The sequence below is a fragment of the Strongylocentrotus purpuratus genome, unplaced genomic scaffold (genome assembly GCF_000002235.5).
Source record: "Strongylocentrotus purpuratus isolate Spur 01 unplaced genomic scaffold, Spur_5.0 spur5_scaffold_9, whole genome shotgun sequence".
Classification (NCBI taxonomy): Eukaryota; Metazoa; Echinodermata; class Echinoidea; order Camarodonta; family Strongylocentrotidae; genus Strongylocentrotus; species Strongylocentrotus purpuratus.
In genome coordinates, this window is record NW_022145615.1 from 20694245 (window position 1) to 20982602 (window position 288358).

The 288358-nt window shown below is 37.2% G+C and overlaps 7 protein-coding genes and 1 long non-coding RNA gene across 13 annotated transcripts in view; 4 read left to right on the plus strand and 4 right to left on the minus strand.

Annotated features, from left to right (window-relative positions):
* The window catches only part of LOC100889734 (semaphorin-4D), a 50440-nt gene extending 23863 nt beyond the window's left edge, over positions 1–26577 (minus strand). For 3 of the 5 annotated variants that reach the window (XM_030977286.1, XM_030977285.1, XM_030977284.1), the window contains exons 1-5: positions 26438–26576; positions 23400–23499; positions 22785–22940; positions 10555–10679; positions 1–3 (exon numbers count right to left, since the gene is read on the minus strand). The exon at positions 1–3 is cut by the window's left edge and continues 106 nt beyond it. In XM_030977286.1, the coding sequence (XP_030833146.1) occupies positions 1–3; positions 10555–10679; positions 22785–22940; positions 23400–23499; positions 26438–26452 (399 nt within the window). In that variant the 5' untranslated portion in view covers positions 26453–26576. Of the gene's footprint in view, positions 4–10554; positions 10680–22784; positions 22941–23399; positions 23500–26437 lie in introns of all 5 variants that reach the window. The other 2 variants (XM_030977283.1, XM_030977282.1) reach the window with 1 other exon arrangement.
* Positions 26578–66841: 40264 nt separating this feature from the next.
* On the minus strand, positions 66842–76605 carry LOC115920637. Its single transcript, XR_004062444.1, has 4 exons — positions 76480–76605; positions 75111–75369; positions 68384–68541; positions 66842–66898 (listed from the first exon to the last, which is right to left on the minus strand). It is a non-coding gene; the product is annotated as an uncharacterized LOC115920637 (long non-coding RNA).
* A 2112-nt stretch (positions 76606–78717) lies between these two features.
* Positions 78718–80948, plus strand: LOC105446654 (solute carrier family 35 member G1-like). Its single transcript, XM_011683724.2, has 3 exons — positions 78718–79053; positions 79717–80142; positions 80752–80948. Exons 1-3 carry the CDS (start codon positions 78825–78827, stop codon positions 80946–80948), a joined length of 852 nt encoding a protein of 283 aa, XP_011682026.1. The 5' UTR covers positions 78718–78824.
* Positions 80949–82108: 1160 nt separating this feature from the next.
* Positions 82109–89140, plus strand: LOC576960 (tubulin polyglutamylase complex subunit 2). Its single transcript, XM_030977234.1, has 8 exons — positions 82109–82250; positions 83078–83245; positions 83968–84108; positions 84784–84882; positions 85429–85592; positions 86170–86327; positions 86866–86913; positions 88701–89140. Exons 1-8 carry the CDS (start codon positions 82178–82180, stop codon positions 88762–88764), a joined length of 915 nt encoding a protein of 304 aa, XP_030833094.1. The 5' UTR covers positions 82109–82177; the 3' UTR covers positions 88765–89140.
* A 5413-nt stretch (positions 89141–94553) lies between these two features.
* LOC593611 (U3 small nucleolar ribonucleoprotein protein MPP10) lies at positions 94554–107751 on the plus strand. Its single transcript, XM_030976916.1, has 9 exons — positions 94554–94668; positions 97492–98290; positions 98767–98927; positions 99519–99714; positions 100368–100509; positions 103923–104128; positions 104578–104799; positions 106087–106320; positions 107038–107751. Exons 1-9 carry the CDS (start codon positions 94589–94591, stop codon positions 107179–107181), a joined length of 2184 nt encoding a protein of 727 aa, XP_030832776.1. The 5' UTR covers positions 94554–94588; the 3' UTR covers positions 107182–107751.
* A 5805-nt stretch (positions 107752–113556) lies between these two features.
* Positions 113557–132508, plus strand: LOC100890654 (degenerin deg-1-like). Its single transcript, XM_030976376.1, has 6 exons — positions 113557–113564; positions 114187–114941; positions 121196–121359; positions 125425–125564; positions 131747–131822; positions 132341–132508. The coding sequence occupies exons 1-6, from the start codon at positions 113557–113559 to the stop codon at positions 132506–132508; spliced, it is 1311 nt and encodes a 436-aa protein (XP_030832236.1).
* Positions 132509–137194: 4686 nt separating this feature from the next.
* On the minus strand, positions 137195–179172 carry LOC577162 (tetratricopeptide repeat protein 37). The gene is made up of 45 exons (XM_030976927.1): positions 179087–179172; positions 177915–178046; positions 176981–177124; positions 175923–176084; positions 175202–175327; positions 173998–174096; positions 172092–172209; positions 171526–171666; positions 170918–171019; positions 170024–170169; positions 169002–169091; positions 168539–168639; positions 167391–167508; positions 166801–166880; positions 166194–166293; positions 165475–165599; positions 164471–164506; positions 163695–163779; positions 163364–163395; positions 162954–163054; positions 161912–162014; positions 160916–161008; positions 160280–160366; positions 159478–159601; positions 158733–158811; positions 157865–157926; positions 157270–157395; positions 156258–156332; positions 155536–155680; positions 154602–154695; positions 154076–154153; positions 153241–153368; positions 152133–152256; positions 148323–148497; positions 146487–146533; positions 145789–145861; positions 145335–145385; positions 144697–144814; positions 144056–144184; positions 143074–143174; positions 142077–142226; positions 141265–141405; positions 140493–140623; positions 138076–138205; positions 137195–137306 (listed from the first exon to the last, which is right to left on the minus strand). Exons 2-45 carry the CDS (start codon positions 178014–178016, stop codon positions 137235–137237), a joined length of 4644 nt encoding a protein of 1547 aa, XP_030832787.1. The 5' UTR covers positions 178017–178046; positions 179087–179172; the 3' UTR covers positions 137195–137234.
* Positions 179173–200832: 21660 nt separating this feature from the next.
* LOC576939 (COUP transcription factor-like protein) lies at positions 200833–251477 on the minus strand. 2 transcript variants are annotated; one of them, XM_011664260.2, is made up of 5 exons: positions 250969–251477; positions 238672–239331; positions 233506–233568; positions 226031–226546; positions 200833–206118 (listed from the first exon to the last, which is right to left on the minus strand). In XM_011664260.2, the coding sequence occupies exons 1-5, from the start codon at positions 250979–250981 to the stop codon at positions 205844–205846; spliced, it is 1527 nt and encodes a 508-aa protein (XP_011662562.1). In that variant the 5' UTR covers positions 250982–251477; the 3' UTR covers positions 200833–205843. The 2 variants fall into 2 exon arrangements, with proteins under 2 accessions (XP_011662562.1, XP_030832791.1); XM_030976931.1 differs by lacking the exon at positions 233506–233568.
* Positions 251478–288358: the final 36881 nt, after the last annotated feature.

Genomic DNA, 288358 nt, shown 5'->3' on the forward strand with positions numbered 1-288358 from the left:
ATTCTGTGATAAAAGACAAATAAAAAAATTGTAAACAAACATGAAGAGATTAGGAGTTTTATAAGCCTTATCAATATTTACTTGAAAAATTAGCTCACTACACAGTATACAGAATGAGAAAATATTTGAAATAATGATAATACAATGTAGTTCCTGATGCTTGAATGGAGGTGGCTCTTCTTTCATTGTTATGTGAGTAACATGAGCAAGTTACCCTTAGAGTAGTCACCTGAAGAATCATAAGTGTTTTGAATTGATGCACAATTCATATCCTTGCAAAGGGGAAGCCTTACTGATCAAATATAACAACTTCCCTCTTCAAAATATGTTTGGGGCCTGCATTCATTATCTCTCAAAAATCCAGATTTGCTGCCTTTAGCGGTCCTCTGTAGAGCGTCAAAATTCATTACATGCGGGACACAGCTAGCCACAAAGCATTTCACGCCTTTCCATGATATCTATATGATTTTTTAAGCAAAATATTGGTGTTTTTCAAGAGAAAATTGTTCCATCCATATATAATTTGTCCATAATTATCAATTGTCGTCAATTTTCTTCGGGTGACTACTTTAAGGCCCTCTACTGTTTCCCTTATGTATTGTACGCACATATGTACACATTTTTTCTCCCTCCTACTATGTTTCTCTTCTAAAATCTTCCTTGCCCCATCATCCCTCCCTGTCTGTCTCCCCTGCCCCCTCTGTCTTCCCCCCTCTCTCTTTCTCCCTCTCTGCCCCCTATAGGCTTTATTCTGGAATGCATGTACCGATATACGTGTTCAGTTCCTCCTAACAACCCTGCTCCATGAGGTTCCTTCATCATAATTTTGATCACGTTTCTGTTCTAATGCGTCCTTTTCCCAATTCACCCTTTCAACGATGGGTAACATCCTTGATACAGAATATGGTCATTTATTCCATCTTCCGTAATGACACCACTCTATCACTTCCTGAATCACTAGCTACGCACGTCACAGGGGTGTGTGGGTGCAGCATCATAATGTCTGATTTGTGGGACCTAAATTTTACTGTTTGCGATCAAGATACATGTACCAGTATGATTCAAATCTATACATACTCTATCTTTCAAGAATATAAGAAGTATGATAAAAATATTACTGAATTACAATGTTTGTGAGAAGAAAAGATATGTCTCGGCCTCTCAGGGAGTAAAATAAGGCTCCTGTATATAGGTTCACACTAGAGGCATATGCTGTTTTAATTCTCAGGGCATTCAGATTTCCTACTTAGGTGTGAAAGTACAAATTTTGACGGTACATGTAGATAACAAAATTCTCAGACAATCTACAGAATTACTACATGAGAAGTAAGAAAGGAATACAAAATTAGCTTTTCTTTTTATATAAGTCTTGAAATACCTTTGACTCACAAGGGTAAACAAAAACAAAAGTTTGCCATATCAAAAAATTGACCATAATACATGAGGTTCTTTTCGGATAGATATACATCAAGAATTTCAAATATTTTGGGAATGACAAAAGACTACACAGCTGAAAGGATAGATCTGATATCTATTATTGATTGTTTTTAATATTATACTTTTATATTAACGACCATTGGAAGACTTTTGTCTCAATTTCAAGGAATGGATCTTATCTTTGTAGTATTTATGGACTTAAGAATCAGACTTAAAAACAAGAAATAGACTTTTCGTTTACAAAACCCAGGACGTTGAAATAATCCTGGATTACATCTCACAGAGAATACAATCCTGTTGGGCAATTTTACAACCCACCCTAACCTCAAATCATGGGATACTAACCAATAACTGTCACAAACATCAGATGAACTTGTTCATAGCAAAAGCAATAAACAGCTTTTACCACTTCAGTTGTTTACAACTGCCCAGTTCCAAATGTAACAAAGAGCAGAGAAAAGAAATAATGGGCGTACATTGAAACCAATACGCATTGAGGGATCTCATTGGGATTTCTCTGACGAAATCCAGATGTGTTGCCAATTTTAGCGCACTCGTAAACACCTCAAAGCATAAGGGTTAGACCTCGTCTAGACAGTATTCCATTTGCATTTTGATGCGGGACTGGAGGTGTTAAAAATCAATGACCGTGGTCGGGGTACAATTGAAGTGGTGAAACGTTAGGAGAGGTGGCGGTATGAATTACATGGAGTGGGCATATAACAGAATGGATTGCTTACCATAAGAAGTTGTAAGACTAGATTTGACTGCAATACAAACACAATTACCCTGATCATCCTAGTAATTGATCAGATACACATTGTAGAAGTGTGCATGATTTCCATTTATAACTGTTTCGCAGAAGGCGAAGAGCAGTTTCATTTTGCATTTCAAAAATGCAATTTCAAGGTATCAGTGGTATCAGTATCTATTATAAGTGGCTATTTCGGAGTTTTAATTGTTTATTTTCTTCAAAAAGAAGTGGTTCTTAAGAGATGTTTCTAGTATAGAAGCAGTGTTTTACCTAATTTCCTGATGCTAATTTTTTATGGCTTTCTAGAATTAAATAATAATGCATTTTTTAGTACACTTGATGCTTAATCTCATTCTATTGCTCAAATTCATTTTGCACACATTTTCCCTCCTCTCTTCAACTTTTTATTTGGTTCACACATGTACCGATACACTGATTCGAAAAAATATATATTTCTGTCGATTAAAGGCCTATAATTTACAAATAACCACGGTTTTGTTTCCTATGTTTTCATAATACAATCACAACATAACGATGCCATCCTCGTACTCTGTACTCCTGAATCCTTGTAATCTTGAATTAGCAGATGGCTTGCCAATTTGAGCACATACCCTAGAATGACATCCTAAGGAACACACCGGTTGCCTGCCCCAGCATCATGGCTTTACACGTCTATGAGATGAATGGCTCTTTTAATTGGATACGTTACGCCCGCATAATCCAAGGGTGTCTGATTAAATATGTGCTAGTACTTTGTCAGAATTAGGTTTGGGTCGTTAGCTTTCCTACACCATGGGTTGCGCATCTCATTAGGCCTGTCCTCATCGGACCAAAGTTGCAAAATCACCCGCTATTTTCAGACTCTGGATATTTTCCCGAAGCTCGAAATCTCGTCTTCACCAAACTGATACGCTCATCACAAATACAGGGCTATTTTGGAAACAAGACCAAGATTTCTCTGGATATTTTCTCGACCAAATAGCAACTGGGCGCTGATGAGGACGCAAATTAGCTGGCTAATTTGAGATCGGGCTAGTTAAAATAGCGGGTTCCTTTTGCAACTTCGGTCTGATGAGGACAGGCCTAGTATGGATGTGGTTCTCCATCTATTAAGTATGGATGTGGTTCTCCATCTATTAAGAATGCATACAGTATTACATTGGGCCGGATGTAAAAGTTGAAGTTTCAGTGTGGATGCAGACTCCATTCTATTATTTAGAACATGGTTCAATGACATGCATGCTCCAGTAACAGTTGTTCGTTGGTCAATGTCCTTATAATTCTACCCAAAGTCATACAAGTAATTTTAACCCTGACCAAACACTTATATAATAATAATAATAATAGCTCACATTTATAATGCGCCTAATACTACGTTTCTAGGCGCGGAACATATTATTACCCCGGTCATCGGATTCATGCTTACCCGCATACAAGGTATGCACATTCTCCACTCCCTGGGGAGCATTCCAGCCAGTCGCCATTTTACAAGCGCCATTGCTAATCAAACCACATTAGCTTTCGCATCCTACCGGGTACCCATTTTAACACCTGGGTGGAGAGTGGCAAATGTAGATCAATGTCTTGCCAAAGGACATTAGTGCCGCGGCGGGACTTGAACCGCGGACCTTGTGATCCACAGTCCGGTGACATATCCACTCGACCACGACACCTCTACATCAATATATCAATACCTTTATAACTCCAACCCTAAACGTAACCTTCATCCTAATTCTAACCCCACCTAACACCCCGCCCTCAGAATTTTCTGTAAGCAAATCACTAAAAAATGTAAAGGAACACCCCCTCCCCCCACACACACACACACTATTCTTTATCTTTGCTTGATTGTTGGGAAATGTTCAGCTAAGCTAACCTGTTGGCTAAGTGGTGCAACCCCCCCCCCCCCCCACCCCCTTACAAAGACCTATAAACCTATATAACTATGCCCCTGGGTGTTCATTCTTGAAAGAGAACTGGGCGTCGTTTCACAAAATTGTTATACAAGTTCACTGACATCCCATTTGAAATGGTTGTCAGCAAATTTGTTCTTATGAAGGTTTCGTGAAAAGCTGCCCTGATGTGCGAACTCTTCCAGCTTACAGAAGATTAATGTGTACCTTATTCTGTTTATGATAACAAATACACACAACAGCCTAGGCAGGGTGCTATCACACCCCCATGTTTTTCTGGTTTGTTGATCTGGAAATAACAACAATTTCAAATCAGATGCTTACAAATGTGGTTCAGTTATTCAGGATAATTGGCATACAGCAATAAGAGAGTTCCACTTTGTAAGGGTTTACTCTCGGTCTGTGGTCTTTAAAAATTGATAATACTAAAAGAAATATTACATAAAAATTATTCACCCATACAGGTTTTTTTTAAATGTACAAAGAAGAAAAAGGAAAATCATAATATGATTTTCTTTTTATAGAAGTTGAATAAACACAGTATTTGGTGATGCATTTTTGAAGCTCACAGACAAAATGACCTAGCAAAAAAACATAATAGCTGTCCTCTCTTTCAACCTATGTCTTTGGTATATGACTCTGACTTTGACTCACAAAAGCGGTAAAATGTTACACTTTGGGTGACCCTAGTGGATCTATGGTATTCTCTCTGTCTCTCTCTGTCTGTCTCCCTCTCTCTTTTTACCTCTCTCTCTCTCTCTCTCTCTCTCTCTCTCTCTCTTAATCTCAATCTCTCTTCCTCCCTTCCTTCCCTAGATCCCTTCCTCTCTCTGAAATAAACAACATTCTCGACATGCACAACATTCTTCCATGGATATGGGATGTGATTTATTTCAAAACGACGCTAATCATGATAATAGCAACTTCCTAGAGGTGAGAAGGTCAGTCATGCAGTAACACTCATGGTGTTGTGCAAAATAAACAACAAATATTGAAGGAAAAAAGGTCATACTGTCTTTTAATCAAGATTACACTTTACTAATCTGACACATTCTATTTTTTAAAGTTAGCATGCCACAGTATGTTTAGAATATGACTATTCTAATTGCTATTAATCTTTCCTGTTTTCTGTCTTCTTCTAAAATATCAGGAATGTTTTTCCTTTCATAAAAAGCTAAAGAATTTCCATGGTCTTTAAACAAAAAAGTTAAGTAGTAACTTTTGATTCATTAGGGATAAATTTCAGTTCCAAAAAGAGAAAGAAAAGGGTTGAAACCACAGTGGTACTGAACAATTCTAAAGTATGCAGTTAATAATTCTCAAGACTACTCTGACTTGATAGTAAACTAACAACTCTTTTGACATAATACTGCTTACATTTGAATCAAATGTGTGTCTCAACATCAACTTCATAGTTATTATTTAATAATAATTACAAGGTCTTATTTGCAAAGGGTAGCTACTGATAGTCTTCTGTATTAAAACTACTCTTTCTGTGGGCCCAGCAATTCTTATTAAAACAGAAATTGCCAGGTGCCCATTTAATACACCTTGGTCGACAAGGGCAGTTGCAGGCAGTGCCTTGCCCAAGGATATAAGCACCAGGCAAGGATTGAACCAGGAATCTCTTATACAAGACTCAAGAGCCTTAACCAATGTACCGCACAGCTCCAAAATTTCACTAGCTGCGGTACATGTATTCCTCAGGAATGACAGCTAGACAAAATGCTTACCGAAGTGATGCCATTCATTAGGTGATAATCTCTTTCAGATTAATAAAGAAAACCATATATGACTCTCTTATTGTACGACTAGTATAAGGCGTTGAAATTCCTATAATAGGCAGCACGTTGAGTTCTGGTCATGCAATTGCATTGTGAAAGAAAAGGTGTGAAATGGATCAGAAAAAGTTGATCATGTAGCATGTAAGTATTGGTGTGTACTGCAAGGTTCTGAAGTCATCAAAATCATAATAAATTTGGCCCAGTCTTGGTAAAGTAACAATCACTGTACACAGAAAGATGTATATGGGACTACACAAATGGTTTCCTTATCTTTCTACGCTCATTACTCAGCCAGTATATATTTTCTACCAAATTGTTTGGCAAATGAAATTTATTTGTAATCTTGAACCTTCAGTGTAACTTTCATTTGATTCTGTGAGAAATCTTCTTTTTTTTTCTACCAGAACTCAAGTTTATTTTTAACTCCTTAACATACCATAGACCAGGACATAGAGCTTATAAATGACCAATTAACGACAGCAGCAGGGGAATTCATAAGGGTACACCTGCATTCTCCATTGACAAATCAGTTCCTCACATGGTGGAGGAATGGGTCCCAATTGACTGGAAAAATCATCTCATTAATCAAAGAGATGATCATTCACCTTATTACCTTCCACTGTGCATCCTGTTCTCATTTCCCATTGGCTTTTTAAAGGCACTTTTTGTCTTTTAGAGCTTATGGAGTGCTATTTAAAAAAATGTAAATGTAGCTACAAAGTATCTTTTTTTTTTCTTTATACATTTCAATGAAACTTAGATATACATGTATAGGATTAATTCATAAAGAAATATTGAGATGGAATGGCTTGGTATATTCTTTTTAATCATTATTCAGTTGAATTGCTTGAATTTTTTTCTGATCTCTTTTTAGCATTTTTAATGGATTAATTCATAATTTGACCTCTTTAACTTTCACTACGAATGCAAGTGCTCCAAAAGTCATCTTTTAAAACTTTCTTACTGTGACTTTTTTCCACGAAAAGTTAAAGCTCACTGTGTCTTTTCTTTTCTTTTTAAATCTTCGGAAGTTTCTGCTATGTTTAGCAGTGAAACATTGTATATATCAAGAAAACTTAGTGGTGAAGTTTTCAGATTTCAATTTTCAAGAACTATTACTAGTTATTTTTGTGTGAAAACGCAATAACTGGGAGGGCTTTGAGGTTTGGGAAAATAGCAGTAATTACGAACTCCAATGTCACTGACCCTTTCTTATAACAGTTACCACAAAAGCTCTTTTCGGTGTGGTTGGATTAATGCAAACAATTCAAGTCCATAAAGAAATGGAGGGAGTATTTAGGAACAATTTTCTACCTCGAGCAAATGTTTTCCTTCTCCTCCTAGTACTTGAGAAGAAAAACTCAATTTCTCAGGCTGTTTTCCTACTGTTGAAGTCTATGAATTTGATATGCTGTTCAAATACCCATGAGTGGTTAGTACAACAGGAAACACGGTCTGTGAGTGGGTCTGTGAGTGTTGGTCGGGAGGATTCCGGAAGACATCGGACACCGTTAATCTTTCAAACAGGAGGATAATTATAGCCATTGGGAATGATAAGATTTTCTTTTTGTCATTTAATAATTATGCCCCCCCCCCCTTTAAATTCACCTATATGCTCTACACTCTGCCTACAGTGTGACCACAATCCCTCACTACATACAACCTCTTTGGGTCTTTAAAATTCCAAACTACAAAGCGGTGATTCATTTCACGACTTAGAGGTATAGAGGTAAATTTTATAATGTCACTTGTTGAACAGTGAAGGTCTTCTTAGGTTGTTTCATCAATAACAATTTCAATCTAATACTGAATATCAACTGAGAGGTAGAGAACATTTGGACACTATCAAAACATGATAAGTACCTGCTCTTTACACCCTTCAGGTATTACCTTCAGTCCTTAAAGGGGGTGTAGCATGGGAAATACTGGTTGATGGCATCTACGTCTTCTTTCGGACAACTGCACGTAAACGAATGGACTTGATTAACTGGGTCAGCATGTGCTAGCGTTCACAAAACAGACCGAAGTTCTCCTCACACTTTGGTTTTGCGTATGTTGCACGCACATGAATATGTAGGCCTACTGCAGTTGCGTCGTCCGTATTATACCCGATTTTCCCTGAGTGGGCCATGGGAAAGACGCATAGTCTCGTCATGCTACAGCTAGCCCCTTTAATTGATAGTTTTCTTTTCTTTTTAAACCCATTCAAGTTTTCTACAAGCATCTTGCAGAAATTGGCACTATTAATAAAAATTATTGCATGACTTTATTTAAGTTGAAGATACAATGGACATATAAACATGACTCAGTTTTGGTTCTCATTCAAGAAATGCTCTTGTTCTACATGGGCAGTCTCTATTAAGTTATCAGTTTCTACTAAAGTTTACTGTGGGGATAACGGTCCCACTTAATCTGTACTTAAAATGTAACGGTACTCAATACTCATAATGTACTTAGAATGGGAAGAACAGGACAAATTTAGAGATCTACGTGAAAGTAAAACCTAGTGAGACAAAACCACAGAATCCATGGAGAATGAAATAAATGGATGTGATCCTGGCACCAGCTCTACTTCGGCCTTGACTAAAGCCCTCCAGATTGGATGTAAGCCTTGTTAATTACATTAAACTTGGATTGAACCTGAAGGAGATTTACCGGTCTACAGCATGCAGAAGGACTTGGGCCAACAACACTGGGGACGATTTGGACGGTTTCTTTCCCATTTCACCCTCCCCTTTTGAACTCTCCTGTTTGCAAGGGCGATCGTACATGACCGATCTTGAAAGAACTAGGGGGGGGGGGGGTGGTGTCAAGAGGAGGGTCGTCAGTTGTCTGTCCTAGCCTAGCGAAACCTGTAACTCGTTTTTCATATAGGAATTATTTGTCAAGGAATCTTGATCTCAAAAGTTGAAACAACTACCGGTATAGGGGATGGTCTTGGAGAAGAGAGACTTCTGTTTGCTGTCCAAACCTAGCCTAATACTCTCATTTGTTAGGTGAGAAGGATTTGCCATAAATCTATTGAATTCAAATGACTAAAGAAATCATACAGCTACATCCAAGTTTAACCTATTCACAACTTAATGCAGAAGGCATTTATCATTTAGAAATCATAAAGACAGATGCACAAAACTAGGTCTATAAAGCCCTCACATCATCGTTTCACTTTGTATCTGTACATCTTTTTGGACATGGCCTCCAGTGCAAGACCCTAAAGGTTTATTACTACCTGCTACAAAAGCTAAAACAGGCCTATTAATGTTAGAATATAAAAAATAAAGTACCTGGATCAAATTCTACAGGTATGGTTATATCTTATCTGCAAAACCAATTGGCAGCTGCCTATAGCAACTTGCATGCATCTCTTAAACATGACTATGTCTTTGTTTTGATTGTAAATTGTTTGTTTTCTGTCAACTCAAAGATTAGTTTATTGATTTTTGTATTGTAACACAACAAATTTCCATTGTTACATGGACAATAAATATGAACCTTATGAACCTTATGAACCTTATTTACACATCCACTCGACTTCTATGTCTATACTCTAAATAAAATATGATGAAAAGAGACAACACTGAAATTGCATACTTATTTCACAAGCAAAAGTAAAAGCGAAAAAATGATTCATTAATTGGACTGGACTGACGGTCATTTGAATGACTTTAACATATGTGAGATGCCACTTCTAAGTAATTTCTCTCATTGCAGTCTCTGTAACTAGGTGGATATAATAGCACTTTCATCCCCTGTCTCACCTCCCTTTCTCCCTCAACATGCGATTACTTTTCATTTCAGTGGAAAACATTCAAAGGTCACTGCACACTTCAACACAAGACGTTTGCATTTCTTTTCTGTTCTCCAGAGCTAAATCGCCTGAACCCCCTTATGCATTATTTACACAAGAGATGAAGGAAATAAGACATTCATGTGAGGGTTGATGTAAAATGTGTGACTGTGCTCCGGCAACATTTTCTACAGGCCTTGTTTCATCGTAGAATTAGGGTTAGGTTTAGGATACATGGGTTTTAAGTTACAATTAGAGAGGATTAGAGATAGGGTAGGATTAGAGATAAGGTAGGATTAGAGTTAGGGTAGGGTTAGGGTTAGGCTTAAGATTAGGCATAGTGTTTGGTCCAGAGTTGAATTCAGTTATGAATTTAGGTTTGTTGTGTTTTTTTTTTTTTTTTTACTTGACTGCTATAAAAGCATGTATATATGCTTGTAAATAAACAACCAGGGGATCGACAGCTTTAAGTCCTCTCTGAGGGACTGGATAATGAGGATCAATGCCTTACCAAAGAGCACTATCGCATCAACTTGGTCTTGAACCTAGGACCTCCCGGTTACGAGACCACTGCTGTACCACAGAGCCATCACGCCTCCTCATGTAGAATATTGACTGTGAAGCAATTTCTGCCGAAGCATGTGTCGGAGAACTATGTGAAAGGGTATTAAAGCCCTTCTGTACTAGTTTGGCCAGGGGGATTACACCTCCCTGCAAGGTCACTGACAGATCGTTATCTCATCAAATCAGCTCTAAATTAACATAAGAAAAAGGGGATCATGGGGGACCAACACGCACCGATTAGGCATTGTTTACTATATAGAGGGCGCAAGTAGCTATAAGTAGTGCAGTGGGGCTTTAAAGGGAATCACTTCTTACCGCACAGACTTGTCCGACTCTTGAGTAGACCACCTTGGCAACATTCCTTGCTTCAACCGCCTCCTCTCTGAAGAAGAAGTAGATCTTTCCATTGTACTCTATCGGCTGCCCAATAAAACTGGGATCTGAATACATGAAGAAAACAAAAGAGAATAAAACAATGAAATTAATAATATAAAATAAAATGAATCAATAAAAAAAACAAATGAAAGAGAATAACATTTACTAGTATAGGATATGAACAAGAGCCCAAGCAAAATTGGTGATTATAAACTTTATTTGGATGTGAATTATGGGAGGGAAAATACACTGCAACTGCAACAGAAAGTAAAGAAAGTTAGAAAAGTATCTTGGTAGTTTAGTTTTTTTTTGCCATGAAAAGAAAAAATTTAAAGGGGTACTAGTGTTAAGAATCATTTTCCTCAAAGGAAAAGTCTGTTTTCACACAAATGCCCACACAGAAGCCCTCAGGAATTGAAAATTCAGTTTAAAAATGTCAGGGCTTCCCTTAAACTCAAGATTTCCCTTTACACAGGTAATGGACTGTGACCCCATATCATAAAAGCACCCAAACATTTCTTAAACAAAATTAAAAGATAACACCACATGCAAAATATCCTCTTTCTTTTTAAATATATGATTATTACAGCAAGTTTTCCTCCACTCAAGCAGCTATAGAAAACAAAATGAAATAAGAAGTAATCAATTTCCCTACAACTTTCCAGAAGCCTAAATATAAGTCAGAGGATAATTCAACAGCTATTATTTCACATAAATCAAAAACTTTCATTTTCACTTGAAAATTGAAATGACCATTTACAGGCCAACCAGGATCTTCCCATTTCCTTACAAAAATACCATTGCCATTTGTGGGTCGAATTTTGGGCAGATTATAAGGATGTTACAGCTGGTTACTGCCAATAAAGGAAATTTGGTTTCACCTAGGTGTTGACCTAAATGTATGTCCTAGTTCATGGTTAATCTTGATATCCTTTTCCTTTTTTCTCTTTGAAAAATCATATTTTCCTTTTTCCATGGACTTGGGAGCCACACTTACAAAGTTGAGCTACAAACATGGTACACACATCAAGAGTATTTTTCAAGTCACTTCGATGGTGGAATAGTTGTTGCATAGATCATTGGTTGACTGCAAGAAACTTGCAAGAGCTGCGCATTGTAAATGACAGTTACAGCTTTCTTGCAAAAGCTAAAGACACATTGTTTCGGCAAGAAAGTCTCTAACCTTCAGAAATTTGTTACAAATTTTCATTGATCAGAAGACTGCTTCCGGGGTCATTTGATTTGTTTGATTGATTACCGGTATAACTACCTGGTCGCACATGTACATGTATATATATATATATATATATATATATATATATATATATATATAATTAACAAAATTTAAAATACATATAATCATATCATAATATTAATCAATTCAATAATTATACCTTTAAAAAAAACATAGTTGACATTTCATTTCAAAATAGAAAAATGCATGAGACAGCCATCTTAAGCAGCGGCTTAACAATTGAAACTAGAGAATACAAAAGATTGAACAGAAAGTGAAAATACAGACAGAGAGAGAGGGCAATAAAGTACGATGCTTGATGAATACTTCATGTCATTAGTGGTTGAATAATCATCTTAAATCACGTACTTATGTTAATTATTAATCATTGTATTACCCCCTTAACCTATGGCTGTACTTCCCACAATAGATTTATAGTTTGATCTACATGTAATTGATATCCATCTATATATTCATCCATCTACCGGTATTAAGCCATTTTGGCACCCATAGAAATGGGCAGGTCCAGATTGTCTTGTGCCTTGAGCCCTTGATGTTACCCAACTGCATCTAAGATTGAAGTATAACTGATGACTGTACTATTCTGCAAGTCCTACTACAGCTTAGATCAGAGCAGTTATCAAGTAACATAAATAACAATTTTTATGTCAATTTAGGTTCATAATAACACATTACCGGTACTTGCTATTATACGAGACACAAAGGAGCAAATAATAAGTTGGATTTCCCATGTGTGTACCTTTCTATGCATCTATTTTATGTATTCATTAAATACCAATCAATCTATCCATCCATTCATCCATGAATCAATCAATTATTTAATCTATCAATATATTTGTACATCCATATATCTGACCATTGATTGATCTATCTATATATCTAGCTATCTACATGTATATATCTATCCATCTATGTCTGTGTAAATCCATCCATCTATCCATTGATCCTTCTATTCATAGATCTACCAATCTATCTATTAACCATCTGCACATCAAAACCATCATCATGATGGCAGAAGACCTTTACCATACTTCCAAAGAAGGAAACTCCACACTGTCTGGCATCTGGAGAACAGAATCCGGCTAAAAACGATTTTCTTGTAAACCAATCATCCTTCCACACATGGACAAATCTATCATGAGCTTGACAATGTAACAAACTACGTTTCCTTATTCCTCCTAAGCAGTATCAGGTAAAGATTCATTTTACCTCAAGTGTAACAAGACCTTCGCGTTCGTAACCGCCTCAGGGTATGGTCTCGTCTTTCAATGATCATCTTTCCATATTTCCATATAAAGTAGGCATCCATATACTGTAGGACCATTTTTTTTTCTTCAAGTGGATAATTAATTAGGCAACGCCCAATCACGGTGAAGTGCCATTCATGGAAATAGATTTATATTTTCTAGCATAATTGATCAACTAATACCATATCAAGATGAACATGTTTAGAACAGTACAATGCAATAGTTCAATGATTATTGATTACTTAATCAGATCATTATAATGGATAATTTATTATCCAGAGTAATAAAGAGCATAAAATCGATCAGCTAATTGTACCAAATCATTATACTTTGTACTAGAATAATGATTATTAATTATCTATCTTAATCATTATAAAAGATAGAGAATAATCCCTAGTGATAAAGTAACAATAATTGATCAGCTATTATTTAATCATAGTGAAAGTACCTGACATAAACAAATCTGGTAATGATTCTCGCTCACCGGAAAGATAATGACTAAGCAGATTCACTGATTAACCAATTGTGTAGAGGAAGGTTATTCCTTATTGTTCACTGTACATGTATGTACAATGGAGTAGTATTTTTCAGATTTCCTAGAAATCCTGAGTGTTTTTTTTTTTTTATAAATAAAACAGACCAATGCCTTTGACAAGCGCTTTTTAACACCTTGACAATATCCACCAATAAATTTGCAATACAAATTCCAATACCCTATGAATTAATCCTATAACTACTAACCAATTTAGGAACCACAAATGGTCTCAGAAATATCAATCAGCACATTGAAGTGTTCTTAAATCATTTGTCAGCACATGGAAGTATTTTTTTAAATCATTTGTTCAATTTCCCATCCAAAGTTGCGGATTTGGAGAAAACATAATGTTCCTTCAGTATTTGTCCAAAAGAAGATTTTGGCATCCTTTTATACACATTAACTGTTGAAGATAGTGTGGCAAATGTACATAGAAGCTGGCTGAACGAACCACTGAAAATCTACAAAACTTTAAATTTGTTTCCTTTGTTGTTTTCCTGTTCGCAAGAAAATTTGCGATGACTGAGCGAAACAATAAATGTTTGAACAGTATCTACATGTACGTGTCTATTTTGCAATTCATTTCTAAAATGATCTGCCTCATCACAATTGTCTACTTTCAATTTCTGTTCTTAATCACATCATGAAAAGTAGAAGTGATATAGTAAGTATAGATACAGTAGAAACTGTACTTCAAAATTAGCTTTAAGTTTATCTCAATATGAAACTGATTTCTTCAAAACCAAAAACATTAAGTGCCTGCTAAGTGTCAAACTTACATTGTAATTGCCACTTGAATATATGCTAAACCTAAATGTAAATTGGACATTAAGAATAGAGTATGATAAATAAAAGATATGTAATGGACTCCACCCTGAATGATGGGAGTTTTAATTTTTTAAATGTTATTCATAATGAGAATGTAAATTGACCCCACCTTAAATAAGTGTAATTTTACTACTTACTCAATGTATCGCAAGGGAACTCTTATAACATCATCAAATCTATGTTGAATAGGAAATACAAATTCTTTGAACTTCATTTCACTGTGAGGGCTAGTTCCCGGGCTCTGTTCCATACGTACATGTACCTTTACAATGTAAGTCAAACTAAAGACTTTATTTACATCTAATGATTATAGGGGAAAATATATTTGATTGAAAACCCTATCAAAATATCAAGTTAAATATACTCACAACGTGAATTTGTCAATTCATGTTCGTTATCCATCATACATGTACACAGGGCTAGACACTTACAGTCTGAACCCTCAAAATTTCAGAATTTCTACATACAGATCATTGCATTTAGGCCCAAAGGTTCAAGTCTGGAACCCCAAGGAAAAAAGGTAATGTGGAGCCCTGGGCCCCATTTCACAAAACTTGTCATCAGTGAGAAATGACAGTTTTTGTTATAAGCTCTGAAATCCTTGCTCCTGATTGGTTATCAGCAGATTTGTCACTGATTTTTGTTATTTGTCATTGAAAAAAGGCTTTGTGGAACGGGTCCCTGGTGTACAGAAGATGTACATCAGAACGTTTTGGCAAGGAATTTAACAATTAAGACATAACTTTCCCTTAATGGAATCTAGTCGTCAGGCATAAATGTACTAAAGATAATGTCTTTGTACCAGAAGATATGTATCTACCCAATCTTGTTCTTCATCATGTCTAGCAGTTGTTGGCCCATCTGTCTACCAGTATTTCTCTGTTACTAAATGTTAATCATCACTCCACATGGCTGTTGTTAAATTAATTGATATAACAATGAACTCTTATCAATATTTAAGGTAAATTACGTAAAAATTGTTGGTTACGTACATGTATATAAAGGGAATTTCTGCACTAATCTCATGTAAAAATGGAGGACATATATTCTCTATATTAGCATGGTTGACTTAGTCTGCACATCCATATTTAGTTCAGCAACTTCAAGATTGGTAAAACAGCACAAATACATATCCATGATGTGTATTTGCTTAGAATCATCAAAGCTACAAGAACATAAAATACAACACTGATTCAGCTAAAATTCAATAAATCCCCTTTTTCAACAACAAAAATATTCAGCTACTACTACCATTTCCTCTAAACAAAGAGGCCTAAATGCAAACAATATCAAATATATGTGATTAACTTATTATTATTATTTTAAATGTATACCACTCTTAATTTGTCAAGACATAGTTTCTCTGTGAAGAGATCGACCAAAGTGGACATGGACAACCATTACTATCCAATTGAAAGTGACAATTCAAAAGATGTGTAGACAAGACAAGCAGATGACGCGATAATTGACACGTAATAGGAAGATCAACAGCTCTATGACAAGAGTATTAAACCAGACGTCTGTATCACAGATGGCAATTGGAATTCACTTCTGTTGGAGTGATTGGAAATTAGTCTGTTTAAATTGACACTGCCTAGAAAGAGTCTAGAGAGCTGTATTATACCCTTTTCTAACTGCACCGATTTTCATCGGATGCATCCGGACGCATCCGATGAAAGTGGCAGTTAGAAAGCAACAGAGGAGAAAAAGGTGATTAAATAGCCGATGAAAAGAAGAGAAATAGGCGATTAAATTTTCCTGCTCAAGAGCAGGAGAAATTCTCATTCTATCGGTGTGACACCGATGAAACGTGCAGTTAGAAAACGTTCGGGAGAAAAGGGCGATTAAAAGAGCGATTAAAATTGTCAAAGGTCGCAGTATACGCGCGCTTTATCGTAACCAGCTGTGTTTGTTGACTTATGGTTGAACATGCTGCATGCAAGTTAGATGGAGCGCGGGCTTAATAATTACGCAATAATTCTTCACTTCCGGCAAGGTCTCGCCACAGCGAGTGAATTTCACCGGCAGTTAGAAAACGACAGGGGGAAAACTGCGGTTTTACCTTTGTTTACATAAGGAAAATTCAATCGGTATTTTCATCGGTGTGACTCCGATAGAGTGCAGTTAGAAAAGGGTATTAGATGGAGATGTAGATTGTATTTTGAGCGTAGATTTATCCCTCTGTTGCCCAAAACCAAGATGCTCTTAGCTTGGACAGGCCCACAAAAAATGTGTGCATTTCAATACCTCCCCCCCCCCCCCCCCAACCACCATCACCATCTTAAAAATATATATAATAATAACAAAAATCATGAAGCAAAGATTATGTTAAAAAATCCCACTGCATGTCCCTTTTCTCTTTAATGGCCAAGAGGCTAATTTTTTAACCATTTTTAAAACTAGTTTTTTAGCATTTTTTACTCAGCTTTTAAACTATTCGTGACTACATAAAGCAATTTTGTACTCGACTTGGCTGACTGATATGTTATATGGCTTTTCTCCTTATAATCATATTCTCTTTTCCAGGAAAATTTTCTCTAGAACAAAAATCTATTCTGGGGTTCACCTAAACAATTTCTGAAAAATGTTCAAATTGTGGCCGAAGAAGAAATTGCATATTTGATGCCTCAGAAGGTTCCCTCAAAGTACATCTACAAATATGTCTGTGTATTTTTGAAATTTTTACTAAAGCTGAGGAGATAACATTAACGGATTCCTTGGGATTGGGCAGAAGTTCCTGAAATAGTCTTCCTGTTGAAAAACACGAATGGAACGCGAGATGCACAAACTCGCCGCGTCAAGCTGTCACACAATGGAGACGCTCGCGCCTTTGAAGCCTCTGCGGAGCTCAAGGGAAGTGCGGCCAAGAATGCCCAAGCAGCTAGGATGGGGGGCATGTGAAAGGACAGCCTAATCCTTTGGGGTATGGGATAGCTGAAGATGATGGATTAATTGATTCTACCTGTCAATATGCCCTTTATTAATGGAGTGTCCACCCATTGGTAAGACTGCCACCTTCGAAGACAGAATCATATTGGAGATAACACAAGTAAACTGATTACTCATAATCACTTAATTTGTATAAACAATGACTACAATTATCATTTCTTTGTCAAGTTTTCTCTCTCTGTCTCACTTATTTTCTTGTTATTTTCCTCTCCTCCTTATATAGTCACTGATTTCTCCATATGCCGTCCCCCTCTCTCTTTCTCTCCGTTTTCTATATGCATCCTCCCATATGTTTCTTCCTCTATAATACTTAATTTTCCCTTATCTTTTGAGGTCCCCATTTATCTTATTAACTTTTCTAAATGTAGACTGGTATTTCCCTTTCTCTTCCACAATCCAACCTTCTTTCTCTGACACCTCTACAATTATATTCTATTTTGATGCATTATTTTGACGAATGTTTTAAATCACTCGTTAACAGTACCTCTGTTTACAATCTCTTTCTGTATGAAATCCGAAGAATTTACATTTTCATCCACACATACAGATGGTACCCCCTGGAAAATGGGTACCTGGCAGGAATTAATTACTTGAAATGCTAGAGCACTGTAATGGCAGCTAGGCTATAGTAAAGCCGGGGTAATAATTAATTGTACGCCCTGGAATAGAATTACCTAGATAAACGGCGCTATATAAATGCCAATCATTATTATTATTATTATTATTATTATTACACTTGGAGCAAGCACCATCAAGGCCCTCAAATGAGATTATTGAAAACAAATATCTTTTAATGACTCATCACACCCTACCTTTAAATCACTCAACATCCCCTCTCCTCTCTTGGTCTATACTGTTATTATGACAAGGTACATTTCCTCCACATTAAATGTAAACATACCACTCCTTCATCACCAGGTAATAAACAAACGTCCCACACAATGACATCAGTTCCAAGGGATGCTCATGGCATGCTTCCTCATTATCCCAAGCAAGCACGAGCTTGAGACACATGAGGCCTGTTGTCATCAGGTCGATTTGGCCAAATAGCCCGCTATTTGTGATTCGGGAAATTAGCCCGATCACGAAATAGCGGGCTATTTGGCTGGGGAAGACGCAGGGGAATAGCGGGCTATTTGCTCAGGAAATCTTCCCATGATATCTTGGGCTAGTTTGCAAAATACCCTGTTATTTGTTCGGGTCTAGCGTTGGGTCAAGAGATTTTTTCGAGCTGATGAGGTTGGCATTTGTAACTTCAGGCTAATTTCCCAAATCAGAAATGACGGGCTACTTGGCCCTAACCCTAGATACTTTTGGTTATTTGATGAAATAAAGCCTGGAGCAATTGCTGAAAGGAAAAAGAAAAAGATCCATGTGTTGGCCTGAACAATGCTTTCTAAAAAATGTAATGGAATATCTCACTAATTGTCATCACTGTGAATTAGCGATCGGCTGTAGCGTAGGCAATTATGAAATCTCAGGCTAGTGAAAACACACATTTAAGATACCATCCGACACATCACATAAATAATGAATCTATAATAAATCATTACAACTTTCAATTTCCCCACATCCTTAAGAGTCCAAAAAAATCCCTATACCAATTTAATGTTGTAATAAACTAACAAAAACACTTCCCTTTCCTTTCATCAAACAATCAGTCATATTTCATCCTCTGATGGGCGATGAGTAGAACCCTTTAAATCATGGGAACGCTTGCGGCAGGGTCGACCATGGACTGGTGAGTACTCCGTAAGCCTCATTAACACCTCAATGGCCCGGGCAATGGGGAAAGGTCATTTACCAGGGGTCGTCCTTACAAATTTAATTGGACTATGCGCCTTTTCATTTAAGTAGTTCGCACTGACTGGGGTGAGAGTGGCTCTCTCATGCATTATATGATGCTTGTTGCTTACTGCTCAGCCTAGGGGACTGACTGGGTTGCAGCTAAGCTTTTCACACTGGAAGCGTTGGTTTAGATGATGACATTTATCATGGGTATTAAAATGTGCATCAAAACCAAGGTGTGCACAGAAAAAGAATGTGACTGTCAGGAGATGCTATCCTGGCCAACATTTGTACATCTCTAGAAACACACATTTTAATGACTTGACCTTTCTTTGTTAACACCTACAAAAGGCTACAACACCATAACACATACATATTTCAGTTTGTAGTTTGTACACTGTTTAAATCATTCACAGTAATTAGGTTTTTACTGCTACAGATATCCTTTCCTTCCAAAAACTACAGAATTTGAACGGAAATCATTTTCGCACCCTTCTGCTGGGGACATTAAAAAAGATAACTTTTCTGTGTCAATTGAGTCCCTGTTAAGTTCGCCAAAAAAGAAAAAATTCAATGAATGATAACATATTTTGATAACACGAGAACATTAAAAATCCAAAGATTATCAATGATTATTACTGATTTCCTTTTCATCAACACATACCTCAATAAAAATGTACAATCCCTGAAAGCAAAGCCGAGATGTCAATCCATGAATTAGATTCAACTTTAAAGATAATCATGATACCCTCCCTTAAATGGCAAAGCAGTTGTGACCACAGATTAACAGATTTAGCAAACAACAATACACCACATATAATGGCTATGTTCACACAGAGACTTTGGGGATCATTCTCATCAAGCCAATTTTGGATTTCATGATTCCCCACTTTCTTTTATATTATGTTGATAATGAAAAAACATGTAAATGTTTTTGATGTTTTTAAAAGAGAGTGAAATAAATGAAACGAAATGAAATAGTTTCAAACAATAGGTTTGCAAAAACCTTGAAGTTATACTAAACAATGTTCCACCATTAAAGACGAGGGAGTCACATCGGACTGAAGCAAGGGTTCAAAATTATAAACTAGTACAAGCCAAGCATTCATTTTTTACTACAACTTGAAGTCAATTGCATCTGCACAGCACATAACTTTGAGTAAGGACCCCCCCCCCCCCTCCCATCCCCTCTGCTCATAGTTATCCTGCTAGCCTTAATATCCACTGTGGTTTGTAACTTCAAATATACTTAAAGTTTCTAAGTGCATCCACATGGTCCCTAACTACAAGATAACTTTGAAGTTTAAAATCTTGACCTAAACTTTAAGTTAAGGGACTTTCATGTAAACCTTTCTAATGGCACTAATCGTACTACATTCAGGAAACATTTTACCACAGTATCTTCACTACAGTAGAAAATAACAAATTGTTGGCAAATGACAGTGCTTTGAATAGACCTTCAGGCAAGTATAATCTTTTAAGATGCTTTCTCTAAACATTTCTCTTTACATAAATCATTCTCAAATGTACTTAAAAGTACTTTATCATTATGGCAAAAAAGAAACCACACCCCGAAGAATATATGTAGGTATTCTGAAGTACTTTATGGCATTTTAAGTTTCATTAAGTTGCCCTACCCCCCCCCCCCTTTCTTTCAGAAAGAAAATTATAATGAAATCAAAGTATTTAACTATAATTCAATTATTTGTAGGGGAAACTGTCACTTATCACAGGGGGTTGGGGTGGGAGGGAAGTGTTCGCAGTGCCAAGTAATTAACCTGCCTCGGAGTTCAGATTTCATCTTATAATTCAATTAGGAAGTTATTAATCTCATATTATGGCAAGGGAACCTGCAGTAGCAATAGATTTACCTTTCACAGCCCCTTGAAAAGCGTTCTGAATTGGAATAAAACTTTGCCATACCTCATTACTTCTCTTAAATATCTGTCTGTATGTATATCTCCCTTTGTCTTGCACTCCTCTCATTATTCTCTAAAAACTTTCATCTTGCAACCCCTCCAAACAAAATGTTTCTCTCTTTCTCTTTCTCTTTCTCTCTCTCCTTCCTTCCATCTCTCTCCTCTTCATATAATACCATTCTCTCACATTCACTCTAGATATTTAATAATAGACTCTTACAATCTCTTTCTCTTTCTCATGTAAATATTTTCCATAAAATTTGTTGTTTCAACTACACATACATGTATAAAGCTACAAAAAGCTCTCATTGAACCTCCAAAAATACATTGTAACTATCTTCAATCTGTGATACGGTGAAACAATCTCAGAACTAAGGAAAAAATCCTTAAAAACTACACAATCACAAAAAATAGATATTTCTCCACCATGAACATCTGCTGAACTCTCCTATAAGTACTTCCAGATAAAACACTGCTCATTTTTCCGAGCCGGAATTTTATCATGTAGTCCATAAAATAAAAGGTTAATGAGGGCATCATAATCAAACAGGATTTGCTTTTACAGCCGGAGGTATTACTTCCTGTACAGAATGCAATTCACATCCTCCTCTAAAAAAAGCATATCGCTATATCTGAACCACCCAATCTACAGCATTGTCTTATGGTATCTAGACCTTGAGACCAGGACAGTTTGAATCACTAGGTCCGTCTTCATCAGCTCGAGATTGCCAAATATCCCACTATTTGAACTATCCCAATCACAAATTATCTAGTTAATTTCCGTCTTCATCAGCCCGAAGTTGCAATTAGCAGGATATTTGGTCGAGCTAATCATCCCAAGATATCTTGGGCTAGTTTTCAAATTATCCCCCTTTTTGTCTGGTGCGTCTTCACCAGCCCGAAGACTTGACATAAAGACACGATTTGTAACTTTGGGCTTATTTCCCAAATCAGAAATAGCGGGCTACTTGGCAATCTCAAGCTGACGAAGACATACCTAATCACTCTCACCCAGCAGGAAAGTTTGCAACATTAGATGATGAAAATGACCTGAGTGGAATTCCTAGCAGTCAAATGAAATTCCATGTAAGAAGTCAAAACTATTTTACCAGTCTCTTATAGGCCGATCGGCCTACAGAAAATATATTTAAAAACTGGAATGAAAGAAACATTGTGGAATCAACGTACAACGAAAGAGGCGTACACAGAAGGAAAAAGCTATTGTGTAAAAAAACATCAAATCAGTCATTACATGAACAAGCATGTTTGGAGGAACAGAAATTCATATAAAGTTCATATAAATAGACATCGCAAAACAAATCATACAATAAAAGCAATGTACACAAATGAAGAAAGGAATTGTGGAAAGAAACATTGTATAAAAAAAATTATTAAAAAAAAATATTTAAAAAAAGGAGTTGTGTAAAAAAAAAATGGTTTGGAGAGGTCAGCCTAAATCATACACACATTATTTAATGTCAGCTTAAATGTCATGGCATTAAATTGCACATCACTTTCATGATGCATACAATCATTTTTAATGACATGACAAGGACTTTTTAAAAATAATTTTCTTCTATAAGGCAGACCTGGAGCTAAATGCTGGATTATCGTATTTGTCTCCTAGCGATATTAACAATCTTTCTTACCCAAGGATGTGGACGATTCAATCCAGGTTGATACACTAGTGTCTGTGCTCACTACCACGCTATCGGGACTATCGGGGTCAATCACCGTGCGACTGAAGGCATAGTTATATCGAATCTGTGTAGGCGCTCCAGAAAAAAAGGTGATCATATTTTCACCTGTAGAAAGCAAAAAGGAGGAAAGATATTATGAACGGCTCTGTATCAACGATATTATAGTCTGAGGGGGGGGGGGGGGTTATATGTTTACCTGCCACCGCTGGTCAATTATACATGTAGATAGATATAGATCCAAACCTTTAATGGCATGAAATTTTTGCAAATCTTAGCCACTCGCTAAATTTGCAAAAACTTCAAATGTACTAAAACTATTGACATTTTCAGTTTTACACAGGGAAAAAATACTTAAACAATTTCTGGGGCTACTGTTCAAGCTTGCTTGCATGCAAATAACACTCTTCAATTTTTTTTGCATTGAACTCTATGCAAATTTTTTTTGGCTCTTTTATGACTTTCGGGGGCTCTTTTGGGCATTTCGGGGGCTAATTCGCCTGAGCCCCTGTGTATTTTTTTCACTGGATGAGTGGTGGGTTACGTTTACAAAGAAAACCGACTTACCTTCAACTTTGATGAACGTCATTGCGTCCTGGCCTGGGCCTGATGCCGAGATTCCCACGGCATTCCAGTCTTGGTCTCCCATTAACGTACCACTCTGTGTCTGTGAGTAGCAAGAACAATTCCAATCAAGGGCCCTGATTAAATGTACTCGCTTCGTGTATATTATACAACGTACTCCTAGATCCTAATCAAAGATTGGTCATGCGCGATTTATTTACTGAGACTATCCCACGTCTTTCATGAAAAAGCGTGCTATGGTTCCCAGGACTATCCAACAATGTTTTAGTGCGCAGCTCGCGTATGAGGTTCAGGCATGCCATTACTGTCACAAAACGATCTTGAATGAATTCTTTTTAAATCAAATAACAAGTATCTAGGAGTTTTGTTGCATAAAACAAATGATGCATGTTTTCATTCGTTCATTATATGATCTATCCAACCTCATAGAAGCTGTGTGTATCTACAGATCGTATAATGAAGTCATGACCATGCATCATTTGTAAATCTGCATAAAAAAAATAATATTTGATTGTCCAAAACATGCTCTAGGTCCTATCGTATAAAGAGTAGCGATTGATCTAAATCAATCACAACTCTTCTAATCAATCGCAAGTTTGCAGTCTCCCATCTCTTATGTATACATAATATCAACTGTTTCCAAGTGATTTTGTTGGAAATTTTGAAATGCCAAGTAGATTCCTAACTTAAGCCCTGGACCCAACTTAAGACCGAACAGAATCTAACTTCGACAAAATAACTTCCACAGCAAATGTTGGCAGAGCATACATGATTGTCAAACCTATATTGAAGAGGGCCAAATATATAGTCTAGCAGTGACTTACATATCATCTGGATTTACGAACAGACAACATTTATTACTTTTAAATATGCTATAGAATGCTCTTGGATTGGAATAGGAAATTGAATTAATGATACATGCATGTGCTTTCAAAGAAGGTTAAATGGTGCCAACTACAAATAAAGTTCCTAAAATTTACCTTGAATTAGTAAGAATTGAGACATTTGAATTAAAGATGAATTAGGATGACGTAAAAAATAAACTCGTACAACTAAATCATTGTAAAACAGATTTTACGTCCGCAGACCACTGAGATGTAACTTGAGGTTCACACAATCTTATATCAGTTTCCCTGAAATGGGTCACTTCTATGAATAGTTAAAGAATGGAACCTAAAGAAATGTTTCAAATACATCATGTTTCTTGACATCATGGTATGAATTAGGATGACATAAAATATACTATTGTAAAATTCATTTACATCTGCAGACTACTAAGATACAACTTGAAGTTCAGACAATCTAAATTATCAGTTTTCCTAAATTGGGTCACTTCTATGAATAGTTAAAGTAGATATTCATTGATTTTAAAAACTAACTTTATTTTCATTATTGCAAAGTCTAAACTTTGATTCGACAAGGTTATCAAAATTCAATGCTTGAAAGCATTCGAAGCAATGATTATCATTAATTACAAAACGCTTAAATTCAGCACCGGCATAGCACCTGAAGAGCTCTCCGAACGCTGCTGAGATGTGTGAGATCACAGTATGGACATGATTTGCACAAGCAGACGATGTCCCATGACATCACACACATTTTCAGTGCCTGTGTTTTCATCTTCTCTTGAGTTCTTCCTCTTACTTCAGTACCGTCAGGCTAAATATATAATCTATTGCCTCACTCTAAACCCCGCACATGTTTTTATTTTAATGACAAATGCAGCGATACAAAAATAAAGGAATCTGTCGCTTGTAAACAAAATAAGACGCCATTGTATATTCAGCTGCACATACCCCGGTATGTTCGGCGTTTCAAGAGGGAACAAATGCCGTCCTTAATATCATTCCGGGGGGTTTTCAATTTGAAAGTCTGGTTTCTTTGATTGTTAATTAACCCCTATCCTGTGTATTTACAAGCAAAAGATTTTAGTTAACAGAATCGGGTCATATCCCCTTTTGAATGGTTTGACATGCCATTACATGTATATACACTGAACTCATTATAATTTGATAAAAAATAGCTTTGCACTCATGTTCATTCTTTATGGGATGTCGTCTGCTTGGGCAGTATTGGTCCATATAGTGACGTCATTAAACATCGTTATTTTTCCGGCGAATCTCTCTTATATATCCCAGCTGCTACGGAGGTGGTTGTATTTGTATTTTTATAAATCACCCAATATGTAGTTGACCTAAAACTTGTACGATGACCATCTGTTAGCTTACCAGTTTCTAGTGATACATTAGTTGACATATTTGTGATTTTCTTTGAATTTCACCTTTAAAGAATGGAACCTATCAAAAGAAACGATTCAAATACATCATGTTTCTTGACATCGTGGTATCACTATTGCTCTAGAACTCTCACGAACTGAGGCACCTTGTTGGGTGATGATTGATAAAACGGTACGCCTACCATGAGTTGCAAACGGAAGCTCTGAAATTGCTCTTTTATGTCAAGGTAAATGGGCTTGAACCGAGAACTGTTTTTCGGATTCATTCGACAGCCCTACGTGTCAATGCTCATCACAATCACACCATTCACACAGCATACTGATCTTGGCTGGCATTCTCATTGCCTGATGTTTGTGACAGAGCTTCTGTCACAGGACTAATGGGTCATTCACATTAGAGGAAATTTATACAAAACTTGTTTTTGGCTGGCTGGTTGGTTGAATTTACTTTAAAGAAAGCATGTGTATGCTTGTAAATAAGCAATCAGAGGATTGACAACTTTAAGTCCTCTCCAAGGGACTTGATAATGAGGATCAATGCCTTACCAAAGGGTACTAGCGCACTGATTTGGTTTCAAACCCAGATCTCATGGTTACAAGACTGATGCTCTACCACTGAGCAATCGCGCCTTCCCAAAAACTCTTGTTTTGTGATAGGGGTTCTATCACAGGACTAAGGGGCATTCACACCATGTTTCCTTCAGACTGGAGAAATTAATAAACTTACAGCTATACAATGATTTTAACTAGTCTGAATGACAGGTAGGGGTGAGTTACTACTTACCGCTGTTTGAAACATGACGCATCTGGGAGTAAGGTAGTTTGTCCCACATAGAATGCTCGTCGTCGAGTTTATCTCTTGAAGAAACGTGACGTAATTTTGGCAATAGTACTGTGGAGTGAATGAGAAAGAGAGAAAGGAGAGGGGTTTAACAGATGATGTTTACAAAAATTCCAAGTTCACGAGCTTCCTTGATCACTAACCATGCAAACTGAAAAGTCATTATTTCTTAAAATTAACTCAGGAGACAAGACGTTGACAACGTATACATGTAGCTTGTTTTGATCTGAGAATCACATACTCTCAGCTACAGTGTACATGTAATTGTATTTAAACATTCAAGAAATGATATGTAAAGTTCGATACGACAACATTGACAAAGCGGTTGCTACACCCAGTTTCATTTTGTAATTCTATTTTGATGTCATCCTTATTACTTTCTGTAATCCTTTTTTTTTTTCTTCCATCAATCTATGTCAGTACGGATATACTTGAGCATGAAATGATTCCTCACAGCAAACTACTACCGGTACATCACAAAAGAGAAATATAGAGAAAATCGAAACGCTCATATTCCAGTCCCTGTTCCAATCTTACAGTGTATCCTTACAGTATTATGGGAATGCTAGTTTTGACCTTTGACCTCGGGCAGCAATTACAAACACAACAGGAGCTTACTACCTTCTGCCTCAGAATGAAATTGCTTTCCAGTTCAATCTTATGAGGCTTCAAGGTTACACACGAAGATGCAATCTCTCGAAATGAAAACAAACATACACACACACCCAGTGCCCTGCATCATCATCATGGCATGATGCAATATTCTACATGTATCTCTCCATACACACTGAGGGGCCTTGGGCAATATTGCACAGAGTATCTTACTATCTAATGAAGATAGCAGGACTGTGTATGAATGTTGGACAGAGTCCAGTAGCACATAATTGACTTTAGGTAATTGGGAATCTCCCTATCGTACATTACAGTACACTCTTAACTGGATGGCAAGCATACAGAAAGATGAATGGGTTTATTCAATGATAACATTGTTCTAACTTTTAAGGCATTGTGCACATTGGAATACTTGTAAATTTGTATACATTATTACAATTCAATCAATTCATAAAACATACACAAGGCTGCTGGGAGATGGATTTCATATTTATTTAGGCCTACTACATGTATGTAAGGCTATTCCTGATGTGTGCAGTGTTATCGACTATGCTAAAAATTGGATTTTTCCAAATGTACCCAAAAATACAATTCATGATTTGTTGTAACGAAATCTTTCATCGCTGTCACTGACAGTTCCATGAACCTTATTCCTAATAGCTCGTTAACCAAAAAGTGCATATCACTTGAGCAGTTTATGAATTATTTCTCACGAACATAAAATTGCACAGAGTTCCTCTTTGGTCTATCTGTCACTGAGCCAATATGAATTACATTGTACGACCTTCAACTAAAACAAGAGAGTTAGCGAAACCTGATATATCAATTAATTTATACATTCCAGAAAAACAAAAGCTAAAATTGAACAGATACATTAAATTCAGCATTACATGCAGTAATTGACAAGAATCTCAAGAGATTATGCACTTTCGTGATGCTGGCAGAACTCAAGTTTGTGATGAATTCATTGCCTGTTTTATAGCTGTGCCTAGAATGAGTCACATGCATTCCCATCCCCTAATTACACTCTTAGTGAATCATATATTCTCAAAGTTATTTCCATGCTATATCATTTAAAAGTTCAGCATCCCCCCCCCCCCCCCCCCTCCCCGCCCACCCATCAACCACACTCCAACACATTCTCTTTTTGTTGAGAGAAGTAAAAAAAGATATTTAATTTAGCAACTCATTTTCAGTGTGAAAGTTCAGTTTATATTACTTTGAATTGAGCAATATATATGGCGTAAATTTGAGACAGCGAAAGTTATAGGCCTATAAATATCTTTTAATCACTATAATAGATGTTTTAGTTAGATGGTAATTCATTTTTCTGAAGAAGAATGAATCATCGGTCAAGCATGACACTGTTCATTTAAAATGCACAAGGCTGAGGATGAAAATAGGCAAGTTCAGTTTCAGTTTCAGTTTCAGTTTATTTTCATATTTCTCACATGTTGTATAGTACATCATTACATATAGCATGTTACATTTTGAACTCATTTTAGGATGCGTTTATACAAAAAAAAGAAAAAAGAATGATACATAAGACTAAGTTGAATAAGGGAAGAATAAGGGAAGAAATATGATGGAGCCTAAAGAGAAAGCAATGCTTGTAGGTCATAGGCTCCGGAAGTTACAACAATGACATAGTCTTGTGTATATTAAGAAAACGTAATTTAATTAAATTGAAACCTATTATGAAGAAAAATAAACAATATTCATACACTTAGCAATATTTGTATAACATTTTCACTACCCGTACGCAATGGCAATTCTCATAGGAGCATACCAAGATGTCGGCATCAATTGACAGGGAGTGTCGCTGGCTATGTGCTGGTAAAGTACGATGTTGTAGAAAATTTAAGTGTAGCCACGCAGGCGAACGGACTGGTTGTCAATGACGCAAGCATCTTGGTATGATGGAACAAAAATGAATAGAACATTTATTTATATGTTTTTTTTTTTTTTTTTTATACACATTTATGTAAAACTAAATATGTTAGCCCGATGACAAGCCGCCATATCCACCTGTAGTAATCACTGGAACTAAACAGCAGGAGCGCGAAGTGCATAACCCGTCGCTGCTAGGTCGAACAGACATTAACAACAAACAAAGCATGCACCTCGCTAGTTACATGTTACATGTTACATGTACATGTAATCCATAAACATGTACTGCCTCTAATTAAGATGAATCATCAATTCATCTGTTTGGAGCCAGAAGGATGTTAAATGATACAACTTAATGCCACTCGGGCTTCAAACAAACACTAACAATATGAGAATCAAGGCAATAAAAACAAAATAATAGCTTGAGCCACAAACTTCCCACCCCGTTCTCTCCAATTCAATGTACCACCCCTCCCCTAATCCTCATCAATGTACTCTCTAATCCAATTTAAAATTGATTTTAATTTGGTTTTCTTCTAATCCTCCAGCTAATGCCTTCACAAAACGATTCTTTCCAATAACATTTAGTAGTAGTCACAAGCAATGACTTAACAAGCATTAATTAGTTCGCCCTGGCCCAAGTGGAATATGCAAAAATGATTTTCATTTCCAGTACTACTATTTCAAATGAACGAATGAATGAATTATATCATTAAACTCTCTTCATTGTTTTTTCTTCTATTCTCTACAATGAGCAGGGTGAAGTTATCAATTTATTTTTCATGGTCACTACTCCTAGTAATGCATGCACCAGCTCATCTTTTAGAACTCCTTAATAACGTTCAGACACCAATGTTGATTCAGACTGCTCTCGGCGTGCTTCTCTCATGACGAATTTTCAGCCAGGCAAAATGTAAATGTACCAAGCTTAATTTTCATTGATAATCTCGGTCGCACAGAAGTCGTCACGCGGCTACGACTACCTGCATTAGCTATGCTGCAAACGGAAATTGATTCCGTGCTTACCGCCAATCGTATTAACATCATGCAATATAGATAAGGTACCTTACTCATCCATTGATAAAAGAAGTGACCTTTTCGGTCTGGAGTAAGGGAGGGAGACTTGCGAAGCATGGGTAATGCTGCGGCGAATAAATCCATAATTTAGTGTGCTATCATAGGGTGTCTGGTTAAAGTGTAGAAATGCATCGATGATGATAATAGTAGTTCAAGATCTACCTCGATAAAATTATCTTGCTGTGAATCGTTACACAAAACAATGATCATATATCTTCTGCAAGTAAGAAGGGGGATAACGCACATACTTTTTATGCCTCCGTTACGAAGTAGCCGGAGGCATTATGTTTTCGGGTTGTCCGTCCGTCCGTACGTCCGTACGTACGTACGTACGTACGTCTGTACGTACGTACGTCCCGTTCTCGTGATCGCGTTATCTGAAGAACTGGTTGATGGATTCCTGCCAAACTTTGGTCATGTATGTATCTTGTAGAGCCGATGAACTGAATAGATTTTGGGGTTACGAGGTCAAAGGTCAAAGGTCACAGGGCTCATTATGTATGCAAAACGAGCTCGTGATCGCGTTATCTGAAGAACTGGTTGATGGATTCCTGCCAAACTTTGGTCATGTATGTATCTTGTAGAGCCGATGAACTGATTAGATTTTGGGGTCACGAGGTCAAAGGTCAAAGGTCACAGGGCTCATTATGTATGCAAAACGAGCTCGTGATCGCATTATCTGAAGAACCGATTGATGGATTGCTGCCAAACTTAGGTCATGTATGTTACTTGCAAAGCCAAAAAACTGATTAGATTTTGAGGTCACGAGGTCAAAGGTCAAAGGCCACAGGGCTCATTATGTATGCAAAACGAGCTTGTGATCGCGTTATTTGAAGAACCGATTGATGGATTGCTGCCAAACTTAGGTCATGTATGTTACTTGCAGAGCCGATGAACTGATTAGATGTAGGGGTCACAAGGTCAAAGTTCAAAGATCACAGGGCACATTATGTATGCAAAAACAGCTCGTGATCGCGTTATCTCAAGAACCGATTGATGGATTCCTGCCAACTTAGGTCATGTATGTTTCTTGCAGAGCCAATGAACTGAGTAGATTCTTGGTTCATAAGGTCAAAGGTCATGGGCTCATTATGTATGCAAAAATAGCTTGTAATCACAATATTCTGAAAACCTGTTAATGGATTACAATTGAACTTGAATTTGAAAAATTTCTTCTGTTTTGGTTTGTAAAATTGCTCTATGACGGAGGCATCATTTTCGACTGCGCGCAGTCGAAGTTCCATCTAGTTTATTAGAGTGATGAATGCCTTTATGACTTTAAAAGGACACTTTACCTGCGCTAATGCTCTCATTTAGGTTGAATTAAACAATGCACCCTAGATATTAAATACATACAATTAGTGACTACGTACAATAAAATAATGAAATGTACAATAAGCCCAAATCATGTTTTTCAATCCAAAGTTCACTCTCATTAAATGAGATACAGTACAGATTCTTCCAATGTATTCTGGACTGTTAATGTGTTGTGACAAAATGACATTTGGAACACTCTGCCCTACATGTATGTCCAATTTAGTCTCGCATGACATAATGCATGCACTCTACTTGAATGTAGGTATACGCATCAATGCTGGTTGCACTTTTCATTTTGTTTACATTCCCTGCAAAGGCAGACTAAATACACATGGCGTCTCTTCACGTCTGAACCCACACTGCAATACAATTCCATATTCAAGTAATGAGTCATTCATGTTTCATTAACATTCATCACATTTGACAGCAAACTATACAAACAAAAATACGATAAGTCTTATTTTCGCCATAAATAACAAAATCCATTGACGATCTTTCTTCTTCTTCCATGAAACTGAACACTGGCATAATAATCCAGTTCCTACTCGTTACACTTAAATCTTAGATCTAGTTTATGAACACAGAAGAAATTTATTATGGGGATTTCTGATTCCTCTTCGATTTTATGGAATTGCCTGTCACCTCGCCATCCCATCTCATTAATTAGAATGATAATTTATCTCACATTTCTAGAAAATACTCATGATATTCCATCCTTCTTAGAACTAGTCAGTACAGTGTGGGTCCATTGTATTTTTTCAGTCTCATAACACATTGCCCTTGCATATATCACGTAGTCACATCAATGGGCCGGAGTTAATGTAGTATGTAATGCAATAACATGGGTAGGGCCCGGGATCGTTATTCTTCATGCACTGATGCTGCTCTAATTTAAAAGTGTTGAGTGATCCTTATGCAGTTGCTACAACGCAAACGGAAATGAGACCCAAAAATATGAATAAATGAATAAATCAAATCAATCCAGAGGTTTGCCCAATTATTAAATGTCTTTTTAAACAGAATTTGACATTTTACTATATACAGTTCTTCTCCCACTACTCATTATTCCTCTATTGGCACCATATTCATCTATAGATGTTAATCACCCTTTTACTGGCAGTCTCAACATGAAAAAGGCCTGTAAAAGCAGAAGATCATCATAAGCTTTTAGATCAATATTATTATAATAATAATAGTGGCTACTTGTATTGCGCACAGGTTCACCTTTCTGTGCTCATGGCGCTCAGAGAAAAATACAATACAATTATGTCAGTATGGTTTCATATTAAATTAAAATCCATGACCCGGATACCACGAAAGAGGTTATATTTTAATTAACCCATCAAAACCTCCATGAGCATAGTGCGTGCATATCTTCAGGGTCAATACTCTTAATTGCGCATATTTCAGTAAAAAGTTAAGGTTTAAACCATGATTTAGACGGGTTAAATTCAACCTCCTACTGTACTAGAATTCAGGCGTATGTGTCAAAGCTACATGTTTTGTAGCATATATCTTCCCTACACATTTAACAAACTGGCATTCCAATCCACAACAGAAAATTGAAGGGAAAAACTGGGTCAAACGTTTCAGTATTAAAAAATTCTTTAACAATAAACTTGGAACAGTTCTCGTTTGTTTTGTGATATGAAGTTTGAAAGCAGAGGTAAAGGGGGGGAATGCCTTAGGAAGCGGCAGGCAATGATTTCCCTTTAAACATCCCACGTCATTCGTATCTTTTTGAGTAGTGAATTGACAAGATTGTTAATCTGATAGAAATACAAAGACAAAGCTGGGAGGCTTCCCCTTGAGAGAGAAAAAAAGATTCATCTCTTTGCATCACTGCTCAGGCATGAATACAAAGACCTTTTCTTTTATTCCTCAACTTTGCTAAATCTTCTTTGTGTAATCCTTTTGTACCTCGATTACGCATTGTTGGGATTCTTGACATTTTAAATGCTGAAATAAACAGGAGGAATTACCTTGTTTCTCTCATTGGTTCGATGACATGTTGACCTCAATAATCAACAAGTCATTGTGTAACTTTCAAACTGGAAAAATCACAACTTATGTAGACAACATTAACCATGTAGGCACATTGTGGAGGTCGCTGCTTAATTAATGCTGTAAAATAGAAGAAACATCTTTTCAAGAACGGAGGTCAACCAAGGCGATCAACCTTCAATACACCAGTTTACTAACCTATTCAAATATATGGATGTTCCTTTCAGGAGGGGGGGGGGGGGACCTAGTGACGCTTAAGTAAAATCATCCTTCAATAACTTTCATGTATATATCCATACCCCCCCCCCCCCTTCCCCTAAGTTCAATGTACATGTAGCTGCACAACAATATTCAATCTTGCCATCATTTCAATCCTTCCCCTGCAAATTTTCCCTGGCAGGTAATACAAAATTTACAATCAAATATTACTTTGTTCCATATCCAAAAAAAAAGATAAAAATCTAGAATGATGAAATTCTTCCATCATCCGTCTAGAATCTACAGCATGTGCAAACTTGAGTATTACGCTGCAGATTGTGTGAACATGGGGTACAACATGAGAGCCCTTTTAAACCCGATAGGAATTAGCTCCTGAAATCTGATTACTAGCGACAGCCTGGGCGCAAATCTAATAAACTGTCTGTTTGGATGGCCATCTTCCTCAGTCGCTGGAGGTGCATGTCAACGCTTTTCTTGGCATAAATAGGGCGATGCCAAGATTGGTTTTGGGATCGTGTATAGAAAGTTGGCCTGGCATAATGCATGTGCTTCCACTAATGAAGCAAAATAGATTAGCTTCATGTTGAAAGGAAACGAGGCGTATCAGGGAAGTTGGGTCATTTGTGACATGTGCCAAGGAATGCATTTTTATTCCAATGAATTAGAACATGTCGTCAAATCTACAGCTGATGTAGACTACAAATTAGGATAAATAATAATATTAAATAATATTTGGTTCTTGTATAGTGCATATGACATTATATAAAACGTCTCTATGCGCTTCCAAAGAGCTTTTGAAATTATTACCCTAGCTTTAGCTCCGGCAGTCGTAATCAGCGCACAGTGCATTTCAAGGAATAATCCTAACTAATATAGTCAACCAAGTGTTGACTGTCTAGATAATTTATTAGAATTAGAATTGGAATTAGAATTAGAAATTTGTGTAATTTATTCCAACAAGAATTATAATCAGCCTTCACATTTTCTTCTAATATTTCCTTCTGCTTGCTATCTCCCTTCTCCCTTCCCTGAAATATATTGCCTGCTATCTCTTGATGGAATAAGAGTGTGTTATCACTCCCCAGGGTACTAACATGTAACATGAATGCCGATATCTCATTTTGAAAAGGCCAGGTCGTATCAATTTAATCATGAAGTCGCTGGCGCGGATAGCCTTCCTCCCTTCCGTCTATAGGGGTTACATTAGTCATACCTAGGTCTCCAACTCCAACATGTAGTTTGTACTGGTTATCTATTATTCTTAATGCTGACCATATGTCAACAGAATGTTCCTCAGCATGTGATTTCATTCAATGTGTTGAGGGACATAGAAAATCATGAAGGACTTGGGCTTTTGATAAGTTTCTTGAAGCCCAGTGCGAGGTTATCATTCAATAACACAATATACACACAGTCCTCCTTTTGCCCGTAGGTAAATAAAGCCTGTGCGAATCATCACAAAAACAGATGATTGCCTTCTCATCGATTCAGATTTTATGAAACCTCCCTTCTGCCTCAATCAAAATAATAATATAGGCTTACACAGTGACTATTCCTTCCAGAATAATAATGATGTTAGATACTTAGATTGGATATCCTATCCGAAAGGCGGAATGAAGGAATTCAGAGAAGGGAAGACAAAATCAAAAATATACCCCTGGAAGATATATCAATATAATCATTATATTGATATATCTTCCAGGGGGTATCTTTCAGATGTTTCAGACACAACAAAGTCGCTTCTTCTCCACATGTAGTTTTTTGTCGTGTTTTTGTAGCTACACCTGTAGGTTTGTTTTATCAAACCCTTTCTTTCAGTTGTTTCAATAAGTGAATTATTCATGTACTGTACCTGAATGTTTATGTCTGTTCAGAGCCAAAATGGTATTTTATTTACTATATATTGTATGTTAAAGCCTCTCTGACTCTCAGCAGATAATAAGGTTCCACTTTCTGGATCCATCACCACTTCACTTCAATTGTCAGCCTATAATAATAATGCATAAAGTCCTGACTTTGACAATATTTGGTCATGCATGATCCCAATCCCCACCAATAATGTCCATGTCACCTTTCACAGAATTGATGTTAAGTTCATTGACCTTCCAATAAAGGTAGATTTGCCTTGGCTCTAAGGTCAGCAAGACAAACACCAAACAAAAAGAAGGCCTTCATAGGAGTAATGTTTTCACAACAGATCTGTGGGTACAATCGAATTGATTTAAATCATCATTTCCAACAGGAAACATCAAATGCAGGTCTCTTTTTATGATCTTTGTTTCTCGGTCCCACATGCTGGTTTCTCTAATTGGTATCACGCAGAGCAAGTAGTTCTTTCTATTATTCGATTATCCAGAGGAGAGCCTCGGAGGAAACCCTGTTTTGGGGGGAAAATCATGGTTTTTCATAACTTGTCACTCAGGACATTTGCGCTTCCTTCCTCCTTCAAAGAAAAGGATCTGGTATTAATCTGTTGCTTGAAATTTGCAGGTATTATCACCTGAGTCTTTATCTTACATAAGCTGCTATATATGTTATAAGCTGCTATATATGTAAGTATAAATGGTGGGTAAATGTTGTGTGTTCTGCTGATTAAACTGGATAATAACATGTACTGGTAGTATTCGTTTCACAGGAGTATTAACCAAACAGGAAGAAGGCCAACATTACCGAGCGTTACATAATGTTTGAGAAGAACTGCAAAGTAAGTGCTTTGCCAAAACAACTAGTAATCTGAAACTTTAGTACTGTAGAAGAAGTGTGGTAAACAACGTCCCTACATGAGTATTTGGCATTGACAGACTGCAATCTGAGAAGATTAAAAAATAAGGAAAACACTTTGTACTACACGCAGGCTTGGAAATATTATCGGTTCCTGATTCCTGGTCATATATCTTTTCTTATTGTGCAGGCTTGGCAATATTATTTGTTCCTCGTACCTGGTCATATATCTTTTCTTATTGTGCAGGCTTGGCAATATTATTTGTTCCTCATACCTGGTCCTGTTTCTTTCCTTATTGTGTTGCTTGATCTCTTTTTGTTCCCCCAAATGAGAATTTATTACATCCTTAATGCTGTACACAATAACTTCCTTGTGGTTCTCAACAACTCTCAAAGAATTGAACTCTGTTAGGCATGAACATGTATATTATATGGTGTGCTGAGAGCCTGAGGGTATCAACTCATATCAATTATAATAATCACAGAGTTAACAGCCTTCCCGCTCTCAATGGCTCTTATCTTCTGCTAAGATAGCACCCTTCTGGCTCAAAAGTCTAAATGGCACTATCATACTACACACTGTTATGATATCCAATCCCTCCACCAAAAACTAACAGTACTATCAGTCCCAGACGGGTCAGTCATCTGTAAAGGAAGGTCTTTATATCGCATCACACCTTCCCTGTCACTCATGATGAAGATGCCAGGAGGATCTCCTCCCCCAAGATGTCTTCAATAAACAAAGACCCTCTTCACATGTGCCAGACAGCCATTGACCTCTTGACCTTTCACCTGATAGTGGGGTCACTGGGCTAAGAGGAAGAGTTTGTTCATTATTTATAGAAGGTACATGGTTTGTGGTTGGCTGGGCTTGCAGCCTTTTCACACACAGCTAAAATTCTATAAACATGACTAGTATAAACGTGTTTCGAACGTGTTTAAACTAATCACGAGCCTTTCACACACAGAAATTTCGGTGCGATCGTTAATTGTTTCGTGATTAACTACTGCTCGTAAAATGCGCAGTAGTGCCATTGCGCATTGAAGGTCATGTCATGTCAATCAAAGCGCACGCTCCATCCAGTTTAAACACATTTAAACAAGAATTTCCTTTCACACACAAAATGTCAAGCTCTCTAGATACGAACTTCGTATCTGCAGCCTGCTTTTAGGGGCGTATGGATCGCGACTTCGTATCTATCCCAACATCGTATAAACGATGTTCACACTGGGAAATTTTGTCTATAAACATGTTTAAAATTTTACGATGATTCTAATCATCACTAGATACGATGAATTTTAGCTGTGTGTGAAAAGGCTGTAAGTCCTGTCCAGCTTTATGGTCTGGCCACAGGAAAACCACAAAGAACACTTACAAATTGTTCTCATTATAAAGAATGAAGTCATATTAACCAGTCAACTCCTTTACTCTGAAAACCATACCTCAACAGACTCAACAATCGGTTACAAAGGGTGTCATTCTGCTCCTGGACAAATGAATATCTGTGTATATCATCTATCGTGTTGTCTTATCTTCAATCCCATATTTGATCGCCCGCTAGTCATATCAAGATTATTTAGATTCTCAAATTTGCAAATCAAACATTTTATCTCTATCATGGACATTTTAAAAAGAAAAACTTTGATATCTTCTTGCGCTCATGGATATCATGTTTTGCTGAGAAGACATATCCTCTGTTCAGAGCCAGACGGATGTTAACTCCGTGCTACAGTACATGTATCTGAGTTAATGACCGTCAGGCTTTAGCTCCAAATATTTGCTTGGGTGCAAAACTCCCAATATGATAGATCCAAAGCTCCCAAATTTGAGTGGGGTTATCCAACTCTTTCCACTTTTATACTAGAATGAAAAGTTTGAAAAGAACATAACAAGTTCAAGCTCAAACCTTTGAGCTATGCTCAAGTCAACCATAAAATTGTTTACAGTTCGTGAATAGAATATAGTGAGCAAAAGGGTGACGGGACTGAAGCCATTATTCAAAATGATCAATATTGTAGAACTCTATTCCAAAAGCAAATACCTATCATTCACTTTAATTACTCTGCAATTGTCCATGAACTTATGAACTTGATCCCACGTGTTTGGCCCATTGGAAACCCCAAACTGAGGAAGGACTCAGGTGTTCAGTGTATTACCATGAACTAAATTTGAGTTATGTGCATACATCTCTCTCCAAATTGAAAAATTATTCAATCAACAAAATGAGCTCTGGCAATAAAGAGCTAGTCACATAACCCCAATATCAGTAACTATTAGAATTGATTAACATTCACGTATAAAAGGATTTGGTATTCGTGCTGATCACCAATGCTGCTCATGAGCCTTCAGCACAATTTTTTTTTATCCAATAGTTTTCAACATAAAACTATCCTTAATTCCTTATCATTATCAGTGATACCAGACCAGCCCTTTATACAGTTCAAGGGTATCAATTTGGCTAATTGCAATGAACTTAGTTTCCAATTAAAAGCATCATATGACTGCAGGCACATGACCTAAGGACTCAAGGTCAGCTTTAAGTGCTACAATTTTTCAGTTCACTTCTTCCGTCCATTATCTATCGTTAACTACTTTTATACAATGACTTTCTCCATGGAAAAGTTTGCAAGTAGAATTCATCACCATAAATACCAACAAAGTGCATAATCAGTCAATGACAATTGTTCAATCAGTATGGCAAACTTTTGTGATGTGATTATGAAGGTTTAGGCTATAAGTCATTAGCATAAATAAATATGGCATAAATGTCAGATTATTGATAGTTGCACTTAATTTTCTCGAGCCAATACCAATTGTTAGCAATTCTTATAGTTCATATTCCTCTAGCTAAATGGTAAGGTGCCATCTATTTTTTTATTTATCCTTTCTTTATTCTTAATAATATATTTCAAATTACTGATATTTTGACTCACTAAATTGAACCAGCTATGCTTAGCTCACTTGAATGAATATTATGTTCATGATTTGCGAAGACAATACAAGAAGCTCAAGTCATTCTGCTTCACAGACTACAGAAATAGCTATTTCAAGACCTCCAATTTTTCCCCATTTTTAATATTTTTCAATTTAAGATTATCTTTGATGTTCTTGAAAAAGCTGATGGATAAAAGAATGGTTTCTGGTGTCAGTCATTTAAACCTAATTTGTTTTGAAATTTTAATGTGGGTGCACAGGTGTACTTAAGAACCTATTGGAAATGAGGAGGGGAGGGGGTTGTTGTGGTCACATAACATTATCGGAAAAGACTGAATGGTGAGATATTCTTGGCAGTTTTAAGGTCATTGAAACGATAACATTGGGTTAATAATTGGCTTCCTTCTGGCCAAGCCTGGACCACTGTGAGGGTTGTGAATACACAGGGGGCTAACAGGAAACACATGTGCAGCATACACATCCACATATCCATGGGACGTTATCAGGTCCATACAGAGTACGTTTAAGCTATGTTCACACGAAGATGTCAAAGTTATTAACTTTAAATCTGCAAAACTTCAGTGTTAAGAAAAAAACGATTCACTCACACAGGACTGACCAGAAAGTATTTCATCTTTTAAATTGCAAGCCAGAAAGCAGTCATTTTAACTACAGACTGGCCTAACTTTCAAAGTAAATTGCATCCATCCACACTACACATAACTTTGAGTGACGCCCCCCCCCCCCCCTTTCCCTGCTGCTCGTAGTTTATTTTGTTTTGTAGTATTGTTTTATTGTATTCATTCAGTACAAAATATATAACAAACAAACATACAGCTTCTTTGATTTACATATATCAAAATATAAAAAAATTGTACATCTCTCAAAAAATACATAAGATAGTTTAATACACAGTACATAATGTTTACATTTAATTATACTGAACGAATATTATAAATCAAAGAGTTACCTACAGACAGACAGACACACCACACACGCTCACATACTCAGACACACATACAAACTGACATATCCCCCTCCCCCCTTCATTCCAAAGCTCAACAAATCCCCCCTCCCTTCCCGAGCATTCACATCTACATATTTGTTGGAAATCCTGTCTCTTCCTTTTCCTTAAGACCAAATTATATATTTTAAAAAATGTCCGAGTCTGAGAAAGAAGTATTTGCCTCGCCGTCCTGAACTGTGGAAGTTGTCCCATTTTCTGAAGTGAAGTGTTAAAGTGCCTCTCTCCCCCGCTAATTCCTTTTCTTCTTGCCTATTTTCTATAATTCTTTTTTTAATTTCTTGAGGAGTTGGGGGTCTATTTTTAGTTGAACTATATTAAAAAATCATATGTTTTGTTAAAAGAATAATGTGATTTAACAGTTGTTCTTCTCCCGCAATGGATCTTTTTATCCCGATATGAATTTCTTGCCAATGTAGATTTTTTAACGCTGATAAAGCAAAAAGGTCACTGCAGTCCTTTCAAATATTTGCTACCTTTTCACAGGTAAAAAACAGATGCTCATAGGTTTCTTCGTGTTTATTGCAAAAGGAGCAAAGATTGCTCACTGCATGTTTGAAAGTGTATAGATGCTTATTTGTATAAATTAAATTATATAACATTTTATATTGAAATTCCCTCAGCTTTCTGTCTAGAGTGGATTTTCGGGGTCTTAAGAAAATTGTTCTCGTGTCATTTTCGACCACATTGTATGTACGTTCTAAGTAGTTAACATGCAATCCTCAATATCACTCAGGGATCATAACTTTGAGCAAAGTTAAAGTTTCGTAACCATGAGTGCGTCACAAAAGTCCATAACTACAGGATAACTTCAAAAAATCTTTGACTTAAACTTAAGTTGACATACTGTCGTGTGAACCTCTCTATTACCAGGTCCAAACAGAGAGACAGAGAGATCTCTTGCCTTCTTTTTATCTTTTCTTCTCAGTGGTATGGTGATTTAATTACACCTCTATCATTGTATGCAGATGCATGTTGAGGAAATCATGTTGAGATCATTAAACACAATGTAAAATCTAAAATGGGAGGAAGGGGTTGATTCATAGGTGAGCTGATTTATAGGAGAATGGAATTTAAAATATATATTTTTTTTCTTTTTTCAATGAACAATGTATAACGAATAGCTAGATAATTTGCTTACTCTCCAAATGTATAGGAGTGGAAATCTACATTTGGGGAGTCCTTTTTTAGGGATCTTCTTTTGAATGGAATACATGCTCAAAATACTGGAATTTACTTTTAAAAGTAATAGATTTTACCCCAAAGGAAATGTTCCATATTACACGACTCCTAAAAAATGGATTTCTACCCCTTTAACCAAAAGAGTAGGAATGAGTGGAAATTGAGAATGATAATTTTACACCTACAGTTTACATTGTATTTTACAAGTATACGGTAACGAATAGAATTGATTCATTTTGCGGTTGCATTCATGCAGGCTTAGAGTTAGACCGTGCAAAAATAATCTATAATATCCATTCATTAGTTCAAGATTATGATAACATGATTACACTCTGCGAAAAAATAACAGTCTGCATGTTGAACAAAGTGAACACAATACAATGAGTTTCAGGAACAGATGTGATTATTTTCTGTATGAAAATGTGAACAATTACACGATTGAAATACACATGCACACAAAAATAAACATGGCAAGGAACAGATGTTCCTTTTTTTTTAAAAATCTAACAATACCAAAAAATAAATGGTATAAATTTGCAATATTTCCCATATCTATTTTATTAAATGGTGGAGAGCATCATCATATTTTTTTCTTTCTTTGTCTATGGAGTCTAAATATAGAATCATTAGTCTAGATTATTGTATAAAAGTGGATATAGAGTAAGCAAATTATCACTTCACTGCTAAAAGGGCATTACAGCCATTGAAAGTACATAGAGTTAGAGTCCTTTTTTGCAGTGAGCCAACAAAATGTATAATTTAGGTTTTATTCATGATTATTTTCCTAGGAAAAGACAGAATAGAACACAATAATCATCCTACTCTCTATGACAGGGGGAAAATATTTAAAACATTTTGGGGGCTACTTTTCACGCTTGCTTGCATTAAAATTACACTCTTAATTTTTTTCTTCCATTGAACTCTATGCAATTTTTTTTTTGTGTGTGTAGGGGGGGGGCTCTTTTATGACTTTCAGGGGCTCTTTTTGGCATGTGGGGGGCTGCTTCGCAATGAGCTCCCCATATTTTTTCCCTGCTCTACGAAGTGCAATATGACATCTCTCGCAAACAGACAAGAATCCATTGTGTTGTTGACACTGAATAGCACTTCTTCAATTTTCACCTATCCTATTCTATTTTTCTCTAGAAATTGGGGCATTCTTTGATAAATGAAGACATTCAGTGGTTGGTCCCGACTGTGAGAATAAATGTGCCTTTCTGTCATGTTATCAGTCTTTATGAGATCAGCTTTCCCGACCATGATGATGGGATGATGGGTCATGTATCTCAATCCAATCTCCTTCCCTCATCTTCCCGCAGACTCTAGTCTTCGAAGACAAGCCGTTTTTGTTCTAAATTTGAATTTGCTTGAGTGGTAGCAGAGTTGCACACATTGGCCCGAATTCATGAAGGAGGGTTGTGTGCGTAATTTCAAACCAAGTTTTGTAAACCTTGGTTTGAAACGCGTCTGTCGACAAACCTCCTTTGTGAATTCGGGCCATGAAGTCCAAACTTAACAGGTATCATTTTATCCTTAGTTAGTTTTCAGAGTTATTCATTCTTTCAAAGAAAAAGAGTTTTGAAGAGAGCTGGTGAGCTCCATGATAAGCTTTTTTTCAGATTTTTTTTTTTTTTTTTTTTTTTTTTTGGGGGGGGGGGGGGGGGGGGGGGGGGGTTGTCTATCATTTTTTGGTTAGCGTTGGAACTGACAGCACAGCAACTGTAGCCAGAGCATGTGTCATACAACCAAGTACACACATTTGTGAAGGAAGGGTCTGGTGTTTAGACTATCGGGCACCTTCTAGTCTACTCAATCAGCAGGGGGTATGGTAAGTTTCTGAAATGCCCTAACACCTCCCAAGCCGCCCGCCCGCCCGCCCAACCAGGGACTTATCAAATAACTGGGGCTCCAACTTAACTCTCTCCGATGACCCCTGACATTGACATCGACAGGCAACAGAAAAGCTGAGAATATGTGATGATGGATGAGGGTTCCTCACTCTCTAGATCTCACAACCCCCCCCCCCCCCCCACTCCTTTTTTTTTCCTTCTCCACTGTTCTAACCTCTTGTAATAGAAAATGGTAATTGGAACCCAAAAGGATGTCAATTGAGATGCAGCAGTCATAATTCAATCACCATCGCACCCCAAATATTGTGATATCTTCCGACTCCAAGAGTTTGTGATATACAGTACATCATAATATTGTTCCTTCCTTTACTAGCTTTAGTCCCAAAATGTAGGTCCATGACAGTAATAAATAGATAATACTTTCAGTAACCTCAGTACCTCACAGTTGGAAAATGCAGCATATTCTTAAAGTAAGATTATTCTTATATATTTCATTAATATTGTTTATATCTGGAACAGCATTCCTCTTTCCAAAGGGAATTACTTGTCTTGCCACCTTCAAAAGATCTCTTAAAACTTACCCTTTTCCCAAGTGATCTATTCGATCTACTTCCTGTGAGACTGTACATTTGTTGTCCTCTTTTCATATATTTGTTTTTGTAAGCGCTATCGTACTTATTGTTTTTTATTTTAGCGCTCCTAAATATTCAATATTGTTATTATTATTATGTACTTTGGATATATTCAAACAAGAATACTGTATACTAGGCTAAAACTCCTTAAAACTCCTTAATTCAACTAGTCCGTTCATCGGTCCTCTGTCATACTCATAGCACATGATGTCCTTCAAGCACTTGATAGGAGCTACACCAACAGACATACCACACACCTTACAGACACCAGACAACATTGAATCATGCCGATTATTCTATCTTCATATCTGTCCTTTTCAAAGGCCAAATGCAATGGAGCTCCGAAATGGTTCTATTTGAACAGATAAAGCGGACACCTTTTTGGCAGTGCGAAGGCCTGTGCTTCGACACCAGCATATATCTCAAACACTGGCATATCTTCAACACCAGCATACAGGTTGACTTACTAGTCCCTACAATCAACATTGCTCTCATTCTCATAAGGTGTGATGAGGTCATGTTTGGAAAAGCCCGATCCTAAAAGGTGTCAACTTCAAACAGAGAGGGTGCAGAAAGAGGTGGTCAGAGGCGCAACGAGGACTGCGGCGGGTTCACTTAAGGTGGGTTTCATGTTGAGTTTACAGGGCCTAAATGCAGTATACAGGTGATAAAGTACTGAAATGAACTCTTTAAAGACAGTCGGACACCCCACCCTCCCCCCCCCCCCTGCCCTTTTTCTGCTGCCCCTTTTCCTGCCGCCCCTTTTCCTTGTTATTATCACAGAGTGAACTTTGTAGATTGTTCTCCTGCATTTCCTCAACACTGGCTTGCTGAAGTTGAAAGATAAACATCTGATCACCCTCTCAAAATCACATTTCCCCTGCAGCAATTATGGAAATATAATCCCTTAAGGGTAACTCGACTCCCCCAAAGGTACTTCAAAAGTTAACATTTCCTTCCAGTCAACAAAGAAAATCCTAATTTCCTTCCTTGTCCTTCAAGTAGATCCTATTTTTTGTTGAAACTGCAATTTTGTTCTGCTTTTGCACATTTTCCCTCCACTTTGTATCAAAAGTTAACATTTCCTTCCAGTCAACAAAGAAAATCCTAATTTTCTTCCTTGTCCTTCAAGTAGATCCTATTTTTGTTGAAACTGCAATTTTGTTCTGCTTTTGCACATTTTCCCTCCACTTTGTATCAAAAGTGAACACTCCCACTAGGCCTGTCTTCCTTATCTCAAGATTGCCATATTGCTTGCTATTCCTGATTTGGAAAATAATCTTGAAGATACAAATCGCGTCTTCATCAGCTCGAGATTTGACCTTAAAACTTGAAACTCGAGCTTGAGAAATTAACCAAGATATTTTGCTCAGCGTTCAAACATAGTGCCAGTCTTCGGGCTGGTGAGGACGCACTGGACAGATAGTGGGATATTTCGCAAACTAGCCCAAGATATCTTGGGATGATTTTCTCAACCAAATATCCTGCTAATTGCAACTTCAGGCAGATGAAGACGCAAATTAACTGGATAATTTGCGATCAGGATAGTTCAAATAGCAGGATATTTGGCAATCTCGAGCTGATGAAAACAGGCCTACTGAGTGTAACATGGATAATATCATCGATGCCACTAGGAATGGCAATCCAAAACGCTTGCTCTGGATGGATAACAAATGTACATTGTACATTGTGAGAATGTTGTTTTTGTTAGTTTCATCCCCTGCAGTGAAAGGCTACCCCATCATCATGGACCAGCAGCTTCTCAAGAGGCAAACAAAATCCGCTCTCGAATGTAAGCCATGTTTTTCATGTTATTCAGCACACTCCAGCTGAACTAGCGTAAAAATGTCAAACACCCACAGTCGCGTTTGCATAACAGATTGGATGTCTTCTAGATGGGTTACAAGAAGATTTGAAGGTGGTGCGAAACCTGATTTGGCAAAGTTGTAGTAGTCGTAGAAAGGCAAATATTCTTAAAACTGCAAAATTAGATTCCAAATTGAGATAAGATTTGAATCACGGGTATTTAAAATAAATCATGAAGAGAGACAACAATTATTAGACATATGACAGTTTCAGTCTTTAGGTTGCCCCCCCCCCCCTCCCTCCCTCCTGGTAGGGCACTTTTTAACCAAGTCCTACCCAATATTTTCCAAAACCATGCATCAAAATACCATTTTTTTTATTATTATTAAATATACATAGACATCCATAAATTAACAAAATATAAAAATGTTCAACATTTTGAACAAACAAATAAACTTTAGAATTCCTACTACATCATAACAAGTCTAAGGTCTTAAAAATGGGATTACAATAACATGGACAATATGCCTAAATATTATGAGTTACTGCACTATATTCTGTAATGGAAATTCAAAGGAAGTGAAATTGGACTGAGGTTGCCCATTCAGCTCTAAACTCTCACTTACAAATTGTATGAAAGCAGTCATTTCCAACCCAAACACCCAAAGCAAAAGTATACAAACTGAAGCCAAAACATCCACTTCCCCTCACAAAGAAAGTACAATTCATGAATTTACAACGCCCCTTCAAGTAGCGCACCGGTGTCACTCGGCGTTAAGTGTCTTTGAATAACAATCAACCGAGAAAGGACTAAAACTTCCCTAATCTGTGATCTAGTTTTCGTCTGACCATGGTCTGCATGATCCATGGTTTTGCATTCTGTGAATCAATATAGTGGCAGCATAACTCAATCATTCTTGGATGAAAGCAAAGAATTAAATCAATATTTTGGCAATCAAGGAGAGTGAAAGTCAGTCTGTCCATTTGCAGACCCGCTGTATGTACATGTACCTGTACCTCCTGGCTCATTTATTTATTTTTTTATTTATTACGGTAGTCTTTTTTTAGTAGGGTGGCTTCATCAGTAGTTAAATACTGTTTTCTGTGGAGGCTCATATTTTCAGGTCTTTGCAGGCCAGAGCTGTGACAGACAATGAGACAATGTTTGATGTTTCAATAGTAGTACCAGTTCTTTCCTACAAATATTAAGAAAATTTTGGCCAAAAAAAACCCCTGATCATTTGAATCAATAATAGGGAAACAATTATCACTTTCAGTTCTGTAATCTATTTTATAATTTATCTCAGAGCTTTCATTCAAAAAGGAAACCAAAAGGATTTTTGATGAATTGTGATACTGCCAAGTGTTTCCTTTGAACATGTACATGTAGGCCTTTATAGAAAATTGGAAACTGATGTAAAAGGGAAATTCTTTTTGCGGTGTGATTCTTGAAAAAATGTACATTAACAGGTGTAGCAAGAATGTACATGTAATACATGGAGCCAACAGAGTATACAAGCATGCACATGTAAGCGTGTATCAGTGCCCCATTCCATGAACCTTGTTATCAATAACATGTTACATTAGCTGTTATAAGCTACTGAAATCATTGCATTTGATTGGCTGAGAGCAAATTTGTTAAAGAAATTTAGCATTTGTTATAGATAACAAGTTCTATGAAACAGGGCCCAGAATTGTAACCACTGAAGACATGCAATCCGCCAGAAATGAATGCTCCATATTGCTACACCGGTTCGATCTCATCTACATACCATTGAAACCATATCATGGTCTAAATTCTGACCATCTGTAAATGTAAATGCAGGCAACAGACTTTCATTTCTATTTTTAAATCAATCGCCATTACGTGCCATCCATAACCCTGAATTGTAGAACAGGGTCATCATAATAACTTCTAGATCAATTACAGAAATGTTTTCAAATTTTTCATTTCATCGAAACCATACCGTACTTACATTACATGGACACAATTCATGTGTATCACATAAAAACCAAGGACTTTACTTTGAATTATGCAACTTAATTACTTAAGTAATTAATTTCTTTCAGTACCACGAATGAAACCAATTCAACTATCTTCGTCGAACTGCACAGACCATGAAGGCTGTAATATATTATTGATAGCTATGAGAGACAATATGGATTAAAGGGATTCTAGAATATATTGGTTTGATTTGACTTTTTTAAAATTTTACATTGCAATATAACATAAATCCTGTATTTTGCAATCTGTAAAATGCTCTTATTTTACACCTATTGGAGAGATGTCAAACATTTTCACATTTTCAATGCATAGTTTCGTGCAATAATTGGGTTAATTATTGTTACCAGAAATCTGCTTTCGTTCTAATCAACTATCATACAATGTATTTCTGCTTTGAGCTCATCGAAAAATAGAACTTCAGTTCATAAATATATGTCCATTGCCACTAGCCTACATTACTGTTAAATTACATGTAATCTTTCCATTTCTAACCATGTAATGTCAAATAAATTTCACTCATTGGCTGAACCATATTGAAGCTCTAAAATTAGTACCAGTGCATACATAGCTCCATGTAGAATGGCATCCATTAAACAATAATAACAACTTAATCCACTTAATATTACAATATCAATATGAGCTTTCAATCCTTAACAATCAATATAGACCTGAATGGGGGGGGGGGGGGGGGGGGGGGGGGCATCTGTAAATTGTTCGCTCACAATCGTCACTTAATAAGTGCCCACGGGAGCTGCTATTTAGAAAAAATAATGAACATTGATTGAATCGGCACCTGCATGAATGTGCACACAGCGAACACAAGCAATAAACCAGTCCTGCGACTAAGTAGATAATTCGTGGGCACTACCATTCAAATTAGTGAAAATGGAAGAGAATTTGCGAGGCCTTGATCTCAATGGTATTCCCATGTAACCGCACCGTGTTATGACGTATCAGGCCTAGAGGCTTTGGATTAAAATACATTCATGTGCATTAAATTCATAATCCAATGAATAATTTAGATCAGACCTTTCTACATGGCATCTAGGCTATAAAAGCTAATGTCTCAATTGCGTCATTCGTGCGAAATGAGAATGTGTGCCATGTCATATGTTCAGGCTGCATTGATCAATCAGTGAGAACATAAAGGGAATCACCATTTGCAAGAATTTTATATATCACATTTGTAGCTGTAAACTGTACGCCTGTATGTATGTCTCTGCTATACTTTCAAACTACCTCGATTTCATTTCCACAAACAAAACACTAAAATCTAAATATACCTTTTATGACAGCAGTGGGGAAAAGACACAAGACAAAACACAAATTGCAATCTCATTCAGACTTTATTTATGGCATAACGTTCACGCTTATACGCAAATATAAACCTATTCCTCGAGAATGCCAATTGTTTTCAAAAAGTAGGGATTGTTTGTATATATTACAGAAATTAAGTAAAGAATGACTTTGCTAATATGATGCAACAAATATTATTGCATATTTTACTAATGTGTATGAGCTTGCTTTCATGATGCAAATAATGATTGTCTGTCTAACTCTGTTGAGAACATGCAAGGGTATCACATCCATTACATGTAATTGTAGTTTGCTTCAGCACTTGGGAGGAAGAATTTCGCTCCTCAGGACGACTTCTGCTAGTTAACAACGTGCAACCTTGTCCATCCCCCACAGCCCATCCCTCCTGACTAGATTAATGCATTCATCATCTTGATCCCTAGATCAGGGCGAAAGTCCATTAACATCTTGTAACATTCTATAGAGATGGACTATACAGTGCCTTATCTCTTACTTCAAAACTACTTACTGGATGGAGATAAAATTAAATCTGACATTTGTATTTCACTTCAAATCGTGCGTCGAACTAATCTGCTTTACAGGTACTATGTCCCATTTGCAGGCCAAAAAAATGAAAAAGTTAAATTCCAACTGCATTTGAAATATAATACTAATTTAGAACTTTCCTAAAAAAGGTAGGGCTTGAAAGTATCTTCAAGTGGTAAAATAATGACTTTTAGTTGTCAAATCGACTTTAGGGCTATAGAGCCCAAAAGTAATAGTCTTGATTTTCAGACAATTGCACCAAATGGTCATACGTTTTATGCTGCGCAAAGATTCAATCAGTTTAATCTTGGCCATCACAAGAAGTGGGTTATTGATTTAGACAATTGCTCATGTACCCTTTACAACTCTTTTCACGTATGTTATTACCAAAGAAGAAAAAAGGCCAGTCAGTCACTCAATAGTGTCTGACAGTGAAGTCTAGCAAGTAAACGGGTTGCCTTGCATAATTTGAATATTAGGACACTACTAACGTTTAAATTTCACAGATAGGACATACATGACATATTCATAATTCCTGCAAAGTTCTACAGCATTTGAGATTGGCTGCAAAAGGGACATAGTACCTTTAACAGATGTGTAAGTGTAAATACTGCCTTTCTCAGAGAGCCCACACCTTTGGATGTTTGTTTTTTTTAATAATGATTTTTTATTGTTCATTATTTTTTGTTAAACAGTACCATAAATGTTGTAAATCACCATCACCATCATCCACGTTTTCAACATCATCATCATTACCTACATATATTTTTGAAACCTTTACCAAAAGGATTTCTTGCCTTTACCAAAGAATTGGTAAAGTTAAAAATGACTCTCGTACAAGAATGTGTGACCGTATGCATTTGGTGTCCATGCATGTACCCGATGGATTTACTGTTGTATGCATAAACCCCAGTTGTTATTGATTTCTATTTAAATAGAACCCTTTATCTGCATGTAATATGTAAGTGTACTGTGTAGGCATGTCGTTGCTGCTAAAATAGAACTTCATACGCTCTGATGAAGTCCCACATGTATGTATTTGTGTCGGCTGCAGAATAAACTCAAGCACACTTGAACTGGTATTGTGTGTGTGCTATTTGAGTAGCACCACAGCAGGTATAGTTTAGCACACCATGATAATTACATCATGTAGTGATGCAGAGTTCAAAGTGTCATACTTTTCATCTATCTCCTACGTTCATGTATCTCCTGAAAAGGTGCATTGATTCATTGCATCCAGTGTTTCTATTTTACGTTTATTTTGTCGAGAGTGTAAACAGGATGTCATCAACTAGCCCCTATCTGTCTCCATGTAGCTACTGGAAACTTGAAAGTCAATAATTTGATTGCATCCATCAGTTTTCTGTGTCGTTTTCCCCCCCCCCAAAAGTAGAAACTAGAGAGTAGAACATCGATCTCCCACCCAGCTCCTAGACACATCATTATATTCCACCCTCTCCGTGATCCTGTTTTATATTTTCAGAACCCTAGTTTGAAAAGGTCATGCATCTACTCCACACATCCTGCAGCTTTTCCGGCTTAAGAAAAGATACATCTTCCTAGTATCAGTTTCTGTCCCCCAGAATTCTATAGTCTATACCCATCACAATGAGGAAAATATCTCCTTTCTTCTACTTGTATTGAAGAAAATTCTAAAACCAAACCTTTTTCATACTGAGTCTGAGGTTTAATAATGGATAGTTATCCCATTGTAATATGCATCATGACAATTTAATTTCCAATCATTATGCATCATGGTAGGTCTCAAGAAATTAACTGGATTATCATTGAGGTTACATTCATTGACTTTGTTCAAGATCAAACCAAAGAGATACTGGTATCTCCTTGATCAAACGTTTCTAACTACTTTTTCATCCCAGTGTGAACAGGATTCGGGCAAGGTTCTAGCCACAGTGGACACAGTTTTGATGTGGTAATAAAGCTAAGGTAGAAGCGTATCTAATCACAGTAGACAGCATGGCTCATTCAGACAAGGATTAAGAGTCGAAAACGGTACAATAAATCGTCCTAATTCAGAGCGCAGAGAAAGATAATTATTGTCGAGCACATTTTTTTTTTTAATGATTCATGATTATCATAATCACAAGATTAGATCTGAGATCAGACGTTTCTAACTATGTTTTCACCGCAGTGTGAACAGGATTCGGGCAAGGTTCAAGCAACAGTGGACGGCCTTGTGGTGTGGTAATAAAACCAAGGCAGAAGGGTATCTCATCACATTACAATAAACCTCGTGAGTATGAAGTGTGCTGGTACTCCCTCGTCCTACTAAACAGCCAGAGAGATGAGCAGAATGAACTCCCGACTGTGACACTGCGGTCTGTCTCTCTGACAACGCCTGCCACATTATGTCATTGCCGTTTTAAAGGTACTTACATGTATGAATGTGCAAGTTATATATTGTATGTTCAGGGCTCTATCTTATAAAGAGTTGCGATTGATCCAAATCAATTGCAAGTTTGCAGTTTCCTTTCTCTTATGTACATAGTTGCAATTGTGTATATAAGAGATAGGAAACTGCAAACTTGCAATTGATTGGAGCCAAAATGGTGTTAACCCCATATAAAAGTATATATATTATCAAATTTAGCGGTATCAAAAATCATCTACATGTACGTATGAACATGTACATAAGCATAACACTTAAACTTATGTGTCTAAAAAGCAAACACTTTGATTGCTAAGCAGGAAATGTAACAAGAACTTGTACGATTGATTACCCTTAAAAAAGCATTAAGTTTCTAATTACTCACGGAACAATTAAGGTTCATTTCTTATTCTCCAACTCCATACAATGCACTCTTGTTTGTCTAACCCTGTCTGACTTCCTTCATAGGCCACCATACCATAACATTAGGCCCGCCTTCATCATCTCGGATTGCCAAATAGCCCGCTATTTCTGATTTGGGAGTCTTCAGTCTGGTGAAGACGCACCGGACAAATAGCTGGATATTTTGCAAACTATCCCAACATATCTTGGGATGACAATCCCGACCAAATATCCCGCTAATTGCAACTTCGGGCCGATGAGGACACAAATTAGCTGGATAATTTGTGATCAGGATAGTTCAAATAACGGGATATTTGGCAATCTCCAGCTAGTGAAGACAGGCCTATCTGGAACTTTCAGTTTCACACTTTATCAAGTGAAAGCGATGATCGAACTGCCCGAGTCTGAATTACAGCCCTACTGTATGTATGTAAAGGAGAGGTGTCTGTATGCACAGACATGAATGATGAAGGGTAACCTACACCCACTAATGGGTCACCTAGGCTTTTACTGTCAGAATAAATTACTTTGAATGCTTTGACTCAAATGTCTCTATGCTCCTCGATCTACCCTTCATCTCAAGAAACGCACTGAAGGCAAGAGGCACCTCTCTGAACGCTTCACCTTCCCCCACCCCACCCCTTCCTATGTGCATTTAATACAGGGGCTCCACTTCCTCTATGAAAGTGATACATACTGTACAATCATGTGTAGGTACCTGAAGTTCGAACAGATCAAATCTGAAAAGGACATTCTTTTGGCATAAGATGAAATAATATCCATTCTACATGTTTATCTACATAAAAACCAGAGCTCTGTACTAATATTTCTCAGGAGTATCCAGGTTGAAATTTACCAGTTTGTGTACACTGGGCCCATGTATGATTTTTATAATGTTGTGGTTTTCTTGAGGGGGGGGGGGGGGCTTTGGGGTCCAGAGTCAAATTTGGGCGGCCATGTGCACCAGACCTCTGTTAAGAGGTACGAATTTGATGTCAACGGTAAAAAATTCAAAAGCATGGAAAGGACTCAAATGAACAATGGTATTCTCTGCCTGAACAAATCAGCTTTTTTTCTGAAGCCTCCAATTAAAACTTGACAAACTCCTTCCCCAATTTGTTCCCATATCGGTCTTCATTGTATTGTCGGCGAATTAATAATGATAGATCGTTTTCCCTTTGTTTAATTTCCAGGCACCTTTCCTTAGTTTCATTCAGAAAGGAACTTTCTAGCTGTGGGGTGAGCCCTATAATTAGCGGTTCCACGCTCAAGGAGGCAATCTCAAAAAGTTTCCCAGTCAAGCTCTGCTTCACCTCAATGGTACACACATCACCCAAGGAGCTAGCAGACGAGAACTTCTATTAGGAACTGCCTACCACGCTACCATCACAAAGACAATAGCATTGTAAATTGGTTCCTGCCTTCCTGGATCCATCGATTGTAATATCAACCTGTTCACAATGGATTGGACAATGGTTGAAATGATTTTTCACAGATGACTTAGGAATCGGTGCACTGTAGGAGGGCTAGGGAGGGAAGTGGGGGTACATATGTAGGTTGATGAAATGGTAAAATTTGAGGCTTTTTTGCTTTAAAGTGACTCGGTAACATTGTTGAAGTTTGATGAAAAAGAATAGAAGTAGAATAATATAGTTGGGAGAATTAAGGAATCGATCAGATCAGTTTTTCCCAATTTGTACCATGAATAATGATCAGTTTAACTTTTCACTCAAATTTTCAGATTATCTTTAATTGTACATCTAGCATTGAAGTCACTACCTTAGCACCACTATCTCTCATCTGAACAATGTTACAAAGTCCCTTTAAATTGAATTAATTTTGATGAATGAAATCTACTCCTGATTGAATTAATTTTTTTACTAAAAACTGTCTGTTCAGAGCCAGAAGAAAGTTGCATGTATATCACCCTTTTGGCTCCAACCAAATGATATATCAGAGTACAGGTGTATCATTTCAATTACATTATATTTGCTTTGTTGATTTGAAGCTGACTTAACATACATTGGTACATGTACATGTAAGTACACAACATATTTTATAGCTTGGCAAACTTGTACTGTATCAAATCAAGATAGCATTTTAATCAAGATAATTTACATGTGAACCTGTAGGTTAAATGCACTGCATGTCGTTGAGGTGGTATGCAAACAAAATGAAAAAACATTAAGCTTTCCTATTTAGACTAGCTACATGTTAGCTATGAACCGGGTAATGGTATCTAATCGCCAAATTCTTCCTTCCTCAACACACTTCCGTATTGTATTGTTTATGTGGTACTATCTCAGAGTCAAAATACAAAATCCAATGGTGAAGTGGATATATGGACAATGCACATTGTACATACTTATATAATGTGCAAGTAAATTTTTACTCTCATCACTCCTTCCATTTCTCCCCCCCCCCCCAAAAAAAAAAAAAACAAAACAAAAAAACACAACAACAACAACACATGTAATAATAATATTAATAAATAAATAAATTAAAAAATAAAATGTTCAGTTTCATATGCATGTACATGTAGGCCTACATGTAAGAAAGTTTGTTTTTATAGTTCTTTCATAAAAAAATCAGACCTTTTTTCTACAAAGAAACATGTACATGTACATGTACATGTAGTTGAGTTTGAAGAAACATCTATACTTTTTTTTAATGTGAATTTTCTGTGTCTGTGACTATTAAACAGCAATCCATGATTTCCTTGATACAGACTACAACATTACTTGCATGTTTTACTGATTATTGCATAGGAAGAGGGATGTCGTATTTGGTTTTCAAAGCATCAATAGACAAGACAGAAAATCACAAAAGAGTCGCCAAGTGCTCAAGCCCAAACTCCCCGCTTTTTCCCATCATGTACATATAAGTTGGCCATAAGCCAGCTTCTCATGTCGTTTTACTGTTTACTACCCTATAAATCAGAGTCAGGAAGATTGCATAAAATTCACGAAAAGAAAATAAACAAATGGAAATTGTACAACACTGAGTACACGAGCCTGGGATTTCTATAGCGATGTTCACACAAGATCATAATAGATTTCTACTGAAGAGTGCACAATCTATAGATATGTTTTAATCAACGACCTACTAAAACAATGAGGGTTAACGTGGGACCGCAAGGAGTTTATAAAGTTTAAACTAAATGTACAGGCAGATCAAGCAGACATTAGCTAGCTACATGTAGTCCTGTCTTTCATCAGCTCTAGTTTGCCAAATAGACCGCTATTTCATATTCTAAAAATTAGCCCGAATCGGGTAATAGCGGGCTATTTGGCAAACTCAAGCTGATGAGAACAGGCCTATTGTAACATACTGATGAAACCTCAGAGTTAATTTCGAGCACACGGCACATACACGTACAGAGTGGGAACCCTCTTTGCTTGCAGTTATCTTATCGTAATAACCATAAAACAGTGTCAGTTTTCGAAACCAAGAGTGCATCTGCAAGTGACAGTTTTAAAACCAAGAGTACTGTACGTCTGCAAGGTCCTTAACAATAGCCTTGTAAGATATCCTACATGTGGGAGTTTAAAATCACAAGCTACACGTAAGCCCAAAGTTTGCAGACTCTCGTGTGAACCTACACTTGTAGCTCTTATCCGACTCAGAAATCTTCCAAGATCTTTCCCATGCATCCTCCAGGGGTGACTCTTTTGAGGAGTATTGTTCCTCGTTCTCATCAAATTTTGATCAATTTGTTACAGCTACAGGCTATGGCATGTGTTCAATGGCAGAAAAACTACCAACAGATTGCCAAAACTGATTGAAAAGGCTGACTTTCCACTAACCTTGTGACCTGGCAAAGGTGTGTTCAACCTGAAACCATTTGCTGAACTTGATCAATACACCCTGAAGATCAGATTGTAGGAATATATGAAGAGTTCAATCCCAAAAGGAGCTAAATCCATTTTTGTAACTTAAGAGAAGAAACTTTATTTACCAGATTTTGTACAGGAGTCTATGGAGAAGTGATATTAGAAGGTGCATCTTTGTCATAGTTGCTCCCAAAATTTAGGTAAATAATTTAGTTGAAAGACGGGTACTTTAAAGGGAACAATGTTCTGATATCAATAACTCAATTTTCATCAAATGTGGATTTAGCTCCTTTTGGTATAAAACTCTTCATACACAAATGGGGCTTTCAATGCTTGTCATCTAGAGTGATGGATTAGTGCTGTAAACACAACTTTAGAGAGATTAATAGCTGCTAAATTTGGCTGCTGATACATATCTATCTCTCTTATCTAAATGATATATTGCTTGAGAAACTATATAAAATCTGCATTGTTACTTTGTACAATGTACATTATATATTTTACATATCTGCCTGCATCCATTGTATACCGGTATTTTGTTCACCCGGAAGCAAATTCGCACATCCATCATGCATGTTTCCAATTATAATGAATCTCAATATCTTATCATAAAAAATTATGAAATAATTCTTTAACTGAGAACTTTAATAAACAGGCTCATTACATTCTTTGAAATTAGGTCAATATATGAGCACAAGTTTTGAAAAATCGTCTGCAAAATACCCTCACGTTTATTATCATTGCATAGTCTACAAAATAAAAAAACATCATCAACCATCTCTAAGCAAATTTAATCCCATTGTCGTAAAACATCTTCTTGCGGAAACCGCTAACTCAGGAGCATCTCTTGCAAGCACGTGCGTCATGATTCAGAGGGCAATTACAGGATTAAAGTCACGAAACGGGGCAGAAGAGGTGAGTGGATGCGATACCGCTAATTATGCGGCCCTCTTCCAATTTCATCTGCGGCCAATGGCAGAACGGATCACCGATGGGCTTTGGGACATGGATACAGAGGTTGACGGATAAGTGTTATCATAGTGCTTTGACTGACTGGTGACGATGCGGTATCATTGCAGTTTCTCTGTCTAGACAAATAGCACTGTCTTACAGGATGAAAATTCTGATGTAAGATCTTTCAATAGTTTCAACAATGATTCTTGAGTAAGAATAAAATTAATCGTCATGTTGGGGTTCTTCAATTCGTGACTTCTCCCCCAACCCCCTATCTCATCATTTGATAACTCATTATCCATCTTGGCAGAAGAAAAAATATATTGCTTTTCATTATAGAAGACGAAACCACAATATGAAAAACAGTTCAGCAGGAAAGGTTTAGAAATGTCCATTTATCGGTGAAGTCAATACTCCTTTCAAATTACATTGGTTTACCAGTTGAGAGATATACAAAGCAGGCCAAAGAAACCACTTCCATATTTTCTTTGTAGATTACCAGAAGGAAAAATAATAGAGACATAATAGAAGATCTTCAATGACTAGCCTGAGGTAATCCTGCCATGACGTGTGGAAGTATTAAATGCTTCACTTCCATGATAGACGTCTTACATCCACGATAGACAAAGATATTTATCCCAATTCTTATTCCACTCGATTGATTCAATACCATGAACTAAAGCCCCACCCCCATTCTTCTTTTCAATTGAACACCCAAAATGACTACAATATGAAATGGGAACTCCATTATCTTTTTTTCTACATGAGAAGTCATTTCAATCCATTTATGGAATCACAATAGAAGCATGAGTCATATAAGTAGCAATCATAATATGCATGGGACTTGGGATCTATTCATGTCGCACAAAGGACTCACAACCTTGTCTACAGAATACAAATAATTGTATTGCAGAACAGAAAAATGAAATGACTTGCTTCAAAAGGGTAGATTTTTATTGTAAGATTTCTTGATGGGTGGAATTATTAACCCTTTTTTTTAAGGTGGTGGGGATTACCAGGTATAAATGTTTCCTCATCAATTTGTCATCCTGGATAACGCTTTCTAAGAACCAGCAAGCAGTTCCATTTACATGAATAATGGTTCTTCTGACTCTCCGCTGTAAATGTGTAGAATAAATTCCCAACGACATAAGAAATATCAAAAAATTTGGTTGAACAATGAAAATTTGAGCTAGTCAAGAGGACATTTATAATTTTATATTTCAAATCATCCTTGTATTTGTGCTCAAAGTTTTTAACATGGTTTCTAGCTACTTTTCAGTAAAGAATGCTGAATCACAGGTAAAAGGGGATACTTCGCATGCATTGAAATGACAGGAACAAATTTGGAACCCAATAATTACCATCATTCGGTTAGTCGTTACTCGTTACTCATTATTTATTTGTTCAGGTTTAAAGTGTGGACATCCTTTTGTTTTAATGTGGTAAGGCCCCAAAATCCAAGCTGTTTTCATAAAAAACACAGAATGCTTTAGCCCTGTACCTGAGGCAGAAGAGATGGTTTAAAACCGGATGAAGATGAAAATCGCAAAGACAAAGATCAACACGAGGAGGGGAATGTATTGGAATACCACATTTATATCAATAGCAGTAGAAAACACAAAGCAGTAGCCAAAATGCGAGATGCCATTAGACTGATACCGATCTTCTCAAAAACATGTTTTTCGGAGCAGCAAAAATAGGATCGCACTTGTGCCCTGCGGCCGACGTTCATCGGCACAAGCCAATTTTTTGAGAATCTCTCTTCCCCCGTCTTCCGTCTCTGTCTCCCTACATCAGACTTGCCGCCACACTCTCTCTCTCTCTGACTCATGTGTGTATGTGTGAATTTGAGCAGTCCCAGACAAATGTGTACCGGTATATGTTTTATTTTGGCGTGGGCAACCGCATCCTTCAAGCGTAAACAGAATACTATTTGCCGGCCGGGCATTCTCATTCTTTAATTACTAAAAAGCCTCCATGCTTGAAGGGAGAGATGCATACCTTTTTTTGTTTCCGTTTCTGCTGAAGGTTTCATCCTTTGAGAATTAACGTCATTCGCGGTAGTAAATTCTGCCTCCCTTTCTTTTTGAGACAATGAAAATAAAATTTACTATCTAGGAAGGACACATGCATGATCACCATTGTGATTTCTTCCCTTTCATTTGAAGTTTCATTTTGGAATTGAGGGGGTGCCTACATGATATCACCTTGTACCAGAAGGCATTAAAAAGTGCCATGACCACTTTTTATTTTTCTTATATCTGATATGATACAATAATTTTATTAGCGGTTACAGCAATCTATTTTATGCTTGGTCAAATGGGTGACAAGATTTTGAGTTTAATATCCCTGCTGAATGCTGATGACCTGATGTACTGCATTAAATTTCAATCAATTCAAATGATTGACGTGGAAATTGAGAACAAATCTTCCTTCATCTGTTCTCATATCCATCAAACCGGTGATAGATGGTTTCAAAATCGTAAATATCACTCTACACTAATTATTCTCCATTAACTGCATAACCAAAGGCATTTATTCTTTAAAATAGAGGTCAATTCTTCATGCAAGCACAATGATTGATAATCAAAACAATTTGTGTTCAAACCTATTCAGAAAGGAAGCCTGGCAAGACATCAGCATCAGCAGTATCGATCAGGGCTAGGATAATATTATGATAAGACATACAGTAGATAACTGTATACTGGCCATACTGCCAATAATATCACGCATTTGTTTTCTAAAACAAGAAGTAAAGAGCTTCCCAGTTTGTTGGCAAGATTTGTGTTATTTCTGGCATTTTCTTGCTTGTCCTGGTCAGCTGATTTGCTGAGGGCACTCATTTCAGTAAACACATGTCATCATACAGTAGCCAACAACTGACCATGCCAACAGCTGTTTCAATTTGTAAATTTTTAGTAGAATAAACAATCGGCAGATTACACTGCTGTTTTTGTTTGTATTCGTACTTGAACTGTACATGTTAGATAAAAGCATGGCCAGGGCATAAAGAAGTACCGGTATATCAAATCTTTATAGTAGACGTTGTATTTTAGTGCTTTCTTTTCATTCTTCATTCTCTGTTTAGTTTCCATTCCTTTATTTATTTCACCAATGTACCACGCAAATTCACAATTACTTTCTAAAAATGTTTGTCTGTCTGTAATAGGAGAACAATGAGGTTTGGAACCTAGCCCCGCTGGGATTGAGACCTAAAGCCATCACTGAACCTGGTTTCAGAACTATTTTGGTCCTGAGCCCAACCAGCAACACTGTACATGGACAGCCCTCTTCTTACATTCTTCATATTCCAACACACACTCACAAGTGTATTTATTAGCTGTACAGAAAATATTGGTTAGCTGAAATCGGAGTACAATGACGTTTGGAAGTTGGAACCTGGCCTAATGAAATAGGGAATTGAAGCCATCACTGGACCTGGTTTCAAAACTATTTTGGTCCTGATCCCTGCCAACGGCACTGCAAGTAGGCAGCCCTGTTCATCTTCCCATGAAAGATTTAAACTTTACATATTGCTTACTAATAAGCATTTATTGCTTTCTTAATAGCTGTCAGGTAAAATAACCACCACAATCTATCTACATGTATCTATCTATCTTTGACTCCGCCACATTAAACTACACCAATCAAAATAATTTCAGAACACTATTGTTCGTCTACTGTAATAGGAGCATGGTGCAGTTTGGAAACAAGCCTACTGCGGTAAGGAATTGAAGCTATCACTGGACCTGGTTTCAGAACTATTTTTGGTCCCGAGCCGAGCCTGCCCTGGCTGGCGACCAGCGGGCAGTCTTTTTCATGGGTTGATGAAGCTCAATGAACGGTATGAAGCGTCAGGTTACCTTGAGGTGTGATACTAGATAGGACAGGTGTTTCTTGTAATAAGAATTGGTATGGTGAAGGTTACAGAGTTAAGGTCAACTTCATCTGACCATATCTTAAAGGGACCAGTTAGCGAGGATAGAAAAGTCCACAACTTAACACTTTGATGCTTATTGTCCTCTCTGCATTGTCGCTCGTCTGCTATACGTGCAATTTTTTACAAAACAATAGACACCAATTGACGGAAGGATTGCTTTGTGCAACACAATAGCTTGCAAAATTACCTATTTCCAGTCTTGATTAGCTCTATGAAACCAATTTTGTTATAGATTTATCTTGCATTGGAAACGGACAAAATAATTTAAAAACCTCATATTCATCTCAGGATGAATACAAGGTGCAATTAGCACAGGGAGATTATTTGTGTGGCATAGAGTAGCTTCCATTATTCAAGACAACTATATTATTCAAATATCAACGAGGAAATGTTATGCTTAATATTTTAAACAGCTGTTCAAGAGAGAATATGCAGGTACTGTTTACCTTTGCTTTTACTCAAGAGTAATAGCCTTCAAACATTATAGCAAAGATAAATAGGCCTGGAATATGTTCATAGAGCTTAATGTACAAAATGATGCTTTGAATAAAGTGCACTTCCATCAATATTTCTGAAACCACACTTTCTGCATTACTCACTCCGTCATGTCAGGTGGTTTATTTTGATTGGTCTAGATTGTAGTTTAAAAAAATAATAAATAAAGATAGCAAACTAAACTAAATAAATTAGACTACTCCACTTCCAGCCTAATGATACAATGTATTTACTGTGATTATAATTGTGTGTTTTTTACGGTCTAACAAGACTGACGTAAGAAGACTGATGGGCAGACAGTGTACAAACAGCATATGGCACGTGCAATGAAGAATCAAAACAGAGATTTCATTTTCTGGCTGATACACTGTTTACATGTTCAGATGACTCTATCCTGGTTTTATGCCATGGGGTCAACTTTGTTTATCGGCAGATTTCTATGCAGTTCCATAAAACCAGAGCAAACCATGCATGTACATGTACATGTAGGCCATATATTATACAAATGTTAATGTACAGTTGTATATTTATGTCAGCTTATGACTGCAATGTACTATGCCTTATGACCAATACCAGATCCCTCTTAACTGGAAACATTGAGTCATTGTGATATCATCACCAAAAGATGGAACAACAATATCCACAGAAAAATGGTTCATATTTGTGAATATACATTGGACATGTACATATAGGCCTACATTGTACATGGTTGTCAAGAATCAAGATATTGTAGAACAGAGAAAAATATAAAGTCCCAATGCAAACCAAGGATGACATTTGGGAAATTTGGGATGAACTACTTGAGATGCGAAAGTCTCGGAAAGCATCCTAGAAGTTTTGAACGTGAGAAGGTGCAAACTTCTTTAATCACAATCAGGGCTATCGTCTTGCAAAAGGTCATTAAATCCCGCAATGAGCAATGCCCTTCTTGCACTTGAACTTGACAGCAAGCTGTGCCTGCACTGGGTCAATTTCACAAGGAGCCTCAGGCCACTTGCATCTCAAACGTAATAGATAGGGGCCTACTAGTTTTTCGCTATACATGGATGGCAGCTTTTCGAAAGTCACAAAGAAACTCCATTCTATTGGTCAAACTCGATTTGTTGGAGGGTTCACAGTAGGGCAAAATTTCTCACAGTGATAATTTGGCATGACTGTCTGAGCGGAAAGCTTGGGAAAAATACAGACTTCACAGAAATGGGGGGTTGAAGGAAATACTGAAAAGTCTAGTCATGCCTAATGATAACCCTTATTCAAATTTAATTATCATTCATATTTTTTTGAACGATGTAAATCCTTAGCTTTTGATACTTGACGTAGTAATTGTCATTTGATTTATAAATACAAATTTTTAATATTTAAAAAAAGTGATTTTTTTTTTTTTTTTTTTTTTTTTTTTTTTTTTAATTTTGAATTTTGAAATTTAAAAAAAAAAAATAATAATTTTCTTGAATTAAAAAAAAATGTATATATATATTTTAATTAAGCCAGATCTGCATGGAGAATGTGCATAATTTGGACTCCTTAACCAATCATTGAGAAGCATGTCTTATGTACATTGTACTGCATCATAGTGCCTACATACATACTGTACATGCAGTGCTGACGAAGTGGATATATTCACAAGCGCTTTCTCATCCTGAAACAGACACATTTCTCTTCCTGTATTAAAAAGTAAAATTTGAGAATTTAAGCATATACCAGAGCATGGTGCCAACATGACTTGTGATCTGAACCCAAACCCCTTAATCCCTAAAACAGTGACAACCACAAAACCTTCACAAGTTCTTCCCAATCCCATCCACACCATTACCACACATCTCTGACTTGTAAACAATGAATGTGGTTGCCATGGATACAATGTTAACACAGGGGCTCCAGTATCAACAACATGAACTTGCTGGGAGAGAAAGTACTCCTACAAATATATGCACATGGAATTAATGAGATGGTGGTAGACAAAGGTCTATGAGTAGGATTATTTGGGGAAGGATGTTGACATTGTTTGTCAATGTTTGAAATTCTTTAAGCAAGATCTGGTCAGGGTCTCCAACTTCTTTTTGTGTATAAACTGTAAAGTGTAGTCTACAAAGTTGTCTATACCAGTATTGTGAATTGAGAAGAAAAAAATTGTTGTAATTTTTTTTGTTTAAATCAATCATGAATATGCCCTTCTACCCACCAAATAAAGGGAAATTTTAAAATCTTTTTGCTGAATAGTTTTTTATGTTGTGGTTTCTTTCAATGAAAAGTAATATCTTATTTCTGCTAAGATGGATGATGAGTTATTACATTTGTACATAAAGGTCACCCAAACTTCTCTTCTTTTTTTTTAGTTTGCTACTTAATTTTAATCAATATCTTGGACTGTGCATACCCTACATAATATGCCATTTAAGCAAATCAATTAATTTTCAGCCCCATTCATGGTACAATGTACATGTAAATATTGAAACAGCATCATTGATAAGTACGATGGGAGCAACCTCTCACAAGTCTATGCCCTGTACAGTATTTTGTTGAGTATTGTTAGGCTTTTCACTTGTGAAATATCCATACTTAATTGCAGTATTTGACAGAGTATCATGCTGCACACGTCCCTGTTCTACAGTATGTGTAATTGCATGACCTATACTGACAACACGTGCAACATACATGTATGCACATTAATTAACACGTTTCCAGTGCAATTCATCTTATTGCAACAACCCCGATTTGACACCAACTCTCTTGCATACCGGTATATATCTTTGCTCTGATACAGAGTCCAGTCTAATGGATCTTCCCCCATGCCAGCACACCATCACGGATTCCAAGTGACACACATTTTGTGTAAACTAAAGATGTAGTATCAAAGGTTACCGGTAGACAAATGGACCCAATGAGTCACTGATTAACTGCTTGGGAGATGGGTGAGGGGTTTGATTAATGATGGCCAGCACTGTAGTGCTAATCTGTATTAATCTTTCATATTATCAGATGGTGTGGTGTGGGATGGTCAACTGAGCACAAAACTGACAAAAGGATGACGTGCTTGAAGACGAGATGGGAGGGCTCTACATTATATACTGTACATGTACCTGTATAAGCAAGAATATGTACACCTGTATGTACATTTGTAAAGATGACACAGAATGTTAGAGAAGGCAGGTAATATATAGATATTGAGGGTGGTGTGGTGGGGTGGGAGCAATTTGGACCAGAATAACGACTAACAAATAGCCAAGAAAGAATAAAATTACAGTTTGATTAAAATCATGTCCTTCTTTGTAGTGCTAATTGGACAATTGACTGATACAGAATGACATCCAAGTTGTATAATGGGGGAGCATAAATACAGGCAGCATTGCATGTACTGAACAAGGATTTTGTCATATTTGACCTTCATTGATTGACCTCATTTACATATTTACTTTGAATATGCTGGTACTTATTATACAGTGGATAATATTTACATATTTTCTGTGAATTACCGTATCGTATTTCTATGTTGAGAAAGCAGTTTTCTATCTGATGTTTGCATCCGGCATGAACAAGAATAAGAGTGGTTAACCAAATTGTTCAGTGGTTTGAAGCTCGCCCACATCAAAATTAAAATTACACATTTATTATGACCTACATGTACATGTGGATTGTAAATAAAAAAAAAGTAGGCTTGGCAGACACCAACAAAAAAGGGGGGAATTTGCCATCTTGCCAACATTAATTAGATCTGATATTATATACATGTAGCATGAATTGAGAGTTGGATAAGCACTTTAACATCCTGTGAACAGGATACTGAAAGTGAACTGTGCCGTAAATTGATGTCGGTCAAGGGTGAACAACCATGCAAATCACCCACATTTTAATCCTATGATGATTAAGAACCCACAACCGGTATTGATAAATCTCTCTGTCCTTATTCATACACCTACAAAGAAGTGCTTTTTCTAAGAATAGGACACCCACACAAAAGCCATCAAATTATCAAAAAGAGAATATAGCTCTTCTTATCTAACAACTCAATCTTCTTGTACACGTACTTGAACTGGGCCCACAAAAAGGATTCAGATAATTGTGATGTCAAGCAATTAAAAAAGCATTACTTTTTCTTCTCCCAATAACCAAAATATCCAATCAAATACCAATCTTAATGTACAAATCAACTGTCACACCTACATGTACATTACTACAATGTAATTTACATACTGTTTATGTTTTCTGAACAAAAAGAAATTCTACACCACAAATTACCAGCAATTTTAATCTTTTTTATGCAGCAAAAAATCAACATGTTCTTTGATAGCCTTTCTTATCGCAATACAGGTAAACCACAGATATTGTATTGGAGGTTGAATACTGTAATGAAATTTTACAAGAGTATCTTTTACCCCCCCCCCCTCTCTCTCTCTCTCTCTCTCTCTCCCTCTTTCTCTCTCTCTCTACATCTATCTACATCTATCTATTTCTCATCCACTCGAATAAACATTTCAATGACAGAATGTTTGGGACATAACCTTTAAGTACCAAGTCTATACCACCTGCATAAATGCTAAGCACTAATGTTTTTCAATGCAGTAATTTACATCACTGGTTTTCTGTAAATTTCAATTGGATCAGAGATAAAAACAAGGCAACTGATTGTGTGTACAATCCATTCTTCCTTTGCGTATTGGGAGACAGAGAGTACGAGACACAGTCAACAGTGAACATACTGTATTTTAAAGTATGAATATTAGCCAATATGTGTTAAAATCTGTGGCATGAAGGTCTACATAATTCTAACAAGATAATTCTAACAAATTTTACAGGGTACTTGGTTCAAATTCCAGTCCGGCACTTATGTCCTCTTGCAAGACGTTAATCTACATTTGCCACTCTCCATCCAGGTGTTAAAGGGGTACCCGGGGCCCGTAGGATGCCAACGTTAATGTACAGTAGGTTGCTCAGCACTATGAGCATCTGTAAAATGGCGCCCTGCTGGAATGCTCCTCTGGGAGTGAAGAATGTGCATACATTGTGTGTGGGCAAGCCTGAATCCAATGACCAGGGTAATAATATATCTGTAAAGCACTTAATAATAACTTATATAGCGCTTTTCAGGACCAAAGGCCTTCTCAAAGCGCTTTACAGATATATATTATTACCCCGGTAGAGAGGTACAGTAGTTGATGTATTCAACCTGATATAAACATGCAATTTTGTTATTATTGAAGCCACTTACCTCACTTTCCTGTATCTGTTCACATGTGAAAGCTGTAGGATATTTAGGAACATCTATTTCTCTCATCTGGAATGAGAAACAAAGTAAACCACATTTCTCAAAATCATATTGCAAAGAAACACAAGACAGCCAAAAAAGAAATAAATATAATTCTTCTTGTTAAGTCATGCTCTGTCTGTGAATAGGTATTTTGCTTGACTGCTTGTCCATTTATAATCAAGATAATAATAATAAAGATATACCCAAATTTGGTAGCTTTGTGTAAAAGAATCAATATCCCCTGTGGCTTCTTCGCAGGATGTTTTATTGTAAAGAGCAACAAATAATCTGTGTAACGATACCCGAGGCTGATTTGTGACTTTGTTTTCCTCTAATTGTACATTCAACAGAAAACTATGCAGTAACAAAAGTTTGAGGATCACTCAAGTGCTAAATTACATTCAGTCTACAATGTACCTGAAAGAATTACAATACTGTATGAATATCAGTAACACATGATCTCCGAGTTTGAAGCTTTGGGTACAAGGGAGGGGGGGGGGTGCATAATGAAAATCAGACCAAGGGAAAATATCACCTGCTCTGTCTACCTAGATATCACAACAGAAAAAACCCTCAAGACATTAATCTAAAGTGCACAATGCAATAAAGTGTCCGCCACAAAAAAATACTATTCTGGTCCCCAAGCATATGAGGGATCGCACCACAGACGTATTCTATGCGGGCAGGGCAAATGGAACTTCTAAAAGGTCACTCATTACTGCAGCTGCAGACAGACAATCACAAAGTTATTGAAAAGGACAACAACTGAAGCTAATCTTCAAGGAGGGAGATGTCTTTATTGCCTTTTAAATTGATATCAAAGGAAATACTTAAATGCGTGCGAGCATTGCGGGGAAGCGGTTCGTTTACTTGACTTTGGAAGTTCCGATCAAAAGTTTGAGACGTTAAATCTGTGCCCGGTGCGTGGACGAGGCACTTTTTCTCTACAGTTGCCTCTCTTGACCCGGGTTTAGAAATGAGATAATAATCCTTTCAGTTGCACAGTATGATTTCACAAGAATACAGTACATCCACATTCTGTAAATAGGCCTGTCCTCATCAGACCTACATGTAAGCTGCAAAATAAGCCGCTATTTCAACTAATCTCAAATTAGCCAGCTAATTTGCGTTTTCATCTGCCTGCAGTTGCAATTAGCGGGCTATTTGGTCCAGAAAATATACTGCAAAATATTGGTCTTGTTACCAAAATAGCCCGCTATTTGCGCCTGTCCGAGCTCGTTTGTGATGTGCTTATCGGTCTGGTATAGACACCATTTCGAGCTTCGAGAGAATATCCTGAAAGTCTGAAAATAGCGGGATTTTTGCAACTCAACTTCAGTCTGATGAGGGCAGGCCTTTTGTGTATAAATGTCGGCCTAAGGATACCACAGGGGATAACCTATGTGTACAACATTCGATCACTATTTTGAAGATTTTGTCTTCAAATTTCTGGTTCTGAATAATCAACCAACTCTTAACATTAAAAGCAAACTTTTGAAGAGGGTGACTTACGAATGAAAGATCGTCAAGGCGCAGTTCCGTCAGTGAATTTTTACCGCCGACAAACATGTGACTATCGTCTCCAAGGTTATCATGGAACTCTAGTATCCTATAGAAAGATGATGTGGCCGGGTCCCCAATACGAGGATAAAATTTACTATTTGGCACATCTGTAAATGGAAAGGTACATGTGTGTTATTAAGAGTCGTCGTGCATATTAAATGAGAATTACAATATTTAGCATTTACTTCTAAATGAAAGAATAGAAGTATCTTTTATTGGAGACTGAATTGGGGCATGAGATTTCATTCAGGTATACAAAGTGAAATTCTAGCCATCTTGTTTTCCTTCTTAAACCATATTTGAGTATTATGCACAAATTCAATAAAGTATGAGAAAGATTTACTTGTCCCGATTTACATGTACGTTTCTTGAGAAGTTATGAGAATGTGACATATTAAAGCTCACATCTAAAATAACGTAACAAACACCATGATTTAACTTGTCAACCTTTAATTCTTGAGAACTTTTACCCCCAAAAAAGAAAAAAGAATCATAAAATTTACAAGGAATATGAATAATTTAGTTATTAACTGTAAGTTAGTTGCAAAAGTCTATCACTCTTAATTACTGTAATCCCCCTCACTCAAACACCACTTTACAAGTTATTACTTATGCAAAGTGTATAGCGATCAATCTCTAATGTATGGATTACTTTCAAGACCCCTGTAGGCTGTATGGGCATTGGCTAGGGGTAGGAAACTAACAATGAAGGACCACTAAAATTGGCCCAACAAATGAGTCCACCATAATAGCATCTCCCCTGGCAGGTCTATTGTGCCAGTAATCTGGAGGACAAAAAGGCCCCAGCCCTTATTCAATTAGTCCAAACCCTGGACTCTATTGAAAGGGGGCTTCTTTTGAATTCAGCCATTCAGGTCCTGCTCTCCGTGTCTTTGAAGATTTTCGATCCTGAAAGGTGAAGTAGCCCAAACATGATAAACCTTCCTGCAGCATGGCTGCTCAAGTTTGTTTGTGGACTTGGATGTAAATGTAAGCTCTGAGTATTTATCCAGTTTGGTGTTAGCAAACAACGTTCAATTCTTTAGGTCTGCAAATATCGTGTAGGCTTCTGTAGTTCCCTCAAATTAAATGACGGATGGAGTCACAACAAAATGATCAACTCTCAGCACAAAAGAACTTACAAAGTACATTCATGCAGCAGAACCACACATGTACTGTACAGTCAGACATGTCTTTAGTGGCCATCTCTTTGAAAAGGTCACCTGTCTATAGTGGCCATGCATTATACACGTACAGTATGTCTCCCTCAAGAAAGAAAGGTTTGGTGTAGGACCTGTCTAGAAAGGCCACCTGTCCACGGTGGTCACTTTCTCTGTTTCTCTTGGGTGGCCTATATAGACAGGTTTGACTGTACAGTGTGCAATGAGGGTGCAAACATCTTTTGCCCAAATATCAAATCTCAATTCCAAATTCTAAATTTTGCGATGAGCGATAAGTGCACAAAAATGACATTCTAATTTTTAATCAAAATATACCAGAGAAGAGAATATTTGGTTGCAATATACTGGTAGTAAAGAAATTCTAGGGGGCTCCAGCCTCAAGAGCCCCTGCCTTTTACGCCTACAGTACAACCGCTATAAATGCCTACGTGTGAAATATACATTAGCGCCTCTACAGTACATGTATGAAATCAGAAGTATTCTGATAATTTTGTATACATGTATATGTATAAGTTATACTGTAAGCTGGACTTTACGCTACAAGTTTTTCAAGATTGTAACACCTGGGCTAATAAATGCATACAGACATTGAAAATTTGAAATTTTTAATCCAGACCCCCCTTAGTGTGGAGCCCTCGTGTACATGTACATTGTAAGTAAGGCACACTTTCGTACATAGGCCTAATGCCTATAGATACATGGCATCAGCATCCCCTACCAATCAATATAGGATCTATTGATGCGATATTGAAGATCTATTATAAGTATTACAGAAGGCCAAATGTACAATGATTCAATGGAATTCTTTGACCTGGATTTATGCTTCATTTAACAATAAATAAACAACAAGAGAGAGGAGCAGGTAATAGATGACATGTTGATCTACATGTATAATATATATAGTGATCTCCTGTCATTTATAAAGGAACATCCTTGAACAGTCCTTCAAAGATGAGCACCTCAGTATAGAGTCTTCTATTGTAATCCATCTGCATTGTGGAGTTTCTTGATGTACCTGTACATGTGAATGGTATTACAACTCAAGAATATTATGGTTTCGTGGATCACTTTATTATACAGTTACATGTACATGTACATGTACTTGGACACTGACAAAATCTAGTTATCCGTCCAAATAAATAATACTCTGACAATTTGACAAGGGCTCTGTTACTAAAGCACAAAATATCAGGTACACCCCTGTAAACCCGTACAGTGGGCAAACTACAAAAGCACAAAGTACATGTATACACGTAGGCTACTTTAACCATACTCCTCAATACAAGGGAATCTTATTTTGACAGAACACCTTTTTTTTAATTAAAAGAAGATCTTCCACAAACAGGTAATTATCAAACTGTCTGCTGGGACAGTACTTCATTTGGTACCTCAGACCTCAATCATTATTTTGTATACCCGGTAGAGCCAGAATGACATTACCGGTAACCCTGTAGCAACTAAACCGCCAAAAACCACCCCTCCTTTTACTCACTGAATCGCCCGTCTGTTTTGAACGCACTGTACTGTAGTATCCTTCTATGGAGTCTACCATGATGTAATACGTGCATAATCCTTATGGTGTCTACATTAGGATTCTGCATACAAAAATTGTGTATTTTTCAGAACAATGTCAAAATGAGAGCAACATTGCAACATCTTCTAGTGAGTAATACTGTAATAGGCCATTTTTACAAAGTCTCTAGTTAAATGGATTATATCAAATACTTTAGCAATTAACACAAAGAAAAAACACCCTTGGGCAATTCCACGGTAACGGAAGGACACTCAGACAAGATTTTTGAACTTCAGGTTCATACTAAAAGAACTGTTTTATTAGTATAAGATGTGAAACAGTACAGATATAATACCTATATAAGTGCCTTTAATTCTCCCCAAAAAAATTGTCATTATAGTTAAGTAGTTTAAGAATGTGCATATTAATTATCTCGGTAACGGAAGGACATAAAAATGGACATGGTTTTTCCAGTTAATTAGTGTTTATCCAAACTTTGTGAAGTTGATGAAGCTTTCCACTTGACTGAAACACATTTTGTTCCCCATAGTTTAATACATACTAATAAAACATTTCTTTTAGTATGAACCTGAAGTTCAAAAATCTTGTCTGAGTGTCCTTCCGTTACCGTGGAATTGCCCCCTTCTGTATCCAAAACAGACGATGTATACATGTACATGTATGTTTGAGCATGATTGGTAGGCATCCGCATCGAATGTGCAGAAGGATTTTAGCCAAGTAATTTTTTTCTTCATACTTTTACAGTACAGAGGTGGAAACAGTAATAATTTAGTTATCGTGACATGCCCACTTTCCCTGAAAACTTCATAAATCAGAGCAGCGCTACACATTGCCAGGGCTCACAAATCATGAAGCTTGATGGGGGTCAAAACCATAATCCATGGCACTGCTTGGAGTCGTTCGTCAGCAGACCTTCAAGATCTGGGTAACATCTGCCGCCTGTCAGCGCAAAGAATAAATTGGAACACACCTTGAAACCATTATAAATCATCCACAGTGTACATGTAGACCTGTTTTCATCAGCTCAAGTTTGCCAAATAACTCGCTACTTGAACTACACGTACATGTATCTCGATCACAAATTAACCAGTTAATTTGCGTCTTCATCAGCAGGCAGTTGCATTTAGCAGGATATTTGGTCAAGACAAATCCAGAGAAATCTTTGTTTCGGTCTAAAATATCCCGCTATTTGGGAAATAGCGGGCTAATTTGCGCCCGTCCAAGCTAGTTTGTGATGAGCATATCGGTCTGGTAAAGACGCAATTTCGAGCATTGGGATAATATCCCGAGTCTGAAAATAGCGTGTTATTTGACAAACTTGAGCTGATGAAAACAGGCCTATTGTACACTGATGGACAGGAGATGTACTGTAGAATGTGGAAAGTACCGTAAGAAACAGAAATGTTTCTAATTTTACTGGGGGAAAACAAATTTCATTGCATAATTTTACCTAAAGTGACTGTGAAAGTATGAAACTTTAGCACACCTGGACCATTCACAAGTTCATTAATTTTTTAGAGCAGCTTGCAAAAGTTTTGTGGGCCATACGTCTTTTCTTCTTTTTTTATTGTTTTTCAAACATGGAGCCTGCAAGGCTTGCATTACTTTCGTGCTGGTTAGCCTTACAACTGGCAATTTGCCAAGTCTCCAAAGCTTATTTAAAAGATACTGTCAACCCTAACTGACTTGAATCCATCATGTCATAACAATACATGTTTGTACCGAAGTCTTCATGTTGACATGTACATGTTTGAACGATCATTTCATGTAAGAAATATACACGTCTTGGACCCCAGGGCCCCCATTTTATAAAGAGTTGCGATTGAATGATCCAAATCAATCGCAAGTTTGCAGTCCCCTTTCTCATATTTACAGATTTGCAATTGATATTGACTCTTTACAAGACTGTATGTACTGTACAGTGTGTATACTAAATTACAGACTACTCTAACCTGCATAAATCAATGTTCACATTCATTGTACATCAAGTACTGTCATACTCTACGATGTTTAAATCTCTGCTATCATAACTGGTACCAGAACAGAACAGATGATACAAGAGAACGATATCTACAGTGTATCCTGTTCATTAGAAGTACCGGTGTGGATGGGATGCAAGCGAAGAGGTTAACTACATTTGAGCACATACTAGGACGACTTTGCCATTTCGAGAGGTACTTTCAAGCCAAAATGTATACTACAGTACATACAATATCTATTTCAAGAAATGAATGTGTGTGTACTGTATATCCCATGTATTGGCCTATAATGTAGGCTTACAGTACATGTACAGATCTGGAACACACCATGAACAAAGGTACTCTTCCCTAACTAAATATACAATATATGCACACATAATACATATATGCCGATTCCATTTTGTTGTTACTCCAGTTACCCAAAATCTAAAAAGGTACATAAAATAATAGTTTTTTTAATTTGTAACTGATCGATCTACCACACTGCATCCCCTGAAACTCATATTGATGGCATGATTTGTTTTTTGTTTATTTTGAAACATTCCTAACACTGTGTGCTAACAATGTACAAGCCATAAAATTACTATAAAAGTCAAGCGTACAAATGTACATCACTTGTATCGCTCTCCTCACATGTACGTACAGCCTATCATCTTTCTCCCAAAGGTTAAGATCAACAACTTTGTACTTTGGAGTTTGGTCACTGACTGAAGAACACAGAGTCATCACAATTCAAAGAAGACATTGTACATGTGTGTACATGTACACATCAGTCAACAACCTTAATTGAACTGAATAGCACAAAATTCTAGTTTTTGAATTTGATTCAGCCAGTGACCCAAATAGTAATAATAATGTGTACTGTATGTGCACCATTGCAAAAAGCATGTATTTTTTCTGAATCTCACTACAATCAACATTGGCACGGTTGGTCATTATAGGCAGGATCTTACAAGATGAAAACTTTTCCTGCATTTATATAGGCCCTTAATTCATTCAAAGCTTCTGCTGTCAATGATAAATGACATCACAATAAATACTAGTCAAGACTCAAGAATGACAAGTCATGTGTACAGTCCCACATAAAGGTCTATTGTGAATTAAGCTCCAACATGCTAGGCCATCCTTACATTGGCGTCTTAGTTCTATTGTGTTCTAGGATAAACTACATTGTGTAGCACCACACTGTATTGTAATGCAGATGAGACCAGCCTTCAAGAGAGTGAAGGGTGCTTTAATTATCCAGTGTAAGAAAGTTAGTGCAGTGGGCTATTAAGACATACAGGTACATTGTAGGCATACATTTTTTTCTTATCTTGGATTTAGCTCAGTGGTAGAGAACAGATTACACAACCACAATCCTTATTTTAATCCAAGCAAAACCAAGGCAGAGTTTGTAAGGTCAATGATCGAAATGTTTTACCATGCATGTCTGTAAATTGCAAATATCAGGACTGATCAACTTGACAAATGGTGGAATAATAATTGAAGTACTAGACGAAATAGGCATACATGTACATACCCAATGTAAAATGGGTTATGCTTTTAAAAAGCAAACTGAATACATGAACATTAAAGAGATGCATCAAACATCATTTTCTAATCATCAACATTCTTATCTACATTCATGTGGGCATGAACTGTGACTTCAATCGGAACCACTGCAAGGGTCTATGTTGAGCTTGTGGTTGTACAGTTCATCACAATACCTTCTAACAAATAAAAATAAAAAACTTAAATCTTCTGTACAACATTGATCTATTCTTGGAAAAGAAGTACAGGCACCCACTTAATTCAAGCCCGTAACAATCATATTTAAATACCTTCTTTTTTATTCTAAAGTTTCCTTATCATTCTTTTATAATCCCTCTAGAGTCTTTTAAAAACAATCACTAATTATAAAGCATAATATGCAAAAACAGTAATGCATCATAAATACCTGTAGTTAAATATCAACAAACTATTAATTAAAACCAGCTTACCTGCCACACTCCAACTTTTCTGAAACGTAAAATCTGCCTTTTGGTAACTAGTAGCTGTACAAATCTGTTCCAGTAAAAGCAGAGTCACTATAATGCATACTGCAGTTGCTCGATGTAGTTTTAAGTTCCCCATCGCTATGTTATTCCTTTTAACTTTGTCCTTTGAAGATGCCATTGTCATAAACTCCAGTGCAAAGTCATCTGCTACGAGTTCTAGAGATATGATTCCACAGTGAGCGAGTCCCAAGTCTGCTAAATCCTGAAACAAAAAGTAAGAGTAAAAATAATAGGGCCTGTATCGCTTAACAAATGATTGAGACATTGTTGAACAAAGATAACCTAGGCTAAACAACAAAATCAAATTTACATCTGCGCCTACAATATTATCTCCTACATAAATTTATTTTAGGTTTCATAATTCACATTTCAAATCTACCTGTTAGGCCTGGATAACATTTCAGACCCATTAGGAATTTCTTTAAATCGTGGCATCAACATTTATCTACAAAAGAAAAGGCAACTAAATCACAATTCTAATTACTGAATGGACAAAGATTTGTCACAGTAAAAAAAATCACCTACCTCCCTGACCTACCGTGCTCATAGAATGATAGTGTCATACTGGCCTTTTAAAGAGTTTCAAGACTTCAGAGGGAAATTGCACATGAAACTTGCATATTGTTGGGCATGTGGAGAAACTTACATGTAGATCTAATTGCAAAAAATCATCTTTATAAGAAACAAAACAAAAACATGTTTTGTTAATAGTACTCTTTTTCTTAGTCATGTAATAATACTTTTAACTGGTTTTAGATCTAGACCTAGTAGATCTCTAACTTCTAAGCCTCTAAGTCTAACATTACATATCACTTTATTTAGACTCTACTCTGGTTTGAAATCAACTTACATCAACTCTCGCTAGTCTCAGTCTCACTGTTTCACTCTCACTCTCAGTCTCATGATATTATTCATAACCAAAATCACAACATTGCCATTGTGAATCATTGTCCATTTCAATTTTAAACATATGTCTAGATGAGATCTGCACTCTAGATCTAAACTTCAATACAGATAAGAAAACATGAAAACAAATTCTGATCTGCAGCACTGCCAGTTATGCAATGCAATGCTGCATCCGAACGCCATACCGAAAGACCCAAGGGCCAAAGCACGGGGATATTGCCATTGGTTTGGTATAGCTAATGCGTGAGCAATTCCTTTGCAAACAAAAAAACCGACGCCACTGCAACGGGCGCCACTTCACTACCGCACACCACCACACCACCACATATCCAGTCAATCGCATCGCATGCATGTTTCCTTACTAATTTTAAAAGAGAGAAGAAAAATGACAACACAACAAACTTACCTTTACAGCCTGTTTTGTAGATAGTACCAGTATGGAACAATGATATCAATTAAACTCCTGGTTAGTCCAGTGAATTAGTTTTGAAAAGGCGGAGATGACTATCCAGACTATGTCCCGAGCGTTATGCTTTAGGGTAAGCATTTGGTAATTTTATTTAATTCACGGTGAGCTGGAGAGGGCGCTAGTGCAAAATCAAAAGAAATCGATGTAGGTCACCTAATAATCTAAAAACTACCATCAGCATCAACATCAGTGTACGGAAGTGGTGAGAGCTTCCGGACGTTACATCGAGTGGTGCTTGATTCTAACCTGAATTATTGTTACTTGCATAATGGGTGGACACATGTATTTAATTTTTGGAAGCATTTGGTGTTGAGAGGACCAGTGCTTGTCAAATCTATTTTGGAAAGAATCGAGTGATGATGCGGAGATGACAGATGAATTATATCTAGATCATAATTAATATATGCTATCAATTTTTTTTGAGTTAGTCCTGACACACCAATTTATCAAAATTTCTCTTATTTTGATTTGAAATCAACATAAGTTTCTTTTATTGAATATTGAGCATTTTCCTACAACTCTCAGAAACACGTTCGCATAATACTTTTGAATATAATGATGTTTTTTCTAACCCTCGCTGACAGTGAAATCAACTCCACAATAGTTTGAAACAACAAGCACATAGAAATTATTCATCTAGAACCGCGCCTTTGGAGGGGGCGATCATTTTCCGTGGGTATGCGCAATGCACACCCCACCCCCTCCTCGAAAAAGGGGCATTAAACAGTCTCAGCAGCTAATTTAATGGCAGAGGGCGTTATCCACCCCCCCCCCCCCCCCCCCCACAACATAAAATTGCAGTGGACCGCCATCTCATTGGCAGGAGCAGAAATGCCGTGTAAGAACGAAAAGGGAGCTTTTTTATTTTTTTTTAAATGCAACAATGTATAGAGGTACCCTGAGAAATTACGACTGTTTGTTTTTTTATGATGAAAAATGATCTCGAGAAAATGGGAGCCTTTAGCCAGAATACTGAGCAATCGTCAGGTAACAACGCTCTATTAAGAGGCTTATCTGGTTGGCAGACTGCAAATTGTATGATTATACAATCAGGTTTATCACTGCTAGGGTTGGTAGTCGAGGCTCGATCAAACTCATTTTGTTTTTGACGGGAAAAAACTCGTTCGATTAGATAAAAATAAAGGCTATGTTATAAACAATCGGTTCAAACAATAGTCCAAAGTGCATGGTAGTACAATGCATTTTCTGCACGCAATTGTGATCATTCAGGCTCCTGTATAATGTCATTTGTTTTCGCCTAACTTGTTTAAAGTTTGACGTGCTTCACAATAATGTTCTTCACTGTTGTCTTGTGGAATAAAAGTGTATAAAGTATATGTATGTGAATGATATTTTTTTTAATGTAAGGACCAAGTCGTTTTTCTTTCTGTTATTTGGATCGAGTTGATCGGAGTTGTGAAGTCAATTAGGCACATATTAATAAGAAGGTAAGTGTTCTTCGTATCTGTTATCATTATCATTGTATTTACTGAATAAACGTAGATTACAAATATTTTAGATTTCAGATTAGGCCTATCTATATAGTTTATGAAGGGATAATCCACCTTTGAGTATATTATCAAAGGTGGATGATCCCTTCATAAATTATATAGATAATCTGAAATCTAAAATATTTGTAATCTACTTTTAAAGGATAGGGCGAGACAAACAAACTGCATTATGTACTTTAACAAAAAATTATTGTAATAAGTTAACATTTATGGATTACTGTTCAGAGCGTTTGGTCATGTGAACAACATTCTGAAAATATACAATAAATAAGATAACAACCAACATCATCATGATTATGGTCTATCAGTAATATGGATATCCAAAGCTATATTGAAAATTATTGTAGGAATATACAATGCTAAAGAAATTACCATTCCACTTTTCACTCCCCACTCCCTCTCCCTCTCTCCCCTCTCCCCCTCCCCCTCTCCCCCCCCCCCCCCTCTCTCTCTCTCCTCTTCTTTCTCTCCTCTTCTTTCTCTTGTCGTGCTCTCACTCACTTTCTCTCTTTCCAGGTCGACGGGAGAGAATTTTCGACACCTCTACTACTAAATACATTTAATCGAGAGTTTTCCACAGGAAAATAAAAAAGAAGGGACGAAAAGTAACAAATATCCGGAATTTCAAGTAAAAAGACGCTGGCTATTATCTTCAAAATGAAAACCCAAAACAACAATTTTAAAAGAAGCACTGGAAATCATGCACCGATTCTCTCAAACGGACTTCTTCTCGCGTTCCTCTCTGGTTTTGCAGTATCGATCTCATCGCTCATGACAAAGCTAGCGATAAACTCAACTTTTCTCCAAATAACTTTTCTACGGACGATGCTGATTGGCTGCTCCACCCTGCTGTTGGGAATACTGGGCGGTCATTGGTCAAAGTTTCGTGACGCAGTGCTCGAGTCACCAATCAGAACAGTCGAGTGGCTTCTTGTTCGGTCTGTTTCATCTTTCCTAGCCATGATAACCGCCTATGCAGTTTATCAGCGGATACCTATGGGTACAATCACAATCGTTATTAATATATTTGTGTTTTTTTATTTAAAAAATAAGAGAATGTCGATTTCCATTAGGCCTACAGAGGTGAAAGTTAATTCTTGAATAAATTGACAACATGCAGTATTTCTTAGATATATCATGTTAATAGGCTACTAATTATATAGGTCCTATTAATTTTGTTTTAATCTGATAAGTCACTGTGTCCTAGGAAATGTATCACGCGCGCCTTAACTCTCCTCAAATATGTTTATTGTGGTCAAACTGTAATAATTATCCCTCTATTTGTTTTTCATAAATCTTAACTTTATAGACTATTATTTTTTAGTCATATCAGATGCGTTTGGTTTGCCTGGAGATCAACAATGAAAGGAGATGGGGAGCCTATAATGTCATCATGAAAAAGGGGATCATGAAGATGATAATGTTCCATATAAATTTTGAAAGCTAACTGGGCCCTACATTTTTTCTTAACTATGGTTGGTGTTTATGCTTCCACTGTATCTCAGATGGATTTGGCCTTTTTTTCATTAACCCCCCCCCCCCCCCCCTGCATAAATGGTCTAAACCTACGACTTTTGTTCAAGGAAATTAACCATCAAATTGCCCAATTATTGCCTTCTGTCGATGTTTACACTTGCATTATCGCTGTTTTTACTGTGAACAGGTGACGCTTCAGCCATTTTTGGAGTAACCCCCGTATTCACTGGTTTGATGGGCGTGGTCTTGCTAGGAGAGGCGTGGCAACGGAAACACGTGTACCTCGCCCTCCTTGCTTGGACTGGTGTAGCTCTCATCTACAAGCCTAAGTTTCTATCTCGCGTCATTCCATTCCATGATACGAGGAATCCAAAAATGGGAGTTCACTCTGATGAAAGCTTTTACTTGGGCGTGGCGATTATTGTACCCGTGGCAGCCTCGCTATCGTTCGTCCTCTCAAGGAAACTTTCTCAGACGATACCCCCAACGTTGATCATCTGTATCACGAGTATTGGAATCGCGATTTATTCGTGCGTTGCCATGGTTATCATGGAAACAGTTCGACTTCCTCCCTTTGCTGACTGGAAGTATCTCATTCCAGAAGTTATCGCCGGTAATTACACAGCCTTTTCTATCACAACCCCACCCCTCCTCCCCCCCATTACATGAGTTAGGGGGCTAAATATGCATACACATAATTATTATGCTTCATATAGCCAGGGGATGTATCCCCTCCTTCTTACTTGGGGAGGATTGGGGGAAGGGGGTGGAGGCGACGCTATTCCCCACCTTTTGGCCTTCACTGGAAAACAAATGATAACCTTATATGCTCGGCACAGTGGGAGACCACGCCCACACTTCTAATATAACATGTCTACACCATGTCGATGCGTATAGACTCTAGGTCAGTATGTTTTATTTAATAAAAAAATATGAAAAAGAATGCTCTATCATTGTCAATCGCGATGAAGCATGTGAATGTCTGGCAAATTGATGAATATGTTAATAGGATGAGCAGGAACGGTATAAGACGAGCAACATCATCCAATCCCTCCGGGTATTTCTATTCTTTAAGGGATCTTTAAAACCAAGTCAGTAAACAAATCTAAATTTTTACTTTTATCTCTGCTTTCTCAAGACCCATCCTGTACATAGTAAACTATGGTAACTTTCATCTTTATCTTTATTTTTTTCTTCTTGAAACATCCACCCACTGCTACAGGACTGACGTCACAATCATTATTAGGCAAAGCCCTCCAGCTTGAGCGAGCAGCCCCGGTTACACTGATGAGGAACTCGTCCATCTTTTTCTCCTTCGTCTTCCAGTTCGTACTCTTTGGGACTGTGCCGAGCTGGGCCAGCATCTTGGGTGCCTTCTTGGTCATCGTTTCTACGGCTCTGCTTGGAGCTTTAAAATGAATTGATATAAATGGAGAGGAAGTGATAGGGAAAGAGAAACGATTTTCTTCCAATGACTATATGAACCTCACTAAGAAACTCCAATATTTTATAAGAACAAGGAAACTGTTATGGTATTGATGATAAAGAAAATAAATAAGGAGGACTTTACAGATGCAAAAAAAAGAACATTAAAAAGGGATAGGAAGATGAACAAATGAGAACATATAGGAATGTACCGTAATTAATATATTCAATTCAATTTCAGTTCAATTCAATTTATTTTGCCAAGCAATAAAAAAGATCAATCAATTTACAAACATGAATAAATATCGTTATAACAAATTGCTTAGGCTGCATGGTAGCAGTTAAAAAGTCGGTGGTCCTTATAGGCGGCTGACCAAATAATCATATATAAAAAGCCTGATGATTTAATTTAACCTATAATAACTATTTAAAAAAAATTAAAGCAATAATAAAAGGATTTGTATGCTTCATCGAATATTAAATATTCAATATTTGCGTCAATGTGCTTCCATTTTTTATTTACTTGCTTATTTATGTATTTACTTACTTCTTTATTCAATTTGTTTATTCAATTATTCAATTACGTAGTTTTTGATTATTTATTCATTCATTCATTCATTTATTTATTTATTCATTTATTTATTAATGAATTAATCTTATATGAACCAAACTTGAAAGGTATAAGGGAGTGAGTATTTTTCTCCCCTAAAGTGGGGAGTTCTTCATGAAATAAATATTGTTTTTATATATTACGATGCTAGGGGATAACATAATTGATTGACTTTTCTGGATTTTTTTCCTTTTATTTGTGATAATTTCCAATCTTTAATCTATGGGTGGACCTTGGGAGGTGCCGGCGGGTTCCCAATGAAAAATAATTTCAGGGGGAATTTATTGGGGATTTTCCCGGAGATAGGATTACTAGAATACTGAAGGTCCTTGGCTGGTTGATTTTGAAGAATTCAGAGATAAATTTCCATTTCGTTTAAGTTAAAACAGTGACCCAATGAAAATCATATCGACTCGTATATCTCCGAGCGCGAGCTCGAGCTATAGCGCTTCGGTCATATTAGTGTCCCTTTAAATATAAAGGGACACTATTACTTAGGTCCTATTTTTGAAGAGCGCCATCTCAATACTTTGGTTGCCACCGACGCCTAAAACCGATTTATTTTGTGAAGACTGAAGTGAGCTGAGGAAAGAGAAACAAAAACATTGAAAACATGACTGAATCTCCGTCACCTTTCAATAAAGAGCTCCTTGACCGACTTACGACGGGTATCAGTAAAAGTTTGGGTAATTATGATTTACTTATTTAAATTATAGTCTAAATGCAAGATTTCCAGCTAAAAATTTATTGCTCAGTCCCAAACATAAGTTTTGACGTCTGTCACTCTGTGTCTACCTCTATTTTTTACTATTATTTTGTTCTTCTTCTTGCGTGATTTGTTGTTCTGTATAGCCATTGGCCAGTGTATTGGGGGGGGGTGCACTGGTTTAAATAATCATCCTATTTTTTCTGGTCTATTTTCTGCATTTGTAATAAAATGAGGTCAAATTTTGGGGGTTTAAAAATGAAGGAGAAATGCAGAAAAGCCATAATGTTTATCTTTCCCCCCCCCCTTTTTTTGGGGGGGGGGGGGGAGGGGGAGGGGGCTCCTCATACAGCTGGCCTGCTGGTTATACTGGTTTTGATAATCATCCAGTTTTTGTGGCCTATTTTCTGCATTTGTAATAAAATAGCAAGGTCGAATTAAATATGATGGATAAAATATGAAGGAGAAAATGCAGAAAAGCCAGAATGTTCATCTTTTTCATCTTGATGAAAATCAGAATCATGTAGGTCTGCATCTATGTGTACATGTATAAGTGTGTGTGTGGTGGGGGGGGGGGGGGTAAACATTTCCATAAGATAAGCATAAATTGAGCTGTTTTCATAACATTAGGGATGCTGGAAAAGTGATGTGAAAATAGAAATTTGTAGATCAAAGTGATAATTTGAAATCACTAACAATTTTTATTCTACAACACAATCAGAGAGAAAACCACAAATGACATCAAACTCTGAGATATTGAAATATTATATTTGTTTTTGGTCTCCTATCCTCTTATTGTGTTTGTAGAAAAAAGGCCGGGAGTATGTGACATTGAACTGACTCGGAAGCCTCAAGTCCTTCGTCACCAGCTCTCGTCCTGGGAACAGCGCAACTCTGTCCTCCTGCCAGAAGACTTTAAGAATTTGTATCAGATGACCGATGGCATGCTCCTACAGTGGAGTGTTAAATTAGATGGTAAATTTGAGAAATATAAATCACCCTCCCTGGGAAGTTAACATGAAATAAGACGAGAAGCATTTACTATTTGCTTTAATTTGAACCAAATTAAGGGCAGCTGAAAAATATATAATGATGATTTAAAGACCTCACTAGAGAAGTACAAAATGAACAAATTTCAACAGTTTCTCCCTTGAAATATGATTTTCTCTGTAGGCCTATCATTTCCCATGATGTGCATTTTGAGGTAACGGGAATTAAGTCATTCTGACATATTCTTTTCATAGCATCTCTCTTTGCTTTACATCATCATCTGTGCTTTGTCCCTCTTCAAAGTCATTTACCGGTATACAATAAAAAATTAAATTGTGCATCCCTAAATTGGAATATGTATCCATCAATTACAATTTCAGTATTTTCTATGAGTAGCTTTATCTCGCAAAGGGATTCATTATCTGCCAATTCTAATGTAAAAATTCTCAACAAGGTTTATTGTACAGCAGTAGAATAAAATACTTCATATCATGTATTTATCATGTTACGTTTCATGATGTCTCTGACATGGATCATTCTATGAGCTTTCCATTCAAGATTCATTTATTTCACTCATCAATGTATATACAGTACATTTACAAAAAATCACATGAACTGTTTTCATAAATCGCCGTAATGGTAAAATTGATCCAATATGTTCATAGAGTAGATTAATGACACAAACCTTAAAATATCTTGACTTTCAGGGGATAATACTCAGCCTCTCGGGAGAATGGAGCTCAACTCACTTGCTGATGTAACAAAGATTGCTGGAGAAAAGATTACAAGAAGAAACAACCCCACCCTAGCTGATCTTGATGATGATTCAGATGGAGAACAAGAGACCGGTAAAAAAACACCTTAATACGTGTGATGATGATGATGATGATGATGATGATGATGATGATGATGATGATGATGATGATGATGATGATGATGATGAAGATGGTGGTGGTGGTGGTGGTAATGATGATGATGATGATGATGACAATAATAAAAATGATAATGATAGCTGTTGTTGTAGTGTGCACATTATCCTTCCTCTGACAGCTGTAAACTACCGCTGTAAACTTGACCTTTAGTTATCAGTGTCAACATAATCAATTTATCACATACAGAACTATAAAAGGCATGATCCCCTATTTCTTTTGATGCTTAAGCCCATCACTTACAATTAAAATACTTGACTTGGTCTTCAAAGTTGTGACAGAATATACCTTTTATATATCATGAGATACATTCAATCTGCTTTAGTGACCGCCTGTCCATAAAGACTTATCAATTTCCCTTCTATTTTGTATCATTGAAATATGTAGTTTAAGAAACTTGTACATAAAGACCACCTGCCTCGTAAGACATCCTTTCTCGTCATCTCTTATGAGTACTCTTTTTTAAATACCGTACAGGTTTTGCTGTAAAAGCCACAGGGTATACCTTTTTACATAATAGAATTGTCACTTTTGGTAGTTTAAATCACAAGCAGTAACTGATTTTTTTTTTTTAAATTGCAATTGTTTTTTCAGATGAGACACCGAGCTTCGGCCCAACAAGTAGGATCTTTGAGTTGGACCCTTGCCAAGGAAGCGGGAAGGTGTGTCTTGTCTACAGGAATACTAAACCAGGTAGTGTAAAGGTTCTGGACCTGGTCTTTGTTTCACAAAACCCTTTTTTCAATGACAAATGACAAATATCAGTGACAAATCTGCTGATAACCAATCAGAAGAAAGCATTTCAGTAGCTTATAACAACAACTGTCATTTGTCACTGATAACAAGTTTTATGAAACACCCCCTGGTCTCTGTTTCATAAAACTTGTTATCAATGACAAGTTACAATAACTGTTATAAGCTACTGAAATCGTGACATTTGATGGGGTGAGAGCAAATTTGTTTTTAGAAATTTAGCATTTGTTATTGATAACAACTTTTAAGAAACGGGGCCCCGTACTGTGTTTCACTGTGATTACATTGGACTCCACAACAATGTCTAAACTTTGTAGAAAGATCCAATTGTTTTGCACAATATGAATTATGAATTGACCATGTAATGACATAATTTTGTATAATTGACCTCTGCCTCCCCCCCCCCCTAACATTTTTTACATTGTTTGTTGGTATAAAGAATTACTGATGTAATTTCTCTCTCCATGTCTGTTCTAATGCTTCTAGGTAGACCGGCTGAAGATGCAGAAATCTGGTTTCTAGATACTGCCCTCAGATGGCACTTTCTCTCCAGTACCTTCGCACAGTACTTCCGTCTCATGATGGTCCATTTAGGGCTCCCTCAATGGCAGTATGCTTTCACAGATGTTGGGCTCAGTCCTTCTGCTAGGGTAAGACAAGGAAATTAATGGACTACTTATCAATTTTTTTTTTTTTTTTTTTTTTTTTTAGATATTTTTGTTATTACTCCAATCTCCAATAGCATGCTTTTAATTATGGTGGGGAGTATAGTAAGATTTCTATTGGAGCCATATTTTCTCTGCCCATTCTGGCAGCAATGATGCAATCTGTAAGATAGTTGCTAGTGCCTGTACCTGAAGACAGTAGATGGCAGGTTCATATATTGCTGATTCAAAGCTTCTGTCTTTCTAGAGAATCGTACACACTATCTCAAGCAATACAGTCTGTTTAGACTGTTAGTATGAAATTTACAGAATAAAACCCTTCAATCAATAAGTCAATCGATAAATAAGTTTTCTTTGCAAACCAAAATTTGGCTCGTTTGTATATTTTTTTGCAGTAATAGATCAAAATTCTTTTGTAGCAAATTTTAAATTGAACACCGGATGCAATGCTATCTTTTGATGCAAGAATAAATTTAATTCAACAATATCCTTTAACCAATCAATCAGTATGATTTTTTTTCCCATCCATATAATATTGTCTGTCCATGCGTCCTTTTTGCAGCAATGGTTCAACCTGTATGGTCCTTACCGGCTGCAAACAGACTCTATATTGACGGAGATGTTTGGACCAGACGAAGAGGCAGAGTGCGCCATACCAGACGGTGTACCCCTACAGAAGCTGGACGCCACCAGGGTTTTCAAAGGGAAGTCCGAAAAGAAGTAAGTCAAAGTTGCATCCGGTCCCTGTTTTATTATACTAAATTGTTTTCCATAACAAGTGCCAAACTTTCTCAACATATTCACTCTCTCAGCCAACGAATTGCAATAATTTCAGTAGCTTTTATCTATGACTGTATCCCCTTATTGAAAAATAGGATCGGGAGTAAGATTAGACAGGTAAGGGGGAGGGGGGCACACGGATAGAGAGAGACAAACACGCAAAAAAACAAACAGGTAGGCTAAGGGAAAGAAAGAGCAGACATACAGACAGACAGACGGAAAGAGAGAGAGAGGGGGGGGACTAAAAAAGGGACCAATCGACAGAGAGAATTTTTTTTTTATTCCAAACACGCTAATATCAATGCAGCATTGCAGTGTCTATAAAACACATGTTTTACATTTGGTAAATAATACATTTGTTATACAGCTTTGTAGCTTTTATTCCATTTCCTGAACGAGTCAATACCAATTATTTGCATATTTACCTTTAGAGATTGCAATGTGTCACAAACTGCCCTTCCTAATTTCCTTTTTACAGGAGTAAAGCATCCTCGGGTCAGCTGAAAAAGAAGTCAGCACAGAACAAGTAAGTTTCTATAGAGTATTCAGTGTGCTACTAGGGAATCAATCCACAGCGACATGTTATTCTTTAAAGGCATCGTTTAACAATGTTAAATCTGAGATGCATGGCCCTACGTGTTATCAGTGTCTGTGATATGGTGTAATATTGAAGCCCTAAAAAAACTTGAAGTGCCTCAAAAAAGTAAAAATCTTTGAATGACTGGTTTTACCATACTCATTTCCCCCAATAGACTGTAGTGTTATAAAAATTGTTAGGAAAACGAACAATGAAATTTCGAATTCCAATCATAAATATCTTGATAACCAGAAAGGCGATTGGCTTGTAAAATTCATGGGGTTCCCGACTGACATAAAGGTTTATAATTATCATTGCAGCATGAGCTAAATCCAGGATTTTGTTTCAGAATCTGAGACAAAGTTACCCAATCCCTTTAAAGGTACTATGTCCCATTTGCAGGCCCCAAAAATGAAAAGGTTAAATTCCAACGGCATTTGGAAGTCAATATTAATTTAGAACTTCCCTAAAAAAAGGGGGGCTTGAAAATGTCTTTAAGTGGGAAAATAACGACTATTAGTTGTCGAATCGACTTAGGAGCTATAGAGCCAGTAAGTAATAGTCTGATTTTTCAGACCATTGTACCGAATGGTCGTACGTTTTATGCAGGTGTCATTTGTAAGACGCACCTTTTGACCCCCGGGGATGGTGCGTCATGGTTACGTCATGTTCCCCAAAATTGCGACGCACAGTACCGTCATGGCCGCAAAATGTCCGTCACAATACTGACCCATATGTGCGTCATAGTAAGTCACTTTACCACGTTGCGTCATTTGGTGTGTCAATGGGACCGTCACTTTCTCCAAGCAGAAGTGTTTCTCAAATGTGCGTCATTGGCTAGTCATTTTCATGAAATGGTGTGTCATATGTTTGACTCAAATGTGCGTCGATGGAATGTAATGGTGTGTCACTTTCTGTGACGGAAGGTGCGTCATGGTATCAAAATGTACGACTCACATCGGTACAATGACGCACCATTCCCGGGGGTCAAGAGGTGCGTCTTACAAATGACAAGTGCATTATGCTGCGCAAAGATTCAATCAGTTTAATTTTGGCCATTACATGAAGTGGGTTATTGATGTAGACAAATGCTCATGTACCCTTTACAGCTCATTTTATGTATACTATTACCAAAGATGAAAAAAAGCCAGTCAGTCACTCAATAGTGTCTGACAATGAAGTCTAGCAAGTAAATGGGTTTCCTTGCATAATTTGAATATTAGGACACTGCTAACGTTTACATTTCACAGATAGGACATACACAATTTCTACAAAGTTTTACGGAATTTGATGTTGGCTGCAAAAGTGACATAGTATCGTTAAACACACATCTATGTGTTATGTGTGACATAAGATGTGGCATGCTTTTTAATGGAATAAGTTAAAGCTCAAATATTGCTTGTTATGATGTTTTTGATTTGTTAGGTGACCTTTGATGTACATTTGAGCCAATGAACTTACAAAGATGTGATATTGAGTTGGCAAAAAAAAGTCCTCATCTGGGATTAAACCTGTACTTGACTTGAGTGGAAGTGGAAAAAGCAGAGAAACAGTTAATAAGTGAACAAAATGAGAAAGAATTATAACCTAATACACTTTTGAAAATTCAGATCACAAATTTTATAGGGTATCTACGCAAACTATTGGTAATTATGGGGTATGGTGTCTACTAAAAGATGTTTCTACTGCTACAGTTGTTACGACAGAACCTTTTTGAATTCTTTTATTATCTGCAGGCCAATGTCTGGTGGACTGAGTGGACGATCAACTCAGTTTCAGGGCAGCAGTCGATTCAGATGATCCCAGATACTTAAAGATGCCACCATTCTGCTGAAGAATTGACTCTTCCAGACTGAGGGATGCCTTTGGAGGTATCAACAAGGCACTTCTTGATGAAAGACTTCCTTTGCATATACATCTGAGGGCCATGATGTGGTGAATAAGTCGGATAGTTGATTGTTTAAAGTGATAAGAAAATGCATGGATGTTCTCTCAGCAACTGTCACATAACTTTACAATGAAGTGGTGGGTTATTTTGCTATGCCTCAACTATCAAGTATTTATCCACTCTTGGCCACAGAATTTTTTTTCTACAGCTTGGAGTAATGGTACCAGGGGGTGTTTCACAAAGATCCTAAGTAGAACTTAACACTAAGTTGTACTTAAAAATTATGGAGAGCCATTTGTAGCCTTAAAATGAAATATATTCAAAAGCAGAAATTGTCTTTTTCTTCTATTCTCGAAACATGTATATGTACAAACAGTATAGAGTAGAGTATGTTTTCTTTTGGGAAGATCATATTTCACACCAAATTTAACAATGAAATAAGAGAAAAGATGACATATCCTCTATGTTTCAATCTCCCCCAAGTAATGCTGAGAGGAGGTGATGGTCGTATTCCACCCTGGGCTTAAACAGTTCAACCTATACTAACAGTGCAGGGTGGTGCTTCACAAAGACTACGATCTACTTTTAGTTGGACTTATCTATAGCAGGCCGTTCATGCCACCGTTTGCTCTCGATCATCATTATGATCTTTAGATAATACTTTTTCCCTTAATAATGAACTATCAAAAAGGTAAATTCTGTAGATTTGTGACGATTTGTACATCCCTTGAGAGACTAATGCCAGTAAGCGGTGAGAGCAAACACGATCTTAGTCTTTGTGAAACACCCCCTCTGCACTGTTATAGGTTGTACTGTTTAAGCGCTGCTAGTAGCTTGCAGAATAAGTCAAATCCAGCACTCTCTGGTATGTGCTGGTGAGAATTCATCTCCATTCCATCTGTTGTAGGCATTTTATCTCTCAGCAGAAGTTCTACTCCATGTACATAATTCTGCCGATACAAGTTTCTATCTGCTCTTGAAACTTCAGGTACAATTTTATTACCTTTTCTGATTTGATATTAATTGCCCCAAAGCACCCTTAATGTTATGGGACAGGATTCAGATTATATGGCATGCACATACATAGACTTTACTTAAAATAGTTATGCTTTGCTTTTCTTTGATGCTATTTTTGTTTGGACCAAATATATTCGTTCTCCATAATGTTGCCAGCATGTGTGTCTGAATGTTGGAACAATATATCTACTGCTAAATATATTACTCATTGCGGATGTAGTATTGAAAATAATATCGCTAGTGATCTTTTATATTCCTTATTGACCACATTGCGAGACAAACGAATATCATTAGCAATATTATTTTCAATATATCTACTGTTGCTTAATTCTGATGCCTAGAACCACCTTCGGGCTTCCTCATTAATTTCTTGCTAGCGGGATGTAGCACTGGGGTCTGCTCATGAATCTGTGATGATGTTTTATATTTTAAAAACATGATTTATTAAACAAAATTTAAAACAATGCTAACTGTTTTTGATCCAAAGACAACTTATTGAACTATATCTGTACATATATTATTCATACATCATACTTTTGATTTCTCTGTTTACAAAATAGAGCTCATTCTACTTGTATTTTATTGTGCAATAAAGTTTTTTCACATGTATATACAAGTACTTTGTGTGCGTTATGTGATCTATGCAAGAGAGAATGTTTTTTTCATTTCATAGATTACAAAAGTCAACTCATTTTGTTAATTTACTTACATTCCTGATTTCATGTTGTTTCTTGTTTATTTGCTTGTTTTTTCTTCCAATTCTCCTGAAGCTATGCTCATGTTTTTAAAAAGGGAGGAGGCAGGACACAAATGTCCAAAAAATAATGATAATGAAAAAAAAAGAAAAAAAAAATGTAAGTATTAAAGTATATAGTAATAGTAATGATGATGATGGTTATTATTATAATTATAGTAATAATGATGATATTAATAATAATGATACTACTGATGATGATGACGATGATGGTAATGTGATGATGATTATATTAGTACAACTACTACTACTACTTATGATGTTAATTATAATAATACTGATAATGATAATAATAATAATAAATATAATAACAAATAGTAGTAATAATAACACATTCATACATACATATAACAAAACAGACAAATGAATAAAAACGAGCAAAATAAAAAAAGAAGAAGGTTAAAAAAAGGGTTAGTACACTTACAGATTGAGGTCGTATACCTCTAACGGCCCCCTTATTTGTGCCTTTCCTTATGTAAGAATTGTCCATTTAGGGGTGCATGTTTGTAAAAGTGAAGTGTAAATCAAAATTCCAAAATTGAGTTACTCTATAGCAGCGGAAGTTGGATTTTCTCATATAACTAATAGTAATATCACATATTCATGAATATTGCCCCCAGCAACTATCTCCAACCGAATAAAAAAATGCTTTTCATAATGCAGATAAAGTTTATTTAATTCCTTAGCAGAAACATTTAGATGGTAAATATTTTGTTTGGTTCTGTTGAATCATTGAATTGAATTTTGAATTGAAATTTATTTCCATCATCACAACAATATATACAAAGATAAAATATGGAATTTCATAACATGTAACAATATCAAAATTACATATAAAATTGACATAAACAGCATTCAAAATATAAATGGAAAATGGTGCATCCGTAAAAGCCAGTAAGGCTTGACAATTGAATGCACCAGGCGCAGAATTAATAATAACATATACTTGAAGAAGAAAAAAAAAAAAAAAAAAAAAAAAAAAGGAGTATTAGTAATATAGGTGTGGTCTTAAAATAAATTATGCGTTATAAAGAGAGAGAAGATGTTTCTTGTAAAGTCTTTTGAAAGAATTATTAAATCCAACAGATTGTAAAAATGGAGGTAGGGAATTCCACATTTTTGGACCAACATAACGGAGAGAATCGGTTAGTATATTGGACGAAGCATTCCAATGATGGAATTTATCAGCATTTCTTGTGTAGTGGGTATGGACCACATTGTTAAGACTAAATAGGTGCATAAGGTTTGGAGGTAGTGAGTTTGAGAAAAATCGTTGCATCAATGAGGCAATTTGCAATTTATTAATATCATAAATATGTAAAGTATTGAATTTTCTAAATAAAGGTTGTGAGGGAGCTAAGAAAGGGGAATTAGAGCAGAGTCGTAATGCCCTTTTTTGAAGTCTATGTAATTTGAGTAACTTAGAAGGATGTTTCGTCGCCCAAACAGAATTGCAATACATAATATCCCATAGGAAAGTGAAAAGTATGCCGCAGACCTGCCGCAGACCTGCCGCAGATCTGCCGCAGACCTGCCGCAGACTTTTAGTCTGCGGCAAAGAGTATGCCGAAGTATGCGGCAGAAAGAAATTTTGCTGCAGACTTGCCGCATACCAGTATGGCACAGGAACAGTCTGCGGCAGATCTGCGGCAGGATGAAATTTTGCTGCAGACTTGCCGCAGACTTGCCGCATACTAGTATGCCACAGGAACAGTCTGCGGCAGATCTGCGGCAGGATGAAACTTTGCTCCAGACTTGCCGCATACTAGTATGCCACAGGAACAGTCTGCGGCAGATCTGCGGCAGGATGAAATTTTGCTGCAGACTTGCCGCATACTAGTGTGCCACAGGAACAGTCTGCGGCAGATCTGCGGCAGGATGAAACTTTGCTCCAGACTTGCCGCATACTAGTATGCCACAGGAACAGTCTGCGGCAGATCTGCGGCAGGATGAAATTTTGCTGCAGACTTGCCGCAGACTTGCCGCATACTAGTATGCCACAGGAACAGTCTGCGGCAGATCTGCGGCAGGATGAAACTTTGCTCCAGACTTGCCGCATACTAGTATGCCACAGGAACAGTCTGCGGCAGATCTGCGGCAGGATGAAATTTTGCTGCAGACTTGCCGCATACTAGTATGCCACAGGAACAGTCTGCGGCAGATCTGCAGCAGGATGAAACTTTGCTCCAGACTTGCCGCATACTAGTATGCCACAGGAACAGTCTGCGGCAGATCTGCGGCAGGGCGAAACTTTGCTCCAGACTTGCCGCATACCAGTACGCCACAGGAACAGTCTGCGGCAGGTCTGCCACAGGAAATCCCATTAAAGTCTAATAGGGCCAATTGAAACCAATCATCTCATGCATATTCATTATTACTTTACACGTGTGACAGAAAAATACATTTATCATGATTTGTTAAGCAAATTAAGACAATGCACATCATTTTTGTGATTTCTATTTTCCTTTTGCCATTATTAACCAATAGATTATTTTGTCTGATCATGTTACAATTACATTCACGTTTAAGCAATAGATATATTGATTACTAACCAAGAAACTATGATTACTAACCAAGAAACAATATACATATTTAGTATATATATGTGTACGAGCCTGTGTCTTTTTAAATGTTACTCTTGAATACACTTCAAATGATCAATGTGATGAAGTTAATACAATTGAGAATTGAATATACCTAATTGGTAATATCGATATATATTGGTATTACCTAATTGGTAATATCGATATTGCCAATATTGATTATGAAGTATCAATCAGTTTATCACTGGTTCTTCTACATGCATACTTTATTGCCACGTACTGGATATGAAAGAGTATGCGGCAGGTCTGCAGCAGGTCTATATGAGATATGCATATTCATGACAAAGAGTCTGCGGCAGGTCTGCAGCAAGTCTGCGGCAGACCTGCCGCAGACTCTTCATCATACTGAAAGAGTATGCGGCAAGTCTGCAGCAAGTCGGTGGCAGACCTGCCGCAGACTCTTCATCATACTGAAAGAGTATGCGGCAAGTCTGCGGCAGACCTGCCGCAGACTCTTCATCATACCGAAAGAGTATGTGGCAGACCTGCCGCAGACTCTTCATCATACTGAAAGAGTATGCGGCAAGTCTGCAGCAAGTCTGCGGCAGACCTGCCGCAGACTCTTCATCAAAAAAAAAAGATGACTGTCTGCGGCAGGTCTGCTGCAGATCTGCGGCAAGTCTGCCGCAGGAGTATGCGGCAGGCTCATTTCTTTCCTATGGGATATGGCAAAATAAATGCATTATATAACATGAATAAGATACGGAGTGGAATAACAAATCTTAAGTGACTAATAATACCGACGCTCTGAGAAACCTTTTTTGTAATATAATTAATATGAGAAGTCCAAGATAGGTTTTCATCGAAAAGTACTCCAAGGTAATTAAAAACTCGACACTGTTCAATTAATCTATTGTTGATAGAAATAGATACATTGTCATATACAGGATTTAGGTTCCTAGCATTTTTGAAAATAACAAATTTAGTCTTAGAAACATTCAAAGATAGCTTATTGCAAACTAGCCATTCGTAAACATACTCCAAATTAATATTCAGTTTATGGGTTAATAGATCAATTTTTTTTTCTGAGGCAAGAATAGTCGTATCGTCTGCAAAAAGTGTGAATTTACAGAAAGTGGAACAGTTTACAATATCATTGATGTAAATCAAAAATAAGAGAGGCCCCAAAATAGAGCCCTGAGGGACGCCATAAGATATTAGATTAAATCATATTTCATATAAACAATACTTTTTGTATTTTTTGCTCCTCGGCAAAATGTTTTTACAACTACGTAGACACCATAGAGATATTCATGTATTAAAAAGAAAAAAATTGTTTATCTCTATGCCACATATGCATGATATGCACCACGCGCACCTCATAATATTTGGCATTCCATAAGCACGCTTCGTTTTTGCAGCATGGCGTCCAGCGGTGAGGATTTAAGTGGTGCTTTACAGAAGTTTGAAAGAGCTACGAAGAATCCCGAGAAATACATTAGGTATGTTAGCCAATTTTTGTATGCGTTGAAGTAATTTTAGAGACATAACATCCTTCGTTTGACGTTATTTGCATTTATCTTTACACGCTATAATGGGTACAGTCCCACCCGTCCGATTTTGAGTTGTATTTTTCTTGACGAAGAAAGGCTTGTCTAATTCAAGTTAATTGTCATAACTCATAAGACTTTTTAATTAAATAGAATTAAATTTAAGACTAAATTTAATGAATAATCAATTTATTAATTGATTATTATTCTGTTTCTTTTTTATTGATTTGTTCATTCATAATTAACTCCTGTCGGAGCTCCAGACCGAATCCTGAAACACAAATAGGGAGGCCAATGCCCAAATCTAACTTTTTAATTACTAATTTGTTTATACTAAAACTAAGATTAAAAGAAAGCATTTACTTTCACTAAGAAAATCCACCCATCTGCCGACTCCATAGGTTCCATCAAATAGGAGATATCCAGCTGGTTTGTAGCCATTTCCTTCTACGCCTTTCCGTACGTAAGAGCCTTGAAACAATTATATTTCATGTCGCAAAGTTACGTTCATAATTAGACAGGCCCGAGGGACAAAGTTCATGATGAAGTTTAAAACTTCGCGCGAAAGTGCAATCACTCAACAGCGGCTAGCCTTGAATCGGTCGCACACGTACACACCTTCTTCTTAAGTTGATCCCTCCACCGACACAGGCAAGCCCCGATGCAGGCTGAAGTCCAGCCATCAATGTGCGAACGATTACATCTTCTACTACTACGAGGCGAAGACGATGGTTCAAAAAAGGAAAGAAATATATATAATTCATTGATATTTACCTTAGATGTGTATTACAATAATTTGATTTCCTCATGAGTATTCCTTATTATCAACGATCGAGAAGTTACGAGGTCCAATTAAAATCCATCTTGCAGCGAACACAATCATAGCGCACATCCATGCATGCAACGTACGTGTACTAATATTTCTCTCTCTCTCTCTCTCTCTCCCTTTCGCTATACGTAACATACACACTCACTAACCATGTATCATACAACACACACATTCAAATCATGGCTTTCATTTCAATTCTCAATTGGAGTATAGACTGCTCACGTAGACTTTTTTTTTTACTGAAATATCTTTTTTAACACTTCTCATACATTACTGCACGACACTCGTATCTAGTGCTGTGAGAATAAGGTACTAGGGTCTATAAATAAGACTACGCCTTTGCGCACGATCTGACCGGAGCTCAGATTATGTCGCAATACCCTTTATTTTTGGCGCGAACAATGACGTCACTGTTCACTGTTTTCCTTCTCATTTTGAGATGGATGTAGCTATAGGGCTCAAACCAACGCAAGATTGACAGAAACATCGTACTCTATCTACTTTCGAATGTTCAGTTTGTAAAAATCTGTATTTAAAAAGATACAATCTTTTTTCTTTATATTTTCTAGTTGTTAGAAGTGGCAATTGTGAACATCTGAAATGTTGATCTCTATCAAAAGTTCTTTACTCAAAACGGATCCCATATTTTTAGGGTCTACCTTCTGCCAATGAGAAGGTTTTTAGTGAGCAAACCTCTACGCCCTCTAGGATTTTCTTAGTCGGTGGTGCGAGTGCGTCAAGGTCGTCTGCAACCACAATTATTGGATTAAAAAACGTCAAAATCTGCAAGATTGTCAACAAATGGTGAAAGACTGTTACAGATCCGTGATTATAGGTATGTTGTGAAATGTATAATTGTATTTTCTTTTCATATTTTCTTCAATTTTTATTTTTACATCATTTTTTTCCCTTTGCTAATTTTTTGAAGTGGGCGACGAGCGCACAAATCGTAGGTGTAGAAGCCTTACGCCCGGCCATTGGCCTCCCTAACACAAATCAAACATCGGGTTGTGGCGACAATTTTCCCGAAATGTGAAACGGTACTAGTAATTATAAATTTTGAATTACAGTGTTTCAAACTCCTCAGGGCATCTCAAGGCATACTTGACATGATAATTTTAAGAAGTTTTTGATGGGAAAAAGGGTGATTCCTCGTCCTAAACCGAGCCATCCATGTTGTAACTTGTAGTTGTAGGCCTATCGTCGATTCAACATGGCTAAAGTAATAAGGTAATAAGGATCGTCTGCGAAAAATGCGGACGATTCTTATTTGTTTGGACGCAAGTTTTCTGCGATTACGAGGATATCCTCGTTTATGCAGACAATCCTTATTACCTTTACCCAAGATTATTCTTGGACCAGCGCCCCTACTGACATCTAAGGATCTACAGGGTTGTATTCATTTTCATTTTGATAGATATTTATTGTTATTATTATTAAATTATTATTGAACTTCATTTTTTTTGAGGGGGGAGGTGGGGAGGGGGGAAGGGGAAGGTCCATTGACTCTGCATAAATTTCCCACCTGGCTGAGGCTGAGCTTGAAGGCAGCGCATGCGTCTGATGCTAAAATTCCCAACTGTTGCATGTTGCCTGTTGGGAATTTTAGCATCAGACGCATGCGCTGCCTTCAAGCTCAGCCTCAGCCAGGTGGGAAATTGATGCAGAGTCAGTGGACCTTCTACTATCTAGTAGAAATTGCTTTGGCATGAGAGACAATTACAATGCAAAATATAGGGAGTTACACTGTGCGGTGTACATGTTGATGATGGCAGTTTGCAATCAAACAATTTCATTTTTAAGCCTGCAATACTTGAAACATCCTACTTTGAAACTGAAAATCTTGAAATACAGGACACTTTTTTTTTGAGCCATATCGCCAGAAAATCATGCCCATCAGATTTGTTTGTCATCTTATTTCTGTTTTGTTACATCTTTCATTACAGTTCTCAACCAACCCATGAAAATGCCCTGACATCATGCACCCAGACTTTGTTTGGATTAGCAGCGTGTCATGCAGAGGCAAATCTCAAGTCCTCAAACCCACTATTGGAGCTCATTACTGAAGGATTCGATGAGGAACAGATATGGCAGGAATTGGAGTTGCAGAATAAGCCTGGTGTGGGCAGCCTCGTAAAACATGTCGCTAAAGCAATTGCCGTGCGCAATAGACTCCGTCTTCAAATCCCCAATGAACAAGATATTGAGGGAGACAGCGATGGAGATGAAGATGAAGAGGAAAGTCGTGACAGTGATGATGAGCAAGACATCGAAGAGGAGGATGAAGAAGAAGAAGACGAAGATGAGATGATGGATAGTGAGGATGACGAAGACCTTAGCCTATCAAGAACAAAGAAATCAAAGAAAGCTAACAAAGACTCTGATGAAAGTGGTGAATCTGATACAAATTTTGACATTGATGAGTTGCACTCAAGAACTAAACCGAAAAAGAAGGCGCCAAAGGCAAATCACCCGATCGAGAACAAGAGTGAGAGGAGTAAGTCATCAGTCGTTGATGACCGGTTTTTCAGACTGGATGATATGGAGAAGTTTTTAGAGATGGAAGATGCCAAGGAGGCGAAGAGAGTGAGACGGATGGAAAGAGGAGATGGAAGTGATAATGATGACAATGAGGATGATGATGAGGAGGATGACGATGAGGATCCTGTTGACTTCTTTGAAGATGCTTCATCAGATGATGAGGGATTCGATGATGAGGATGATGATGATGATGAAGAGAAACAGGTAACTGGTTATTGTTTTACAAATTCGAACTTGGACTAGATCATTTCATTATTCCCAAATATAACATTGTCCTTGTCTTTCTATTGCATGCAGTGCTGTCACTTTCAATTCATTCAGGCTAAACATTTGTATGAATTTTAGAAGAATTGATTCTTTTCAGATTTTGTGTTATAAATTTAATTATCTGATACCCAAAATAAACTTGATCCCCAAAAAGGATCATAAGCCATTATCCATTAAATACATACAGTGTTAGTGTAAATTTGTATTTGTGAAGAGATTACAAAGTGTGATAAAATCACTAAATGTATGCTTTTTCTCTTATTTTATATACCATATACTTTTATATGTAATATGTATTTGTATGGAATTGCAGAAGAATGATATAAAGATTTACAACATTTTATAGGAACTGAGATTTTCGATTTTTAAAAAGTTTATAATATATTGATAATTAAACCCCCACATTTTGATAGGATAATAAGAGCACAAGAGACATGATGTATGGAGACTTCTTTGCTGCGCCAGGAGCAGAGATGGCGACAAAGTCCTCAAAGAAGAAAGTGCACTTCGAAGGAGGAGAGGAAGAAGAAGAGATGGAAGAAGATGGGAATGAAAAAGACTTTGAAGAAGAGAGGCAAGTGTTGAATGTGTATTAACAATGGCATGGAAGCATGCAAGTCAGTATAGAATCTTTGAATCTAGTAACTTGTCCATGATACATTTCTTGAATTATTAATTTTATCTGTCTGGGCATAGTGTCACATTTATTTGTTTGTTATATCTGTAGCTCCTCCTATCCCAGTTCATAATTGATTTGAAGAAGAAAAAAATAGATGGCAAAGGTATGTTATTATCTATCATGTTATTTGTGTACTTAATCTATAGAATTGTTGATCATTAATAATTAATCAGAGGCCATTTGATCAAACCCTATAATGTCATATCCCATTAATTTGAAGATGCCCTTGTATATATTTATTTTTTTAAAGATTATAACAAAATATGAAAATTAATTGAGAACTTACCGTTTGAAGTTTAATTAGTATGTTATTAGAAATAGGAAGATGGTAATTACGTAGTAAAATATTTATCCCACTAATCTATTCAGAGCCAGGCACTGTGTTGTGCTTCCAAGAGCTTTAAAAAAGAAAGTATTATATTTCGCTGGTTTAGAATATGATGTTAATATTGAAGTCCCCAATCCTGTCTTTCATCCAAACTATAGTTTTGAAGAGGCAGACTTTGAAGATGCGGACGATGACCTGCTGGCTGACCTGCGGAAGGCATCCGGAACCAAGAACAAGGATGACCTTCTCCTGAGTGGCAGCGAGAGCGAAGGGGAGGACATCTCTGACATCCTCGGCGGTGGTCAGAGGAAGAAGGGAGAGGACAAATCCACTTATGAGAAGCGCCAGGAAAAGGTAGGAGTGTTGGAAACCTGTTCAATGTTTACAATTATTCATAGCAAGATTATTGCAATGATTATTGCTACTTGTAGTTTCTGGTAAGGATTTTGAAATAAAAAATTTAAAAAATTTGCCAAAAGCTTGTCTTTAGTTTAAAGAATGAAATGATTTCAAAACTGTCGAAGTAACAACAAATGTTGTTAATCATCATCATCAGCGTTTAAAGTCCATTTGCCCCACTTTTTGGGGGTTGGACATTTTATTTCCTTAATGGCTGCTTTCCAAGCTTTCCTGTCTCTGGGATCCATATGACAGAAGCCAGATGCTTTGGCATCTTCTTCTATGGTTTCCCTCCAAGTTTTCCTGGGTCTCCCGCGAGGCCTTCATCCGGTGACCGGAAAGTTTAGAGCCCTCTGGAGCCAGTGTGTTGCCTCTCTTCTTGCCACATGTCCAAACCATCTAAGTCTATTTATCCTCATAACCTGTGCCACTCCCATCAAGCCCATTAATTGAAGGAGGACTTTGTTCCTCATTCTCTCATGAAGTGATACCCTGCGCATCCTTTTCTTATCCCTTCTCTCATTTTTATGCTTTTGTTTACCAACTTGGTGCCAGAGTAGACTTTCCCATTATTTAATTATCAAAATTCTCCTCCCCTTGAAATGTAGCTTCATAACAAGATCAATGACCTTGAGCAGTCTAACGTGGCGACAAAACCTTGGCAGCTCATTGGAGAGGTCGCTGGGCTCAAACGACCAGAGAACAGTCTTCTTGAAGAGAACCTGGAGTTTGATGTCAGAACAAGACCAGGTATGTAGGAATTTCATGATATAATAATAATAATAATAATAATAACCTAGGCTTCTATGGCGCATTTCATCTTCAGAGAAAATAACAATGCGCTTTACAACAAATTTACACATAACTACTAATTCATGAACTAAAGAAACATCAAAATATGGACAAGATTAATAATAATCAATCATTATAAACATCAATTTCAGAGAAATGAAAGCAAAAGCAAATGATGTGATATTTATTTTCAAAAGTAAAAAGTGGTACGTCCACTTCGACATTACCTGATGATAGCGGTTCAGAAAATGACACAATATTTAAGTGGTACAAGTTACATCCATAGCAGAATATGCAAGAACAAGAACCTTTTAAGAACCGTTTGAGCCGGGCAAGATCTGCTTCTGAAGGGATGACAATTGACTTTCCACCTGTCGCTTTGACTTGAGCAGCGATCTTGCCACCACCGGTCCATGCGCTCTCCAATGTAGGGATTACTCTCACATCAAGGCAATGGACTGATAGCAGTCGATCAGGATAAGTGCATTTTACAAACATAGAACAAAGTAAAAGACAATAGACTTCTATATGTATCCGATGGCAGGACAGGATCAAGTTTATTCATTCATTTCGGTTTATTTAGTGAAAATTGCATGTTAAAACAGTCGGGAGACTGATACAAACAAAGATTACAAAGTTCAAAAATATAAAAATGAAAATTACAAATACATCAATAGGGAAAACAATCAAAATTTTGTTCTTTAACAATAATAATAATGGAAACTTCAATATATTGCACATCATATATATAAAATAAATCAAAATTACGTACATGGATGAGTGGCGGAAAAAAGAAGATAAAAAAGAGAGAATGGACAAAGCATTTCATTCCCTTTTCTTGTAACATTTAGATTTTAAGCATTTACATTTTAAATACAATTGAAATTGATATATACAACGTGATAATGATAATATCAAGTGGGAGTAGAGTAGCACTAGTAAACAAACATGGATCACAGTCGTCATATTGTGATGCTCACAATGGAAAATCCCGGAGATAGTTATTTACTTCGGAGACATTGTCTAATTGCTGGTCAATCAATATGTAGATCCTGAAGTGCACTGAAGCAGTTATGAACAGATGCCCCATGTTGGTAGGAAATTCCAGCGGATCGGGCATGAGAGGTTGAATTGGTTTTCCTCTAACCACTGCAAGGTGATTCATGATCCTCAATAATTGAATTGAAATTTATTGTCCCTTTCAGGAAATTCTTTTTTTCACTGGTTTTACAGTCATTATACATTAACATATACATAATACAAGAAGAAATACAATAATATCAAACGTACATCGTCACAAACATAATAACATTCTGAAAATTATTGTTACATTGGAAACGGAACAATATATACATTGAACGCAGTATAAACATAAACATAAACTGCATCTATGTTACCATTTCAAGTGAAAATTTGAATATTAAGCTTACTGTTTATTTGAAAATGTAGGTAAGTTTAGTATTATGAATCCTAACAAAAATTAAATTCACATTACGTGATTACGTCATTAGGCAGTGAGAAAGTTTCTTTATGATAGTAACCAGGCAGTCGACTGGGCTGTGCAAGCGAATCTACACTAGACCTCTCCACAATATAGGATTGTATTGTATTTGTTGTATTGTATTTATTTTCCGTCATTTAAAAAACATAAAAAAATATACATTTACAATCATAAAGACACACTTATGAAATGGAAGGCGGAGGGATGGCCCTACTCAGCGTTGTTAGCATATCAATGCTGTTATACAGAGAGGTCCCTATAGACATAGAAAACATGAAAATTGATAGTACAGAACAAAATAAGAACTTACAATAATGATAAGAGCAAATTGGAGTAAAACAAGAAAAAGGAGAGAAATATTTACGACATACAAAAGAGAAAGCTAGACAAGAAAATTAATATTTAAAAAAACTTAAATAATAAAAAGATACCTAAACAGGTACAAGAAGTCTGGAGTAATATTGTTTAAATACTTTTGAATGTGTGAACAGCTTGAAATAACTAAGTGGTGGGAGGAAGAGTATTATATTGAATTGAGCTTCTATATTGAGTAGTTCTGCGACATTGAGACATTGAGGTCCTCAACACTGATCACATTGCTCAAACACACTGCAAATAGGTGATCGTTAGTCATATCTTGTTCCATATCTGGAACGTTAAATTTCAGGTCCGCAATAAGCTTCTCCTTTGCGCCGATTAGAGACCTCTGGTTGAGCTTTACGGCTTTATTGCCTCTTTTCTGCTGCTCCAATTCACAAACAACTTTCTCATGTTCAGCTAAAAGCATATAGAATATAATTTATTGTCTTCTTCCAAAGAATGAAAAAAATTTCCTTTCAGGTGATACATACATAACATTTCACAACTTATACAAAATTTATAATATAAATACAATCATACAAAGATATAAAATGCATAAAAAGAATAAAAAGTATGAATAAATGAATAATACATACATATAATACAAATTACTAAAACATAAGGATGAAGGGAAGAAGACAAAAAGGAAGAGAAAGAGAAGAATATAGAATGATGGGATTAAAGGTGAATGTAGCCCCGGGGTAAGTAAGTAAAAAATCGACCCCCCCCCCCCCCACCACCTCCAGGGCCTCACTTTCCTTCAAACAAGTACGAAGAGACAGAGAGACTAGGAAGAGAAAAGGAAAGAAGAAAGGAAAGTAACAGAAAGAAAAGGAGAGAAGGAGATGCATTAGAGGAAAACAAGAGAATTAGGTGAGAAGGAAAGTGGGAGAAAGTACATGGCATATAAAAAAAGGTTTATAAAAATTATCCGGAGGGCAGCTGCATTGTCCCTTTCTTATTCTCCAGGCTGTCCTTTGTGCTTTTCAATGACTTCTCCGACACAGGAAATCTACGACAGGATTCAGAGATGAATCAAGACATTGAAGAATGCTGTAGTCATTGCAGTCAGGCTTTCATTCCCAGCTCATGTTGTCATCCTTCCCATGTGGTTTTGTGTCTTGGAGAGTGTTTTTCGAGGCTCAGTTTTGAGGTTTGATGTGGAATACTCTAGTCATATGGGGAGTAGAACCCTTTGTCGGCTCATACCCGGACCAGTTGCTCATATTTCGGGCACTCCAAAGACCTGTACGTGGTTTCTCCTGGAGGACTGCTCCTGCTCGTTTATCGATGATTCAAATTTTTTTAGGGGTCCACTCCAATCTTTTCCTGAGGATCACCAGTAGAACCTAGTGGTCTGTCTGAATTAGGAACCTGTAAAATATGTTAATATTTGGGATTCTCAAGTAAAATTTTGATGTCCATATGCTTCTGAACCACTGTTCATGTTGAACCCTCAAGCATCTCAAAGCATCTCAAACCCCTGTTCACAATCACTCCCCCACCACAGCTCCTGTCATCACCGAGGAGACCACCAAGGACTTGGAGTCCCTGATCAAGCAACGGATCCTAGACCAGGCCTGGGATGATGTCCAGCGCAAGGCCAAGCCTAAGGAAGAGGCCAAAGAGTTCAAGAAGAGGGTGACCTTAGACCAGGAGAAGAGCAAGATGAGTCTAGGGGAGATCTACGAGCAGGAATACATCAAACAGACTCAGGTAGGTACTTTGAAAGACAAACTGGCTCAGTCCAACTGTTGTGTCTGACTTTAGAGGTTATTATGTACAAGGGTAAGAGACAGAAATCAACTTGAGGGAAAGATATAGTATGGCATGGTTTCAAGAGACACTACAGCTGACTGAGTTTGAACGAAGGAGCAACACAAACATTGTGTGATTATGCTTTTTATATGGTAATGTCTCTTTTTGTATTTAACCTTGATACTACTAAAGAAAAAAAATAGTGTTACTGTTACTGCTATATACATATTTAAGTGAAAAAGCGACCCCCCCCCTACTATCCTACCATAGCCTACCTCAAATTTGAAGGAATTCCGCAGCTTTATTCATCTAGAAATCCAGTTTTCTGTGGTGCAGTGTAGATCAAACAAGAAGCCTAAAACCCATCAACTCTAATGTTCATTATGTCTCATCTTTTGAATATCCAGCAAGAAGCCGACGAAGAGAAGGAGGATCCACTGCACAAAGAGATCAAGGATTCCATGGACACACTCTTCATCAAACTAGATGCCCTCTCCAACTTCCACTTCACCCCCAAGCCGATCGGTCCTGAGGTCAGGATCGTCTCCAACACGCCGGCCATCTCAATGGAGGAGGTTGCGCCCATCAGCGTCGCCGATTCATCCCTCCTGGCTCCGGAGGAGATCAAGGTCAGTTACGTTCTCGATACAGTGCAACCTCATTATAAAGAGCTCTGGGGGCTGTTTCATAAAGCCGTTCGTGAAGTTAGGCATGACTTTACGAATGACTTAAATATGAAAAGCCAAATGGGATGCTCAATCAGTTTTAATTGCTTCAACTAAAGTTGAACTGTGCGGATGTAGATGAACAATTTTATTATAACAAACATTTTTAATGCAAGGTATATTTTTTCCATAATTTTATTGAGGTGATTGGAAACATAGTTGCACTTTGTTAAAACATCAGGAAAAACTTTCGGGCATCCTATCTGGCACTTCATATGCAAGTCGTTCGTAAAGTCATGCCTAATTTTACGAAAAGCTTTATGAAACACCCCCCTAGGTATCTTTTTAGAACAAGGGGATTTTGCTGGTCCCAGCTCTTTATATATATTTTTTTTTACCCCGATATAACTAGGTAACTTCCATGGTCCCAAGGACCTCGTTATAACGAGGTTTCACTGTATTAACTCTTATAAGTGTTTTGATTGTCAAGTTGTTTTGGGGTACGTGGATGTGTTTTGGTTTTGATTAAAATGGGGATTTATGTTTACAGGCTTGAGGATTTGTTTGGTGGTTGGTTGATGTTGGTGGAGTATACTGTATATGTGAGCCCCTGATCATGTAGCATCATATGGCCTTAGTGATGTAGATCTGTCCATTAATCAAGAGGAGTTTAAAGTTAGCAATTCTGGTATAATAAGGTAATTGCAGCTTTCTCAAATAAAACCAATGAGAGACAACTAAAAATAATAATGATAATAACATTCAGTTCTTGTATAGTTTATATCACATTATGACATCTATGTGCTTCCAAAGAGCTTTGGACATTATTACCCTAGCTTTAGCAAGGCTGCCATTACGGCACTCTAGCATTTCAAGGAATTATAAGGGTTATTTAAGCGGAACAAAATGAAATTTTCATTTATTATGTAGATTGTAAAATTCAAGTCGTAACTTCCTTTTTTCTTATCTTCTCTCTCTTCTTACGTTCCTGCAACTCTCTTTACCTTATGTACTATGTTTTTTATATAAAATAAGTTTGTATCTTGTTTATGCTAAGTATTTATTTGGGGATCATTCTTATCAAGCCAATTTTGGCTTTCATGATTCCCCGCTTCCTTTTATCTTATGTTGATAATGAACAAACATGTATATAATTTTTATGTTTTTTAAAAGAGAGTGAAATAAATATATGAATTGAAATAAATGAAATGAAATTAATTGTTAGCAATCTTTCTATTTCTGTCTTTACAGGAGAAGGAGAAGGGTGAGTTGAAGGGTGAGACGGAGAGGACCTCGGAGGACCGTAACAGGGACCTGCGTAAGAAGAAGACGAAGCAGCGCGCCAAGGCCAAGGACAAGGAGAGAAAGGAGAAGTTGGTCGACAAGTTAAATCCAGGCCTGGGTAACAAGTACAGCAAGAAGGCGGCGCTGGCAAGGCTGGAAAAGAACAGCAAGGCTCCATCTAGCACCACTACCATTGTCAAGGTATGGTCTTTTTCTTTGTAATGTAATGAAAATTGTGCTAAAATAGTTTTATACTATTGGCTACCAATTAGAACTCTACATGAACTTGTCGTGAAATAAATATGAATGTACAGTCACTGCTAAAAGAATAATTTGTAAAAATGATTATTATGGAATGAAGATATTTTGTCTTGTAGGGGAGTGTAGGTATAAAGTTTTGGATTGCTGGACTTGATGATATAAAGGATATGGTTATTTCACTGTGATTCTACTATATGAATCTGCCATTATTTATTTATATATATATCTATCTATATTATTTTTGCAATGAAAGCAATGTGTGTTAGATGATTCATGAGCAGAAACTTTAATTTGTTTATGCCATGATTTTATAATAGGTGCTGAATTTAGCAATTGCATCTCTTCGTCAAACCAAAAGGCTGATACACCTTTCAGATTAATAATAATAATAATATGGATATTTATATAGTGCCGGTATCCGCCAGGCTCTGAAGCTCATGGCACTGTACTTATTACAATCATGAACATATCACTTGCTTAACTAAAGTAGAGGTTTACTTCATGCAGATCAATCCAAAATGTCATTCTGTGAATCAGAACGCACAAAATAAAGGGCGACCGAGAAGGAGTTTGCCAAAACCTGCTCACAATGAGCTATTATTAATCAATCTATCGTGCTAAATCCATAAATTCATTTTTTTCTTTCTTTTTAACTAGGACATGGAGAATTCCAAAGGAAACTTCAAATCTTCCAAGGCCTTCTTCAGCAAGCTTCAAGAGGAAGTGGTAGCAGAAGTCCATGGATTCAAGTCCAAGAAAAAGAAAAAAAAAGTTATGACCGGAACACAACTCAAACTGTAAACTGCATTTGCGCATTTCGGACACTCTAATATCATAGAGAGTAGATTTCGCCAATATGAAGGAGACCAAATTTAGTGGCTAAATGGAAAAAGGAATATTTATACAATCAATGACATTTTGACAAAATGAAAGGGATCCAAGATTGAAACTTTGATGAAAATGCTTTGGATTTCTTTTGAAAATGTATTGATGTGGAACATGATGAGAATTTTTGAAGAAATCGCTATCTATGTAACTAAGTATGATATAATGTTTGTGTGATTGATAAATGTATGAAAGAGTGATGAATGAGAAAGAGAAAGAGAAAAAGGAAAAAGTGGGATACTGAGAGAAAAAAGGGGAAAGGAGAGGGGGGGGGGGGGGGTGTCATACCAGTAAATCTCACAATTGCACATAAATCAAAAGCAAAGATGATGTCTTCATTAAAGGCTACTGACTTTAGCTAATGTTTGAATTTGTATGAAACTTAATTTTCTTCAGCAAATATTATCTTTGAAAACATGCACATAATCCTAAAAACATGTAGAATTATGAAATTAAAAATTCATATTATCATATTCATAAAAAATATTCCATGTGTGATGTTGCCTTGTTCTTGTCTGCTTTTAACATGTAATTATTGGTAGTCAAACGTTTTAGTAGAGAAAATGGATTTTGAGAGGAGCCAAGTAAATTTCTTTAAAAAAAAAATCATGTTGCAAATGATTTTTCAACCAGCAAAAGTTATCAAAAGTTCTAAAATGAACTGAAAACATGTTTCTATGATTTCCTCAGCATGACTTTCTCATTATTTGCTTCATATATTTTTCATTTATTTTTTTTTGTTTGTTTGTAATGAATGCAGAAACATCAGAGAAACAGAATGGTGAAATTTTGAAATAAATCGGACCAATAATAAAAAAAAGTTAATTAAAAGTGTTGAAATATGAGATATCTAAATCTATGCATTGTATGGAGCAGAAACATGGACAATAAGCAAGGCCGTGGAAAATAGAATAACATCTTTTGAAATGTGGATTTACAGAAGAATGATGAAAATGTCCTGGAAACGATGGTAAGCGCTTCATAAGTAACATTTGTATTATTATTATTAAGAAACATTGTACATGGCTGGGCGTAAACAAATTGCACTAGTAGGATAAGTTAAGGAGAGAAAAATTGAACACTTTGGGCATTTTAAAAGGCACCAAAGCCTCTTAAAGGATTTATTGGAAGGAAGAGTGGAAGGAACCAGACCCAGAGGGAGACCCACAATCAACTGGGAAGAGAATGTCAAGAACTGGAGTGGACTAAAACTGCAAGAGTGCACCAGAATGGCAGAAGATAGAGTGAAATGGAGAGATGTTGTGCAATCAACCTCCGAACTGGGAGAAGATACTTAGATAGAAATCTATGCGAAGTGCAAATTGGCAATTTGGTCAGTGGATTGTCGACTGATTACTCGCCCAATTAAGTACAAAAATATCATTAATTTATGTTTTCCTAAGTGCCTTCTCCCTTGGTGCACTAATCAAAATATATTATGGATATCATGTTATTATAGGTGCTCGAAAGTAAAAAAAAAAAGAAGACACTCCTGAGTCATACATCTTTAACAAAATTGAAATTCAATCATTTTGTGTGTTGGAAAACATGGGAGAATTGTTTGTCACTACATCACAGAGACATTACCTAATTACCTATTCAATCAATTTGAAGGTCTCGTACCTACAAAATTGATAACTTTCTCATCTTTTGTCAAATTTCATTCAAACTTTCACGGTTTCACCAGTCTACAACTCTCACTCTCCTCTACCAGGATGCCAGACTATGATTTTAGTACTTAATTAATTATCAAAACACTTTTCTGTCTGGTTTCTTTCTTGGCATGTCCACTCAGTACTTATTAATTAATTAATTTCATTTTCACTCACTCTATTTTTCTCCTTCCACATACACAAATAGTTCAGAAAAGGATTGAAACACAATTTCATGTAGGCTAAAGTTTTCATAACATTTAATAAAAAAATATAGCCTCTTTGTATATATAGCAGAGTGATTTCAATGCGTTTTGATTTTTAATAGCAATCCAGGGGGTGTTTCACAATGATTAAGATCGACTTTAAGTTGGACTTAACTATGGCAGGCCGTTCATGCCATAGTTTGCTCTCACCATTTACTGGCATTGGTCTCTCAAGGGACGAACAAATTATGGTCACAAATCTACAGAATTTACTTTTTTGTTAGGTCATTATTGAATTTCTGTTTATCTAAAGATCATAATTTAGAGACTAATAGTGAGAGCAACCAGTGGCATGAATGACCTGCCATGGTTAAGTCCAACTTAAAGTCGATCTTAGTCTTTGTGAAACACTCCCCTGTATATATTACAGCTTTAATATTGGTAATGCAATAAACCACTTATTAAAATTTGTTGTGAAGTTCATTGGCAAACAAAAAATTTAAATTAATGTGTTTTTACCTGGTTTTTGCCAGGGGAGGGGCCCCCTCCCCTGGCAAAAACCAGGTAAAAACACATTAATTTAAATTTTTTGTTAAAAAAAAGAAAACGGAGGGAGGGGGGGAGGGGCTGGGAGGGAAATATCGGCCGCTGCAATTTCTAAATTTTTTGGGGGGCAATTTTTTTTTAAATTTTTAAAAAAATTTTTTTAGTGCTTACTTATCTGTGAGGGGGTAGTCACTTCTGTCACCTTCACCCCTCTCGTTCACCATGCTCCCTCATCCCTCGCATTTCGTCACCCCCTCCAGCTTGAAAGTACAAAGGGTAATTATCAGAGATGAAAATGGGGCACTTCTTACACCTGAAAAAGGGTACTCACCAGGGATGAAAAAGGGCATGAGAATAGAAGATGGGCATCCATCAGATTTTGATAGGGGCATTTATCAGAGCGAAAAGGGGTACTGACCTGATGTGAAAAGGGGCATTTATAATAAATGAAAATGGGCTTTTGTTGAAAGAAAAAGGGCACCGATCAGATTTTTATAGGGGCATTTATCAGAGATGAAATGAACACTTAACAGGAGGGGAAAGAGGTACTTGTCAAAGTAAAAGGAGCATCTCTCAAATTGGGAAAGGAGCAATTATCGGAGGTGGACAGATATATATAGAAAGAGAGAGAGAGAAAGAGAGAGAGAGAGAGAGAGAGAGAGAGAGAGAGAGAGAGAGAGAGGAAGATATGGGGGGGGGGATTAGCGAATCCGGGAGAAGCGAGAGGTGAGATAAACCGGTCCTTTACACATAAATAATTGCTTTGGCCTTTTGTAACAAGTTTGTATACCCCTGGGAATTAATCAATTAAGTAGACACTCAGTTTTTTATTTTTACCCTGCGTCCATCCAAAAATCGTATTCTTAATTTTGTGAATGTGTGAAGGCCGTGTGATGGAAAACATGACTACAGGGTACACGTTCGAATGGTATGATTGTTTACTCACCCAAGCAACGCTGTTGCTAGGAAGGTACATAAATGAGTGATTATTATGATTAAAGTGCAATTTAGATAATCTATATAATACCAAGTACGGATATAGGGGAGGGAGGGGGATATGGATATTATGAATATCATACTACTATAAGTCCTCCATTAACAAATGACCCCTCAGTCATATATATTTTGGGAAAATGCATTTTTGAAAATGCAAATGGGAAAGTTGTCCGGCACTACGTGACAGTGACATTAGTGATTCTACCAATTTGAAGTAGCCATACACAGGGGCGGCGATTTCTTTTCATGACCGGGTAGACGAAATACGAGGGCGGAAAATCTATATTCCGTTGTTATCAAGGATGTTAAACACTGCACTCTTGGGCCCTCCAGAGCCTAGGCTAACGGTGTGTTGCAGTCTTTATTCAGTATTTGCTACACATTTTTTTTTTTTTTTTTTTTTTTTTTTGGGGGGGGGGGGGCACTTTTTCAAATTTTCCGGGGGGGGGGGACGATCCCCCTCTAAAAAAAGTGAGGGGAGAGGGATGTGCCCCCAGTACCCCCTGGATTGCCGCCCCTTGCCATACCTATATCGAATTACAACTTTCGAACTTGAGTTACTAATTTTCATTGTGACTGTCACAAGTCTGCTTTTCTGATTTTCCTGCTTTCTTTAAGATTTCCTGTCTAGCTGTTAAGTTTGCATTTTCCTTTAAAGGTACCATGTCCCTTTTGCAGCCAACCTCAAATTCTGTAGAACTTTGCCGGAATTATGAATATGTCATGCATGTTCTATCTGTGAAATTTGAACCTTAGCAGTGTCCATACATTCAAATTATGCAAGGAAACCCGTTTACTTGCTAGACTTCACTGTCAAACACTAATGAGTGACTAACTGACTCTTTTTCTTCTTTGGTAACAACATACATAAAATGAGCTGTCTACATCAATAACCCACTTCTTGTGATGACCAAAATTAAACTGATTGAATCTTTCCGCAGCATAAAACGTATGACCATTCGGTACAATGGTCTGAAAAACAAGACTATTACTCATTGGCTCTATAGCTCCTAAGTCAATTTGACAACTAATAGTCGTTATTTTCCAACTTGAAGACATTTTCAACCCCACCTTTTTTAGAGAAGTTCTACATTAGTATTATCTTTCAAATGCCGTTGGAATTTAACCTTTTCATTTTGTTGGCCTGCAAATGGGACATAGTACCTTTAATATATGTCTACTTTTGCAATCAGCACTTAGTGGCACGTTAGCAAATATGCCGGGCAAATATGTCAATCTTTCCGGGGGTGATTACTTTTATTTCCTTTTAAATTGATTTGAATTGTAATGTTCCACCACATCTTTACCACTGTAGCCCTAACATTAATTTTGTCAACGTTATTTACAGAATATCATCCCTTCCATTTACATAGCACGTAATAAAGCTTTCAAATCACTTGTCACCACCTCGCCAATACTATTGTCAAAGTAGGAGTTCTACTCCAACGTGTACATATTTGCATCAATTCATACTGACACGCCATCCGACTCTCGAAAGCACTCTCGAGGTGTCATGGTAAAGTGGTTCAGTGGAGGTGCTGTGGAATAGATGTCCACTCAATTAGTTGACTCTCAATTCAAGGTTTGAGGATTCGAATCTTAGCCCGGCACTAAAGTTCTGTGGCGAGACATTAATCACAATCACATTTTACCACAAGGGTCATTCTTCGTAAGGACCGCTATTCATAATCGGAGAAGAGGGTCGCTAATCATATTAATACTAAATCAGAGTCGTTATTCGTAGCGGCGAGCCAATTTTATTTGTTGCTATTAATATGAAACCCCCGTAAGTGATGTTTTCCTGGCATCTACTAGCACAATGAAGACCATAAAAAGCAATGCATGATAACGGCGTTTTTCTATGCACATTACATTTTCACCTGGAAGCCCGAGGTGGAGGGGGGGGGGGGGTTAAACCCCTACCCCCCCGTAGATCCGCCTCTGACTATGCAGGGGCGGATCCAACCGGTGTTTAGCGGCGAATCCAGCCGGCGAATAATAAGGGGGGGGGGGGTAAGGGGCACTATTTTTCTTTTTCTTTTTACTCAACGGGGGAGGGGGAGGGCACTCCCTCAAAGCAAAGAGAGTCAATGCTAATGCGTATTGACCTTTAGCACTGCGCTACGTGTTAGAATCCAGAATTGCACTTACGAATAGTCCATACACACATAACACACAAATGCACGCAATAAAGACGATGTGGTTTATCGGCAAGTTTGACCGTAGAATCACGATTTGAATGTTTAAATTATTTTTTCTAACATCGGTAATTTGAAGAAAATTTTATTGCTATTTAGGTGTCCTCAATTTGCACTAAATTACCGATTTTGAGAGAAATTAGTTGAGTTTTGTACAGTGGTGTTTGAAATGTTGAGTATCAATAGCACAGCTTTTAATACACAGCCAGGGTAGTAATGCAGCTATGTGTGGGAGAGGGGGTAGTGACCATTTTTTTTTCCAGGGGAGGGGCCCGTCTTTAAAAAAAAGAAGGTAAAGTTAACTTGTTTATACCTGTTTTTGCCAGGGGAGGGGGCCCCACCCTGGATCTGCCACTGTCACTGCGCACACTACGGTGGAACGGTGCTTCGCGCAATCCTTTTGTTATCTGTGCAACATCAGTAGTGTGAAGGTCGTAAAGCTGATGCAAGAAAGTGCTAGCGAGGGCGGGCGCACCTAATTGAAATCTAAAAATTGACATAGGTCATTTGACGATGATTTCCACCAAAGTGCATTAGATTGCTCCGAACGAACTAAAATTATCTGACTTCTGATCAATCTGGGAATCGATACACGACTGGATATCAACATTTCATACGAATCGGAATACTCTCCATATAGCAGTCAAAGGTGGAAACTACGTTCTTGTGAAGAACCTGGAAGACACATTCATTATGGAAATGTAAGTATGAAGTCGACAAAATTATTACTCATGTTTGCAATAAATACAAGGAAGATACATTTCATATTGTGTGCTTTAATCGTATTTCGTTAATTTGTTTACGAGAAATTAAATCAAATTCAAATCAAGTGAACTGCATGAAAAACACGTAGTTTCCCAGGTCATTATTTTGATTCTGATATTTACTAGGCTTAAACTATTATATAATTTCGTTTAATATCCAAATTACTTATTCGTTTTGTCAATTCAGATGGTGGAACAGAATTTCGAAAAATATGACCACATTGCTAATGCGTGAAATCCCATATCATAAGTTATCTCGATAGCATTTTATTCTTCTTGTTATTTTCGTATAAGTTTTACTGAATACTATTTAGATTTTCTCTGCTTCTACCGAGCCCAACAGGATTGATTCCCAATTATTAAGTCATAACACACAAAGGAGATCTGGCGTTGTCAATCTTAGCCTAATATTTCTATCATCAAAACAATATATGAACAAATAATGTATAGAAATCAGCAGTAACGCAATTCAAGCATGATAAACGAAATTAAATATGTAAAGAGTTTATAGGTAAATTACTAAAACATTCTTTCGGCTTATGTCTTATTGTCACTCAAGGGTAAAAAGGGATTCCTTGTTCCTGATAAGGACCGACAAGCATCTTCCTCATCTCAACTCCGTCAATGCAGTCCTGATCGACTACAGTGGTGTGACATCTGCCCATGGCATTCCGCGAATCATCACCTCTACATCGGTGATGTCGAGGCTTTTTTGGAGTTTCGTAACTCTTGTCGCTTTGGGAGCGTTCCTGTGGCAAGGAAGCCTACTGCTCCTCGACTTTAGTAAATACCCTTACACGACGCAGATCGACGTGGTCGCTCGGACAGAGCTTCAGTTTCCTGCAGTCACCGTGTGCAACATGAACAAGATGAAACGCTCTGCCATGGTCCACACTCGCTTCCAAAGCCTGATTCAAGCCGATCTGGGTGTGAACGGAGGTGACGCTGACTACTCCTGGTGGTTCGATTGGTCATCGCAGTGGTCTCAGGAGGAAGAGGAGGAAGAGGAGCAAGAGGAGCAAGAATTAGCATCGGCTTCTGCTCCTGATACCGGATCTAGTAGTAGCTATGACTCGAGCTCTGACGCTCGGGAACACTATAGCGAGCAGTACAAGTGGTGGGATCCGGGTTGGAACACCGACGGTTTCGACTACCAGGAATACGACTGGACAGATGTGAGTGATGATGACGACTGGGAAGGGTTCTACAAACAGTCCACATCAGATGACTTCAGTGATCTTCTCGAAGTTGTCAACCCGACAAGGGAAGAACTGAAGGTGATGGGACACCAGGCGGAAGACTTCATACTTCAGTGTACTTTCGATAGACACCAGTGCAATTACACGTAAGAATTATTCACTATACCCTCACTTCTGTCACTATCAACTTCTTCCCGTCACTTTTTCCAAATAAAAATCTATTTTTTCTTCTCAGATTACGATCTGGTATCACTTTGTACGTGTTGATGTGCAAACGTGACATGCATGAATGTATTTTTCTCTTCAGGCGATGTTTTGCTCTGTATCAAAAGTGTATTTCCATTTCAAAAGTTCTCTCTTTCTCATTCTTTATTTGGTCAATTAACTGTCCTTTATCGGTGTTAAGGGTATCCACCAGTTTCGGAAACGCCCCCTCTCAAAACATGAAACGGAAGCTCTTATTACCAATCATGTAAAAAGATTATGTTTTGACTAATACTTGATGATTGCGGGGAAACCGCCTACTAATTGTCTGATATATTTGTTAAATTATCATATCGATCCGGCCTGGATAGATATCGTGAATGCACTTCAACATTCAACAATTGGGCATATATTTCTGTTGTTTGCAAATTTAGGTTGAAGTATTGCCGTCTAAACCTCTGAAGGCAATATTTATACAATATTGAATGGATATTTTGCACCCAAAACCCCTGAACCGCAATTTTACCACTACCGGTCTTTACCTTTAAATATGCCCATCGGTGATATTAAAAAGTGTGCCTTTCCCCTCTCCCCCTCGAACTTCCATCTATTAGGCCTATCTCTCCACCTGTTTTGCATTTTGTTTACGTTGCGAACATAGCCTTTTATTGATACTCCCGTCAAACCATACATACCGACACCAGACTGACAATATACCCCCCCCCCCCAAAAAAAAAAAAAAAAAAAAAAAAAAAAATCTTTAAAAAAATCAACCAAAAAAATAACATATTACCACCGAAGGGACAAGAATTTAACAATTACTCGGGTCGATATTGATCAATAAATTTTGAATCTCACCCTTAGTAAGTATTATCTTTTTTTTTTCTTCTCCAATTGCTAATATCTAGAAATAGCCCATGCGATTGGCCTAAAAGAGCCATTACTTGTTTGATGCACTAACTTTTGGCCATATGCAGTGGGTGTGGTTTAAAAAAAAAATCACCAAAGAAAGAAGTACTAAAATATAATTCCTTTAAAGGTCCAATTTGCAGGCCAAAAAATGAAAAGGTTAAATTCCAACGGCATTTGAAAGATTTAGTTTTGGCCATTACAAGAAGTGGGTTATTGATGTAGACAAATGCTCATGTACCCTTTACAGCTCGTTTTATGTATGTTATTGCCAAAGAAGAAAAAAGCCAGTCAGTCACTCAATAGTGACGGTAACAGTGAAGTCTAGCAAGTAAACGGATTTCCTTGCATAATTTGAATATTAGAACACTGCTAACGTTTAAATTTCACAGATAGGACATACATGACATATTCATAATTCCTGCAAAGTTCTACAGAATTTGATGTTGGCTGCAAAAGGGACATAGTATCTTTAACAAAACAAAAAAATAGATTGGACCTAAGTAGTTAATAGAAAATATTCGAAATGTGTTTGCAACTTTGGTATCATCCATTATTAAACACGGTAAGAGAAAAATATCCAGATATTTATCATACTATAAATGTATAACATAAGTACCAAAATGTGTGGAAAACATAATTAATTGTTATCATTTACGTACTAACGCGAAGTATATTAATTTGTTTTATTCCTAATTTGCAGGGATTTTCACCAATTTCAGAACAAATACTACGGCAACTGCTTCACATTTAACCGAGAAGTTGGAAACAGCACTGAAGCACGTTCGACTGGAAAAACAGGGGCACAGTACGGTAAGAACTTTAATTAGAATGACAAATACATCATCATCATAATCATCCTTAGCCTAATATTTTCTTGCTTCTTCTTCTTTTTCTTCTCCGATACCATCATGAACTTTTCCTCATCCTTTTCATCATCATCGATATCATCCTCATCCCTATCATGTCTATTTAAGCAATTATCATTTTTTTAATTTTCAGTTCATTTAATCTAAGAAAGGAAGTCGAAAAGGAACATATGTATGGATACAAAATCATGATGAAATTCATGTACGTGTACATTTGGAAACAAAACAAAACAACGTGGAATAGTAAAAGAGGAAAACGACAGATAAACATAATTAGGATGAGAAAAATTGCTGCTTCAATATCGAGATTATTACCGGAATAAGTGTATACAAAATTGATTTGTAAGGGGGGTAGTCATTAAGAATATTACATCAATTATTTATGTATAACTGTTTGTGTTTTACCAATTCTCTTTATTATAAAGTATATACAAAATTGAATTGTAAGGGGGCAGTCATCGAAATATTACAATCATTAATTATGTAGAACTTTCCGGGTTTTACCAATTCTTTTATCATTTCAATATTATCAACTTCCACTGTTACCAAGTTACTAAACAAAGATCTAATTATAAAGTCGGCCGGGAGGAAAAGAATTGACTCGCGTATCGATGATGAAAGTCATATTCTCTATTGATAGCATCTGAACAGCCACGAGAATGAATGATTTTTTTTTGGTCAAGGACATTGTCATTAGGCCATTAAAAAAAAAAACATATATATATATATATTTTTTTTTTTTTTCTTCTTCTTCAATGAAATAAAACCTGAAAAACATACTGCTAGAATGACCTATTTATGATTAAAAAATAAAAAATACCGGCGGCCATCTTGAAAAATAGCCCGACTGTCAGGAAAAATGTACCGATAGGCCATTTGGGGCGGCCATTTTTGGGGGAAAAAAGAAAAAATGGCCTCCTCCTTTTTATTTTTCAAAAAAGGAGAACGCTAAACATGTTTTTTTTAATATAATTTGGCCTTATTCCCTGATAGTTTACGGTGTTAACAAAAGATTTGTAGATTTAGAATAGGGTAGAACAGCGGTTTTTAACCTTTTCTTAATCACGGCACCGTTTTTAGAATTCTTTTGTATTCCTCTGGTACTCGTCAAGTGTGATATTTTAAATAGGGTATACTTTTTAGGCTGAAATCAACGTACTAGATAAGATTTAAAATAATGTATGAGGGCTCCTCGCCGCAGAATATACATGAATACAAAAAAAAATTATAGTCGGTCACCTCGATACACGAATATGACGATATTCAGGCATCTCGTTACCCAAGATTATCCTATTTCTAAAAGTTGCGAGCGAATGAAGCGAACAAGCGGGTTAAACATATACTTTTGAATCGATAGATATAAACATCAGACATAGACGAAAGACTTCATGCATTGCTGATTGTCAATGAAACGGAGTTAAGTCTTTTGTTAATTCTGCTTGTTGCTACGGTAGGCAGCCAGTGAAAACGAACTTTTAAAATCAAATTATGGAAATGCAAGCATCACTTTAAACAAACAGAACTTTTTTATTCCTTGCTCATTTTTCCTGATTGAGGTGTCATATGAAAGCCAGAAAGGGCAGAAACTGAATTTTCTAGAAATGTGAATTTTTCTTCGAAATTCAGATATAGCCCGCCAAATGACTTTGGTTTCCTTTCTTCAAATTGCTTTTAATCACTCATGCGTGAAATATGCATCATATGAGTTGCATCAAATAAAAGCGGAGGATCAGATATAATTGGATTCATTATCAATGCCATCTCTACAGCATATTAACAATATTTGCTTTTAATTGTGAGACCAATGACATCACGAATGCAAGTTAAATGCCTGTTTTCAATAGAAATATTACACAGAGCAAAAAATAGTATTTTGGTAGGAAATGTTTAAACAAAAATTAAACAAATATCTTTACATCATTCAAATGTATATACCTGTAGTAGATGGGGAACAGATTATTGTACAAAATTGTCATAAGTAATCCCTCTAGTGAATTTTGAATCGTTCTGATTGTTTCATAAATAAGAAAAAATAAATACTACATACCGATACTTAAGATGTCTGTGGGTTCTATAATTCAAGTTCATTTAAACTCCACAATGATACTCATCAGCTAGTACATAATGCAATGAAATATAGACAAGTTGACTTGCATCTTTTTGTTTAGTGATTTTGACATATGAAGAGTTTAATTCCAAAAAGAGCTAAATTCATTTTTGTAACTTGAGAGAAAAAATAATTTGTTTACCAGATTTTGTACAGGCGTCTTCTGAAAAGTGATATTAGAAGGTGCATTTTTTAAAAATATTATTGCTCCCAAAATTTAGGTAGATACTTTTGTTGAAAGACGGGTACTGAAGTACAGAATGTTTTGATATCAATGACTCAATTTTCATCAAAAGTGGATTTAGCTCCTTTTGGAATTAAACTCTTCATATGTTGGTACACTGTAAAAACCAGGGTGTAGAATTCTTACACCAGTATGGTGTTGAATTTTTTGACACCATTGGTGTTATTTTGACACCAGTGGTGTTATTTTTAACAACGGTCAGATTTAAGCATGCATTAATAATTACTGGGTGTTAAGTAACGTGGTGTTGTTTTATGCTCGGTGTTGAAAGTATCATCACGTGATTTCGTTTAAGGCGGTTGATTGGACGAATAAGTTTTCAAAAAGTGTACGCGCGCTTAATGATTACTTTACACGTGGTCACAGAAAAATACATTTATCATGATTTGTTAAGCAAATTATGACAATGCACATCAATTTCGTGATTTGTATTTTCCTTTGGCAATTATTGACCGATAGATTATTTGTCCGATCTTGTTACAATTACATTAACGTTTTAGCAATAGATATATTGATTATATGATTACTAACCAAGAAACGTCATGCATGTTTATTATATATTCGTGTACCAGCCTGTATCACTTAAATGTTTATCTTGAATTTACTTCAAAGTGTGATGAAGTTAATGCAAGGAGATTAGAATATACCTATTGGTGGACAGTTGCCAACATCGATTATGAATTATCATATTGACACTGGTTCTTCTACCCTGGTCGATAATGGTCGATAATAGGGAATATGGAATGTGGGACCATTAGAAACCCATAGATAAATCTCTAATGGATCAACAAGAATACAAGCACCAAAAGGGGAATTGAATTTGTTATGATTCCAGATATTGGTGTTAATCTACACCAGTAGGAGTTGTCGAATATTAACACCAAGAGTGGAATTGAATTGTTTAATTCCAAACTCTGGTGTTAAATAACACCAGCTGGTGTTTTCTGATATAGATACCGGGAAAGTGTTAAAATTAACACCGATGGTGTTGAATTTAACACCCTTGTTTTTGCAGTGTATAGTTAACTTACAACAATGAGTCTCATTACATCTGTCTAAAACATTGTTTATTCCTATTAAACATAGGAGCTAAAATATCTTCGCTATCAAATCATCAAGCAAACAGAGGAGTTCATATATACGTTTTTAGATTCCTTTGCATGTTAATCAAGCTTTTTTAATGAAAGGCAAAAATTATCATTGAATTTTAAGTCACTCCTATATTTCCTACTTAATTCATAGCTTGCAAATTGTAAAGAACATGTCCAATCATAATTTGGTGTAACAGTACAAAGGCTCTTTCAAATATCACAATAACAAAAACCGTCACGGTTCTTCGCGGCCTATTTGAACGATACTGAAGATTAATCAATTATGGTTATATGAGAATACAGGTTCTTTCAGAAATCACAATAACAAAAACCATCACGGTTCATCGACGCAGTTCTGAACGCCACTTAAGGTTTATTAATTATGCTTACAGGAGGCATGGGTGCTTGCCCCTCATTGGAAAAGCACTGATGAACCTCATATGAAGGCTTGTTATAATTGGATGGGAGGTTGAGTGTCATTTCCCATTAGTATGTCTGTAAGCATCCAATTTTGATAATTACCTGTAAACAAATTCATAAGAACGCCGGTGTCAATTATCAACATACTTTTAAACATTTTTTATCCTTGAACAACCCTCTGATATCATTGTCCCAAGTTAAGTTTATTTGTGTACATGTAGGTCGATCATCACTTGTGGAAGTCTTTGTAATAGCTATTATTCCACATGAAATTTTTCAGAGACAGAAAGGTTGCATGTAAATTAATATAAACCAGTTCATACAACATGTAAATAGTTATTGATATGTGTATAATAAGACATACGAATATTAAAAAGAAAAGCGATTGTCAGATGTCAACTACTATTTATTATTATCAATACACGGAAAGAAAAAAATAACAACATGGTGACACGAAAGGAAATCACACTACCAGAAAATATGATTATATAAAACCTCTGATGATGTTTTTCATTGGCCATACAGGTCTTCACTTGACACTGTTCACTGAACAGCCGGAATACGTGGGGCTCTTCGCCCAAGAGGCGGGGGTTCGAGTCGCCATTCATCCTCCTAACGTGTTCCCCTTCCCAGAGGACGATGGGGTAGTTGCATCGACAGGACAGGCAACAGATATCGGCATGAGACAGGTGTGTATAGAGAAGAGAGAGAGAGAGAAATGGGGAAGGAAGAGAGAGTGAAGAGGGATGAGGGGGAGACGGAAAGGGAGATAGGGACAAGAGGAGAGGAAGATTAAAATCGATTGCTTCTCATTTTTGCAATAATTGAAATTAAATTCAGACGATACATACTACCACAATATGTCATTATAACGATAATGCAATATCAAATTGTGTGAAATTCCCAATTAAGATAAATCGACACACTATTAGTCATTTTAACTTGATAGGATCGGCGATTGACTACATTCGTGTGCTATGTAATCCCTTCAATTAGACCTCGCCCTCGCAGTATTTCATGCTGCTAAATTATTAAACTTATTCATCACATAAATGCAGAGGTTATTAAAAATGAATACAATTCATTTTAAACAACATGAAAACAGCTTTGGTAGCGCATAGAATAAACATTTACTATTGTATTTGGCTATAATACGATTAGGGCTGACAGGTGTGTATAGAGAAGAGAGAGAAATATTAAAGGAAGGAAGAGATAATATGATTGCAGGGCCCTCAGGGAGAACAGTATGAATACTGATGAGGCTACCCTGGGTAAAAAAAGACATATTATTATTATTATTATTATTATTATTATTATTATTATTATTATTATTATTATTATTATTATTATTATAACAGAGGCGGCCCTCCGGGAGGGGGGGGGGGGGCAGAGGGGGCACAGTGCCCCCACTTTTCAAGCACCCGAAATTGCCCCCTTTTACATAGGAAAAGTGCCCCTTTAACTTTGTACGAAGTGCCCCTTTTTCCATAGGAATAGTGCCCCTTTTACTTTGACAAGTGCCCCTTTTGATTTATAACAGTGCCCCTTCCCCTTTTCACCTCTGATAAGTGCCCTTTTATTTTCACACGTGCCCCTTTTCCTTCGACAAGTTCCCATTTTCCTTTGCTAAAAGTGTCCATTTTCCATTCTCATTAGTGCCCTTCTTAATCTATATAGTATGCGCCTCTTTTCAGGTACAAGAAGTGCCCTCTTTCACTTTTGATAAGTGCCCCATTTAAATCTGAGAGGTGCCTCTTTTACTGTGACAAGTGCCCCTTTTCCTTTGTAAGAAGTACATCTTCCCCTTTTAATGACTACCCCCATTCTAACTCGGATAAGCGCACTTTGTATTTTCACATGTGTCCCTTTACCTTTCTAATAAGTGCCCCGCTTCCTATGAAAAGTGCTCCGTTAATAAAAGAGCCCCTTCCCCTTCTCATAAATGCCCCTTTAAAATCTGATCGGTGCCCATTTTCTTTCAACAAATGCACATTTTCCTTTATAATGCCCCTTTTTCATTCACATAAGTGCCCTTTCCATATCTGGTCGTTGCCCAATTTCAGGTGCGATAAGTGCTTCTTTTCACCTCTGATAATTACTCTTCGTACTTTGACACATGCTCCTTTTCTTATCTGATATGTGTCCCCTTTTCCTCTCATCATTAAACGCGCCTCTAATTTCACGCGACTAAGAGCAATTTCCCCTAAAGCTCGCTCGCTACGCTTGCACGCATTTAAAGATGATATATTTATGTTTCTTATCAAAGGTCTCTTCAGTCTTCCGTTAAGAGAATGTACTTATAACCCCATCAGGATTGGGTTTTTTCCTCTTTATAAGATGTAATTTTTCGAACTGCGATCTCACAAATCTTAATCTTTTTCCTCGCTCACTTCGCTCGCTCGCAATTTTTTTTAGACCATCACACCCAGCTGCAAAATATGATGCTTAAATCATATCTTGTACGGTGTATATTGTGAAACAAATATTGAAATAATCCCTGATAATGTAATCACAATGTAGGGGTATATACCAATGTCTAAAAACAATGGTATATTTTCGCTTTAAGATTTCCCTTTGTAGGTGCCCTTTTTTCTCTCCATAAAATGCCCCTTTTTCTTGGTGCCCCCCCCCCACTTTGGAAGTCGCTTGGCCGCCCCTGAGAGAAAGGGTAGTGGGAGGAGGGGAGACGGAAAGGGAGACAATGACAAGAGGAGAGGGAAAGTAGAATAGATTGTTTGCAACCATTTAAATTAAATTCAGAAAATACATACAATAGCAAAATATTTCATCATACAGATATGCCAAGAAGAATACAATATAAAATTGTGGAAAATTCCCACAAAACATCGACACTGGGAGTCATTTTAACTTGTAGGATTTGTAATTGACTACTTTCATGTGCGATGTAATTCCTTCAATTAGTCCATTCCGTCACAGTTTTTCATGCAGCTACATTATTGAACGTATCCATCACGTTAATGCAGCGGTTATTTAAAATCATATACATGTATGTACATATATATATATATATATATATATATATATATCCGTTAATGCTTAATTAAAATACACCTTTCAATATAATGCAATTCAACATGTCCAGTATCGTCCATGATACTGTTCAGTTATTTATTTGATTTATCAAATTAATCCATTTATATTCGACTTTAATTAAAAACACTCACAAACTATTCATACCTGCCCACTATTAAGTGCATTTTAAATTTAAAGGCTCTGTGTTTAATTTTCACATCGCTCTATATGATTTGTTTTTGACCTTCTCTAAATCCGGAATAAAATATAAAGCAAATACGGATTAAGTTATTTTGTTTCTCAGTTTTTTATTCTCTGGTTTTAATTTTGAACTTCACCATAGTTTACGGACCTCATCATATTTATTTCAGAGCAATTTTCTGTTTTTTCTGTTTTTTCTCCCCAATGTTAAATTGTTTGGCCATTTGGTTCAATTTACTTTACAGCTGTGACCCGCTTTCCTTTTAGCATTCATGTTGTACGTTGATATTTATAATTATGTTCCTGCATTTATTGTACCGTAGATTGTGATCAGTTTTGGTTGCACCAGGGTGGGTCCAGGGAGCATGGCCTGCGTGCTCTAGTCATTTAGTTGGCTCTTTCCATACCCAGGCTGCCCAGCCTGATGCACTAATAACTGATATACTATACAGTGCGTCCCCCCAAAAAAAACACGAAACCGAGAATTATCGATGTTTTATCATAACTTTATCACAATTACAATTAATAAATGACACATATTTGTAAAGCTTAGATCCTCCTCTTTCATTTGATGCAACTCATATGAAGCATATTTCACGCATGAGTTAATATAAACAATCTGAAGAGAGGGTACCAAAAATTTATTAGCGGGCGGTATCTGGATTTCAAAGAGAAATCACATTTCTAGAAAGTTCATTTTCCGCCCTTTCATATGACATCTCAATCAGGAAAAAATGAGCCAGGAATAACAGAGTTCTGTTTGATTAAAGTTATGTTTGCATTTCCATAATTTGATAAAACGAACTCGATTTCACTCGCTGCCTGCCATAGCAACAAACAGAGTTGATTAAAGACTTAACTCCGTTTAGTTGACGATCAACCAGGCACAAAGAAGACGAAAGACTTGTTGTTAAACCATGTTGTGATATGCATGTACTGATAACCGAATTGGCAATTTGTGTAGTGATTTTCTAAGATCCATAGTTTTTCATACTTTTATACATAACAAATCATAACTTCCTTATTAGTTACATGATTACATGATTTTTTTTGCTATATGAGTTTTGTTGTCTGCATCTATTAAAGCAAATTACTTTTAGAGTGGACTTAGCCTTAAACACCAACTTGAAATCGGGCTGGGCTTCCCCTTTAAACAAACTATAGGCGACAGAAGTGCAAATCAATTTGACCGAGGTATATGAGTGAGTCGTTTTGTGTTCTCATAAATACGTAGTGGATTTATTACATTACCTTACGTATAGGATGTGCTTCAATAAAATATTAATCGACTGGGTCTGTAGTATTCAGGAGCTTATTGCCTACAATAATGACTTCCTATATAATTTTATAATTCCATTTTTCCTCGAAAATGTGGATACTAAGTATTTGATTTTGCTTTCTTATACGAGAGAGATATATATATATATATATATATATTTGTGTATAGATATGTGCTCTCTAATGTAAAGCCTAGTACCACCCCTGATGTCAATGTTTTTTCTTCTTCATTATTATACTAGTCTTACTTCAACCGGCTTCCCCATCCCCATGGCAACTGTACGGAAGGAACTCGGACTATCTTCATGTCGGAAGAATATGCTTACACCACCCGTGCGTGCGTCAAGTCCTGCGTTCAGCAACAGCTTTTTGACAAGTGCGGGTGCGTTACGGACATCATAATGAACGAGACGATGTGCGGCGCACGAAACAAATCTCAACGTACGTAACTATCGTTCCTTTAAATTTCTCATCACGCCCCATTCCCGCTTTAAAGGGCATTTCCATCCTGATATTATTTTGGTTTTAATCGAAGCAGAAAAATAAGAGGAATATGTTAGTGAAAGAGCGAAAACTGATTAAAATAATAAAATTATGATTTTTGAAGGTAAGATCAATCAAACACAATTTGGAAACTCTGTGACGTATCTTGCGAGCTCCCCTCCCATTTGCACTTTTCGCAAGACACGTAGCATTGTTGTCAATTTGTATTTCACTGATGACAACTTAAATAATTAAAAACTGTCCAATTTTAATCGGATATTGATCAAACATTCTATAATGTGTTTTTCTCATTTAATAAAAACAACTTAATATCAGAATGGACTCTCCCTTTAAATACTTATGAAATAGTAGGGAACAAATAATGACTTTTAGATTTATTCCTTTTCTGGGCGATTGTACTCGATTGCTTCCTTTTCTCTCCTTTTCTCTCTCTCTCTCTCTCTCTCTCTTTCTCTGCAGTTGATGATATGAACCCAGTATTTTTCGAGGGGGGGGGGGGGGGCACAAGGCTGAAATTCTCCGATAGGCCCCTCCCCCTAAAGATACTGATAAAATAAAGATAACGATAAATCTCGGTTGGGTACGTGCTGTTCTCTCTCTCTCTCTCTCTCCGTGTCTTCTAACGATGTAACAGATTTGATTGGTCGGGTGGGATGGGGGGGGGGGGGGCCTCATGTTCTCGTGGATCCGACAACCTCTCTCTTGTCTATAATCATTACAGTCACACTTTAGTGCAGGCGCGGATCCAGGATTTCTTAGGGGTGGGGGCCTAATTTTTTTTCTTTTTGCTCCCGTAAATTTGAAAATCGCGCCGGCCGATAATGCGCTCAGTGGGGGGGGGGGGGGGGGGGGGGCTCGAAAATTTTAAAATTTGCACCCCCTCCTTTAACCGCCAGGGGGGGGGGGCATCTCCCCAAAAATGTAAAAACTAACGTGTTTTTACACGTTTTTTAAACCAGGGGGAGGGGTCCTGGATCCGCCACTGCTTTAGTGACCACCTCTCTTAAACGGTCACTTATCTTTAATTGGTCACATATTTTCTCAATCTAGGAAGAAATGCATGTCCAAGAATAGTATAGTATAGTATACAATAGTATAGCCATTTCCCCCACTTTGGTAGCCTTAGTGCACAGTCTTGATTTTTCCCAACACGGACATTATTTTTTTTCCTCTCCAGAGGTTTGTCGTCAGGCTATAGAACACTTTCATGAAGACCAGTCATCATGTAACTGCCCTATCGCTTGCGAGTAAGTAGAGCTTTGGCTCTGTTTTCATATCTTTTATTTCTAACGAAAGTTTCGCTTATATACCACTGTAAAGCAAGTGTGTGCGTATTTTTTTCTTCTTACTTTGACAGTACAGTACTTGGGAGATCGGTATGTCTGTCCAAATAAGTAAAACAAAACAAAAAACAAGTTCCAGAAAGAATTGGGCAAAAAAATAACAAATTTTTAACCAACCCTGGGCAGCATACTGACCTGTAAACTGTTGGTTAAACTTTACCCAACTAATGTTGGGTAATATGAATGCTATGTGGTTGGGCAAACTAGATTGACGAACTATCATCAGTCACATTTTACCCAACTCTCAGATTGTTATATTATTGGATGTATTTGTAGTTCGGTAATTTCCAAACCAATCTTACCAAACAAGATATTACCCATTGGTATCTTACAAATCGATGTTGAGTATATAGTAAATAGAGTATACAAATGTCAATTATCCAACCTTTTATTAAGCCAACTCAATTAATTTTGATATTCATTGCTGTGATTCGAATCATTGATGAATCATTGGCTGATCTTTATCCTCATTTACTTTATTTCAAGGGAGACGCTCTTTGCGACAGTTGCGACGTCATCACATTGGCCATCAGAACGATACGAGGTATTACTTATCATTACTATCTATTCATAGCTTCCAAGTGGTACACTAAATCAGTGTGTTTAATATCTTTAGCACAGTACCCGGATGACTGATCATTATTGTTTTTGTATTGCTCAGTCATCCGGGAACTTCTCTTATCGCTATCGATATCACACGAAAACATAGCGATATTTACCGATAATGTCAAATTTTGTCATCTCGCTAGGGCAATATTTAGACTCGTCTTTGACTCGTCCAATATTGTTATAGCTCGAGCAATATATTCTTGTATCACACTCGAAGCCATCCAATATTATATTATTATCACTTCATATTTTTTATTCATAATATCATGGAAACGAAAGGAAACAAGGAAAACACTGTTGAAAAGGACTCTTTGATGTGATGATTTTATAGCATCTCATGCATCTGATTATTATTATGTGCTTTATTTTGGTAACATTGTCAATTTACATGTTGGTTCCTTATTTTTCTTTCCGGGTTTTGTCTCTCCCACCAAAGGCTAAGACGAAACTAAGGGTTCCAAATGGCGTCTGTCTGTCCGTCCGTCCGGCGTCCGTCACAAATATTAAATGTTTACCTGCAAGACTTTCTTGTCACAAATAACTTCGCAACCGTTAATCCTATTGTGACAAATAAGTTTGCAACCAATCCTATTTTCAATTACATTTTTGTCCACCATCAATCTAACGGATTACAATTCAAACATCCATTCATCTTCGTTTTTTGTCATTAAATCGATCTCTTAGTTCCTTCATTTTTCAGGTAAACGCTGCCTTAACACTTCATTTCCATCTCAGTATGCACGAGTTGCTTACAAAACATACTTGCACAATACTTATTTCCTAACAAAATCATGGCAGCTGTCAGGAAAATGTTTCAAGTGCTACCAAACTTGGGTCAGGTATGCTCTTTGAGAACATTCATACGAAAATATTTGATGTTTTTGCATATTTAATGAGCTATGACCTTTCACCTTTGACCTACATACTCAGAAATCGAACTTAGGCTGTACATGTATTTTGATACCATGTACCTTCATATCAAATTTCATTAAAATTTGACAAACATTACTCAAGTTATCGAATGGAAACCAGATTAGCATATTTAATGAGCTATAACCTTTGACCTTCGTACTCGGAAATTGAACTTAGGCTGTGTTTTGATACCATGTACCTTCGTATCAAATTTCATTAAAATTTGTCAAACATTACTCAAGTTATCAAATGAAAACCAGATTCGCCTATTTAATGAGCTATGACCTTTGACCTACATACTCCGAAATCGAACTTAGGTTGTGTTTTGATACCATGAACCTCCATATCAAATTTCATCAAAATCTGTCAAACATTACTAAAGTTATCGATCCGAAACCAGATGTGTATTTTTCGCATATTTAATGAGCTATGACCTTTGACCTACGTACTCCAAAATCGAACTTAGCCTGTATTTTGAATCATGTACCTTCATATCGAATTTCATTAAAATCTGTCAAACATTACTGAATTTATCGATCGGAAACCAGAAGTGTATTTTTTCGCATAATGAGCTATGACCTTTGACCTACGTACTCCAAAATCGAACTTAGCCTGTATTTTGATATCATGTACCTTCATATCAAACTTCATTAAAATCCGTCAAACATTACTGAAGTTATCGATCGGAAACCAAATTTGTTACGGACTGACGGACGCACACACGGACGGAAGGACGGACGGCGGCGTTTCTATATCCCCTCTGACTTCGTCGGCGAGGGGATAATAATTTTGTAACTATAAACAAAACCAAATCGAGCATAATAGCATGTATTTAATTGTTTCAATGAAAATGGTGTAAACCAAAGCTGATTTGGCATGATAACCAAACAAATGTGAATTTATCAAATAACATTGTCCATTATTGTAGATGATAATCAATGGGTAATGAAATAAAGTTCATATCAATAAATCATTCTAAAATGTATCAAAAGATTACAGAGCACAAAGTTAATCTTTTTTGTATTTGTTTATTTATTTCTCACGTGATCACACGCCAGGGTCACCTGAAAACTAGATTGACCAATGGCAACGCTAGGCGTATTCTTGATGACCATGGACAAACAAGGTAAGGAGTCTAAACGAGAAAATCCAAATATTCATACTGTATTTGAGATGAAAATCTGGAATCCGTTTCACAAAGCCTTTTTTCAATGACAAATGACAAAAATCAGTGACGAATCTGCTGATAACCAATCAGAATCAAGGATTTCAGTAGCTTATAACAAAAACTAACTGTCACTGATGACATGTTCTGTGAAACGCCCCCCCCCCCCCCTGATCAAAGAGGAGGGACAGCTCAAAATCTTAGTAGCCTACTATTGTTAATAGTATTATTCCATAGTAAATGCATATCAAAACATGGTTAAACATCTTTATGTGCCTACAAAGGAATTGGTTACATCAAAGGACGTTAGTGCAGTTGCCGGGAGTCAGAACATGCACCTTTTCATCTACAGTATGGTGACATATCTACTCGACCGTTTTTAAACCGGGTTGCCGCAAGAAATCTCTAGTGGTGCCGCGAGAGAAGTTTAGTTATATCAACAATTTTTGTTCTTGAAATGAGGTCAATTTCTTTTTCGTGAAAATAGTATATTAAAAACCGCTATACATTTCCATGAGGGGAATCTCAAAGATAATCAAACGTCTTTCTTCCTCGCTCGCTCGCTCGCAGCATTTATAAACAAGATGATTTCAACCATTGAAGCGCCTGAATGCCGATATCTAGGCAACGAGTTGCCAAACATCGTCAGGTGCCACATACATGCTGCAAGATGCCCGCATAATGTAATCGAGATTACATTTTTACTATGCTCCTTCGCTTGCTCGCAACACTTAGAAACAGGAAATTGTGGGCCACAAGACACATTTGAATTTCCTTCTTTTTCTGTAACGAGGTGACCGAATATATGAAATTTGTATTCAAGTATTCGGCAGCGAGGTGCTTTCATAAACAATTGTATTACTTATCTAGTGTGTTATAATTGTAAAAGCATATTCGTACCATCTATTAAAATGTAATTGTTATTGTTTTGCTCGCTTGCGAATGTACCCGTACGTGTTAACATGGCACTTGACGAGTGACAGGGAGGTAGACATTTAATATTGTATGCTGAATTATGGATTGGGGTGAAGCAGATTTTTCTTCTGTAACTCATTATTTTATCAACTAGCCCAAGCCTAAGTCTCCCGTCTGCAGCGATTACGAAACTCTGCAGCTCGTCTTGTTATACTTTGTCCCCTATAAGAGAAACCATATAACGCTAATATTACAGTCTTTCCATTGGCTTCCTGTTCAATATCGTATAGTACTCCTGCCATTTTCCATTCTTTACTGGGTCTGCCCCTCAGTATAATCGTAGTTTAATTAACCTAAACAATCCTTCAAGAATTCATCTTTACTGGTTGTACCACAAACTCGAAATTCTGGGGGGGGGGGGGGGGGGGAGGGGGTGGGGGTAGGACTTTTCCACATGCCGGTCCATTACTTTGGAACAAACTGCCACAATCTATACGTAATCTGTCATCTGTCAATGAATATAAGACGCACTCAAGACATACTTGTTCAATGTCGCATACTGTTAATAATTGTTGTATACTGCTAAGTATTACGTGTAGTGTATCGAATGATTTAATGTTTAATGTTTGTACTAATATTCATGTATATGTGACTATTTCTACTCTATTTTTTTAATTCTTTTGAATATAAAAAATGTAGGCTATTCATAAGTTGTGTAAGTTCAATATATAATTTTATTGCAAATATGGTAATACAATTCAGATTTCTGTATATAATTTGCCATGGTCGTGAAGCACAATTATATATCATATGTACAAAAGAATTCCATTTTTTACTACCATAATGCTACCATGCATAATGTTTTACGTGTAATTCTACTTTGTCACTGATGTATACTATGTAAAAGAAACTGCAATTCGGCTCTCGGGCCGCGAATGTTTTTGAAGGTTTTTTTTTAAAATAAATAATTTTTTATTTTTTTTACTGCGTCATGAGCATCGCTATTGTGAGATTTAAGTTTAAGTTTAAGTTGTCATATTATTATTTTTTTTATTATTAATATATGAAGTGCTGCGGTAGAGCCCAATCTGTTCTCTGATTTGTTTTGTTCAACAGTCGAAATCTAGCTCGAGTCCGGATCTACTTTGAAGAACTCAACTTTGAGCAGATGATCCAGAAACCAAAGTACACGGTATGTTCACTTCGACTTCCATATTTTATACATTTGCTTGTGTTATATTTGATCATCTCTATCACCAGCATCCCTATGTAAATAAAAAAATACCTTATCGTCAGGGTTAACTTTTTAATTTTGGCGACTAGGGAGATGACGCTGAAGATAATATAAACAAGATAGAAAATATCAAGCCATGATCTATCAATTTTTTTTTTATTAAACATTGAATGTAATTATTGGGATAAAAGCGGAATCATTTGCTAGTGAGATGGGAATTATTAAAGGTATACGCCTTATTCCCGATAATACCTTGCTATTAATTTGTCTTTATGTTATATTGTGTTCATTACATTAATTGAAAATTAAAAAGAATATGAACATTTCCTGTAAATGAAAATAGGTGTTTATTATTGGAATGCCCATGAAGTGAGCGCTGGACACATACGAAGCAGAGGAGGAATAATAAGAATAAAGTGACATTCAGGACTTCCATTTTTCCTGCTATTTCTATTTTTTCTCCTACTCATCTCCAGATCGAAAGTTTGCTTGGCGGCATCGGGGGTCTTCTTGGTCTTTACATCGGTTTCTCTGTGATCACCATTTGCGAAGTCGGTGTCCTGGTCGTTGATCTTGTCAAATTCCTCTTGCGGAAGGCGTACAACCGCCGCGAGAAAATCGTTCCCATTGAATTGAAATGTTAATCTAAAATTTGTGTCACTATGGTTCATTTTCTTATAAAGTATTATACAGGGTATGCATACAGCTCTTTAAATTACGATTATAGTGACAGCAAAATATGATAATAAAAAAATATAAAAAAGGAATTCAACGGAAAAAATGACAAAAACTGATTAAAAAAATGACTTGCTTCAGGAGACGGAGAGAAAGAGAGAGAGAGAGAGAGAGAGAGAGAGATAGAGAGGGATAGATAGAGGAACAATTTCTATACTTAAATGCTGAGATATAATTAAAAAAAGGCACATGTCGTTTAACTACTGAGTAAATCAGTTTTTACTACATACGAGGATTTTGTAATAAAAAGATTTTAGGTCAATTTACTGCCTCAGTTATTACCAGCCATAAAACAATGACATGACAAAAAATAACTGGTTCAACTTGACAATACATATTCATTACGGTGACATAGAATTACAATATCTGATATGCAACATACATGTACTGTGAAAAAACGAAAAGCTTTGACCGATTTTGTTGAAAGAGTACAGTGACAGCGCAGTACGGTATCAATGCATGGGAAGAGAATTCCATACATATGGGCCAGTGTGGCGAATGGATTAAAGGCTATAACAATTTTGAATTGCACAAATAGAAATTAGTAGATTGTCTTGTAGGGTAGGAGTGGATATCTCCATTCAATTGGAATAGAATAGAAAATGAAACAGGAAGCTGTTCATTTTTTCTGAAGGCGAAACATGAAAATGGCAGTTTGTAGAAAATTGATATCATTTGAAGTAGGCAAGTTCAAAATTGAGGGACAAAGCTGGTCGCATTGCTAGTAAAGATAATTATAGACCAATTGCATTGGCCAGTGTTCTTTCTAAAGGAGAAATTATCATTGTCTAGGTTAGAACTTTATATTTCTATGAATGATAATCAGATTGGCTTTAAAGTGAATTAGCATAGAACTGATGTGTATTTTTGCTCTAAAAGAGATAATTGCTCTCTATATATTTTTGTTGTTGTTGTTGATGCCTCCAAAGCATTAGATAGAGCTAATAAAGTACTATTATATAAGAAAATGAGTAACAGGGGTATTCGGTCACCAGACTATGATGGTGAGATGGGGGTATCTGCCTTTCTGGCACCTTTCATGTTGGTAATGGTGTTCAGCAAGGAGGTATATTGTCTCCATACTTATTTGATTTGTATATGGATGATTTATCTGTAACATTGAATAACTGTGGTACTGGCTGTTTTATTTGTAGTTCCAAAGTTAATCATTTAATGTATGCTGATGATCTTGTTATTTGTAGTCCATCAACTGCAGGTTTACAAAGCTTGCTAAATGTTTGTTTTCAGTTTGGCATGGCAATGATGCGAAAAAGAGTCACTTTATGCTTGTGTTGGTAATGAATATTATAAGTTGGTATTTCCAGAATTTTATTTGTGTGGTGCTAAACTTGATGTTTTTAAAGAGGCTAAGTACCTAGATCATTATTTTACTGAGGACCTGTGTGATGATAGAGATATTTATAAACAGTGTCGTAAACTTTATGCACAGGGTAACACATTGTGCAGAAAGTTTCATATTTGCTCTCGTAAAGTAAAGGTTGAATTATTTCGAGCTTTTTTTTAAATAAATGTAATCCGTTATATACTGCACATCTTTGGAGTAGGTATAAAAAGAGTAGTATAAAGAAGCTCACGGTAGCCTACAATGATGCTACGAGGATGCTCTTACGAAAACCTAGGCACTCTAGTGTAAGTAAAATGTTTGCAGATGTGAATATACCTGCATGTCAAGCTGTTGTAAGAAATCTAATTTTCAAGTTTATTCAGAGAATTGACACTTCAGAAAATTTAATTGTTAAAATGTTGGTTAACAATTGCAAAGCAGTACAAGGTTCATCTCAGACTTTTGGAAGTTCTGATTCAGTAGCTTGTTATCACAGTCGGCAGAGGTTGATTAAAGTAGTTTAGTTTTGTTTGTCTTATATCTATATGTGCTCCCCTCCTTTTTTCTTCCTTGTTTATATATGTACATGTAAATATGTCAGTTTTTAATAATATGTCCCCCTCTTATTCTTGTTCATTGTTTATATTTACATGTAAATATGTTATATGGACCTCTGCTCTTGCAGCTGAATCTGGAATTAAGTCTTTATTTGAATTTACTGCATGAATGATGTATGAATATTTGCCATAGCGACCACTCAAAGTTACAACTAGACGACAGCTTGCAAATCAATTTCTTTATTCCCTGCTTTTCATTGACATATGCAAAATTTGTGGAAATATATCATCATTACTATGTAATGTTTGTCTTTAGAGTATGTGAGAGATAAAATAATCCATGAAATTATTGAACAAGAACAAATTAATTTCAGTGTTATTGAATTCTATTGTATTTTAGTCGTCGAAATTGATTTCATTGCATGACATTTTCAAATGCATACGTATCTTGCTCTGTTACAAAATGTTTCACTGCCCTATATATGTCTTTCAGAATTGGTGATCACCTTCGCAATAAATATGCAAATGAATAAAAAACAAAAACGTGTGTCAAACTGTTTCCATTCTTTCCTTTCTAAAACTGAGATGTAATCATTAACATTATCGGTGACATTGCGATAAAGTTTGCCGTCGACAAAGGATTGGTTAGGACGTATGCCGGGTGTAAATGGGAGGGGAAAAGAAAGAGAAAGGGGTATGAAGAGAAGGTGATATAAATTCTATATATATAAAACACATACATCAATTGACTAATTCTTCGTCACAGCAATATACAAATGATTAAAACACTTGAAATAAAAATCCTTTAGAGTTCACTTTGACCGGTTTCAATTTTATCTCTTCAGAAAAAGGGAGGGAGGGATCTGACGAAATTAAATTGAACCAAACCACAATGAAGAAGTAAATTTTCAAGGATTTTTTTATTTCAATTGTTTTAGTAATTATATATATATAATATAAACATGAATCAGATGGACAGATTAAGCTGGAAGAGGGGCTGAGAGAAAGAGAGATGAACCTAGAGAGTGAGGGAGGGAAGAGAGAAAGAGAGAGAGAGAAAGAGAGGGAGAGAAAGGAAGAGAGAGAGAGAGAGAGAAAGAGAGAGAGAGAGAGAGAGGAGGAGTGAGGAAATTATTATTAAAGTGATTTAAAGGAAAAACTACAATGTCAAGACGATTAAAAACATGAATATCATATTCAGAATATGTTACCCCCCCCCCCTCTCTCTCTTTCTCTATCTCTCTCTCTCTCTATCACCTTTTTCTCTCTGTATCTCTCTCTCTTTTATTCTCTTCAATTTTTGCCATTCGAATTGGCAGGAGGCGAGAGGACTTGAAACGTTCATTCTAAAAGGGCATTGAGCTAAAGATTAAACAGGTTCAAAGTATCAATGTTATCACTGTTTTTATTTGAAATGTGTGAATTAATATACAATGGTTAATTCAAAACCATTAGAAGAAATGTGTGGATAGGACCTATATAATGTTGACAATAATTTTCCTAAAGAGCTGATTTTTTAAATTTTTATTTCAGTCAAGTTTTAGAATCAGGCTCAACTTCTTTCGGGAAAATCTACCTCCAACTTGTTAGCAACAGTAATAAGGCCTCTTTATTTTCTGCTTAATTGTTTCTGCAAACTTAATTGTCGCAGCACCCCTATTTTGCACCCTATTTTGTGTTGAAATTTTCTAGGCAAGCATTCCCCCTAATGATCTGGTTTGCATTTTTCTTTATAGTAACTCAAATGAGCCTATGTAGCTGAGGCGATGAGTCATGCTTACTGATAATTAATGCAAAGTCATTTTGAATCTGCTTACTCTACATAAGATGATGTCATCAAGTCAATAGCTAGTTTTTAGATTGGCAACTTCCAATTTCCAAAGCTTTAGATTTCAAGTTGTTTTTAGAGAGCTGTTTATTCTCTCACAGACACTCAAATAGCATATAATCAATATTATTGTAATCTATGGCTTATAAGCTTTCCATTGGTATTCAATTCATTTATTGCATTTTTCACTTTCGACATGTACCTCAAAATGATTGAGAGTCAAGTAAACCATTGCTTGGAATTTTGGCCAATGATGAGATGATAAATTGCTTACACAATGCTTTAGGTAACCGTTACTAACAATGGCATGATAAGCAAATGCTCCGATGATTCTTTGTCTCAAACTGACCACTAACATAAACATTCCAGCCAAAGAAAATGATGTTATAAACTATATTATAGTTGATGGTTCACATTAACTGTTTACCATATATCCTGTTCCTAAACATTCATAAGAAAAAAAAAACATAAATATAGACAAGAAGAAGAAGGGATGACTTTATTACTTGTAGGATGGTAGTGGTCTTGGGAGATCTTTTAAAATAACAATAGGCCTGTCCTCATCAGCTCGAGTTTGCAAAATAGCCTGCTTTTTCAACTATCCCGATCACAAATTAGCCAGTTAATTTGCGTCTTCATCAGCCTGCAGTTGCAATTAGCAGGATATTTAGTTAAGAAAATATCCCAAGAAATTTTGGTCTCGTTTCCAAATATCCCGCTATTTGGGAAATAGCAGGCTAATTTGCGCCCGTCCAAGCTAGTTTGTTATGAGCGTATCGGTCTGGTGAAAACGCAATTTCAAGCTTCAGGATAATATCCGGAGTCTGAAAATAGCGGGTTAATTGGCAAACTCAAGCTGATGACTGACGAAGACAGGCCTAATATGACTGACGTACAGAAATCTATTATGCTGAAAACAATTCCTCCAATCTTGCACTGAAAGGATCTTTCTTCTCTAAGGCTTCTTCCACAAGGACCTGTGAATGAAAATGGGGTTAGAACATAGAGGATATAGTTCAGTTCAGTACATCAATTTTTCTCATACATTCACGATTGATAGACTTAAAGAGAAGGTTGAGTTCTGGGAAGAGGTGAAAAATAATTTGTGAGTGTTATCATTGATATTATGTAAGCATGGAAAAACATCAGATATAAAAATGTTCCCTGAAAAGCATGGCTCTTCAAATGCCTTAATATTCTCAATATGGCATGTAACAGCATAAAAATCGGGACAGATTTTAATGCCATATGTTTGTGTAGTCCCATTTACTTATATATACAAGACTGGGACAAATTTCTTATAATTTTGATGATTCCAGAACCTTGCAGTACACACTTAGAATTATGCTTGATGATCAACCTTTTCTGATTGATTCCACACCGTTTGTTTCACATTGGAATCTTTAAGATGGCATTTTCAAACCTAGTATGGCACACATGCCAACTGTCCCAATTTTTCCCGGACAGTCCAAAATTTCTGGATCTTCCGATTTTATAATTTTTTATGGCAGCAAAAAAAATTGATGTAGGTATATCAAAAGAATAATAAAATTTGTAACCCCACAAAATGTTGTGATGTTCACGAAAATGATTCCTTATACAGTACATCATCTAAACATCACTTTCCAACAAGAGCACAAACTTAATGCATGTTACTTGAGAGATATCATTATTTGAGTATATTTGCAACAAAATGGCAAATTTTAAAAAGATCTATTAGCTTGTAATAATTATGAGGTTAATTACCTGTGCAGCTTCCTTATCCTTCTTCATCAATGCTTCCACCAAGTGAACTCTTATGACAGACCGTGTGTAGTCTTCTGCTGCAGGCTCCTCATTGCTCTCCATGCCACGCTGCAGCTCCCGTCTTGATTGCCTGCACATGGGTCATCAACAAAGAGACTGTCAAATGAGTCTATCTAAGATGCTTTTTTAGAAAGGAATAGACAAATTCTGAAATTTTGTTGATAGATGGATTATACTTGTCTGCTACATTGTATTTTCATGTGTGTTTGAAAGGCAGTCATTGTGTGTGCAAATGCTGTTGATGATATGGAGGTAGATGATGATGATGAGGAGAAGGATGAGGATGAGGATGAGGATGATAATAATAAATAATAATAATAATAATCTTTTAAAGTCCACTCCAAATTTGATTAAGTTAAACCGAAAATGGAAATTCTTTTTGCCCAATTGATCGTGAGCCCAGCAAACACTGAGCAGCGCCAGATCGACGTTGCTCTATCCCTTATTGTTGAATGCCAAACAAGGTAGCAGCAACTCCCGTCTTTTAACGTCTTTTGGTATGACGCAGCCGGGGTTCGAACCCACGACCTCCCGGTTGTGAGGCAGATGCTCTACTGACTGAGCCAACACCGGTATGATGATGATGATGATGATGATTATGATTACAATGATGATGATAATAATAATGCATAAGTTGAGGATGGTGGTGATGATGATGAGAAGGAGGATGATGAAGAAGAGTATGTTGATGATGACGAGGATGAGGATGATGATTATGATTACAATGATGATGATGATAATCATGCATAAGTTGAGGATGGTGGTGATGATGATGAGAAGGAGGATGATGAAGAAGAGTATGTTGATGACAATGAGGATGATGATGATTATGATTACAATGATGATGATGATAATAATGCATAAGTTGAGGATGGTGGTGATGATGATGAGAAGGAGGATGATGAAGAAGAGTATGTTGATGACAATGAGGATGATGATGATTATGATTACAATGATGATGATGATAATCATGCATAAGTTGAGGATGGTGGTGATGATGATGAGAAGGAGGATGATGAAGAAGAGTATGTTGATGATGACGAGGATGAGGATGATGATTATGATTACAATGATGATGATGATAATCATGCATAAGTTGAGGATGGTGGTGATGATGATGAGAAGGAGGATGATGAAGAAGAGTATGTTGATGACAATGAGGATGATGATGATTATGATTACAATGATGATGATAATAATAATAATGCATAAGTTGAGGATGGTGGTGATGATGATGAGAAGGAGGATGATGAAGAAGAGTATGTTGATGACAATGAGGATGATTATGATTACAATGATGATGATAATAATCATGCATAAGTTGAGGATGGTGGTGATGAAGATGAGAAGGAGGATGATGAAGAAGAGTATGTTGATGACAATGAGGATGATGATGATTATGATTACAATGATGATGATAATAATCATGCATAAGTTGAGGATAGTGGTGATGATGATGAGAAGGAGGATGATGAAGAAGAGTATGTTGATGACAATGAGGATGATGATGATTATGATTACAATGATGATGATGATAATAATGCATAAGTTGAGGATGGTGGTGATGATGATGAGAAGGAGGATGATGAAGAAGAGTATGTTGATGACAATGAGGATGATTATGATTACAATGATGATGATAATAATCATGCATAAGTTGAGGATAGTGGTGATGATGATGAGAAGGAGGATGATGAAGAAGAGTATGTTGATGACAATGAGGATGATGATGATTATGATTACAATGATGATGATAATAATAATAATGCATAAGTTGAGGATGGTGGTGATGATGATGAGAAGGAGGATGATGAAGAAGAGTATGTTGATGACAATGAGGATGATTATGATTACAATGATGATGATAATAATCATGCATAAGTTGAGGATAGTGGTGATGATGATGAGAAGGAGGATGATGAAGAAGAGTATGTTGATGACAATGAGGATGATGATGATTATGATTACAATGATGATGATGATAATAATGCATAAGTTGAGGATGGTGGTGATGATGAAAATAATGCATAAGTTGAGGATGATGAAGAAGAGTATGTTGATGACAACGAGGATGATTATGATTACAATGATGATGATAATAATCATGCATAAGTTGAGGATAGTGGTGATGATGATGAGAAGGAGGATGATGAAGAAGAGTATGTTGATGACAATGAGGATGATGATGATTATGATTACAATGATGATGATGATAATCATGCATAAGTTGAGGATGGTGGTGATGATGATGAGAAGGAGGGAAGAGGAAGAGAAGAGTACCAGGGTATGTTGATCACAATGAGGATGATTTTGATGATGATGGTGGTGATGAAAATGAACAAACTAAACATGCTGACCTCTGATTTCCTAGATGTTTACAAAGCAATCCCTTCAGCAAGCAGCTGGTGGTTTCCTTTGGAGCCTGTTTGTTGAGTTCATCAACTGTTTGCTTTGCAAGGTCGCCCCATGACCCAGTGTCATCCCCTGCCTGTAATGAGATACGCAATAAATCAATATCAATCAAAATTGTTGTGGCAATAAGAACATCTCTTAATAAATTGATTCTTTTTTTCACTTTATTGGCCTTTAGTGGTTTGAAACAATAACAAATGCTAAAACGTACATAAATGCAAAAACTACAAATTAAATTAAGTATATCTTTGAAAACAGAACACTAGATTTGTTCACTGCTACAATAGTGTGTCGGTGAAAGTGCCAGTGATACCTGTATCTTCAGCTGGAGTCTATGAAAAATGTGTGTTGTACCCAAAATCAAATTGTATTAAAACAGTTCACCTCTATGAAATGAAAGACAATCTACAAAGATGTCAGAGGTGTTAGGGGTGCTGTGATCTAAATCACATGGTTCACAGTTCAAGTCCCTAATGATTATGATTATGATTATGATCATGATCATTACCATTATCAATATCATTATTATTATTATTGTTATTATTATTATCATTATTATCATTAGACATAAATGAACACATGCAAAGAAGGAGGGAATCAGAGGAAAGACATATCCTCTTTTCTACAGGGGAAACATGATACAGAATAAAAAAAGGTTTCAAAGAAAAAAAAAAACTACGGGAGAGGAGAAGATAGGCTCGAATATGTCTATCTCACCTTCAAACCCAAGATAGCCTGGTAAGCTAACTGGTGTAATATGGCGATCTGTCCTCTACCACTAGTGAGAGTCAGGCACTGTTTATAGCATGCTTCTGCCGCAGCCACCATCTTAGATTCACAGTAGATCTTACCTAATGTCTTCATTCAACAAAACAAACAAACGGACAAATGTTATACCAAAATGCCATTAATTTTATTCAATTCTTATTGATAACCAATGACATTTCACCTTTGATCAGGTAGGCCTTCAGAGTATTTCATCTTCCTATTATAGAGAGTATATATATATTTCTTCTAACTTATTTTCTGAATTTTCTACCAAAATGTAAGGTATACTTATAAAAGATAGAGAAATTTTGAGGGGACACATTTTGTTTTGCCTCTCTAAATGAAATGAACTGTACCTGTGCATTATAAACTCTAAAACATCAGGGTGATGCACATCCCTACACTAGATCAGATTTTCTATTGCTGGTATTCTATAGCCACCTGTTGAGAAAGTTATGTCTTCTCTCATTTATAAGAAAAACAAACTTGAAAAAATCTATTATTTCTTATTGAATATTATCAAATAATTTAATTTGATGTGAAAAGGATCTATTGGACCAACAAAAAAAGGCAAAGCATATTACAAGTAATAATGATCTAGCTATATATAGTGCTCGATACGTCTCCAAGCACTTTACAGATATTATTACCCCAGTCATTGGATTCATTCACGCAAAATGTGCACCATTTCTACTCCCTGGGGAGTATTCCTTCCATATCAAGAATACAGAGAAGTGGCTTATTGAGGTTACTCTCTTTACCTGCCATGCCAGTGATGACTGTGATGCTGTGACTGTTGATCTGAGTGATTCCAGGCCACCCTCCTTCCTAGTCGCCATCCAGGCACTCAGGGTACGCAGTAACGTGAGATTAGCATTGATCTCCTCCCCATAATTGCACCACTCCAGCAGCTAATTTAAGATGAAAAACATGGAAAAAACGAGAAAGGTTATACATGTTCTTTTAGCAAATGTACCTGGTGAAATACTTTGGAAAAAAATAATTAGATTGATGACAAAATAAGATAAAAAACAAGCAGTTGCCTTGGTGCCATTGAAACCCCCTCCCAAACAAGAGAGAAGAAAAAGTAATAGGCAATCTACAAGTCTTATTGCCAATGCAGCAACTAAGGAAAATAGGTCATTGCTTCATATAATTTTTGCAAAATCTCATGCAAACATAACTCAAAGTTTAATTTCACATGCAAGCAATTTTGTTTTAGATTCTCAACTGGAAACTGAAATACAAAAGGTAAGCAAACTCCCAAGAATGCATAATTGCAAAAAAAAAAAGAAAGGAAGATTTGTCAATTAGTTGCTTTGTAATTTAGTGAAACAGCTTATTGGTATTTGTTTACTTTCTGAATCTAGGAAATGTGTTTCTAAGTTGTAGACAGCATGTTGCACAGAAAAATGTCGATTATTTAAAGTAATAAATATCCTATCGAAAATAATATTGCTAGTGATCACTAGCAATATTATTATCGATACTACATCCGCAATGAGTAATATATTAAGCAATAAATATCCTCCTGCCAGTATTGTTTATTGCATACATTCTTTCCAACAAAGAACAGCCCCCCCCAAAAAAAAAAATTAAAAAAAATGGCAAGATAGCCAAAACAAGGTCACCATTTATTTGTTATTCTTTATTATTTTTGTCTACTTGTAACATATGTTTAAATCATAATTTTGGGTAGCCTTGGATATCCCTTTCGATATATAAACTACTGCGATTATAAAAGACACAGTATCATACCCGTTCTGAGAGTTCCTTTGCTTCATTCCACTGCTGACTCTGTAGCAAGCAGAAGACGTTGTGAAGAGAAACCCAGGCGGCCAGCTTAGAATCTGCTTTGCCTAAAAAATCAACAACAAAAAAATCATTCCAATAAAACAGGCAATCAATCACTTAGCCACTTGACTTTAATATAAATCTTTTAAGATCATCAACACAATGATCATACATCATTTACTGGAAAGTTCATAACATCAAACATAAATCAATCATGAAAGTAAGGAGAAGTATTGGTATTTTCCCTGCCATTTCTGATTTGTGGTTTCCTTTGCAAACCTCCATCTTGACATGAAGCTAAAGATTTTGACACTAAAAATTTACTTAGGGTATTCGTCTCGTAAGAAATTTGATGAAGTTCAGATATGAAGTGCAGGTTTAGGCGAATACATTGCTACCCAGGACTATGATTACAGGCTAAATGGGTACTAATAATCCATGAACAATATTATACACACTATAACAAAAGTTGGTCCAAGTTATATTAAGTTGGTGGTGGTTGGTGGTGGTTATTTTACCTGACTGCTAAGAAAGCATAAATGCTTGTAAGTAAGCAACCAGACGGCCGATGGCTTTAAGTCCTCTCCGATGGACCTGGTAATGAGGATTAATGCCTTACCTAAGGGCACTAGCGCATCACCTTGGTTTCAAACCCGGGTCACCGGATTACGAGACCACTGCTCTAAGTCTGGACTAGGCTTTTCACATACATATATATCATGTCCAAATCATGTTTGTGTGGAAGGGCTGAGATAACAAAAGTTGGTCCAGGCTTTGCACATACATATATATCATTTGTCATAAGTTCACATCAATGAAGGAAGGGAAGGCAGATGGCTAGTCTAGACTAGGTCTTGAGACTGGCCCAGAGGCTTACCAAGTAGTCTAGGCCTCAATTACTACATTAGAGGATTTTTCTTCTTTTTTTCTGCCTTCTTTTACTCACTTGTTTTCAGGAGAAATTTGGCCACTCGAAGATTAACATCTATCAGATTGCACTTCTCTTGGTGGACATGTTGCCATGACGACTGAGCTGAACAACAGGCTCCAAGAAGGGCCCAATTATTCATATCACCTATGCAAAACCAAACAAGAAAGAGACTCAAATTCAATCAAGGTTTGAATCGTAAGCAATGGAACAGATGATTTACATTGACAATTGTGGCTAATGGGGGAGGTTTTGAATAGTTGTGATCATTGGTCATACATAGAGCGTACATTCAGTATATTGGAGAATGATCTATACCATAAATTCAATTACCTTCACTCAACACTCAAATGGATGTTCTATTGAGGAATGCTACATGTTTAACACAATCATAGATCAAATGTTTTATCTCCGCAATGTCCCGATGATCAATGCTATCACAATTTTCAAATCTGAGAGAAACGACCATTGATAATTTGGTGGAATTAAAAAAGAGATATATAATTAAATAATTGCAGACAAATACAGCTGCAAAATAATGTCATAACTAGACACAAATATGGCTAAATATGACATGTATTTCTTCAACATGTATCAAAAGGCTATTTCCTTTGTGTGTTCCTTATAAGTAAGTTGATGTAAAGCGAAAGTGTATCTACCTGGCATGGCATGGACAGCTTTCTGTGCTGCAATCAAGCTGGGATACAGACGGTCTCTGGAGGAGTTGCCATGGCAACCAGAGCATAGTCTTGCAGCTGCATTGACTTGAAGAACGTTCTACAGGATAGAAAACCATCATATACACTGTAGTTACGCAAAAGTATCACTATAGCGAACATGATCTTTAACATATTATTTTGCTAAAATATTTAATGCAGGAGTAACTGATCCCGGTACCCGATAGCACTGAGAAGACTTGATGCAAAGCAAGCATGAACCAATGGACATTGATTTTGTCCTATTTTCCAAATACTCTCTTCCAAGATGATGTAAAACCTGGAATTTGTGTGAAATAAAAATCTTGTGAATTGTGAATTGTGAACATTCAGTTTTTTGTCATAAGCAATTCAATCATTTGTATAGTATAGCGGCATGATACTTTTGCAAAGCTGAGGCATTCATGAAATTTGTGAACATTTGTAAATGTATATACCTTAATGTATATGGAATGAATAAACATCAAATCAAATCAAATCAAGTATGGGCTTCCATGAAAGATAAAATGAATAAACTACTATCATTATCTTCCCTCCATTCAAGTAGATTTGTATATTTGTTTGTGTGTATATCATCTCACCTTGTGGGTAGGTATTAGACGTCTTGCTTTTTCAGAACAGGTTGATGCAAACTGAAGGAAAAAAAACAAGGGAAGAAATATTGAAATAGGCTGTCCAATCATGTCAATATTATCATCATTGGCATTACCAGCTTTTTAAGAATAGCAGATAATAGACATAAATAGAGTGTCTGTAACAGACCTGGAATAAGATGATGATGATGATGATTCATCATCTGTTTGGAGCAAGAAAGCAGTAACTCATATTATTTTACAGAGTTAATACCCTTCTGGCTCCAAACAGACCATAAATGGAATTTTTTTTTTAACCCCCCCCCCCCACCCCTGGAAAAAAGCACTCATAACAGAATATAGGGTTGACTAAGCATCCTTGTAACAGCAGAACAATAAATGTTATGATTATCTTTTCTCTCCTTTTCTCATTAGTACATGCCTTATTTTGGAGATACAATACCTCTGTATTTGTTGCATCGAGCAGTAGCATCAGTTCTGCTGCCAGGTTCCATAAATGGCTATCATCAGGATACCTATTTTACAAAAAAAAAAAACAACATGTAAGATGATCATGATTTTGATGGAACTTATACTATGAAATCCAATGAATGCAGTAAAAACGATCTACTGGAAACAATATATACAGAAAAAATGCCAGTAAGGTGAATGTTTTTGAAGCTTTGTGCATATTGTTTGAAGAAAACAAAATTTGGAATTGTAAACCCGAATTTCTCAGAATGTTTACTACCTGTTCAAACAATAATTTTGTACGTAAACATGTAGAATTATTGACTTGCAACATGCACTGTTAGAATAGATTAAGATCAATAATGGTATGACGATCTCAACATTAGCTGTTGATCAACCAAATGATCCTATTTGATGATAGTAGCAAACATGTAATATGTGAAGAAGAAGAAAAAAAGTTGAACAAATGTGAACCAGAGATTAAAAATGAATTTTCAAAAAACATTCTTCTGTAAATTCACTACAACAGGTTTTGATTCTCTCCATGTTTAATCACAAAATAAGGAAATTGAAGTAAATCATTTGTTCAAGGCCAGAAGGGCGTTCACTTTGTATGACTTAATGTATGGGTTAATGCCCTTCTGACTCGAAACAGGCACAATTTTTCATTTATTGTTATGAAATACTTACTCCTCAACTGAGTTCATGAGGTGTTGAGAAACTCCTGGTATATCACCCTGAAATATGTGTCAAACAAAAAGAAAACATGACTTAAACCTTCCTGTTGTAATTGATTTAAATTATGTATGTCGTCCACTGCTGTAGCTTCTACCATATGGGGGCTTCAAATACTCCTGCCAATGCAAATTCTAGTGTATCAACCATGGCCTAAAAAACTCAAAACCAGGAACGTTGCCTAAATCTCATTGGTTTCTAGCTGGTGCAGTGCATGGTATATGTGACCCGGCACCACAAAACCAACAAAAAGTCGCAACCAGCGATTCTCCGTAATCAGCTAAAATGTCAATTTAGGTGAAAAAAATAGATTTTTGTTTTTTTGCATTTTCTGAATGAGTGGTCTTTTCTGTACCTAGTATCAAAATTTGGAAGTCTAAAACATAGTAGAAGATGTGTTTTAAACAGTTTTTCTAGACCAGTTTTTTTCGCACAGCCTTCGGTCTCTTCCAAAATTTGATCACTTTTCCCGAGCGAAATTATCGTAGTCCGGAAATGGTCGGTCGTTGCTAACGGGTCGTGCTACGCGGGCTGTGATTGGTCCGTTATAGCAATCAGTGCGGCGCGCCATTTTGTTTGTATCCGCTTTCACATCCGAGTTCCAGATTTGCGTTCGTCTTATATTCTCCGTTAACGACTTCGAGTAGCTTGATTGTACATCACATATCCAGAATTTGTTGATCAAGAGTAAGAATATTATTATAGTTTATACATTTGAGAGTGACAAGTTGCGAAAAAGTCTACAACGTCGTTACAATGCCAGGTTTTGTACGTGAGCAGAGCCGTGGGATGGTACCGGGGTGCACCAACGCAGATGCCCAGGTAGCTCGGGCGGTCAACGAAGCGATGATGCGGGGGCTAGCTGCGGGGGATCAGGCCAACCTTACAGCTTTGCTTACTGAACACTTCGGGCAAGACAGCGACGAGAGAATTCCTGATAATGTGGTTACAAATAATTGCCCAGATGTATACAAAACAAATAAGTGACAAGCAGTGTTATGTAAGGGGGAACAAAAAGACTCCGGGTCCACCATGAATAGGCATTGTCTAGTGCAGGTGTCTCGGCACTATGTTGCAGTTCACTTAATCTGTCCAATTACAACTCTATACATTTACAACATAATAACTTTTGAAAGACTTAAGTCCACACATTGAAACCTCAGAAACATAATGAACAGACTATGTTTGACCATCAGGCCAAATTTCAGCCTAATCTGAAAATCTCTTCATAGTGGTTGCTATGGCCTTTTGATTCACCCTTCTATTGATTTCTTGGTTTGCTTGCTCCGCATGCTTGAATAGCCCCAAACTTTAAAGCTCTCTTTCTCACAATTTAATACCAGTAACCTCCCTCACCAGCTCTTTTCATTCACTAAATTGAAATGGTTAGGAAGCTTCAATTTGGACAAGTAATATACCATTTTAATGAGGGGAACTTCTTCTTTCATAATCAGATGAAATCAGGAAAATAATTTTTTGCGACATTTTGATGGTTTTGTGGTGCCGGGTCACATATACACATACACGAGGCGGGGTCTACTTAATTGTTTACGCTAGCAGGATTTTGAAACTAGGGCAGAAGACGAGTGAGAATTTGGGAATAATTTGATGATTTCATGCATTTATATCTTATTTAAACAAACAAAAGACATTTTGTTCATGGAACATTTAATTCATTAACTTTATTAAAATGCCGACCGTAGATTGTAAGATTTTGGGGTCTGTCGTAAAGGGCAATACAACATCTTTTTTTAACGCCGAATGAGACACAACTTTTGATTTCAAAAGTACCTGCAAATAGTGCGTAGCAGAGGCCAGGACTGCTGTCTCCTGGACCAGGTCCTGCTGATTAGGCTGCTTGGCAAGCTCAGACAGGGCTGCTTGGGTCAAGACCATATCCTGGGTCTGCAGTCCTAAAGCGCAGAGGGCTACTAGCCCCTGGTGAGACGGGGCTGACAGCTGGGAACTAGGTACAGAACAACAAAGTTATGTTATAAGCATATACTGTACACTGTTACTCATAAAGTTGGATTTAAAAAAAATAATCAAACCCGTACATTTTTCTATTTTTCGCGTCAGTGATCATTATATGCCAATTTTTTTAATTGTACAATGTGTCTCCACTACCAGGTGTAATGAATAGTTGCATAATAATGCATTTAGTGAGCCTTTTGATGGAAGCCTTTTGTTTGAAGCTATAAGAGGCATCGCGCTTTAATATTTTGTCCATTTCTCTCTCGTAGGCTTATGTGTAACAAGTTTACTTTTTCAAAGATGGCCGTATCATTTTGAACCAATTTTGGTACAGAGGTTCTCTAAGCTACATGTATGCCTTGTCCAACGCCATTGGCTATACGCCGAAGAGTGCTTATGCTCCAACAGGAAGGGCACAAACAAGTCAATATTGTAGGTGTCCTTGAGATATATCGCAGAGCACAGCATCTAAAATCCACAAACTTCATCGGAGGGAGGGTAATATGAGGCCAAGGCAGTCTTCAGGATGACCCTGATTGATCAGCACATGAGACGATTGCCGGTTGGTTAACCTGTGCCGTCAGAATAGGAAAATCCCAACAAGTTAGAATCTACATCTCCCGCCCAACTGTAAATCGGAGACTGCTTCAACATGGTTATCGGGCATGACGAAATGACCAAAGGTCCACACCTGACCGTTAGACACATAGTTGCCCAACTTCAACGGGCTAGGGATCACAGAAGACTACAGCTAGGACACTGGCGACATATCTTCATGGATGAGAGCCACTACGTCCATGAGTGTACAGATGGAAAGCAGCAGGTGTAACTACCTAGAGAGATGACTGCGTTTGGGAAACGACTCAAGGTGGTGGTGGGTCCATGATCGCATGGGCCGGAATCCACTATGTCGGAAAAACGCCACTGGTAGTTCCGGATGGAAACGTCAACACCGTTGTGTACCTGGACATCCTGGAGAACCACTGCCTTCCACACGCACGAAGGGTGTATGGAAACAATTTCCTGCTGCAAAATGACAACGCTAGGCCACATAGAGCAGCTGCAGTGAGAGAATTCCTTGACGCAAAGGGGGTGCAGCAGTTGCTATGGCCTGCCTACTCCCCTGATATGAACCCTATTGAACAAGCCTGGGACGCCCTAGGCCGAGCCATCAATGACAGGGAAAATATTTCTCAAAATCTACAGGAGTTAGCTCATAGTCTGATTGACGAGTGGGACGCTCTGGCCATTGACAGCATCAACGAGCTCGTTGACAGCATGCCGCGACATCTTAATGCACTGATCCGTGTCAGGGGTCGTCAAACCCAATATTAGTGACTGATTGACATTTAAAAGAGAAAAACAAAACTCATTTCATGCATACAATTGGTCTTCTTCGAATAAACTCAAGTTAAATCAATCTAAGACTGAGGTACTACACATCACATCACAGTTTAGAAGTTTTTAGCAGTCTGCCGTGCTTGGACGCTGCTGGCGTTGAAATCGTACCTTCAAAAGTCGTTCGTAACCTCGACGTCACTGTTGATAATGTACTGAATATGAAACGACACATCAGGAATACTTGTCGGATGGCTGCCTTTGGTATCTCCAGGATTAGTAAACTTCGAAAATATTTGGACAGACAGTCTACAGAATGATTGATCCACGCTTTTGTGACTTCTCATTTAGATTATTGTAACGGATTGTACTTTGGCTTATCCAATTCCACCATTTCTCCACTCCAACTTATTCAGAACATGGCAGCCCGTCTCATTACCAAAACCAGAAAATATGAACACGCAACTCCTATTCTTAGATCTCTTCATTGGCTTCCTTTTTTAACTCGCATTCATTTAAGATTCTTTTGTTAGCTAGTATTCAAAATTAAACATGGTTATGCTCCCTCATATTTAAACGACCTTCTCAAACCTATTGTTCCATCACGTTCATTACGGTCAACTACACATGCTAATTTCCAATACGCCCCTGGTCCCCGAACCAATACCCGTTACAGAGATCATACTTTTGCTATTGCAGCCCCTAAATTATGGAACAGTTTACGAATTATTATTCGTCAATTCCCATCTGTAGAGTCTTTTAAGGCAAGTTGGAAGAATTTTTTGTTTAATAGTAATTTATAGGGCAGTTTTGTTTAAGTAAGTTTTTAATTATCTGTAATGTTATTATTAGAATTATGTATTTTTATTGCTGTACCGGTATGTTTATTTTATGTTGGACCTTGCTTTGTTAAGCGCTTAGAAACATATTAAGCGCTTTATAAATGTAATTTATTATTATTATTATTATTATACAATACATTTCAACATTTGTTATCTGTTATGCCAACCAATTTTGAAAATTGCAACAAAACCCTTAGTTTTGCTGTTTCCATACCCCTCTTTCGTTTTTGCCTTGGTACAACCCTTTGCAAAGGGAAATCGTAGGTTAATTTCACTGAAATATAACCTGAAGGAATAGATCTATTAAACATCATGGTTGTATACACCATAGATATGATAAAAAAACATGTAAACATAAATGCTTTTTTTTTATTTGATTGTATGTTTGATGTAAACTTGCATTTTTAGTCTTTGGACTTTTTGAGAAGTCGTGAATAAAACCTCATTTGAATCTTTGAATCTTGAAAAAAGTCTTATTTATTGTACGTTTAGTTGTGACAAAATGTTAACCAACTTTATGAGCAACAGTGTAGTCAGCTAAATCTGTAATAAATGGACAGAATTATATCCTGGGTCTGTAGCCCACAAGCACAAAGGGACACTGTTAATTGATGGCATGGTAAAGACAGCTGGGAACTAAGTGCAGAACAAACAAAGTTACATCAGAGGTACCAGGTTGGCGAGGGCTGTGTTGGTTAAGATTACATCCTGTGTCTGTAACTCCTGGGACCCGTCTTACAAAGAATTGATATCAATCGCAACTATGTACATCAGAGGTAGGAGACTGCAGACTTGCAATTGATTGGAGGACTTACGATTGATTTGAACCAATCGCAACTCTTTGTAAGATGGGCCCTGGACATACAGAGCAACTAGCCCTTGCTTGTATGTGGCCGAAAAATGTGTAACAAATACAAAGGTAAGTAAGGCACAATGTTAGCTAGGGCTACATTGGTCAGGGTAATACCCAAAGTCTTTAGCCCCAATGCACAGAGAGATACTAGCCCTTGGAGGTTGAGACCTCAGTTGTATACTCGGAAAAGAAGAAAAAAAAACGTATTCCATCAGGTGGTCAGAGGTCATCATACTTCCATGACATGTATGCTGTTTACATTGAGCTGTGAATCATACATATTTGAAGATACTGTTTAGCATTCTTGGGCTTATAAAAGAATTTCAATATATAGCAGATAAAAGAATTTCAATATTTTTCAGGACCATGATGTAAAACAGATTTTAAATCTACAATGTATATCTGATTCTTGTTATCCTGGGCTGGGTCTCACGAAACCGTCATAAGTACAAGTTCAGCAACATCCCATTGAAATGCGTGTTAAACTTAATACACTCATTTTAATGGGATGTCATTGGACTTGTACTTAAGACGGTTTCGTGAGACACAGCCCTGATTAAATACATTTCAATAAATTTTTAAAAAAAATATTACCTTTGGAAGAGCAAGGTCTTAGCGTTGGCTAGGTCTCCAGACTGGCAGGATACCATGGCGAGAGCTGTCAGGATCTGAGATCTCTCACAATCAGATGAAACTAACTGCAAGGCTTGCTCATAAGCTGATTGAGGCAAGAAGAGAAATAGATGAAGAAAAACAAGAAGGTAAATAACAATGAATCAAGAGAAAATATACAGAAGACCAACGATATGAAGAATAGCAAATACCAAAATCCCTTGTAAACTATAAGATGACTAAGGTGACACTACACCAAATATATGTATTTGCCAGCATTACAAAATTTAAGATACCAGTAGCCATAGGGTGTTTTCCTGAGTTTTGCACTTCCATAGTTTTATCTCTGTCTTTTGTGTTAACCCTGGGCTAAGTTAGGCTTAGGGAAGGACGTTAGATTCATATGATTAATTTCAAAGAAGTTTAAAATGTTGAGTGTACATTCAAACATTGTTATCTACACATTTCTTGATGTAAATTTTTGTGAAAATACTGTGAAATAACTGAAGCCGTGCTAGTAGCTTGGCAGGATAATCCCAAAATATTGTTTATTGTGCTCTTTTTTCAGTGACAGTTTTAGATGTGATGTTTGCTGTGGTTGCTATGGGTGTAATGTTTTTAATGTTTTGAACATTGGATTCTCTAACAATCTTGCAGTCATTTAGAAGGTTAGCTTTATATGTTAAAACAGAAAAAATATCATTGGGAAGTTCAGAATGTGTGCCATATTTTTCTTTCTCTTTGTTGTTCTTTTGCTCAAACAGATAATAAAGAGATTATTTAATTTGGCAAAATAGAAGTACATGCATGAATGGCATTCTATAATATAATAACCTCCCAGGGTTTTGAATTAATGTTTTTCACATATTTTCTTATCACATACATATATACACATATCACAAAACAAAGGAGGAAATTTATGTTCATGCTATGCGGTAAACCATTATAAAAATAAATGTTGGATTATAAACATGTAAGAGTCAAAGCTTTAAATTAATGAAAGCTCAAGGCAGACAAAAGTTTTAACATGTAACTACAGAAAAGCATGAAAGGGGCAAGCAAATGATAAAACAGGGATATTGAAGATTACCCATATAGGCCTCTTGCCACTCCTTGTTCTGATAGAGGGCCAGAGCCAGCTGCAGGATGTCTTGGATCTCTACCAGAGGACTGATAGAACGAAGGGTATCTCTAGCCTCCTCTGCCTTACCAATGGAGCTGGAGGATAGAAGGATTCAAGCACTTTTATTCTTATTAAACAAAAATTAATTTGATAATTGAAATCTCATGGAGATTTCTTTTTGTCTGCAGCATGAGTCTGCAACATGAAATAATAGGGAAGAACAAAATTAATCAACAACAAAAAAATCAACAACAACAACAAAAAAAAAAAAAAAAAAAAAAAAAAAAAAAAAAAAAAAAAAAAAAATCAAAATTTCATAGTGATTTCTTTTGGTTCCATCAGAATCAGTCTGCTACATAAAATAATGGAAGGAAAAGAATCACACAAAGAAAAGAAGAGAAACTTATATATATACAGAGAGTGTGATGGGAGATGACAATTTTAATGCAGTCCTCTGTGTTTCAAAGAATGCTAATAAACCAATGATGACAGCACATTACTTCTTCACAAGACAATCTGTCTTTATAGCTGTAGCTCCATCATACAGAAATATCTATATATACGGTATCTTCAAAGGGAAATTTTTTCTTACATATTCATAAATAAACTTTACATTCATTTATTAGATTTGCTATGACATATTCACAAATAAAGACATGTCTACAGAAGAAAAAGGTGGCTTTACAGGTTCATGTAAATGGACATGGAATACATCAATGGTAGAATTAAAAAAATAAATGTATGATGATGTTGTGTACAGGTATTAGGGGTTTGAGTGAAGGAATGACTCGTTTCCACTTACCTCAATGCTCTACCATGGTTAGACAAGGCAATGTTGATCTGTTTCTCATCTCCTTGGTTCTTCAACACATGGAGAGCCCTGAAAATGTAAATGATTCAGTTTGTTTTAGTGTTTTTTTGAAAACCTGACTGCAAAGAGAGCACTTGCTTGCTTGTATGCTTGAAAAGTATTACATGTAGCAAATCAGCGGACCGATGGGTTTAAGTCCTTTCCAGGGGACTTGGTAATGCGGATCAATGCCTCATCAAATTGACTTGGTTTAGAACCCTAAACCTCCCAATTACGCGACCACTGCTCTACCACTGAGCTATTGTGATTATGTGATGTTTTTTAACACACTGGTAACAATTTTTAATGCTAATATTTTGACGATAAAGGCTGCTTTGCCCTGAATCCATATGTCGTTACATCTGAGTTGAGTGGTTATCCATGGGAAAAAACATTACTGTAAAGACCTTTAAACCTTTGACTACATATCCAAGATGAGACTGGGTTTACATGTAGAAAATTCCCTATGGAGACTTACTGCTTATAGGATTCTTCCGAAGCCCTGTGTAGACCCTGTCTTTCTTGCAAGAGTCCATGCAGCGTATGGGCCTCTCCGCTCACCTGCAGACGATCTGTGATTGAGCGAGGAGGTGATCATGACAGAGAGATCGAGGGAGGAAGAGAAAGATAAAGAGAGAGAGGGGGAGGAAGAGAGAGGGGGAGGAAGAGAGAGAGAGAGAGAGAGAGAGAGAGGAATAAGATAATGAGATAGAAATACATACATATACCTATACAGAGATGGACAGAACGTCACCTGTGATATTTGTTTGTAGTAGGCAAATCAAGTTGAACTAGAATAATTACATCATATGCACGAACATGCATGATAATGATTCAAGAAGTAGGCATATTGATTAAAATCTTTACTTAATATATTTGTCCGTTTCCTCTAAAACCTAGTTAAATGCAAATAATTCTAAACTGAATATATAAAGCAATAACAGTAAGGTGTATTCCATTAATTTAAATGACTTCTTACATTGATTTACATATATCAACCTACAGATGTTTGAAGTGAGTGTATGTCTCTCTCTCTATCTCTTTCTCTCTCCCCCTCTCTCTCTCTCTCTATATATCTGTCTCTCCCTCCCTCTTTCTCTGTATCTAACTATCTCTCCCTCTCTCTCTCTCTCTCTCTCTCTCTCTATATATATATCTCCCTGTCTCTCTCTCTATATTTCACTCTCTCTCTCTCCCTCTCTCTCTCTATATCTCTCACTATCTCTACCTCTCTTGCTTTATATATTTCCCTGTCTCTCCCTCCCTCTCTCTCTCTATATATATCTCACTGTCTCTCCCCATCTCTCTCTCTATATATATATATATCTTACTACCTCTCCCTCTTTTTTTATATATATCTTACTGTCTCTCTTCATCTCTCTCTCTCTATATATATTTAATTGTACACGCACCTGCCACTTTCCCTACAGCTGCAGCAGCAGCAGGCACAGCACCCATCTGAATGACGTTGTATCGATACAGCTCAGAATCCTTGTCTAGTGACGGGTCTAGGAGTGCACTACATACCAAATCAGCATAACCAAGGCCACTTTCCACCTATTCCATTAAAAAAAAAAAAATAATGTCCAGGTACATGTTACAGCATGTACAGTCTAAAATAAACCCAGGGCAATGGGACATCGCTAATCAAACATTTTCTTATGTTTGCAAATTTTTAAAATTCGGATGTATTGCATAGGTCAATATTAGTTCCTTGATCTGACGTCCCCCTCCCACTGAAAATACATCTAACAATGCCCCTGCCACTGACGAGTAAATTGTGAGTGAAAAGTGTGAACTTACATACAGCCTACGGAAGGTTAGTGTTAAGAGTAGCAAGGTGGGTAAATGGTACTATAAGGACAGTGCCAATGCTGTTTAATACCACCATTTGAACATAAAGCTGCATTCTTAGGCTAAGAACATAGCTTAATATACATGTATTCACATTTTATAGAGGAGATAAATTCGATGAAATTTTTTTTTAAACGGCTGATAAAATCTTCTAAAGTTATAATCAGGAATGATCAACTTTCCTTTTCCAAAACATCTTTAAACTAGCAAACTGTCAAATGTTCAGTAAAATATGACAGAATATCCTTTTCAATGGATATCTCGGTCTCGTATCACTCACATGGGTTGTCAACTCTGTGGTGTGCCTGTAGAGATCTATTGCTTCCTGCCTGCCTAACGTCTCAGCAACCAGACCCTGAACAAGAGAGAGAGAGAGAGTCAGGATTACAAATTTTCTTACTGGTAAAAGGGTTCAATATTCCATTCAACATTTAGAATTATAAGAACCCAAATCTGTCTGAAGCTGACTGAGTACCAAGATAACATAAAGTGAAACATTTCCAGAAAGTCCAATTTTTAGATTCTCATTGAGGGCTTTCATGCCAAATCTTCTAGGTGATGTGTGCTCTCTACAAATGGAACAAGATTACAAGGTCAAACTTGATTTCATCAAAGAAGTGAGCATCGCCTTTCAGGCAATAGGTGATAACTGCTCTTACTTGGACTTGGACGCTACCAATAGGTTTTTATTAAATGTCTTCATAATCATAAAAAAGGAAAAGGCTTCCAGATAAAGTGTCAAACCAAAAATGCCTAATACAATATTTATAAAGCGCATAATTATTATTATTATTATTATTAGGCATTTAGCTACGCTATTCATAGAACACTATATCACAGCGCTTACAATAATATGCAATATAACAATATCACCACAAATCTTAACATAACATTGAACAAACAAAAATAATAGCGAATCAAGTAGGAAATAAGGAGGTTTTAAGGAGTTTCTTAAAAACATCCTCTGATAGAGCAGCTTTTATACTGGAGGGAACTTTATTCCACTCCTTAGCTGCTGCAACAGTGAATGTGCATAATAAACAAAGTTTCTCTATGCGCTGTAAAAGCATGACTTACAAGAAATATAATCATACAAAAGGAATAAACAAAGAAAAATATACAAATCTTACACCTACTAAAATGACTAACTTAACATAGAAACTAACACAATAACAAGATAGCTAACATGGTCAAAACAAAAAAACGTAAGTAAGGACAGAAAACAGTTCAAGCTAAATAATTAAGGCCAAAGAGGTGCGTTTTTAGTACAGATTTGAACATTACAGAAGTACCTGTCCGATCCAGCACTGAACATGATTGGGTTCGAGAGACTGTGAGACAGCGAAGGCTTGGTTAGCCAGCTTTAGATTCCCGTTGGTGAGGTACAGTGTGCCCAGGTTGGTCCATGCTACAACATTCTGCGATGAACAAACACAAGAATGAAATTCAAATCTGGAATATTTCAATGATATCTGGATAGTGACAAAATACATAGGTAATTACCACGCATATTTATTTTATTTCACAGGAGTCCATGACAGACCAATTTTAATCTGTTAAATGTTGCGAAATTTGTAAGATCTTTGGTTATTTGCAAAGATCTGCATGTCTGGGTATCCAATGAATGTTAACCTGAGAAAGACAATTTTTAATTTTCTTCATCTTATCATATGAGCTGCAGATTGGTTCGAGATTTATAAGTGTTTCAGGATCAAATTCATGTACTGAATTTAGATAACAGGCTAGTTAAAGGTACAGGAGGTCAGAATGTCTCATAATTCCTGGTTTCTAGTGAAGAATCATTGGCCATACTTGTAATTTTCAATGAATGCTTACTTTAAACTTACAATGTACAGTACACAAATAATATAAGGTTAAAAATCCTACCTTTGCTTCTAGTTGTATGGACTTGATGAAGGCATGCTGGGCAAGTCTTGGGTCATCAAAAGCTGAAAATGAATAGATACAGTCAAACCTGCTTTAACGACCACCTGTCTACAAAGACCACATTTTTTGTTTACCTTAAAAATGGTTTCTCATTGAATCATGTAGTATTAAAAGGAACCTGTACATAAAGACCACCTGCCTATAAAAACCACTTTTCTTGTCTCCCTTAGGTGGTCTTTATAGACAGGTTTCACTGTATATACACATGTATCATATACACTAAATCAAATTTGCTTACAAGTTCTCTCTTTTAAAATTGTTCTAAAGATTTCCTTTTTGGGCATGAGATCATTATCTTTTAGAAATATCTATTGCATTGTTTTCAAGATGAAAAAAAGAAATACATATACTTGGGATTAAAATCATCCAAAACAAATATTTATGGCAAGAAGTTTAACAAATTTAAAGTGTAACATTCATCAAACAATTATTCACACTGTATGGTAAGGCTTCCACACCGCTTCACGTTATTAAAGATATGAGTTCCAAATTTTCTATAGAGAGATACAGGATTCCGAGTTTATATATACTCTCTATTGACAAAAAATGGACTTGTGAGTAGACTAGTCAACACATCCATACGCACTCAACTAGAAAAACACCTCTGCGCAATGCAAGTCAAAGTTAATTGGCTTTGATGCGAAGGGTTTTTTTTTATTGTTTGATTTTGTTTTCTTCATACTTCTTAACCGTTAGCCTATAGACAGTCAGGTTAAGTTTTTCTGAGTTTGATTTTAAACATCTATCTGTACACAAATTAATTTCAGGTGATCTGTACACTTTTAGAAAGATTCTGGTATCTACTAACCTTTAGATGCAGCGACGACACCCAAGGCTGTCCAGTGCAAGTGGTTTGACTCATCTAACTTGATTGCTTTTTGGATAAACTACACAAATTAGGAGGAATAAACAAAATCAGAAAGAAAAAAAAATCAAGATATTATTCATGGTTAATGATTATCTAGACCCTCTTCGAAAGCTAGACTAATTTAAATAATCAGAGAAAAGAAATTTGACTTTTACATCAAGACTGAGGACTTGATATCTCTTGCAGAACTGGTTGCATTAAAATGGTTTAATCAATGACATCAAGACCAAACCTTCTGTGCCAGTATTAACTCCAGTGCCCATTGTTAAAGGGAACTGGTCTAGTGACAACAGAACAAAAGAAATCAAGCCCAAGAATAAGATCTCACTAGATGCCACCCAAATTAACCAGCAATCAGGGCCCCCATTTCACAAAACTTGTCACCAGTGACAAACGACAGTTTTTGTTATAAGCTAGTGAAATCCTTGCTTCTGATTAGTTATCAGCAGATTTGTCACTGATTTGTGTCATTTTGTCATTGAAAAAATGCTTTGTGAAACGGGTCCCTGGTGTTTATATTGTATTTCACAAACATTTCTTCTTGTGCATGAATATGACCAATAACCTAAATTTCAAGCATTTAAAACCTGGTGGCTACAGCAAATGTCATGATCGAATTATCTACAGACTTAGAGTGAAATGTGTGATTGACACATTGTTTATCAAATCTTCTGCTATACAGTACCTGCATGGCTTTTTGGACCATCTTTGCATCTTGACTGTACTGGTGCTGCCGGAAGTAGTTCATGCCCAGGTCATGCCACAAGCTAGCACGATCCTTCTGTCTCTGCACAGCCCGACCAAAACACCTGTTTGATGGAAACACAGGTCAAAATGTTGAATTATCTTCTTCATATAAATTTAACACAAACACTGGGTATAATCCAATTATTTTATGCATATTGAAAAATATTTTTTAAATAGTTGAACAATCAATGGAATAGCTAAATGTACTCTAATATTTAAAAAGAAGTAATAGTAGTAGACTTTATTGGATAACTTGTTTAGCACAGGGTTAATCTCCCACAAGGTCCATCTGGGTGTACTGGTATACCGGATTGTGCACTTAGACCACTACACCGGGGTTTCCCCCTACACTTATACGAATAATGCAGTGGGTTCTTAACATGCAAAGTTGGTGACTCTCCTCTACACAGGACCCCCATTTAACGTCCTATCCGAGGAGTGTGTGCCCACTTAGAGATGACAACAATTGAAAACTCAGTCTATTCCCTCTTATGAATAGTCTACCGGTATTCAAGGATATCTGTATAAAAGTTGTGACAATGTCAGCTTAGAATAGGAAGGCAGGCTTTTAAAGTTACATTCATAATAATTTTCAGAATATTAACCAACTTTGAACTCACAATTGAGCAATTATTTGGACTCAATGCTTTCATTGTTTCATTGCAACCAGCCATAAAAGTGAACTTGAACTACGTGTATACTCAGGTATCATTGATATTTTATATTTGAGACAAACTCACCTTCCACCCAGTGCCAGCAGTTCTCCTTTGCCCAAAGTTTCACATATCTTCTCATCACCACAAGTCAGAGCACCGTTCACTGAGATCCTGAAATAAATTGTAGGAAGAGAAAAACTTAGAGGTATATAAGTATTAAATGAGGGGTTTATTGTGAACTGGCAACTAGTGTAGTGGTATCTTGTACAGAACTCAACTTGTTGCAATGCTTCTTGCCCTCTACTTTCATGAACCTGACTTTGGTTCCACAAAGTCAGAGAATAGCAACAAATACAGACATACTGCAGTTTTTTGTCTGGCACTCATCAGAGTAAATCGCAAGAAATGTCTTATTTCATTCTGTCATCCTTGTGAATTGCTCTGACGAGTGCAACTAAGATGAAAAGCTTCAGTAAATCTGGTAGTGGAGCTACTGTATAGAAAGCTCAATCATTCATAGAGTTTATTCTAAATGATAAGAATAGCAACAAATACAGACATACTATAGCATCTTGTCTTGCACTCATCAGACTAAATCGCAAGAAACATCTGATTTCATTCTGTCATCCTTGCAAATTACTCTGAGTACAAGACGAAAAGACATACAAAACCAGAAATATTAAAATGATGCTAATCTTCATCTCATATTTCTCTCCCTACCTGATGAGATTGTCATGTAGAGGAGCTATCAGGGTGCAGGCATCCCCAAGGAGCTTCCACAAGCTACACAGGTCAGGACGGAGAAGGACGGCTCTGGAGAAGGAAAATAGTACAGAGAAATGAATGCATGGGACATTCAGTAAATGTACAGGTAAAAGTAAAGATGACTACGCAAGGTTTGTAGCCATTCTTGTATGGTATTCCGAGATCATAATCTATACAACATTAAACACAGATGAAACAGTGTTGGAAAGCTTTGATAGAAGCTACTGGAAACTGTAGAAATAAGTAGCTCCCTCTTTTCATTTCGTTATTTCTTGGCAAATAGGAATATTAGCACTTAATTTAGCAATATACCTACATAAAGCCCTCTCTAGGTTGGATGGAGAGGATGTCGTTGATGAGGTTGATGATTGTTTTTCCTAACTGCTAAAAAAGCATGTACATGCTTGTAAGGAAGCAACCAGGGGACCGAGGGCTTTAAGTTCTCTCCGAGGGACTTGGTAATGAGGATTAATGCCTTACCAAAAGGCACAAGCGCATCGACTTGGTTTTGAACCGGGACCTCCCGGTTACAAGATTTCTGCTCTACCACTGAGCCACCATGATTATGTGATCTTTTTAACACACAAGTAACAATTTCAAAATGCTAATATTTTTTACGATAAAGGCTACTTTGCCTGAATGTGGTAACTACTCTGAATTATTTTGAAACAGCAAACCTTTGTGTATAAATGAATCACAAGATTTAATATCTTCAGGGGTAAAGAGCATATATGTAGCTACCCCAAAAATGTCCCCTTTGTACACTCACCAATCTATGTCTATGTGTTACAACATACATAAATGTGAACAACACTAAACATTTGTCACTTAATTCTGTGACAGTGCTTTTTTTTCTCTCAAGTTATTTACTGCCTCTTCTCTGAATGCGCCTATACAGCCATTAACGACCATGCAGATAACTTGCTGTAGGTTCATTGTACATGTACCTACCTTGTCAAGACAGTGATGGCATTCTGGATGTAGGAGACAGCTCTTGCGTTGAAGAAGTCAAACAAAGCTGCCTTGGCCATCAAGATATATGTCTCACCCTGGCCTGAATAAGATGATACAAAATGGATTATTATTCATTCATTCAATCAATGGCACATTTTAACAATTATGGGATTGGCATTGACTCTAAAGGACTCTGAATGTACTAGTAAATATCACACAAAAAGGTAGGAGGGTAAACCACAAATGATTTAATCAAATTAAATTAAATCAAGTCTATTCATTTCACAAAAACTACATGAGTACATGTGAATAAACACATTGTGAAGTGTGAAGGATGTAATACCTTAAAAGGCGAGAGGCTTCAGATTAGAGGGAGGACTGTAACTAAATTTCTCAAGTACATGCACTCTGGCAGTTGAGTTTGGCTTCAAAAAGGATAACAAATAATCAGGAAATCCATAAAATCTACCATTTGAACTCTGTGATCCTCATCTATGTGCATTAATGCCATCAGAAACAACTGAAAATTTGTCATCTTTTAAGCTACTTTCCAGCTATATGATATTGTACTGCTCAAAACTATGAGAACAGTTTTCCGTCATGACATGAAAGAGTTAAATTGCCAATGCAAAATTCCAACAGAACAACATAACTCAATATTATCCATCACTACTTACTCTCTCCTTCATCTGTTACTCAAATGTTTTCTGTTTCTTTTTTCAGTCCAAAAACTTTGTTTTTCTACTTGAAGTAGCCACTTTCACAATTTTGTATTCAATGTGAAGAGCTTCTGACTGAAACTACCCTTCGTTTATCAAACATACAGGATCAAATAAGCATACAGCACCAATAAAGCCTTTGGATTTCCTAGCTGTCTCCACATTCATATGACATTTTTGCTGATGTTGTATTCTATTGTAAATATTTCTCTCAAACTTGTACGCTATGTTTTGTATTTTAAATGTTTTGTATAATGTTTTTATGATGAATGAAATAAAGATCAATTACAATTAAAATTACAAATATCTGATCAACCTACCACTCAGTGCTGGCACGTAGTCCGGTGTTTTCCCGAGGATTATCTGATAGTCCGCCACTGCCTCAGAGTACAGACCAACAGTCTGCTTGATGTGACCGATCCTGATCACAATCAAAAGAAAAAGAAAAAAAGTTGCATGAGATGATATTGTGTTGCGATCCATGTAGACAGCCATATCTTGTGTTAAAGACCTTTTTAAAATGCAGTTTTTAAATACAGTTTAACTTTACAGCGTCTTGTATCCCTGAAAAAGACAGTGAACATAAAACTGTTCAAAAAAGGCATTCATAAGATTTGTTCATTGCAAGTGGAAATTGAAACTTCTACAAACTTACCGATGACTTAGGTTTATGTATACATATATCTTTAACTGCTTTAGGGGTAGGAATTTCACAAAGAACAAAACTTACTTGAATAAAGCATATGTTGAGTTTGGGTCCATCTAGGAAAAAATAAGGAAGGAAAATAATATGTTACACAAAATAAAAATATCAAATTTGTTATTCTAAAGTGTTTATTTTTATTAAATCATAATGTTGTTGTTTAGATTGCCATGCAACATGCCAGTCCCTATCTCAGTCTGGTGCAGGCATGTATATACTGCACATTATGTATAAAATGTAAAAGATATCCTAAAAGGATGTTATAAAAGACAGAAGAAAACTATATGATCCAAAATCCAGTGGGCAAACTACTTTTTACTGCAACACCCCTATTTAAAATAATAGATAATCAACTTACCTCTACAATTCGACTAAATGTTTTGAGTGCTGCTGTATTGCTTCCTCTACTCAAATAAGCTTCTGCGAGGCATTCCTGGCAGTGTCTGTTGCATAAGAATGTGAATGATGCTTAACTACTACAGCAATCACATCATGTACGATTCATAATATACACAAGTATTAAAATTATTCAAATTATCAGCTCATGTACATTATAAGTATAGTTCTAATGTATTTCTTTCAATAAGCTTACATGGTGCAAAATCTGTTTGTTCTATCCCGGATACGTATTACTATATAGATATATACTTGTAATTTTTGTTTCGCATTGTAATGTTCACCTATGAATTTCTGTATCTGTTTGTTCTATATGAAGCGTTTTTTGTTTTTTTAATATTTGTTGCATGCCCTTAATCAGGACTATGATGAAAAACAGCTTTGCTGATCATGTTTTTATCCTGTATAAATATATTTCAATGAAATGAAATTAATAATCAAGTACTTTGTACAATGCGTCGCTTTTGCTATACAAAAATGTATGTATGGCTGAAGCAAAATACGAACGGCAAATGACACGTACAGTACAATATTGGCTTGTGCTTCATTTGAAATCTACTCGAAAGATCAAACAAGGCACAACATATCTTGATGCATAGGGAACACTATTACGGCATCTTGCACATACAAATACAACAAGCACCCATTTGCAATCATACTTGAACTGTTTGAAAACATTTTAGACTTTAAAAATATAGAATCAATTCAAGTCAATTCAATTCATGATGTTATACTTACATGTCATCAGGATCAGCTCTGAGAACAGCTTGAAAGCTGGGAATAAACATAAATGAAATGAATAACGAGAGTGCAATACTGATAGATAGATTATGATACAGATTGATTTAATAGTTAGAAAAAAGATTCTACAGAAATACTACACATGTTTCTAATGAAACATCCTACTTGCACATCAATGGATTATGATTGGCAAATTAGTTCAAAAAGAAGGAACTACATTGAAATTACAGAAATAAAAACCTAACTGCATATGTATTTATATGCAAGGATACTTCTGGCAACACTAACTTTATTTATAGCTACAGTCAAACCTGCTTTAGTGACCACCTGTACAGAATAGAAAGACCACCTGTCTACAAAGACCAATTTTTTTTGTTTCCCTTGAAAATGGTTTCTTATTGAAAATATACCAAAGAGACCTGTACATAAAGACCACCTGTCTATAAAGACCACTTTTCTTGTATCCCTTGGGCGGTTCCATATACAGGCTTGACTGTATATAGCAAAATGTACAAATGGTTCATAAAATATTTAGCAGAACTCCTAATCAGTAATGAAACATATTTACAAACACCAAAGGAGAACTTCATCACTACCTACTTAAAGATAAGGTTAAGTCATGCGATTGCATTGTGAAACAAATGTAGAATCAATCAGAAAAGGATGATCACCTAGCATATAAGTATTGGCGTGTACTGCAAGGTTCTGGAATCATCAAAATGATAAGAAATTTGGCCAAGTCTTGGTAAAGTTAGAAGCACTGTACACAGACAAATGTATATGGGACTACACGAACATGTGGCATAAACATCTGTCCTGATTTTGATGATGTTACATGCCATATTTAGAATATTTAGGCATTTGATGAGCCATGCCTTTCAGGGAACATTTTTTATCTGATGTTCTTCCACACTTGCATAATACAATGATAACGCTCACAACTTATTTTTCTTCCTCAGAACTCAACTTTCTCTATAAGTGGATATCTTGAGTGATCTTACCATTCCACAGCTTCTGTTGCATTGCCTGCTCTGAGCTGAACGAGCCCCAGTCTTAGCCATGCCCACTTTGCCCCGCCCAAAGCTGCCCGCTTGGTCACTGCTGTGTAGACAGCAATAGCGTCCTCCTATCATATTTCAAATTTAAAGATATGAAGAAAATGTGATCATGGAATTATCAAAAGGCCTAAAAGCCTAAAGCTGCCTGGCGGGCGCTTTACAAAGACTAAGATCGACTTTAAGTTGGACTTTACTAGGGCAGGCCGTTCATGCCACTAGTTGTTCTCACCATTGGTCTCTCAATAACCATCTTTAGATAATAATTTTCCCTACAATAATGAACTATCAAAAAATGTAAATTCTGTAGATTTGTGACCATGATTAGTGCCTCCCTTGAGAAACCAATGCCAGTAAATGATGAAAGAAAATAGTGGCATGAACAGCCTGCCATAGTTAAGTCCAACTTAAAGTTGATCTTAGTCTTTGTGAAACACTCTCCAGGTCATGTTCTATCTTCTCGCTCTGTCGGCATCCTCATCATAAAAAACTGATTTCCTGTAACTTACCCAAAGAAAGCTGTTTACCCTTACTGTAATTGTCTATGATTATAATTATTTCTTTTTGTAAACTGATCTGTAAACTTTTACAAGTGAAATGTGAATTTGTGAATGGATAATAAATGCCTAATTTCAATTTGTCTAAATCCTCTTGCAATTTCTTACCTTTTCATCCAGTAAGTCGTATGCATCTCCCAGGGCTTGAGCAGCAGCCTCGTTATCTGGGTTCAAATCATAGGCTTTCTTGTAACAACGTTTCGCTTTGCTGGAAATACACAAACAAACACAACAGAGAACCATATAAATGTTTTTTTAATTTTTTGTTATACAGATTGAAAAGGTTGTTGGAGGAATGACCTGGAAAATCATGAATGAGAGGAGTAAAAGAAAATGAATGATTAAAACATCATATAAACACTCTCCAAATAAAAGAAGAAGAAGAAGAAGAAGAAGAAGAAGAAGAAGAAGAAGAAGAAGAAGAAGAAGAAGAACAAGAACAAGAAGAACAAGAACAAGAACAAGAAGAACAAGAACAAGAAGAAGAACAAGAAGAAGAAGAAGAACAAGAAGAACAAAAAGAACAAGAACAAGAAGAAGAAGAAGAAGAAGAAGAAGAAGAAGAAGAAGAACAAGAACAAGAACAAGAAGAAGAAGAAGAAGTAGAGGAAGAAGAAGAAAAAGAAGTAGAGGAAGAAGAAGAAATAATAATGATAAGGAGGAGATATAGTAGAAGTTGAATAAGTTATCGAGTGGCTTAATATTACATGCTTACACTGTGTCTTTTCCTATCTGCATGTAATGATGACCAACATACAGAAAGGAGTCTGAGAAGTTGATGTCAAGTTTGGCAGCCTAAGTAAACAAACAGAAATAAAAATAAGGAAATCAAAAATCAAAATCCACAACGCACACTCATACCCTTTTCCTTTCACTTTGTAACATGTTCATGGTTATAACTAATTTATATGATGTATCCCTTTTACATAATCAACCCTTGCCAATCTTTGCTCTTTATCCATTGTTGAAATGGAAAAAGCCAATTTCTTGTTATTAATGATAACAAAGTAACCAGTGAATATTTATACAGTGTATAACAATTTCAGGGCCCCGTTGCATAAAACTTACCATTGATGGTAACTTTGCCATCAGTGGCAACTAGCATGGGAACAGAGCTCAAAAGCCAATCAAAATCAAAGTTTCCATGGTAGTTACCATTGATGGCAAAGTTACCATCAATGGTAAGTTTTGTGCAATGGGTCCCAGTACTATATGCATTAAGCTTCTAGTATTACCAACAAACTCAGATTACCCCAATTCACCTCAAGTAAAATCACCAGTCCCATCAATTGAAATATTTGTTACCTTGAGCAAGGATGATTTAGACTTGTCTTGCTGTGCTTGACCTCCCATAGCCCAGTACACTCTCCCAAGCCAGTAGTGATAGATTGCCTTCTCCTCCTTGGCTAGAGCAATTTGTAATCTGCAAAACATGACAGATGACAGAAAGACATAAATAATGATAATAACAATCTGGATTTATATAGCACTTGATACAAAATACTGTCTCTAAGTGCTTTACAGATATTATTACCCGTGTCATTCGGATTCATTCACGCACAATGTCTATGTACGCGGCAACCAGATGCTGGTAATTGAACGTCACGGACAGATACAAATACATATACCATCTCCACTCCCTGGGGAGTATTACCACCAAATGGTCACCATGAGGGCATATGGCAATTACTAATACAAAGGCTTTCATCATCATATCAGGTCCTCATTTCTCTCCTAGGTATGGAGTGGTAAATGTAGATTTATGTCTTGCCAAAAGACATTGGTGTCGTGTTTGGATCGATCAAATCATCAATCATATAATAAACAAATAAATTAGAAGGTATAGTCGCATGTTAGCCTTAGGCGAGTCAAGCTACGGAAGCAGTGTTTAATGTGAGAAATGATATACTACAAGTCTAAGAAAACCGGACCTCTGAAAAGTGGTTAATTTCAAAATAGCATCCAGTCATTCCTAGAGATGTAATTTAGGTGTCTGTACATGTACCTAAGTTTTAGGGGTTAAGAGATCCAGCTAACTTAAAATGGCAGTCAGAAAACCATGAAAACCAAGAGGGCTGCCAAAACTATGTATTGACTAGACAATGTAGTCAAGCAATCAAGAGAAGCACAGGTCTGTACATGTACATGTATGATTGTAGTTTATCTACATTTATGCATTTTTTTCAAATTTGCAAGTCATAAATCACAATATCAAAATCAAAATAGATTGACATATACATATATACAAATTTGTGTGTTTATTTAATAATGATCAATGCTATCGAAAAAGAAAGGGACTTTATAAGGGATTTCATTACACATAAGATCCATATTAAGTTTCTATTCAAGAAAATAATAATAACTTTACATTTTGATCTATATATATAATTTATTACTAATGTTGCAGGATAGGAGATTTTGAGAAAATGTTGTAGGATAAATTTGTTTCTAACTTCTTCTGGGCATCTGAGAGGTCCCCTTGATGAAACCTAAGCCAGCCGTCCAAAGCTATAGTATCACTCTCATCAAGACAGTAAGAAATCATCTCAAAACTCTGAAAAAACAGAAATGTTGAAGAAAATAATATCATATAGCATGCTTTTCTTGCAGTTAAAACATTATTCTAAGTATGCTCTAAAAAAAAAAAAAATCAACAACAACAACAAATAATCAAATATTCAATTTTATAAAAAAAATGTTCTGGTATTATTACTGAAATGTATAGAATTACCTTGCTTGTCAATGTGAAGCACAATCAAAACTTTGTAACCTTCACAAACCACTTGCTACATCTTTGTATGTCCACAGGTATGAATAACATTAGGGAATTTGAGGCTCCCTTGAGGCACAAGACAAATGTGCATACTTTCTGGCAATATTTTAATGTATTGACTACATCATTAGATGAGAACAGACCTGCTGTGCACTGGCGATGTCCCCTGCCAGAAGATGAGCCTCAGTTAACAGCTTATACATGGTGTCCTTATCAGCGGCCTCCAGTAGCAGCTAATAAATTAAAAATAAACATGGAGTGTCATGTCAGCAAAGTCTATTAAATCAGCAACAACTAACAACTCTGTAGTCCCAGTGGAAAATGACTGTTTTCTTAACTGATTATAATTCTTGGAAGAGGAGTGGTCAACAAAGGCTTCCCTGAGGGACATCGGCAAGAGAGCTTTCCTCTTAGCACAATATTTTGATAAAAGCTTGAAACTGAAGATGGTCAAAGATGGCCAATATAAAGCAAATGATCATGATACCAAAAGAGCTGCGTTATTTGGACCATCTGATATATCATGACTATGAAGTCATTTTTTTGTTTTTAAACACATAATACTTGGCATACGCATATTCACATGTTCCTAAATGTCATACCTACTTCTGAAATGATTTGAAACCACTGCTAATTAATGATTCACGAATTGGTGTGTGGAGTGCATTGTACACAGGCGGTCATTACAAATTCTTTATCAAAGAGATGCATAGGACGTAAGGTTATTACGTTCACAAGGGTTATGGTAGGTCAGATAAAAAGTTTGAACTTATATTATATTTTGTGAAAGACTTTGAATTTCAATTTGAACCATTTGGAGAGGTCAGAAGATACTTGAAGAGATTTACATGCATAATAAGAAATTGTATATGTTCAGTACATGTCAACAATACAGAACCATAACATAACTCAATTATGCTCAGCTTCTATGATTTTCAGCTACATGTAGAGTCAAACCTGCTTTAGTGACCACCTGTATGGAAAGACCACCTATCTACAAAGACCACATTTTTTGTTTCCCTTGAAAACGGCTTCTCATTGAATTATGTACTAAAGGAACCTGTACATAAAGACCACCTGCCTATAAAGACCACTTTCTTGTCTCCCTTGAGTGGTATTTATAGACAGGTTTCACTGTATAAGCATAATTTTAAAAAGACCCTACCTTTTTGAAGATTTCTACGGCGCTGAGACCCTTCGCCATGAGGCCAGAGTCCATGCAAGCTCTGCCCTGGAGGACTCGCAATGCTTCATGCAATCCTATTGCTTCATTGAGGGCTGGATGCTTGTAGAACTTCAAAGTTCTTCTCCCTATGAAGGAAGTACAGGTATAGCAGATATAATTATATCAGTACATTTCAATTTCATACTTGTAGTTCTAATAAGTATTCTACTGCTGAACACCTAGAACAGCATGTTTCATTTTTTTCCCCCTCAATACAGGAGATCTTCGCGTCTACCTCGATCCTCTTGAACAACCTTCGGGTAAATGCAATCAATGCTGCTTTTAATAGTGAACACCTATATATATATATATATATGTAGACTAATTTTAATTTTATAATTGTAATTTTGGTTCCTTTGAATGGCATTTAAAACTGATAGTGCATTAAAGAGAACCTGTAAAGAAAGACCACTTGCCTATAATGATACCTTATTTTCTTTCCTTAAGTGGCCTTTAAATATAGTTTGGACTGTTATGTACTTAAGTTGCATATCGCTTTTTCATGATCACTACAAAACAACACCAACAAAGTGCTTTCAACATTCAGTTAAAAATTAAATTATTCATACCTTTATTAACAAGTTATCTTATTTTTTTAATATAGTATGTGAAAAATTGATCCTCCCAATTTATGTTTCTTGAGAAAGAAACATACCAAATGCTTACATATAAACGTATTAAACAAAGGCCCTACTTCAACCAGTCCACCTTTCGTTCCTGAGTTCCAAAAACACAAAAAACATTAAAATTACACAGAGTACGAATAATTCAGTTGTTATAATCATATATTTACATACACATGAGTATTCATTACACATACATGAATATTCATACCTTGTTCAGCTGACTGTTCTGCTGCTCGATAGTCATGGAGATAGAGCTGACACTGAGCCAAGAATAACCAACAAAGTGGAAAATTTGGTAGCTTTTGTGATGCTGCGATGAGAGAAAAATAATCATAAATCAAAGCTGTAAATTTCATTTCATGTCCAAAAAAATCTGATGATATCCTTTTGTATAGTGTGTCTACTTCAATAAAAGTCTTCTATCCATCTACCAGGTTAACACAAATCTCTTTCTACAACCATTTGCAATGGCTCTTTCTGGTAATACTAAGATTAGCCGATTGTCATATTACAATATTTATCCTTTTGGACTGAAATGAATGGGTAAATATTAAGTTATATGGGACATATTGCACAGACCTGCACAAAATCTTTCTCTAAGAAGCTGAATATCAAAAGTGATTTCAAATCGACATTCAATTTTTAAAATTATTTTTACCAATTTGATCATTGGTTCTACAAGTACATCATGTATTTCAGTTATTGTCATTACACACCAGATAATTAACATGCCCATTCCTATTATACAACCTATCTGCAGATAATAAATACCATATAGCATTCAAGAATGATTATTTCACTATTACTGTTATTTACCCTGGGTTAGAAGTTCCTTTGTTGCCTTGAAATCCTGACTGGTCAGTTTGAGTTGACCTTGCCCAATCAGAGCCCATTTATTATCACTGTCCAGTTCCTGTAGCTCACCATAGACTGACCAGTCATTTGATGTCTTCATTGCTGGGGAATTTTTTTTTTAAAGGCAAAACTTATACTCAATGAATAAAATATACAAAGAATCTGGTGGCGATTATACTCTGGAAAGCTGTGAAGGAGCAATGAAAATGGCAAAATGTGCTATGCCAAAACAAAAAATGAAGAATAACTTTAACAACAAAATCACACTTTTCATCTTGTAAATCATAAAAGAGCTGTATGTATAATAAAACCATTCTTTACTGCTTTTCTCATTGTGAATCTTTTCAACCGTTTTCCTTACTTTAAAAGAATGAGGACCCTAACCTGTAATAATTTATCTCAAGGAAACTCTCTTTTCACCTGCTTTGATGTTCCGAAGCCACTATTAAGAATATAGCCTCCGGCTCTCACAAATACAAAGAATCATTAAAATGAATGTAGACAGTAGCAAATTTTATTAAACTCACCAAATGTTTCAATCATGATGATCTCTGTCAATTTCTCCAGGGGGTATATTTCTGTTGGAAACATCTCATGCATCTTAGAACATGTTGCCTTAAGCTCAGCTATATCAACTGTCTTGCCCTATGGAATATACAACATTATATTAGATTGAATTTAATAGGTGATGGTGAAAAGTGTTTTTTTCTCCTAAAAGTTGATCAAAATTACTTAATCCATATATGACTATTAAAGAGCTGAGAGGACTACCAATAGACGACAGTGGGCGCTTCTCGACCTGCAGCCTGAAAACTGGTACAGTATGCACCCAAACTGGGATATTGATATATATATTTACTACTTGTATGTGGGCTAGGAACATCTGTAGGAACTCCAGTGGGTCTAATCATCCTTTGCCCGAGTATGGCAATGAATTGCATGACCAATGGGAATTGGGAAAATTCATAGTTCTTAAGGACATTGACATAGACAGCTTTCTACATGATCTTAGAGTGTCTATTGATAGTGAAGATGTTACTTGTTATCCGTCCCAACGCGCCATGGTATACTCCATTTTTACGTCATTAAAAACAACTTCGGTGCCGCTGTGAAAGGCACATGTTGAAGTCCAGACTACACGTCGACAAGGACATATACAAAATGCAATGCCGATCATACTATGATCATCTAAGTACTACACAAGCAAAATTTTATCCTGTGATCAACAAAGGCTTTTCAAGGTTGCAAATTATCTGACATCACAGATTACTGATCATTGTTTGCTGAACCACGAAAATGATGACACTTTGGCAAATGACTTTGCAAACTTTTTTCACCATAAAATTGAAAAGTTGAGAGATGAACTTTGTCCACATAGCAATGAGTCACTTTCTATCAGTCTGCCTGAAAGGTGCCTCTCGTCAATGGTAGAGTTTGAAAGTGTGACTGAGGATGAAGTTATTATAAAGAGAGCTGTTGTTACGCCATTGATATAGAAGAGCGATGCCTCTCCTCAAGATTTGTCAAACTACCGTCCTATTTCGAACCTCAGTTTTCTTGGAAAACTGATCGAAAAATCGACAGTGGGTCAAATCCAGGAAATCTCAATGACAACAACCTTCGAAGCCCTCAACAATCAGCATAAAGACAGTATCACAGTGTTGAAACTGCACTCGTCCGTGTCCAGAACGACATTCTATTGGCGTTGGATCAAAGGAGGGAAGTCCTTCTCGTCTTGCTCGACTTTGGTTCGGCATTTGACACAATCGATCACAACATTCTGCTCGATCGTTTGCAACATTGTTTTGGTCTAGATGGTGTGGTTTTGAAATGGTTGACTTCTTATCTGTCCAAAAGATCTCATGTGGTGAAGGTAAAGGATGCCCTATCAAGTCCTGTCAGCAATCAGTGCGGAGTACCTCAAGATTCAGTCGTTTAGGTTTGTTTTCGAGGGTTTCCTAGAGCTTTGGCCTTTTGCTGGTAAGAAGGTTGGTTTTGACATAAAAGTGTCTGTTTGTTGAATTTATAATATGTTATGTCAAATAGTTTTTACATAATAGTTTATAGTTTATTAATACTAATTATAGGTGAATTGGTCTACTTTCCCATAAATATTTTTTGTTATTTGCTTATCTTATTTGTTATTTATTATGTTGTACAGTGTGTATATATATTCAAATTTTTCATGATTGTAAAGCACACAGAGAAATTCTCAATTCATTATGCGCTTAATAAATATTCTCTACTTTTATTATTATTGTTCTTTTGGTTATATCATATCGGTTTAAGTGATAAAACTTATCAAATCACTAAACTTTTAATGTTCAAATGTGTGTTCACTCTACATTTCAAATAGACATAACATCAAATTTGGTTACAAGGAATCTCTTAGACAGGCCCTTTACAGTACAAATAGGAAGAGCCCGACCTTACCTTGAGTTGTAAGCCAATGTACCCCTTGTAGAACTCTTTCAGTGACTCATCCTCTATCGTGCTTGACTCCTCCAAGACCACAGTGTATGCTTCCTTGAGCTGCAGAAACAAATAGACAATAAGGTTGGATTTTTTAAGAAGTGCAGTTGATAAAAAAAAATTCTTCTTCATTTTTTGGAGAATAATACATCTGCACAGCTGGGGAGTATTTCACGAAGACCAAGATCAACTTAAAGTTGAATTTAACTATAGCAAGCTGTTCATGCCACTGTTTGCTCTCACCATTTCCTGCATTGGTCTCTCAAGGGACGTACAAGGGACGTACAAATGGTGGTCACAAATCTACAGAATATACATTTTTTGATAATTCATTATTGAAGGAAATAATATTATCTAAAGATCATGGAGAGAGCAAACAGTGGCATGATCAGCCTGCCATAGTTAAGTCCAACTTAAAGTCGATCTTAGTCTTTGTGAAAAACTCCCCTGGTACAATTGCCATGGTATTTTCTGCAATTAATCCATGACAAGAATATTTGCAAATCCACAATGCTAAAGATCATTATGAAAGTAGTAGCATAAACGAAATAGCAATTTCAAGCAGTATTGACTATGTTACACTAAAGTATTCCTGATCTACACAAAGTTAGGACTGTATTCATTCTCTTTCAGCTGTCGAGCAAGTACACCAGTACTTAAGATAACAGGTTATTGAAGTGTATCATAAACCTGATGAAACAAAAATGACTTCATAAAGAGCTTTTGAAAATGACCTCACAATAGATGATGTACATTATAAAGCTACACCACAATCATCCGACTGTGTGTTTAGAGTAGAGTTTAAAGCATCCCCCCTGAAAATGTTGCCATGAGTAATATGTTCCCATATGACACATCAGGCAAATATGTACGTCAATGATCTTCGCACATATCCTTCTCATTGAAAGACAATGGCCGAAATTCAGAAAGGAGGTTTTAATATAACCCATGGTTTAAACCCTCAATTACATAACCCATGGTCTAAAATTAGCGCAAAATAAGCGCGACACAGTCAGAGGTCCAATATTAGAAGTGCGCAAGGCAAGGTATGCTTAATTTGCGCTAATTTTGAGCCGTGAATTATGTAAATGACGGTTTAAACCATTGGTTAAATTTAATCCTCCTTTGTGAATTCGGGCATAAAGTTTTTGCATTTATTGCTTACAAGGTTATCACTGCTCTCATCAAGTGACTTCTGTTGGGATAGGAGTCCTATAATCCTGGACCACTTCTCAATCTTGTAGGCAGTGTCTTCCGACTTCAGGAGTAGCGAATGAAGAACTCCACATGCCTGATAGAAAACAAATAAAATGATAGGCTAATTAGATTGATTACAAATTTGCTTGTCACTGGGTAATATAAAATTGTGTCAATTGACAACAAAACCTATGAGCTTGAAAAGCAAATCTTCACAGAAATCCATTGCATATCTCTCTGTAATTTCAGGAGAAAAGAGTTGGGCTGATGACTAATTTCAGGTTTGCATCTACGTATTAACTGTTTATTGAGACCAGCTATAAAGGTGCATACATTGGAGCACTACCCAAACACGTTTTGTTCACAAGAATATATCCACCTTTTGCCATTTCAATATCATCAAGTTACTTGACAACAGCTGTGGTGTTGGTTGTTTTACCTGACTACTAAGAAAGCATAAATGCTTGCAAGTAAGCAACCAGACTGCCGACAGCTTTAGGTCCTCTCTGAGGGACCTGGTAATGAGGATTAATGCCTTACCAAAGGGCACTAGTGCATCGACTTGGTTTTGAACCCGGGTCACTGGATTACGAGACCACTGCTCTACCGACTGTGCTATCGCGCTGCACATAATTAAATTAAAGTAATTTTCATTTTACAGACCTACATGGTATAATATTTATCATTACCTCCACAGGTTTGGTCAGTTTTTGATACAAGTCTGCAAGCTTTTCAGCAATCTGAGTTTCTCTGGATTTATCTCCTGATAGCTTCATCAGCTGCTGGTAGACACCCACAAGCTGCTTTAAGTTCTTGGGAATATCAATCTTCTCATAGAGGGCAGACAGACCCTATATCACACAAAAAGGTTTAAAAGAAGAAAGAAGAATATTGAATGGTTAATACAACAGTAGTATGAATAGTATACAAATAATGCACAGCTGTGAGGGCATTAGTAAGAATTACCCACACAATGTACCTTCGGAACAGTCTAGCACGCCAGAGGCGATAGCCGAGGGTGTTTGGACTGTTTCAAAGGTACCGAGTGCGGGCAATTTTTACTAATTCCCAAACAAAATGATGTGTAATATTTGTTTTATAAGATGATGTTTTATTTGTTTAATCAAATGATGTTTTATAATATGATTTTACTAATGACCGGTCATTAGTAAAATTATGTGTTAGGCAAAATAAATGCCTGGTCATGTACGCTCTCAACCAATCATTTGATTAAGATCCGCTTTATCATTTTATAAAACTTAATCATCACAGAAAAGGAGAGGAATTAATTTTGAAGTGGAAGTAGATGTAAATTGGCAAGAGTTGAAAAATGGAAATTACGGACGTCACAAAAGATTGAAGACCTCATTCTATAAATTTGAAGCAAGGGGTATTCCGGGTTTTATATTTCCAGGTGCTATCATGCTTATGTCATTAGGCATTTCCTCTTCAACTCATTCTAAAATGGGGTTCTACTCTGAATCAAATTTAGTCCTTCCATGAACTTAGCAATAAAGACAATTGCAAAGGGTATTGATATATTGTGGCAAGCTTTACGCAAAGTAGAATTTTTTTCATAATCATCATGGCTGTTTCCTTCTGCTCTTGCTCCTTGTAATCTTCCTCACCATCACGAATCAGCCAAGTTTAGGCTAAAGTATTGGTGCATCATGCAAATTTTCCTTCACTCTTGCAACCACTGCTGCACTGGGGTTTTAGCTCTTCTAAAATCAATAACTGTCATTACCTGCCATGCTAGTGTCTGCTTGGGGTCTATGTCTGTTGCTTCTCTATATGCTTTCTCTGCCTCTTCTCCCTGTCCGAGCTCGGTGGCTGACTTGCCAAGGAATATCAATGCATTGTAATGCTTGGGATCCAGGCTCAAAGCATGCTGTCATGGAGGAAGAAACATAATACAGTCAAACCTGCTTTAGTGACCACCTGTATAGAAAGACCACCTGTCTACAAAGACCACATTTTTTGTTTCCATTGAAATGGTTTCTCATTAAAACATGTACTAAAGGAACCTGTACATAATGTCCACCTGCCTATAGAGACCACTATTCTTGTCTCCCTTAGGTGGTTTTCATAGACAGGTTTCACAGTACCATAATATGACAAATAAATATTTAAATTTTGTATGCTATGAAGTATGTAAATCACTTATTTTGGAAACACAGGTTTAGAAATTAATTTCACGGTCGAAGAAGTAAATGTTTCTTGACATTTCATTTTCGCTATACAATCTAATGTTTTCTTTTACGGTCAAGGTTTAAAGATCAAAAACATCATTTCGTTTTCATTTTGAAGGGATGTCTAATAAATTGAGCACACAATTTTTAATACATGTTCCTCCATATGATGAATAATGTCATAATTTTGTCTGATCCTGAATGTAATAGAACAAAATGATATGGATTCTTACATATTCAAAATTATTCAAATTTCAGTCACTATAAATTATAAAAGAGATCAACCATGAACATTAATCAATTTGGGGTAGTAACTCAATTTTTTTTCTTTCAACATACATGTAGCTGTGCAAAGTTAAGGCATATTAAGCTCCTAAATGAATATGGCTACATTTTGTTTGATCATTTTATGGATTCTTATGCAAATAGATATGGTTTGGCTTTAATCTAAGGGTTAGATCAAAATCTAAAGAATTACCAATTATTTACCTTAGAATGTTCTAATGCCTGCTGAAAATCCTTTCCCTTGATGGCTTCTTTAGCTTTCTTGAGGGCAGCTTTCAACTCCTTGCTTCCACCTCCTGATGCCATTGTTCAGTTTGATGTCAGGTTCAGTTGCTTCTAAAGGTTTGGTTACACAAAAATCAAGAAATGGGCATTTTGGACTCATTGTTGGGACTCAAAAACAAGACCTTCAGAACATCATGCTTTTAGAAATGTAGCATTTCAAAAACATAAAAAATGAATGATAAATAATATTACTACTACTTACTTACTTTACTTTAATACACAATGTTGTAGGTCTAAGCCTGTTCATCGATCCAGGATTCTTCCATGGTTGCTGCTATTTGTGGAGGGAGGAGGTTGTGTAATAACATGAGACAATAAGACAACACCTAACACTACTACTGCTACTAAATGAAACAAATAAATAACAGAATAAATAGTAAGTAAAAAAATGATTGAATAAATAGTAGGTGAATAAATAAATGAATAAATAAATAATATAAACAATGGATATGAAAAAAAATAAGAAAGCAAAATTGATAGATACAAATTTAAAGACAATTGCTTGTATTCCTCTCACTCTTGCCAACACTTGCACGTAACAGACGTTTCTATTAAATGCCCAGCAAATAGTTATAAACCTATAACAAGTCCGACTTCATTGATTATGTAAATTCAGACAATAGATGGCCTGGCTCAGAAAGGTGCTGATGAAGTCACATACAAAATATCATACCGTATAGCCTAGATCTACGTTGATTAAAGTATAAATATTTTTTTAAAAATTCAAAAGTATTAAAAGCTGCTCCCTCTCCCTCTCTCTCTCTCTCTCTCTCTCATATTCACAATCTTCATTATGCGTCGATGAAAGAATATTTGTAAACACCAATCGATGAAATGACTAGTACGTTCTCTCCTTCGCTTTTTGATTCGCGACTCATCGAACCGCTACTCCCCCCCCCCCCCCCCCCCGAGCATTATATTCCATACCGGTACCGGTACAACCTAACTCAAAGTAACACATGTGGGACTGAACATTAACTTTCCGTCACTTTCGTCTTATATTTAAACGCTCAAACCACACATTAGGATAATGATTCAATCAGAAATTTATCAGAATATGTAGCTCTTGTTCATCTGATATAAATACTTACACTTTTGTAAGCACAACCTCAGTGAAAAAGACAGTTGAACATCTAAACTGTTCGACCAGGAAATTCTTCTTTCGTGGAGCAGATGTTATGACAAGCCGAAATTATAAAGCGCGAAGTACAAGTATGGGCAACCTCGCCGAAATTAGAGAGCTAGAGAGAGAGCGTTCATTTTAAAGACAATCCATGGGAGGGATCGGGTGTGACCCCAGCTAGTTGTCGGAATATCGTAAAATATATCATAACTGTCTAAATTTGCATATTTTTACTTTTTTTGACTGAGTAGGACAACTTTAATTCAGAGGATTTTTTTTTTTTTAAACCATGCATTGTCTAAAATTATTAAAAAACACAAAAAACAAACATAAAAACAAACATAAAAACAAACATAAAAACAAACTCATAAAAACAAACAAACAAAAAACAAATAGGGATATGTTTTTTTTTATCAAGCCCACTTCTATCGAAATTTTCTTTGTGGCCAAACAAGTATTTTTGTTTGCAAATCGGGTACAAAAACTCCCGCTCCACAGTCCACACCAATTAAAAATATTCTGGCTTCGTCACCGATCAGTGCAGTATAGAGCTATCATAAAATAAAATTATTTTAAAGAAATAAGTTTTAAAAGAAAAATATAAAAGCCTCATACTTATATGGTTGTTTTACGCTGGAACGATAATAAATATAAGAACTACAAATTTAAACAAAATTATAATCCATTAGGCCTAAACAAAAAAGTTGTATTGCCCTTTGGGTGCCAAAACATGCATGGGTCGTTCGGTCGGAAATCTTTTTTTTTTTAACTCCCCCCCCCCCCCCCCCTCTTTGGGTTGATATTTCTCAGTTTTGAAAGCTTTTTACACATATATTTTGTATTCATTAAACATTTCTTTTTTCAAACGGTTTAAAAAAATACAATACAACATCTTTTTTTTTTTAACGCCTTACAGTACTTTCATTAATAATGTATAGGAACCAAAAATCGACCCCAGATACGACATTTGTCAAACATAATAAGAAAAGAGAGGGCGAAAATTCAATCAATGTTCTGGGGTAGGCCTGGATTCGAATTGAAAACAAATTTTAAACAACATTATTTTAAAAATCATTTGTTTCCAAATATTAAACAACTAAAAATATTATTGCCAATCGAATGTCGATCTCAATCGGAATTAAATAGGCATATACCGGGGCCTATACTTGTCGTCGTGGCATGAATACTACTGCATTATATTTATTATGGTTGTTGTTTTTATCAATTTGACTGGGAAATGTATGAATATCAAAACTTATAACAGCTTATAATAAATTCGTGTCGAAGGTGATTATATGCAGTTATTTACTTAGGCCTAATTGATGATGCACACACTAAACAATTCATATAGATGATAATTTGCTTCCTATTAAATCTCATTCCTTTCCTTTATTTGTTAATAATCTCTTTTCTCACCCTGTCTTCCTCATTTTCTTACTTCGCACCACCTTCTCCCGAGAAAATGAAAGGTTTCAGACTCTTCATGTCTCTTTCGTCATCTCGCCATCTCTCTCTCTCTCTCTCTCTCTGTCTCTTTCTCTCTCTCTTTCTCTCCATCTCCCTTCCTTATCAATCGCTCTCCTCTTTCTTTGAACTTTTGAACATTTAGCTTTCATTCTCACAAGCTGCATTTTGTTACATGCTATACATGGCAGTCATACGTCCCTGCTGATTGACTGATTGAAGTTATTTGTCTGCTCCTGAAAGTGGCTTGACCTCTGCATAACACCGAGGAGTATTTGAACAAAATGGCCGACCAAAATGTCAAGAGATCTCGAGCAAGATCAAATAATTCTTTAATTTAAACAACCTCTGCCTTTTTCCGAGCTCCCTCGTTTTTTTTTTCTTCTCCTCATCTCTCCCGACTCTCTGATTTCTATTTGACCATTTGCATGGCCTTCAACTTTCTTGAAAAGATACGATTGGTGAGGGAGATCGTGTTCTCGCCTGGCACAACTCTCATATTTCATTTTTTGGAGAAGAGAAATGCGCGGTCTTTTTGTCGAGAAAACGTGAAGGCAGGGAGGAAAAGGGTTGCGTATTTTATGGCCGTGTTTGCTAAAGCTGACGTTCTCGTCAGGCAAACTCTCGGGTTTCAAAGTATCGTGATTAATGGCATTTTGTGGGCCGCCTTGCCGGATTTTTGTGCAATATTTTCGAGCTTTGCTCATATTTTCCCCTTTCTTCTTCATCTACCTGTATGGTGGTGGTTTCAAGCCATATCCAATAGCACCAGGATGATAATACCGAAGGCTTTTCGTATCACGCCTCGTGTCCCTGTAGTCGATGATGAATGCAAACGACCTTTATATTCCGAACACTGTCATGGTCTAAATAATGTAGGACACTAGCAAAGAGTCACACAATGAACATGAAAGACATGACATTTTCACAGGGGTTATAGAATCTATCGCAGCATCTTTCGCAATGCAACCTAGCTAAGCAATCTAAAGTCATAATGACCTTTAAGATGTGATTTTGAAATCCAAGTCTCGGCAAAGGTCACACATCGGCTAAGTGCATGTCCACATAACAACTGGGAATACAAATGACATGAATAATGGCATAAGTGATTTTTCTTTTTCTGTATCAAATTACGAACATCGATCTTTTTACTTTCGGTTTGCAGTGTAGGCCTGTACCGATCCCTTTCTTAAAATAATCCGGAGATATATATTGTATAATGACGTGACAATAATGTAAATCTTTCGTATATTTTTATGTGAACTTGGGCTGTTGAATCCTAGTTCAAACATAGTACAAATATCACTTTTACAGGTCATAATTATGTTGATTTTGTTTAATTGATAGACCACAGAGTCAGTTCAAATCATTTTTTTAACGTGTGTTTTTGTTTAATTATCTGTACATTCATGTTATAATTTATTTAGAAAATTGCTATATTTAAATCTTCGGATGTATTATGGTATATTGTTTACGTTATGCATTATGTGTCATGTTATTACAAGACGAAAAAAGAGTGCTTCTGCTGTATAGAATTTCCCTTCTGTTTTGCTATAATGTATACACTGCATTGCAAATTGATTTAAAATATGATATATTTACAAACAGAATATTGATTTGTTACATTGCACTTTAAATTAATTTTAATGGTTTACAAACAAAATGTTGATGTTAAACTCTTTTGTAAAGCAGACTATTTGGATTTAAACGAAAACGCAATAAAACATGGTTCTTTTTTATACAATGCACCTGCTCTTTTGAAAGTATTAACAAAAAGAGATTAATAATGAATTCCATTTTCTTGATTTTAGTCAGAATATAGCACATTCCAGATAATTGTAAAATACGCTCGATTTTTGTTTCCATCAACAATGACAGTGTGAAGATCAAAGGCAATGGGCAAGAGGAAACAGTATCTCAGGCTTGTCGAGATCACACTTTCCCACATACTTTCACTTCTGCCATTAAAAAAAATATCATACAACAAACAATATTTTTTGTATATCCAATTTCATGGAAGGCTTAAATTTGTGTATTGTTTTTAGAGAACGAAATGAAATTAAAGTCAGGCCTATGCATTGCATATATTCAAATGACGCAATTTCATTTTAATTCATTTATTTATTGAATCACTGTAACGCACTCCAGCACAAAATTGGTAGTTTCTCAGACAGAGTCCGTGGACTTAAACGAATCATACAAATTATAATACAAAAAAGAAACCGTAACAAAAGATAACGAATCAAAAAACATACGAAAAATAAACAAATCAAATTAAAAAAGATAGTATTATAGGTAAATATAAATATAAAAACAGGGGAAATATAATACAGGCACATGCAGAATAATACAAATTAACAGTAGTGAATTAAAAAAAATAATAATTAATACACTGTAAAAAAATAATAGTTGAAATAACTCAATAAAATTGAGGAAAAGAATTGCCTTATTTTTATTAAGTAAATATTACCTACGGCATCTTAAGTAGAATTTACTTATTTTGCTGAATAAATTTTTACTCAGTTAAATCGAGTTACATTTACGTAAATAATTTGAATATTGTAATCATTTTAGATAATTAAAAAAAAAGCTATGATAGGATTACATATTGCACGATTTGGTACCCATCTAATCTAACAAGTAACATCCACTAATCATTCACTACTTCTATTTAAGATTTAACCGTATATATATATATATATCTACCACCATCACAAACTATTACATACGCTTCAATTCGACACATATTCAGAGGCTCCAAATTTTATATATACTTGATCGTAGCATCTTAAAAGGAAAATTGGTTGACAATTTCCTGAAATATCAAGTTTTGATTTGTTTTGAACTGGGTAACAATTAAAAATTGTCTTGTCTTTGCTTAGCCATGTTAAATGAATTAGTAAATGTTTTAAAGTCCTTAAATTTTCATTCAACCACAAAAAAGAATTGTTTTATTTAAAAAAGAGTTTAATTTGGTCTTAATGAATATTCATAAATTATGTAAATATTTCTATTACGCACTGCATCGGTCCTTACTTTAAAAAGATAAGAATAATCAACATAAATTGTTTGAGTAATACGTATAATTTCTGATTTTGAGTTAAAATTACTAAATAAATACAAGCTGAAATTACTTAAAGTTCTTATGTATTTGATTTTACTTAAATATTCCACGTATGTTCTACTAAATTGAAAGTTTGAGTTAGCAAGACTTAAATTTAGTGCGTAAGTGGCAAAACTAATGTTTTCAAGTAAATTCTACATGGAAAAAATACGTAAAAATTACCAATGAACAAATTCTTTTTTTACAGTGTAGAGAACTATATGGTGAACCAAGTCTGTTGACTCTCCTCCCAATGGTCACCCCCGATCCCGCATATACCTAGGTGGTAAAATTAGGTGTTCTTTTAAAAATATTTATATTCTCTATTGTTTTCATTTCATGTAAAAGTATTTTCCGACATTTCGCCCCCTACAACTTAACTCCTAATTTTATAGCTCGTTTTGCCCAACAGGACATTCCTCTCAAAGTAGTACGAATGAATATTCCCCGACTTCAAATGGACGTAGAAAATTATAGGGAGCGAAAGAAAAATATAAAAGAAAAAGACGGGTGCATTAACTCTTTCTTTGTAGATGCGGTGTGACAGAAAAGGGATGATGGAGAGGCAAAGAGAAGGAGGAATAGTCTCAGACACTTAGAGGCAAAAAAGGAAAAAGTATGTTGGGTGAGAGAAGGTAAAAACAAGGGAAAACAAAGAGAGAAAAGAGAGAGAATTAAAGAAACAGAGATATGAGCATCCTATAGGTGAGAGGTGATATCTAAAGATGACCGAATGCATCCTTGTTTTGGGCCACCATTCGTGGGAAAGGATTGGCGTACTATACTCTTCAAGTCATTTTTTCTCTCTCTCCCCAATACCTAGCCATGTTTACAGAAGCGGGTAAAAGCCGGATATTTTGTGAAGCATTCGACCTTTTTACTCTTACTTGTCGGCTGCAAACTGAAAGGCGACAGAAGCTCACTCTCTCACTCTCTTTCTCCATCTCCAAAGTCGGTCTCAAATGAGAGTTTAACACGGGACGTGCACGCTACAAAACAGCCGCCGTTTACTTGATTCGGTCAACACGCGCCCAGGAACGACCGAGCCGAGCAAATCAAGAATTGAGAGAGTTTCCCGCGCTGATTCTCTGAGCAAATATCACAATTTTTTGCCATCAAAACTGGGGATTTGTTGGTATGGTGGCAGCGCGATATAGTAATTTGATGGAAATCAGAAATGAATCGCAAGCGGGACCGTAGTGCTAATTCTTTGGGGATTCGTAGGAAATGGGGTAATTTGAAAGCAGGGAGTAAGGTTGAGTGGTCCACACACACATACTGGTTAAATCAAGTTTAGGCTATGTTGAGGCAGGTAATATTTCTTCTCCTCTCGTGTATCTTTTTTGTAGACAATTATATCCTCCAATAAAAGATATACTGAGTAAAAAAAAATGCCCTGTACGAGGCTCGTTATGTGTCTGATCAACTTTGGGCACTTAAAAAACTATTTAAGTCGGCCAAATATATTGACCAGTTATGGTTACAAAAAAAAGAGATTAATAATTACTTTAAAATGGGCAAAATGTCTCCCACGTTGGACTCATAATATTACCCTCGTGGCAAATAGTATAGGTGATAATAATTATATAATTATCAAGCCAGTTAAGGCTGGTGTACGCCCCCTCCCCCCCCCCCACCCCCATTTTGTTAAGGCCCGGGTAGAGAAATCCATTATACAGTTGCATTGGGTTTACATTATTCACCACCCACTTCCCCACCCAAACACACGCCTTATTTTGGTGAAGATATCGCCCCTGTTTACCAATTTCTGAACAAGTCATGAGTGATAATTGTGATAATTATATATACCATTTAAAGTGTTCGTTGATTAAAGGCAGCTAAGCAAATTTGAATCAAATTCGGGTTAAAATGACTTCACTGCTGTTTTTATTCACTCTGAACTGCTTATAAGATGATGACAATTTTCGAAAATGAAATTTGAATTGAGGGTGCGATTATTATTGAAAATAAGATCAACATTCCCGTTTAAATTAGTGTTTTTTAAATGTATTGTTACCTCCGAATTTCTGATTGGAAATTTTACCACAGTTTCCTCAGACTGTGCACAACCGCTACTATAATCCTATATAGATAAGACACATTGATCAATTATTGTGCATTAATCATTTTCTGCCAGACAGGTTCATTTTTCCTCTTTTTTGAGAGGAATGGTTATGCCGAGTAGGACTGGTTCTTCAGTTTATGTATACCTCAGCTTGAACTCATCATCGTACTTCGCCCACTGTCGAGAGTTTGTTTGTCTTGACCTAAATTCGACTCGATGCCAGAAAACCCCCTTTAAGCTACTCAAGTCATCGGGAGTTTAGAGGCAGACTCGGGCAAAAATGTCGCTTTTTTTAGGGGGCAGAGGGCGTGGAAAGGGGGCACTTGCCCTACAGGAAAATAATGCCAAGAATAACTATGCGTCCTATCTAATGCAACTAATCGATGCCCCTGCATTTATCTCGAAAAGGATCAACCTCTCCCGCTTCTGATGAAGAAAAACAGATAATCTCTTGAGAATTATAGACAGTATATATGACAAAAATTCTGGAAATATTGATTTTTATAGTGAGGTGACGGCGATTAAAGATATATAGTTGAAAGATCTAACAACAACAAACAAATACGTGGATGTGGAAAGATCATTAGCAGACAGCGATGTTACACAATAGGTTCCATATTCTTGAATAAATCCCCAACTCAGCTAAAGGCAACACATGTTGAAATTATGTTAGATATAACAAGCTAAATTGAACTGCATTAACGATAAACGTTTTTAAGAATCATCAAAATAGCAGATTGCAAAGCAAAGTTGAAAAATATTGTTTAAATATCAATTCTTATTAGTAATACTGTATAATATTCTGAGGCAATCTGTGTCAACTTTGTAATCTAAGGCAATGACAGACCATTTTGAGTGCGTGCGCGCGTCCATGTGCGTGTGAGAGTGCGTGCGTGTGTAATGTAGGGGTAGTATCGGACTCGATATGAGGATAAATTAGCCCAAACTATTACAACGAGCAAGTACAAAGTCTCAAATTTTCACTTGCCAACAATAAATTCTTGTGATATTCATGCAAGTTAATAAAACAAAGATAACCCACACAAAGTTACCGCAACGCCCTTATACACGATCAAACATTAACATGTCCTAGACATTAAAACAGTCGCTTTCCATAATGTAGTAACGTTGAGAGACACATCTCCCACTGAACCCTGGAAAGAAAACACTCAATTTTGTTTTTATATTTTCACTCATATAATTTCATTCTATTTTCGTCCTTGAGTTCGACCGCTATTGCACCACCCCGTCTTACTATTGTAACATTTTTTCAGCGAATGGAGTGTTGTTACTACAGGACTAGCTCGACTTAACTGACGTTTCCAGGGGCGAAGCGTCAAAGCCTTTTATCGGATTTTCAGATGTGTTTTCATTAGAAATCGTAACCTCCAAAAGTGGGGCAGCTAAGCACTGCGTTTAAAGCGGTATCACAAAAGCTCCCCTTGAACTTCGAGCTGAAGTCTGCACGCGGATGTACATTGTGCTGAAGATCAACTCGACTAAAGCCATGTTAAAGTCGAGGGAGATTGCCAAATTGGTTTAGGGCCTATGTCGTACAGTAAAAAAAGATTTGACCTCCGGACAAATTTTTGATAAATCATGAAATGACATGGAGGTAAATATCTGGAGTTCAAGTAGCTCTCTCACATTCTGTTATCATAACAATACTGTGCAGAGTACAACCATATTTCTATCATCATTTGTAGAATTACCGTACATTTTTCAGAAGAAAAATGTTCCATTACATTACATTGCCTTTATTAAACTCATCTAAAATATTATCACTCTATTTAACCTTATCGATTTTATCATTACTCCTTTTTTTTTAACACAGAACTTTCCTAAGGAGCTTGTGTGACACACCTTAAAACATTTCTGTGAGCAAATCTGCATCGTTATACCTTTCTAACCAATTTTCTATAATATTTCTCCTCGCATGATCGTCAGTAAATTTTGGAATCTAAAAACATATTCTTTTCTTAGGGGGAGGGTTGGGAAGATCATTGTTTGAAATTTGGGGCTAAGTCATCCATTTTTTTTAAACACAGAACTTTCCTATGGAGCTTGAGTGACACACCCGTCAATACAAATCTGCATCGTTTTACATTTCTGACCAAATTTCTTCATTTATACTCGCATGATCGTCAGTAAATTTTGAAATATGAAAACATGTTCTTTTTTTAGGAGGAGGGTTGGGAAGATAATTGTTGGAAATTTGGGGCTAACTTATCCATAAATTTTGTCCTTTGTCCTTCAAATAGGTCTTGTGGCACTAAATTTGAAAGGTTTAAACAAATATATTTAATAAGTTTATCACTTCTTTACTTATGCTCCACATTCGCGATTTTAGGATAGCTTAAATGCAAGATGATAACGAGATAATGATATTATTATGACAGTTTTAATTTTGTACACATTTTTATACAAAAGATACAAAAACAAATTGGCAACTGAAAAAAATAACACAATAGTTTTTTTTGGGGATTATTTGTTTCATTTTCTACTAAACAATCAGTGAGGGATGACGGTCATCAAACTTGGGGCATCATGGCCTTATTCTAGCTGACACGAGCCTTTTCCGACAAGTTCTCCCATCCTGACAACGCGGACACGGCCCAGCAGTCTCTGCAGCGACAGTTGATATGTCGGCACTCCTTGGACAGTTACCAAGATGATGGATCCTGGACGACGGGGTCAAAGGGTCAAGTTCTGGGTGTCATCGGGTAAACTTGAGGGAGAGGGGATCCGTTCGGGCAGAGTGACCTGGCTGTTGAGTTATTGCGTTGGGGCATTGGGGACGCACGGTCAGAGGAATACATCACACTGTCCCCAACTATCCCTCGGTGTCATGCATAATTAGCATAATTAGTGCGCTTAGTTTTGTTTTTAGCTGTTGTGGTTTTTATTCTTTTCTCGATTTTCTATTTTCTTCATGATGACAACAAAAGTAGGAGATGTGGGTCTGGTGAAAGAGAGTTCAACTTCATGTCCGATATTTCGTCTGTAGATTGAACATTGAGTTTCAAAGAAAAAATAATGTTACTGTGAAGGATTGTCCGAACGATTTTCATTTTCTCACTAAAAAGTGAAACATTATGATACAATAATTCAAACTAAAATAATAATTATCGTATCATTTTCTATTTTCAAATTTTCACTATATTATTGTTGACCAGAATCATACTTGGAAATCATTTAGTAGCAGTTGAATAAATGGGATATGTAAAATATCGTTTTTGTCTTATGACCTTCTACTTTGCTTGACGCTAATTTTGATTTACAACTCTTTACCCAGGTGTAGGGAAGGTAAGGAACTAATACGTAATAATTGTGTTCACACCGGGAAGCCTCATTAGCAGCAATGCTATTATTCACGAAGGCCCTGTAAATTCATCACCCCAACAAAAAATCGCCAGGTACACATGTACGCGAGCCAGGGTAGAGATGGGCAAATGTGAATTAATATCTTGTCTAAGGGCGTTATTGCCGGCCTAGGATTCGAACCCTCAACCCTGAGCTTGAGAGTCGAGTGTATGAACCACTATACCCATACTTCAACGATTACGCGCTAAGTTCTCAATGCTCCCAATGGCTTTTGAAGTTAGCGCTGATGCAGGATTATTATGCCTATAATTTACTTTTAACTTTCAAACTCAGATTCCTTTAAAACATCCATCACTTTATTTTATAACTCCCGTACTATTTATATACATTTTCCGTGTCAGACATATTTACTTCAGCTTATCTTCATTTTCATTTTCACCAACATTCATTATTATCAACATCATCACCACTTTTTGTTTTAAATTGTGTATCATCACTGCAACTTTATTTATGAATAATTATTAGTATTGTGTTGCATACACATTAAAAAAAAAACTTGTTATAGAGATGAAATGTAATTTGATTAGTATGTTGCAGAAGAAAATTAATTCAATTCAATTCAAACCAAATAATCGTTTATTCTAATAACACATGACAAAAATAATCGCTGGCATAAATTTATTCTAATTTAGAGCCCACATAAATTCAAGACGTGTTTATCAATGTCGGTAGAAAAGTGGTTGTTTTGCTTATAGCGAAGATGACCAAAAACGTTTAAAAAAGACCCAAACAATGAACCTGCTCCTTCTCTTTAATTATAATAATCTAATTAGCATGGGTCCAAGTAGAAAAGGAGTGTGTCTGTCGATTCGAGACTAAGTTTGACTCGATATTGATCGTAATTGACATCGATATCTTCGGGTTGCAAGGGCACGATCTCCCGACTGAGGCCGGTGACATGGTCGTTACACTACGTGACAATACTACTTCAAAACTGGATTGTTTCTACCCAATTACAATCCGTTTAGCAGCTTCTGAAGGTGCAAGGTCACTTTGAGGATAATACTGACCGCGAGTACGAAGAGGGGATTCCTTCATTAGTCTGTGACGAATCACCTGAGGTCAAGTTCCATCGCCAATAATATCACTCAATGTATGCCAAATATCATTAAAAAAAGAATTTTACGATTGTTGCCTGCTGATTGGCGCATTTCTTATCACGTGACATTCGATATAGTGAATGATAATGACATAGTTATTATTGGCGATATATATTAGGCTACTTTAAGTCAATTTGATGATGAGGCCATGCAGCCTTTAGGCCATATTCAGCCTTGTTGCAGGAAACTCGGAAACTCACTCGGTCTTAAAATCGGGAGTCCCTGGTCAGAGACCAAATTTATGAATTATCTTTAGATAAGACAATATTCCTTTCTTTAGCAAAGGGGAGTAGACACAATTCCAGTAGATCAGGAACTGCGAGCCTCAGGTGAAACGGGGGCGGTTGTCCCATATATACAATTATGAAAATGTCTTCCTTTTAACCCCGGTACATACTTTTTTTTCTTCTCAGAATGGATCAGGACCCTTCATCACGTGACGAGTATTACTGTTAGTTCTTGCGTTTCATCAACTTGACCAAGGAAAAAGTGTCAATTTGGTGCAGCTGCAGGAGCGGCGATCCCGGGGGGGGGGGGGGGGGGGTCGTCCCCCGGACAATTTGAAAAAGTGCAAAAAAATGAATAGCAAATACTGACTAAAGACTGCAACACACTTTTAGGCTCTGGAGGGCCCAAGAGTACAGCGTTTAGACTAATAAAAATGCAAAAATATATCTCGCTCGGTCACTACGCTCCCTCGAACAATATCCTAAATGTAAATATCGCATTTCGTCCCCCCCCCCCCGGTCATGAAAAGAAATCGCCACTCCTGTCGTTCTGCAAACATTTTCTGTCATTTAGGCACTAACATAAATCGGACAAATTCTGTCTAAAGCAAACATATAAACAAACAGGCCTGTAATTCATTGTCACAGAAAAGAAAACCAGTCACCCGGAACTTGGGGCACAATTACCTCGATTTCCCCTCTGAAATGGAGGATTCGTGGGGAGGAAAACCTGAGATTTGGGTCAAGTGGGATAAAGATCGAGTGCTCGTGTGCAGCGGATCGAAATATGGTGAGTGTCCGGTTGTGGGCGTGCATGATACAGGACGATTTAGGCCGACATATGCGATGGGATACATTGATTAAAAGGTTTGATTAAACAAAGATGGCGTTTTCGGCCAAGGGGAAAGGAAAACAAAGAAGAAGAAGAAGAAGACTAAGAGGAATGAGGAGAGGAAAATAACATAAAGGGTTACTTTGTCTTTCACGACAAGTTGAACTACAAAGAGAGAAAATTATTACTTTTATTGTAACCAAGTGCGAGGTTAAGATTACAGGAAAATCGAGAATAGGCGGTAAGTAGACTGAAGCTTGTACTTAAAAAAGAAACTCACATATTTCCAATATGCGGGACCAATATTTTGTGCATTGTTGGATTAATTCTCTCCAGAACAGTGCATTTCTAATATTAAAATTAAAACTTGAATGGAATATTAAATGATGACCAACATGACACATTCATGAAGGATAGCAAATTAGTATTATAGAGGAAGGAGGAAGGTGTGTATGAGAGAGAGAGAGAGAGAGACGGGGGGGGGGGGGCTTACGAGAAATGCAAAAATGATTTAGAGGAAAGGGAGTAAAACAAAGAATTAAAATAAAAAAGGAAGAGGGAACAAGAGTGTGGCCTAAAGATATCCGAACTGAAAAATGGATGAATTATATATCAACGGAAAGCTTATGAGCCATAGATTACAATAGTATAAATATTTGCCATTTTAGTGTTTGTCAGAGGAGTATTAGCTCTCTGAAAACTCAAAATCCAAATCTTTGAAAATCAGAAGTTGTCTATCTAAAAACTTGCTATCGACTTGATGACATCAGTGGAGTATGCATATTCACGATGACTTTGCATTAATTAAGCACGGCTCATCGCCTCAGCTATATAAGTGAACCGGTCGGGTCAACATGTTATGTCGTCAGTGTAACTTCGGCAAATCTGTCCCCTGTTGACCCGTAATTTGGAGGGGTTCGGAAAAATGAGGTTTTAATTGGCTTTTGTGAAATAATGAAAGGCTAAATACTTGGTTTTTCTTTATATTTGTATTCTACATTCATTCAGTTCCCATTTTGATCAAGTTTGTAGTTTCATCGGATAGGGTCTTTAATATTATGGTTAAATCCTTGTGTTATTTTGGCGCCTTTTTATAATGGTTAAATCCTCGTGTTATTTTGGCGCCTTTTCTTCACAATCCAATCACGTCGGATTTAATTAATGACGCTAAATGGCACAGAACTCGAGCGTGATTCTCACTGAATCGAATGCAAACACAATAATACCTCCTGACCGATTGGCACGTGTGTAAGCTCTCGCTTAGGTGTAAAATTCAAGAAATAGATAGTGAGCACCTGACTAGAAACATCGCAATTCGATCGCCTGCACCCCTAGCGATTCTTGACACGGGATAGGCAACATCGTGTAGCAAGGTAAGCTCATTTGCCGGAATTTATACCCATTTTTTAGTCTCGCCGAATTGTTCAAAAGAGATCGCCGCTCTCAGCTTGGGTCGGCCTGGCTTTAGCTGACCATCCGAATTCTATGCAGGCATCCATCAGTCTGGCAGAAGGCGACGGCAGAGCAAGACTAGAGCCACGGCGGAAGGCGAGCGGAAGCCAGCCTCGTATCGATTGGCATTAGACAGGGACGCGACCAAGACCTAGACCTTGGAAAGGCGATCCTCTAGGTCGCCCGCGAGCACAAACAAGCGTCATCGATGCACGGGGGAGATTCGGCGAGCGGGCTGGGCCGAGCTCGGATGTCGGCAAGGCGGCATATCCTCTCCATAAAGCTATGTTTAGAGTTGGCGAGCCCCAAACGCGAATTTGCCCAGCTCAAATTTACTCCCAGCCGTCCTAAGCCGTCAGGTAAATGATGAAGTTTAAAGAGGTCCCCTTGTATTCGTATTTGTTGGGCTCAAATATGTGACATTAATTATCGCCCGTTTATATTCAGGAACAAAGGCTCACCAGTTTTCTCTTTCTTTCTCAACCATGGCTTACTAGAAATGGTAATTGGAAATGGCGTTGAATTAATCAATGGTCACTTCTCGTGGGAAGTGTCCACAAAGCTATATAACTTCCACGTGTTTTTTTCCTTCTTTTTCGAAGTTGCTGTCAATCTTAAATATGTTGAATAGCGAAAATCGGATCAGGGAATGGACGTGTAGATAAGTCGGGATAAATTTCAAATACCTTAAGAGATGAAAGGCAAGAAAAGCAAAATAAAGAATCAAGGAAACACTTAAAAGGGGCTTAGATTCGCGTAAAAGTGTTAGGCATGTTCAATTTAATCAAAGAAAACAAAGTTTGTTCTAATTGAACAATCCCTAAAAATGATCGAATAGCTAACACCTCTAACTGTGTATAACCGACACATTTACCATTCACATGAAATCTTTGTATTTGCATCGGTGATTCATTGTGATGCAATAATGTTTGTCTGGCTTTATAATTGATAAAAAAAATAAACAAAGAAACAACTTACATTATTCATTCGAGTCACTTTCTTATTTAACACTTACACAAATATAGCTGTAAAGTGAAGTGAAATAATTAAATGAAACTACACGCACACACATGCAGACACCCACACACACACACACACACACACATACACCCACACAAAAATATACATGGACTATCAACTAAAGACACTTTTCAGTTAAAGGTACCATATATCATTTTAAAGGATGTAGTTCAGATTTGGGAAAATCATATATTCTTTCTCGCACCTGGCCGGATCGTACTGATTCTAAGCTAGACTTTACAAGCTTTAGTCAATTCATTCTAATTATTCATTACTTAAGAACCCCTTCAAAAATGAATGAAATGCCGTTATAATATCATCACATATTTTAAACACATGTATATTTTTAAACCTCTTTTGGTAGTATGATGGAATAGTTTTCCATGAATCGTTGAGATGGAAAAAATAGATTAAACGATGTTGCCGCAGAACAAAACTGTCATATCACAGTTAATTGCTATCTTAAAAAGATCTTAAAACAGGAGTTTCCACGATATTTTTAAGAATGGTCATACCTTGCGAGCATCATATATAATTATTGAGGTTCTCGTAAGGGGAGGGAGTGAACGATTGATGTTTACATCTATTTTTGCGAGGGGCAATCCATTAGAATATGACTTCAAATTGAAAAAGTTCAACCTTATAAAACTCGGTACAAAAATGATCTACAACACATGTGCAAAAGACAGATATCGGTAATGCCTGGATTACATTTGGCCTGCGATTAGTCTACGGAGCCCGTATCCTGCCCGTATCCCCTTTTCCGTGCGGCCTCTGTGCGGAGGCAGGAGGCAGCCGTGAGATTTTCGTATGGATACACGGGCTCCGCAGCCTTTACGATTTTGTTTCGCGAGAAGTTAAACAAATTTGAAAAAAAATCGTAAGCCCGTAGCCCGTATACATGTCGTAGGTGGCATTGCACAATCCCCGCATGGGCATCGCCCGGAGGCCTCGCACTGATTGTGCAGCAAACGTACGATTCTTCTGTGAACATGGGGGCAAAAAAAATCGTACAGAGATTGTAGACTCGCGGGGCATTCGCACGGCCATTGCACACCTTTTGCAAGGTTGCTGTACGGTCACCGCGCCTTCTCCGCGCAACCTTTTCACGGAAGCTGCACGGCTACTGCATTCAAATTGCACGATTTCCGTACAATCTCCGAGCAGCCTCTGTACGGATTTGCCCCGGCCTGCTCCGAGGGCCAATACAATAAATGGCACGATGCTCGTAGATAATGTAAACACAAACATCGTAGCCCGTAGCCTCCTACGATATCTACGAAAAATCGTAGACTAATTTATCGTACGGCGCCCGGGGCAAATGTAATCCAGGCATTAGTGTGTCATATCAATAGTCTTCACTCTTGACATTTCTTTGGTCGCTTACAAAATGATGAGCTTTATTTCATTATTGACCTCTGCAAGTTGATGATGGAGCTCATGACAATGACATTTCCTACACGTTTTTTTTTTTGGTGCAGTGTCATATACCCACATCTGTGTAATGTGCTTTGGATGATTGTGAATTTTTAGCAGGATGACATTATTTAAAAATTACAATAATGTCATCCTGCTAAAAATTTACAAAATTTGTTGATTTCAGAAATTAAAATACACAATGACTTCTACACAATACATCATCAACTATTCAAAATAACTTTCGTTCACGATGCATTTCTTGAAAAGAAAACTCAACATGATCCAAGTTTAAGCTGATAATTAGCAAGATGATACACCGATACAAAAGAATCCTTCTTTGAAGGTACATGAACAAAATTCCTGGATTTAACAGCACTAAATAATGCTTCTAAAGTACATCACAATTGTGATAATACGTCTCTAGGCTTTTCAAAAATGCTTTAGGTAATTAAAGTCGTATAATTTTATGAAAGTTCTGGCTGGCGTAAGCGGCTAGCGCCAAGAAATAAACCTTGCCAGGTTTCGGAACAATTATACCTTTCGGTAGAGAGAGACAACTGCAAAGGGTTTCGAACCCCAAAACGCTTTGTTGAAAATTTGTACTCAGCTACTATTCCTAGTTTTGAAAATATAGTAATATGCTGAATTGATCACAAGAGGGTTTAGTATTTAACCCTTGAATGTACAATGTGCAGACATTATACCTCATTGGGTTCAACATAGCAAAATAAAGGCTTAGTCTATCAGGACTTTTCGTGGGTTCGAGGCCGAACCCTTGTTTTCTCAGATTGTTTGCGAAAGGTTAATGCACTATTACTGGGTCAATTTCGGATATGTACATAATATACAAAATAACAAGAAAGTGAAAGCGCCCCACCAAAGCCAGAGTCTGGTTTCAAGGCTATGCACTATCTCATGTCTGATAGCCATAACATCACGTGCTTGAGTCGTCATTCGCCTAATCCTCGTTCCTCAAACTGTAATAAAATAAATGAGTGTTCATTATTGTTGCTCGATTAATGTCATCTTGACCTTTGGCGAGAGTGTAATCGCGCGCGAGTTTCGTTTTTTTTTCGGGGGGGGGGGGCGGCATCAGTCGACACGATATGTCGGACTACACCGCGAGCACTCCTTGCTCCCCCATGGTCGTTGATATGTCAGCGACAAATTCATTCCCGGTGTGTTATCTATCTTCCCCTGGTCATGTTACAAGTCATGTCAGTATGTGGTAATGTGGTTTGCAGTAACATGGCAAGATGAAGACGTGGGAGAGGGGTTGGTGTGTAAAAGGGGGAGGACGGCACAGAGAATTTGACACGCTTTTATTTCTTATCTTTCAACAACAAAAAAGAGAAACGAAAACGCCGAAAAACACAAATTAACGTTTCTTTTTAAAGAAAAATAACACGAGACTAGTGTAAAATCATCGTATTATTAGTTATACTGTAACTGCTATTGAATAGTTTGGATACGCCGTGCTTTTATAACGTACTTAACAATCTCATTACCACCTTATACTTTTGTTGTTGTTGTTCACGATTCGACTGATTGCACGACAGGTGACTCTGTTTTCGAAACAATACTTTATGGAATACAAACAGAGATTTATTTACTCGTTCATGGAGAAAAAGAACACTAAAAATCGGGAAGCCTCTCCATCAACAAATCCGGGTCCATCAGAACCCCCATTTGGCGCCGTTCGCGCTCTCGGATTTCGCTTCACGTCAGAATGCTATCTGTTTGTTTCCCGCCATTAAGCCATCTGCAGACGACAGCGTGTTGTATAAACGACGAGTCGGAGGGGAGAGTTCAGGGCGCTATCGCGTTAATGTCGTGCCCTGTCTCACCCCGAGATGCCTTCTGCATTCCTCCGATAGCATGCTCGCAGACAGCCATGTGATAGCTCATCCCCGTAACGAAGGAGTCCAATCTCACCCTTTTTTCTTTAGTCTGTCTGTACAGGCTTCATCCAAAGCATAAGACACATTTATTCAAAATGCTTTTGATGCTTAACTTACTCTGTTCACATTGATGTATATTTCATATGTATTGTAATTTGTAGGTTTATTTGCATTTTATTTTTGTTTTGTTTAATATGTAATTGTTTTTCATTGTATTTTGTTTGTTATAGCGCTTAGAGACTTTGGTAAGCGCTTTATAAGCACCGTTTTTATTATTATTTGTTATTATTTATAAGCTCTCTTTCCTTCCTTCGAGGTTCAATTTTCGTTTATTTCCACATACATGATTTCTTCATCTTCTCTTTTATTTTGATAAAACAAAACGAATTCATTGACTTTTCGATATGACGTACTTTAAATCAGGCCCAAAACTACATTATACAGGGTTTTCAGTTATAACGTCTTATACAAGGTAATCTAAATTATCTAGGCATAGAAAGAAAAAAATACATAGGCGGAAGACTCTACAAAGTACCCCTCCCCCTCCAGTGTAGTCATTTCTGTGCATTTGTTACTGTAACGACCGTACTTTAAAATAAATGATATTAATCGATTTAAAACGCATTTTGATATTTTCAGTACATGTAGCGCCTCTTGTATCGTCCGAACATCCCCTCAGCCAGTTTCAACAATGTTTTTTCCCCTTCAATAAAATTTTCTAGGTTTTTATGCAAATAGAATGCACCTAAAGTTCATTAGCTGAGAAAATTAAAGCAATTCAAATTTTCTGATATCTTTTTCAACCACTGCAATAAAGTAATTTCTAAAAGTTTATATGAATCGGAAACCCCCTTAATTTGGCTTTTAATTTTGGCCACTGATTTAGCTAGATTGACGACTGCCTTTGTTAAAGGGATCGTTTAACATTGTTAAATCTGAGATACACGGCCCTACGTGTTATTAGTGTCTGTGATATGGTGTAATATTGAAGCCCTAAAAAATTTGCGCTTCAAAATGATCAAGAAGTGCCTCAAAAAAAGTAAAAATCTTTGAGTGACCGGTTTTACCATACTCGTTTCCCCAATAGACTGTAGTGTACAAGTTTATAATTATCATTGCATCATGAGCTAAATCCAGAATTTTGTTTCAGAATCTGAGACAAAGTTACCGGATCCCTTTAAATCATAAACAGTACATTTACACTACCGATAAAGTAAACATCAAACCAACGGCATCAGTCCTTGGAGTTGGTGGGGCAAGGGAGTGAACATGCCCCTTATTTTTTTGTAAAAACAATGCTCCATTGTTAACTTCTGTTTTCTACCATTTTGGGTTTAATGATTAGATATTGGTGGTTTTCCAGATTATTCGAGAGGGGGGGGGGGGGTCGGGGGGTCGGAGGGCGGACGCTGGCCTCACTCTATAATACTGGATACACCATCCTATCGAATAATACTACTTAATGCATGATTAATATTTCTGAAACAAACAAGTAGTACAATGAACCTGGACAGAAGGGGATACTTTTACCTCGCCCTTGTCAGCAAGTGTTCCCTTTCTGCCCCTCTGCATATATACAGCTCTTATCTATTTCACTTTGTAATGAAGAAAGCAGATCCTCCTTTTCTACGAAAGTGCATTATCTATGCACCCCAGTAGGCCACTAAATAATTGCTGATCGTGGGATCTTCCACTTATGACATTGATTCCCACTCTGCTATAGGTAAGTTTTGTTCTCCCAATTTCTTTGCCATTTGGTGTTAACTTGAAAATGCTTTTTTTGTGTGGGGGGGGGGGGGGAAGTTCTCATGACAATATTTTGAAAAATCGGTGGCTTATAGTGAACTTTTCATGAACTATTCCGTATTACCTTTAAATATCGCATTTTCTTCGTCTCCTGCATCAAAAACTAGAGATGATCTGCAGTGCCTTTTCGATTGGTCTCGAATCAAATGTAATTGAGCAATTAATTCAAGAAAAATTGTGAGATATCATGACGGATATAACAGCCCAAGTCCAGGATGAAGATCCCTGATAACAGTCGGAAGGTTTCGTTGTAATGGAAAACGAATCTCCTAAATAAGGTTTGTCTCTGGGCACAGACTCGTTCTGATTGGCTATTAGCCACAGGAAATAGAAACGTTTAGACAGTCGGAAACCAAGAATATGAGCCAAGTTTTTACAAAAGTCATGCCCAAACATCTTTTTTTCAACGAAATAAGTAGGAAGGAGTAGATGTTACTTCATAAGCTAGAAAAAAAAAACTCCGGGAGATCATGATAAAAGATTTCTGATCAAATGTTTTCTTTCTCGTAGAAATGACTTTCTTTGTGCTAATGATTTGGTGCCCATACGTTTTTGCAATAGTTTTTTCTCTTTGCAAAAGCTTATATCTACCTATTACTAAAGGATTTCAACAAAATATAATAACAGATCATGAAAACCCCAGATTATCTACCAGATCATCGCTAATTATTACCAAGTTTTGCCGTATAAGACACAACGATCAAATGGATAACTGTTTTGATAGGTCTTAATTAGAAAAACTATAAAAAGGTATAGTTTTAGAATAGTATTTACCTAAATAACTAAAATTTAAAAAAAATATCGAGAAAAGACATCAGGTATTATGACTATAATGGAGGAAGGTGAAATTACGGATTGATACGAAGAAATCCAGTGGTATTCAAAAGGTTATACTCAATCGTGGGAATTACGTGAGGATTTTCAGAAGGGAGTATTTCGTTCAGAAAAAAGAATCAGTTCTTTTTTCTAAATCCACAATTTTATCATTGCTGTATCCAACTGTGCACATGACTATTTCCGTAATTGTTTGGGTCTTGCTTATTACATTCAAATATATTCATCTTCTTAAGCACATCGTATGTTTTTTTAAAACAGGATTTCCAACTGGATTCCCAAAGAATTTTTTTAAAGGGTAAGCAGGCTTTATCTAGATTATTATCAGCTGGATTGAGAAAGGTTCACCTTTCGCTCAACTGGGAAATTTAATTCATTTCCAATGTGAATGAAAAAGGAATTGATGAGAAGGGCATAACCTATTTTCTGCAATGCTGATAGTATGTGGATAAACTGTGTCGATTTGTCTACTCTTCTCCTTAGGTACTGACACATGCAGACAAATTCTCCAATATTAGATATAATGCAAATATTTCTCTTCTCTACCATTGGTGCTTTCTTCAGAATTGTATCGTGTATTTTATTATATGTAATAGAATCTGTTCATCTAAGTTCTGTCATATTTATTGTATAATTATTGTGGTTGATATTTTTATGTATGTCTTATTCTGAAGTATATAATATTCATTTGTACATGTATTCAAATATGTTATTCAGAGATTGATTTCCAATAAAAAATTGGGGGAAAAATATTTATTGTAAAAAATCAGTATAAATTGATTGTTTAATTCTCTACTTTCACCAACTTTGTTCACTTTTTATTCCCCCACCTTTCTCTCTCCCTCTCTCTTTCTCACACAAATCCTTTCAAGGCAAATCTTTTTAACATGTTTAATCGTCTTCGCTTTCTTTTCTTCACATTTACACTCCATTTTCTTCATAGATATGTCCCGCGTTCACACAGCTCGTCTACAATTCCAATGTACACACTAATACACACGCACACATGCAGAGGGGGCACTCACACACATTTCATTTATCATTCTCAATTCTTGACCAATCCCCGGTAACGACACAGGAACAATAGAAAGAATACACAAAATATTATTCGTTCATGTACAAATACAGAGATATTTTTTCTCACTTTTTCAACATTTTTTTTACGTCGACAACGTCGTGTCTTGGACACAAGACATTTCAAAAAGACAAGACTACGCACTAGATTAACACTCAGGCTACGATTAAATTGGCAGATAACTAGCATAGCCGATAGCGTGATCAAGGACTATGGTATCTGTGAAGAAGCTACAATGAATGGAAAAAAGATGAAATAGGAATAACATAATCCAGGTGGGACCAAATCAAAACTTGAAAAATAGTACAGAAAATAATGCCAGTACAGCAATGTATATTTGCTTCTCGATGGTGGGTGTAAAGCTATTAACATCTGGACAAAGAGCCATCACATAAACATTTGTAACAACTAGAATCGCCCATGTGTCTTTATATGTCGTTAATCTAAATAGTTTGGATAGAAACCAACTTTCATTTTAACTGCACACATCTGTGCAAATAACTTCCAATGCCGAGTTAGCACATTGGCCGCTTATTTAATTTTTACCACTTTTATTTTAAAATGTTGACAGTCGAATTCTGGAAATCACAAAAGAGAATTTATTCACACCAATCACTAAAAAGGAATTCACGAGATCAAAGCATAAAGCAAGAAATTTAAGTACAAATACCATAAATGTGTGAATTGTGAAAATAACGAAATACATTTGTTTTTCTGCTTTTATACACAAATTTGCAAGAAATGGCATGAATGCTATGAAATTACCAGCTGCAGGATAAGAATACTAAAAAAAAAGAAATAATAAAAGAATGGTATGATGAAACAGAATAATAAAATATGTTAGACCAATTATAACAAGGACGGTTCCGTATACTGTTTAATTTGTATAATACAGTACTCTTTTTGCCATAATAATAAGATTTCCCACGAAATAATTATTCAGTCATTCACATGACAAACTAAAAAAATATTTTCAGTGTTCGTGCTTTAAAATGTTACAAAAAAGTGTAAATACGGTGAGAAGCCAGCCTTAAAATAAATATTTTATTGATTTGGGTTATTGAAGAAAAACAAAACGAATTAGAATTCATCTCTACAGGGTCTATATTATAAAATTCTTTTTAAAAAGTCCTTTGCAACAACATTTCAGTGAAATTAATGAATACCATGCATGCTTATAGTTTATTCAATACATTCCAATACTTCTGTTAGATGATAATCAACGGGAAGTTGAATTTAGGAATTCCTACTTCAAAAGATTTCATCACAACATGAAGTTTAAACATTAAAGTTTAAAGCGTTACATTAAAAACAAAGTGGCACTTTAATTTTTATCAGGCATTTACGATTTGGCAAGTACTGAGCAAAATTAGCCACAAGTGGAATAGCAATGTTTAGATTTCTAATTACATATATCGATAACTACTAAAAATGCACAACTAATACAGAATAAAGAGACTTTTTATTTTTGAAAACTGTTACAATACAACAAAACAGTCAGATGCACTGTATATAACCAGAAGGATTTGGAGATTTTAATATATAATATAATATATAACACATTTTAGGCTAAAAAATGTTATTTCATTTGGTGGTGAAAATAAGGATTTCCGATATCTGACTTTAACGGTCCATGGGTAATACTTTACATTTTTAAAAGGGTAATCCATTTTAACTGTACCTGGTACACAAAAGTCTAAAATATGCATTTGGTTTTGATTCATAAACGAAAACAATGCAATGTGATTGTGCGTACATATCGACCAGTATTCTACCAAACTTTTAACCCGACACCGGGTTTAGGATTTAGGATCCTACAGAGGAATGTAGTCTGCCGTATAAGTTTATCATTCTTAAACATGATATTAGACCCCGGGTCGCGGTTAACTGAACTACATGTAGTAGCATTCGAGAATTTGAGATGTCTATTACTGATGTCTGTTCCTGCATATTCACTGTTCTTCTAGTGTAGAAAGAACAAAAGTTTCAGAGCAATGAAAGCACGTTAAAAAAAAATTCGAAAGTCTAAAATACAGACACTATCAGAGTGGAATAGATTTCCAGGAACACAACAAACATTGCACTCATAGCACAATGCAAATTATGAGAAAGAACACCCACAATTTTAAACATTATATTGACATTTGATGTGACATATTTATTCTTTGGCAGTCACATGTATTGTGAAAATGGGTCTGAAGTTTTTTGGCAAATTCACACTGAATCTGAATATCGATTCAGATTTGTTTTCAGGCTGAACAGAAAATGGCAGCAAAAATTTTGCGGATGTTTGAACGATTCTGTTATAATTGCATGATGTACATTTTATATATAGATAGATAGTACTTCAAACAAACTTTGAGTATCTTAAGTATTTCAATTTGTCTAATATATTTCAGTACACACAAAAGTGACAATAATTGTCTATTTACAAGTTACAAATAAGTAACTCAACTTTGAGTTACAATTTTTATGTGAATAATTATATAGCAAATGTATACGATTATCTATTTATATAAAATGACACTAGATATACTGAAAAAGCAACTTCTTTTCGCATCACGCATACTGGAGCTTCAAGCTTAAAATACAAAAATCACACTGCAGCATTGTGGGATACACGCTCTCTTACAAAATCTAGCGCCCTCTTTTCGATACAAAACTATGTTTCAATCACCTGGGGACCTGGACAACTTTGTTTTCTTGTGTTCATATGAAGTCGGTGCTCAATGACAAAGTCTTTCCCTTTTAGTTGACCTTGTTTTATTTTACTTCCTCAGAGGAAAGAGAGGTGGATGAAACACATAATAAGGACAGTACGAATGAAACTATGATAAGATGACAATAACCACTATCGTAATCTCTTACTATATTGAAGGCCAAAATTATTTGTAAATACTTTTTTTAGTCATTATTTCCCTCGGAATACAAACATAGTTCAAGACTCAATTTCCATTTTATTTTAATTTTGATTTTAAACAAGAAGGGCAGTAATATTAAAAAGATATGGAAGTGATGTCTTCACCTTCAACCACCTTAATTACTTTCATAAAATGCGAAGGGCTTGGTAATGCTTGGGATAAATGAATAGGGTGGGACTATACACAGCATTGGTAATACAAGGTATTGGGTGATCGAGAAATAAAAACAAAAGATGCATATTCAAAACTAACAAAGGTCTTCAAAATATAACAGTTGTTGTTGTAAACAAATAACATTGTTTCTTCAAAAAAGGTATTCGAAAAGATCCTTTTGACTGTTCATGAAGAGTTTGTAGACATCATTTCAAATGAAATGTTGATGAATCACTTTAGTTCTAGGTGTTATCAAATGATTTCGATAAACGTCTTCAACTGCACGTAAACTTTATTCTAAACTCCGATTGTAACATGGTCTTGAAATTTCGGATATAAAGCAATTAAGTCAACGTTTAATAATGCATCAAACGAATTCAAAATGATATTTTATGTTTCTCCATCCGTAAAACTTTTCCCAAAGGCGATCATAAAATTAACACGAGCTTCAGTTCATAATAGGACTTTTAATAACAAAATAATAGCACTAGAAACTATCGACTTTACGAATACTTGCGGTGAGATGTTCCGTCTACGTCAGACTCTAAAACAACACCGGTTTGGAACCAGTAAACATAGAAATGATAGAATATAATCAAACGTATCACTAGTTATACAAACAATTAAAACACGAAGTACGTACTGAAATACACAATGTCAATTACCCTAACAAGTACCAAGAATTCTGGTTTGCACAATGAATCTATGGGAACTTCAGCATAATTATAATCTTCTGTCATACATATGCCTTCTGTTTTATGGAATGCTGCAACACCTTAGATCACTTAGAAGACAATGACAACCAGCTTTGAACAACCAATGGCCCTTCTAATTCTTGTTTTTCATAATGCTATCTCCTTTTTGGATGGAAGGCTACATGCCTTAGTTTTACTTCCAGAGTTTTGTCTTGTGATATTGGAGTAGGTCTTGTCTGTCAAATACAGAATACGATTGACTTTGAGTCTAAATATTCATCAAAATAGCCATCCTCTTCCAGTGTTTATAAATCAAAGGGTTATTTCATGAATTTAGGCTATGGGTAAAAATCAATGATCTGAAGTAATTGACAGATATCCGTTGATGTTGGAATACGGTACGACGCCCTCTCAGTCACCAAAATAATTTGAGTTTTTACAATGACAGATAAAACGAATTCGATGAAACATTGACATTTGAAAGAGTTTAAAGGAATATCATTTTCGGTTAAGACCAGAGTGGAGCCTCTTGTGAAACAAGTGCGGTGAGAAAAAAACCTTCTTGCAATTCTGAACGGTCAGAAGAAAAAAAAGAAGTTGGAGACAATATTGAGGCTAAATGGAAATGGTTAAGATTATTGGGTACTGACCCTTTTAAAGGAGCTCTGTATAATGGAATGCACTTTTAACAAAGGGAACCCCCCCCCCAATTTTTTTAGATGGTAGGTTCGTGGTGGTGTCATCATTAGCTGACTAGCAGAAGATATTCCCCATTGTTAAGGACGACGACGTGGTATCCCCTAGTGGCAGTTCCTGGGGTATTGTACCAAAATCCGATCAATGTAGTTCCGAAAAACTTCAGTATCTAGACTTGCTTCCACAGTTAGCCATCCAGTCCTATCCTCCAGAAGTAAGTATGGCTAATGGTTACAAGACTCCAATTTTCAGGGATAATAACGTAGCACCACAACCACAACATCTTTTTATCCCCATTTCATTTCTAGGTTATCCCTCTCCATCTCTATGCAGTCTTTGTTCAGTACTGTCTTCTTATCAAAAGAAGAATGAAATTCGTACTGGAAAGTATCGCCCTGGTCAGCGACTACAATTCAGTATGCCCATTGCATATTTTTACTCAAGCTTTATCCACTGATCTTGTCTCCCTGTCACATTGTTCATAATTGACCTTATTTTTTGGCATTGATAGACATATTTATCTCTATAACATAAAACTGCATTTTGCTGGTCCCCGGACCTGCCTCAACATCTCACTGTCATTGCATTGTCATGTAGGGCCAGCTGAAGGAACTTCCAGAGAGCAGCATATCGCGAATGAGAGTCTCAATGGGGGTCTTGCCCACCAGCCGAACGAAGAATAATTGTTCGATTACGTGCGACGAGACGGTTCGGAGCGAAGGAAGCCGGAGAAGAAGTTTGCCGAATCGGTTGGGCTGGTTAGGATACTGACTGCGGACGTATTCCTCAAGGGCGCACTGGGACTTCTCTTGGAGAGCCTCGATGTGGGCCGCATCGGACAAACCACATGCATCTGTGAGTAGAGAAATAAAAAAGGAAAAAATTGGGTTAGATTTGAAAAATGACAACACATTGATAATGCTATTATTTTCATTAAAAGGCACAGTGGATTCAGGTCGAATGGGGATACAATTGGGAACAAATATTTCAAAACCAAAAAAAGAGGGTATGCCAATTGTGTTTTAAAGGTGGGGCAGTGATACGGGCACAAATATAATATAATTGTATGTGTTTGTCGACACTCACATCGGTTGATTTTCCCATACCGTATGAATTGTTGGATAAGGCAATCAACAAAGAATTTCTTTTTTGAATAAAACAAAATTGGTTACGTTGGCAATAACAATGACGTAGGAATTCCTGTTTTACCACCACCCAAATGCACGACACACAATGTATCCCAGAGTATATGTTAAGCTTGGGATTATAAAAGTAATCAAGCAAAACGCTCGAACCAAACAGCATCAATAGTGGCACGGATAATGGTGTTATTTATCATTCGGCACTTGACATTCAATATGTAATTCTATAGAATAAACTATAAAGCCAAGGTATCATGGCACTGTTTGGAAGCCATTATAGTAATAGGGAATTAATAGAAATCCATACATATGGGAGAGAGAGAGAGAGAGAGGGGGAGGGGGGGGGGGGCAGAGAGTTTAAGAGAGGGAAATATATATCCATGTATATAACAAATAGAGAGAGTGAGAAAGAATCAGATTCTTAGATTATTATAGTAACATAAATATGTATAAAATGAAAGGCCTATATAATGTCTGGTTGAAAAGTATAGCATAGAGATGGAAAAATACGGAGCGAGAATGAGAGAGAGCATGAGAGAGAAAGAGAGGGAGAGCATGAGAGAGAGAGAGAGAGAAAGAGAATGAGAGGGAGGGAGAGAGAGAAAGAGATCAAGTGGGCTAGGGTATATGTGCGTGTGTATGTTAGTGTTTTAAGGGAGAAATAAAAATATAAAACTGTTCATGTAACATAGAAAAGGTAAATATAAATATATATTTCACAAGAGTAGTGATAACAGAGAGGCGGAGAATGGGGGGGGGGGGGGCACAAACACATCGAGGAGAGCAGGCAGAGATGTGGGGGTGGGATAGGAGCGGAGAGAATGGAAATTGGCGCATTAGCGACGAAATACATGTATATCCATCTCTACAATACCATCGCTGAATACACAATGGGAGCCTAGTGATATTACGGGTGATCCTCCCTATCTGATGGAATTAAAAGGTTACGAGGGGCGTGCTGGCTGGCGGTGGAAAAGTGCAGCAAAGGGTACTGCTCTGGTCTTTGACCCTCGCCCGATAATGTACGCTCAAGTGTTTGCTTTTCAGAAAATTACGATTCATATTTTGTTCTCTTCTCTTTAATAAGAGAACCTCGATGCAGAACAAACAGGGCTTGGTTAAATACGTCTCGTCGTTGTTGTGTATTTTAGACCATTCTGTTTGCACGTATTCGAATAAAGAGAGAGAGAGAGCCGCATTTAATCGAGTAGTGCATAATGTTGTACACTGCGACAACAATAATCCATGCATGATTTCAGACTACATAGTATATTAATCCGTAGCACTTATGCGTTTATTCGTTTCATTTTAGAAACTGCTCCCAGGGCACAGGGCACCAGGGCAGTGTTTTGGTACTTATTGCCAGAATATCAGCCACTTGTTAAAAATAGAATCAATAATATTATAGTAAGGAAGAAGCATTGTCATATAAAGGAAAGAAGGAAAGCTATAAATTAGGAGGACAAAATAGGAGGACATCTTACGATCTCAATGCCAGACATTACATTTTTTGCTTAATTCGGCCCTCGCAGCACTCGAGTTTAAACCAAAACAAATAAATTCATCCATCTCGCAACTATAGGTAGTTGACTCCAACTCCAATATTAGTATTACTTCCGATATCATTATCACAGGATATGACAATACACTCACTTATATGTGTATTTGCTTCGGTATCAGTCTGTGTTAGACTGCTTGTGTCAAAACCATGATATATTTACAACTCACATCAACACCACATACAATAATTACAAGCCTGAGAGTGAGATTAACATCCAAGTGGAAGTAACACGGAAGATAAATCTGCAATAATAATGCAAAAATAGCTTTTAAAGTCGTGTTTTATATACCCTTTTAACTACCGACTGGGGAATATTTAACACTTATCGAAAGCATGCAGATTATTGGGTATTGATATGCTGATGGACTCCCAATATCCCCCTTCTTAATGGAAGACTTTGAAACATGGAGGAGGATTATGTGAAATTACACGCCGCTTTTTTAACATTTTTTTTTACTAATTTCATTACTCAAAATATTTGTAGACTGAAGCAAGAAACTGAGAGAATGAAGAGACCGTCCAATTCACCACAATTCATGTTTCTAGGCAGTTGTTGATGTACTTAAAACCAAATTTCTGGATGTTTATGGATTGGAATTGAAAAACGTTTTACACCCGGGTGTACGCTGTACAGTATGTGTAGTTCTAAAGATAAAGTTACTCGTCTCTAATTATCTTTGTATGGCTTTATAAAATAATCTAGCTAGATATTATAATGTATGATTTCATTGTTCACATTGCTGCGGCCATACATAACATTTGATGCGCTTCGCTTTTCTAAACGTAGATAATGCAATTGGCTACCTAGAATGCTGCGAGTATATATGGGTTGCAGCCCGCTTGTCTTGATTTATTCTCCTGTCCTCAGTTTGCACAAATGTATTCGTCAATGTTTGTAACATTAAGCTCTTGAGTCGTGACCAAACCTTGAACACGTCTGACCTTGAAGCTCGCTCAAGATCTTCGTCAACACACCGTCAACCGGGGACCTCTTTTTATTTTAAAGATACAATTGAGTTTCGGTCATGCGATTGCATTGTAAAAGAAACTATGGGCAACGGGGGAAAGGTTGATTTTGTAGCACATAAGAATTCGTGTATACTGTGAGACTATGATAAGATATCGACTCAGTCTTGTTAAAAGCCACATGCACCCCAAGCAGATACAATCATGTATATGTATGGGACTACATACACACGTGGCATGGAAGTTTAGAACAAACATGTCCGATATTTATTGTCATGTGGGGACATTTGAAGAGCCATTCTTTTCAGGGGACATTTTTCACCTTTACCGACAACTCAATCTTATCTTTAACGCCAATAATTTATGTTAGTCTGCCCTCCCGTCTTCTTGAGCCGTTGTTTTCATTAAAGTCTTCAAAACGTTGGAATGGAAAATCGTGAAGAGAGACCAAAGGGATACTTTCACATTGCAATTAGAAACTTGTCTTTCACATCGCTCTTTTGCTCTACTTCCATTTGAAGGTATAGTCGTGACTGTCTCGAATTAAATCGCAATGACAGAATTCTCACCAAAATAAAATATGATTTATCTAACACTATCATGCAAGAAAAAAAATTAAGAATTAAATGATATTTGCCAAAATAGAAAAATGTATATAAGCTGATAAAGAGCTTGGGCTACTAAAGTCTACCAAACCGATATAGTTAATCACAGAACGCGCAATTGCCCTCTGATCGAACTTATAACCCTTTCTATGAATATTGATTTTAACCTTTTTTAACAATGTTTGGTATCAATATTTCGTATCAATGTTTCTAGGAAAAGCAGCCCTTTACGATGTGAACCTCTGGGACCACACAACATTCCTAAAGTGTTTCAGGGGTTTTATTCATACAGTATACACCATGTCACACTCTGATTGCAGCAGTAGCCTGTCACATGATGGTAATATCACCGGCAACTATTTGAACACGGTGAAATATGTAGGTTGATGTGGAATTATAATTTTCCCTTCTTGTCGGCGAGCTCTGAAACTGAAAGAGCCGCCCCCGTCCGCTCCCCCTTCTCTCTCGAGTTTCTGTTTACCGATTCTCAGTCAGCGCTCCGTAGCGGGCAAGAAGTGCAGTCACATCCTACCCTTGCACGATAAGAAAGCCGATCCTGGTCGCCCGTGTTTACCGACCGTGGCCCTGGCTGAGGTCTCGAGCAGCGCAGAGTCACGTCGAACACCGCAAATTCGACTTCTAAATCTCGCGCTCATTTAGCCCCCTTAAACCTTTCTGCTTGCAAGCATGGGGCAATGATCAAAACAAGGTTGATCGGGCATTTTTCCTCCTTAAAAAACAGGCAGACTCTTTAGTAAGACTGGGTAAATGAGTTTTGGCTGCACTTTTCTCTCCCCCGGTCGAGTTCGTGCTCGTTGAATTGGCAGATTCGCGTGGAACGGACGGCGAAGTGGACGTGAAATAGGATTGGGTTCGGCGCAAATTTCAAGGTTTGTATTTCTGTTAGGTATCTGGGTTCTACACACTGCAATCTAAGAGCTCGTTTCCGTGTCTTGATTGATCGTAATTAAGCACGGAATAAGACCTGCAGGGACATCGTCTGCACTTCGGGTTTTTGTCTAACTTTATTGGCGGGAACCAAAGGCCGAAGTCGTGTCTTCTGCCTTCCATGGCACATTACACCCATTTCTTGTCATCTTTAGGTAATGACGGTTCATATCTTGCTTTGCAAACTCGAACTCGAGGGAGCTGTAATTAAAAGTCATGCAATAAAGCCAGACGCGTTTAGTTGAAGCATAGCCAACCTCGAGAGAACTGACTGAGCTAAGAGTTAAATGCGAACTAACGCCCACCTGACGTAAACATAAAAAGCGAACATAGAGGTAAAATGAAATAGGAGAATAGGGGATGAGACAATGTTCAGTGCCATTTTTCATAGACGGTATGTTCTGAGGAAAATGATTATGACCAAAAATATTGGTCATTTACCTTCGTTGTATGTCTATATGATTTGTGGAGAGAAAATGGATTGGGGTATTTTATTACAAGTGATCTAGGATGTGTCTGTATAAATTTGATCAATGAAACAGCACAAGATTTCAGATTGAACTTTTTTGTACATAGTTGTTGGTAGTCACTACATTAACACCCTATCATAATCACGATTTTACTTTACAACTATGACGTGTATCTACAACGCTAAGCGAGAACGATTCTACTGTGGGTGTGACGTCCCCATTACAATGCTATGTCGTGTATCTATTGTAACGCTTAATTAACGCAAGTTGTGAATAATTCTATTTTTGGTCTGACGCCCCATTCCTCCTGCGGGTACTCGGCGGCCCATTGAGACGCAGTGCGTCCGGCGTTGAACGCCACTTCATGAGGCGTCTTGAGGAGTGAGTGGACGCAATGCCCCAAGCCCAACGCACATGCCTTCACACGCAGAAACATACTGCATTGCCTTTGTTACTCGGAACACACAACACGAGGTTGGTATTCGTTATGAAACTCTCGGCACTGCACCCCTCTGGTTAGCATTTCGTCACCTCACAGTTTTAAAGACATAATAGCCAATGACGGTACATGGTGGTAGTGTCTTTTTGGCGGAGAGCCGACGAATTACTGTCTGAAGTTTATATTCATAATCATACGTCATGCCTTATAAAGAATTATAATTGACTCCAATTGTTTGCAACCTTACTCGAGATTAATATCAACGGCAACTCAGTAAACATTTTAGATGGACGTTCGCGATTGGATGGAGGACTTCAAACTTATAATCCATTCTGATACCAGTACTTGGATTACACAGCATTCCTCTGTGACCCTAACGGAGCGATCTCAGAATTTATACACATCTACGGTTTAATGTACTACTGCTCGGTTCAATGTGCTCTGTTGCATGCATAATTGCTCATGCGTACAATTTGAAACAGACCGTTGTCACCGGAGCTATTATATCTATCACTTTTCTTGGCCTAAGTGACCTCGCTCGTCTATTTAAATTAATTAGACAAGTCTTGTTTGTCTGCTCTTATTAATTAGGGCGTAATGCCACCGCTATACCTTAACACACTCTCATTAAATACCTGGATATAGATCGGTCCGATCAATTCACAATGTCAATGCAGGAATGACACTGAACGACAGAAACAAGGATCTGAAATATCTGGTGGCGTGGAGTAAAAGTACAATGCAGCGCTGACAGGACAGTATGAAAACGTAATGTCACATATATACGGTAGCATTTTCATAAAAGATTCAGTGTTTCTGCGGAAAAACCGCTTCATCTGAACAATTCCGTGAATAATTAAAATGGAGAAAAGTCACATCTAAGCGATGTTCTACCTTAAACACTAGCACTTCAGCGGAGCTATATTAACATGATGATGTTGGCTCAAAATCATTTGGATCATAACATATATGTTTCCCCGGTTAATGGTGTGAGAAAATTGAATCAGCAAAAAAAAGTGACAGCGTGAGCTATTAGTTTAAAATATCACCATATTGAATCAAGCATTTGCCTTAAAAACTAGGCCCACACCTGTTTACACCAGTGCTATCTGTACATAGTTTCTCCTACCTTCATGGTCGTAACAAATATTGTCACTAGATTATATTTAAAAAAAATTAAAAACACGCCCACGTCATCTAACCCACACACTAACATGAATGACATTGATACATGGGTCGAAGAAGGAAAATGCTTCCAACATGACATACTATTCATTAAGATAAATCTACACTAAGCCAACCTACTTTATTTTTCTATTCCCCCAAATTAAACTTTGATGCAGTAACTTAAGTCAAATCGTAATATACATGGATAAACATTTCGCTCATCTTCCTTTTAATTTTCTTCCTTCCATCTCTGTCAGTTGCATACATGTGTGTGTGTGCCATGGGTGTGTGTGTGTGCGCGCGCGTGTAAATTCTATCTCAATTTCAAGCGACTTGCAAATGGTCTTATATAACTTAGATATGTACCAATAAAATATGATGAGGATGCAAATCATTACTACTAAACGAAAGAGGAGAGATTTATCATAACTACAAGAATTATTCAAAAGACCAGCATCTGATTAGCAAAGCAAGCGGCAAGCTGAATATGGTTTGCGATTCACGAAAGCTAAACGAGGAGAAAAAGCCCACCCTCCAGGAGAAAATGCAAATCGCATCCATGCATTAATACCAGATTACACTCCACCAAGGTTCATTAACGGTCATCTGCCAAGGCCAAGGTTCCTTGAGCTAGGAACCAATATGAAATAAGAAGAGGGAGGGACCGGGTGAATATGTGAGGAACCTGCAGGGAGGCGATGAGGGGGAGATGGGGGAAGTGGGGGAGAAAGGGAGGGGGTGCTTTTTAAATATTCTTTTCAGGAAGGTGCAAATGCACAACGATAAACCTGCTTGTATACGATAGAGAGGTGAGAACGGGGCGTTGAGAAAGAAAGAAAACAAGAGAAGGGGGAGGCCATCGAAAGAAAAAAATATGAGGGGGAGGAAAGAAAGAGTGGATGTAATCAATGAGTATCCACAAGCTAATTCTCATCTCCACCACATCACCCGACATCCGATGCCCCGAGCGACCAGCGCGGTCCTTTCTCTTGTTTCATTACCGCTTCCCCCCATCTCTCTCTCTCTCCCTTTTGATTGAAAAGAAGGATAAGTCGCCGGGCCATTTTATCCTGTTATTGGAAGCAAACAGAAAAACCCTTCCCAAATCATTCACCTTCCGCCTTCGTAAATTTGTAGTTATTGAACCTCTCATAAATGCCCAAATTTTTATTTCAATTCATAAATGTATATGTACTCGCACTCTTTTCATTAAGTTAGTTCATACAAATACAGAGCTCATGAAAATGAAATGTTGATGTGTATGACATCGAGGTCTGTATTGCGTAATGAGGTTAGAACAAAAAAAATTAGGGTCTCACTTCACGTTTCCGACATCATTGTTAGATCTTTCGGCAATCAGAAATTGCCATGCCCTTGTCCTGCATGCCTGATTATTGGTTTTGATTCAAAAAATTATTATTTTCGTCGACTGGATCAGTCACGTGTGGTTTCGGATTTGGAAGGTTCCAAGAAATCGTTTAGTAGCATGAACCCGATTAAATCGCATCCGAGAAAGACCAAGTTCTTCAACGACGGTTCTATGCAGGAGATAATATGTATCATCCAGATCTTTGAAGGGTAATTCATTCGGAGTAATTCTAATACACTTTGAAAGACGTACGTCCCTACTCATGGCACAATGAAGATTTTTGTATAAATATGATATTGAAATAACATTTTATCCAATCACCGATATTTAAATTATTGCACAAAACCTCTGTGAAAGTTAAGATCATTAGGATGGCAGCAAGCTAAAATATGAATTAAGCACTTGATAATCTAAGGTAAATTAATTGAATATAGGCGCAGGGTACACATTTCCATTACGTTTGGGGAAACAGTAAACAGTACTTTTTCAGCATCTTATTTCAGTAAAAAGGAACACATGGGTACAGTCATTCCAATCCATGTTACTGCACCACAAGAGGAACTAGTTCCGAACTACCATGGCACGAGATTGCCATTGACACACATGGTGGGTTAAATTGATTGTGCTCCTCCTTTCAAGAATGTATAATGTAATTGTATAAGGAAGACGAATCAGTTCAATAAATTAGGTCTGAAGTTAGATGATGACCTATTTCATCCAAACCCGGTTTTTCTCGTTCAATATTGACTCCATAACCATGGATTGCACGCCTTTCTCCCCCTTTTCCACCTCCACAATTCACTTTTCTTTCTCTAAATACTATTCAGACGGTCTGTGTTTGCTCTCAAACAAGCGGCCAGAAACCCCCAGTGGAATTCATAGAGAAGACAAGAGGTGGAAACACAAGAAGAAGGGACTGAAGTTTGACAGTTGAAATCGTTTTTTTTTTTTTCCTTCCTTCTCCAACGAGACTAACATTTGTGATTACCCCGTCCACCTCCTATCAATTCAATACAAATAGTCCTAACCCACATTCTGAGAGCAGGGGTTTCGAAGGAATTGAAAAGATGACAATCGTAAGCGATGGAATTCAGTTATTACGACCTCTTTTCCTCTAAGATCTCGATTTACTCAAGCCCATTTAGAAGATTGGATGCCTTTTAGTGTATCAACCCACAATTCATTCAGTGGCAATTAAACATGTATGAAGGGAATGTCAGGAAAGGAGAAAAAGGTAACGGTTACAACTATCACCTCGCGTATATATTTTGGCACAATATTCAATTGAACTGATCTAGACAGCTAATTTTAATAATTGCTGCGAACACGTACGTTATACCTGTAAATAGCAAAATAATATAAGAGCTAACAAGACAGAATAAAATGGAAACATAATAATTGCAAATCTCTGACAGAGAGAAAAAAAGAGAGATAGTTTCCACTAGATTCTTTCCTGAGTAAGTTAGATGCGTGAGAGTTCATATTGTATGAGCATTTAATTTAGTATAAGTATGATATTTTTTGTTTACGTGCCTTTTTGGAGCCTAAATGTTAGCCACGATCGGCCCTTCTTCTGGTATAGCGCCACCTGGCGAACAATCACGGCACAATCTTGGATTTCCGTTTTTTATATTCCACCGAAACACAGGGAAGGATTTGTACCAGGACACAAGCAGGCCTATGGTGCACATTCACTACGTATGTGAGGAGACAGATAACAAAAAGTGATACATTTTTGCCCTCCTTCTCACAACCAAATGTTGATACATAATTTGTATATCTTCGAAATGAGCCATTTATATTAGGATAAATTTACAGATCTAATTGCTGTTTTGGAATCGCACAGGGCTAATTCTGTACCGATCCATGTTAAAAACATTTTTAAAGTAAAAACAATCCGTTTATATTCAATCGGTGACACAGTTTCATAAAGTATCCAGATTACATTTATCAAAGAAATATGAAAACGTCTCCGCACTCATGAGGGTATTTTCAAATGCTAGACTATGTCATGATGGAAACAGAAATATATAACAATATTGTGACAAAATATTCTTTCAAATTCAAATGAATGATACACGTACGTCCTCTTCTATTCCCCCTCCCTCTACAATGCAATCTTCATTCTTTAACTCTATTTCCTTTTCTTCCACTGTTTCTCTCTCTGCTTCTTCGACTTCATTTTTTGCTTTCTTCTCATTTTCCCCATCTTCATCTGAACTCTTCTCCTCCTTCCTATCCTCTTGTTTTTCATCCCCTTCTTGTTGTCTCCTTCTGCCTCTCCCAATCCGAAGACTCTTGCCTTCTTTGGCAACCGTGATAAAAACGATAAGCAGTCACTGGAATGTAATATCTTGTTATATCATGTTGGTGGAACATTCTTTTCCTTTTTATCAACCACGAGAATGTCCAAACCGATACCGGGTATTTTGTGGTTATACCGCAAGGAAGGAGGATTATTTGACGTAGCATATAGGAGGAAAACCTTGTATGTATGTGACTGTCAGAGGAAGAAAAAAATAATAAAACACGTCAAAGCAATATGGCTATGTTAGATGGAAAGGATGCGATAAAGAGTGGTTACTATAAATGGTTAATTCAACGGTTAATTTTCTTATGCATGCTTCTTTTTGCAAATTCCCTTTTCTTTCTCTTTTTTTCGCACATGGTATGATCAGTCCGAGTCATCACGCGTCGAGTCTATTATACACGCAACCAACCCACTGACTCATGGCGAACCCTATGAGTACTTTTTTCCATCGCAGTCAGATGCGTGGATGCAGTCGCTGAGAAAAATGTTGTGCACTCATCAAGCATTGCTGAGTCCGCCAGCATCAGGTCATTAACATCATTCATGACATCTTTTCGAGGCGACTTCATCTCCAACGTGATGAACTTTCGCAGGCAGGAGGGCCCACTCCTCCGATACGGCACGGCTCGGTGATGCTGATGCCTAGCTGCGGAGGAGAGTGCTTGCCGGGCTGTGGAAGGAGCCTCGGTCATAATTATTCCAGTCAGATGCTTGTTTCGGGCAATCACCGCATATCCTGCGATTACACTCGCTTCGTAGGCTCTCTATGAATGACTGAGCTCTTTACATTCTACATGATTCATTGAAAAGAAAAACCTCAAACGTTCTCCTCAAAGACAGATTCAAATCACGAGAAATTTATTTCATTCCAATACACTAGGGTGTATGTTGTTTGTATATCAACAACAATGCATACTGTTCTCCCACTGACAAAAAGTAGTCGCCTATTTTCGATGAATCAATTCGTTCGCATGCTTCACCGATTAGTAGTAGCTCGGCATTAATGGCCTATGTACATGGCTTGTGTTCAAAGAAACAACTTGAAAACCACCAATTTTTCTTTCCCAAGTTCACTCTTCACGCCGATCTAACCTTGTATCTGCGAACCAGTCGTAAAAATCACTTGGTGTGAAACAACGGACTGCAAAAATACAACAAACAAAATCGATGAATGTTCTTTGCATTCTCTGAGGATAGAAATATTCAATTGCGCGGGAGATGGAAGATGGAATAGTGCAAGTGCACTCACTATACGTCCCTTTCATGCTCGCTCTCTTCGCTAGCATCTCAGCGGTTTCGACACTCACTCGTCAAAATTCTTGCACTGTTGCAGGAGAGTTTGAAAAATATAAGAGTTAATAAGGTATTAAAGTGACTCGGTAACATTGTTGAAGGTTGATGAAAAAAATTGCTTAATTTTTGTATAAAATGTTACTTACTATATTCCTTCTACTATACTAACCCTCTGACATGCAAAAAATCCTGAACAAATTCTCAAACCACAAAGATATCTATGGTTTTCTTTGAAGGCGTCGATGTGAGGTACCCTCTAACAGTGATTAACAGTAAATTCTCCCAACCATTTTTGAATTTCCCAACCGTTTTTCAATGAGAAAAATACATAAAACAGGCTATAAAAATCTGTCAACACTTAACTGTCTGGAATGGAATGTAGAGCCATTTTATTGCTTTGTGACGATTTACATTCACCTAAAATGTAATTAAATTGTCATTGTCTTGATGCTGAACAGGCTTTGACAAGTAGCAGAATAGAAGTAGAATAATATAGTTGGGAGAATTAAGGAATCGATCAGATCAGTTTTTCCCAATTTGTACCATGAATAATGATCCGTTTTCACTCAAATTTTCAGATTATCTTTAATTGTACATCTAGCATTGAAGTCACTACCTTAGCACCACCATCTCTCATCTGAACAATGTTACAAAGTCCCTTTAATACACATACACTATGAGAGACAACACCTGGAATGTTCATATCATACCTTCTATGTAGTAAAGAAGAGTAAATTCTATCAGCCCTATAACACTATTACAGGGCCTTTTTAATTATACGAAGGACGAACATTTCGTTCACATATTCTACTTTGAGTCAGTACACTTTTATTGAAATCGGTTGAAAAGTAAAGTAACGACGTAGATTAGTAGAGACGTGTAAATCGGATAGGTCCTTTATGAAAATTGTTTTTATATATAGCACAGTAATTCAGTACACTTTTCATAAACTAAATCAAGACTGACAAGTGTCCTTGTCCTTTCTTTGGGGATCCTTTATGAAATGTAGCAGATATTCTAATGCATTCACTCTCACATAATGGACAGAGTGTTTTAGTGCAAATTCAAGTGCAGACATAATTGTTGAACATACCAATATCTATATATATAATTTTGAAGAGAATTCATAAAATGTTCATTCAGTATGCTCTCCCGAGCAAAAGTCTAAATTATAGAAGCCTATGTTATTATGGTTTAGATTTCATGCTTAGCGTATAATAATTTTTACCCAGGGATTGCTTGGTAAGGAACATTAATTAAATGTTGGTTTTCGAAAAGAATAAAGGAAGTGATGTACAGCAGTAAGGAATTATAGATATTGTCCGAACTAGCACAGTCATTTCAAATAAAATACACAAGTTTACCATAATTCTCCGTAAGGCATTGACTCCCATTTAACCTTTTAAACTGATTTCACTATTCATAATTTCTTACGGTTCTGGCCCGTATCCCAGGTTTCCGTTTTCTTACAGAACTGAAGACAGGACACTAAAATAAGAAGACTCTATAATTATACTGGCCTTTGCATGAAGTCAAATCATCTCGTCCTGAAGACGTTCGAAAGAGAACATCGTTCCATAATTACATATTTACATCTCGTCACAGTTTTCAAATTCAAACATTACCTGTACTGTAGGCTTATAACCCTATCGGCTATCGCTAACATTATATGGAATTATCATCACATAGGCGCACAACAAAGGTCCTACCATATCGACTGAGTTTGACTGATACAGATACATAATTTGTGTGAGCGTATTCCTATCTAATCGAGGACTAACACCGAGGCAAGGTACCATTCGTAGTAGGTCCATGCTAGTACTTAGTAGAAGTATTTACAACTTCTGATGATGAATACTCGGAATATCTGACCTCCTTCTAGATGTTGCGGAAAGCGTTAGGCTTATAAAACAACATCTTGTAAAACTTCAAACTAGTTTTTGAATTGGTTGTTTTTGCACAATGAAACACAATTATTCAAATATATTTTAGATCGTGCAATATGGTCGAAAAACGATTTGCCTCGTAATAAGGGAGATCACAAATTCACAACCAAATTATCCCACTAATATTTCCTGCAATCCAGTGCTCTATTCTTTGCCCTTCCACTTCGATCTCGGAGCTGTTTGTTCAGAGCGAGTAACCTTTGACCCGATGCATCCAATTTGGAATCGTAGCGACAGGGCTTGTTGTTCGTTTCGCTATTTTGCCTCAATAGCTGAGGTCACATAATCTGACCTCTGCATTTCAAGAGCCTTCTCAGACAAGCCCCAAGTAGTCTGTTCGCGGAAGCCCCTTCCTCCCTTTCAAAAATGTGATAAGTTCAATCTCAAACTAGGTTGACAATCTGGGTCAACCTGACACAACAGGATTAGATGTGAAATCTATCACCAGGACGTGTCACACAAGAAAGTAGTAGAGACTGTTGGTAATAGAAGGATTAAGTGCTTCACTTTCCACCTTGATATCATAAAGTTTAAATTCTGCGACTACGAGATAGACGCACAGGTCTTGAAAACCATGATATATTTAGCATGGAATACTGATACGGGGGTCTGAAAGTCGGTTTAGTTCAAAATCGCTCCCTTTCCCACCGACTCGTTCAAGTTCAACAGCAGCCGTGGGTTTCTGCAAGTAAGTACATGCTATGGTTTTCTCTATTCAGCAACCAGGTATGACTTTTGTACCCGTCCTTTCATCCACTGTCGACAAAATGAGAAATCGCCTTTTTTTTTTGAAATAGCTCTACTGCTCAAAACGAGACAAAACACCAGTCAATATGAGGTGACAAAGGCATCAACCCCGGAGATCTGTAACAACAAGTCGCAATATTTCAATGGAGATTAAATGGGAGATTTTATTAATAGAAATTTTTACTCCAATATGCAATAAAACCTAGTCGTTGGTAAATAACGCGTTGTTACGTGGGAGGCCCTTCATGGAAGGCATGAAAGATCATGTAGTAGAGTCATAGACGGATTCGTAACAAAGTTGAGCTGGATTATTTAGTTTTTGCTGTTAACTGAGGGTAGTGGAGAAGAAGGGAGATTATGGGGGGGGGGGGCGGATCTCAAAACCAAATCATAGAGATTCACAGTGACAAACTAAAAAAAGGTGTCAGGATTGCTTACGATATTCCCATTGCGTTAAATACAATTTAGAAAATAAATCTTCACTGAAGGATAAACCCGGAGTCGTTTACTGAATACAGGTTGTAGTAACTAGCAACCTTTCAAATTAATGATGTTGTATTAGTAAGAAACATGGCCATTGATCTTTGAGTTCCAGGGTACCCGGAAGTGCGCAACACTCCATGTGAAGGCATAAATCACTACTGGGTAATTCCCGCTCGATTTTCATTAAAACATGGCCGCAGTTTATTATTCGAAATTCCAAATATGTCTCTACTTCATTTTGTAACAAAATATTTTACATGTGTAGTTCCTATTTGACTATGAGCAAACATTTTGTTTCGATTTCGATATCAAAACGGTCTTGTGCGCGCTTATAATTAAGAAGAGTTACGTGTATTTATCCATTCTCTCTTACTGCCAGAGTGCCAGTGATGGCGATATGGTTTGCTGGCTATTAGAATCCATAACATAATTTCGAGTGCGCATCCCAATTATTTCATATTGTGAAATTCACTTTACATTGGGAAGTAAATAGATAGAAAATGTAGTATGAAAGGTACGTAATACATTAAACAAGAAACATGATTGATCTTACAGGTTTTAAGAATCAAATCCAGAATATTAGGATCATTGCTTTCTTCAAGTCAAAGTGTCAAACTTTGATCAACGCTTTCAAATATCTTTCAAGAAAATGACAAGGAATTTCCTTCTTAAGCTCAATACATGAATTTGTTTTTTTTTTCTGCCAAACTCTTTACCAAAACTAACTTTTACTTTCTCTGGGTGGGGCCTTTTCGCTTGGCGCTCCTGGCTCCGATTTCTACCAATTCTTCCTCGCCCATTTGCGTGAAATTCATCGCTGATTGATGGAAGAAGAACGTCTTCTTTGTTCCACCATCGCAAAGTTTTACTTCTCTCTCTCTACAACTCTCTCTCTCTCTCTCTACCTCCACCACCACCACCAGTGCTCATACCCGTCGGCCATTACAGCTCCTTCTTCCTTCAATCCTGCGTACAGGTGACCTAATTCCTAGGGTTAAAACACCACCAGCATACCAGCGGTGGTATAATAGAACATGGGTAGAGGCATACCCACACCACTTCGTCGTCCTGTCTCGTTTCCAGTTTCGGGCCCTCTTGATATTTTTGAAGTGTATGGATTTAACAGGTAACTGTATACAGTCGTGGTATTCTGTTTACAACATGGTTGTAAACAGTTGCGCTTGTATGATGGACAAGCCAAGGAAATCACTCGAAAGGCAAGTAAGGGCGAAAGAATACCCAAGGAGTGACTCGGCCTCATTTATTCACCACCATCATCTTGAGGGTTATTATCGTCAACCTTATTTTTGTTGTACGGTGATGTGACCCGGATGCGGTGAAGTTGCAAATCATGACGTTTGAATCATATTACGGAATCACAGAGGCATTTTAAGAATCTTAATTTGTCAAACAATGGACGTATTTTATCCTTTCCATTCACCTATGTAAGATCATTGGCACTAATTTACTAACGGGTTACCTAGATGAAAACCACATCGAAACCAATTTTAAAGGCCTAGTTCTGAGGGAAATTATTTACAGATCTCTGTAATACAGGCCCAAATTTCAGCCCATGTACCGGCCATAGAGAATATTAGAGATTTATTTCTTCCATAGTCTACAGTGCAAGTTATGTTGCCTACATTGTACACCACCCTATCTACCTGTCGTGTGCATGTCGATATTTTCTTTCTCCTCTCTCTTCTCTGTGTATGCCTGAATTCCTTTTCGACTTGCTTTCCTGTTTCACAGCTTTGGTGTCGTGCCGTCACGTCTACCGTCAGCAGGTGGTTTCTATGCAAGTGTTGAGGGGTGGGGGCCCTCGACCCCAACCTGCCCGGGCCGCGACCAGGGGTTAATTCCTCAGATTTAACAAGTTGCACGATGGGATTACAAGAGCGAGGTAAGCTGATGGCTTTCAGAATTCTAACCCAATCTCTCCTATTCTCCTCGTTTTTTCCCTCTCTCCAACTCTCTTATTGCGCCTGAGAAAATGTGTCAAGGACTGAAATATGAAATTTGATCGAACAAATCTATTTGGGGGGTCATTTCACACCCTAAATTTATGTTTTGGGTCAAAACTACCAGAAAATTACGAATTAAGAATTCCAGAAAGTGTGAAATGACATGGCTTAAAAGGGGGTTAGTAGGTCTTGTTTACCGTCTGTTTGAATAAGCAGACGGTGGAATAGACTCAATCGACGACGTTCCCTTTTGCCCAGTAAATAAAATTAAAGACTATATCCCACTGTTAATAAAAATGATTGGCCTCTTTTTAGAATGTGAAGGGGACAAGTAGCCTGCCAAGAAAATTAATTTCTTGTAGGACTACTGGCACTGAGCATGCTGAAGAAACCTGAAGAAAATCCAAACCGACGTTCATATTTATATCTGATATCATAATAATAGTTATCACGTCAATCGAAGAACAATTACATCAAGAAATAAGATATGATGTAGTATAGGAAAATTGTCAAGTATATCTAGAGTACCAGATGATGACCACCAGCCCCCCCCCCCTCCCTCCTAAGAGAGACATGTTCTATCGGAAAGTAATCAACCCGTGTTAGGTCAACCATTATGCAATGATTCTTGTATATTTTTGAAGTAATACAATATTTTGTTATCAAAACTACTACGGCTCATAATGTATGTGGCGGCCAAATTGTTGGTGTGAATTTTAAATCGTCTGGACTCCTTTCTGTAGTCTGTCACATAAATCACATGTGGGCACTAAGACATTAGTTATCACAAGGGTCATGACTCATATAAACAGTAGCCACACCAGCGGGATAGTTAGAGTAATTTTGTTTAAACAAGTGCTCAATTATTCTCGCTTATCACAAATACTTCGTTTTTGGTCAGACGATACCAATGGCGTATCCAGCATTTAAGGTAGTGCCGTTGTTCGCCCACAACCCCAATCCCGTCTCCCACTTGAAGATTCAAGCGAAAGCCATAGAAAAATTGCTATGAATCTAGCTCATTTTCAGGTTTTTTTTAGGCATACGTCCTTTTGATCAAGAAGGAATAATCGTGATTGTTGAACGTCTTTGTAAAAAGAAATAAAAAAGAAAAGAGAAAGAACGGAATTCGGTTATTAAGTCTCATAAAATGAACCTGTCAATTAATCTTGCATCTATATTTCCCGAAAGTAATCTCGCTTTAGCACTTTCGAGACGAATTAGTCCCAGTTCGGATGCGTAAACATTAATATTTATACTTGTAATTGGGCATAATTAGTTATTTCATTTATCTCATCAGCCGCGTCGGCGAACTAATCGAATCTTTGCACACCACACGAGAATGCATGCTTGGGGCTGAAGTGTGACAGGCGGTGTCAGGAGACATTTTAAAGGTCACTGCTAGGACGAGAGAAGAAAGCAATACGGTTCCAACGTCAAGTGTTTTCTACTATTTTATTGCACTAGGGGGTTTTACCCCCTTCTCCTCCATTTTTCTCTTTTACTTTCAACGATTAACGTGATTACTCAACTCGACCTTTCAGCTTGTGGGAAACTGCAGCAGTAAAAAAAGAAACCCTTGATTGTATACCCTCTCATTATCCCCGTCTCGCCTTGATCTTTCATTTTCTTCCCCGTCCTATTCAGCTCACGGACTCGTTCATGTTACTTTATTATGTTTCAGTCGGCCTGCACTTGAAGAGCTCGGGAGAAGTGGCTGTATGCCCTGAGTGCATCCTAGTTCGTCTGGGTTCAAGGCAGGCCATTGCCCCAGCGACACCGTCAATCGCATCTTGCTTACCCCATCGACAAGCGAGATGAGGAGAGGAGAGAAACGAGAGGAGCAGAGAAATGAGAGGAGGAGAGAGATGACGAGATGGAGAGGAGCAGACAGGACTGATCAAAATAAAAAATTCAGTCTGCTTAGAATATCCTGATTACACAATCCTTAATTTCAGACGGTCGGGTCAGAATCCACGAAGAGAACTAGGGAAAATATAGACATCTCTATCACTCAGAGGCAAGCAATCACCATAGCTCTTGAATTGCGCAGTCGCTCACCAAGATCAATTTCTATTGAGCGAAAGCGGAGAAGGGTGGATTTTCATATATTTAGTCCGCGCAATCAGCGGTTCCTATCAAAATGATTTATTGTATGGCTAACAAAATTGTTCCCCCCTTTAACCGCCATTCACCTCTGACATTATTTGCTACCTGTGCGAATTATCCGGCTGACATTTCGCGCATAGGGGTCATTTATCAGATTTAATTCAACTTCGATTGCCAACCATTCCCGGCCGGAGATGAGGAGATGAACAAAATACAGGTAGAGATTAAGGCAGGACATTGTCACTGCAGGAGGGGTGGAATGGTATTGAAATAGGAGGGATTGAGAGGGGGAATAAGAAGGGGTGGGTGGAAGTGAAATAAGTGAGTATGTATAATCATTTTCAGGATATGATATAAAAAGGCACACATAACGCACCATGGAGCATGATACAAAGCGAACATTTTTCTGTGGCAAAATCAACAGAAATAGGATTTATATAGAAAGCATTGATAAAAAAATAGAGAACAGAGGGGAGGGGAATATGGGATGAGAGAGGGTATATGGGATGAGAGAGGGCGTAAGGATGGAAGGGGAGGGAGCACAGACTTTTAAAAAGTAAGGTAAGTCATAAGACGGGTATCGTAGGTGTAGATACACGGGACATCCTCTTTCGCTCTTCCAAAGTGGCGAAGAAGCTCTCGTGTATTCGTGAGATTCGTTTTGTTACTTTCGTATTTCCTCTTCGGATGAAGGTTTCCTGTAAAAATCACGTTTTAAAATCAGAGGCAAATAGGACAATAACGCCGATTGACATTTGTCTCCCAACTCTATGAAATAAGCTAATAGGCTCTACGTGCCTAACCGAGACCTTCAAGCCATGCCAAGTCTCGCATAAAAATATTGTTTAGCCATCCTGTAGTATGACCTTCGACCATTAAATTGACCTTCAAATTACAAGATCAGTGTCAAGGTTAAGGCCACGGATTGAACGTTGATTATTTGGCTAGGATTCACTCGTGGGTGAGGACTGTTGAACTGTTTGGCAGCGGTACAGACTTTCAGCTCGGGTTGGTGGGGTGGGGAAACACGCCACGCCTGTTGAGTGTTTCACAATCACGAGGAACAATACACTATTGTAGGTAAAGGGTGTTTCGAGAATCTTGTTTGAGAAATTTGTATGAAAATATAGGGTATGGTTGTTACAGAAAAGTTGTAATGAAACAGCACACAAAAGGGGAAACATAAATCATGCACAATACGAGCATCTAAGAGACGATGTAGAGCCACTCTGTGTTAAAACTCACCTGACGTGAAGAGTACAATTGCCTTGATACAGCTATACTCTGCCGAGTCCACGTGTAACGCTTTCAGTTTTTCAACTTGTTCCTGGAAAATACGGATATGGTCCATGAAAGCGACCACGCGGTCGGCCGACATCGGGCTGGCGTGGAGTCCCGACGCAGCGAGGAGCGGGGCGACGTGGAGGGGCATCGAACACTGCGACGCGTTGAGGACGAAGAGCTCGCTCCAGCACATCCTGAGCAAGGCCACCTGGTCAGTGACTTGGAGGTCGGGGAAGAAAGGGATGTTCCTAGCCCACTCGACGGCGCTGAAGAGGAGCCGGGCTGCGAGCTCGCAGATGTTGTCGATGCCCATTACTGAGTTGGTCTGCATGCACTGGGCGTAACGCGACGTCGGGTAGGGCTCAGCTCGAAGCAGTAGCGAGATGTAACCCGAGAGGAATGTGTGTCCTTCGAAGCGACCATCCAGGTATTGACCAGGGCCCGGTTGAGTCGGTGGCATACGACCCCTCTGAACAGCTAGGATGACAAAAATAAACATAGAAACGTCAAAAATATTAAAACCCACGAAAAATTAAATGGATGATGTAATAAACACTTAATCAGAAATAACGATATTGGCTTTGGAAACATTTTGAAATAACATCGTCCTTCAGGTTCTGTGTGCCCTTACGCTACAAGATACCAAAATGACCGCGGCTGAGAAGTTACGAAATGAGCATTTTGAAATGCCACTGTACAAACATCAAAACAATAAGTATGTCCATGCTGTGCAATATCCCTGTTTTCGCATTTTTTTAAATGACCCTCGGAGATTCACATTAGCTAAACATCACTGTTTGCAGTTCGAATCGTTTTATTATCTTATAAGTTTTAATTGCATCGAGACACACCAGGCGTGCTCAAACTGTAGGACACAAACACTTTCTTCGCAAAGAATGCACAAATTATCATGAAAAGCAAATCAACTGGGCTAAAGCAATGTTCAAGAATATGAGATACGGTTTTAAAGACAATCTCAATGTTGGCTGACATGTCATCAAGACACTGTCATCGATCAAACTAAGTAACAAATTCATTTCACAGGCAATTCAAACACTCAGATAAACAAATACATCACGTAAAGTTGATAAAGTATACAAGTTATTCTATGCAGAATGGTAGAGCTATTTGCCTGAACAATTCAGAAATATTGGGGGGGGGGGGGGGAGTAGACCAGTGTAGTTATAAACGATAATTTTGAGACTGAACAATGACTGCAGGAGATTGGGCCCTCATCGGTTTCAATATGATGACAGCTAATTTACATGAAGAGTGAATCACTCTTTATTTATAAGTCCACGGGTTAACCAAACAGAAAATGTATATTTATATAAACACGTACAATCGTAGAAATATACAGTGTGCCATAAGTGCAATTACATATGTATAGTGAGGTATGTCATCTCTTCAATGTTCATTATTCGTAGTTCTACCACAATAACCCAAACAACATTTTGGATGTCGAAACACCTTTGGACCCTTGCAACAACAATTTTCGACCTCCCAACCCCTTTCCCTTGAAAATCCGGGTCATTGTATCAAGTCGCAATGCCATCCATGCCATCGTAATGATTACATTCTAGAATTCTCCTAGATTATAATATGTAATTGTATGTATCCATACTTCTACCACTATATATTTCTCTCTCATCGACGCCTTTGCGAGGTGTTTCTAGTTCTGTACATCTGGGTTTCCTATCCGAGCTCAGAACAGACGGACTTCTCGTTTTGTGGGACCTGCCATGATCACGGTTACATGTAAGGCAAAATCGCTAGGTCAGCACACGTCAGCCGGTGAGAAAAAAAGAGAAGTTGGCTAGACACTTTTTTTCTTCATCGCTACAAACTGTAGGGAAGCCATATACCAGAGACATGTCTCTGCTTATATACCATACGGACAAGCGATCACAGATATATGGAAAAGATTTTATGCTTAGTATTCGCGCCATTGTCGGTGGGAAAACGATAAAAAGAAGCTGATTTTGCAACGCAGTGTGCTACGGTGTTTATGTTGGCAACAAATTGGGCAAAGAAGGAACATTTACAGTTCCATTTAAGAAAACAATAAAACATACTTGCAGTTTAAGCAGTATTGAAAAAGTAATAGAACTTGTAATAGTAGTATTAGTAGTAGTAAAATAAATAAAGTACTAGTAGAAGGGGGAAAGGCGTCTACTATTTAATAAATAGTATTAAACGAAGGATGTGGGATGAATATGAAAAAGTTAGTACTCGCACATAATATAAACGAGGTCCTGGACTAACTATTCTACGAGAGCTAATGTACCAGACTGTTATTACATATTTACATGTACTTCCAGGTAAATGTTTCAACGAAATAAATTATGTAATAAGTGTTCGTGGTGTAGTAAGGCCTACGACATGGACATGTCTGAAACTAATGTTTTTATATTAATAGCCCGTAAATTTAAGTTCATCCATGAAGCCCTCTCTCTTCGTTTTATATTTTCATATTTCAAAAATATAACATTTTCACGAAATAATCATCAAGGTTAGAAGATGTAAACCTTCGTAAGAGGATAGATACATGGAAATCACAGTCAATGCACCACTGAACTGGTACCATGTGAGGGCATAGCATTTTGCAGGATCAGGCGATACCATGGAAGAAATGATGTCACCCAGGAGCAGGAGATACATAATAGAACATTTGAAAAGATGTCACTCAACAGCGGTGACTGGTTGAGTTGTTTGTATTAGAAGGAGTAGAAGTAGAGGGTATTAGAATTATTATTAGAAGAAGTAGTAGTAGTAGTAGTATTAGTAGCAGAAGGTATCAGGAGGAGCAGTATCACGAGTAGAATAGTATGAGTTGTTGATGTGAAGAGAAGTAGTTCTGGTGAACGCAGTAATATTACTATTCGTCATTCCAATGAGTTATTAGGCTGAGGCTTCAGCCTAGTTTCAATAATGCCTATACTCTATATATTCAAGTATGAAAATATATACATTATAACCATAGTACCTTAACATATATAAACCCATTAACTTACAGATAGAACAGAAAACGTACCATACGTAATTCGACCCCATTCATTTTCCAAAGTCAAGGTCAAAGGTTAGAGACAACATCTAAACTGCTGAGTTATCGCAGACACCGTTATCGAAGTCCACGGTCCATGGAATTGCGATTCAGTCTGGTCAGGACTGCTAATGAGATTTTTCTGCACTTTATCCTGGCAGGAGAATAATAAATATCTACTCTGCTGGCTGCCTTGTTGGTTTATATTTGAGGTTTGAGGTTTGAAATTTGAGGTTGCTTATGAATAGATGCCTTTTTACTCGCACCTCAAAATCTAATATAATCATATTCTTTCAGTGTAGCCACTGGTATTACACGCAAGTACAAGTTGTGCAGTCTACATAGTACAGTACAAAACTGCAACATATTCAATTTTATTTTTAACTTGAGTTTTGGCCTATTAAACCAGTTCTTCATAATTTGTGTACAGATTAAATTCAACTATGCATATTATTATCAACCTTTTAGGTTCATACTTTGTTTTATTTATTTATATCTATTTATATATTTCTGCATTGTTCAACAGTTTACATAGTATGATCATGACCATTACGCTAGTAAACACTGCACTAGGAGACTACTTACAATATCTAATCTACCAGATAATAGGTGTATACACGTAATTGGTCTAAAATTATTTTCTCTCTTTACCATTTTGAAGCAGAATCTCCAACCTCTACCCTTCTGCTCGGTAACAAGAGATGACATGAAACAGGCCAGCACCTCGTCCAGGACCCCGCCCGCTGATGGCAGTCATAACACTCGATGTTCCAGTAAACTGACCTAAGGTCACCAGACTGCAATTGACCCCAGAGTGACCTCACAGTTCTCCCTTTCTTTCCCTCCCGATGTCACCTTGTCAAAATGATTCATGTAGTAACGATAAATAATTGTTGTTGGCTCATCCTGGTGCTGCAGGTTTTAAAGGAACACTGTTGTTTTGGGACGTCTCAAATATCTGTACCATAATAATGACTGACTGTAAACGTTCGAGCCCATAAAACATTTGAATGCAGGTTTTAAACCTGTACTGTAGATTTCGACATGTACCTAAATATCTAGGTTCATACAACATTTAAGGAGTGATATACACGTATATATGATATATCTTGGTAAGCGAGTAGCTACTCTGTTATTGGTTGGAAAGAGGTATTTTGCACAGTTCTTATAAACCTACCAGTTTTTCTTTTGTTTGACACATGACAAGGACCCCCTCCCATAACTGTAAATAATATTTAATGACAAAAATGTTCATTGATTATTCCAATAATTATCCGGTCTAACAGATCAAGATTACAATTACCTTGAGAGATTATGCCCCCTTTCTTCTCCCCCCCCCCTGATAAGTGATAAAAGGCATGGAATGAGGAATCGAGAAAATAAATCGACGGTAGGATATCGCCTCGGACTGCTACTCGGCTCTCTGTTTAAATTTTAGGTCTACATAGCAATGACAAAATAACCCACACAGGCCTAAAGATAGAAACCAGCACCTAAAATGTTGTCGCATTTTCACCACTAATTTCCAAGCTAAACAATTAATCACCAATCTCTTCTTATCCATTTTCCCAACTATGGGGTAAATCCGAGCAATGTCTGCCGCGTATGAACTACATTTCATAATAATTGCCCCACATTTGGCGAGTCTATTATCGCGTTTTCTTTCTCCCTGCTCTCTGTCAATAAATTATGAGGGACAAAGATCAAGATCTTCTGCACTTTGAATTATACCACATCAATGGAAAATAGGTCATCACCACAATATGCTACGATGTCATAACGCCCCAGTACAAAATACATAATGTGGTTCACAACCCATCTTCTACAAGTCATCTCTTTGACTAACTTTCTCATGCCTGGATGCGAATTAGGCTAGATAAAGAGCGTTTCGATTGTCTGAGCCAGCCTAGAAATGCAGCTGAATTGATACGTGTCCTAGATCCCACACCTGACCTATAATTGGCATTAACATGATGCTTGTTTGTGCATTTCCACATGATTTATCTAAATGCGCACAATTACTGAGACTAGTCTAGCTAATTTCTTCCGCTCGTTTGTGCACCACAATAGTGAGTACCAAGCAACCTTTGATTTGAGTACGGATAAAAGCGCGGCTTACGGTAAATAGGTCATCGTAATTATGTTCTGCACGTGGTCCCATGTGAAAGTATTTGTGTTCGTATTTTGGTCCTAAGTTCATAATGTCGTGTGTGTAATTGCAGTGAAGTGTTTTGAGCAAGGTGGATACATGTAACATCTATATAAGCCTGTCAAATTTCAAATTTCAAAATACGCTAGGGTTGCGTACTTTATTATGTTAGTAAATATATCCACTGAATTTATTCGGTCACTACAGACACTAGCAATACAAAATGGAGATGACTGGCACACACACAAAAGAAGGAAAGTGGAATTTCAGGATTGAATATTTCGTGTCCTTCGTTTATACTGCCGGTAAGTGTTAACCATAATTCCCGCCATAAACTCTTCATATGTTATGCAAGGCACTAAACTAGAAGTTTCTTTTAATCCTTCTTCCGCAGATTTCGGATGATTTCGGATTACTTGGCGACGAGTGGCTCTCAAAAGATGCGGCCCGTTCATACGAGCTATAATTGCTGACCTTGGTTATTTTTTGCCAACTGTGGAGTGGAACAGGTGGACGTGTCACAAAACGATGGAAACCACGTCAATTCAACGGAATTCTCCTTCAGAATAGAACTTTCATTTCTATCCTAGCTTAGCACTATTTTATTGAGTGGGTCAGGTTTGGTCTAGGGAGAGAAACGACGGACATGGAATATTCATTAGAAAAGGCTTTTCCGTCGTGGTGACGATAGCTGGGAGGAAGGGAGGAACCATTGAGGAACTACTAGGGCCTGAACATTTTCTTTGTATATCCCCTCTCTTTCGATATACATGTATATGATGGCATATTTAACATAAGAAACATTGTTTTCTCATGTTTAGGCCTATTGGGCTTGAAATATGATATGTTGCTACTGCTCTGTGACGCACTCTTTGAATTTTACCAATTTATATTCTTTTCTGGCGTATTACTTTTGTTCGTGTCAGTTGTAACAAGTAAGCGCGATCTAGCATCTGTGTTATGTTTATTCTTTGAATGAGACCGACACTGGATCTTCTCTGATTTATTCGTTCGATATAACACTAACTACTGAAGTTAATAAAACCAGGTTCAAAGTCAAAGATCATACATGTATGATGTACCATGGTTTCGAAAAACACAGTTTACTACTGGTAGTGGGACCGTCATTTCCTATTCTCTTTAGGGAGAATTTCCAAGAGAGCGAAACCTTCAGAAATGAACAAAAATTGTCGCTCTAAACAGCTAAAGTGCAATGTGACGAAACTTCAAATAAACATTGCACACCTACAGACAGACAAATATACGGGAGTGTTAATACACGGTCCTACGATGTTTAACACGAGAGGGGCTTTGGTAAGGATTTGCTTTCCTGGGAGATAGGGTGTACCCTCTACCAGAGCCTGTTGACCATCAAAATGGGTCTGGTATCAACTTGTCAAGTTTGTTTGTGCGATGTGACGTGCACTTTAGAAGGATGAAGAACAGAGCTGAGAGGTACAGAAAAGTGCCTGGCTAGCTTGAATGCCATGCCACTGAAGCCAGCGTCGCAATGTGTGCTGTAGTCGAGAGGCTCTGGAGTCTGCTTCCAACCCGTACGTTAAAAATGCATAGGCTGTTCGTGCTAAGCACGTCTAGTACCACGGCAACTGCCGAAACTATATTTCAAAATTGAACAAGCTCTTGCATGCAAAAATCATTACGATAACAAATAATGATCAATATCTCATGAGCAGTTGAAAACTGTGTCTGTGGTGTGATTTGAAGTTCATCTCCATATCCATGGTAATTACTTACTGGTGGTAGGCCTACTTAATGAACTTTACTCTATACCGGTAACAAGATTACTTCTAAAATTAACTTCACAGTGATTGAATGTAAATGATTTCCAGTTTGCCGATCGTTTGCCTTCGAATGGGTCTACATGACTGTATTCTAATACCAAATGTCGGATGCAATACATGTTTTGAAAAGTATTTCATTCACAATCACAAAAACATCCTTTACATGCATGGTGTACGAAGAGGATAGTGATTAGTGAAGCCTATATCGCGAGCTCAGGAATTCCCTGCCAAAAAACAAGAACGATGGTCTCCGTCATTTCATGCGAAGCAATATCATGTTGAAAATGAAATGTGACTTTTTTAAAAATATATTAACAGACTCCTAACAAAATAATGAATTAATTCATGCCAATGCCGAATCGGACGTCATCCTATACCCACTTGATAAATCTAGCTAATGTTATTGACTAATATGAAATGGGGCAAGGTATTATGCACATACCTTGTCCCTCGGACGGGAGGTTAAGTTGAAGGTCCCAAGGGTGATTGGATACAGTGTTTCTGCCTTCTCAGCATTCCCAGTAAAAGAATCACCATATGAAAATAAGAAATAGGAGAGACTTGAAAATAAACTTAGAATTTTGTATTTGTCATTTTTCTCACCCATTGTTTTGGTGTGCTACAGCCAGGCTACATAAATTCATCCCCGACTCTAACTAATCAATGCAAACGAAGAACAAGACTCGGGAGAGAATTGAACTTCGAGGTTTGTATGCCTAATTTTCTTCAACATTTGTTTTGTTACTTATAAACTATAAAGTTCAAGCGTCCCCGGTGAAAGAATACCCAACGAAAAAATAAAATAAAAGGATTTCGAAGTATGTAAACAAGAATTAGAACTAATTAGAAGAGACTTTACCTAAAACAAAAATTTAGAAAAAAAGTTTTGTTTTCAAAATTCTGCTCATCCTTTGGTGTACTATATTGTTTTCATACAGGTCAAGCGTCAAATTCTGCCTAGTTTCAACGAAGTGTTTCCTTCCGAGACTTGTTGATCCCTTTGACCTTTAACCTTAAAAGCCACTCCAAATACGTCCACTTGTTCATCCTGCAAGTAAGCCTCATGAAAGGATTTCGTAGTCAAAAATTGTTAAAATTATGTATACACTAAACATAAATGTTTAATTATTGTAATGACAGCTAGTTATGCTAGCACCCTGCTTTGAACCAGGAATTAAAGAAGACAAAACATTTCACGAAAAATACAACGCCTTGTGTGATTTCATTTATCTAAAACCCAGCTTTATTTTGGACCTACAATGAACAGAATGGTTCACTATAAACGTTTATATCAATCGATTCATTGCGAAAAATTTAATTAAGGCCTATACAAAGTTGAACTATTAAAGTATTGACTATTGTGATACGCTACATTCCCAATCCTTTCGATTTTATGTCAAAGAATTAATGTTAAATAAATTAATCTATATAAGACTTCACACTATATTATAATAAGGGGAAAGTTTGATCATGAAATGGTGATAACTCTAAAAATAGCTTACAAATATTTAGCTAGTTTAGCAGCAATGTAAACTTATTTGAATTTGTAATAAATTAAAGTACGTCGTTCATGTTCTTTTCAGCATTTTGGTGAACTACAGTACATAGGCCTACTCAAAATCCATTCCGATTACAACAAGGTGAACCCAAAACTCATGAGAAGCTGTATACTTGAAAACGCATATTGACCAATTAGGAGTTTTTAAAGAAAGATTTCGAAATTTAAATCTTACACTCTCACAGTTTTAAAGTTCACAATATGTTCCAACAACTAATTTCGATATAGAGATACTGTGGTTTTTACTCGCGTTGAACAACCACTAACTATATTATCTGGATGTCATTATCTTTGATTTGTAAGTCCATGTTTGAACAAGGCATTTGCTTTTCAAATGCTTTCTCGAATACTGTCGAAGCAGTTGCTACGACCAGCATTTCACTAAAATCACATGCTACCTTTAAACAGTTTGTCATTGGAATGGTATTTGGAATTTGTAAGAAATCACGTAAACGCCCTTTTCCAAGACGATAACTGCGGTTTCCATGAGTACAAAATTTTAGGGAAATCGTGTAGACTATATGGTGCTAGCAACTCCTTGGTAACTCTGTTTATGATGTGAGACTATAGGCTTTGGGCATTCGGGTTAATATGGAAAGGGGGATGTCTTACCAAATTTCCCCAAAACTTCGCCGAATATTATTCCATCAGCATAGAAAGGAATGATTGCTCAACATGGTTGGAGAAAGTTTGCACCAGATTAGAAAATAAGGCTGATAACGGCAATATGACATACAATTGCAAATCCTCCAACAGCGATGTATTTTCCTACACATGTCAAATGAGGAAACATAATTCGGACCGACCCCCCCCCCCCCCCCCCAGTGAGTCTGCAAGTTGACACTTTACCATAATTCCTAAAGCCTTGACCAGACCCGAGATCTGACAGTTTCTGGCTGGTCAAACCATGGACCTACAACGAATGGTCCAACCATTACCCAACTCCTTGGACCTACTGGTAAAACAAAAGCGGTTTACGTAGAGAGCCTCCTGTAGTCTCACAGTGCAGACACTATTACGCACGAGGATTTGTGCCTGCAATATTCTGGTGAAGCCCCCTTGATCATATGGATAGAAGAATATTACCTTGGAATTTCACTACCATACATAATTCATATCTTGTGGAGCGTGAGCATATAAATTAAAATACCGCAATAGCTTTTCAAGTTCTGAGTACCTGTATCGAAATTGTATTTTACAACTATTTGATGATATTTGTCAGTCGATTCCAAAATTTCGGTAAAATAGTTGTCCTTCCTCTAAGCTTTTGAGGGCACTAAATGATCATATAAATTTAAATTAACAATAATGAAAGCATGCTATAAATGGATATTCTATAGTGGTACCTGAGTAACCTGAGACTGGATGTCTTGACAACTGATGTTATTCATGTCAGGTTGACTTTATATATTCGGATGTCCTGTAACGATTGGCCTACATGTACCTCATGAAGAAAGAGTTACCAAATGACCAACTTCGTCTTCATCTGTACTTAGCAACTCAGCAAGATTGGTAGCTGTGTGCTGGCACACTTTCAGCACGTTATTTCTCAGTACAAAACAAATCACGCACATGACCCAAATTTGCTCTTACATTTGCAACAACAAATTAGAGAAGGTTTATCTCTGGAGAAGAGCACTTAGTCCTTAATCTGTTTGGTCGTTTATATTCATAGATAAAATAATTTATTCCAACCTTTCCTAAGTTAGATAAAACAATTATCTACCCTCTTCCCTTTTACTTAGTTTACTTAGTGATTTATAAACTTCAACTAGAAATAAAACATTGTTGTGACGTTATCTTGGCAATTACAGTAATTTGAATGTCATAAATTAAATTTACTCGGTTACTAAATATAGGCAACGGTCCTTTAAAATGTGAAAGATGTGTTTCGGGTGGGTAAAAAGTAAAAACTGATTCAGCTTCGGGTACAATTAGCTAAAGTGAAATTAATGAATTTCTGCTACAGACAATGAATACCAACAACTTTTTGATCGAACAAAGCCTGCATGAAACCAAGTAATGATCAGGCCTTCATATTGGAGAGTTGACAAGAAAAATCAAAACTATTATTCACGGTTGACTTCTACCAGGGACACCTCCCTGCTTCTATCATGTTTAGTTCAAATCGCGTTCAATCCTAAATTATTATGTTCCAACTCATTTAAATTCGCGGACTCTGTACCCTCTTAAGACTTGACTGAAAGTAAAGAAAGATTTCTGTATCAATAAACATCAAAGTCATTGAGTGTTACCGTGAATATGTCGGACTGAGAGAAATTATTATCTTAGTAAAAAAAGAATTTTAAATATTTCCATAAAATACTCATTAGCTTTTGCATAATGACTATATAAAGCTGCTTTGAAATTTAATACGCTAAAAAACCGATAGCTTTGAACAAAATCGAAGAAAAACATACACAGATTAGGCATATATATCAGGAGAAGCATGGTACCAGAATTTTAAATATTTCCATAAATTACTCATTAGCTTTTGCATAATGACTATATAAAGCTGCTTTGAAATTTAATACGCTAAAAAACCGATAGCTTAGAACAAAATCGAAGAAAAAATACACAGATTAAGCATATATCAGGAGAAGCATGGTACATTTTGTTTTCAAATGCTGATAATACAGTGTGGATCTCTCAAAATAATAATACTGTATTGTACACGCTGTTCATTAGACGGTTCTATTTTACTTTTGGTCCATTGAACCATACTAAACTGCTGACGTTTCTTTTCCACTAATTCCAAAATTGTCAATACCATTTTATGGCATTTATTAATATCTTCATGAATTAAATTGTTCATGTTGATCATAAAATTTCCTGTGTTACCAATATTTATTCAATGGTTATTAAAAAATAGTGTGCTGCATGCGAAAATGTTTTTTTCTCACACAAACGGCCCTTTAAAAATTGTTTCAACAACCTGCGCTAGATCGCTTTATACACGCGAGTGACGGTAGTATTTGGCAAGGGATGTCAACGTACTGTTGAGTATACAGAATGTATGCCCTTGAACCTCACATTACAATTCTTCTCGAGAAAAAAATTAAGGTGAAAAAAAGAAGAAGTACTGTCAATAAAAGAGAGCAAATCAGGACAGAACAACAGAAATGCCGCATTTACAGATTTACAAACTAGAGCGGGGGACCGTAATGTCAAGGAAATGGGATAGAGAGAGGAGAGAGAGAGAGAGGGAGAGAGAGAGAAAGAGAGCGAGAAGGGCGGGGGGGGGGCTTGGAGGGTAAAGAAATTAAAAGAGAGAGATAAATCAAATACCACGACTCAGCGATAGAAACAGAAATGGAAGGGGTAAGGAGAGTCGAGAGGGAGATGGAGAGAGAGCGAAAGGGATAGTGAGATAGAGAGAGAGAGAGAGAGAGAGAGAGGGGTTTAGAGGGTTGGAGGTGGTGGGGGGGGGGGGGGGGAGTGATCAGTGGGTCTGGAGAGAACGAAACAAAATACCCCCTACAGCTAACAGTATAGGCTACCGCCCCGGCTGTACATATTTACAGACGATGATGATATTTGACATGTACCAATTTGTGCCCTTGTGAATTTCTGAATTGAAAGTCTGGCATATCTTTATGTAGGTGCTCAGGGAACCCAGGTAAGGCTCTGCCGATACCACTCTCAGTGTCACCGACTGGTGTGTGTCAACTTCATGTTCTCTCTCTAACTCCCTCGTATATGGTACAACACCTGAAAACAGGTGTGTATGGGCAGGCCTCGGCTTTTTTCCCGCCCTTTTCAAAAGTATGTCATGTATAACACAACTTGGTCAGCAATGTACAGACTAGATATCACATGATGCTTTTGAAAATTATCTAGAATAAAAATTAAACAAATGACGGGTCTACAATGGATTTCAAGATAAACATCGACATGATCAAACAGATTTTACATGACTAGCGGACATACATCACATGGCATAGCAGGGTTTTGTTTGAGATTGTCATTAAAATATTATGCAGGGATGTGGAATATATGGAGCAATATATATATACAATAAAACAATAATACAAAATTTATATCTCTTACCTTCCCTTCTCATGCCCATCTTGAGGCACTTTTTAAGTCTGCAGTACTGGCATTGATTCCGGTGGTGTTGATCAATAGGACAATTCCGATTAGCACGACACGAGTAGGTGAGGTTACGCCGGACGCTCCTTTTGAAGAAACTCTTGCAACCTTCGCAAGTAAACTGACCATAATGCTTTCCACTACTCTTATCATGACATACTACACACTCGATATGCTGTGAGTTGTTATTGTTATTGGAAGTGACGTTGCTGCCCGAGTCCGAGCCCGACTGCGGGCCGTTCTGTGCGGCTCCCCCACCACCCTGGCTCCCTGGTCCTGTCTGTGTCGGTGTGGCTGGTGTTTGCTGCGGCGTGGCAGCCTGCAATGCCCCTGATGGTGGTGGAGGTCCAATGGGAGCTTGTGGAGGTTGTACCTGTGGTGGTGGAGGTCCAGCCGCTGAATGAGGGGGCTGTGTCTGTGGTGGAGGTGGCGGCAACCGCAGAGGTCCGGTGTCCGCATAATGATCCGTGTCTGGTGGGCAGGGATCAAGAGGTGAAGGTTCGAGACCTGTCTGCTGCGGCGGTCCATGGTGCTTGTCAGCTGTGAGGTGGTCCTCATTCCTCCATGAATTGACTGCCATCGACATACTGCGATGGCGTTGAGGGAATCGATCACCGGCTGGTAGAAAAAGTCAACAAGACAGAGAGAAAGAAAAAGAAAACCGGGTTAACTCGCTGACCTGCGCACCACAACATTTAACCACATAACTTTTCAACTCTCGTGGTGGTAGACAGTAATATTGATACACGGTGACATTGACGACAATCTCCCGCGCACACGCGATGGACTGCGGTAACGCACTGTTTAGACTTTCCGAAGAAGTTTTCGTCTTCGCGGGTCAACCTGAAGGGCAGGGTCGGCTCACCTAGCGGGGTGCTATGGCACGACCTGATGCTCTAACATCTAACCTCCGAGTGGCAACCTGAAGCGCGAGAGAGGTGAGCCAGTGCGCCCCTGTGTGACTCGCCTGCTCAGCAGAGCGGAGTAATCGCAGCTAAACGGGGGCGTGAGCTCTTGTCTGTGTATGTGAACTTTGACACTAGCCGCTCAAACTGCATCGTTTCCATGACACCCACTGCCTTATATGGCAGGCGGTGTCAGCTAAGTTCGTGGGGTATATTGGTGACTGATGTTTAGATGGAAAGCTTACTGTACAGTATTTCTTACGGGCGCTGAAGTGAAAAGAACACTCACTTGGATATACAGCTCTCTGATTGGCGGAGCAGTAAGTATTTACTCTAAAGTGACGTAGAACTTCGTGTAGTATTTCAACCAATCATACTAAAGCACACTGGATTGTGCATGTATGTGACTCAAATAGATATAGCTCTTTTTCTTCTGCAATTTCTCTACTCGGCTTATTTTTGGACTAGGCATTTAAACCTTCCAAGTCCCGTTCTGTGACTTTTGCAGGACAGTCACATTTGTGGGATATAGGAATTGTATAAAATAATATACAGTGGAGTAAAATATATGAACATTTTATATTGTGAACTCTTCTCTACGTAAATGACAGAGACGAAACAGAAATAAGTAAACATTAATCTTTCTAACATAATATTTGTTTCCGAGAGGGGAGTTAGAACCGATGCCCAGACCGATGTTTCCTTTTTTTAATGTCTGCTGTTACATATATCCCGTCTGTTTGATAAAAGTGCACAAGATGAAAACCTACAAACAACGTTAAAAACAACGTTGAACTTTTCATTACATCATGTAATTTATTATCGTAGACCAAAATCAACAGTTTGCATCATGTGATTTTATTTGAATTTATATGATTTAAGGTGATTTTATGATTGGTACATCTAAAAGACAGCAATCACAAAATCAAACATGGAGACGGCAGAATAAACAGACGTCAACAAATTTTAATCACCGTGGATGAATAGAAAACACGGACAAAACAGACACAATCAACGCTAGAGGCGTTGATGAAAATAACAGTGATCTATGACTTAATGAAAGCAGAATAGCTGTGAGGTTCAAATACATGGTCATGTGGCCTCAGCCTCGACTGGGTTGTCGGGATTGCTTTGCCTAAGATCTTTGATTTGATTGTACATGGGTCTTGGACCCTGGATAAGGGCTGATCTTTGACTCTTCAGTAAACACACCCCGTGATCCATTATGACATGCGGCACAGACCCCGTTATATTCTCAAGACCCAAGTTCAAGTGCATCTCTATCTAGTTCAAATAATGCCCTACTCCACCAATATGCGCTCGTGTCCCCATCTGTCTTACCTCACTGTATCGCAGAGTTTCGTACTAGGTACAGACTTGTGCTTTGGAACATGCAGTAACAGTTTGTAGGTGTTTTGTATATATATGGATATGAATGAAAAAGACAATACGTTTTCAAAATTTGAATAGAATAAAAGAATGACGATGGTCGGCATATCAAAATGTTGGTAAATTTTTACACAATGTAATAACCTTTTCCGTTACAAATTTATTAAAAAATATATGTGCAGTTTTAGGCCTTCTGTGCCCACCAGCTTACATAGGCGACAAATGATTCGCGCAGTACATAGTTGTTAATATTGTAATGAGTTTTCGTGACTATCATATGGAATTATTCATATGGAAGGCAGACCAATATGGACAAGGACAAGCATGGAAGGCTTGGATTTACTCAATTTGACACGACAATCCTAAACGCCAGACTACAGTTGGTCTTCACATAAAGTACTTCATTGGATCCTGTGTAATTTCTACGACCAAATATTCAAGTAGCATTTTCGTAAGACAAAACTGTCGTATAAGTTGCCGTAAACTCCCTCTGATTTTTTTCTTCTTCAGTTGTTTCATAGAGAGATATCGTAAGCAATACTTAGAGTTCAAAAGCAAACCACACAGTAGGTGGAAGCATTCTGAAAGGGGGAAAGAGTATGATCATATCGAAAGTTCATAGCTAGGGCAGAATTTGGCATTCATACCCCCCCCCCCCGCCCCCTAGGACAAAATTAGGTCGCCTCTCTGTTCAAACTTGTTTTTCTTCTAAATCAATTCATAATCGGCTTGGATGATGATGATGATACTGTTCAATATTTCTGATCAAATAAAGTTGTGAGTTGGAATAGAAATGAAGCTTTGGTCCTCGTTTAAACATGCATGGCAATCTTACTTCTTAAGCCGTCATGAAGCACGCTGTGATCAGGGCTTTGCTATATCCCCAGTTCAGAGGTTCTTGTAAATATCAATTCTTAGCAGAGCCATAGTAATTTTCTTGTATTAGTGTATTTACAATAGTTTGTAATGATCTACTCGTTTCATATTCATGCATGCAGATCAGTTTGAAATGACACGAAACCTGTGTGACCAAACTCAAACGTGCTATCAGTCATTTCTTACCCTACCATTTTTTCTCTTCTTTGTTGCTGTCCCATAATATAATATTCTTTCAGTTTTTACCGTCTTAAAGTCGTTAATCCTACCTATTATTTATCAAACCGGACAAAGTCGTTATCATTCCATATTCTTTTTTTTTTTTTATCACGTATCATTCTCATGGCAACCACAGTGACACCGCTTGGTATATTTCTTCCTAAAGTCAAATCGGGGAAAACGCCCCTCATAGTATCTCCGCTGCCCGCCCCTCGCATCCGGGCTGTAACATCATTCAAACATGTAAAAGTAAAATGGGGGAACGCCCCTCACGCCATCTCCGCTACCCTGCCCCTCACATCCTAATGCTGGTTGCTACATCAAACATGAGGCAAATACCAGACGCAGTGAAGGATTACGAAGTGCCTGCCTACCAGAAGGTCGCGAAGGATTAGTTTATAAAACCCCCATCCCTTTTCAGGGCCGACGCTTGTTGTTTGGATTCGACCAATTCCCCTCCGCCCCACCTCCGACACCAGTCTGTCATTTATTAGGACTCGGAGGAAAGTAGGGACATTTCGGAAGACGAAGCGACCTACATTCCCACTTTCGTCTGCCTCCTTTACCATCGACGACAGTGCAAGCTTTGGTACGAGCACGATACATTTCGTTTCTATTTTCCAACCATTTTCCTAATAAGATAATTATAACAAATTATACCCAAAGAGCTAAGCCCACTAGAATGATACCGCTTTTTCAGAACCACCACACCGTCTCTCACCTGAATTATTTCTTACTATGGTATGATCAGGTAGTTGGAATGGATCTGACCTGTACCAAGAACTATCTTGCAATAACTTGTAATGTGTAGGCCTATATTATAAGCGTATAAGGTGACAGTTTACCACTAAAATGTTGAGGAAATCGAGACCAAGTTCTGTAATACTAGTTTCACCTCAAAATCAAGTGAAATTGACCTATATATTTAATAATAACAAGAATACTGAGTGTGAACTGTGAATTTTATTTCTCCTATAAAAAAAATAGGATAGCAGACATTTCAATGACATTTTACGATATCCCTTGTTTGTTACATTTTCTACTTAACTTAAAATACTGTCTCGCTAACATGGCAGACACCACCATATATCAACACAGACCACTAGCATACGAATTATATCAGAATTACACACACAACAATTAGAAACCAGTTGAGCATGAGCTTGATTTCCTTTCACTTCTATTTTCGAAATTCTGTTTAAATTGTTATCGTCCTTCCGGGAGGAAGACCGACACATTTGGACCGATGCCGACAACATAATCTATCTATATATTCACAGGCTTCCAAATGTTCCGTCGTGACAGCAAACGGGGAAAGCACAAACTTTTTCTACCAGGGATAATGATTACTGGCATGTTTCTGATTCTGTATTAGAATAAACGTAGTGTTACCTTTACACTTTGGCATACATGCATATACAGATCTTGGCCTTAGTCTTTACCTGAGGTTTCAAGTTTGGCATCGTGCCTCGTATGCCCACTGATCTATGTGACGACCTAGATTTAACAAAAAAATAATTGCCTTCTTTATTACACTTATTGACGTACATCATGTTTCCTAAGTGTAAATTGGTTCATGTATTTCCTTGGTCGGATATCTGTCAGGCGGGGGAAACCCCCCCCCCCCTCCTTTGCATTTACAAAAATCTTTTCTTTTACAACATTCTAATGCTGTATTGCAGAGGCTCGAGGTGACACAGAAAAAGGAACACCATCATTTTCCGTGAACTTAAAACCTTGGGGCGTCGGTAGTCACTTTAAGTACTATTGTGTGCCTTTGAAAAACACCTGCCTGTCAAGTTAGCACTTAAGATTTACAATTGATATTGTAAATTGTAATTCCGGTTTGGTATTGCCTTTAAACAGAGAGATTAATGTAATATGCACAGGTGCCATCCCCTGCTGAACATGCTCTTCGTGTACGGCCTATGAAGGAGAAAAAATCTTATATTGTGTTTCTCCTTTGCCATGTCTAAAAGGGACTTGATTCCCACATCAACCCAGATAGATATACCAATATTGAAGCCTTTTTTTCACCAATGAAATATATTCTTCCTGGGAATTACAAACCTGCGAGGATCCAACCCTCACCCACAAGCTTCTCTGCAGCATGGATTTCGAGAAATAGCCAGGCTAAATATAAATGTAAAACAATCGTACAGACATCATTATTTCCCCTAAATCGGTGAATAAAAAGTGTCGCTTTTTTAGTCTTCGCGACTTGAAGGTAAGCCTGTTCGTTTCCCCCTGCGTATTTGGCTTACCAGTTGAACGTGTATCGGAAAGAAAAATGGCCTTCAGTTTTTTTCTTCCTCCATGTAAATTCGGTAATACCGACTCGGCGGTCCCATAGCGTAAGAAGAGGGTAAGCTTTTTGGACATGCCTCTCTTTCCGTGAGTTTAGACGGCAGAGCCCTGGTTTTGGAATGGGACACCGACCAACAAGAGGAGTCGGAGTTTGGTTTCCCTTCCCCTTTTCTCGTCTCATCTTCCAAAAGATAAAATACGACGATATGCTCACATCTCCACATCGAGATGGGACTAGTTCTCTCTATCCTCGTCGTATAACGTCATAGTATGGATGAAAACATTTGATTTTTACTCCTAAGATGATATGATTATCCACTTTATATGTTAGGAGAGGGATAATAGTCGGATACGCTCGTGTAAACCACCTTCCGCCTTTTTCATCTTAATTAGATTTTTTCCAGAAGGAATGGTATTTAATCCACCATTTCGTATACATTGATAAGCACTGGTGTGTTATAATCACGCCCTTCTTGGGAGCGACAACGAAGAATAAACTGCCATTTATTTTGATATTATCTATTGTGGTAATTTTTCTGTGATAATAATTGCGAAAAACCTACTTTTCCCATAAAGTGGGAATAAACTTTTGTTACTTTTTTTTCTTCATAAAATGGTCATGACAAGTATGAATTCTCATTGATAGTTAAAAGTTATAATAATCTTCTTATAGCAAAATATATCAATCTCTATGACTTTTTAGATTGGCCAATATAGTTCTAAGATATACATTTTACAAATCAAGAACAAATCATTTCACGAAAAGAGGTAAGAAAATATATTCTAAATTTATGGGCAACAGTGTGCTATCATTCCGCATTTAATATCGTTTTCAGGATGATTTTTGGGTCATACTTGTCGACAACTTAATCGGCAATTACCCTATCATTGATATCAAAACGTCAATATAACTTTTCTTAATATTGGTGTCATACACGGTTTGTGGGCCTGCTTTAAAAAATATTAATTTCACTTTTTAATTGTAATATTTATCATAATTATGTAATGCAATGTTTGACTATTGTTGTTACCATGACATTCATGTGCCTTTGTTTATTTTTATTATTATTTTTGTTATTTTTGTTTATTCCCGGACCCCCATGGAAGACCAGTCGTGCCAACCCTGGCAGGGATGAAAATGGGCAATCCAGCCGCTTCTATTGTGTTTGTATCTATTTATGTTGTATACGTATTTTCTATTTTTTATGAAACGGAATATTGATACCACTTTTTTCACTCATATTGCTCATGGAAATAATAAAATGCACCTTCTATCCAAATAATAGGGCCTACTTCTTTCGTCCTTGTTCCCCTTTTCTTAACCCTCCTCTTTGGTGTTTAAGATTACAAGAAACAGGGTGATGAATCTACTTGATTATAAGAACCAGCCCGATATCAACAATTGCAGAATTTCTTCACAATGCTATATCCCGTTGCAAGCGATAGATATGTCAAAATTTGACAACAATGCATTGAAATGGTGTAACGTACATTTTTTTTGTCGATCGAAAGATGGAGATATTGGAGACGATGTCTGCCTCGAATCGCAAAGCCCTCATCCCCACGGGTCACCGATGGTATTCGAAGGGTGCTGTGCTGTTTAACTTTCGTCTCCCCTTTGGAAAATCAAAATCTTCGAATCTGTCCACCAGGATTGTTAGAGGATGTCCCGGCAAAAAAGCTTGATTTGTAAGATAACCCAAGATACAATTTCTAGATATAACAAATTCGTATTCCAAGTAGATTAAAGAAATCAGTAAATGGAATTCGAAGTTAGGATTTTGCGTAAAAGAAATATGTTTGTGTTAATAACTATCGTATCTTAACAACAAAAATGGTCAAAACTAATTAGCCTAATGTGATCGTTTTACTTTTAGCGGGTTGTCCCGGTTTATAAACCGAAAGATGAAGATGTATACGGTCACAAATATTCAATTGCTTCCAACAAATCATGGTTTTGTGGGAAGCAATTTTGAACTATTTGTGTATCTACAAAATTCATGTTCCATTGTTTTGCTCATGTTTTCCTTTGTAGTGAATGTGAGAAGAAAAAATCACGTCAAAGACAAAAATCATAAAGTCTGAAAGGAATTTATTTTGTCGGTCAGATTTTGAAAGAGATACCATTTTGTCTCGCTTAACTACATGCATGATTCATTAAATATATCACAAACTATAAACAAAGCATAGTTAGAGTTACGAATCAGAAGGAAAAATAACCCAAATGAAACGTTGAGTTATTTTATACCACCCTTACCTGTTGTATAACATTTAAATGGGACCTACTTATATTACATACGTATACAGAAGGTCACGTGAAGTTTCAATATATAATGTATAGAAAATCTAATGACATCCTTGCTCTTAATATTAAACTAGATGATATTTCTTTAGAGAGAAAGACATGTACGAAATTCCTTGGTGTCTGTATCAATGAAAAACTTGACTGGACCGACCATGTAAAACACATTGTTACACCAATCTCCAGAAATATTGGCGTACTGTATAGAATAAAATGTTTTGTTTCTGATAAAATATTACTTATGCTATATAATAGTCTAATTTTACCACACATCTCTTATTGTAATATTTTGTGGGCAACATCCAAGTGTGTGACTAATAATATTCTTCTGCTGCAAAAGAAAGCTGTACGCATATGTACCCGAGCTGGTTATCGTGACCATGCTACCCCACTATTTGTTAAACTGAAATGCTTAAAGGTTGATGATATTAACTTACTCCAAATCGTCATATTTATGTTCCGTTTTAATATCAAATTATTACCTACGTCATTATCTTCAATGTTCCAACCTAATAACATGGTTCATTCGTATTCAACAAGGCAGTCATCGAATTTACATGTGGTCAATCCTCACACTACATTAGCCCAGAAATCAATCAGACACAGAGGTCCAGATGTATGGAATTCTTTACCTAATGATATTAGAAATATAAAATCAACAAACTCCTTTAAAAGAGCACTCAAATGTATAATCATTTCACAGATGTAAGATATTACTTACATTATAATCTATATATCAGTTTTAATGAAATCTAACATAATTTTGTTACTAGGCTTAACGAAATCCTTTTTTTTTTTTTTCTTTCTTTTTTTAACTTTGTAAATAGTGTAAATAGTTCACTACAAAACTTTAGTAATTTTATTTGTCATATATTATATATTTGAAAGGTGTTGTAACGACTCTATTTGCTTATGTTTCATCACCTTTGTGTGTTCATTCTTCAAACTGTATATTAGTTGCAACTTGCCTTTGATAAAACAATGTTATATTATATTAATTTTTCATGTGATGTTAACTTCAATGAAATGTGAAATTGTGAACATGCATAAATAAATAAATAATGACCCCAGCTAACATTTATAGAGACGCGCGCTATCATTATCCAAGCAACCGAATGAATGCAACATGGTGGAAACGTTCACATCGTTTTGCACTTTCTCCGCTCTTTTCATTTTGCCATCTCCGTGCGGGTTATCTCGATTGATTGCCGTTCATGTATTCAGCGACCATCGACCTGAACCCATGATGTTACTACAGACAACGCACAAAATGTTGGCACATTAATTTTTGTTTCGCGCAATCAGAGAAGCTGACTTGCCCGCATACAACAAAAATCGATCATAAGCAATTTTTGACCTTGAGCTATATTTGAATGAAATTATAATTTCAATGGTAAGTCTGATGCAGTACGGGGTCAATCGCCTGATACTATTAGTCTACTTTCGAGTCTTCGATCCCGTTTTCAATTTCAAGATGGCACTTTGTTCCATGGTATAATTCCACAAAGCTTTGTCCTTTTTACCCGTTTAGTTGATTAAATGTTCATGAAACATCCTGGGTGAAGGGCAAGCGAATTAACAATCAAAACAAGCACCGTCATGAATTGAGAAAAGTAATTGCGTCTGGATATTAGGTTATGTCTCACACGACCCACATTTCCTTTAAGCAGTAGGTATTTCCCCCGTTTGCTTGGTCTTTTTGTGTTACTAAAAAGGTTAACTAACCATGATAAATTTGCAATTACTTGTACACTATTATATTGACTGTCACTTTAAGTTGACATTTGTTGAATCCTCTAATCTCAATCCTGATATTTTCTTCTGAGCTAGCGATAATGTGCAATTATTATATAAGGATCGGTTTGTCTCGTACATGTATCTTGGAGCGCTATTCAGAGATGTTAATGTGCTTACATCATCCCTTTATGCATGAACTGAACTGTAGCTTGTACTTGTCATTCATAATCATAATAAAGCATGATTGCATGCCAGTTGTGTACTTTCGCAATATCTCTCACGAATGCGCATTATCACATTACAATTCAATGTTTAAGTAGGGACTTGGAATGGATGGTTTAAGGACAAGGGAGACTTAATAAACTCTTATTATTATAAATATATTATTATAATAAATTATTCTAACTAATGTAATTTACATTATCATTATTATCGTCATCATTATAATTATTACTGTTGATGTCGTTTCCATTTATATTACTGAGGTTATCCATGATTTTGTATCTGAATAGATCCATTTAAAAAACAAACCCCAAATTATGTTACTTTACTTATAGATTCATACTATTTGGGAATCGTGTGAAGAAGAAGAAGCGGTATTGGTGTAGCCAGCAAATTATGATTGCTTAACAGTCCATGGTCAATTACACAACCGTATGTAGGTCCTAACCCTTTATTTGTTACGACACAAGCTTGAATCAAAACACGTCGGATCAGGGACCCGTTTCACAAAGCCATTTTTTCAATGACAAATGACAAAAAGCAGTGACAAATCTGCTGATGACATATGATACGAGACAATGTCATTTATATACAAAATACATACAAAAGGGTCAACCTCTATAGAAGGATTATGCTACCTTTCAGGTTGTCAAATATGTTTTTAATGTGTATTTTATGCTATATAGCTGATTGTTATATGAAATAAAATTGAATTGAATTGAAATTAAATTGATGACCAATCAGAAGCAAGGATTTCACTAGCTTACAACAAAAACTGTAATTTGTCACTGATGACAAGTAATGTCAAATGGAGCCCAGCTCTGCGGTATAAGATCATACCTTGTACAATGCGGGAAGGACTTTGTAGGTGTTAAATGTGGAATGAAAAAAAATAGTTTCACAGCTTTTCATTTTGTTGAGTTAGCAACGAGTTTTGGGGAGATAAGAAACACTTAGATAAAAAGATACATTTAACGATTACTACATGTTTATGCTTTAAAAATAAAATATATTTAGAAACCGTTTTGTTCATTCATGTATACTATTTTCAAATATTACGTATAAAACACCCGGAAAAAAGGGTATTGTCGATTGCAGATGCTATCATTCTTCATTCAAATACCTCTTATACAAAAAGAGATAAGGACAAAACGAATCATAATATTACCATGCATTCCTGTATTATTCTAACGATTTTTGTTGTTTTAGGTGTGGTTTTGTAGGTGTAGTAATTCAGTATTTTGTTATTAATATAAATAATTGATAATAAATATTGTATGATTCAAATAGTGTTTAATTTGAAATTTCACATATATGTACAATTTGTAATTATTGCATTATTAAACTTATGTTTTAAACTGTTATTGTATTATGCAAGGCTTTCTTGAAAAGCAAGTCCACTGGGTTTAAAGTGTACTGAATGAAACTACCCTGTTGAAAGAAATCGTGAATAAATAAATAAATAAATAAATAAATCGGTAATAACTAAACGTTCATGCCTGAATGAAACTGAGTTCAGTTCGCCGGACAATATTATAAGGGAAGACTGGACTGAGTGAGATATTGTGAAATACCTTTGATTGTGTCAAAAGTCGTTTGTTCAATGATATTAACGAAGGGAAAGAGGTGCCTTGCCTTGCCAGATTGTCGATGATGAATCGACTATTTTTTTGTATACATGTTTATCATGCTCTTACTTATTGTGAAGCCAGACAACTGGCGATCGAGATTCGTCGCTTTTGACACCTATGCTAAAATCTTACTTCATATTAATTCTGCTTCAGTGCTACTTCAGGAAAATTTTGTAATTAAAAGAAATAATGTCTCCATAGTAAAACGAGACAACTCCCCTGGGTTTGTCAATTACGTGTATCTATATGGACTACATTACATTTTAATAGTAACTTCTTTAATAATTGTAAAAATGGAAGAAAACGTTATTTGATATTTTTTCTGCATTGCACAATTATAAATCAGAAAATAAAAGATTTTCAACCAATTATTGTATTTATCATGTTATGATTATGACCATAATTTCAAAGATAACTCAATTTATTATCCCCCAAATGGCAAATGGTTATTGTAATAGCCTAATGGTTCACATCGACCTGTATACAGTAGATATGTAAAGCGCTTAGAGACATCGCTATATTTAGCGGAATATTATTATTATTATTATTATAGAAAAGAATAAATAAATGAATACAAAGGAATAAATGAATGGATGAAATACAGTCATACAAATAATGTCAAGAGATAAACGTGGTGAAAATAAAAATTTGTATTGATATCACATACCATGTAGAACCATGAAGACGAAGAATCTTGGCAATTTTCTTTCTTAAAAAATTAAGGCGAACAGAACCTCTCCTATATTTATGTAGTTGATGATTTTGATGCCACTAGGTGACAAGATAAGAGTGTTTTTTTTTCTTCAAATTCTTCTCAAAGTCCAAGAAAAAAAAAATCACCATAAATGTCTACACAACGAGAGCTCACAGTCAATTGCTTTCCTCTTCTTTTTTTCCTTCCTTCTTTTTGCCTTTTCCTTGCCTCGTTCTCCGGCTTGTTGATTATGTCACCTTGCTTGATCTATACCGGCGTGAAAGCATGTACACACGAAATACTTGACTGTACGTCCACCAAACGACACTGGCAGATTGCCCTTAGATGACCGATAGCTGAAGGTTCACATTTCCTCATGGACACACTGAATACCAAGCGCTCCAACACAAGGAAGGCGACTGACTGAATCAAGTTGGTCGGGGACAGAGCAGAGTTGGGAGATTTCTTTCCTTCCGACAGTGCGCCACGCGACATGCCATCAGGAGCAGACGACACAATGTTTATAAGGGTGGCGGTAATGAGTGAAATTTGTGTACGCCACGGCACGGCGTGCTAATCAGTTAACGAATGAATGCACGTAATCAGATAGCAGACGAGCGGCTTGCAGTTTTGATTGGTTCGCGGGGGTTTAGACCCCAGAGCGTAGTCTTTCCATTGACGGTCAGTTTTTGTTAGCCCTACAGCGTCATGATGCACGGGGATGTCCAATTTTGATTGGGCAATGGAATGTGATAGATTTCCACCGCACCGTGCAGGGCTCGGGTTGCGGAGAGAGGCGATATTTGATATGAGTCATTTCACATTCCTGTTTGTAATCTACGTGGTCAAGCGCAACCCAATGACCATGACCCGGTTTCACCCCTCAATACCAACGGTCGACAGTCACGTGTTGATGTTGACCACTAACAACAATGCGCTGTCTAGCCAGCGAGCGGAGCTGTTACGTAATAGGCTTTGCGGGTCAGTTCGGGACACTGACCGCAGTGGGTTTGTTTACAATCAATGTAGGGAGAGAAGGAGAGAGAGATAGAGGGAATCTGGAAGTAAAAAGCGTAGATATCAATAGTAATGGGGGGGGGGGGGGGGTGGAGTGGGCTAAAATAATGTGAGTTTTTGTGTCTTTTTCGGGGGTTGGGGGAGGGGACTAAGCATATTATTATTATTAATATTATTATGAGTACTGCAGTTTTGACATTTTCAGAAAATGCGTCTAACACCCATGTTACTTTTTATATTAACATTTTAATAATTTTATTCATGCACTATTACAAACAATTATTTTGTACATTTTTCTACATTCTATTTTCTACATTTTATTTATATTTTGATAAATGGTATACATTTAGGTGCAAAATTCTTTATAAATACATTTACATGTACATGTAAGTGCATTTATTATTCTCGTTTGATAACTGTTTACATCATTTGAACTACAATTCCATCAGACCTAGTTCATATTCCGTGGTGTATTTAAAAAAAATATATATCACAAGGTTTGTTAAAATAATATCCACGCAGCCATGCAGCCGCTTTCTAGTTTTCGATCCAACTTTATCCATGCTTGATATCTTCATTGTTTTTTGAACCCGCGACATTATTTCCTTTTGTTGTTAATCACCACATAGAAAATAGATTCATGTTAGTACAAAACTACCGTGAATAAATAAAGCTATATATTTTTGTGCAAAGCAAACTAATTATCCCTTGAAATAAAATAGGTCAGAGATTCATCTGGTTTCTTCAGTTAATTTTGTTATTCTATGTAAATATTAGTGATTAGGAAATTCTTTAATGTTTATAATGTTTGAAAAGGTGCAGAAATACAACCATGAGTGAATGAGTAATTTCTTCTTACAAAGCCTGAGTGCGTTACGCATTATTTGACTAATGTCCTACGTGTATTTGACAGTCACTGACAGAGGCCTACCAGTACAGATTTATCTGAACCCAGAATTCCGGTCAGGAAATATTATATGGAGTACGTACAATCATAGAGAACATTAATCTTGGTATGTCAAAAACCACAGACCATTAGGAGTATCATTACAATGCGAAAGTCATTATTTTGTTTCTGGGTCGGTAAGAAACCGGTCCCCAGATACTCCTAATGGGGTTTGTGCTATTATGTTTAATCATACATTATGTTGCGGAATACCAAACGCCCAGTATGCTAGGGGGGGGGGGGGGATATCACCAAGTTTTTTAAATTTAGATTTGGATTTGAAAATAAAGGAAGAAGAAGCATCGGATGTGCACGTTTGCGTTTGTCTAATGGCCCACATGTATCACTGGAGGGGGGGGGGCATTGTAAGCGACACTTTGAACTCCCATACTCCAAAAGTGGCTTTGTATTGCTGAGGCCTAATATAACAAATACAAATTTAAAAAAAATCTTTGCATGGTGTAAAAAGGTACCATGTATTATGTATTCAGGCACCTTTAAAGCCAGCAAAGTTGTTATCGTTATAATATTGTGTGATTATTTTTTTAACACCACTCATCTGTATCTACCACATTTCACTTGCTGCACGTTTTTTTTTTAGAACGAGCCGATCAAAAGTTGGGTATAGCGCCATCAACTTATAGCTTCCGCCAAGTACAGCTGTGTAATTTTGAAATCGCTAAGCTCCGAATATCGATGGCAGGGGAAATGTAAATAAAGATTACAATGTAGGGGGCCTGCTTTACCTCACCACTTTGATATCATGAATATATAGGTAAAACTGCTCTATTTATGTTATTTCACTTGGGGAAAACAATCTTCGTCATATTCTCTGTCTAGAGGGACTGATAACAATAATGTTTTTTGTCTTATTTACCTACGGTAGCCACATCGGAATTAACGATACTGCTCCTAAGAGCCCTTGTCCACGGATGTAACCACAGAGCTAGGATCTTACCTAGCTAACCGAGGACCTCTCATGAGTCAAGAACCTTCACCTATACACCTTAAATAGAACTCCCATACACCGAAATGGTTTTGTATTGCTAGGGTCGATATTACTAGGGCTAGAGTTCGACCTAGAATAGGGTGAACTACATGACGTAATCGTGAGTCAAAACAATTGCCCGATTAATTTACAGGCCCCAGTCAGACGGATTATTAGAACCAGTTTACGTTAATTTTAATACAGCACGCTTTTTATCTGGAACATGCCCGATAATTTGGTTGGTTTGCACCAGGTTTTTGTCGACATAGCAACACTGAAATTCAATCATCTCCCTGGCACACAACTTATCACCGTGAAAACGAATCACTGCAAGACAGCTCGTCACAGTCATAGACCAGCGAAATAAACATGGATTGTGAATAACAACGCGCGCGCATGAATTTTCGGGATCAGCGAAAGAGGTTCGTAGCAGTTTAGTCATATGCAACGCCAAGATGCTTCAGGGATGCAATATCAACAAGATCTGTGCGTGCGGGTGTGTGGGTGTGTATTATTCCTTTAATAATCCTCCCTGACTCATATAGATGACATCGGTGAAGGAACTCACTACGTCATCATCTCATGCATGTTGGAAGGGTCAATGATCGCCGTATATTAATTAACGTCTCGAAGAAGACCGAAGAGTAAGGAGGAGGAAAAAACGCGTAGATTAGTCGCTGAAATCAGACACTGATTGTGTAATGTACACTGAATGTAGAAAATATCATCTTACAGAGACAAATTACTTCTTCGTGTACGGCAAGGGAGTGTTAACACGGGGTGTTAGACGACCACGATGATAGTGCATAGCCCACTCTGATGTTGTGTTTGCGCTGCGGGCTCATAAGCCCATGTCAACCGGGGGTTGTCAACTGTTCGATTGTGTTAGTGTGAATGCACTCAACAGGTACTCAAATTACCTAGTTTCTGAATCTACCTTGGTGGATTTGAGGAGATAATAATATCTATACATCCCACAAGTTATCTGCATTTGTACTTATTTTCATTTTCTATTCAAATAATTAACAAACGAGCAGTTTAAGAAATTAACGTATAACATCTGACACGGGTCATTCTTTTAATTTCATTTTTTTTAAAGCATTTTCAGTTGATAACAAACTACAGACCCTAATACAATAATATACACCCCTCTTCTGTGCCAACGGTCTGTTATGTTCGTACCATGGCCCGGGTGCATAATACAGAATAAGTAAGATGCCATTGCTCATTGCACAAGGTAACAAGTTCGGACGCAATCTGGGGATGTGCATGACCTGGGTTAACCATAACGCAACAATGTGGCGGCAGTGGGTACAGCACGCGATCATGGTAATGCACATGAAGTACAGTCCATGTTATCCCACAGTTCTAAGGCGACGACATAATTTCCAGTCGGTAAGAAAAGCAACGACGACGACAACAACAACAAGTGTGAAGCGAGAAGAGCCTGTATCCTCGAGAGGACCGGGGCTGAATGTCGTATTACGGAGTAATCATTGCCGTGATCAAGGGGGTTTCGACAGGTAACACCTACCTAGGTATGATGTTATCGAGATAGAGACACGTATACTCGGGCTCATGTTGGAGGTAGCCAGACGGATCCAAGGAAGAGAGAACATGCCCCGAAGGTGGATAACGTGTAATGTGAACACAGCGTGGCGCGTTGAGACAAGCAATTTGTGTTTTGGCGCGAGGAAGTTGAAGACATCATGATCATGACGGAATGTTTATGGAGGAGGAGAGAGAGGGAGAGAAACAGAGTTATGTGGATGTAGAGAGGCAGAGAGACAGCGAGAGAGGGAGGGGGGGGGGGGCAGAGAGAAAAAGAGTCGACTCAATATCAAATGGACAGAAATAGAACTAGAACGTAGAATACCCGATGGAGAGACAGTGAGAAAGGGAGGGAGAGAGGGAGAGGATGGGATGTATAAACAACAAATAAATTGAAGCAGGAATGGAAGAGAGGAAACAGAGGAAGGAGAGAGAAAGAAAGGAGGAGGGGTGGATAAGCACTATTGCGGGGGCTGAGATCGGGTAGGAAGGATGTTTTTCCAAACAAGGATTCTGAGATCATGGACAATGGCTTACTGAAACAATCAAAATGTTTAATTTTGTTCGCAATACATTGATAATGTTCATGTCTGAGAAAATGGAAATTGAGTTACTAGGTAGGCCTAGTTGTTATTAAGATGACTCTAAAACCCAGGCATGAAGCTGTTTATGTAAGCTGATGCGCGGGATAATCTATATGCAATGAGCCTAGTATAATCGAAGCTGGCAAACGTCACACCTGCGACTATTTCTCTTCATGTAGCCGTTATTGACAGCATCTCGTATTATGAGTGATATCAAGCACTTCATAAGGATGCTTGATGTTCAACAAAGAACATTCTATTACGTTTAAACTTGGAAAGCATCTTCATCGTCAGTGCCATCAAGATCTTTCTCCTCCTTCTCCTTCTCCTCATCACCATAATACTAACAAACACTTGCGATCATTTTGGTATGCATCGAGGGGCGTCCTTTAACGCGTTTCACCTCAAATAACCCCTCGCGCTGCCACTCATTCAGTGCAACCTTAGAAAAATACAGGAGGACAGAGAAAGAAAAATGAGAAAAGGGGGAAAAAGAGAAGAAGTTAAACATTTAAGGAGGAAGCACATTGTGTAATTTCATCTGGTCGCGTTGGTGTTCGTTAACATACTCGTTGGGGCCTCAGGTTGCGTTCATCACACGTAGTTTACACGGATCACCTGCCCGCGAGTTGCGGGTGAGAACGTCTGCTCGTGGGTGCATCGACTGAACGGGCAGACGAAACGGCGCCAAGCGACGAGGTTTTTCCCCCGCGCGCTCTTACTCATACCTTAAAGGTAACTGTCTCCTAGACACTTAATTTCTCTCCCTCTCTCTTTCTCTTCCTCCCTCTCTCTCTCCCTCTCTTTCTCTCTATCCGTCTGTCTTTCTCTCTACCTCTCTCTGTCCTCGTTCTCTCAGGCTGTCTCTCTGTCACTCTCCGTCTGCCCCCCTCTCTCTCTCTCTCACACACACACACACACACACACCCACCCACATAAACACAATCTCTCCCCTATCAACCCCCATTCCCCCTCTCTCCCTGCCTCTCTATTTATTCAATTTCTCTCGCTTTAATCGTATGCCTTCTTCCATTTCCCGTCGATAAAGTGACGTAGACATTTTCGTGAGCTGAAATATTTTCGCAATAGAATTGCATTAACTGACAGAAAAAACTATAAACCATCCACCAAGTGAGCGTTGAGTTACGTTGTTTAAATAGAGATAATTATAAACACTCCATTGAATGTTTATACTTTCCGTTCCCTTCTGACTTTGACATCCACAGGCTCTGTATAGAATAGAACCTAATAATAAGAAAATAATAACAATAATAATAATAACACTAATAGTGGGTTCTTTCGCAGCGCTCATGGTTGTCAGATTTGACACTCCTGGCGCTTAACAATTATCACCTCCAGCTGCTGCATGGCTGCTATTATGGCTCCCTAGCATCTCAAAGAATTTACTTCTGCCAGGTACCCCTTTACATCACCTGAGTCGAGTGCCGCAAATGTAGATTAATGTCTTGCCAAAGGACATTATCGTCGATATTGCAATGGTTCACAAACATCCATACCTCTTTCGAAGTGCCATAAATAAACTTTCCTACGTAAACGTTCACAATTCACAAGGGACAATTTAGGTTCCAGTTAAATTACATCTATATTGGATGATTGCAATCGTTAACGAAATATTTGTGCAGTATAAAAAAGGTGTCATCGCATTTAGTATCTCGTTAGGCTTTTGTTGTATGCCCTGCAGCCTCCCTACTTGTACGGGAATCTCGTCATAAATGTAAATTATCCCCACCTCTTTACACAAATGTGCGTCCCATAGGTACATTTTTATGAAATCTTCCTGCATCGAAAAGAACAAAGTCATGAATAAAAAGAGAATCTGAAGAAAAAAATACGAAAAGGGCATGCGTTCAACATTGAAGATGATGTTGGTAAGGATAGGAGAAGAAGGGTTAAGGAAGCTAAACGATTAAGCACAAATGACCCACATCAACAAGTCATCGACTCTAAGATAACCAGCCCTTCGAGATCCTATGTCCTTAGGTCAAAAACATAAACGGCAGCGAAAATTGGACTCCGCTGACCCAATAATTATCATTGCTGCAAATAAAACCATTTCAACTGGAAATGTAATATGCAAAACTGCTCGAGGAAAGAAATTTAAGGGGGAAAGGGAAAAATAGAAAGGTGCAGCCGGGAAAAAAAAAACCAGTGTATGACGACCAACGCCGAAGTTTTAAAAGTAGCAGGTATGAAATTAAATACTTTGTCAGGAAATACAAGTTAAACAATATTTCCCGTAGAGACTAAATCCTCTTGAAATATTGGAGTTGTTGTAGCAGTTGGTAAATTGATATTTTTGGAGGAAATACTTGACATATTGCTGGTGTCGCAGGCTGCCCAAAATAAAGCTCTCAGAGCTTGAACCCTGACCAGACAATGTCAAAGGCCCAAAGCCTTCATATCCGGGTAGCCCCTGCATGCTACAATCATGTTGTGTGTGTGTGCTTATACCATTGTATGCCTTTCAAGTGAGAAATATTAACACATAGGTTGTACTAAAAGTGTTTTTTTGTGTTTTGATACAAAAAAATGTCATCACTTTACGTCTCACTTAGAGCCATGCATTAGTATTATCAAATTATGAAGATCCCGCTCCAGAACTAGCCGTTTGGATTGGTTATGCAAATGAGAACTTTGTAATGAATAATCTAAGGAATTAATGATTTAATACCCTGTTGTTTCCTTTTTGATACTTTTGACATACTTTTAGATTTGTTTATCTCGTCAAAATCCAATTCAAATGTGCCACTCAACTTAGGGATTTCTATTTTATTCTTTTGCAACATCCACACAACTAAGGAATTTATATTTTATTCTTTTGTAACATCCTATGTAAGGACTAAGGGCAGCTCGATTTTAATTACCCGATCAAAAATGCAAGGATATTCAGTGTCTATGAAACCAGAAATTGATCAATTTGTCATTCGAAGGTCGAAGGTCATTACAAATGAAAGCAATGGCTGTCTTCTCTTTCCGTTCACCGTGCTCACCTAAGCACAAATATGGAGCAACCCTGTATGGAATATTAGATTGTATGCTGTAGGTTTTGGAATGATTTTAGCCTCGGGTTACAGACAGATGCATGAACACTGTACTGGTGCAATATGTGCACAACAACTCTTCAACATCAATAATGATCTTCACTTTAAAGAACGGATTCGTGAGCTTTCAAAAATGGAACTGGCCTAGTTGGTCTGTACTTCTTGTAAATAAAAAATGTAGTTGACTAATTACTCCATCGTAAATACACTCAGTGCGTCGTATTTTCAGAGAATGTGTTGCCTTCAATCCTGCGATTTCTAATAAACGAAGCGTAGTATTTCAGTAATTCACCTCTCCTTGATACCTTCACAGTGAATTATATTCCCCAGAATGTGATTGTACAATGCTAATATGTAAATACTACCAGACCTCAAAGACTAAACATGCTTTATTATATGTCGTGATGCCGCAGTGATTTTCCAACCGCTGTAATAACCGATGACATGAGAATGGGACTTTTCGCGGGGAAATTGCCAGTGTACGATTTCCTGCAGGAGGCTATTATAAGCCAAGTGTGCACACACCGTTCGAGTGTGCTTCGACAAAGGAGTGAGAGAAGGCGAAGTGCCTTTAAATGAGAGGGGAGTCATTCCACGGTCACCAATGTCAGGGACCTCCATGACCTTCTCTCGCCCGCCATCAAGACATTATTTGGAGGTAATACACCGTCAACCTCAAAACGAAATACGGCTCAGAAATCGGCTAGAATACCATCATTAAAACCGTCTACCGTGACTCATCTCAATTCATGACATTCTCTCATTGCAGTCCAAGTGATTAACCCTTTCTCTCTCTCTGCCACCATGCACCGTGATGCCACCAGTCACGCAGAGAGGTGCCTCTTAAAACCCCAGGGGTGCAAATGTGTGCCCTTTTAAGGTGTGGGTGCAACTCTTAAAGAGCCTTAATTAAAACGAACGATCACTGTAATTTTTCAAATCATACAGCAGTAGATCAAAATATTTCACCCCGTGCAAGACATGTAAGGGGTAAACTTTTTATTGAAAAGTTCAGATGGTTTGTCATAATTAACCACTCTCTCTCTCTCTCTCTCTCTCTCTCTATCTCTCTTTGACTTAAAATGGCGGCACCGCGAGTGATTATTCTCCCGGGTACCAGACAACAGGAAGAGGGAGAGGACGATGCATGGATAAATGAAATAAAGGGGCTATCCCCAGGTATGATAACAGGTTGTCATTCGCTATGGTGGAAGTCGGTAGTCAAGAGAGGATGTACCGGCACATTGTTGTCGTGTATGGCACTTTGTTCAGAAGGATTCACATGTACAGGATAAATGTCACAAATCCACAAACATACTGTAGATTATGCACAAAGTCATTGGAATATAACGCGTGTATTAAAATTGTTAAGCACTTGCGTGTAACTGTTCCAGAGGTGGATCACTTTAATACTCCGTGTAACGCCGGTAATAACAGTTTGTAATTGTACATTTATACGAATTTTGTTTAACTGTATGAAATGGCATAACCACCCCCTTGCTCTAAATCTATGATCCTCCATTACCCCCCCCCCCTTTTTTTTTTCTTTTAATGATCAGAAGCTCGATTTTGTATGTGACTGACTTCATACATTACTACCTGCAGTACTGACTCAGTTAATATCTACATAAGATACAATAGTTTGAAGGAATTCCAAATCAATGATAAGAAAAGAAATTCTAGAAACCAGTCTCCAGAACTGGGATCAAATAAATTGGTATAACCATACACCTCGTGTCGTATTAACCACAAATTCTATGAAGATTTGATACTTTCAGTAATGGGTGTAACCAAATCGGGTGTAACCAAATCGGGCATCGTTTACTTGATTTGACAATTATCATTTCCGTGTCTAGACGCCTACATGTTCATTGCTATGGTTAATTTTTGTATTGATTGAGAACATACTTATCACATAGCATAATTATTATCAGCTAACCTCGAAATTACCATATTTCATGTTTTTCATTTAATTCCATACCTACCCGTCAATTTACAAATATGTTATCCATAACTCATTAATGAAAATGTAAAAATGTACTCGTAATACATGGATCTACAACAATTATTCTCATACATTTCAATCTTACCTTATTTTCGATATGTCCGTTGTGCACTCTCATGCTCAGCATTGTCTACAGTTATATCCCTCTCCATCTCTCCCTCTATCTCTCTTTTTGTCTCCCTCCCTCTCTCTCTCCCTTTCTCTCACTCTGTATTTCTCTCTCTCCTATTTTTAAAGGATCACCTTTGCTGTCTGTGTCCCCCTACCTCTCTTCTTTACTTCCCTCAATCCCTTTGTTCTCTCTTCTCTCTTATTTTGAACGATCTTTACATATATGACCATTGTGGAATAGATTTAAAGGTAAAGACCAGTATTGGAAACGCCCCGATTTCAAAAAATGAAATGGAAGCTCTTATTACCAATCATGTGAAAGAATATGTTTTGAATATTACATGATGATACAAATTTTGACGGGAAACCGCCTACTAATTGATATACTTGGTAAGTATCTCTCGCCTGTTGAGAGATATAAAATGCACGTGTCGCGCACGTGTGTGTAGTCCCATATACATATTTCTGTGTACAGTGCTTCTAACTTTATGAAGACTTGGCCAAATTTCTTACCATTTTGATGATTCCAGAACCTTGCAGTACATCTATGCGAGATGATCAACCTTTTCTGATCGATTTCTCAACATTTCTTTCACAATGCAATCGCATGACCATAACTGGTCTTTAGCTTTAAGCAATTGTAACCTGTTTAGCGAACTTTATCAATTGATATGTAGATGTATACATGATTTTTTTTTTTGAAAATTCAATTGCTGTGTGTTATCTCTTCATACAATTTGCTGGATAATTTATGTTTGTACACAATGTACACAATTCCGCAATTCAGCCATCTGGCTGCAAATGAATTTTCAATAAAAAAAAAACATTATCAACCTTTAACATACCATACCATACGGTAAAATGATGCATATCAATTTATCACGATACGGTTAGTGCTACTGCCGTAAAATAACCAGGTATAGAGTAGTTAGTGGCTGCGTTTTGGAAGCGAGTTCTAAAGCGTATCTACCTACATTTATCATTACTTGAAAATCAAACAGATCACATCATACCATCAATTTCACATATTTAAAGGAACGGTCTATTAATTATTTTATCCAAATTACTAAGCCATTGTCTAACAATACACGATTGCATTTAAACAAAATGTCATGAAATTAACTCAAAGGCGATTTGAATACACTTTTGTATAACCTATAGAAAACTTGTCGAACCATAACATTTTCATGTTCGCACATTTCAATCAAACGGGGATGGACATGGCTATTTTATTTGCCTTGGGTTGGTTTCTCGAAAGGCTTTGCCATCGTGTTTAGTCCAAACCATAACCAATATCAATTTCTTTCTTTGAGAAAATAAAGGTCAACAATTTCACATGAACATTTGCTTTTATAGGTTTAACTGGAGAGTTTTTTTCTTCTGGTGATGCCCCCATTTACACGAATTAGACTTTTAAATGAAAATCAATATTTTGAACCCATGTTTGGATTAGGGTTGTTTTTTGTGAATTCAGATTCACTTTTTGTCTCATTTTCGTCTCATTTTCGTCTCATAAAATTAAATTTAGGGTACATGTAAGACGCAGTTCATATGTTAAAGGAAAAATGAGCCCAAGCTGAACTCTAAAATGATTAGAACATCTGTCAATCATGTTCGGGTGAAAACCTACTGCCAACATAACAAGTTTAATAGTTAAAACACTAAAGAAACAAAAATATAAATCAGCAAGTGAAAATCATGAAGATAAATCACTCAAGGTGCATTAACCATGTCAACAAACGAAAATAAGTAAGCAGAATTTCTATAGGACTAGAATTATCTAAGGCAGAAACGCGGAACGACAACGTTGACGGCGACGACGATGGTTATCATGGGTTTGCGCCTTCGCTGGTTGTGACTTCATCACATTGTTTGGTTCAAGATGCTGACATAATTAAACCAAGTCTCCTCCCCCATTTGAGTTCAGTGTCCTCTCCACATGTCATTTAAATGCTAAACGACAGATCACCTTTTTCCCTTTTTGTCATTCTTGTCTTTGTGAAATGAGGCGAGCCACTGAATTACTTCCCAGATATCAATAATGGAATATATGTGAAATACGACGAAGAATAATACTAAAGACTCTATAATCAGATCCCTGCAATGCTCTAGTTGAAAAGCGACATCCATGAGGAGTTTATCAAGGATATATTTAGAGACTTAATTAATCCGTGTTATAGGCATGCCACATAGTGGTCCAATATACACTGTTGGTCATAATGGTGGAATAATTAATTTTAGCCCATTTTATGGAATAATTTTGGCAATGATGTATTCCTAATAGATCTAGAAACGAGTATACATGCTCAGATTTTATTGAATAATAATTTGTGAGTGTTTGTTTTGCGTGACTGCTAAAGCATGTGTGTGCTACTATGCTAATCAACTAGGGGACCTACGTCCTTAAGTCATAACTGACAGTAATGAGGACTAATGCCTCATAAAAGGGCACTCGTTTAGCTGACCACAGTAGATTGTCGCGATCAACGTATGATTTTATTTGTAAAAAATGTTTCTTACAAGTAAACGAGAAACTTGTAGATTGGGCAACTATGTAGTGAAACCAGGAAATTAGTCGATGCTTTTTTTTTCGCATGTGATGTCTTTACAACCAAGCACAAATACATCATTGTCAGTTTTTATCGGATAATCTGAGACGAATTTTTACATTTTTCTTTTCTTCAGAAGAGAGCAAGTATGTTTAATATGTTGCAAACACATGTTGTATTAAAAGACCACCCAGAGCAACTGAGCACCCCAACAGTTGCTTCTTACAAAATAACCGTTTGCTGACACACTTGGCCATTCAGACACATGTACAAATATTTGATAGTTGGAGTTTATCGCAAACTTCACGGGTTCTTGCGAGTTGGATCCTGGCTTTCCTAGCACTTCCCCTCTCATCTATATATTAAAAAGACAGAGAGGGGAGAAAGTCACTATCGATTGAATTCTTTGTCATTTTTTTCTTCTGAGCTCGTGTCTCGTTTTCCCTCAGAGGAAGACGGTCGCCAAGTTCAAAATCCAAGCGGAAACCTTCTCAAAGCCACATCAACAATCCGGACATGACGAAGGGTTTCGAGGAGCCTTTCATCATCAACAAACATTTCAAGCCCCCCAAAAGAAGCTCTCATGATTGTTTCTGGATCATTACTTCTAAGATTTGCACTAGTAACATGATTAACACTGCCTTATGAATTCATGTTTCTCACATTTCGTCTTTGTCATTGTTGGCTGAGGTTTTGGAAAGATCTGATGCGCGGAGGGCCTAATCTGCAAGGCGAATCTTCCCGCTCAAAACGCTCAGTGTGGAAGTCGGGTGAGATTTCCGTTCATGTGTCACAGCGAACCATTCATGATCATTCAGGGATTGAGCATAAATCTATTGTGTTGTAATAGGTACAACAATGATTTTGAGCACGATTGCATTGCAAACATGAATCTGGAAACAGAGAAACACAGCAGCAAATGTTGGATCTGCTTTTAAAGGGGACTTTAGTTGACTACAGGTCACGAGACCAAAGGCCAAAGTATGAGACCACAGAACCTGAAGACCTGAAGGTCTACGAGATCAAGGCTTCACAAGATAAAACCTGACCTCATGACTTTCCTGGCAACTAATCGATACAATGACTAGACCGAATTACACGGACCAGTGGCCCCTGGGTCCTTGGGTCTTGTAGAATTTCGGCCAATAAAATTTTAGATGTCGCGGACTTCAGTCAAACCTACATGTACCTCAAACAGTTGAACATGAATTTAATGCAGTGTCATTTGAATAATGATTGTTCCGCACGCACTGTGAAAAGGTTGGGCAATATTTTTTCAAAACTTTGCCCAACGTTGTGCCAATAGTCAACCCAACCATCTATTGGGCAATATTTTGCCCAGTGGTATTGGTAAACGTAAGTACCCTACTTCACACGTGCATAATCGTTTCGTATTTTGACCAAAATTTGGGCAAAGATATGACCCTTCAACTGCCCGACTACGGTAGCCCACTTGTTGGGAAAATCTTGACCAACTGTTGGGCAAAATACGAAAATATTGCCCTATAGATGGTTCGGTTGACTATTGGCAAAGTGTTGGAAAATATTTCCCAACCTTTTCACAGTGCGGTAGCACTGGCTAATTTCATCAAAGTTCAACTCAACTTTTAAAATTTACACAACTCTTAGAAATTGGTAATAATCATGATAATGCCATGCATAGAAGATCCTACGTAGAAGATAATTCAACTTCCTTTGAATATTAATACATAATTTTGTGTATAATCATGGAATCTGACGCAAATATTCCCTTTATTCGCGGCAAAATGATCCGATTACAAACTCACAGTACAAAATAACGATAATTGTTTACTGGGAACTATTATGTTAATTTCGCTCATGAAAAAAATAATCTCGTGAATTAAATGTAAATAAGAAATCAAGTAAAGATTAAAACGGTTTGAATGAATGAATACATTAAAGGCGGTGACATCGTTGTGTTTGACAACATGATACCCGATGCAATGAAAGATGAATCCATTTGCAAGAAGAATTTACTAAATATAGGCACGAAGTCAAATTATAGTTGTGTAAAAAGTAAGAGCGAATATAAGGCAGAAACGGAGACGACGGAGGTTTAAGACAAAATATCAAAATCCTCAAGCATTTCTGGAAGACTCTAGGATTTACACGGATTCGTAAGGATTCGCTCGCAGTTACCGCACTGCAACAAAATCCGATTAGGTTTTCAGACTACCTGACACGACTGGGGTATAAATATTATATGGCAATAATAATGGACTTTCATTGTAATTGAGCTCGATCTTGGACAAGTCTACTACTAGGCGTAATAAAGCGGGGTGAACGATCGCCTAATCGCCGAGTTGAAGAAACGCGAACTTGAGGGTACACCTACATAGCGGTATATCGGAAAATGGTAATTCAATCTCACCTCCAAAATATATATCGCGGTTAAAAAGAAAAATGAAAGATATAGAAGATAACGAACATGGATGTGTTCATTTGCTATGAACACAGCAGGTTCGACGGTGTACGCAGTGAATTCTTTCTTAGTTTCTTTTTCATTTGTCAAAGAATTTTCATTGACAAGGGGCGTAGTACTTTTATTTCTGCAACCGTCGCTAGAACAATGTACACAATAGCATCGGAACAAAACTGCCTAAAATTTAGCTGAATGATGCCGTGATGCCCCTCTGTTGGTGGTCTAATGTCAGTCCATTAAGTGCACTACCCGTTAAGGAGGAAACATCACTTTTGTAAATAAGGATAAACATTTCTTCTTTCATTATGGTCTATTAGATTTCGGAAAACATTTCGAATGTGAGAAAATTCTGATAATATTGAAAATACCTTTCTGAAGCGATGGATGGTAGGAATGAATGCATCAATCAAGACACACCCGAGGGAAGTAACGATAAGTGACGCTAAAAGTTCCAAAATGTATATACAATATTATGAAACATTAACGAGTAATGCTTACCTAAAATTCTTTTACGTGAACAATAATTGCGTATGAAGCGTAAAGAAAAAACATAACTAAAGGGAACTGAAATGCATTTAAATCTCATGGTATGTTCTACGAGCGAATACCAATTCCTTAGGTTTAATCTTTCGAAAATCACAGTTGGTCTCGTGATTCTGATTTTAAGTTTTGATACTTTCAATTAATTGAGTGGTGCTTAAAGTTAAGGTTGATAACTGAAAAAACAGCTACAACCATTTTGGGGGTAATGGCGAGAAAGAATAAGACAAGAGAATAAAAATGCGAAAAAGAAGTTAACCGTTTGATCATATTTGAGCGTATTGTTTTTGCGTTTTGTTTAATGATATTAAATAACACTTTCGTGGGCCCGACATGAAGATAATACACCTACACAGAGATCAAAATGTCAATTAAACACGTCGGAGGTGAAAAGTAAGAAGATTATAAGGAGACAAAGGAATATTAACTAGCGTAAACGAAGGCCTTTTCTATATACGAATTAATAAAAGAGGTGAGATAAAAGAGATGGAAGATGGGGATAAAAGATAGAGATAGAAAGAGACAGAGAAAAAGAGAAAACACGTATGCAGACAGAGCAAGATGAGAGACAGATGATGAGAAAGAGAAGATGGAAAGGAGAGAACAGAAAGAGAGATGGGGAGATGGAGAGAGGGGGAGTGAGTGAGGAACACAGACTCACATAGAGGGATATATATATGGATAGAGAGAGAGAGAGAGGAGTGGAGAGCTGAAACAGAAAAAGACGTTCAATTTGGAAAGTTGACGAAGCAGGGCAATGCCAGGTTGACAAGCACCCCGACATCGCCCTCACTACGTTTATGATATCATGTATATACAATCGGGCGAATACGTGTGTTTGTTGAGCGAATCTTTCTTGTTTCGACTCTAGCCTGCTACCCAGCCAAGTCAGCCAGCCAGGCTCGTGTGAGTGAGCGAGTCTACGGCAATCGACAGGTAATTGTGATTTTACGCATGCTAAATTTACCCCGGAATTAATCATGCAATGATGCGTCGCTCTACGACATCACGGGGGCCATCAGACGGACAGAAAGTTCATTTGAACTCCAACAAAAGGAAGAGGAAAAAAAGACGCCATGTGAAGAACCTTTCTTTTATTTTAAAAAACACAACCACGGTGGAAAGAAAAAGAGAAACACGTTTCTCCTTTACTTTCCCCATCCCTTTCTCTCTCATCTATCTCTATACACACGTTTGAATTCTTTTGCACTTTCTTCTCCCCTTTTATTGCCTTTCTCCCCCCCCCCCCCCCCCCCCCCCTCCTGGGTGTCCGTTTGAGAAATACAAAGACGCATTTACCCATTTTCTTTTGTAGGCGCAGGCTGGCGGAATTCAAAATCTCCGTACGAGTTGGTAATTGAGCAATTGCAACACGTTCAGCGACCAATTAATGACGATAAAAGTGAATGCACTTCCGACTCACCTTCAAGTTCGTGTTTGATAGTCGTTGATACCTACGGAATGTGATGGTTCGTGTCATCATCGTCGTCTTTAACGTTCTGGTTTTCCTCATAATCCCGGTGATTATAACAAGCATGAGGGAAGTATCAAGTGCAGTCACCTCGACACATAAAACAATTTCAGATATGGATAGATTTAGAGGAAATGTATCGCCCTAGGTGTTTGTTTTTAAAATCCAAGGTCAAAATGTCTAAAACTTATTACAGCTTCATGGAAATATGCCCCGTCTTCTTCATATAGGTTTAAAGCCGTCAAAAATGGTTGGAACGACCAGTCCTTATATAAAAATATGGAGCTCTCGGTTCATATCTACCATGTTTCTTATTATGAGGTGATAGCAACTAAAATGTTTTATTGGCTTCGATCTCAGTTAAAAGATTCATTTTTTTTCCTAGAGCCCTAATACATGGCTCAAATCGGCTACACTAAATGTTTGGACTGTATCATTTCATTTCATAGAGATTAAGCTACTTGAAATTCAGTTTCAACTTTAATTTCATCGATTTATATTTCATATTTAACACCATGCACGAAACAAACACCAAAGTAAACTGAGTTTAAAAAAAAATGCTGTATACCTCATTGATCAAACACTAGACTTGTCTAAAGACAATGAAGCATTAGATTAACTTAAGGATTTCAAAAATAATTGCGTTCGTCTATTTTACACACATACATAATGTGTATGAAAAATGGCTCTACTTAAAATGACTTTCTGGTTTCAAGTCGGTAACCATGCAACGGCAACTTTGCGGTTTACTTCTAATAATATCATAACCACATTCTTCTTCCGAATGATATTAAAACCAGACATATCCTTTGGAAATAAGACTAAATAGAGGAAAACACATAGTTTAACAAAATAGAATGATAACTTTATGTCTTTCAAATTTAGGTTTGGCAACCTTTAAAAGTTCCATATGCGTAATGAGAGCCAAAGGAGACGCCGAAACAGTGTTATAGGAAAGAAGAAGGAAGTCCGGATGGATATGATATTACAAGGAATATGAACACCTTAATCAGCGGGTGATCTGAATCAATAGAAACTTATTTATAGACTTTCAAATGTTAGAAGACAGTAACAACCGATGCGATGCCAGTTCAAATGCATACAAGTTGTGAGAAATTTAAACAAATCAAGGCTGTCAGGTTTTGCTTCCCATTTAAAAATGAACCTTAACTCTGCCTTACCGTTTTACTTTCCTCTTATCAATTTGTCTGCGAATTTATAGGGATGGAATAGAGATGCACCGAGTTTGCACTCTACAGTAAAGACGAATTTAGAAAGGATATATATATATATATATATATATATATATATATATATATATTCGAGTCATATATATTTTTATCTTATGCTCACTCAGTCATGATAACAATTATATTAACATTGTTTGTTAAAGTACACGATCGGATAAGTTGATGCTTCCAAACAAGAACTTTCAAAAAACACGCTCCCGTGTGGACAACAAAAAGAAGAAGAAAGTAAGAAGAAAAAAAGTGTAAATCCCGATCTTGATCTTCAACAATAAAGCGACAGCAATTCCCTCTATCAATTACTCTTGCGATGGAAAAGGATGATAAATAGTATAACGCATTAAATTAAGACGGGCAGCTACCCGTCGACAACAGATTTGCACTGCTCACCAAACAGGAGTCCTACGTCATTTGTTTGAGGGCGTGCTGTTCGTTTGGCAAGCCCCATCGTTCAACAATAGATAGGAGGATATATATTTATCTCATTTATGCCAGGCATCTTCCTCTCGAGTTCTTATGAAAAGCTGTTGATAGCCTATTCATCGCCTTTAATACCAATTTTCTTTTTTATCGCTTTTTCTTCTTCTTAGCTCCTTCGTATTAAAAACACGAGAAGTTTACGCATGCTCTGTTCTCGGTAACATCGCTTGTTGGGGAAGAGAAGGATTATATTGAATTGCACAGAGTGACGATTTGTTGAGACATTGATACATAATACAAAACATTTGTCCTTGATTTTTTCGACGGTTTGGAAGAGGTATCTCGCGGAAATATAAGGCCATGTGTAAACACATCTTAAAATGACCCGGACACCAAAGCTAAGAGATCTATAAATGCCAGCATTGCATGCGGTTGAAATTCTATCGACGTCTCCGCCTCCTCTGCCTTAAAGATTCTTTGTAGAGTTTGTTAGGATGGTAGATAGGTGGAAGCAACTGTTCCTCCAAGCTCAGCAAGGAACCGATAAATTGGGCTCGAGCTTCGTTGACTTCCCTTCCGGGGGTGTGGGAAGGGGGTAAGAAGGATGCTCAGAGAGAGACATGTTCTAGTCATCGAGTCATTAGTCAACTAGTCGAACTACTACGTGACTGCTCCGACTGCGGTTACTATCTACGGTGTACCGTTAGAGTCGGTCGATACCGTTTGGTATGGGCAATGAACAAGGAGTATGATACGCCAACACGATACCTTTAAAAAAAAAAATTTAGTGAAAGTTTGGTTGTTTGTTTGTTATCACGAAAATGTGTGCGTAACATTTAGAAACAGACGACATAAAGTCATATTCGAGGGATGAGGTAGGTCTAAATGGGAAATTATTCCTTACCCAAGGGCACTGGCACGGGCTTGAACAGCTCGTTCCAAGACCATCGATCTGTCCACTGAGCCATACCAATTCCTGGTGCTTTCTGACAATTCATCGCATCTGCATGTCAAAAAGGAAAGTGGGCTTATGATTACTAAAGACAGGGTTGACCAAAGCTCAAAGATGGTTTCTTCTCTCTTCAAATTCATACACATTCCTGAGAGTTATTGGGAGGTTAAGTTTTGTCTTTTGAATTATGTTTTCATTGAGGGAGAAACAACATGACGAACAATGTTTTTTAATATAATAATGTTGAACATTACTAAGGTATTACTGGAGACGAAAACGCGGACATGAGTTAACAAGAGAGAGAGCAGGCGTAGGGAATTTACCGAGCGACCGGATAAAGAGCGATACAAGAGGGTCGAATACAATTTAAGAGAGAGATTTAGAGAAAGACGGTGAGAGCTTGAGATACGGTGGAGGGAAAGATATTAAGGAGAGGAAAGAATAGGCTTACAATATCATTCCTCCACAACTGGAAGTGATATCACCGTACACCTTTTGGTGTCGTATCAATGAGAAGTGTTTTTGGAGCTGGAAAATCAATACACTCATTTTCATTCTGCGTAGGATGCTGGTGCAAGTCTGAGGGAGGAAGAAGAAGACATCCCACTGTATTTCATCGATCCTTGACCACTTCCAAGAAATAATTTAAGTTGATTGTGATATCCTTTTCTCCTTATCATCTTCCTTCTATTCACTTTGACCCATTTTGGTTATCTAATTGTTAGAGCATTTCCGAATAGCCATATTACGCTCTTTGTTTATAAACTCCTAACGCCATAAAGCTTATATACCCGGACATTATTCTCTATTTATATCAATTCTACGTTCTTTAAATCATTATATCTCCATTCTTCTTCCTCACCTTCATCAAAAACATCAGTTTTGCCATATCTCCATCTTGTCGCGCCCACGTCACATGTCACTAGATGTTAACACCCCACCCAAATGAACAAATATTGCGATGTTAATAACCTTACGAACGGTGACCATTTAGGACCAAGCTAGAGGGGGGCAGGTGGCTCTTCAAGAGTTTGAAAGGGGCACACGAGAAGCAGCACGACACCCTTTTTTCAATTCTCCTTTCCGCCACATGCGCCACATATAACCTATACACCATGTATGCCTGAGTACATGAATAATACGCGTGGGCATTGTCAAATCTCTCCTGACGACTTCAGTAATCCAGCTGAGATTTTAAGAAAGAATACACCTCATCTTTTGTTAAGAATTCGCGAAAATGACGGTTCTTGTTTTAATGCCGTCTTAAGAGATCATAACGATGATAAGAAATGTATGTGAATTACATGTATTCCTGTTTTCAGCATCGCATTTCGACGTTTTGCTCATTTATAAGAGATTTTCTCTTTTACCGTATATCTTTATTTAACAATCAAAATCAAAGTACTTAGTAACACAATGTTTCCCACAAATCCCACCTGGATTAACTATGTAGTCCTACAGGGCTCTAATCAATTATTGTCATACGTTCGCATCATCTCATCCCATCTTTAATAATCAACCTTTTTGTCACATATTAATATTTCAAGACGAAAAAAACAACCACATTCCTTAACATTTCTGTTCATCACGTTTTAAGAAAACAAGAACCTATCTTTTCCTCTGAATATACAATAGTACATAATTACCAAGGAGATATACATGTATTTAGTATCTGCCTAGCCTTGCCCTGGAAGAGACTCATAGAAACCCATCTTCCGGGCAGTTCTGAACGCTTGTCATTAGCATGCCAAGGAAAAGTATCAGTGACAGATATGACACCCAACGGTTAGAATTCTTAATTAAAAACTCGTTCGACATTTTGACAAGAAAACGTGTTGATTTCGCTGACGATCAGACGTCGCAGAGTCGGTGTTGGTGCGAGATAAGAAGACGTGTTTACCGTATCAAAAGAAAATGACCAGCGAAATATGAGGCAACATTTTTGCAGTTGAGATGAGGAGATGCTAAGATGAAATGACATGGATTCCGCCTTTTTTAAGATTTGTGTAAGTATGCTAAGAGCTACCAACTTAGTATTCTGATTATAACATCGCGATATGTCAAGTGACCCTGAGGAAAAATCTGTATAAACGGATTAAAGTCATTGTATTAAATTAATTGGTACGTGGATATGTTTTTCCCAAAACTGCTGTTTACAAGGAATATAATAAATGAACAAATAATGTTTGAAACGGTCAGACTACATGCTAGGCGCATGCTATGACGTCGCAATGGAGCGGTTCAACGTCCTAACTCCTCCGCGACTAAAAATGCCAACGATATCATTTAATTTGAGCTGACTATTAATTTCCATCTTTCGAACAGCCAAAGACAACCAGTCGATGGGGGAAAAGCGCAGTTGCCTGGTCATCTTCCCTTTACCCGCTCCTCTCCCTCTCCTGTATCTCCGTCGCGCTGTATTTTTCACGTCAGACAGACCTATTCAAAAACTGTCAGAGTCAATTTTTCCCGGATTTGAGCTTCACAAGGGCGACGTGGATGCATTTATTCACCCTCATTTCCCCTTTAGACTTTCCCTTGATCCGTGCTCTCTCCGTCGTCGCCGCTCTCTGCCGCTTCACTCTCTCCGTGTGATATTTTCCCCACAAAACCGCAAGTAAACTTAAACCGCCCGCATTAAATTATGTCGATTCTATAATTCATATTTAATGTCCCTCACACTTACTGGACTGGTCAAATTGCAAAGTTATGCTGAAGTGAAAAGGCCGCCAGTCTGCGTTATATTGAAATCCTCTTTTAACCATTTTGTTCTGCGGGAAGACGAAGATCGAAGATTCATTTTGGTGATTACCTGTCTATCTTTTTTTTTCAATCTTGTTTTAATTCATTAATGACGAGATATGCCAGAAGTTTTTTGAGTTGAGGAGAGAGGCAAGGTAAACAAATGAAAACGTGAATGATCATAAATATCAGCAGAAGGTTACGGTGTATTCAAGTACAAAATATTTAATAAATCAAACATTGCTCCGGCCATACGACCTTCACAAACTCTCAATCAATAGTTCTACATTTTCCATTCCAATGTAAAGGAAACTGTTTAAGTGACACCAAGTGCTGCAAACTAAATTGGAAATTAAATGGTAATTTTTCATAAAGCGAGGTGTCCTAGTCTCCAAGGATGTTTGGTGGGGGTGGTCTTCGAATTGATTCAGTGACATTGCTATGCTTTCAGTTGGCACCTTGAAGCTATACCTTCTCTTCGCTCGGCCTTAACCAAGATAGTGTAGCAACGTCGATAATGCACTGGTCTCGAGGACGCGGGCGATGCCTGTGTCACACCTCTCCCAAATTGCCTAGATACCGAAAAACTGATCAATATCATGCACCATTTGCATCCTCATCTTTATTCGTACCCTCAAAAGCGGGGTCTGAACTAAAATCACTTTTGGCGCGAGATTTCTTTCCTTTTTTTTGACAGCGCCCAAACGCATGCCGTTATTGTCCGCGTCACTCGGCGTACGCAAAATTCATGTCAAACATTATCGACCTACTACGGACGCTGCGCACAATGCGCGCGTTCCGTCATCACGACAAGGCCAGAACATGATGTTAGTTCAGTAGTGACGTTGTTGGTTCAGAGGGGTTGGTTTCTTTGTTTAGTTTCAGCGAGACCAACACCAACAAAACTGCTTTAGAAACGATTAAAAACCAATTTTGAAAGCATTAATTATATTTTTTTCTCATGTGGATACAGACGTAATCATGACACCAATCGACCCGCAATGTTCCATGCTTTAGACAGCAGTGTGTGTGCGTTATGGGAATCAAGTCTTGACCATAAATTTATTTAGATCAAGGTAAGGGAACGTGTGATATTGAGAAAAGTGGTGCAGTTCGAAAATTCATTAACCAGTTTTAACCAGTTAACATAGTTTTAGGAGACGTAAAACAAAAATCGAACGCTGCCCAACTGCCTCGTCACCATCTCGATTAAAGCAATTTGACTATCCTTACTTCATTTTGAATAAATCAAGGGCGCTTAATGTAAATCCCTTGAAAAGGCGGGTTTTATGAACATTTTGAAGTCTCTGGACAACGGCATCAAATATTGAATGCCTTAAACGTTGTTTTTATCTATTGATCCCCGTTAATTATTGGACTGAACTATTTAATAGCCTCGATGCCGAATGGTGACGACTTTCAATTTGAAAGCAAAAACTTTAAATAATATGATTTCTTTTTCTCTTTATGTATTTCTCTTTCCAGATAGAAAATTCATCGGTTACATGACAACGTTCGGCTTCCTGGCATTGTTTTCACTACGACATTTCCCTTCGCCGTACACGTCAAAGCTTCAGCGACAAAATAGTCATAAAAGTGGCTAAACGCAGTCGTAATTGGCACAATGGCATCATTTTAGACATTCTTCTCTACTATTTACTCTTGAATTGTATTCAATGGAAATAACAAGATGGAACATCGAAAGAAAAGAAAAAATAGTCCCCTTTAATGCCCTAAATAGTATAAAAGCCTGATTTGCCTGTCAGTTGGACATTTGAACAGGGCTTGCAAGAGAGATTAACAGAATCATTGGCCTACGGACAAAATAACAACTTGAAATCACGTTTATCCACTGGTTGAACCTCTTTGATTAGCAACTCGGACAATGTCACAACACATGACATGCTCCTCTATTATTCTTCTCATTTCACATCACACTGACTTGTCGTCTGCTTTTTAGCTCTCGGCTAAAATGTAGGAGATTTTTTTTCCCCCGCGCTTTGTTGTTGGCAACGCATATCGTCGAAGCGCCATCTCGAGGATGGGCCGGCGGCAGCATGACAGCAAGTGGCCGTCAATGACCGTGATAACTGTCAAATCATCGCCGGATGCGACGGCTATACCGTCGACCATTGGATTGACATCGTGGAGGGAAAAAACATAAAGAGCGGCCATGGTTTGGGCAGTCAACAGCTCCTTGCTTTAGATGCCGCTTATCTGAAAAAATACTAAATATACTGTATCAAGTATTATACAGATGAGTGGACAGTGTACCCGTTCAGCACAAGCAGGTTTAAGGGTGTTAGAGCTGTAACAATGCCCAAGGATCACTATCATCTATCTCTGCTCCACGTACTTACTAACGTTCTACAAGATCCCCCCTCCCTCCCCAAGAAACAAATCAATGCTCAATTACAATTTTCTTCTTGATTTCTTCATGCATATAAACATATGGAAGAGTGCATACAAATACCAAATATTATAAATGTCTTTTTTCTCTCCTAGAAGTACATGACTGGTCATTCAAAACGTCGTAGAAATCATTCCATTTGCTAACAAATTACAAAACCGCACTTGTTAAGCACGTATTAAACATAGATTCCTTTTCTGCTTGATTGTGAAAATGTTTTACCCAGGTGCATTGGTTTTCGATATGAGTTAGAAATAAATCAGTTTATCTCAACTCCCATAAGGTTAGGTCTTTTTTTTACCCATTTCCCCGCATTTGTATTGGTCCAACGGGGAATCAAAGTTAAGCATTAGTTGTTTTTAATTACTAAATAATGACCTAGGTGTATTTCCCGTACTTTCGCTTATTTAATTATGTTTTATTGTTTTGGGTACGTTTGCCATTAAAACACAGCAAACATGTTGCTCACTTAAAACTGAAGTTGTTCAATGTTTAACAAAGAAATAAAGAAAGAAAGATACTCAGGGGGAAATGCAATATAAATTAAATTGTACAAAGTTTATGTTCACTGGAAAGCAGAGGGAGAGAGTTGGCGGCATAATGAAAACTATTGGGATATATTTGTTGTTGTCTTCTTAGATGGCAGATTTCTTCCCAACATAGTAAGTATCTTACAAAACCTTATTATTCCACACGCATTCATTTACAAGAATCTACTGTAAATATCACTGACATTGGCCTATGGTATCATTTTGGCAGTTACCAAGTTCTTAATTTTATGTGAATAAGACAACGAAAGATAAAAAGAAAGATGTTAAAACTCATAGAGAGTAGGGTAGAAGGAGAAAAGGTTTTTTTTCTTCTTCATTTCATCTTACTTTTATAATCATTGATTTAAAATAAAAAATTCTCTCCCTTACTCTCAAAATATTTTACAAATAATATTTAAATGGTCATTTTAAAAAAAAACATAAAATTGTCAAAAATGCAACATCCTAAATTCTTCCTCGCGTAACTACCACTTTTTTCTTTGATAAATCAAATAAGGAATTTTCCTACCACGGGGTTCAATTAAAATGTCAATTATACTTCCAAAACTTCTCCAGTGAGATTTGGGGAGAAGGCGAGCCTTCTTTTCCGGCAACCTATTCAAACTAAGGCGACATAAAGATATTCTATCATAATTCATTTGAACATACGACAATAAACATGATGAAGAACGTAATGGTCATATCGGTACACGGATCGTTCACCATGCCCTATCGACGCAGAAACATACCGAATGCGAAAAATATTTGAAATTTATAGACATATCATTGAAGATCGAATTTGACATTTCGATTCGGGTATAATGAACACACTGATCAACACCTTGGGGCATTATTTGGTCTCATCAAGAGTTTCTTGTCGATTCCCATTGGGATGACATTTCCAGGAGAGCGCCATCTTAATGGCATCACTTTCGCCATGTATTCCGTGACTTTGCTGCTCCCTGAACCTATACCCGTTAACCGGACGTATCTATGACATTTTGGATGTCCGAAAAAGAAGGTAAAAAAAGAGCATCGGAGAAAGGAACCTCAAAACTTTCTGATTAAGACAGCAAAGAGAAAGAAGAAGAAGAAGAAGAAATGAGCAATAGCAGCTTTCATAATTCGAATATATGTCAGCAATGTTGGATAATTATCGTTTTCATTATCGTATAAACGCTCGCTAGTTTTTTAAATATAAAATACGTACATGCCTGTTTGTAATGAAAGAGAAAATGGAAAAGGGAGAAAAGGAACCCCAAAACTTTCTGATTAATAGAGCAAAGCATACAACCATTTGTATTAGCATTTGGCATGCTCATTATTTTCTTTACGTACTGTAAGTTACCAATTATAATCACTAATAATTCAAATTGTATAGTTAATGTCCCATTTACTGGACATTTACAAACAAAAGAGGACGGCAGTCTTTGGCAAAGAAACAAGCATTGCAACTCGAAACACACTTGATTCGACCGAAAAAAAATATCTGTGTAATATAGGTGTCTCTGTATATCTTTGATCCTTGCCCGTTTCTCTTTCTCTCTTTCCCTCTCTGTTTATTTTTCTTCGTATGCCTTTATCTCGCGCCTGTATTTAATCTATTTTTCTGTATCCGTTTTTCCTCTTTATCCCTAACGCTCTCTCTGAACCCGTCTGGCGTCTTCATATTTTTATCTTAGTCAAATATTATATGCTTTCATCTCAACCCCATGTTGTTGTATTTTTGTTCTTGTATCAGCAATACCATAATCATGATAATGAGGGCAAACTAAAAAAGTTGTTATAAATATTTGACAACAATGATTATTAAGGACGTATTTTAACACGTAGAGAGGGTGTGACGTAGTCCACAAATCACTAAAATCTGAATCAAACAGTTTGCGATTCAAGTCCAAGCCGCAGCACTAATGTCCTTTGGTAAAACACTGCTGACGTTTGCCACTCTTGTCCCAAGGAGTAGTAAATATTCACCATATACGAAAAATTATATCGAATGCATTCTGATTACATTCATATGAATATCATTATAAATTAGCATTTTCAACTATCTCCCTAAAGACTCGATCTACATATACATGTGTATCTCTATTCCCCCTACCTCCCAATCCGTGTGTGTGTGTGTGTACGCGTGCGTGTGGGTGTGGGTGTGCGTCGCTCTCTCTCTCTCTCTCTCTCTCTCTTCCACACTCCCTTCTGTCTCTTTCCTTTCTTCTCCCCCTGTCTACTTCAATGAAAAGCTCACCAGTTATCTTCTTTCTCGATGACATAATTAGTTTGGACATGTATAATCCGCATGCATTACGTCAAGCCCGTAAGACACACACCATGTATCGGATGTCACTCCCCAGTCTACAAATCTCAAATTCATTTTCCGCATAAATACGCGTTGATCATGTGTGGCACAACATTGTTCTAGTCTCATCACCAGCGGATTCATATTTTGAGCATGGTTTATTATTTTAAAAAAGGGTGCTTGAACGACACATGCTCCTGCTGAAATTATTGCTCGGCGGTAATTGTCTGACCTTCAACAACCCAACTCCTCATTTTTAATTTACACTCAACAACCCAACATTCGATGTAACTCTACCGCTAACCTTACACCTAACCTAAAACCAAATTGCAACCATAATCTTATCCTTATACTTTTGACGAAAGCCCGGAACTATTGTCGCCGGATCGCCAAAAGGGTTTATCAAATTGTATAGACATATATGCCCCATCATTAAAGCGATAATTAATTTCAAGCTCGAACCCTTTCCGATAAATGCCGTGTTACATATATCATAACCGACATATCACTTATGCGTTTCCATGAACGACATTCTGATTTATATAAATCGAAAGCAAGGCTCATGCCAGAATATTTATACACACAAATTAAGTCTGTTTTCAAAACCCTGCAAACAACGGTGAAATATTGAAAGAGTTGATAAGTAGTACAAACAAAGGGATAAACCATAATATATTTTTTGAATTACTCTCGCAATAATTCACCTGCATGGTTTGATATTGATTTCTATAAATATATATACTAATAATAATAAAAGACCTGACATGAGTTAATCACCTAAACATCTTGGTTTGAATGTCAATACTTTTGCAATAACTACCTTCCTTTAAACAAATATCACACAAATTGAAAGATAATCCTCGTGTTACAAACATTTTAATAATATATTTTTGTTTATGTAGCTATCGCTGCTTTGCGAATTTGAGAGTCAACCTAATTCAACAGAATGTAGAGAAGGACAAACTACATGTATCTTTGCAAAAGTTTCAAAATCAGCCTTTTATAAAAAACAGTGCTCAGGCATTTTTCCATCAGAAGGGATTTAATACTTCTGAAAATCTGTGAAGTATAAGACGCCCAAATTAATTTAAACTAGATTATATTTATCTCAGTTTAAATCTCTTCATGATTGCGTGGGGAGGGGGAGGGGTTGTATTTTGAAGAAAGGAATATATATCGGATGAAGGATAATATGTCTGTACGCGTGCTACTAGTACCATCATTATTCTCAAATACTAGGAAAACCTAACATGAGCAAAATAATTCAATGCATAATATGCATGATGCAATGTGAGAAAACCATTGTAATATAAAAATCTCCTTAATGCGTATCTCAAAATGTTTGGCAGGTTTAAATCGTACGTTTCATATTCACCCAATGATGAGGTAAAAGATGCAGTCTTGGCGAGACTAATGTCTTTCCATTATATGGGATAAGGAAATTACATGAAAGGAATGGAAAACAAATCAGAACAAGAGAAACAGTTCTGTAAAGACGTCACAAACTAATTTGCAGTTAGCGCACGCTGAATGTGAGAGACACCATTTTGCATACTAATGCTTTTATTTTTATTTTTGGTTTCTTTATCCCTTATTATTCCCCCAATCAGCTACGTGAATGCGTTTGGATGTAAGGGAGTCTTTCGCAAGGTCTGCATTTCGGTGGGGACACCGTTTAGCGTTCATTCATGTCGAACACGTGTAGAAATCAACGCCTTGATGAGCCTGACAGAAACCCTGATGGGTTTTACGTGAGATGAACGGGACGGATCCTCCATCACACGCGCGTCTTGGAGCCGGGCAAGATGGCTGGTAAAAGAGACAAGATCTCCTCAATGAACTGCAAGGGTTGCATTGAAAGATGCAGAGAAAAGGAGAGAGGGAGGAGAATGGAAGGGAGATGGAGATTTTTTGAAATTAGGAGAGACAGACAAGAACTGAGGGTGATCAGGGAATGATGATTGGCAGTACTGGTAAAACAGTTATATAGTTGCCCGTGAGGAAGAAACAGAGACAAACGTTGAACGTCTACCCCTTTAACATGATTAAAATCACACAAAAGGAGGGTACGATGCACATGTAACACAGCGAATCGTTTGGTACGCTTACTTAGTTTCATAACTCGACTGGCTATTTAGCAATAACAAATTAGAGCCCCCTCTCATTTAAAAAAAAAACACTGAACGGTGCACTAGATTGATAAATCCATCTGAATAACAAAATAAAACCAAATAGGTTACACTTTGTTCTTTGAAACAAGGTATGTGAGGGTCAAAGCAATACAATTATTTAAGGCCGTAATCCTTTTCTCTTAGGAAACAGCTTTTTTTTTTTACCAATTATTTAATTTGACCAAAACGTGAGTTATATCTAATGTAGATGTGGACTTACTACGTTTATGGAAAACAACCAAAACTGATCAAAATGTCTAAGTATTTCGAAATTATGGCATATGCCTGTGAAGACTTATACATTTTCAACATTTTAGAAATCGAAATCATGAATCAAATGACTAAAAATTATTAAAAGTTTTAGATATTCTGATCTTGTGGCAGACTAAGGCCATTAAATGACACCATCTTTTCCCAGGGTGGCATAATTCACCCTTTTCAAATGTTGACACATCCAAGACAGGAGGATTTAAAGCTTTATTCAATTCATCATAACTTCTCATATCTTCAAATTAAGGTTAATGTCATGCTCTGATAAACTATAAATATTAGCATGCACACTAGATATCAAATTTGACTCAGACTGCAAACGACGTTTCGGGAGCGTGTCATGTTTGTAAAATAATATTGCACAATGCTCTAAGCACACACACACACAAAACATAATTCGTAGATTTTCATGTTAACTGATGATAACTCGATGTTACAAAATTATGATTTTAACATCTAACATAACTTATTGGTCAAGGTCGCAGAGGGCATACATCCATCGTGTGGAGAAGATTTAATCAAAAAAGTTGATGGAAAGGGAAATCAAACATATTTGATAAATCATTTCTATTCCTGTTACAAGGTGTCCTTGTATTGAAATCAAGTAGAGAACTGCGGAAGTGCTGTCCGACAATCCACAAACAGATCAAAATATTGTTATGCCTTCCCGTTTTGTTCTCGAAGTGATCGGAGACAGACACTATCTGTCACAGAAACGCTTAATTCAATGAAATTTACGACATAACCGACCCGACGGTCGAACGCGAATCATTTTTCTTGATCCATCCAGCGACGATGCCTTAACTTATTGTGATCTCTGTCACAATGTGTTAACAATAGCCCGACGATATGGTATGTCTTATGGATATATAGATATATATTTTGGGGAGGGGGTGGGAGATGGGGGGGGGGGAGGCTACATTTTGCAGAGAGGTTATATGGTGGGCATCAAATAACTATACATTTTAAAAGGCGACGTTGCACTTTGATGAAAATGAAGAGTTAGTTGAGATCTGTTGTTCTCTTGTTCCCTCTCTCACTTTGTCCATGTACCTCTTCCAATCTCTGTTTGTCTACCATTCTCTCTCTTTCTCTCTATTCCGCTCTCTTTCTCTCTCTCTCTCTCCCCCTCTCTCTCTCTATCGATCTCTTCCCCTCTCTCTCTCTCTCTCTCTCTCTCTCTCGCTCTCCCCATCTCTCTCTTTTCTGTCTCTCTTTCTCCCTTCCTCTGTTTCTCTCTTCATGTGCCTTTTAATTATGCTATATCTAACTCTGCATGACTGCATCCCGGGTCTAAACGTGTATGTCACCCTCCACTACCCTTAATATCTAACTCGTCGTAAGCTTTAACTGAGCGATGTACGTCGAGCTCCCCTGCGATCAAGCTCTTTAATTGCGGCGGACAATAACCTCCAGCAAGAAATTAGATAACAAATTTGTGACCAGCACCTGATCCGCGAACCCGACGATGATGTATTCTTTATGAGTGGGGAGAGATGGAGATAAGGTGGATTGACAGGAGAGACGGGACGCTAGGGAGGGGACGGACGGGAGCCAGCGAGCGAGCAATGGCCTGGCGGAGGGTAAGAACGTGGAGAAGGAAAGGAAAAGGGGGAGAGAGAGAGAGAGAGAAACAGAGAGGCTGACAGAGAGAGAAGAGAGAGAAAAGGAGAAAGAGAAAGAGAGAGACATACACAATTATAGAGAAAGGTGGTGTGTGCGCGCGAGGGTATGAGGGTGGAAGTATGTATGGTGGGTGTGGGTGAGGGTGTGTGGGAGGTTGCACATGCGTGTTTGAGAAGACAGGTAAGCATAGATATGAGGGGGATGACGAGGAAAGGATGAACCTGAACAACAACAAAAGAACTAAGAAAGGGAAGATTACAGTTAAAGAGAGAAATTGATGTGTAAAGGAACTTGAGACAAATGGGAATAGGGAATGAGACATATAAATGTAAAAGGGCGTGTGTGTGTGCATGTCGAATGCGAGTGAGAAAACAAATACCTATAGAAGAAAGGTGGCGGGAGGGTCAGGTCTATTGACCACTTATTTGCAAGTGCTCAAAAATAGGGACATGGATAGGACCTAATAACTATACTGAAAATAATACAATTCGTAGAAACAATTACAGTCATCGTTTAAAACCACACTGGTGTGCATAATACGAAATATAATCGTGTAGAGTCAAAGGTTACACACAATTAAATAGAGAAAAGAACAAAAGCAGAGAGAGGGAAAGACGGAAAATTCGAGATAAGGAGACAGGGAGAGAGAGAGAGAGAGAGAGAGAGAGAAAGAGACAGAGAGGGAGGAAGAGGGAGAGAGAGGGAGAGAGAGACAGACGGACTACAGAGAGAGACCTCGAGATAGAGAGACAGAGCATAAAAACCTCGCCGGGATCAACAACAATAACATGCTAATGTAAGAGCTATTATATTACTCGGACTACTGGAAATGGCAGCGGTCAAGTTCACCCCGACGCCGAAACGGCCAAAATGGACACTGGCTGCTCAGCATCAAATTACAAAGCAGATCACCCTCCGACTTCGACCAACTCAAAAAGGATTTTAGAAAGAGAAATGCAGAGTCAGGAGGCAATACGATGAAGAAAAATAAAAATGCAGGGGGAAATGCAAACGGGTTTGGATTTCAGAGATCAAAATGCAAGACGGGTCAGAGAAGTATGTCACCTACGGAAGGCTGTTGAACCGGCGGCGGCGAGACTGGGAACGAAGGTCATTGGCCAAGTTCGCTGGCTAGCGGACACGCGTTTTGCTGTCACCTTCTGCTACACTGCCATGACAACAGGCGCATTCTTATTTGGTGAGAATGTACAAAACGTGTCGACCTGTTGCTGTTCACCTTCGAGATGCAGTGATATATGACGTCACAGTGGGAACGAGCTTTTAACAAAACGTGAGGAGGGGAGAAAAAGCATGCTGGTAGAGTGGACACATGCCCTCTGCCGTCCGTCTATTAATTGATTTAGATTTCTAATCGAGCTGCCATCATTTGTCTCGTCTTCTATCGAAAACTCCTCTTTCTCTTCTCTCTCTCTCTCTCTCTCTCTCTCTCTCTCTCTCTATCTGCCTCCCCTTCCTCATTTCTCTCTCCCCCCCCCCCCCCCAACCTCTTCATCTCTTTCTTCTCACATCTCTTTGAGACATTAACCAGCTTACATTATAGGCCTAGGCTCTCCCGTATCTAGATATTGTTTAAATTCCTTTTCTTTCTCTTTTCTTTCTGTCTCTTCCTCTTTCTTTGTTATTAAATGCAAATGTGTCACTTAACATTACCTATTTACAGAGCATTTCGTGTATCTGCAATTGCCTGTATTGCTGCATATCTTACTTTGTGTATATTCATGTACCCTTACAGAACTGTAACTAGATAACCACATTACTTTAAGAGAAAATGTACAAATCGCTTTATTATTACTTAATTGAAAGGTTCATATCTTGAATATTTTCCTTTAATTCTATAACTACATTCTCCACAGCAAACTCTGTGGTTGTGTGGAAATCACATCTGTTCAAAATGTCTACTTAAGCTGAAACCCCTTCTATTTTCCAATCTATAGTTGCAGGCTTCTCATAATGCCTGTTTGTAACCTAAATACGTTTGAAAGGGAGTTGGATAACAAACTCATAAATACATTAAAGGAAGTGAATGATATAATGAAAGACTCATGGAAGCTGACATTATTCTCCATTCTATTCATGACTGTCATTAGTGAATCGCAAATAATAATCTGGAGGAGAAAAAATGGCATCGCTGTGAATCGCCGCTTACAAAAAAGGGGGTTGGAACGTTTTGATGGCGCGCGATCGCTTCTCCATGTCTGAGCCGCCGACACACCGTACCTCCCGCGGTCTTTACATACTGGTTCATAGACAAACCCGCATACATTAGATATTTATGACAGCATTCATGTTTGAGTTCGACATCCATGGTCAATACCCAATCATATCCGAACCGAGCAAACATGCTCGTGGAGAGCAAGCATGCAGAGAAAGACATTCACGGCGGAATTGCCACCGCTGACTGCGACTCTCTCGTCTGACTGACTGGGAAGAAGCAAGCTGAGTGGCAAGTTCCAAGTGGCTCTATGGAGTGCCGTGTTATACACACAGGTAACGGAATAAGCTCTTCCGCCTATTCTGCAAGCCTTCGGGCAACACGATTCGATACCAACCATAATTTCCATGCTAAATGTAATTTTAGAAATCTAACTACGCTCAATTGCCCCTTTCCACTTATCCAGCTCTTTATTTTGGGAATGTGACCGCGTAAACTGGCATAGAGTTCAATGTCTTCCGCATAGCTAGCTTGGTTTGCTTGCATTCGTTTGGCGGATAGATGAATTGGATGCAAGGAGCGAGAAAGAGGTATAATAGACGCCGCGAGGTTCGGCCAGCCAAAGTACTTGAAGTCGTGTCTAGATCACGGAATAGTTTGATACATGAAAGTAGGCACCACGCGGTCGCAAAAGGAAAAAAATATAAACTGCATCGCTCATAATTCGCTCGACCCATGAATTTGATTAATAAACATACATATCAAAAGTGTGCGTCATCGTTTCTTTTTTTCTTTTGTGGCAACAACGCACAGCCATACACAAACACACACAATGATAATTTATATCGAGATAGATCATGCTTATACTGTAAGACATTCATGTCAGTAGACGTGTCTGTAAGATTTGAGTGAGAGAGCAATGCTAATAAGGCGAAGACAAATAGTTTAATTCAATGCTTGGAAATGGACAGACGCAGACGCAAAGAAATCATAAATAAAGCATGTTCTTTCCTTTGAAATCGATATTAATCCATTCAAGGTAAACTCTCGTGTGTTCGATCAGACAAGATGGCGAGACTCGGATAAGTAATGGTCCTCCATTAGCGCTTATTCAAATCCTAAAACCTCTATGAAGCAAATGACTTGAAAAGTAGTTCTGTTATGGTGCTAAGTGATTATTGTTTTGTTCCGTTCCTGGTTTAAAATACATACAATCAATGAATGATAAAACGAAATGTAAAACACTGTTCTTGATATAATTTTTATGTAAAATGTATTGATTTGTGTAGTAAATACCTTGATGTGTCTAGTAAAGTTGATAATCTATACAGTTAAGGTCTTGAAATCAGTAGTAAAAGTCTTGGTATTTATATCAATTCTTCGTAATTGTATCAAAAGTCTTTTACACACATTAACATGTGGTTAGTTAAAGGTTTGATATAATGTAGTAATATGTCGTGGTATTTGTAGTAAAGGTCTTTATATAATTTGTTACAAATAGCTCTTGATACTTAATAAAAGATATATTGACAAACCCACCACTTACTTAAGATGAACGGATCCATATAATTTTAAACATGTCGTCAGTCGGGTTGATTTAAATGTACTTAAACCTGTGCACTGTGAGTCCACGTGTTCCCGTACCCTGGAAGCTATACCACGAAAAAGAAAATACTACTTTCCATCGTCTTACACCGCTTAAAAAACAAAACAACCTAATAGAAAATACTATTTTCCAATCAGCAAACACCGATGGAAACAACCTAATCTTGACGGAGCGCCACCCTGTATTGGCTGAAGCATTAATCCTCACGGGAGCATGCATTTGTCACGAACATGACACACTGCCGATTTAGTCAACATTCAAGCAACAGGTTCATTATAATATCGGTAGGAGATTACCTCTTCTTTTTATTCGTCATCTATCACACTTAAGTCAAACCATGACAACACGTTGACCTCAAAGCAGTTCGCGCGTTTCCTTCTTGACCTCGACTCAAGATTTCCGAGAGCTGTCCGCAAAAAGAAAAATTCCCTTGAACTTCTACGCCTTTCTTTCTCGGTGCATGTCCACAATAATTGTTGAAATCAACGACCATTTTGATTGATTGTATACTTATGTAAATATGTGTATATGTATAAGATAATGAAAACATATCTTCTTCTGAAATTGTAGGTGATGTCCATTTTCCCCCAAAGGTAGAAGATATCCATACTTTGCACAAAATGTTTTTGAAGAGGGATTTGTTAATCAGAGATTATCCTGGGAGAGTGGAAGAATAAATAGTCATCCTGGTTTTCTGTCACAAACGAGTTAGATGTCCGTGCTTTTAACCCCCTTGTGGAAAAATAATGCCGTCATCTTTTAAGCTGCTGAAACACGATGTTAATTACTTTTTCAGGACAACTGATTAACATTTGTCAATTAATCTCGACAAATAATAATAAAATGGAAATAGTACCAAATTATAAAATATGATTATCCATTTGAGCAAATACTTGCCCGAAGTTGGTAGGGAATAACCCCTAACGCTGGACACTTGTAACCTATAGTCTTTCTAAGAGTGTAGGTTGTATCCATCCATCATATATGTGTAGTATCACTCACTCTATTGAGCATCTTTGAATATTATCTTAAATCGGAAATGAGAGTTGCTCCGTTGGTTTCCTGGAGCTGAAGCTAATATTAATTGTTCTATTGCGATTTGTTTTTATATAAATATCAAGCATATCCGACCGGACTCCGCCCATTTTTCTTTTTCTCATTAGGTTATTTGTATTATTATTATAACCATCTAAAACATGAACCGCTTTCCTTTGCTTATTCAATAATGACACTTTAATAATACTACAATAATTGTAAATAGGAGTTAGTTGAAAACAAAGCATGCGTTAGAAAACCTTATTATCCAATAACTCATATACATTATTATATTTTCATCGCCCATCAGAGGCGTAGATTAAACTTGCCAGTAATTTGTTAGTGCAATTTTCTACGTGGTTACCACATCTCGAACACTAAAATTATGATGGACGAGAATGGTTCTTTATGTCTGACTAAACCTGCAAATAAATCATTACTTTTAAATAATGGGCATAACGGTGACCGAGAGAGCTATATCCACTAGAGTCTAACTCCCGCTATGCTCTTTAGATTGTAAACTGTAATCGAACCGGCCATTCCAAACCCGTGACCTTTCCAAACAAACCGTTCAAAATCTACCAAAGCCGCCGAGCTTTATTTATCCATCACAATTTC

Excerpts from the sequence above, each read along its gene's own strand:
- LOC105446654 (XM_011683724.2), top strand. The coding sequence starts at position 78,825 with ATGACAAAGCTAGCGATAAACTCAACTTTTCTCCAAATAACTTTTCTA. Across the intron at positions 79,054-79,716 it reads TTATCAGCGGATACCTATGG|GTGACGCTTCAGCCATTTTT; the intron begins GTACAATCACAA and ends TACTGTGAACAG. Across the intron at positions 80,143-80,751 it reads CATTCCAGAAGTTATCGCCG|GACTGACGTCACAATCATTA; the intron begins GTAATTACACAG and ends CCACTGCTACAG.
- LOC576960 (XM_030977234.1), top strand. The coding sequence starts at position 82,178 with ATGACTGAATCTCCGTCACCTTTCAATAAAGAGCTCCTTGACCGACTT. Across the intron at positions 82,251-83,077 it reads GGGTATCAGTAAAAGTTTGG|AAAAAAGGCCGGGAGTATGT; the intron begins GTAATTATGATT and ends TTGTGTTTGTAG. Across the intron at positions 86,914-88,700 it reads AAGAAGTCAGCACAGAACAA|GCCAATGTCTGGTGGACTGA; the intron begins GTAAGTTTCTAT and ends TATTATCTGCAG.
- LOC593611 (XM_030976916.1), top strand. The coding sequence starts at position 94,589 with ATGGCGTCCAGCGGTGAGGATTTAAGTGGTGCTTTACAGAAGTTTGAA. Across the intron at positions 98,291-98,766 it reads ATGATGATGAAGAGAAACAG|GATAATAAGAGCACAAGAGA; the intron begins GTAACTGGTTAT and ends ACATTTTGATAG. Across the intron at positions 104,129-104,577 it reads AATACATCAAACAGACTCAG|CAAGAAGCCGACGAAGAGAA; the intron begins GTAGGTACTTTG and ends TTGAATATCCAG.
- LOC100890654 (XM_030976376.1), top strand. Across the intron at positions 114,942-121,195 it reads GGAAGACTTCATACTTCAGT|GTCTTCACTTGACACTGTTC; the intron begins GTACTTTCGATA and ends TTGGCCATACAG. Across the intron at positions 125,565-131,746 it reads CAGCTTTTTGACAAGTGCGG|TCGAAATCTAGCTCGAGTCC; the intron begins GTGCGTTACGGA and ends TTTGTTCAACAG.
- LOC577162 (XM_030976927.1), bottom strand. The coding sequence starts at position 178,016 with ATGGCATCAGGAGGTGGAAGCAAGGAGTTGAAAGCTGCCCTCAAGAAA. Across the intron at positions 166,881-167,390 it reads CTAAATCATCCTTGCTCAAG|GCTGCCAAACTTGACATCAA; the intron begins GTAACAAATATT and ends TTGTTTACTTAG. Across the intron at positions 158,812-159,477 it reads TGGTCCAAAAAGCCATGCAG|TTTATCCAAAAAGCAATCAA; the intron begins GTACTGTATAGC and ends TAATTTGTGTAG.
- LOC576939 (XM_011664260.2), bottom strand. Across the intron at positions 233,569-238,671 it reads GATGGGCATGAGAAGGGAAG|GCAGAAACACTGTATCCAAT; the intron begins GTAAGAGATATA and ends AATGCTGAGAAG. Across the intron at positions 226,547-233,505 it reads CCTCCCGTCCGAGGGACAAG|CTGTTCAGAGGGGTCGTATG; the intron begins GTATGTGCATAA and ends TTGTCATCCTAG.